This window comes from Cyanistes caeruleus, chromosome 1 (genome assembly GCF_971803275.1).
Source record: "Cyanistes caeruleus chromosome 1, bCyaCae1.hap1.1, whole genome shotgun sequence".
In the NCBI taxonomy this organism is placed as follows: Eukaryota; Metazoa; Chordata; class Aves; order Passeriformes; family Paridae; genus Cyanistes; species Cyanistes caeruleus.
Genome location: NC_141701.1, coordinates 83,997,157 through 84,280,538, shown reverse-complemented (window position 1 = coordinate 84,280,538; position 283,382 = coordinate 83,997,157). Strand labels below are relative to the sequence as shown.

At 41.1% G+C, this 283,382-nt stretch overlaps 14 protein-coding genes and 2 long non-coding RNA genes across 52 annotated transcripts; 3 read left to right on the top strand and 13 right to left on the bottom strand.

The window, feature by feature from the left end:
- Positions 1 to 53,871: 53,871 nt before the first annotated feature.
- On the bottom strand, positions 53,872 to 62,913 carry LOC111923844 (uncharacterized). Of its 2 annotated transcripts, XM_086899951.1 has the most exons (5): positions 61,914 to 62,913; positions 57,702 to 61,807; positions 55,778 to 55,856; positions 54,753 to 54,917; positions 53,872 to 54,422 (listed from the first exon to the last, which is right to left on the bottom strand). In XM_086899951.1, exons 1-2 carry the CDS (start codon positions 62,823 to 62,825, stop codon positions 61,751 to 61,753), a joined length of 969 nt encoding a protein of 322 aa, XP_086756077.1. In that variant the 5' UTR covers positions 62,826 to 62,913; the 3' UTR covers positions 53,872 to 54,422; positions 54,753 to 54,917; positions 55,778 to 55,856; positions 57,702 to 61,750. The 2 variants fall into 2 exon arrangements, with proteins under 2 accessions (XP_086756077.1, XP_086756085.1); XM_086899959.1 differs by lacking the exons at positions 53,872 to 54,422; positions 54,753 to 54,917; positions 55,778 to 55,856 and having other exon boundaries at positions 56,637 to 60,000; positions 61,679 to 61,807.
- A 3,156-nt stretch (positions 62,914 to 66,069) lies between these two features.
- MYLK4 (myosin light chain kinase family member 4) lies at positions 66,070 to 148,153 on the bottom strand. Of its 4 annotated transcripts, XM_086899900.1 has the most exons (15): positions 148,078 to 148,153; positions 133,877 to 134,135; positions 87,537 to 87,603; positions 86,620 to 87,094; positions 85,774 to 85,793; positions 82,894 to 82,999; positions 81,941 to 82,034; positions 80,766 to 80,875; positions 79,399 to 79,540; positions 77,012 to 77,082; positions 76,147 to 76,275; positions 75,477 to 75,629; positions 75,054 to 75,126; positions 73,449 to 73,524; positions 66,070 to 71,147 (listed from the first exon to the last, which is right to left on the bottom strand). In XM_086899900.1, exons 1-14 carry the CDS (start codon positions 148,131 to 148,133, stop codon positions 73,477 to 73,479), a joined length of 1,803 nt encoding a protein of 600 aa, XP_086756026.1. In that variant the 5' UTR covers positions 148,134 to 148,153; the 3' UTR covers positions 66,070 to 71,147; positions 73,449 to 73,476. The 4 variants fall into 4 exon arrangements, with proteins under 4 accessions (XP_086756026.1, XP_086756032.1, XP_023775547.1 ...); XM_086899906.1 differs by lacking the exons at positions 133,877 to 134,135; positions 148,078 to 148,153 and adding an exon at positions 127,394 to 127,655; XM_023919779.2 differs by lacking the exons at positions 133,877 to 134,135; positions 148,078 to 148,153 and adding an exon at positions 98,906 to 99,704.
- Positions 137,462 to 162,330, top strand: WRNIP1 (WRN helicase interacting protein 1). Of its 3 annotated transcripts, none has more exons than XM_086899928.1 (7): positions 137,462 to 137,989; positions 147,085 to 147,276; positions 148,140 to 148,384; positions 154,994 to 155,223; positions 160,198 to 160,324; positions 161,201 to 161,280; positions 161,568 to 162,330. In XM_086899928.1, the coding sequence occupies exons 1-6, from the start codon at positions 137,462 to 137,464 to the stop codon at positions 161,277 to 161,279; spliced, it is 1,401 nt and encodes a 466-aa protein (XP_086756054.1). In that variant the 3' UTR covers position 161,280; positions 161,568 to 162,330. The 3 variants fall into 3 exon arrangements, with proteins under 3 accessions (XP_086756054.1, XP_086756038.1, XP_086756046.1); XM_086899912.1 differs by having other exon boundaries at positions 160,198 to 160,353; XM_086899920.1 differs by lacking the exon at positions 160,198 to 160,324.
- Positions 162,331 to 166,952: 4,622 nt separating this feature from the next.
- On the bottom strand, positions 166,953 to 177,020 carry LOC111923847 (leukocyte elastase inhibitor). Of its 3 annotated transcripts, none has more exons than XM_023919782.2 (7): positions 176,710 to 177,020; positions 175,244 to 175,419; positions 171,619 to 171,756; positions 170,713 to 170,830; positions 170,101 to 170,243; positions 169,206 to 169,373; positions 166,953 to 168,480 (listed from the first exon to the last, which is right to left on the bottom strand). In XM_023919782.2, the coding sequence occupies exons 1-7, from the start codon at positions 177,017 to 177,019 to the stop codon at positions 168,079 to 168,081; spliced, it is 1,455 nt and encodes a 484-aa protein (XP_023775550.2). In that variant the 5' UTR covers position 177,020; the 3' UTR covers positions 166,953 to 168,078. The 3 variants fall into 3 exon arrangements, with proteins under 3 accessions (XP_023775550.2, XP_086756067.1, XP_086756072.1); XM_086899941.1 differs by having other exon boundaries at positions 176,483 to 176,718; XM_086899946.1 differs by having other exon boundaries at positions 176,149 to 176,714.
- A 1,327-nt stretch (positions 177,021 to 178,347) lies between these two features.
- Positions 178,348 to 183,934, bottom strand: LOC111923942 (serpin B6-like). 6 transcript variants are annotated; one of them, XM_086899759.1, is made up of 8 exons: positions 183,825 to 183,934; positions 183,387 to 183,522; positions 182,877 to 183,128; positions 181,723 to 181,860; positions 181,026 to 181,143; positions 180,652 to 180,794; positions 179,472 to 179,639; positions 178,348 to 178,823 (listed from the first exon to the last, which is right to left on the bottom strand). In XM_086899759.1, the coding sequence occupies exons 3-8, from the start codon at positions 183,042 to 183,044 to the stop codon at positions 178,419 to 178,421; spliced, it is 1,140 nt and encodes a 379-aa protein (XP_086755885.1). In that variant the 5' UTR covers positions 183,045 to 183,128; positions 183,387 to 183,522; positions 183,825 to 183,934; the 3' UTR covers positions 178,348 to 178,418. The 6 variants fall into 6 exon arrangements, with proteins under 6 accessions (XP_086755885.1, XP_086755896.1, XP_086755853.1 ...); XM_086899770.1 differs by having other exon boundaries at positions 183,419 to 183,522; XM_086899727.1 differs by having other exon boundaries at positions 182,877 to 183,054; positions 183,439 to 183,522; positions 183,825 to 183,928.
- A 110-nt stretch (positions 183,935 to 184,044) lies between these two features.
- Positions 184,045 to 192,188, bottom strand: LOC147655673 (serpin B6-like). 4 transcript variants are annotated; one of them, XM_086899796.1, is made up of 8 exons: positions 192,098 to 192,188; positions 191,681 to 191,795; positions 191,149 to 191,400; positions 189,571 to 189,708; positions 188,836 to 188,953; positions 188,446 to 188,588; positions 186,703 to 186,870; positions 184,045 to 185,333 (listed from the first exon to the last, which is right to left on the bottom strand). In XM_086899796.1, the coding sequence occupies exons 3-8, from the start codon at positions 191,314 to 191,316 to the stop codon at positions 184,929 to 184,931; spliced, it is 1,140 nt and encodes a 379-aa protein (XP_086755922.1). In that variant the 5' UTR covers positions 191,317 to 191,400; positions 191,681 to 191,795; positions 192,098 to 192,188; the 3' UTR covers positions 184,045 to 184,928. The 4 variants fall into 4 exon arrangements, with proteins under 4 accessions (XP_086755922.1, XP_086755933.1, XP_086755928.1 ...); XM_086899807.1 differs by having other exon boundaries at positions 191,149 to 191,326; positions 191,712 to 191,795; positions 192,098 to 192,183; XM_086899802.1 differs by lacking the exon at positions 191,681 to 191,795 and having other exon boundaries at positions 191,149 to 191,326; positions 192,098 to 192,168.
- A 129-nt stretch (positions 192,189 to 192,317) lies between these two features.
- Positions 192,318 to 201,881, bottom strand: LOC147655672 (serpin B6-like). Of its 2 annotated transcripts, XM_086899871.1 has the most exons (8): positions 201,809 to 201,862; positions 201,423 to 201,506; positions 200,867 to 201,044; positions 199,284 to 199,421; positions 198,550 to 198,667; positions 198,171 to 198,313; positions 194,980 to 195,147; positions 192,318 to 193,610 (listed from the first exon to the last, which is right to left on the bottom strand). In XM_086899871.1, exons 3-8 carry the CDS (start codon positions 201,032 to 201,034, stop codon positions 193,209 to 193,211), a joined length of 1,137 nt encoding a protein of 378 aa, XP_086755997.1. In that variant the 5' UTR covers positions 201,035 to 201,044; positions 201,423 to 201,506; positions 201,809 to 201,862; the 3' UTR covers positions 192,318 to 193,208. The 2 variants fall into 2 exon arrangements, with proteins under 2 accessions (XP_086755997.1, XP_086755988.1); XM_086899862.1 differs by lacking the exon at positions 201,423 to 201,506 and having other exon boundaries at positions 201,809 to 201,881.
- Positions 201,882 to 202,031: 150 nt separating this feature from the next.
- LOC111923848 (serpin B6-like) lies at positions 202,032 to 210,025 on the bottom strand. 6 transcript variants are annotated; one of them, XM_086899828.1, is made up of 8 exons: positions 209,574 to 210,025; positions 209,117 to 209,241; positions 208,556 to 208,733; positions 207,556 to 207,693; positions 206,822 to 206,939; positions 206,432 to 206,574; positions 204,689 to 204,856; positions 202,032 to 203,319 (listed from the first exon to the last, which is right to left on the bottom strand). In XM_086899828.1, exons 3-8 carry the CDS (start codon positions 208,721 to 208,723, stop codon positions 202,918 to 202,920), a joined length of 1,137 nt encoding a protein of 378 aa, XP_086755954.1. In that variant the 5' UTR covers positions 208,724 to 208,733; positions 209,117 to 209,241; positions 209,574 to 210,025; the 3' UTR covers positions 202,032 to 202,917. The 6 variants fall into 6 exon arrangements, with proteins under 6 accessions (XP_086755954.1, XP_086755960.1, XP_086755968.1 ...); XM_086899834.1 differs by having other exon boundaries at positions 209,117 to 209,226; positions 209,574 to 209,986; XM_086899842.1 differs by having other exon boundaries at positions 209,136 to 209,241; positions 209,574 to 209,969.
- A 976-nt stretch (positions 210,026 to 211,001) lies between these two features.
- LOC147655671 (serpin B6-like) lies at positions 211,002 to 218,313 on the bottom strand. Of its 2 annotated transcripts, none has more exons than XM_086899822.1 (7): positions 218,242 to 218,313; positions 217,294 to 217,471; positions 215,713 to 215,850; positions 214,979 to 215,096; positions 214,589 to 214,731; positions 212,846 to 213,013; positions 211,002 to 211,476 (listed from the first exon to the last, which is right to left on the bottom strand). In XM_086899822.1, the coding sequence occupies exons 2-7, from the start codon at positions 217,459 to 217,461 to the stop codon at positions 211,072 to 211,074; spliced, it is 1,140 nt and encodes a 379-aa protein (XP_086755948.1). In that variant the 5' UTR covers positions 217,462 to 217,471; positions 218,242 to 218,313; the 3' UTR covers positions 211,002 to 211,071. The 2 variants fall into 2 exon arrangements, with proteins under 2 accessions (XP_086755948.1, XP_086755945.1); XM_086899819.1 differs by lacking the exon at positions 218,242 to 218,313 and adding an exon at positions 217,859 to 217,953.
- Positions 218,314 to 218,461: 148 nt separating this feature from the next.
- LOC147655670 (serpin B6-like) lies at positions 218,462 to 227,903 on the bottom strand. Of its 12 annotated transcripts, none has more exons than XM_086899631.1 (8): positions 227,683 to 227,903; positions 225,146 to 225,255; positions 224,577 to 224,754; positions 223,973 to 224,110; positions 223,239 to 223,356; positions 222,865 to 223,007; positions 221,128 to 221,295; positions 218,462 to 219,750 (listed from the first exon to the last, which is right to left on the bottom strand). In XM_086899631.1, exons 3-8 carry the CDS (start codon positions 224,742 to 224,744, stop codon positions 219,346 to 219,348), a joined length of 1,140 nt encoding a protein of 379 aa, XP_086755757.1. In that variant the 5' UTR covers positions 224,745 to 224,754; positions 225,146 to 225,255; positions 227,683 to 227,903; the 3' UTR covers positions 218,462 to 219,345. The 12 variants fall into 12 exon arrangements, with proteins under 12 accessions (XP_086755757.1, XP_086755746.1, XP_086755812.1 ...); XM_086899620.1 differs by having other exon boundaries at positions 227,429 to 227,859; XM_086899686.1 differs by having other exon boundaries at positions 225,165 to 225,255; positions 227,683 to 227,859.
- Positions 227,699 to 230,191, top strand: LOC147655669 (uncharacterized). 2 transcript variants are annotated; one of them, XR_015289855.1, is made up of 3 exons: positions 227,699 to 227,766; positions 227,909 to 228,132; positions 228,456 to 230,191. It is a non-coding gene; the product is annotated as an uncharacterized LOC147655669 (long non-coding RNA). The 2 variants fall into 2 exon arrangements; XR_015289856.1 differs by lacking the exon at positions 227,699 to 227,766 and having other exon boundaries at positions 227,961 to 228,357.
- Positions 227,863 to 239,965, bottom strand: LOC111923846 (heterochromatin-associated protein MENT-like). The gene is made up of 8 exons (XM_023919781.2): positions 239,416 to 239,965; positions 237,765 to 237,940; positions 236,639 to 236,725; positions 234,930 to 235,067; positions 232,853 to 232,970; positions 231,962 to 232,104; positions 229,753 to 229,920; positions 227,863 to 228,873 (listed from the first exon to the last, which is right to left on the bottom strand). The coding sequence occupies exons 2-8, from the start codon at positions 237,930 to 237,932 to the stop codon at positions 228,472 to 228,474; spliced, it is 1,224 nt and encodes a 407-aa protein (XP_023775549.2). The 5' UTR covers positions 237,933 to 237,940; positions 239,416 to 239,965; the 3' UTR covers positions 227,863 to 228,471.
- Positions 239,966 to 244,711: 4,746 nt separating this feature from the next.
- Positions 244,712 to 253,925, bottom strand: LOC111923851 (heterochromatin-associated protein MENT-like). 2 transcript variants are annotated; one of them, XM_023919788.2, is made up of 8 exons: positions 253,840 to 253,925; positions 251,005 to 251,181; positions 250,577 to 250,660; positions 250,045 to 250,182; positions 249,387 to 249,504; positions 248,545 to 248,687; positions 247,299 to 247,466; positions 244,712 to 246,219 (listed from the first exon to the last, which is right to left on the bottom strand). In XM_023919788.2, the coding sequence occupies exons 2-8, from the start codon at positions 251,170 to 251,172 to the stop codon at positions 245,809 to 245,811; spliced, it is 1,230 nt and encodes a 409-aa protein (XP_023775556.2). In that variant the 5' UTR covers positions 251,173 to 251,181; positions 253,840 to 253,925; the 3' UTR covers positions 244,712 to 245,808. The 2 variants fall into 2 exon arrangements, with proteins under 2 accessions (XP_023775556.2, XP_023775555.2); XM_023919787.2 differs by lacking the exon at positions 253,840 to 253,925 and adding an exon at positions 252,666 to 252,740.
- Positions 253,926 to 254,773: 848 nt separating this feature from the next.
- On the bottom strand, positions 254,774 to 264,964 carry LOC111923850 (serpin B10-like). The gene is made up of 8 exons (XM_023919786.2): positions 262,365 to 264,964; positions 261,085 to 261,262; positions 259,978 to 260,091; positions 258,239 to 258,373; positions 257,748 to 257,865; positions 257,252 to 257,394; positions 256,523 to 256,678; positions 254,774 to 255,676 (listed from the first exon to the last, which is right to left on the bottom strand). Exons 2-8 carry the CDS (start codon positions 261,250 to 261,252, stop codon positions 255,272 to 255,274), a joined length of 1,239 nt encoding a protein of 412 aa, XP_023775554.2. The 5' UTR covers positions 261,253 to 261,262; positions 262,365 to 264,964; the 3' UTR covers positions 254,774 to 255,271.
- Positions 264,965 to 271,958: 6,994 nt separating this feature from the next.
- Positions 271,959 to 279,213, bottom strand: LOC111923854 (ovalbumin-like). Its single transcript, XM_023919796.2, has 8 exons — positions 279,091 to 279,213; positions 277,503 to 277,686; positions 276,817 to 276,867; positions 276,138 to 276,266; positions 275,368 to 275,485; positions 274,548 to 274,690; positions 274,216 to 274,371; positions 271,959 to 273,092 (listed from the first exon to the last, which is right to left on the bottom strand). Exons 2-8 carry the CDS (start codon positions 277,668 to 277,670, stop codon positions 272,697 to 272,699), a joined length of 1,161 nt encoding a protein of 386 aa, XP_023775564.1. The 5' UTR covers positions 277,671 to 277,686; positions 279,091 to 279,213; the 3' UTR covers positions 271,959 to 272,696.
- LOC147655668 (uncharacterized) lies at positions 274,201 to 280,263 on the top strand. Its single transcript, XR_015289765.1, has 2 exons — positions 274,201 to 274,358; positions 274,469 to 280,263. It is a non-coding gene; the product is annotated as an uncharacterized LOC147655668 (long non-coding RNA).
- The last annotated feature ends 3,119 nt before the right edge of the window (positions 280,264 to 283,382 follow it).

The following is a 283,382-nucleotide window of genomic DNA, read 5'->3' as shown; positions in this document are numbered from 1 at the left end:
ATCTCAGAGTTATCAGGAACAGGAGGTGAGATTGTGTTCCCTGTTTTTTACAGGCCCAGTGTTAGACATCAACTCCATTTCTTCATGTTCCACTGATTGCTTTCCTTGGGTATGGCTCAGTTTTAAACACAGGTTTAAAAGGGGGCATTTTGATTTCAGCTTACCTCTTGGGTAATTAAATTAATTAAATTAAATTAATTACCTAATTAATTAGGTAGTACCTAATTATATTAAATTAAAGCACCTGTTGCTTCCTAGAGTGCATGACCCAAGGCCAACCTTATTTTATAATGACGGCTTTTGTTCTTTCACTTTAACAAAGGACACTGACTCAACAACCCTCAGCTTGTGCAATCCAAAGAAGCATAACCAACCTTCCTTCCTTCCTTCCTTCCTTCCTTCCTTCCTTCCTTCCTTCCTTCCTTCCTTCCTTCCTTCCTTCCTTCCTTCCTTCCTTCCTTCCTTCCTTCCTTCCTTCCTTCCTTCCTTCCTTCCTTCCTTCCTTCCTTCCTTCCTTCCTTCCTTCCTTCCTCCCTTCCTCCCTTCCTCCCTTCCCTCCCTTCCCTCCCTTCCCTCCCTTCCCTCCCTTCCCTCCCTTCCCTCCCTTCCCTCCTTCCTTTCCCTATGGCCTTTTATTACCCCTTTAGCTGGCCACATAAAGACAAGATGATATGGCAGAATTCTCAATACTTGAAAGTGCTGTGGAAAAGATTTAAATTTTGGTGATTCATTTTGGTGATGAAGGGCACAGCCTTTCAATTGAAGGCTGAGTTCAGAGGCAGTGCTGGCACAGGGGTTTGCACTGACCTCTTCAGAGCCCTACTCACTTTCTGAATTTGATCCAGTCTTTTTGGCTAGGAAGTCAAACAATGAGCAAAAAACCAGTGGTTATGAAACTGCACAGTTATTACAGCCACTGAGAACCCAGTTTGTAACACATTGTAGTTGTAACAAAAAAAGAATTGTAATCTTTGACTAAATTACTTCACTTGTTTGACAGCTGATTCCCATTAAGCTTTTGTATGGATCATACCAGTAATCTTGATAAACCTCTGATAAGGTGTCCAGATGTCCTAGGTTTGCCAGTTTCTAATTAGCAGTCCTGGGGTCCTGTCAATTAAAGTTGGTGTTTTGTGCCCAGGGCCATAAAGTGAAAAGTTTTCTGCATCTGATGTCAATTCTTCAAAGAAGGACCCCCTCCTTACCATTGGATATTGAGTCCCAGTTGGAGAGACTGCAAATTTGATCAGCCTAGCAGAAATTACAGGCAAGCCTGGAAACAATATTCTCTTGTGTATGTCCTAAGAAAGTGCCATTCTCCCTCCACGCTTCAACTTTGCCTATGGACAGATATGCCCCAACCTTCCTGGGGAGAGACAGGGATTCACCTCAAGATGACACACTCTAAAAAGTGGAATTGTGTAAATTTAAAGTCCTAGGCCAAACAGTCACAGTTTAAAAGCTGAAATGAGAAGGCCAAGTTGGCTACAACCCTTCAGACATGTGCTGGGCAGGGGGGAATTACATGTGACAATAGTGAATTCAATCAGTCCTTTCTTTTCTCTAAATACCCTTCGATCCTGTAAACCCCTTGTCCTTTTCTCTCATAGCTCTACAGGATAACATTTCAAGAACAGGATGACTTGTTGAAATGAAGGACAATCTAACTCTTGCCACAGTATTTAGAGTTTAACTTAAGAAGTTGAGGTTTCTTAGTTTCTGTAATAAGACAGACAGAAAGCAGAAGGTAAGTTTTGTCATGAGACACAAGATTGTAATGCTTCTGTTTTATGGCATCATTTGCTTACCCTTTATTGCCTTCAGTTTTTAGCTAACATTAGATGTGTATTCACTTTGGAGCTCCTAATCACAGTGCCATGACAGTCTTCAGAAAATAAAAAAGCAGCTGTACAATCCTAAAAATATCACCCTTTTTATCCATTTTCATAAGGAGAGATCTTTTGCTGACAATCCCCCCATGTTTTCCATGTTGGGGAAGGTGTGGCCCTGTGAACCTGCCAGGTTGGCTCTGCTGCCACCTTCTCCTCTCTCTTTCCACTCTCCTCACAGCTGCAGGAGAAAAACAGGGATACTACAGAGCACAGAGTCATTAGAGATTATGAAGCTCAGCTCACAAAAGGTTTCCCAACCAAGGCTTTAACAAGGGCAGTGAATTGTCACAATGAGAGGTAAATTGGGGTGCAATGAAAGCTGCGCTCAGAGCCTGGGTGCCCTGTGAGAGGAGATGAGCGGAGCTGCAGTGACATCCCCCAGGCATCGTCTGCTGCCAGGAGCCCAGGCACAGCACTGGATCCAGACACCCTCAGCTCAGGGGTTTGGTGTGATTCCTCGGCAGACCTGGCTCTTTCCTGTTTGGTTTCAGCAAAAACTCGCCCAGCCAACTCCACAGAGGAGAGCCCTCAATAGGAAATGCAGCTTGCCAGGAAAGTTAGCTGGTCTTGTGAAATCTCAGGAGGAAAATGAGGAGCCCCATTTGTCAGAGTTATAAACTGATAAAATTGGAACCTTGCCTCTCAAATAATATTAATGGTAAATAAAATGCTGCTTTTTACCAAACAGGCAAGCTAAGCAAAAAGTAAAACAATAACAGTAATACTTCTGAATGTCTGTCCCATCATTGGCTCTGTGAAGCCTGTTGATGTGGGAAGCAGAAGCCCTGCTTTGTAGAGATGGAGTTTTTCACTCAGTGTCAACTAGACTGTACTATGTCCTTCATCTATACATTATGCTGTGCAAGGACCTCACTGAGCAATTTCCACTCATGCTGCTGCTGCCTGGGATCAAGCTTGCCACAAGTTCTGCATTCCTTTTTTCTTTTAGTACAGTGAACTACTGTAGCACAGACCACAAAAGACTATTGTTGAATGTGTTAGAAAAAGAAAGATTTATAATCTGTGCCTTCTTTTTTCTTTCAACACATAAACACAAACACGAAAATTATAGCAAAAGCTCCTAAAGTCCAATAATTAAAAGGAAAGGTTAGTCCCCATGGCAAGAGGTACTAAGGTCTGCAAGATGTCCTACAAATTGAAAGTGACTGTGAAACTTGAAAATAATAGGGGTACAAATTAACTGAGTATGATCATCCCCTTTTGCTTACCCAAGGCATATTCTTTTCTTGCTGCTTTTGCATACGCTGTGTTTACAGTGTGAATGAGCCACACATTTCTTGTGTTTACCATTCAGTATTTCACACTGGGAAAGTGACAGTCAATGTTCAGTGCCTGATTTGACTCTTACCTCAACTGCAACTGCTTATGTCAAGGCAAAACCAAAAGAAGCCTTTATAAACAACATATTTCTCTCCAAAAATATAATATTCACTGAAGAGGAGTTGAAAACTTTCCTTAATGCAGTGCCATAAAAAATTAAGCAACAACAAGACTAAAACTCACATTTAATGATTTGTCCAGTGAACTAACTCATTTTGATGTACAAATTAGGTTGCACAGGAAACAAGCTCCTGTGAAAATTTCTTGTCCTTCCAGATTTCAATGACATGTGAAATAAAATTTTTCTAGTCTTTTCCAAAGACATAATTTGTAATTTTAACAAAATGCTAAGGACCAGCCCAGCCCCTGGATAGATTTACTTTTACTATGTTCTTGACTCTCAATAAAACAAAAGACAAGTTTCTCTCATGGTATGTTAACATTTTTCATCAGACCCTTCATGAAGTCAAGGGATTAGAGAGTAACAGGAGTTACTGAGAAAAGCTAAACAAAATCCAGGGAGGATCAACAGGCCTTTAGCAGCACTTGTGAGTATCCGAGTTTGGATTCAGTTGCATTTGTGGAGAAGATTTTTGTTGGTTTTTATCTTGGTTGATTGCCAACCCCGGCATCTCCAGTCTCCAGCACATGGATATACTCCTACCAGGACAGCCCAGTGCCCTGGCAGAGATTTCTACCACGGGCAGCTGTAGCTCAAACCCTGGTGAAGGTCAAAAAGGAAAAGTGACAGTGGGGGTCTAGAGCTATTCCCCAGAGGAATTCTTTCCACACCACTGCCATGCACACAAATACAGCCTCCACCACATGAGTTTGGAAGTCAGAGGCTCAGAGAGTTCCTGACCGCTCCCTGCAGCACTGGAACAGCAGGGCTGCTGCTGGTCAGGATGGCATCATGTCAGCAGAGCTCTGTGGGAGTCTGGCACAGTCCCAGGTGATGCTCTGCCTGGTTTTGAGCCCCTCCCTTTCACTTACAGTTACTCTGCCACAGAAGATTTCACCATAAACAAACATTTTAGCCTCCCAGAAAGGTCCCCAGTCCTTTAGCAAGGAATTTGTACGGAGGAAGTTCTGACCCCAGTGCTGGGAGCTGAGCTGTGCAGTGCAGGATGGTGGCCTCTAACTGGAAGCATGGGGCAGCAAAGCCCTCCCAGCTATTATCACTTCTGACTCACCCAACCCATTCCCAGGGAGACTTTCCCAGGAAAACACACTTAACACACTCATACATCCAGGCAGTGGTGCTTCATGAATGTCTCTCTGCTAACATCACTGCTCTGCAAGGCCGGTGGGGTGGACTGAGAGCTGCAGTCACACAGCTCCTGCAGAAGCACACATCCCACTCCTGAGGGGATCAGACACCCCAGTTAACATCCTTAACCTCCCCTCACCCACATCTTCTGTAGCCCTTCCTCTTCCCTCTCCACCATGTTTTATTTTTTTAACTGACACTTTTCCTTAAATACCTGGGGCTCCTTCTTAAGTCTGACTTCAGCCAGGAATGCTACCACCTCCATCTCCTTTATGAACTACTGGACCTTGGCATCCCTCCAGCACTACAGAGTTAAGAAAGACATTTTCTATTCAGCAGCTCTGACTCCACCACATATGTCTCTGTAGAGTAGGTCAGAAGGCAAAGCCTGCAGAGTGCAATAATATTTGTTCTGCTGTCTAATCCTAGAGGGAAATTGGTAGGAGGGAAGAAGTTAAGAGAATGCCAAGTACCTCCAAACTGCAGGGCTCTGCAATAAAAAGGGGAACAAAGAGAGATGGCTCTAACAATACCCACAGTGTTCCTTAATCTAATTATAATTTTACTCTCATTTTTGTCATCATAAGAAATGCCCCACGTAGGCTTTTGTTATCTTTTCCTCTTCCATAGGTAAAGTTGCTCACCTGGTTAAATAAAAAGCTGCCAGTAAAACAGTCCAAATATATAGCAGATGCATAAGCATGCTTTGAGAAATGATTGCTGGAGACATAAAATCTGATTTTTTTCCTCCCCCATAGTTCTTTTCTTCTTCCTGTGGTGAAAATGTACCTCTCTCAGAAATGTCCCTGTTTTCTCTTGGACTGGTGGTCCTGCTCCAGGCTTTAATTATAGCATATGTGAAAGATGGAAGAAGGCTTACCCTTTCCAGCACCCAGAGTGGGGAGACATAAAACAGCTCACTCATCTTCTGTTAGAAATACTTCTGTTGACAAATTTTACTATCTTGAAAGTAGAGTAGTGATCTAGTCTGTAGCTTCCTGTTCCTGAAAATGAAACCTAAAAATAAAAAAAAAAAAAAAATTCTTCCTAATTCTTTATAGAAGGACAGAATTATCATCTCTAAATCACAAAAATCCTGAGTTAAAACTATCACTTTAATTGTGTTGGTTTGTTGGTTTACAAGAAGAGAATTGTGCAAGAAAGGAATAAGGCAATCTTTCCAGTGAGAAATTTCTGTAATCACTGTGAAATGGCTTGCAATAAGATATTAGGACATAGCATCCTAGTAAGCATACATGACCTTGACTGTTTTCTTCCACTACCATTCCTTTGAAAAAGCAGTCAGAAATTATGAAATGACATCTCTTAATTTTTCTCATTTCCTCTACAGAATTATTCTTTTAGTTGATTTCAGTAAGTCTTCTCCATCTGGAAAGAGCAGAGAAAGGTAGTTGCCTTTCTTCTCTCAAAACAAGTGTGTTGTTTTCTATTTTCACTGTTTCTGATGAACTGAAACACCCCAGGCTCAGCTCAGCTATCCAAATGTCTGCCACTGGAGATGGCACTGAACATCCCCCTCAGCCTCCTGCTGCTGGAAGTCTCAGCCACTATTCAGAGCTCGGTCATGAACTCTCTGATCCACTCAACAGGACCAAAATCACTCGAGAGAGATTTCTGGTCCAGAACTATTGAAAATAGATCCTGTCATCCAAACTACTGCTAGCTTCAGAATCACAAAAAAAGCCATTCAAGAAAGAACAGCCTTGACATGGCTGCAGATCTCTGAGGCTTTACAGGAAAAATGCCCTACACACCTGTATACTCTGTCTCTGCCTTTAACAATGACAGGAGGGCAAGGGTTGGGTCACCTTTTGGGTCTTTGTTCAATTTACACAGCATTATGGAACAAGACAAGAGGTCAGTTTTCAAGGTGGACACCCAGAAAATTTGCTGCAGAAGTGGCAAGAACCATTGAAGTATTCATTTGGAGAACCAGCTCCAAGTGATCAGAGCACTTTGTTTCTGAAATGTGGAGACATTGAACATATTTTTCCCCTCACGTTTGGTTCACTTCAAGTATACTTTCAGGCACACAAAGTAGGAGCAGGAGAAGAATATTATATAAATAAAAGATCTTTTCCCCTTTCCTCCCCTCTTCATCTTTAACAAGATTCGTGATCTTAAACTTTCTCAATATGCCACCATTCCCAGACTTTCATTAAAATAAGTTTGCTGCTCTGCAGAAAAAAGTACCAAGACATGAGCAGCATGAGGGGTGAAATTAAGCAAAAAAAGTGGGAGGCAAAAGTGTCACAATCTCTTAATAGAAGAAATAAGAGATGAAAGAACTGACTTAGCATCTCCCTACTGAGGTTGGAAAGCTGGATATGCTGGTCTGAGACTGCATTGCATTAGTGCCTGTGTTGATACAAATCAAGCTGTAGTGTCCATTAGGATGTAATGTGGAAAGAAACAATTTGGTCTGAAGATAATATATGAAATAGAGCTATGACAAAATACATTAGTTTTTTTGAGGATGTAGGTGAAAAACAATCATATCATAAAAGAAATTATACATTTGAAACTAATTTTCTTCCTTTTTCAAATGAATCCATGAATACTAGGTGCAAACTTTTCTCTCCTTCCAGTTCTGTGAAAGTTTGGCTTCAAAATAAAGGAAAAACAAAGGAAAATAACACAATAGATACAATTTTTTATGACAGATGTGGATCAGAATGCCATGTCTTAACAGTCATCTGTAATGTTATAATCATGCAAGTGTAGGTTCATTTTTTATAAATCCCTGTTCTACTCTCATTGGTGATGGATTTCAACTTTTGAGATGTGCTGCCCCAGCCTGACAGATGGAGCTGAAGTCTTTCTATTGTTTGAAAATAAATCAAACTAGCAGACATAAAACTTGGTGGAGGACAGGGGGGAAAAAATTGCCTTTGGTTAGACACAAACCTGTACAGAATTGTACCTGTCCTACAGGTACAGGTTTGTTCCTCAGCAGCATCCATGCTCTCTAGTATTGTCCTTTGTTTTTGTTTTCCTACAATTTGAGCTGAGAGCTTTGACTACATACCAGGGAAAACCAAAAATTCAGAGCTGTCTTAGAATTGTTCAGATCTCCCACAACAAGAGGAAAAGTCTGGTGCTCTTCCTGAGCTGAAAGGAGAAGGCTGCTCCTTCTGCCTCCTTGACCTAGACCAGGAAAGCCCTGTTGAAGGTGCCTTCCCTGAAACAGTGCTGCACACAGCTCACAGGATCCCAGCACAGCCAAAAGAGTGTGCAGGATTTATCACAAAGCAGAAGTACATGTGAAGGAGGGAGGAAAATGTCGCAGTGCTGTAACCTAGGTAAAAGCCAGAGCACTGCCTTGCATTGCACTGGGCTTTGAAGGCTGCAGTCTGCTCTGTCATGACTGCAGAGAGAATTTCGACTTGAGTTCTGGCCTGGTTCCAGGCAAGATGAAAGAGACTAATTATTGACAGGTTTTGCAATACTTTTTACATTCAACTACACATTTATGTCACAAGTCACCTAGGTCTTCTGAACTGATTTGATTCTCATGATGTTCTGATTAAAATTTAAGAAGGCCTGGTAGATACATGTGGCTTGATTTTTCAAAGATGCTCTGTTTCTCACAAAGAGACTGCTTGCTCATAAAGCTAGAATAAACACAGGAGCAATAGCAGGCAGGAGCAAAGAGCCAGGAATTACAGTGCACAGCAATCAAACACAGCATGGAATGAAGTGATAAAGTTTTCAGATGTGTTAGGGTGGCTTTAAAGCCCTCACAATTTTTAGTGACCTGTTAGAACACCCGTATCAACATATAGGATAGAACACTTTTTTTTTCTAAGAATAAACTTGTTTTCTACAGGTCCCAGGGAGATTCTTTCCTCCTGAGTGCTGCATTACATGAGGGGTTGGGGTATGTACCAGATCTGCAATAGGATGCCAAGTAATACTTCTTTGCTGAGTCACTTCCCAGGGTCACACGAGCATTTTGCTCTGCTAATTGTTGTGATCTCATTAGCTCTTCCCCTTCATAAGCATCTCATTCATCCATTAAAAAATGTATACACAGGCTAGTCATTATCCCATTTCAGTTGCCTGGATTTTAAGCTCTGCTCTGCTCCTAGCTGTTCTGTGATGGGATCAAGCATAAAACAAATCTGCTCCTGATTCTTCCTGTCAACAAATGAAATAAAGACTATAAACTATCCTCTTCCTAATCTACTATTTCAGCATATTAGCTAACATAAACCTGTTCCAGTGACCCGTGTAATAACCACACTGACATTTTATGCTTGGCTTCTCAGTTCCATATGTACATGATTAAAAACTACAAGGTATTTCTTTATACAATTCTATTAATAGCTTGGGGATTTTTTTTCTTCGTTTTTAGGATAACGTGCTTCGAGTTTGAAAGGCAGCTTGCATTCTGGCATCAAAAGCCACTGCAATATACATTTCAATTTCTTTCAGTCAGCCACAGCAGGAAAATTGATGGCCTGTTCTCTGGGAGTCATGTGTTCCTCCTTGGCTGATGTCTCCCACGCTGCTGGTGTATATCTGCTGTTTTCACTGGAAAAGAATGCAGGACATTCAAGCTATTCCAAGCAGCATCCTTGATGTCTGGACTTCATGGGAATGTTTCACACCGCAGTTATTGCTAACTGCTAACTTTCTTACCTCGGACTGGTTCTTTTGGCAGCTCCCTCTGTTTTGCTCTCTGGGCAGACACAAGCCAAAGCAGCCTTTGCTGCAAACACGAGGTGCATCACCATCTATCATGCTGTTGCCAGCAGGGAGACCCAGCTGATGGCACCCTGCTATGTTGGGGGGGGGGGGGGGGGGTGTTGAAAAAAAGAGGGAAAGAAAAAGAAATAGGAAAGAATTTTATTAAAAAAAATATCAGTCTTGTAATCTCCAGGAAAGGCTTTCAGCACATTCCAAGGAACAACTTGGAATTTCAGCACCTTAGTGCAGTAAGCAGGTATTTAGGCAAATGTGTGTGCACGTACAGAAGGAGAAGTAAGGAGATAGCAGCTGTGTCTGAGAAATTCTGGCCCTCTTCATGATCTTCTCTGTGTTATCAAAAGTTTTTTAAAGCAGTTGCTCTCTGAAGAATGACTGGAAAGGCCTGGAGGAAGCAGGGGGGCCACAAATGTACCCTGTCACTTCTACCATTTGCACATCACTTCTGTGGCTAGTGCTATCTGCTGTTAGGAGGTCAAAAGTCAGGCTGGGTTAACCATTCTTTATGGTCTTAAAGCTGGCAGCACATCAAAATATCCTTAACACTGCCTTGACATTGCAAGAATGAAGAAGGGGCATGGGAAGAGAGGGTTTATATTTGAAGCTGTTCCTGTAGTTGATTTGATTGATACCAGAGAGATAATGCAGAGTTTGGACGCAGACTGTGCTTGTCAGAGTTCATGGGTCTTCAGATGGAGAGCTGGGTTCAGCTCCTCAAATTAGGGGCTAAAAAAAGTTCAGATGCCGAACTGGTTTGCAATTTTCATGTAGACTGTGAAAAATTAAGGCTTTGGACTGAGTTCACATACTGCACAGAAAATAAACTATTGTTTATGTCACAATGAAAAAACCAAGATAATTATTATTATTAGGAAGCTGGGTCTACGTTCCATTCAAAAACTGAAAATCCCTCAGGCTGTGCTGAGAAGAAAAACAGGGCAAGACAGGAGTCTTTCAGCAGACTATTTAACAGGCTTTCAGTGATGTTTTTTTCCTTTCATTTGGAGCGCTTCTATACAGTGAGATAGTTGCAAAGTTATAGAAAAATCTGCTGAGCATCAAGCCTTTCCTCAAAACATTTCAAACCCAATAGCAGCTCTCAGGGAGAGGAGCCTGCCTCCAGCCCTGGCAGGTCTACTGCAGCCACAACACAGTTGCTTACATTGTTCCCAGCAAGGTTTTCCGAGTTGTCATCCTGATCTCCCTCTGCAGTCACTGGGGGGAGAGCTGGACATTTCCAGAAGGCAAGATGGATACTCATCTCTGATGCAGAGTAGTTCGGCACACAGCACCGAATTCAAAGGGTGTTTGGGTTATCTACATTCCTCAGGAACTCAATAAAAACACCCAAAGCAAATGCCATTGTTCTTCTGTAAATACTGAATGGATTACACATCTTTGTCAGCCATGAATTGATGTAAACCCGAAGAATATAAAGCTATAAGGAAGCTACAAATATAAGAAGGGACAAAAAAAAAAAAAAAAAGAAAAAAAAAAAAAGAAAAAGAAAAGGAAAAGGAAAAAAGAAAGAACTGGGTTCAGTCCAGTTCAGATCTTTTCTGCTAGTATAATCATCATCTCACTGACAGAGAAGAAAAACACAAAGGCATTAATGGCTTTTTTGAGGCCACACAGGAAGCCTGAGAGAGGACTGAAAACTGAAACCGTATCTTTAGGATCCAAATCCTTAACCACAAGGCCATCCTCCTTTTCATAGCTGTCTGTCTTGGGAAAGAGAAATAGAGTAATTCTGAATCCCAGGGGCCAATAAATTACATTACCATGACATGTAGAATCAGTGCTTTGTGCTGGCTTATTTTTTCTTGCTTGCAATTACCTTAACAGGGATCACTGAGCTGCATTTATTGGTGGACCAGTACATAATTCAGTGGAGATAATATGTCCTACCATTTCATTCGACCTATAAAAGAGCTCAGTGCTCTCTAAATCTATTGTCCAGTGAGTAATGGCCCATATTGCAAAACACTTCCACAATTTATCATCATCTGCAATATATTTTGAATCAACTTCTGACAACAGAAGCAGATGAGTCTGAATGACACAGCTGGCTGGAGGAAGCTTGGACATACTGGCTGTATGTCTCTCTGGAAATAGTTCCTCATGTTTCTTATCACTCCTAGTGCTTTCAAAGGCTGTGAAGGAGTGGCAAAAAGAATGAGTTTTCAGTAATATTCTTCTAAAACACAGCAGTCTTAGGATCAAAGGTGAGGTGAGACAAGGCCAGTAGGGAGAGGCAACACCTTATTTTAGACGCCTAAAATAAAAAACATCTGATCTAATAAAAGATCCTATCTCTGGCTGGAGGTCAGTACCAGAATGCTGTTCTGGTGTGGTACTCCCTGGCATTCCAATCCTGCACACACACAATCATGCACACCCCACTTCTTCACCACCCTCAGAGGAAGCCCTACACACTCATTTCAACATCAGCAAATCAAGAGATGGAATTTCATCAGCCCTCACTGAAAACCAAGTATGTCAGAATGGCTCAAGAAAATGGTATCTCTTCTTCTACATCCAACTTTGTTCTTAGAGCTTTTGTTGTCCCCCAGTTATAGAAGAGACACATATTGATGAGGTCCTATCCATGTACCCTTTCCTATTAGCTCGTGCCCTTTAGTAATTCACAGGCATTTTAGGACCTTCTAAAAACTGCAGAGCTGCTGTGACTAAATTTCATGTGACTACTGGAGACCATATTGGAGGGCTGGCTGATAGCTTACAACTGTGAGAGAAATTAAACAATTTCCAGTGAGAGAAATTAAACAGTGAGAAAAATTAAACAATTTAAACATAAACCATTTCTCTATGTTTGAAGTCCACATGAAATGCAGCGAGAGAGATGGTGTCAAACTTCACACATAGGAAGCATCTTACACTCATTTGAGAATGAAATAGCTGACCTGCACATCTTCTGAGGCATGCAGGGGTTGTACTCTACTTTTGTAGCTTTCACCTCTCCAGTCTTGTGCCTGTGTCAGGCTCAGGCCTCAAAGGAGGTTCAAGGAGGACTTGGCCAGATGCAGAGATTATTTTCTAAGCATCCTGGAAATATGCAGTTTTGTGAAAGTTGTGCCTGGCAGCTACTTCCACACTTCCCCACCGATGGAAAAAAAATCCAAGTGCCAGAGGCTGTTCAGTAAAAGTTCACTAATAAACTTTGAACTGTGTGTTATAAGTATCCTTGTTAGCCAGTGTGTGTTATGTTTGGCTGTTGAAGTACCTCAGCTTTCAATTTATGCAAATGAACCAGTCAGAGACATCTGACAAAATCTTGGATGGCCTGGCAGGATGACTTTCTGGACTCTGTTGCATATGAATATATACCCAAATTAAAGTCACCAGAGTTTGGTTTCCCTGCTGACATACATCTCACAGAAATGGAAGGTCTCCCCACATAGGCTCACAGCAATGAGACACATTGACTGACACCTGCTCTGGTTCCAGATTAAGAACTTTTAGTATTGAAAAGAAGTATTGAAGCCACCTCGCTGCCAGACTGCTGCAAGTTTAGCACCATATTTCCCATTAACTGTGTCATATTGAGGAAAGCCTTATAAATCTGAAGAAATCTATAAAGGGACGGTGCCTTAAATAGTTGTAAAATTTACATCAACTTTAAAAAACTTAATCCAGATGTTTGTGACAGGATTAATTACTTGTAAGTGTTCAGGTAGTGCAAGTCAACAATTTCTTGCTTGAAACTTGTTCACAAGGGAGCTACTTTCTCCATGCACCATTTCTGCTGTGTAATTCATCACTTAGGCCCCGTAATCATGTTTCTGATTCCTTGCTGAGTAACTAAACACGTTCAGTCCTGTGAACTACTTAAACAGGAACACAGGGAAGAAACAAATGAAAAACTAGTGAACAGACAAGAAGCGTTTTTTCAAACACCCCAACACCATAAAGCAAGAGTCATGGCCAAACATTTATGCAAACAAAGTCTTTGTGCAGTCATTGAAATCTGTGTCATCAGTTAACCACAAGTTTGGTGGAGCTAGACAAGAACACAAAAGATTTGGTTACAAGGGCCACTCTTACTGAAATCAAAGGTGTCAAACCTGCTCTACTTCAGCAGAGCATGGCCAGTATAGATATCTCCAGGCAAAGAGAGAGAAGGAAATAATCACCCATCTCGTGTGTAGTTCTCTCTCCCATTAGACTGAGGCAGGTTTTGTTACATTGATTGAAAGGTATACTTGAGAAAGGTACCGCTTAGGTCTCATTTCACTATAAAAAGTCCCTGGCATAAAGCTAGCTATAACTCTTCTAAACTATCCATTTTGAATTACTGTCATTAGGAAAGAATTTAGTGGCTTTGCATTTCATATAAGGTAATAGTTTCTAGAGGATTTGGGGGCAGCAAATAATAACTTTAAATGGTCTCAGGAGAAGTCTGGATGACGCACATCATTCAAAACACCTGAGAGAGTCTGTCTTTTACCACCAAGTTTAAAAGCATCTGTTAAAGCATCTATTACTTACCTTCTTGTTCCTGTCTAAGCCAGTTCCTCTAACACAGATAGGACATCTCACCCTGTTCTGCCTGACCATTGCCCTCTCACTACAGCTCATACCAATCCTACCCAATTTTCCAGCAAAGAGAGGCAGGAGCTGAAAAGCAATGCAGTGCACTCTCCTGCAGATGCTTTGGGGCCATTTTGAAATAAAGCCAATTTTTATGGTATTACTTCTTCAGCTGATGCTTTACAAATCAGCATCTGCTGTGGTGATCACAGGGAACATCCTCAGAAGATTTGAACCCAGTTCTTGTGATGAAATGAATCACAATGGATCTATCCACTGGCAGTTGCCACAGCCTTCCAACTTTCCATAGTCTCCTACTGAGGAGCAAAAGTATTTCATGCTGTATGCTGCTAATGGAAGTGCTGCACAGTTTTATTCCATGCTATTGTTGAGCTTTCATGGAAATATTGCAGCATCATCCAGTTCTCTGTGTGTGTGGGCATGCATAATGTTCTTTGAATCTTTGGAAATAACATATATACGAAAATTCCTGGGAATAAAATGTTATCAACTCAAGGAGAGTCGCATTTTCCAGTCAAGTTCAATTCTTTCCTTCGAGTAAGAAGGGAAGGTAGGCAGAGCAAGCAGACAGGTTTAAAGGGCTGTAATCTGTAGAACTCAGTACCAGTAAGTTTGCTTGGGTTGGAAGTGAGGGCAGTATTTATAATATGGATGGTAGGGCTTCAGTCATCTCACAGCTCTGGCCACAGTGAAAACAGGGGGACACATTGAGAAACTTTCTTCGCTTCTCTTTCCTAAATTCTTTTTAGTATAAAATGCTCATGATAAGACAGCAGACTTTTAGTATTTCCAGGATGGCTGTCTACTCAAAACCACTTAATCTTAGTTGTACTTGGAAGATGGATAAAAATAAGGAAGAAAATAACTGGGTTTGGAAGTGCTAACATGTTATTTTACTAGTTTTCAAATACTTTAACTAACATAGCTGGATTCCAAGAGCACTCCAGCACAGGCCACAAAACCAGAACAGGCTACACACAGTTTTTATGCAGAGACAGATAAATAAATCTTACTAGAGTACACACTAGAATTTGGATGAAAAACGCATCTCCCTCTCACTGCATTCTGAGAGTAATAGCCAGAATATGTGTTCTCAGTTCTCATTCTGTCTTTTAATGATTCAGCCATCTAAATTCACATATAGTATGGAGAACCTGCAAGAGGACAAGACAAGGAAAAGGAAACTGGAATTAAATGCAACATTCCTCAAGGAAGAATGTCTGCTCTGGATCAGATAAAGATACGATATATAGTCTTTGTTCCTCTTGACTCCCTGATGAGTAACCATAGTCTACACTTTAGGACATAGATTACCACTCAGAAGTCCACTTTCTCTTTTGCCAACAATTCTAAATATGCACATTCATTTTTAGGTCAGCCCAAGAAAATTTATTTCTTTTTCACCAGCTGGCCAGAACACCAAGCACTCCAAACCTCAAATTATTTATATTTTCCTTGTCTCCAACATTGAGTCCCACCAGAGTGAGCAATACATCTCTCGGGATTACACTGTTGCCTTTATCCATGATCACTTCACATACTGATCTTCATCCATGCTTTATAGAACATTGTTCAGGACAACAACTTATAGGAGAAATAAATTTTAGCTTCTATCAAAGTATTTCAAAAGAAAACTTGGATGTAAAATCAAGATACTTACTGGACCCAAGAATTTCTAAAACGACAAGAATCACTTTAAATATGTTTTCTCCACTGGGTCTTTATTAAGCTGTATCATCAAGATGGACCAAAAGAAATAAACAATGAAGTGTGCACAGAGGGTGGTAAGGAAGCTCTTCACTGATGATAATATCTGTCTTTGAACTGCCTACAAAGTAGACTTTTAAATAGAAGGAAGATGTGTAAGGGAAGAGAAGAGGTGCAGAGGACAAGAACAGGGAGTTGCAGATAGAATAATGCTTCTTTCATGTTTTTCTTCTCTTTCTTGTCTACAGACCTCTGAGGTGATTTTAGAAGGGTGTAGAACTCCAAGAGGAAATATGCTGTAAAATGGATAGTACAGTTATGGTTGAACAAGTAGTTTTGTATCCTTGGAGACATTCTACCTTATTACCCATGGCCGAATTTTTCTTTATCTTGTTCTGAAACTCAGAATATGTTTTAGAAATCTGATTGAACCTGGTTTTGATTTTGCTCTTGCTCAAAAATTTTCAGCTTGCTGCCTGTTTTGGGTCATATTTCAACAAAGCACAGAAGCACGTACTTCACAGCTGATATGAAAAGCTTTTTTAATTCATTTAGCCACATGCACAGTTGACCAAAAACGAAGAAATAATTGAGATAAAAATGACTAGGGAAAAAAAAAAAAAAAAAGAAAAGAAAAGGAAAAACAAAAAACAGAACAAGAGAAAAAGAGAGGCAGTACTTTAGGGGAAAAGGCTGCACTTACAAAAGCGTTGCAGGAGAGAGATTTGCATACTGATGCTGCCTGTCTGAAGCTCTCCATCAGGAGGTGAACAGTCCACCTCCAGAGGAGATGCCTTTCCAAGGCATCCCTCAGTTCCCACTTTGAAAACTATTTTCAGTGCTGTGCCTTACAAGAGAGAAGCAACACTTCAAATTCATAACAGAGGACTTTGCACACTTTGGGGTGTCTCCTCATATTTGCTGCATTGTTCTTGGGACTAATGAGCCATCCTTGCACAAGTTTTCAACCAGATGGTTGTCCTCAAATATGGTTACTGAGCAGCACATTAAAGAGTTCACAAAAGAATATGTACTGCACCTATAAACATAGCATGAAGAATGGATGGGGATGTAGCCATAAGGAATAATACTGCAACTGAAGGGGATGTCCCACTTCAAAACCACACTTCTTCCCCCGCATTTCAAGGGATAAGAAACAACTTTAAATAAGGAGACTGAATGTTAATCTTTATGTGAAGCATTTATTCTTAATTTAAAGTTCAAACCTCTAGACCGTAGCCAACTCTCATTAATTTTTATTTGTGACAAAATTCATCTATGACAAAGTAAATAAATTTAATTAAAAAAAAAAAAAAAAAAAAGCTATGAGGATCTGGATAATTACAGCTGAGTCTTACTGACACCATAAATCATGAAAAACCTTAGAAATACTTGTAACTATGTCACTCTAAATTTTCCTTTGGGAATTCTGTGCATTATTGCACACACTCTCTCTATAAATGCAGATTTAAAAGCCCCATGAGTTTCAAATGGCACTTTATTAGGGAGCATTTAAATAATTTCTGAGAGTAAGATCAATTTAAGCATGCAGAATTTTTATTAGTAGCACAAAAGAGGAGTCCAGCTGTTCCTTATGGAGCAAGCGTGTGTGAACCAGGCTTCAGAGTAATTTCTGCTGTGCCAGCCACAGTGTTAAATGTTGGCCAAGGGGGACTTTTGCAGAATGGAGCAAACTGAGTATGCAGCACAGCTGAGGAAACACTGCCTCACATTTTGCATTTCTTATGAGAGTGACCTAGTCCCTGAATCACACAAACAAGCCTGTCAGAGCTCTTGATCTCGCAGCAGCAGGCACTGTGCAAAGCGCAGTATCAGAAGTTCCTCAGGCTCTGAGAACATGAGAGAAAGAAGGTGAGACAGTGGGAAGTCTCAAATCTAAAGTATTTGCCCATCAGGAAAGAGCATCTCTCTTCTGGAAAGCAAAGAGTTCAGCCATTGCAGCCAAACCAAAGCCTGGTGAATTATCTGTTTTAACCAGATGCATAAATGCTGGATTGGGCTGAATTTTGCAGTCAGACTCATGAGTTCACTCTTAACCACCAGGAATATGCCTCCTAATTTGGGAATCACTATTACAGTGCAGGTAGCTAAATTATCACAGGGTATCCCCTGGAGCTACTAGATTTTATACTAGTTATGAATTTAGCTACCCCTGGAGCCATTTTTATTTCCAGCAAGGCATTCTTCTTCCAATGAAATATATGCCTTTTTAAACACATGAGGAACATTTACCAGAATAATTGATCTTTTACTCTGAATGTTAAAAAAAAAAAAAAGTCAGACAGAAAAATGGACTAGGTCTGCCCTAGTTGGGCCCTGATGGCAATTCCAGAGAGAAATGTTTTAATTGCCAAAGAAAGTCCCTTTTGCCAAAAATCATGTCTTTATGGTGCTTGTCAGAAGTTTTCGGTTTCAGTCCAAAAAACTGCTGCAGTGAAATCCAATCACTGATGACAGGAAGATTAAAAGTGCACAGGCTGGCTGCCTGAATAGCAGTTAATAATAGAACAAAAATGTGGATTTTACACAGTTGATTCATAGCAAAAATTTTCATAGGACATAGATTTTAATACCAAGTGCCCATCATTTTATCCCTCGGTATTTCTAGAATACATGGAAAATGTTGGGCTGAAATACTGAAAAACAGAATAATTACTTAGAGTACATTTCTTTTTTCTCTAGTGATAACTGAACAGTTAATAAAATTAATTAGAAGTGGGTAGTATTGGAAATACAACAATGTTTGAATCTATCCCAGTCTGGAACTCTGACCTTGAGTCCATACCTTTACCAAGGTTTCTTTACACTTTAAAAAGTTAAAGAGCACTGTTTGGATAGACAAAGCAGTGGTTTTACCACAGAAGTATTCAAAATTAAGAACCAGAATGCAAAGTAATGTAATTGTACATTTTGATCCCCTTATTTCCAAATTTATTAAGCATTTGACTTACAGTGAAACATTAACAGAGAACACTGGAAAGTTTTCCCCTTGATGACATGGATATGTCACGGATATATGATGGAGAACAGAGATAGGAACCAACACTGAGTGCAGAGCAGCAAGGCAGTCACTAAACCCAAGAATACTAGTAAAGACTTTTCTAGGCATCTTCAAAACCAAACAAACACCTCCCCACGACAAAGAGATCCTTTTCCCCAAAAGAAGATTTTTGAGAGACAACATTGATTAGGGCTGCAAATAACTGGACAGGCTGATGAATGCTCTGTATAAACATATAAGGTCCTTTGGGCTTCACTGAGAAGAATCCCAGCAGTTAGAGAAAGCTGAAAAAAACGTGGCTCCATTCAAGCCCATTGGACTGGAGTCATAGCATAGAAAGCTACAGTGTGCTACACTCTGGGGACACAAAAAGTTTTGGGCTCTAGATTCAAAATCACTAAAGAAAACAAAGACATCTATTCTCCTTGAAGGCTGAAAGAATCTATTCTTTAAAACCTTGTAGAGATGGAGAACAACTTTAAAGTTTCTTCAAGGGAGATTAAAGGTACCAAACAACAGCAAACCCTTTACAATACTTTAAGCTTATTAATTCTTATTCAGCAGCTGAGCTGTTTTCAACCCAACAGGTGGTTTCTCTCTGTTTTTCTTACTGTGGTGACTATGATTGCACAGAAACAGACAGAGGGTTGTTATTTTTGTATTTAAATGAGAAAAATGTCATCACAGAGACTTCATGTCCTGCAGTACCTCAAGAATTAAGGTGACTTTAAATAAATAATTTATATGAAATAGCAGTATTTTAAAACAAGTTTGGAGAAGAAAAACCCCAAACATTTGCAATATCCAGTAATTTCAATTTAGGTGTGCTATCAAATCCTTATTTTTAGATTCATCTGGTTGTAACTAGCACCGTACACTTTCAGTGAGTGACTTTGGGTTTTCCCTCACACTCCTGGATACTTTAATTATTTTAGTGATGGTAATACACTTTCCACCTCAGTGCAAACCTTGGTGAACGATGATTTCATTTAGCAGTGCCATAATGCCATGCCACCATGCCATTTAAGTAATGGTTGTGTTATTTCTTGCTATTTTGCATTAAACTTCTCAAAATAATTTGGCCAATCATACATCTTGTTGTTCAGGCTTGGTCATTCTAATAATACTAGGTGAATAACAGCTGTTGCGATTTCTTCCTTTTCTAGACCTGTCAAACTCATCACTTGATTGTTCTTGGGAGCTGTCAAATACATTGCTAATATTCCAAATACTATATAAATTATATATATTATATTATAAATATATCATATTCCACTAAAGTGATTAAAGAAGTCAGAAGTTACAAAGTGATCCAGATACTTTGCTGTTGTAAAAGATGAGGTAATAATAATTTTTTACAGAACTTACTCCCAGCCCTGCTGTAAGCAAACCATTTTCCATTCATCTCCTTGCTACAACATCATGGAAGAATAATATGACTCCACCATGGACAAACAGTACTGCTCTTCTTTTAGAATGCTGGTACTTCAGCTGTACTATGTTTTTCATTTCAAACACTTTCCTTCTTCCCTATCCCAGTGTCCATCCCTAAAGAATGCATATTAGAAATGAAGACCAAATTGTAACATTTGAGTTTAAAATCGAGTTAAAATTTGGGTTTTAAAAAACCTGTCAACATAGTATTTTAAGCATTTTCCAGAGACTGATCTGGTTAAACTCAATTGTGCAGGGCAGTGCAAAAGACATTATTGCTTTGATTCAGTAAAGAAATTAATTGTTTTCTTACAGTTACATTGCTGGCTGTAACCATTAGATGCCATTACCTTAGACATTATTAGGTGATGAGCATCATGCAACTTGTCTCTTTCAAAATTATTCAGAGATATTTAAGCAAAATTTCTTGTTTTATACATCTGAACTGCCCTAAAATTACTCATACACACAGGAAAAATCCTGTTCCTATAAGTGTTTAGGTGGAAATAAATCTCTTCCCTTGCCCCTTATTCCTACCTCCTCACCTTATGGGGTGGAATTTTCTTGAAGATTTGAATCCCACTTTAGTCAACACAAGTTTTGATATTTACCTTGGGGGGAGCAAAAATTTTACCCCTAAGGGGTTAGAAAAGGAAACTAAAGAAGAATCAAATTGTGAAAATTAAAATGAAATTATGAAGACATTAAATTATGAAAATAGGCTAATGTACCAAGATACTTGCAATGTACCAAGCTAATGTATTAAGCAGACAATTCTGTGCATAGTACTTTACACTACTAAGCAAAAGATGAACCACTGTTGGAAAATAAATGCAGATTGGATTTAAATAGAAAAAAAACCCCACATTAAATTCAATTGAGTTATTCTCTTTTATCCATTGAGGAAAGGACACATCAATATATTACTTATTTTACTCTGGGCTATTCCTTGGCCTCTCAGGTCTTTTTAACACAGGACTCATCCTTATATTTGCACTCATACATAAGACAGAAACAGTTCATTACTGAATCTTATTGCCTTAATTTTTCACTCATTCAATATTTTCATTCAATTCTCTTGTTCACTTCTCACAGTCTACATTATGCTTTTCCTTCCTGCACTTTTGAAGAATAAAGTAATTGAAAAGGTGACACTTTTTATTCCTCTCTGTTTGCTGGAGCTTTGGGAAACCATCTTTGATAGCTACAAATTTAGTTATTTCCCTGTCTAGGGAAAATCCAAAAGAAAATTTTCAGACTGCTTCAAAAGGGACTTAGAAGCAAGAATTATGAAGATCCTGAATAGCATTTCACCTGCAGAATTAGTAATGTGCATTTCAGTTGCAGAATTAGTAATGTGCTATAGACTTAATTATGCCAACCCCTGCTCTTGTTAAAAACCATATTTCTCACTGAAACTAGCAAAGAAAGCTCCTGAAAGAGAGTACCCTTTGTTAGTGCTTAAAAAACATCTTTACAATTTTCAGACTCTGCTGTACTTAATTGCAATTAGAAAGATGAATCAGTCTCTCTTTGTTCAGTGATTGATCCTTTTTAGACACAAAACATTTAGCTATTTGCAACATTTTCAAGGGACTCATCAAGATAAAGAGAGATGACTGTTTACAAAAGGCTTCCTTTCTGTAATACAGCTCTAGAGGATACACAAATCCACTAAAGGAACATGGCACTAGGAACAGTGGGCATTTCAGAAGGGAATGCATAAGTCTCCACTTATTTTCCATGACAGTTGACACATTCTGGTATATATAAGATATACAAATACACCTGGCGCATCATTCTGTCAAAACAAAAAAAATCTTTTCTGAGGACATAAAACCAGCTCCTTCCAGTCAAGCACAAATTGTGCAGTTCATCCCAAAATGTTTCCTCTAACAGAGTCAGCACACAGCTTCTTTCAGCAGACTCCATCACAGATATATGGATTTACACAGGTCTTTTTCCAATGGCAGTGATCTCGGAACCTCAGCAGTGTAAGTACACACAATTTCATTCTTACTACATGGGTTCCTTCACTGAGGAGCAGGTGGTTACTCTACTGATTTATGTTTAAGAATGTGATGTACCCCTTTGGAATTCAAGGCACTTCAAAGGAAGGTTGCACTAATGCACAAGAGTGGGTTAATGCTTTGATGAAGGCTTTTCAGCATGAAGAATACAAACAGCAGAACCACAAGAGTACTTCATATAGGAAGTAAGTGACTAGGGAATAAGCCTAGGGAATAAAGACAGCTCTTTGCCACACTCCACTGTCTGCATTGATGAGTTTCCCACTATGACAGGATCTTAGATATTAGCTCACATTTTCAACAGCCACATGCAGAAACCTGAAGTTGTGTTTTATCATGGAGCTGAATCCCCCACGCAGTTTCCATCCTGAGACAGCCAAGCACCACGTTAGCTGTGCCCTGCAGTGACTGAATCCCTCTCTTGCCTCCTCATACAGCCCAGATCCTCAGCACACCCTTCCTTATGCCTTTCCAGGAAAAGGTTGGCACCAGGCCTGAGGTTTATCAAACCCAAGATCTTGTTGGGCAAGTGTCACATCCAAGCCTCGAGGACTCCTGGAGCAGTGCAGCATTACTTAGGGTTGCAGCATCATTGCACAAGGGTGAGGATGATCACCTGTCAGCAGTCTGGTTGCAAGCCAGGCTTACCTCCCTTCTGCAAACACTTGAGCAATATCTAAAGCCCTGAGCAGTACCAAGAGGCTCTCAAAATGACCCAGTGCTCAGTAAACATGTCGCCACCTCTTTCCCCACGGTCCCAACACCTGACCACTGAGGAAAGTCAGTTCTCTCTGTGATACTGGAGCTAAATCCTCCCAGGCACTCATCACCACCCTATCCAAGCACAATATATTTCAAGAGTCCTTTTGAGATGTCATTCCCTTTGGGCACTCTTACTATCATTTAGCATAACAGAACTGTTTAAGTGAGAGACAAGTCAGCACAGCCTGGAGACCAGACCCTGGGCTGCACAGCAAATGGCATCATGATGCCAAAAGAAAATATATGACTGCTAAGTCTCAGCAGACCTAAAAAACAGTGTGTAACAGCTTAAGGGATTGATCATTGTGCATATCCCAAGCTTTACAATGAGCAAGGGCCTGCTGTCACGGCAGTGATGTAGCCCACATGGAGCAATGGATGTGAATTCACCTGGTTCTTTTATCACTGGTTTTGGTGCAATATATGTTGATCCAGCTTGCTCTGTCACATCACTCATCACAACCTGAAATAGGGTATTAGTTGGACTTTTTTCGGTTTCAGCTATTTCACTGCATAATATGACCTTATGAGACATTTTTAAAAATTGTTAACATATATGAACCGTATTTTTCAATTTCTGCTCTCAATCTCCAGACAAAGAATGGCTATTCTGTAATATAATAAGAGCTATTTACTGGTATTGGAACCACAGACTTACTGTAAGTTTCGCAGCTTTCAAAACACAATGTAAATCTTCCCTTTTTTGTTTCAGCCCGTAATAATTTATTGTCATAATCACATCAACACTGTCTCACCATTTCAAAAAAATTTTTTAGAAGTTGGTTGAAAAGCATACTGTGAAATACTTGTTCTCAAATTTAAATTTTAATAAATTGTTGTTTAACAGAGCATGAAGAAGCTAGTGACTAAGAAGCAACTGAAGTCTGACTGGTAATTTTATTCTCTTTTTCTTTTTTATTGGTCTCTTAATTTTCTCTCTTCTGACATAGATTTCCTCAAACACACATACACAAATACATATTGGTATTGACTGCTGAAGATCAAAATTCTCTCTCTGTAATGTTTGGGAAGTAAAAAAATCCCAGACAGCAACAACAGAGAAAAAACAAATCCCTCACTTCAAAGAAACAAAAGGAACCCCAGATCTCAAAACCCAAACCCTTCAATTCGTAAGCACACAGGACGTATGCTCATTGTTTGGGCATGTTGGTCCACAGTTAGGACTAAATAACTAACTTTATTTGCAGTACACACCTGGAGCTTGACCCAAAGCTCTTTAACATCCATGGGTTCATTCCCATTGCCACTCTCAACAGGATTTGAATCAAAGTTTTGCTGTGCTTCTCAAGCTAATCTTGTGCAGGCCTTGCCAGCTCCATCTGTCTTCAAACCTCTCCAGATTAATCTACCCTCTTCAGCTCTGTACTTATCACTGAGGAACCTGACTCCCCCAAATCAAAACCGTTTTACAACTTGAAATCTTCATCTTGGTTTGTAATTTGGTGTGACTGACATATTTCATAATATTTGATTTTCTGAAGGCCTCAACATTTTTTCCTATGCCACTTTGTTACAAGACAGAGGATTAAGGAGCCCTCTTCAAACCACTCAAATAATACAACATACCCACCCCAAAGTCACTACAATAAGCAAGAAGTCATACCCAGAGATGCATATTGGAATAAGAAACCCTCCTGTCTGCCACAAATGACTCCCTTTAATTATAGTGCAGGAGGTAGGCTGGTAATTTTCAATTTGTTCAACACAGAAGTCACCATTTGTCATAGAATTATTTGGCAATTTTGAAAAAAAAAAAAAAAAAAAGCCAGATGGTGTAACACTGAACCAATGTGACACACCAAATGGTTGGTATTCAATATAATTTATTTAGTTTTAAATTTATCTGGTCTTACTGTTGAGGTAGTGGATTTTGCTCACTTTGTGTGACAGGGTAAGAGTAAATAAGTGGATTTTTATTTGTTTTACACTGCAAAGGGTGTTGGTATTTCTGTACTTCTCAGTCCACCCTAATTCTTGTTTTGCACAAGAAGATCCTAAGGAAACTGGGGTGTCCAGAAATGAGCCAGGTCTCCTAAAACATACTTGCTGGGAGAAAATATGTCAAGTTGGTTGCTAATGCATTTTTGAGTTTCTTCTCCTCCAACCCTTTATTTCAGCTTCTTTTCTCTCCTTCCTTTTTCTTACTCCTCTGCCCTCTCCCCCAGAGCTTCCATCCTCTCAGCTGAAGCAAATGTTAAGCAAATTGGAGTGACTGCATTCTAAGGAAGGAGAAAGTGTCTAGGGAAGGCTGATAAAAGGAAGAAGGGATGCTAGCAGTGGGAAGGAAAAGAGAGGGGAACTTTTAAATGTGAGTCTAAATAATTATACTTATTTTCTTCAAAATTAATCTATGATTTTTTTTATTTTTTATTTTTTATTTTTGAGGATCCACTTTAAACTAGTTATAACCAATCAGATATTGTTCACTTTATGTGTCTTGTTCTGCTTAGGGCACATACATAGAAGAGCACATATGCATTTTTCACACTTGTATTTTCAAGAAATGTCTTTGTTCAGTCTCTAAATTTCTATATTCTGGTGGCACAATAGGGACTCTTAGTTTGCTGCTGCACAATCAGAAAAGTTTCCAGCTACCCTTCAGCTTTGCACTGGAAAATATAAATTCTCTTTATGATTCTTGATTTTTCCATCAGCTAACTCCTTGGTGAGCATTCCACATTTTCTTGAAAGCTATTTTCTTTCTTAAGTAGTCAACCTAAATTTAGTAAAAGCTGGGATGGTGATGACCTCTACTCCTATTTATCCACAATTAGGTAATTCCACAGCCACTCTCAGGCCTCCTTCACCAAGTTATTTGTCTTTGTGTCACTGTGTTATACACTAGGAATGAACTGATGACTGCCTGACTAGCCAGATCTCATTTGGAAGAACAGGCCTATCAGACCTTTTAACATCAACATTATTCAATCCTCAGTCACACAAGTTGCTTATCAGGAAGAAGTCTTACAACATTTTAACCTCATAATGTATAAGCACAGTCTGATTTTGAGGTGATACAACCTTTTTCCCACCCAGCTCATTCCTCAGCTTATAAAACCAGATCCCAGAAATTGGCACCACAGTGCTCAGTCAAAAGGCAGAAAGATTTTGCTATAACTATTGCTGCAATTACATCATAGCAGATATATCAAGTGCAGGGTAGGCAAATAAAAGAAAATTTAAAAAATAAAAAAGACATCAAAATAAGACCAAGTCCATTCTTTTACAACATATATGGATTTCTTATTTAATTCCTCTCCTCTCCTTAAGCAATGGGAATTTTTACCATAATCCTTTATTTTCTTGATTTTGGGGCTTATGGGAATAAACACTTTTTAGGAGGACATCAGTTTTCATTCTCTCTGTATGAGTCAGTCTCACAGACTTACCCACTGTTTTGAGTTGGTGGCAAAGCCCAGTCATCTCCATAGGACAGTTGGAGGCAGAGACACTCATTTCAAAGGCTTAGCCCTCTCCTGACCTGAATTCATAAACCTGCATTTCAACCCACACATAGCCTGTCACCTAACTCCTGCTACTATTGCATATCTATTGCTGTAGGACCTACACAACAGGCTTCTTCTTCCTCAGACCTGAGACTCTTGTCTGGCATCTCCCCTAAGGCAGGATCACCAGGGTGGCAGCAGAAAAAGTTGCAAATGAAGAACTAGCTCAAAATAAGGGAAAATCACATGGAAGCACATAGACATACGCATGAAACACCCATCCCCAGGACAGGGTGGGCAGAGACTCTGCAGACTCAGCCCTTCCTGAAAGAGAAAGGTCACCAGTGGAAAATTAAGGGGGAGAGAGATGAAGAACTATAAAGGGGCTTTTCTTACCTGAAATGGGCTTGTTTATTTTCCCTAAGGGACTCAGTCTTTCAGCATGTGCAGGCTTAAAACCTTTTGACTGTAATACAGATTTATCCAAGAGGACTTCAGGACTCAACTCTTCCATCTGAGGGAAGTTATCTAAGGGAGAACTTGTGAACTACATTCAAATGAAGACACACAAGTATTATGAACATTCACATATTACCCTAACATTATGAATTACAGCTGCCAAATCTGCATCTTGGAGGACTGGTACATTCTACACCTGTGATTTTCAGTGCTTTGGTTATACAAGGTGGCTGAAATACACCAAATATTTGACTGGTAGTTCTCAGCAAGTATTGCTACCATCACCAAAAATTATACTCTTGGCAAGTTCTTTAGAGCAAGAAATAAATATTTTAATATTACATTATTTCCAGGATATTTCTCCCCAGTATCATCATAGTATCATCATATAGGGCATATCAAATAGCATGGCAGACAATAGTTGTGGGATTTATATAAAAGGAGCCTACAAACTATTGATTTTGGTGCCTAGGAAGACCACAGAAACATGTTCCTGTGAGGAACAGAGAAAAGAGCTCCCATTTAGATTTTATTTTATTTTATTTAGATTTTATTTAGATTTAGGCTTAAAATACAGCAACAGAAAAGTAGTCATGTTTATTGTAGGGATGTTTTAGGGGAGGTGCTATGTGTTCTCTTCAGCTGAGAAATAGCTTTTAGTCCACCTACACACACATACAATCCTTCCCTTTTGGGAAGGAGTCCAGGTCCTGAATTAATTCAAATGTAGGTTTTATTTACCCTGCAGGACATGTAAGCAGTAAAATAAGTTACATTTATTCTTCATTTCCAAAGCCAAATAAAGCCAGGGAAGCCTTTAATTCCTATCAGCAGCCTTTGCTCTTCTTTCCCCTGATATTTTCTGGCTAACAGGGGCTATCCTCAAAGAGGCCTTCAGGGATCCTGGTCTTCTGGACCAGAATCTCTCACACATAGAATCACAGAATCAGGGTGTAGCAAGTAACACAGGTGGAAACTTGTAACCATCAGAGTGAAATGTTATAAAAGAATGATGGCTTCAGACAAAAAAAAAAAAAAAAAAAATTATTTCAACAGTGGAAGATGACTGGCAGATGAAAATAGGAAGTCTTAATGAGAAGCCAAGGTGGGAAAACCCCCAAACACTGAGACTTTCTTCTGAGACAGTCATATTTACAAGCAACAATTACGTGCCCACACTAACCACTCAGCATGTTCAAATACTAAAGCTAAATTCACCTTTACTCAGCTGCAGCAGCGGTACAAGCAGCTGCTGCTGCCCAGTGCCCATTTGCATGTACCCCAGGAAAACTGCAAATACCTCTCTCCCAAGACTCCAGCAGCCAAAGTTGGACACAGAGATACAGGCCCCTAAAACCCACCTGTCCCAAACACTGCTCAGCTCCCCCTTCCCCTCAGCTGCTGTTTGGAGGGTTCCAGTTCCCCACAAGGCTCTAAGACCCCTTATGTCAGGTCAGGAGAAAAGCCAAAATAAAACAGACTCTGATTGCCAGCTGAGAACAAGGGCTTACTGCAGGAGGAATGGAAATCCTCGTAAAGTGGTGAATCTAATAGGGGGGTGGCTGAGAAATAACACTTCTGAGTGTATTTTTATTTGATTCCTGGAGCTGGGCTTCCTCTGGGAGCTATAACTATTGCCCCCGCACTTGGAGCATCCAACTTTGAATCTCTTACTAGTGTAAAGCTCACTGTAAGTTGTTTAAGCACAGCAGATATCGTGAGAGTTCTACTCTGCCTTTTACGCTGGTTTGAATTGCATTTCCAAAAGTAGTCAATACCCAAGCCTTCATGCAATCCCACCTTACTGAAGCGCCTCAAAGCTTATGAACCTTGAAAAGAGAAACATTCACAGAATACTCCAACATGCTATTGCTGAGTAGAATGGAGAAACACAAGGAGATTGAGGACAAAATCCAAAGACAGGACAGTGGAGGCAAGATTCATCACATAAGAGCATGAAATAGCTACCCTGCTTGGAAGGAAATGCTGATGGTGCCTACCTCAAGAGAAGGCTCCAAACTGAAGAGCTAAAGTTAGGGCACCTCCAGCATCCAGGAGAAAGGAGCAGGGCTGAAGGCTGATTCCATTCCATCCCAGATCCTTCTAGCCAGGGGCAGGCATTGCCTTGCTTGTCAGGGGGCAGGAGGAATAATGGGCAATGAGCTTTATTTGAAAGGGCCATGCTGCTCCCACACACTGGATTGGGAGCACTGGTTCTTAATATACTGTTCTGAACTTCATTTCTGCCAAAACCTGAGATTTTCACAGATGACTTTCAGGCACTTAGGTAGTCTTTTTGGATCTATCATTACAAGGTTTGCCAAAGATTGCATAGGAAGGCTACAGCAGTCCAAGGTCTTGAACCTCGGGTCTCCTGTAGTCTATATGGAGGTGTTAATCACCATGTCTTTCTTCCTCCCCAACAGGTTCTTTTTAAGAGTTACCATCATTAAAAGAGAGAAGAGTTATGTCCCATTATAAAGTACATGACCAATCATATAACCCAAATTTAATGCATAGCAGCCACTTGCATCAGACTGCCAGCAAGCTTGTGTGACAAAGAATTATTCACAAGATGGCAACGGGCCTGAACTGGCAAATGCCTTTGAAATCAGAAGCTGTAATTAAATATGGCTTGGTTTGGGATAATTAGCTAAATATGGGTCTCTTCTTGGAGAGAGGTACTTTCCAGCCAACAGTGCATTTGACTTAAACAACAACTACGAAGCACAGTAGAGCCCAGGAAAATCATGGTCTCTCCCTGTTCCCAGGTCTAGCTTTTCCAGCTTCATGCCTCATCCTGAACCTCCCAGCAGGACAGGAGCACGTCTGTCTGACTCCATACACACATTGCCATCCCGTGGCCAAGTCCTGCCAGCGCAAGTCGCTGTCAGCAGGAGGCAAAAGTAACTCCTGGGACCTCAAAGCTGCTAATTCTAGAAAAGGAAGGTGCCACATGGCAGAGGAAACATAGGTCTTTACAGTAGTCATAGGCTTGGGATAGATAAAGCAAATCCAGCCACCTTTTCTTAACCTTGTAGTTCAAGGTGCAGTTGGATTTACGATTCAGGAGACTATAGAAAAACATCTGAATAACCACAGAAACTCAGAATCCCTTGGGCTGGAAAAGACCTCCAAGATCATTGACAGATCACCACCCTGTGAACAAGGCAGCACTAAGTGCCAGTTGTTTCTTGGACACCTCCAAGGATGGTGACTCCACCACTTCCCTGGGCACTCCATTCTGATGCTTAAGAAACTTTTGCATGAAGGAATTCTTCCTGATGTCCAGCCTGAAGCTCCTTTGGTACAGGGAGCTTGATTCTCTGTCATCTCATCCTGTGACCAGCTGGCTGGGAGAAGAGACCAGCCCCTCCATGCTGCAACCTCCTTTCAGGTAGATGTAGATATAATAATAGTAATAGTAATAATAATAATGATGATGATGATGATGATGATGATGATGATGATGATGATGATGATGATAATGATGATATGCAGGTAATGAGAACAGGAGCTTGAGGGAGAGGGAAGATCAGGCATCAAAATCTTCAGCAAAAACAGAAGCAGACAATACTGAATTGAGCCCACATGGAGCATCAGGGAATAAAAACCAACCAGGAAATGTAAACAACAAAGGAAAAGCCTAGACGTGACAGATGACCCAAAAGCCTCTGGAAATGTGACCCCTCCTCTACCAAGAGGCAGTTGGAAGGAGGGCATGACTTGATTAGGGTGAGTGGTAGGAGAAAGAAAGCAGAAGCTGGGTGGGAGCCTGAGGGTCGCTGGTCCTTCTCAGAAAGTTACCCTGGGTGTTGTATCCAACCTGCCATGGCCAGGACAAGGGAGATGTGCAATTATAATAAGGCTGTGTTTTGGTTGTCTAATTCTTCTGGCCTGCATGGAGGATGCAATATTCCCCTTGCAACTGCTTAGGAAGGCAAAAGGAAAATGTTGATTAGCACTTAGCAGAGGAAGTGGCTTATTTGGCCTGATTACAATCATGGGAACTTGCCTCTGCTCCAGTGACCACATTGGTAGTGTTAACTGGAAAGCTAAGTAACTGGTAAGGAAACTGCTGAACTGAGCTTGTATAACTTGCCTTGAAAAGACATGCAAGGAACATCAATTTACTTTATACATCACAGCCTTGGTGGCTTTCCCCTGAAAAAAAGCCGTTTTACGGCTCCTTATGTCAAAAGGTGCCTCTCTTTCCCCTGGATGGCTTCTTGGACAGTGATCAGGTTTCAGCCTGGTTGCCTGAGAGCAAAATGCGGTCCTGGGATGTGCTGTAGTTATTGGTCTATCATCACTAAATATGCTGAACTAAAGAATTTTATCTAGAGAGACATATGTGGGCAAGGGGTTGGGGGGGTGTGTGTGTGTGTGTGTGTTTTTTTAAAAAAATTACAGTGTTATTGACATCCATTTCAGTGCAGTGTCCCACAGGCCAGGAGAAAATTATGAAATGGTATTTTCATAACTGACATATTTTATGGTTGTATTATTAAATGCTGGAATGCCAAAGTGAGATTTTTCTGTTAAATTAACAGCTCCAGTCAATACACTTAGCAATTGATAGCATTCACCTCAGCATGGGCTGGAAACCCTTCATCACAGGCAGCTAGAGCTTTTCCAGGGTCTGCTTACATGTCAGTGTAGAGCAGCCCAAGGACTGGTTTAGGTCATGCTTTACACCTCTTTCCAGTGGTGCATTTTAGTGGGGACTACCAAAGCTCATTAAAGCACCATGTGGGAAAATGATTTTGTTTGGAAGATGCAAATAGAAAAGAATAATTAAAAGGTAACAGAACACCGGTCCACTTAGTGCTGAAACAGACACCCTGGGCTTAGGAGCTCCAAATAAAATTACCCTGAAAAATATCCACATAATCCTCCCATCTTCTCTTTCTCTTTAGATAAGAGGGGGGCAAAATATTCCAGGGATTTAAGGCATCATTTGTTTACATGGTCATATTTTAATCATCTGCAAGAAGCTAAGGTTACACAACCCCAGCGTTCAAACGATCCCCTACCTTGCTGTTTATAGGAAGTGGAGCCTGACATTCACAACGTTCCTGGGCTCCTCCAAGGGGACAGAGGAAGAGGACTGGGGAGGGAGGAGGAGAAAGGAGGAGGAGGAGGAGGAGAAAAAGGTGGAGGGAAGAGAGGAGGGAAAGGTCAGCTCCCTTTTTAAGCATTTCTGATCTTGCTGGAAGCTTTCAGCGTGTGGGTGGTAGGTGTATCGGCTGACATGGGGAAGTGTAAGCGTGAAGCTGGCCACCCAAGACCTCGGGGTCACTGCTGACACTCCAGATCTCTGAGCAGGGGAAGGCACCTGCTCCCTTGCCAAAACAAACCATCTCCTGCTATGGGCATACTTGAAAAGACCTGCTTTTGTCAGCCCAGGGGGAAGAAGGAAAGGGAGGGGGAGAAGGGGGAGGAATTAGAGGGATGTGGGGACTTTTGGTTTTACTTAAACAGTCTCAAATATCCAGTTTACAATGCAGCGATGTTCTTCAGAATTTATTAAAGGGGGGGTGGGGGGAGGCACAGAGAAGGAGCTGAGGAGACTTGACTCCAGATCTGGTGAGCATTAATATGCATCGTGCTAGAATTTCATGAGGCAAGCGAGTTTTGTAGCCCTTGCTCTGGTGGTCCTCTGCTGACAGGATCTCAAGCCGCTATTTGTTATCTTTAGGCCTGATAAGTACATCTGGTTTTGATTCAGGTGGCCGCGAGCTTGTCTCAGAGTTGAAAAGGGTGCTTTGCTCAAATTGAATTTTCTCACAAATTTCAAACTGGGATGAGAACCAGAAGAAGCTGGGCCCTGTCACACAAAACTCCCGTTTTGCTAGCTTGGCCCTTGGGCTCATAAAAACCTGGCACAAATCAGTTTCACCTGTTTGGCTAAGTGAGTACATGCTAAAAGTAATAAAGCTATTAGTGCAATCAGATATTTCTCTGCATGTGTCCTGATGTAAAAAGGGAAAAAAAAGAAAAAAAAAAAAGAGAAGGAAAACGGGGAGGTGAACTCTTCTCAACCCTGCCCGTCACATATCTCCTGTGCCCCTGTAAATTAGTTGCAGAGAGGCTGCTGTCAGTTCCCCACGCCTTTCTGCCTGGGCATTGTAGGCTGGCAAGAAGACCTGTCTGCAAAGAGCAGACCTGCTCCCCAGAAAAGCACTTGAAGTCACTCTCTGAGGTAAAAAGGGAACCAGGCTACTTTTGTCCTTTTCATACTTTGCAGCTCTCTTTGTAGCAATACCCAGCTTGCCCATTTCTAGGCAGTGAAACCCAAGCTGGCTCCCCAGCTTCAGTGCCTGGGCATCCTGAGTCCTCCTGCCCCTCCTGTCACTTCCAGCAAGGGGACAGGACTCGGGTGATTAGCTCCTGGCGTGTGTTTAAAACAACACACGCTTCTGACACCATTTCCCTGTGCAGTGTACCATCATGTCCTCACAGCCAGTGTCTTTTAGGACTTATGGGAAAGACTCTGGTAAACCTAGAGATGACAGAATTTCGGAGACTTCTGGCCCCTCACACAAACCACTGACATCTTAAATTACCTACGTTTTGGCAACGCATTTTATTACCCATAAATTTGTGGTGTTCCAATGCTGTCACCTGCTCACCTGAGATGGTTTGCAAAAAACTGGGAACCTGCTGAGCAAAAGACTATAAAACCATACTCTGTGATCCTTCACCTTGTCATTGTCTATGAGGAACCTTCAGGACAAAGCATGGAGCAGGGCTTTTTTTGTTCTATTACCTATTTTCCAGGTCCCCTTTTTCCATTTTTGTCGTATTTTGCTTTGCCATTCATTTTTCCTTGAAGTGGCATCCCTTATGTCTCATTTTATAAGAAGTTTCACCTGCCATGAAGATTAACAAATTACATTTGTGACTCATATTTTTCGTTCCATCTAAATGTAGATAGTCTTACCTTAACAAAATAAATCAAACAAGCACCTTTGTATAAAATAATAATCTTCACATAGATATCTTTAAATTGCATCAAAGCATCTCCCTAACCTAGGTCTGGAAAAAGGAATAAAAGAATGATACTGTTGGCATTTTTCATAAGTATTCCTCCATATTTTCCAAAACTATAATGATATAAAAATATGAAACATCTGTATATTTTCTTGCAGAGAAGGGTGTCTTACTTGAGGAAAAAAATTACTGAATTTCCCCTAGAATGTTTTATATGTTAGCACGTTAAAAAAAAAGCTGAATGTTCCCTCTCCTAAAAACACAAGAGAACTGTCTGCTTTCTGATATGAAAGATCAAGAAAATACTAAAAGCTATGACTACCCATTTCCTCCAATATTCAATAGCTAATATTTAGCACACTAATTTGTGTACTCTTTGGGGCTCTCAAAAGAGACACCCTATTTTCATGCTCCGTCTGTGTACTCAGGGCCTGAGAGGAATTCACTTCTGAAGTGCTGTCTGATGAAGATATCACACGCTGCTCCTGCAGAGAGAGCATTTCTGCACAGTTCCCAGCTGCATGAGTGAACTCCCAGCAAAGCAGGCTGGCATGAACACTGGCCATAAATCAGAGGAGCTCAATGCTAGAGCCACAGTCTTTCTGTCCATCCAAACCAATAATTTTTGGGAACTGTTTCTGTGTGTCACATTCTCAGGCAAGCCAAGGGAGACGGAAAGCCATGGAGTATTCAGGTGTCTCCTTCAGTCACTTCTAGGCCCCTTGGGTGCTTTAGAGCATCTGAAGAACCTCTTCTCGTGGTCTTCATAGATTTATGGGGTTCCCTACAGCAGCTCCTGCTGTACTGGCAAATGTAGACTCTGACAACTTTGTGGGATCCTCAGCCTCCTAAATGCAATTTCCTACAGATGGGGGTAAAGCATGGGCCTTACTCCCATCTGTAGGATGGCAAGAATCATGACAGCATTCTTTGTGGCTAGGTAGTACAAAACTGATTGCTGATCTCCACATTTGCTGCCCTTAACACCTCCTCCCAGTTGTTCCTCAAACTTCCAGTGCAACTTTCCCAAACGCTAAGCAAATGCAGCTTCTTATCTTTCACCCATTTCTGACATCCTGCCTTGTCTTTGCACCCGGCCTACTGAAATTCTCCTCATTCTTGTGGTGTTTCTCTAGGCTGCAAATCACAGAGAAGAATGGGAAAAATCAAAAAAGAAAACAGTCCAATTTCTGCTGGTGGGATGCTGCCCCCCAACCCACACTAGCCTAGTTTAGGTGGCTGTGCACACATCACGGCCCTTTCTAAGCTGACAGAGTTCACACAGGGTAGCAAAGCCAGCTCACCACAAGGTCACCACCAAATCAGCATCAGCAGTGTCTCTTGGCCCCTCCACCTGATCTGTAGGGAATAGACAGAGCAAAGGGAAAGTCATCGAGTTTGGAGATGTTTGCCTTCCAAGTCATGGGTACGAGTGTCCCTGGCTGAAAAGCTGCAGGGGGAAGATCAGAGCATTGGTCACTGTGGGCAGGTGAGCAGACAAGGAAAGGATAAAGTCCTGCAAGTAAGTCAGTGGCACCCTGCACCTGCAGGATCCAGGAATCACAGCAGCAGAGTATCATGGAGTGCTTCATTCAGCCTTTGTGCTCCAGCTGACACAACTCCACCAACCACCATTTGTCACCTGCCTTCTCCCAAAACCCATTCTAATGCTCACATCAGTTCAGAACAATGTTTCCTAACTCCTTTCTGTTTTCTCAGCTAACATATAAGCAGGCAGAATTCATTTAAAAAGCAAAATCTCAGTCCTTCACTGTTTTTTCAGTAAGCTGTTTTACAGTGATGTATGCTTTTCCTCTTTACCTTTCTCATCTTTCTTTCCACCAAATATTTTCCAGCAGCCACAGTCTAAAAACAAAAGCAAAATATTTAATATACCAAGGAAAAATCCCCAACTCAACTTATTTAAACTGATTGAAATAGATCGCATCCACAGATAGGAACTATAAGCAGTAGGAACAAAAAAAAACTTCAGAAAAACACATTTTAAAAATTAAAGAAGTGAAAAAACCAGGTTGAATAAAGTCTTTTTTAGAGGTTTTGTTTTCTAAGTTTTCTCTCTAAAAGAAAATTGTGCAGTTTATCTTTTGCTCTCTATATATCACACAAGTTTTTGCGTGTGATTCTGTAAATTCCATATGTATATTGGTTTATATATATTACTTCTTATTTTGTATGCATTTTTTGTTCAACCGAAAAAACAGGAAAAGAAAAAGGTCTGGTTTAACACATCAGAAAGATAATGGAAATGGCAGGGTACATGATAAGTGCAGAAAGAGTGAAAAATATATTTGCTTATTCTGTGGAGGAATACATGTCAGTATTATTACACAGATGTTTTTTGAGTAGTTTTAATTCCAGGAAGTGCTTAGAAAATTTCCTTTTTTTACCACCCCCCCACTCAGAAATCCACAGAACTTAACCTTCCACTGAGATTTTACTTTTCTTCATTTTTAAAATATATCTTTAAGGATAAACACAAACAATTACTTTTTGAAATAGGATTGCTGTTCAAGTGATGTACAATATTTAAAAGGTGTGAAGTAAATCAGAGGTGAGTTTTGGGAAGAAATTACCTATTTGAACAACACTAGATAGCCAGAAAGTTGGAATATGATTGTTTGTTTACCGTACATCTCTTTCTCTAGAAAAGTAGCAATGAATAATTTAATATTTCTAAGTAAAACAACACTGCTACAACAAAAAGCATTTAGTCAAAAGTCAACAAATTTTAAGGTATGACAGAAAAGAAAAGGTAGAAGGAAATGGATTTTAGAATGTATTTTGTTTGGTTTCTTTAAGAATGAAAGAATGGTGAAATCCTGTGGTCTGAGGAATTTCACAGTCTATCAGCTGATTTAATTTCCCATTTCATTTTCTTAGAACTCAAATAATCACAGACTGTGACTCAGTATGTATTTTGTTTATGGATTATGCTTGAAATTTTCATCCTATCACTTCTAGAGACTTTTCTTAGTATAGATCCCTTTTTCCTCCAAACCAGCTGATCTTCACAAATGTTTGATTTTTGCCTTTGACTTGGATAAGATGCACAGCCAGTTAACAACCTTGGTCTCCTAGTTTTGTGCTCACAAACAGCTAGAGAGCTGTCTGAAAGCAGGAGAGCTCTGTGAAAGAATGGTTCAGACTATTCAGGTATTTAATTGATCTTTATGAATACACCAAATCAGAAATGTTTGTGTGAGATACTGAGCTATTTATCACCATTTCTCATAAAGGGGAGCAGCCTTATCAACCTGAGAAGCACAGGTGAGAGTGAAACTAGAGTATCCCAACCTCACCTATGTTCTTTGTGAAAGGCGTGTAAAAGATGCACTACAGATACACAATTTTTATCCAGTTCCTAACACTAACCTCTGCTTTAGTCCATTCTTGCTGTTGCTTTGCCTTAAAAAATAAATATGTGTGTAATTTTCTCCCTGTCCTTTGCATCCCTTCTGTTCTAGCTAAACTATTCCATGAAAGCAGCAACCAAAACCAGGTTTTCTCATTGAGGACTCCCAGCTCACCCAGATTAAATTCCTGGGTTAAAATATTTTTTTCCACACTTGGGAGTGTGTTTCATTCAGAAAAACCATCAAGGAACACCTGCATATTTACCCTGTAAGATACACCTGAAAATTTCACTGCTCAGCCTTGGGACTCTAATTCTTGTATGGCTGACATGCCTGCTGCAGTTAAAAAGGAAATAATCTCACAAAGTTTTGCCATCCTATGTGTCAGGTGGGTTCATCTTTGCACGAGCAAACCTCTCCCTTGGTGCAATTTCTAGAGGGGCACTGAAAGGGAAAGTGGGACTGGTGAGGGTTTACCTTGAAATACCATGTTGTAAAGTGTTCAGCAGCATTACAGCAGCTCTTCCATCTGCCAGGCAGAGGGTGCATGGAGGATTCAGCCTCTTCCAGTCAGAAAAACCCCATCTCTACTTTGTGAATCAGGGCACAGGAATTTTTTTTTTTTAAAAAAATAATTATTTATTTATTTATATATTTATGTATATAATTTATTTTATACATTTTATTAATATATTTCTTTTTATATTTATAATTTTTATAAAGTTTATTTTTAAAGCCAGACGGGAACAGCGCTCCCATTTTAGCCTGACCTTGTATGTATGTTACAAGACAACCTGACTCAGCAGTATTATTACAATTAAACAATTACTTTTTTTCATTGTACCTTGGACACTTCTCCCTGACCTCCAGGAGAAAGTTAAGCATGTTGAAAAGGCTGTTGTTCTCACAAGTCCTTACACTGAGTGCACACAGTGAAGTGTAGTACAGGCTGGAGAGAGTTATAGATGGAGAAGTTTCTTGCCATTAATGTGTTCAAACAAAAAACATTTGCTGATTTTTTTTATGGCACTCAGCTGTTTACACTCTTATTTTTGCAATGTCAAAATGCTATAAAAAAAAAAGGATAGAGAGATCAATACTGAAATAGTCTGTGATGTATTTACTTTAAAGCAATAAAGAACACCTTGAAGAAGTTAGTGGCCTGAGTATGCCCGAAGAAAAAGAAACTGAGGGTTTAAAGTTGAAAACTTGGTTCCTAAGAAAGTTTGGTAGATTTTAAATCCAAACCAGTTCCAACCAGATTCCAACTAACCAATCTACAAAAACCTGACTGTCATCTGTGGGCAGCCAGAAGAGGAGTAGTGGAACAGTATAATTTGTGCACTATAAACGTGTCTGGCACTATTGTTAAATTAATGTTATATTAAAATGAAACACTTCACCATTTAGCTTTCTGTCCGCCTGGCAGGTTTTGCACAATAAATCCAGTTGGAGAAAATTGGTCCATTAAAATTGGTCACTGGATATGGCATTTCTGCACCATCAAGAAAATGGCTGCACATTTTTTTGTTTCCCTCATATATAATTTTTAAGCAGACTTATAAAAATGTTTTCCTTGTTTCACTCCCCACTGAATTAAGAATGCAGATGAATAGTTGCCAGTTGGCCTATGTGATAGTCATTCCAGCAGGCAGCAGTGAGAAAGTATGAAGTGGTTTTTGGAAGAACTACCTTTCCTTGCAAAATGCACTAGACTTTGCACAGCTTGATAGAGATGCCTTTTATTCCCTGCAGACCACTTTCTCCAGCTTGGGAAGAAAGAAGAATTTCCTAACCGGTGAGCATAAAGGATAAACAATATGACATCTTTCATGTACTGCCTGTGATCTGCTTTGCAAGTAAACAAAATTTTGCTATTTTGTTTAAATTTAGGTGACTTATGTTCTCCCAAAATCTTAGCTGTGCACTAAGACAGAAGTCTCTTGTTGCTGTAGGCATGAATGACATTTAATCCCCTCCCCAACCCCTCCAAACTCTGCCTGTCTCACCAGCACACGCTTGCACACATATATCCATTAACTAAATGATGATTGCCATGTCACTGCTTGGTTGTAGTCCTTTCTTAGGGGAGTCACAGTTTCCTGGAAGATTTTGTCATGCTGACACACACAAAAAGGTATGAGATGTATGGAAAGTAAGAACAACAACCAAAACATTTTGTGCTGCCAGTTTGTCAGATAAAATCTGCACAAAAAGGTGCCAGTGCTTATGTTCTGTCACTGGAAGAGAAAGAAGGGAAATAAATTCCCACTGGGACTGCAATCCCTGTTGATGTCTCTAGAGCCGTAGAAAGTGAACAGATAAGGAGAGAGATATTTTATTGTATTAAAACTAAACAGTTTTCAAAATGCAAAGTTAAAAACAAAAAAAAATAATTGTCAGATGAAACAAAAAAAAAAAAAAATAGGATGACCAGGAGTGAGTGGAAGCAGGACATTGACATGGTGTGACTGAAGGTTCCGCCTTTAGAAGGGGGGTTACAGGAGCCCCCTCCCCTGCTCCACCCACCCCCTGCCTGTGGGGCACAGCAGCTCCCTGGGGCCCCCAGGGCCACCAAACAATTGCTGGTTTGTTGCAGGGAATGGCTGCTCCGGCCGCCAGGCCCAGCTGGATCAACACTCCCTGCTCCCAGACTGGCCTGGGGAGCTCCTCCACTGGGTAACGCACAGGAAACATGAATAAATGAAGGTTTTTAGAAAAAAAAAAAAGGCCTCACAACTAACTTTCCACTGTGGTGCTCACTTGTTGCTTTCAGCTCTCAGACAGCCCAAAAGACATGCAAACCTGGGGACCAAATCTCAATCCTGACCCCAGCAGAAAAGCAGGGGCCTCAAACTGATTTTTAGGAGACACTACCACATAGGAATATCTCCCTGCTCTGCCCCAGTGAAGTGGATGGATTGGTGGGCACCATGCCAGGGTGAGCACGGTGCCCACAGAGGACACCTCTGTCTCAGGGCTCTGCCTTCAGCACATCAGGGCTTTGCTCAGGAGCTCACAGCCTGCAGAACCATCATCTATATGGTTCCACATTTCATGAATCTCCACATGGCAGTTGCAAGAGGTTCCACAGAAATACCAGAGAAACCTGGGAAAGACACCTTTTTGCAACAATCTTCTCTTGCTTCTGCTTTTGAGCATTAGGTTTCTTTCAGTGTGCTCTGGACTGTGTCATCTGGCAAAAGCTGGCTTTATCTAGATCTAATTGTTTTCTCAATTAAGCCCAGAGAGAGAGACTTTGCCTCTTGGATTACCAAACTCATTTTAAGATGATAATTTAGTGGCTTAATTTAGTGACATTAAAATTAAATTTTTACTTCAGTTTTTGCCCCCATGCTGAGTCCTGTAATGAATAAGTTTCCTCCTGGGAGGAGTAAATTTCTCTCCTGTTTTTCCTTAGTGGAGAAGACACTAGAGGGGAGGAGGAAAGTAAGAGGTGAGTTGAAAAATAATAATCTTTTCATCTTTGGACTCTAATTCATAGAATTAAGACTAGGCTAAGAAAAATATAGGCTAATCTTGACACCCCAGTATGTAATCAAGTGCAAGATCTTCCTGCTACCTCCAGGCTTCTAGCTCCCAAAGAAAGCGGTGAGAAATAAAATAAGTGCTGAAGGTATCTTTTACCAGTTTGGGAAACACAGCAGCCTGTAGCCCTTCTTGTGTTAAATTAGGTAGACAGAGGCATGGGCAGCACATTCCCCTCTTTGCTGGCTTCACCCGTGAAGCTGATGGGGCTGTGAAGGTCCAAGTGGAGAGGCAGATCTCCTTGTCACACCAATGGCCTCCAAATGCAGAAGAATAGCATCAGTTAGCTGCCTTGGGCTATTCAGCTTTTCTCTTTCTTCTCTAGATCCTGTCACCTGCTCTCCTTACACCAGACCTCTCCCCCATCCCTTTCAGTGCTCTCAGAACTGCCAGCTTCCCAACAAACCTCCACACAGCAGCCAACAGAAAAGTCTTGCCCCCAATATCCCTACCAGCACAGAGAAATCCCATGGGCAGCTGGGCATCCTTGCACAAATTCTGCTCCTCCAATGTTCAGTAGTCATTTGAAGTTAATAATTCCACTTTGCCCAATGTCCTGGAAGTTTCCAGTCTCAAGATGTTGCTAAGCATACAAATCTTGTGTTAATCTCTACTGTGGTGGATAGGTTTTAAAGTTTCTGAAAATCAGGTCTGGGTGATGCGGGCAGAGGTCTGGGGGAGCAAGCCAAGAGAGCAGCAGAGCCATCTGCTTCTTCACAGAGGGTTTTAAGGAGACTTACCCTGTTATAAGTTACTTTTCTGGATCTAATTTAGATCTCCTTTCTTGTGCTTTTCACAGAAAAATCTGTTGACTGCAGCTGAAGTCAATATGAAATTTGTTTCACAAGAATGTTAGGAACATTGAATAGAGCCTTTTGTTCCCTTATTAATTTTTATTTTTCAAGACATAGAGTGACACCTTATAAGCAAATGACAATTCAGCTTTTGAAAAAGCTGGTGAAGGGTTGAAGTGCCAAAAAAGTTTTGTTGAAATCTCCTAAAGAATGGCAAGTACATTAGTAAAACTAACACCTGAGAACTGAAATTAAGTGGTCTGGTTCAATTAGCACTGCTACCAAAGGATTAGTAAACACACAAGAGACAACTATCCTATGAATTTGTTCTCCAGGTTCATAAACAGAAGATTGGAGCAATGATGATAGACTGGGCAGTGATAATTTTTTTAAATGCAATTCAGAAAGTTTAGATGATACACTTCCTTCCTTAGCTGAACTTTGACTTGTATTTTTAAAATGTTAAGGATACTCTCAATGCCTGCCTTACAGAGCTACTAGCAATTTTGTCTTCCTAAAAAATTTTGCCTTTAAAATATGTGTCTCATTATGTTTCTATTTATTCCTCACTCTGTCATACACAAAAGCTCCTTTCACACCTCATCTCTCCCACAAGCAACCCCTCACTTGTAACTCAGACACGGATATAAGGAACAACAGAGCAATGACAAAACAGGTTTTTCTTGATGTCAAGAGTAAAAAGCATTAAAAAAAATTCCAGCTGAGGAATATAATAAATTTGGTCATTTATATGTTCTAATATTTTAGAAATAAAGGAAATGAATTATTCTCGTTTAAACATAAACCTTATTTCACATCTGAGTACAGTCTGAAATTATTAATATTTTCTAGAGAACATTTCTTTAAAAATTGAATGTTGAATAATTCAAAATTAAATCTTTCAGTAGAAAATAATTTTTTTTTACAAAAATGGAAAATAACTGCCTCAAGAAAATCTCTAAGACTATTCCTGCATATTTCTACTTCTCATCTTTGTTTGGTCCTACTTAGTACCAGTTGTACTTTTCCTCTAGGCATGCTTCTAGAAATGATACCCATAAACACAAAAGTTACACTTTAAAATTAAGATTCTAATGCTCTTTGCTGATTTCAGCCTTCACTGCATAGGCTGAGCCCTTTTCATGTTGAGTGCTGCACGGAAAAAAGCAGTCAAAAACTCTGGTGTGGCTCTTCAAAGAAGCCCCAAAATGATTGTGTCCCATAAGTGCGGCTGTGGAATCAGTAGTGGTGGGTTGAGAGGTGCAGTGAGGCCTCTAAAATGCTTTTCAAATATTTTTACAAGAAATGGAGAGATTATGTCCTTGAGAATTCCATGTGCCTTGTGGAGGGCTCATAAATAAACAGCTTTCAGGATAATGTTTCACACTTCAGCAAACTCAAGAAAGGAGAATATGTTACTCCAATGATTTCTAAGGAAAAGTGTTCCTCACAGAGCCCCTTAAAATACAGCAGTGCTTTCTATCAAGTTTTGCCTCCATATGACTGTGTTTCCTTTGGTGTGGATTAATTATCTATATTTTTCAGTCTCTTCAGCCACTGTAGGCACATACGTACCTATGATTTTATTACTGAGTTTTCAGTGTTTGCTGGTTCCACTCTCAATGTTCTCCCAAAGTGTTTCTCAAAACCCTCAACACATTTTTTTCTGGTTTTTGCTTGGTTTGGGGATTTTTTGGCTTTTTGGGTTTGTGTTTTCTTAAAGCATTTACTGTTTCTCTCAATTTTGAATTTGCAGCTCCATCAGAGCAGCAAAATATGCACCAGAGTCACATATCACACACGTATCTGTTCCCACTGGGTGTGAACAAGAATATAACAGTGAAAAAGGTACCTTCTCATTAATTTATGGTTTAAACAGGATTAAAGGGAACACCACAGCAAATCCCTACCACAGAATCTGCCGATTGCCTGCTTAGGTTTTGTCCCAGCTATTTGATTTATCCAGTAACAAGATAAAAAAGGGTTTAAGTATCACCTTGCTCTATAATTAAGGAAACCTCTGTGCTGGGCATGACAATCCCTTTCATTGCAGTGGGGGCTCTTGGTAGGGCTCTGTGCTATGACTTCTATCAACTTTATCAGAGTGTAAATCAGGTTGAAGTTGTGAGTCCTGTTTTAATTTGCTGCATACTGCTGCTCCTAAGCTTCTCAGCTCCCAATTCAGGCTACCTGTGAAACACACAAAAGCATGCAGTAGGGATCAGCTGGCCTCTCTTTTCCCTTAAGATGAAAATTAGCAAAAAAATATGAATATTTCTGACCAAAACCGAATGCTTCATCTATGAAGGAGAAAAGTCCGTGGCAAATAAATGTGACAACACTTGTGGCAATATGCTGTTCTGTCTTAGTCTTTCTCTTCTGCTGCTTCCAGTTTTACCTCCTGGAATTTAAAATCTATTCAAACTATGCCATCCTATTCCTGTGCCTGTGTCATAGGGTGATAAATGCATACTACAAGCAGCTGCCAACTTCTTTACATTAAGGTATAAATTTTGGATTCATACCTGTGTTAGTGCAGGTAGCGCAATCCTAATTAACATGGAACCATAAAGCTATTTGGTTTTTCAGGTCATTGGTAAAAACACAACACTTCTTTCATCATTTTCACCTTACCTGGAAAATATATTTTTTTTCACCCTACCAAGATAAAAATTTGTTTTGAAACAAATGTCTTATTCAAGGCATTTTGTTTCCTGGATTGCCTTGTGTCAATTTAAATTTAATTTCAGTAAAAATGTATCTTGAAATAGTTTTATTTTCAAAAGAAAAAATGAGCTGTTTTAGTTTGAGAGTGCCAACTCATATTGTGAGTTAATATAATATGAGTGCCACTCATATTCTATAGAGGGTTTTAAGTTTTTCTCTCAGTCAAGATCCTCCACCAATATCAGGAAACAGACCAAACACCAAGGATGTGGAACTTGAACACAGAAGTACTTTTAAGCTGTGGTTAAACCATCCTGCGAGATTTTTTGCACTACCCCTGCCTCTATAATTCTTAGTGCATGTGAGCTGAAAGAGGGATATTAGAAGGAAGAAAAAAAATTTTGAATTCAAGAACAAAATTACAAAACTCCTGGCATCTCAGAGGGACAGAGCAGGGCATTACAGGGATGACAATGACAGGGAACTTCCAAATAGAAATGGTGATTTTAGAAACCTGTCAGCTTGCCTGCCTGTTTTCTAAATGGCAGCTATATCCATGTGTCATTTCACAGAGCTGATAAAGTTGCTTGCAAGCACAAGCCTGCAGCCAAATTTGGGAAACCTTCCTGAAGCTCCGTTTCTCCCTCAACCTGCAGGCTGGACGCGTGGGAAGGAGAGGGGCACTGGGGATTGCCGCAGTGGCAGATGTGACTGTCGCTTGTCCCAAGGTACGGAGAAGGCCTGCCGGAGCGGCGGTGGCCTCGGCTGCCTGGCTGACCTCCCCCTGACTCGGGGCAGGCAGAAACAGAAAGATTTTGTGCTCCGGCGGAGCTGGGCCTTCCCGTGACCCAGGCGAAACCCTCCAGCCGCTTTCCCACAACGCCGCGCCGAAGCCTGGCTGCAGCTCTCCGTTTATTTTTTCAGGTGAGTAGAGGCTGTATCAAGTACTGGTTTCTCAGTTGCTTTTAATTAGGCTTCTGGAAGCCGCTCTTTCATCTCAGGCGAAGCCTGCGTCACTTCGCTCCAGCTATTTTCAGTCCTAAAGCCACGGGTTCGCTTTCATGCGGCTAATTGAAGGCACACGGGAAAGCAGAAAAGGGCTAATCCCAATGATTTGAGATATTTTATGGTTAGGGTGAAACCGCACATTTTTTAGCTGCAGAGAGACACTTTCTAAATTTTAACCTCCCAACTGCTTCCCCAAGGGCAAGGAGGTGGAATGACACCGGCTGGAATGACACAAGATCCCCACAGGGTCCCACATACTGTAAGGTGATGGACACCCTATGTGCCATAATAGGCTGTCCTTGATTTTAAATTCCTGCACCTCTGGTCATCTCCTCATCTCCCAGGTACGCAGTTGACGTCCAACAAATTGCCAACTAAACTTCCAAGTCACAGAGGAGCTCAAGGCATGTGACTGCCATTAACATCGGCTGGATTCCTACAATGGGAGTGAGTTTGAACATGAAGCAATAAAAGGCATTTCATGAGCTCACAGGGGAGATTCATAATTACTGTCTAGGATTGTCTGCTACGGTGTCTGTGCCTGGGCATTCGTCACTCTGTCCCGCTCAAATCTGCTGCATGACTTCACCAGCTCGGTGTGCGAAAGGGCATCAGGAGTCCATAGCTGCTCTGTGCTGCGGTGTGGTGCTGCATGTGTTGGTGTTGTGTGCTGCTGGTGCTCCCTCCCTTCTGCCTGCCTGCTCCCTCAGGCAGACACCTGCATCCGTACTGCAGCTGCCAGGGACTCTCTGCTGCTGAAATGCTGCATGTAGCCCACCCTATGGACTGCGCTCAGGACAAGATGTCTTATAATCTCTGTGTTTCTCAACACGTGAAGAAAACACTGTAATGACAGCTTTGCAGCCATGCTTATAGACACATACACTTTAGAAGCAACTGAGTGAAAGCTGGTGCAAATTGAGTGAAAATGCCTGTATATGTAAGTGATTTTGCCTGCTGTGAACCCAGCCCACGGTGTGATACACCTGAAATACCTTCTCACACAAACCAGTGTTTGCAATAAGGGTCTGTGACCCCCTGGTTAAGTCACTTCTTTCCTCACTAGTGCCACTGAAGTGCATGAGAGATTTTGTCAAGTGTTTCTCATGTAATATCAGTGTCTGACACTTAACACCTTATTGAACTTTGAAGCACGTAACCCAGAGAAATCCTCTTGTATTGATTTTTAAACACACACACACCCCCCATATATATTTATAAACACATTTATATGCATATGTATATGTGTGTGTGTGTGTGTGTGTTTATACACACCAGTTTGCAATCATCTGTTCTCCTGAATGTGTAGCAGTGTGTTTTGTGCAGCAGTTGAATCAATAGCACAAGCCGAGTTAGGAGAAGAAATCCTTTCACCCCAAAATATAGCAGTGCGATTGCCAGAGGGGACCCACAAAAAGTTGAAGAAACAGGTGTTTTCTGCCCTGGCTGTTCCATAGGCCTTTGATAGCTTTTGTCTTTCATATTCTTGAATATTCTTTTCCTGGCTAGTCTGTTCAGTGTTCAACACATCAAGCATATGAGCAGCAGTGAAGAAACATGATGAACCAGAGAGATCAAGAATACCAGTGGTATGCTAGACTGTCAAAAGGGCTCCAGGTCTGGCCACTTTTCTTCTTCTGGAAGTTTAGTAACCTTTATGGATTCATAAAAAAAGAAAAAAAAGTGTATGTTCCCTGCACTTTGATTAGGTTATCCAGGTGAATGTACAAAGCCTTTCTGCTTGTTTAATTCATCCATGCACTCTCCACATATCACAGGACAACTCATCCTCTCCAGAACATGGGTGTAACTGCTTGAGTCATGGTGCTGTGTGCCACTATCTGGTGGAAATACAGCTGTCTGCTCAGGCATTGGTGGTGGGAATACCCATGGAATGACGGGTGTGCTCTGGGCTGACATAACCAGCACAACCCCGAAGGATGCAGATGGGTGGATGGTGCAGGGTAGAAACACAGCAAGAAGGCAAAAGGGTCAGAGTAACAGATGGCACCAAATGCAGCGCTCTATTTTTGTTCCTTTCTTTTTCTGAACTACAGATTGGGTAAAAAAAATGCATTTCTGGGGGAAAAAATTAATGTGCTCATAGAAGGTTTTTAAATTCTAGAAGGAGTTGCCCTGATAGTGTTATACAGCAATAAGTTTGGGAAGCCAAACTTCTCTGTTTGAAGGCTGAAGTGACACCGTGACTTTTCACTCTGAAATGACGTTTTTCACTTCACAGGCAATCTACAGCTTCTAAAGCATTTTAAAGGGATTAAGTAATTTGAAACAGAAAATAAATAATTCCTGTCTTACATTTCAAGAAAATCTGAAAAATTCTGCTTTGGTTTTAACCAAATGTTTTTCCTCTGATAATTCTGTTCAGCAACTGAACTGAAAACCCACTATTCATTCAGTCCCTACACAGGTAATTGCAGTTTGAAAATGTGAAAGGTTACATAAATTATGCTCAACAGTCCTTCTACTTAATTATTTGCTGGCTATTTTCTCATAGCTTCAAAGCACAAGTGGCTCTCTAAGCAAGATTTGAACGATGTGAAGGTAGAGAGCTAGCTTACGGTGGTTACAGCTTCATATTTTGCATATGGAGCCATTATTCCAACTAATAGATCACCACCGAGAGAAGCCATTTAAAATATCTTTATGGCCTATATCCTGACAGGGAAGGAGTTGTAAAAAGGTCATAAACCGTGCCAAGAACCATAAAAAGAAGTTGGTGTTCTGCGTTACAAGAAATGCAAGATAAGGTACTTGCACGTTCCAGGCATGGTGGGTGGGTGGGCAGGGGGCCTAACAATATCCAGATGGGCCCTGGAACAGGGGCTGCAGGAAGGCTCTGCAGAGCCAGCCCTTCTCATCTGCCACTTCTTACCCACGTCACTGCCTCCTCTCCCCTGAGTTTCAGCCTTTGCCTTGTGTGGCCTGCAGGCTTTTAGCCCCTGCTGGGCTTTCTGCCTCGTGTCCTCCTCCTCTGGTGCCTGGGCTTCTCCTCTGCTGTTGGTCGTACCCTGCAGGGCCTCGCTCCTCTGGCTGTGCCGTACTACCAAAGACATCACAGTCACAAACAACCTTGTCAGAGGAGGTGCCTGCTGTCTCAGGGATTCCTTCAGGGGTGAGATATGGGCAGGGGAAGATAAATGGATCATCTGGTTCTGCAGGAGTTTCCAGAGTCCAGTCTTGTCCCCTGACAGCACTGGGGTCGGGGATTCAGTAAGTCTGTCTAAATCTTTTGCCCACATCCTCTCCCACTTTCCCCAGGGAGCCTTTAGTGAAGACTGTGGTGGCTGAGGGCTGAATGGAGCTTGTCTGCTGTCCACAGATTTCTAGGCAGGATACACTTATGTCCCTGCAGGATTTAGCTCTTATGCATGCTGTCTCATGCATTCCTGCTTTGAATCTTTCCCTCTCTCCTTCAAACAGAATCTTAATTTTGAGTTTCTGAGCTGACTAATATTTGGATGTTTTGAGAAAGCTTCAGTGCCCTTAAAATTATTTTTTATTTCCCCAAAGGAATATTCTTTTTCCTGTCTTCTTAACTAAATCTGTGAAAAAAAACCCAAGAAAACAAACCTGCAAAGGAACAGATCCCCATTTATGCTATGCCTGTTTTATCTTATGCTTATACATATGTGTGTGTGTGTGTGTATGTGAATGATATCCATAGATCAACCATATGCAGAGTAAGTTGGGTCTCAGCTTCTTCTGAGGTATCACAACTGTGGAAAAGACTACTAGTGCAAATAAGAAACAGGCTGTAACAACCAAATGCTTGGGTACTAATTCAGTCTTTGGCAAAAGTCTCCCGTTGCCTTCACTGGGAATTTCCATACATGAGAACAGAGTGGATGCTGTATTCCAGTTTTCCTAACCTTTGTGCATGCTCATGGTCACTTATGGTGATGCTTAGTCACACTGGGATGAATGTGATGACTGACTGCTCACCTATCTTGATGTAAGTTGCATGGTCCACTCCTGAGGAAAACCCACAAAGACCTTTTACTCAGAAAGAACATTTCCATGACTGGGGACACTCAGGGTTTCCTTGAGAAATTTGGTCTTCTCTAGATAGCTACAGCAGAGCTCTGATTGTAACTGTGTTTGCATAACTCCTGCAACCAAAATTCACTGAATCCAAAGTGTCAGCATTATGCCATGATTTGCTGGCATATCACATGTTAACCCTTTGGTGCAAGCAGAGACTCACTAACCCACTGGTGCTAAATAATCACTCCCTTTCAGTCTTTTCCCTTGCACCACTCCTTGCCAGACTCCAGTAGAGGTGCCTTAGCCAGCACCAAACTCTGCAGGAGAGCAGGAGCCTCAATACCAGCATTTGTTTCTGACAGACCTCAGCCAATGCACCTCTCTTTTTCTGTCAGGAGGTAAAAACATACTTTACTGTTTCTAGTTCTGCTCCCTGCTATGCTGCCTTATGAACTCTTTGTCCGGCCTGTATGTTATGGAGCTATCATCCTGATGTAATGGCTCTAATGAAACCAGGGTCAGACGAAGCTAATCCAGGGATTTAGGTTGATTATGGTATGGGATTGCCTGGAGCCTCCTTTCACTTGCAGCAGAGATGGCTAGAAAATTCCCTTTCCAAGTAAAGGTGGGCATCGTAGCCGGAACAACAGCCTTTCCCCAAATGCACACCAAGCACAAAGAGCCTTGCCCATTTCACTTGTGAAGTGGATCTTGGCCAATCCAACTGGATTGGTGCCTGCAGAAAACACAGCCAGGGAAGGTGATGCCCCTTCACCAACTTACCCCAGGGGCTGAAAGGTTAAAGCACTCACTGAGGAGACCTGGGAGACCCTGGTTCAGATCTTTCCTCTGTCGGCAGTAATTTGAACCTGCATAAATAGCCAGCGTGCCAGAAGGAAAGTGAGTGATAGTGTCACAGGCCACACACAAAGCCTCCCCTTGGGATGAATGATGCAGATCTCCGTATTCCCACAAAAATGCTCTGACCTCTAGACTTCACCTTCCCCAGTCTGGTGAAGAGTTATTACCAACAAAGCAAAACAACTTAACTGGTGGGAAAGTCTGGGCCTGGGACACCGTGTACAGCCTGCTCATGACTCAAATACACCTCAAACAGAAGCAAGAATAAAGCTAAGATTTGACACACCCCAGAGTACACCTCAGTGATGGTATCTGTACCTCCAGACCATGGCTGGGACGTTCATCACAACTTCTTTTGTCAAGGATGCCCATAGAAGCCCTGTAACACATGCCCTGACTTACCAGGCACTGACTGCCCAACAAGCAGGCAGGTACAGCCACCCTTACAGCTGTAAGAAAATCCTGGCTTAGGTAGCTGTGGTCACACCTGCAAATCTCAAACTGAGAAACATGCTTTTCTAGACTGCATGAAATGTAAATGTTACTGTCCTGAACACTATGGCAAGGAAATCTTTTTGAGGATTCTTTGGGTGTGCCAAGACCATAAAAGGAAACACAATTTCTGCACAGTCCTCTTATAGGAGAAGGAGGATGAAGTAGAAAAATGGAGCCATTCACATTTCTGATCCTCTTCAAATTTTCCTCTTTTGTGTGTGTGATCCCAGAGATAGTGTCACCTCAGTCTGAGTCTGCTGTGCATGCCTATGCACAGGTGCTTATAAAGGTGTCCCAAGTAGATACATCCAGCTATATCCATTTTTTGGGAACATCCAGCACCTCCTGGTGATGGGCAGATATAAATACAGCTATAATCCTTCTTAATTATGAGGAAAACCCTGTAGTTCAATGGGTGTTTGTACATAATTTCACAGATTATTGCAAAATAACAAACAAATTCCCACATGAGAAAAGCTAACATGAGTGAACTTGGACAAAGTGAAATCCAAAGGCTTGGGTTTTACTTGGAATGTTGCTCCTAAAATGCTTTTGTTTGCTGTTCCTGGTAAGCAAATTAGGTCTCAGCAAACAGAAAATGTTCATGGTATTCCTGAGCTAATCAGCAGCTGTGAGTTCCAACCTCATAATCCTTAATTTTATTCTAATATAGCTAGGATACCTGAAGGTATCCTAGCTAAATTAGAGCAAGAGGACTGCACCTGCAAGTGCAGTCATTTTTAGCCCTCATCTACTAATCCATCTTCCAAGAACCAAATCTTAAGCCAAACTCCAAGGAGCATGGTCACAGAGACTGCAGTTGGTGAAAAAAGGGATCAAGGAAACATAGAGAACAAACTCCAGGACTCCAATCCATCAAGTCAGAAGTCACAGTTGTATCAGGGACTACATTTGCCCTCTCCAGGTGGAAGCACATTCCTGTGTAGCAAGATGTGGGAGCAAGTAAAGGAATTAGGTCTCACTCCTGACTTCATACCAGTGCATGATTTTTGAAGAGGGTGCCTGTGTCAAATATAAAGGTGAAACAGCACCTTAATATACAATATATATACCTAATATATAAATATCAATATCAATATCAATATATACAATATATATAATATATATACCTGATATACCCTAAAATACAATGTTTCTGAGGTAGTTCAGAGTCCTAGAAATCAGATTGTGGATGAGCAGTAACTGGGTGTTAAACTTTGTGGTCATGGAGTGTTAATCTAATGTCTCATCAATAATTCATAACTGCTTTCTATTCCGGATAATACTGCCAAGACTTCATGCACCTCCAGAGGAATGACCTGTGGTCGTGACCTATGGGACCTCCTCTGGATCCTACATCACCAACAGAATTTCTAGGCTCAGTCAAAAAGACCGAATTTCTCCTTCAGTTATCTTTGGAGTTGGAGGATGTAATAGAAAAGAGAGTGCAGAATTTGATTTTCAGAATCTGTCCTATTAATAGTGTCTCTGAAACCAGTAAGAGCTTGCTTTGATTTTTTTAGATCTAAAGGTGAAGCTAGAGCAAATTACCTTCCTATTTGTTCAGCAACACACTTAATTCCATATTCATTTCAGCTTTCAGTGTACAAAGCCCTGTCATACTTTTCAGAGTATAATTGTGCTGTCCAGATCCTTAGAAACATGCCTTTTCTTTTCCTGTCACCCCAGTGCATTAAGTAACAGCTTTCAGGCAGAGAGCATGCCATAAAATACAGCATTCTGTTCTGCTAAATATTTTGGTGATTATCTCAGATCTAAAAGCAGCTTTGGCTTCAACCTTTGGTTATAGACTGCTCTCTATTGCCTCTGCATTGTAGAAACAACATTTGCCCTGTTCCCTTGGTAAATAGTTTTTTGTAGTTTTGTCCCATTACATTTTAACTTTTTGCCACAGAGTTTGCAGAAATGACCGTGAAAAGAACATTTCTTAAGAGCTTCTTAAGTGATAGACTTGGAAAATAAGCCTTCACATGTTGCAAAAATTGGAAGGTAAAGAGAGAAAGGGCATGCTTTGGGCAAGCTCCTTCAGCAGGATGGGAATATTTTGTGGTAAACTGTCATTTTTATCTGAGGTATTTTAGGCCAGACAGCTACAGCTGCTGTCAAAGAGAAAATCTCCTCATTTCTGCTGGTCTCGCAACTTTGGCAAACATGTATTTTCTCCTGCCAGTAAAGCCAAGGGTTCTTCCAGAGGGCACTGCTGATCTAGAGGGCAAAGCTATATATAATGTTTTTTGGTATGTCATGATATGTTGGTCCTAAGGGAACCCAAGCATCCAGGAAAGACTGAAGTTAGAAACGTGGGTGGAAGCTTTGCAGCCCACAGATATTTCTAAGTCCAAATGACATCCTGAGGAAGTGAGTCTGGAAAGAGGCTGTTCTCTTTCCCAGCTATTAACAGCAGTATGTGCTTTGCAGAACCATTCATGCACCAGAAATGCAATCACTTATCAGAGATGAAGGCTATTTAATCTATTAAGGAATGCAGCCTTTGGATTAATGCACAGCATGCTGCTGATACTCCCTCTCCAAACATAATGTATTGCTGCCATAAATGGTGAAATTGGACAAGACAGATTGAGACTTGCAGCGTAACTCCTGCCAGACGGATTTGGGGTTTGTGTAGCCACCCACACTGAAAAGAGCACCCTTGGTCCCTCAGATGTTTTAGGTACAGTTGGAGCAGTGGGGACATTTACAGCTTTTGTATGTTAGTGTCTCATCTCTCTGCCTGCCAGGGAGAATGAATGAACAGCGGAAAGCAACAAAATGAGGGAAAATGCAAAAATATCATCTGCAGCAGAACAAGTGGTGAAACACACTCATACCCTTTTTTAAAGTCACTGTGTTGAGAGGGGTCTGTAGCTATGCAGTTGGAGTCTGCAGAGGAGTGGACCTGTCACTGTGAGAAAGACAGGACTAGCACACATTCTACCTGGAAGACCTGGAATTATTTCAGATTAAGAGATTCAGAGCCAGTAAACCTGGTGAACTGGGGACAGGTTAGAAGAAAAGGTTTGGTTCTGAGCACCTTACCAACAACTGTAGTTATGTGCTCAGACATCCACAAAGCTGAGTCTTTTTTGGAGACTAGGTAACACCTAACTGTCAAAATTCACTGCTGACAGCAGCATTAGAAAGGGGGAGGACTTAAGAAAATTGGAAAATAAACTATCCCTTCTCCATTCCAGAGATGTCCAAAACTGAGATGAAGCCTCCTGGAAGGGCAGATCTTTATAATGCTATGTGTGCTTTATTAAGATTGTTTTCAGTACTTACGTTTTTCACAACAAGGATGTATCTTCAAAGGAAGTACCACCACCTATCTGCAAATGACTTAGTAACCTGTTAAAATTTAGCACTTCAGAAACTCTTACAGGAATAGCAGAGATTTTCTGATATCACAAAGAGAAACTCTGCATCAGAACAACATCTTGTTGTGACAGATGCTGCGCAACAAGTAGCTGGCTGATGCATATTTCAAAATGTTCTGGCCATTTATAGTGTGTCTTTTCAAAGATTTTCCAGCTGGTGCATTAACCCTTTACTTTCCTTTAGCTGCACTGTTCTCCTGCCTATTGTGGTCATTCTCCATCCTCCTGTTATGCTGTGGTAACATCTGCTGGTGGGGAAGCCTCTACTACAGTAAAAGATTCTCAAATACCAAGCAACCACTAAGCAACTTCCAGAGTCAGTTTAGCAAGCTACTTTAAAAAATAGTTCTACTAAATGCTTTTAGGTAGTGTAGATTTCAAACGAAAAAATTCATTCAGATCATACAAATAAACAACAGGGTAGGAAGATCAGTATGTTCCAGCAGAGGAATATAATTTATTTTCCCAGTCTCAACAATAATATTCAGTGTTCCAAAGATTTTTCTTATTAAATATTAAAACTTTTCTCTCTACAAGAAGAGTAGGTTTTTTGTTTCTTTTTTAATAATGTACAGGAGCAAGGCCAGAGACCTGGGAAGAAAGGAGAGTGGCATGTTAGTGCTGGAGTTGGGTGGTCAGGAAATTTTTATTGTGACTCACAATTTTCTATTTCTTACAAATGTGCCATTCTATAAGGCGATGCTCACAGAAACCATTCTGTGGATATAAGTGCATCAGTATGAAATCCAGTTTTCTTACATCAAAAGTTCAGAGACATGTCTGACTTAAGACATGAAAGGCTGTGTTCAGGTCAGGTACCTTTGCAATCATGAATATACCAAACTGTGTAAAAACTGAGGGACCATGAATCTTCCTTCACCAGACCTTATGCCAAGACAATGAATGCACTAAGGAACAAACCTGTATGGAGGAGAAGTGATTTCTGGTCGTTATGCAGACCCCTCCATCAGGCATGGGGTGGCTGGGCTGCAGACCAGTTTCTCCAATTTATCTTTGCTCAGGCTTTTCTGGCAGCAAAACTGGTGCAACATCAGAGGGCTCCTTCACACATCAGCACCTGCAGTTCTGAATGCAGTGGGAATTATTTCTTTTCTCCTCCCATGGATCAGACCCTCAGTCCCTCGGCTGCATCCCAAAGTCCCCAGGGGATTATTTCCCGCTGCCTCCTACATGTTTTAAATGATGTGGAAAGCAGTTTTCTATGTTTGCAGAAATGACAAAGGGAGCAGCTCTCAGACATGCCCAAGAGCTCGTATTGTAAAGACTGACTTGGTGCTCTTCCCAGCCACAGGTGTGGGTGGTTTTTTAGCAGGGAGGTGAGGCACGGGGAATTCAACAAACTCATCTGACTTCCTTTAGTTCAAACATTTCTTGTCAGGACTTATTGAGGGAAAATAAGTATTAAAAGAGCAAAAGCAGGAAAGGGCCATTTGGCTTATCTTGTTCACTTCCTGAAATCCAAACAAACTTTCAAAAAAATCCATATCACACCCTATCTATTCACCCTGTTTCCCTGCTCTGAGGATGGGAGAGTCTAGACAAATCTGGGCTTTGGAAAACCTTTGGAACTTTTTGGAAAATAGGTTCCAAATGTTTTGTTAAAGGCTGCGAACATGTTGGAAAACACTTGCTGGGGGGTTGAGGGAGGTTTTTTTGGATTATTTATTTGTTTTCACTCCAAGCACCATTGCCAAGAGCACAGGAGAGAGAGGCTGGGAGGTCTGAGCCGACAAGTGATTACTCACACAAGGCAGTCTCAGTGACTTCCCTGGACATCACTTGCCAGCAGTGACTCAGCCAGTATCACCAAAAGTCAGGAGCCAGCCCCAGTTGTTGGTGGTTCCATGTCAGGTGCTCTGCAAGAGCTCCTGCCCTTATCACTTTCACTCCAAGTTCTGGAGTGTGGTGTTGCAGTATTTACCCACCTGGCTGTGCCCTGTGGCTTCTCATTTACTGTGACATTTATCCATGTGGCTTTGCTTTTCGGCAGGAGATGTTTGGTCCCTGGAGGGAGAAGCAGTAGCTCTTATGTCCAGCTTGCACTGCCTGGAAGCCAGGTCTTCAGGCCTACACAAGTATTTCATTTCAAACAAGATGCCTGAAAGGCTGTGTGAACCTGGGATTTACTCTCTGGTGACACAGGGTGCATTTTAATTAGTGGATGACAATTTCTAGACCAGTGAAAGTCCAATTCTTCTTTACAAGTCAGATTCAACAACAACAACAACAACAACAACAACAACAACAACAACATTTTATATATATATATATATATAAAATATATATATATATGTATATATATATAAAAGAGCCATGTCAGAATTATCCACAGCAGTATTGGAGAGGTAAATTTCCTCAGAGTGTATGCCAAGATCTTCTCCCTGATCACCCCTCTGGCCTTCTGCTGTGGTTGCCAGCTAATAAATATATTTTCCTGTTCTTGATTCCCACCCTTCACAAATATCCTGTTCTTTCTCATGTCCTGAGGGAAGAAATACTCGAGAATGAGCCAGTCTTGTTGGGTCTCCTAGAAAACTTGTGGCTGCTAAGTTTATGCCATAAAATAGAGGCAGTCAGGGGAATCTCTTCAGTCCATGGAGATTTAATCGACAGCTCATGTAGCTAAGTGATGATAGTTGGGAGCCTTCATCACAGATTTGACTTCTTAATGTCTTAAGCCTTTCTTGTAAAAACCAGAGAATGATCATGTTCCATCCTAGCTAGGTTGAGGTGCTTTATCTAATCAGTCTTTCTGCTTAAACACAACAAAAATTAATAGGAGGATTTCTGAGTGCTATTACATCTCTCATCAACTTTTTAGTTTTATTTTAAACACTTGGAATGCAGAACATTTTTACCAGCTCCATAAGGTAATTCACAACTTGAGAAAAACCATCAGAAAAAACTCATGAGGCGATATGTCTGGGAGACCACCAGGATTAAAGGGAAAGTGTCACCAAGAAGGCAATATGCAGGAAGTTTTGAGCAGTTTCCAGTTAATATGAAAATCAACAATCATAACACCACATTGTGAGACCCTGAAGTAGCCCAACTCCTTTTATATTATTTAGCAGAGGCTAGATGGCTTTGGGGAAAAGTTAGCTCACACATTCCCCTGGAACACAGGCTGGGCTTTGGGAAAGTGTGGGAAACACATGTAAATGTTTTTCACACACCAGAGTATTTTACATTTAGAAGTGGAAGAAGAGAGAGTGAAACCATGGTGGGTGAATGGGTTTTGCTGTGCTTCTCAGATATCCAAACCCAAGACATCCTGGGGAACTTACAAGGAATCTTTCTCCAGTGGAACAAGGCCTAATATCTAGTTTGGCCATACAAAGTAACAAGTCTGGCTAGGTGCCCAAAAGTTTTGATTAAACTGTTAATAAATTAAGCCTAAAGAGCAGCCAAAAATCACATCTTGCTGCTGAAATTCATATTTGATTAAAAAAAAAAATCCTGTGGTTTGAAAGAGAAAGGAATGTTGTGCCAATTTAATGTTGTTCTTTGGACTGACACTTAATTGTCTCTTCAGGTGAGGTTCTTCTGTCACCTGGCCCTCACTAGGGCAGAGTGGAAAGGGGCACAGACCTCCCTGTTCTCCCCCTGGCCCCTCACCTGGCTCATGCCCTGCCACTTTTTGCATTAGCAAGCTACAACCCCGAGTGGACCATGCCTCATTTCAGACAGAGGAAGACAAATCCAAGGCTCTCAGCCAGTTTCTAGGGATTAACAGGCATAAATAGCCCTGGAAATGCCTGAAGCTCAACTGACTCCTAAAAAGGAACGAAAAAATGCAATCAAAGCCCCAACTCACTCTGTAAATTGTAGCACTAGCACAGAACTTACTTAAAGTTTCAAATTTGTGGTCCTCATGTTTAAAAAGAGGTCTTCCACTGAGCAAAAATATAGGAGATGTTTTTCCCATCTTGTAATGTATTCTTGACAGGAACAGAGATAGGATTATAGAGCAGAGCAGTCCAATACAAACTGTGGTCTCCAAAAAATCGAATCCCCAAACCTTGCACTGTGGGCCTTTCCTCTTTCCTGGCCAAAAACCCCTTTAGATGGATTGGCTTCTGAACACCCTTCATCTGGTAACAGAGATTTGGTCAGGTAGAGCTCACTGAATACCACAGAGGTGCCTTTTGACAGTTTAAGAAAGAAAGGGCTGGGGGAAAAAGGACAAACCCAGTTTTTGAAAGTAGGCAGAGGCAACCTGCCCCCTCCTGTAGACCACCACTTTTCACCTCAGAGCCAATCCTCTTGCACAAATATGACCAACCCAAAAAAGGTCAGGCTGGCAGAGCTTTAACTTTGGGACAAAGGGACACACTGGAGTTATGTTTTGCTGTTTTCTTTGGTTTCTTTGTTGAGAGGGTGGGTTATTTTGTTCCTCCTAGTCTGAGCTCCAGTGATTCATCCATCTCCAAATGTTGACATTTTAACCTGATACAAATCCCCCTGCCTAGCTTTCAGTCTTTTCCATTTTCAGTTCAGATTTCCCTTGTGGACTTGCAATTCACTCTCAGATCATTAATATCCTTTGCTGGCAAATCCCTCTCTATGTACAGAGGAGGAGTGCTTGCTGCCAAATGATCTTCCACCACCTTTTACTTCCAATGAGGAATGTAACCTCAGCTGCCTTTCAACATTTCCGGCTTCTATTTTTCTACCTATCATTCCTAGTTGCATAATGGCCACTTTACCTCAGTTATCAAGGTTCTTTATTACTGCTCACTCATTGCTGATGCTTGTCTGTAACCTCACTTTTCTAGAGGGTTGGCAGACAGGAGGCAAGACAGACTCAGGCCGCTGAGCACAGGCTTTTTTGAGGATCCAGGATGTGGCATAAGCCAAGAAAGCTCCCCCTCCTTCTGAAGAAATACGGACTGGGGGGAAAAAGAAAAAAAAATGAAGCAGCAAGCAACTCTCAAGAGCAATTTAAGCAGAATGAATGGGTCTTTGTTCTCTAGGGCAGGGTTTGCATTTATATTTGCTGTGTTAGCCACGGTTGTGATTTAATTGCACATCTTAATGACTTTTGGTGTTTCCCTTAAAGACCCAGAAGCTGGAATCAAGGGAGTCCATAAGGCCCTTTGCATTCATTCAGAGCAGAAGGTAAACTGTACTTTTACAACAAAGAGGAAGAAAATTCTCCCCAAAAGGCTCCAAAACCCAAAGGAAAATAAAGGAAATTGACATTTGTTGTTTTTAAGAAGTCTCAGAATCTTTAAGCCATTCTCAGGATTTTGGAAGGCATGATGCTTTGATGCTCAAAATTGACAATGCTGCCTTTATATTGAGTGTGCCACCATGCACAAATTTGCTCAAGACATTAGGAATAAAAGCTCATTCCATATGCTACACCAGCCCTTTCAACTTGTTCCTTGTTCTCATGATGCAAGTGGCAGCAAGGAGAGAAGACACTGCCCAATCTCACCTTTGCTGCCTTTGCCAGCTTTGCTAGTCAGACTCTCGTGACCTCTCACCACATACAAGGGAGCTGGTGTAAGCACACGCTGTACAGCAGGGAAATGTTTCAGTATTTAAGTGGGAAGACACGAACACAGGGTTGGGCTTCACAGGAGGATGAGGCCAATGAATGATCTTTCACTGTCCCTGGGTGAGATCCTTCCCTGCAGGAAGGAACCAGTGCAGCCAAAGGCCCTGACTCTGTTGAGCCAAATCATTGGTAATGCTGCTGTAACTTTGGTGGTGATCACTGTGGCATGAAGCATAGTGTAAGTGGTGACTTGTGTCCTCCTCCTTCTGCATCTAGTTTGGCACATTTGTAACTCTCTTCATCCTTTTGCTGTCCTTTACCCATTCATCTTTAACCAGAATTATTCCTGACCCAGTGCGTTCCTGGGGCTCACATTCACCTTTTTCAAGGGAGCTTTTTCAAAGGAGCCTCATTCCATGTCCATGCTACAGATTTTTGCTGGTCTCTGTCAGTGTGAGCTGGGTTGGCAATGACCTTCTGCCCAAGATCAGGTTCTTCTCAGAAAAGGCTGTGAAAAGCACACAGCAGTGGTGAAGCAGCACGCCTGGATGGCAGGGGTTGTGACAGTATGCATGTGTTGCCGTCAGCATCAGCAAATGTAGCTTGTTGAGACAGAAATGGAGAGGAGACGTGTGACCAAATCTGAAAGAGAAGTGGACTCAGGTCAACAACTTTACATGCCTGGTTTCCTGCTGCCTTTGGCTTGTCTGTCTGCTTGGACTGTAAACTATATAGGCAAAGGATTCTGTCTTAGCTATAGCTTGGAAGACCGGGATGAATGACAGCAGATGAATTTAGTCCCAGTTCTTTCATGACCTTACTTCTAAAAATACTGCTAAATCCTCAGGGCAAATAAGATACTGACAGGGTTCTTTGCTCATACCCCCATCAGCATCATGAGCTTCCAGGAAGTCAGATTCCTGACTTTTCTTAAGGCTGGATATTTTCTACCTTGCTCCCATACTGCCTGTGGATGCCTACCATCCCTTGACCCACACCAATAGAGCCTTGCCTGATTTATGCTGTATTTCCCTAACAAGTCTTCTCTGATAACTTTTTCTTCTTCTTCTTCTTCCTATTTAAACTTTGACTGAAAGAATATGTACCTCCAGTTTTTGGGGGACTGAGGTGAAAACCTTTGGACTGACCTGAGACACTGCTGTCACACAGGCTCTTAAACTGTTGTAGCAGTGTGGTTAACCAGATACCAAGGGCCTGACTGCAGGCTGGGAACTTCTGTCCTGGCTAGCAGGGAAAGCCAGGCACTGATAACCTGCAGGTCATAGCCAAAATTTAGTGACCTAACAACCAGTGAGGCTAATGATGATCAAGGATGGGGGAAGGGACAAGTGAGGAATTAAAAGGAAGAACCTCATGCTCCTGTTATAGCTGACACTGAGGTGACATTTCCTGGTTGGCTATGTTGCATTACAGTGCCTATAGAATAAAAATGGTTTTGGAAAACCAGCATATACATAAAAAAGAGACTTGTGAGAACTTATTTCATGTTCTGTGGTAAAAGGCAGGAAAAGACAACCCTACATTTTGTAAAGAGAGGGTGGAAGAGTGGGGGCTTGGACAGTCAGTCTGGAAGTACATAGGTGAGGAGGCATTTGCTAGCAGGGATTTGTTCAGTTTGGCAAATGAAAAGCAAGAACTAATGTCTAGAAGGTGAACAAAATCAGACAAAAGTAAGATTTTATTATTTTATTATTTTTTCAAATGTGCCACAGTGCAAGAAGAAATTGATTGGGGGAGGTCTTATGTCACTTAAGATCAGATGAAGCCATCACAAAGATCTCTGACCATGTAAATTCTGGTTCCAATTAATGAATAATCATTCAGCTTCCATATGAATAAAGAAATGATAACATTATGGAGCTTGAGACCTCCACTTTTGCTTTTTTCAAGACAGAAACAGGACTTCTGTGCACAGGGCAAAGGAAAAATGAGTGGATTAGTACACAGAGAACTAACCCTAGTAGTTGCCTAATTCTTTCACACCCCATTAGAGCCAGTAGAGAAGTACCCATGGTCTCACTTGATGAGTTCAGCTTCTTGCAGGCTCTTGTTCTCAACACACAAACCATATCCTATGTAGATTTCTATTTATAGCAGTAGTGTGCAAATTTCTTCATGTTTTCCTACTCCTGTCAGCTGATTCGCAGGTAAATCCTAAATCACATCAAATTTCTGTTTGTGTTCTGCAGGCGACCTGAAGCAGTGCTATTGCCAAAGGGAGAATGATGTAAAATGGCACTAAGGAAGGAGCACTCCCAGCTGCACTGTACATCTGCCCAGTCACCCCAGCCAGCCTCACATGGTGAAAACTCTCCAGCCTTCTTCTCATATCATGCCCCAGGCACTTCCCTGCATCCTTCTGCGTGGTGTGCTATGGACAGGCTAGGGATGGGGAGAGGTTAAAAACTGTGCTTTGCGCAGTTTCTCCCTGCAAATAAATAGTGTTTTATTAATCAGAGGCATTTTAAAGGTCACCCGCCTCCACACGCATCAGTGGACACGGTGGTGCCTAAGTGGGCTTTGGGAACACACACCAAGGCAGCCGGCTGGCAGCCCGGTGTGTGAGGGGTGTGAGGGGTGTGAGGGGTGTGAGGGGTGTGAGGGGTGTGAGGGGTGTGAGGGGTGTGAGGGGTGTGAGGGGTGTGAGGGGTGTGAGGGGTGTGGGGTGTGTGAGGTGTGTGAGGAGTGTGAGGTGTGTGAGGAGTGTGAGGTGTGTGAGGGGTGTGAGGGGTGTGAGGAGTGTGAGGTGTGTGAGGGGTGTGAGGGGTGTGGGGTGTGTGAGGTGTGTGAGGTGTGTGAGGTGTGTGGGGTGTGTGGGGTGTGAGGTGTGTGAGGGGTGTGAGGGGTGTGAGGGGTGTGAGGGGTGTGAGGGGTGTGAGGGGTGTGAGGTGTGGGAGGTGTGGGAGGGGTGTGAGGGGTGTGAGGTGTGTGAGGGGTGTGAGGTGTGTGAGGTGTGTGAGGGGTGTGGGGTGTGTGAGGGGTGTGAGGTGTGGGAGGTGTGTGAGGGGTGTGGGGTGTGTGAGGTGTGTGAGGGGTGTGAGGGGTGTGAGGGGTGTGAGGGGTGTGAGGGGTGTGAGGGGTGTGAGGTGTGGGAGGGGTGTGAGGGGTGTGAGGGGTGTGAGGGGTGTGAGGTGTGTGAAGGGTGTGAGGGGTGTGAGGGGTGTGAGGTGTGTGAGGGGTGTGAGGTGTGTGAGGTGTGTGAGGGGTGTGAGGTGTGTGAGGTGTGTGAGGGGTGTGAGGTGTGTGAGGGGTGTGAGGGGTGTGAGGGATGTGAGGGGTGTGAGGGGTGTGAGGTGCCTTCCCGAAGCATCCCCCGCGGAGACCAGGCAGGGGCCGCTGCCGCAGCTCCCGAACAGCAATGCTGGCCTCTGGTGGCCGCGACGGCCCCTTGCAGCTGTGTCACCAGCCCTTGCAGCGATGTCACCGGCCCCTTGCAGCGGTGTCATCAGCCCTTGCAGCAGTGTCGCCAGCCCCTGGCAGCTGTGTCACCAGCCCGGTGCTGCCATCACCGTGGGCCGGGCACCGCCCGCGCTGAGGGTCCCGGCCCCGGCAGGGCTGCGGAGGAACAGGCACCAGACCCGCACATGGCCCCTTGAAATCCTCCCCACCCCATCGCCTTCCCACTGACCGACTGACCGACTGACTGACTGACCGACTGACTGACTGACCGACTGACTGACTGACTGACTGACCAACTGACAGCTTCGGCCCCAGCTCAGGAAGGTGTCCACGGTCAGGACACAGCTTGCTGCTATTGCAGCAGTCGCTATTGCTTTTTGCTCTGACTACAAACGCATGTGGGACTAAGTCTAACATTTAGGGCGTCTGAATAGCTCTGAGACAGCACTTTCACCGTGGCAAAGATGAAAAAAAATCAGCAAACTCCTATTAGGAAGCTTCTTCCGGTCTGTGGAACGTGGGCATCTGCAGGGATTAAGAGCAGAGTAGATGAAAGCTCCTTGCAATGGGTATTTCTTAAGCCTGCAGAAGTGAACCGTAACAAAAAATAAAGCTAAAAGCAAAATGAAGAAACTTAGCAAATGTCAATGCCAGTTAAATATCTCCTTTCAGCGACCTGGTGGTTTGGCTTCCCCAGTGTTATCCATGACATGAGCTTTGTCGGTGAGGGATTAGAAACCCATTATGAACAGCCTGACAAAGCAGAGGGGTACAAGTAGCAGGTGACACGGCGATGCAGCAGGAATGCTCAGCTGACACAATGAGGCCACCACATTTTTGTGAGGCAAGACCCTGCCACCTGTCACTAAATTATCCCCAGCCCCTGAGACCACACAGACTGAAATGGGGTGAGCACATTCAAGGTTCAGAGCACGGGTGTCTTGGCACCCCCAATGTGAAAATATTCACGTTATTGGAGGACCGAGGTCGTTTGCCCTGCTCTGTTTACAGTGGTCAGATGTCACACCTACATAAGTTATGGAGATAAACAAAGATCAGAGTTCAAGAAACAGTGACTGGGCACCTAAAGCAAAGAGAGGACGTGCATGTAGATTAGCTGGTGAGGAGTGAGCAGCTCTGGAAAGAATGACTGTCACCTTGCCTTCCCCATCTCTGCCACAGTCACAGCTCCGTGTCCCCAAGAGGCAGCAGTGTGTTGAGCCCTGGGGGCAGCCTCACGCCCATGGTGGCAGTGCAGATGTCCACTGTGCACCCACTAAAGATGGGCATGAGCTGGAGGCGTGGGCTGGACACAGCCACAGGAGAGGCCCTGCCGGGCGTGGTGGCCCTGCTGCTGCACCCAGAAGAGCCTGCACTCCAAAGACAAGATGGCTCAGCTCCTGGATGAATTCCTACTTGCATGCAAGAGATGTGAGTCACCAGATGAAGTGATTTCCCCCCTCCCACTTCTTTTTGGATGAGGAGGCTTCAAGAGAGGAATTTTGAAATATCCAGTCTCTTTTCCAAAAGCTTTCATTAAAAAAGCCCATAAAGTTTCTCTGGAAAGTTTAGGAGGCCTTTAAAGAAAAAAAAAATTAAAATTAAAATTCGGTTTTATTGAATAAATGGGCAGCCCTGAAAATATTTAGAAAATTAAAATTAATTTGAAAATAATTAAAAATAAGAGAAGCTTAGTGTATTTTTCCAAGTTCTGGGTAATATTAAAATAGCATTAAAAAACTGCAAAGGAAATTTACTGTGAGCAGGTGTTTGAAATAATTGGGGAAGAAAAAGGGTAGACTATTAATTAATGAAGAATTATGAATGTCCCTTGTTGGATTTTTTTTTTCCTGTAGTCAACATATTTTTAACCACATGAACTTAGGGAGCAGATTTTAAAAGTGTGGAGTTGCTTTACAGACACATACAGGGAGCTGAGCATAATTTTAGCCCCTTTTATTTTATTTTTGCCAGCGGCATGCATTTAGCAGGAGCTGTTGAGAGGACCAAGGTACTACAACAAAGTCTTCCTCATCAGTTTTAACGCACAGATGTTAATATTTTTTGGACAAAAACTCCTGCACCAGGGTCAAAGGCACCGAAAGCTAAAACAGCTAAAACACAGCAACAGGTTTCAAGATGGGCAAATGATGAGCAAATGTTTAAGGCCTGGTCATGCACAGGAACTCACTCTGGGCTGTCACCCTGAAGGACTTTCAGACACCTACTGAACTCGCATGGGTCCTTTGTGGACAGATGCTGGAGCACAGGTTTTGCCTGGGCTCACCAGCTAACCTGGGCTCCCGTTGAAATGGCTGGTGGTCTTTGGGCTGCCTTGGGCAGCTGTAAAGGGGCAGCAGCTGCATGTCCTGTGCTTGGCTACTGTAAAATCCTTCTCTTGTTGAATCCTTCAGCCCCCAGGCTCTTCCAGCTGGATTGCGAAGGCTTTGTTCCATGTCAGCCAGCAGTACTGAGCTCTCTGGGGAATGAATGCAACCCTCTGGTTGATTTAACTTGCAGCTTATTCAGGAGGGTGTAGACTTAGATTTTACACCTGCAGACCTCAGGCTTATCAAATACAGGCTGGCATTAAATAAGAACCTTCCAGTGCAAGAAGCCAAAGCTGTTTCTGAAGTATGGTGCATGTCCCAAGTGCTGCAACCAGTGCTGTGAGTAAACCAGACAGAAAAAAGTTCTGCTTACTGAATATAAGCCAGCGTCCATCAGAGGCTGCTTCCTGGTTTCTTACCCTGTAACCTTTTTCTCAATTTTTACTCTTGCTCTTTATTTTTTCACTAGCCAGCCCACTTGAATTTTGATTTAACTCTTTGGGAAACAATAATTCTGATTCTGTACTGTTTTGGTAGTCGATGAACTCCTAGATGGCGTAAGGTTAAAGTGCAGCCCCCAGATGGCAATACTGAATAGGCCAGTGGTGCAAGTATGACAAATTAGGGAGAAAAGTACACCAGGTCTCTTGAGTAACCAAACACCAGAAATTTCAGTAATTTCTAATTTCCTCCTTAGTAACCTGGTCTTAAGGATTTCCAGCAAGACTGCAGTCAAGAGCACCTCAAGTCTCCCAGTTACTTGCAGGGAGAGACGAGGTTTTCTTACAAGGAGTGCAGACTGTGAGCCTGAGTCAACCTTTGACACAGGCACATTTGTTTCAATGGAAATTGCTTTTCTCTTCATGTATCTAGAGACAGCAGTTGGGAAAAAGGCCACGCTTCTTTCTGTCACTAATATAAATGACAGGCACATTAAATAGAGCGAACAAAAACCCTGGAGTAAACAAAATCAGCATTTATTCCTCATTCATCTTTTTACAAGATTGCTTCATTGTTTTCACAAAAGAACACATACCAGAGATACATGAGTTAATCTACAAAACCAGATATGCAAACCAAGGTGATAAGTACATGAAAATCCACATGCTTCATGATACAGTTGCCACATGCCTGTCTCTAAATGCAAGGGAAGCTGCTGTGGGGTGCACAAACATTAGTTCTGCCATACCAAAATGAGATCACTAACTCTAAAGACACACAGCTAAACAACGTATTTACAAAGCACTACCTCTACCAGTCTTCATCTAGGTTTGAAACAGGTAGTTAGTTGTTCAGCTACCAAGCCTTCATGGAAGGTGAAACAGTCTAGCACTCCTACATGGATTCACACAGTTTTTAGTTTTAGTCACAGGAGACACAAGAACAAGTATCTATCGCTGACAAAAGTGGTATGTGAAGATGCATCATCCTCCTGGAAGGAGTTTGGAGCATTGTTGCTCATTCATCAATTCATCACTACTCTGGGTGCAAAACTGCATCCATTACCAGGTATTAAAAGTCCAAAAACTAAGAATTGCCCTTCTCACTGGATCCAGCAGAACGGAATCCAATGTTTCTAGGTCTCCATCACTGGAGAGGAGCTGACAAACACCTTCTTTTCTCACAGCTCCTGGTGGGGGCCATTTTGCTGAAAGAGGCTGGCAGTGATTTATAGTGTCAGCATTAAACTGAAAATGCTAAAATAACTTGACTTTCACTGAAGCAATTTAACCACTGCAGAAAAACTGTTTCTTGATTGAGATTCCTTCCTTCACTGTTAAAAATATTAAGATTCTTTTTATTTTTACTGATCAGGACTGGTGCAAAGTAGATATTTTTGGCAGGAAGATGGGATTGTTAAACTGGGCTCTTCTACTACTCACATCACAAAAGGTGAATCTAGCACTTCCCTTATTTATTTCTGTGAGCTACCCTGTTATTCCTTGTTGGGATCAAGAATTTAGCTTGGCTTTAAGTTTATTCAACTTCTGACATTAGAGGGAATAACGAATTAAAAAGGATTTATTCTTGTAATCTCCAGAGTGGATTACCCAGGTTGCCAACTGCTTATGCTGTGAGGGTACCCAGAGGAGCTGCAGGCATTCAAAAACACGGACATGATAGTATGGATATCTTCCTACAGAAGAGGTTTTTACCCATTTCATAATCTTTATGATGTACAACATATAAAAACAGTTGAAAAACCACTGATGTCCCATCTTGTACCAAGTATATTTGCTTCTAATCTTGATGTCACACTTAGACTACTCTAGTATACCTGCTGCATCTATAGGAGTGGGAATAACAGTGTCCTGATTCTTATGAATGCCAGGTGATAGGTGCCATGTTCCTAGGATTTTATTTTTCAATTTTTACATGTCAGGAAGAATGCACAAAACAAGCACTGTATCTGGGTACTTGATCCCTCCCACTGCAACTGATGTTTCTATGCCACTCTTGAGGTACCTGCAGTCTGTCCGTGAGTATACAGCTAAATGGAATAACAGCAGCTAGAACAGTGCCTTTCACACCCAAACCTGCTCACAAGCACAGAAATTCAGTTTCCAAATGCAATCATGTAAGCCAATATGTATCAAAAAGTATAAGCAAACTCACACAGATGTAGGTGACTTATTAGAACCTAGTAGCCTTAGTATTATGATCTAGTAGAAAATAAATGATGATGTGTCAAAAAAATAATTTAACATAGTAGGCTTTAGCTATTAGTCATTACAGAACATATTTAAATCACTAAATCATAGAATAGTTTGAGTTGGACAGGGCCTTTAGAGGTCATCTAGTTCAACCTTCCTGCAATGAGAAATGAGGTCACCCACTTGATCAGGTTGCTTACAGCCCTGTCCAACTCACCCTTGAATGTTTCCAGAGGTAGGGCAAAGTAAAACCAAACTTGCATATGTGAGCATACACACAAAACAGCATGCTGCTCAAAGTGCAACGACACAATTAGGAAGCCATTAAAAAGAATCTGTCTCAAGCTATTATTTACTAAAATTACAACAGCTAGAAAAGATCACAAAATTACAGAATTTTTAGGGACCTCTGGAGATCATCCAGTCCAACCCCTCTGCCAAGGCAGGGTCACCTAAAGCAGGTGACACAGGAACACATCAAGGGAGATTTGGAATGTCTCCAGAGAGGGCGACTCCATGGGAGAGGGTTGCAACAGTGATCTCCCTGGGCAGCCTGTTTCACATGTTGAGGTGGATGCAGGACACAAATGAACATCTCTGGAGACATTTTTCTCAGGCACATCACAGCAGTGATGATTTGATCATCACATCACAGCACATCACAGCAGTATAATTTTTTACCCTCAGTGACCGTAAGGCCCTAGGTGATGTACCTCCCCTTTGACTCGGTGCTGCAGATCCAGCATCTGTGCAGCAAAAGGCAGAAGTGTGCTTAGTATTCTTTCATTCTCCACTGGAAACCTGCAGGCTCACTTGGGTTTAGCTCTGGGCACCAAATGGCACCTTCAGTCACTCCGGAGATTTGCTCAGTCCACCCTCCTCTGACTGTCCCTCCCTCAAGCTGACTGCCTACTGCAGGAACTGTTCCAAGAATGAAACAGTGGGACAATTTACAGACAAGGCTCTAGAGTGTGACCACCATTATCCATGTTATTAAGAATGGAAGTTCAGTGTCTTGATTGTGTTAGCACACTGCCTGGTTGCACAAGCCAGAGGTTGCTAAGGAGTCCCCTCCTCAACTCTTGCCTGAATTCTCAAGGTGGGGAAAATAAGTCCAGCTCTTCTATCCTCCCATGTGTTCCTATTTCTGACAGAGCACTGTACGGATGAACTTGGGGGATGTGCTCAACAGAGGCCACATTTACCAACAGCTCCTGGAGGATTTGTGGTTGACTCAGCGCAACACACTCTAACACTGGGCTGATCTTCCTGGCACTAAGCTCTTAATTATTACTCAGATGTATATATCAACAAATCCTCTTAATTCAACTGAGCAATGAAGCAGAAAAGACTGTAGTCACAGTATTATTTTAGTATAGTTAATAAGATTCAAAATTACATGCAATTTATCCTTGTAAAATCTACCAAAGGAAAAACAAAACCCTTATCCAATTCTACAATAATGGCACTAGAGTTCATAATGAGATCCTGTTATTCCAAAGGGTTTTGCTGAATTTTAGCCTGATCATTGAATTGCTTACTATACAAAAAGCTACAATATATTGAAGAGAGTCAGAACAGAAGTGGAAACTCCAGGCTTAACAGAAAGGCAATTTTTCTATTCATTTTGACCAGGCAAATGACAAGGTGACTAAAAACCAGCAGTTCAGCTTCTATCTAAAAGTCATATGCTCATTTTCTTGCTCTGAGACCTCTCAGTCTTTTCCCAAAGAAACTTCCATTTCTGCTTGTCAAAGTTTACTTAAGACTATAGATGAGGACTTGAAGGTGGCAGTGCTCTATATCGTATAAAAGTTACATGATGTGTCAGTACTCGCAACCTCTGGTGAAACACATCAGTATTAGTAAGATGTCACAGCTGTAAGAAGCCCAGTTCATTTACAGGAGCAGTCCTAAGGGATGTACTACAATGATTTCAAAACATTGGATCAAACTAGCTGTAGAGAGTGTGATGGTCATGATATCCCATTAATGGGCCCCCCTTTTTATTTCAAAATGAATGCTATCCAGAAAGGACAAAGGTGTGAGAAGCAATTCATTGCGTGGTGATGAATAATACTGTTTTGTCTTTATGTTGATCCCTTTTTAAAAAGACAGAATTAAATATATAAACATATGAAATGCTATATGAATGATAAATATATAGAGATAGATATGTTAATATGTGGTTTGATCAGAACTGAATTAAGCAAAGACAATGTAAAGACACCACAACAGCATGATTAAATAAAATACTCGTTACAATTTGCATTTATGTAGTTCAAAAACCAAGCAGTAAGAAAGCCATATACAGCAGGGAGTAAGTGTCATTACTTTAATGTTGGAGCCTTGGCAACTTAGATTCACTTAATGGTGAGCCATAATCAAAAAAATTCAGGTGAAAAATTCAGCTGTTCTGACTCCCATTTTTTTACCTAGTTAAGAATCAGAAAGGCTTGGGAGCAAGATAAGAAAACTTTAGAAATACAGAGTATTTTTACTTGAGCCTGTACTCAGAGGTTATAATGAGCAAAGCACTGACTCACCTCTTTGCCAGTGGCCCTAATCAGTTAAATTAGCATTAAAAAGATTCGCTGTTATAAAATCACCCTATTTAAAATAACTCTGAATTATACTTGCATTTTGGAGAACAGGGTCTGCACAGGTACAAGTGAATAGTGCCTTATTCTTTCTTGTTTAATTAATCCAAGTGTATTTACAGTGAGCAGTAATTCATCAGGCTAAAAAATCCTGAAATGTACCATATCACAGTTGCAGCAAATTCACCTATACACAAGGAAAGCCTCATTTCTCCCTTCCAGTGGTGTTACATTAACGTGGCTTTAACTCTGGTTGAGCTAATCCTTAACTCATTTTAGTGTGACAGGAAAAAGAACTTCCAATCTTCTATAGAAGGCAGCTTTAAATTTGTTGCAATTTTTTGTTTTTTCGGTTTTTTTTAAATTATTTTACTCCAGTGTCAAATGAACCTTGGCAACAGATATAGTGACAGATTGCCTTCTGGGCTTAGATGAGAAACAGTTAATTTTACATGATAATATAAACATTAAGGAGCCTTTGTTAAGTAAATGAGGATATAAGACTAGATAGAGAAAAGTTCATTATGAAACCAAGCTAATGTAGCACTTGCAGGCATGGAGAACATGCTGCTCCAGAAGAAACACGTTCCTGCAACCCAGAAAAATACTTTGCTTCTTTTAAAAGCTGAATTAAGAAGAAGCAGCTCCACAATGCTGGGACTTGTCCTGCAACTAAAGTGCTGTTGGTCCATTTAGTAGAAGTCTCAGTCATGGCAGGGGGGTAAAGCACCGAGACTGCTGATATTTTCAAATCTCTTAGCAGCAGTAACCACACAGCAGCTTTTCTGCAAAATAAACAGAACAAGAATCCAGTTAATTCAGCAGTATATTTTTTTTCATTTGGTTAAGTGTTCTGGGATGACCACATGGTGGTTTCTTTGAGCATAAAGAAAAGAAAGCAGCACTGAAGGTTCTTGCTTACAAAGAATTCTCACAGCCACCTTTTCTGTGAAATGTTTTATACAATATTAAAAAGACAAGGCCTCTTTGTTAAGAGGAGAATTGATCCTGGGAGTGTCTCTTTAAATGCAGCTACTCTGCTTTTTTTGCTTCTCTTGTCATACAGATCACAGTATGCAAAGGCATGATGCAGACCTCTCCATTTATTTGTGTAACCACTGCAAGCATTTATAATGCCAGGTCTAAATCAACTGGCACTTGAGTGCATTATTTTGGGTTAAGTGTGGTAACCATACTACTTGCCTGATAAAAATAGCTAAAGGGATTCTTTAAAACTAAAGCACAGCTATGACTTTAGATCCACTCATTAAGTAAACTCAAATAAACTCCAAAAAGAAAAACACACAGAGAGGAAATAACACTGCAAAAGCCAAAACCAGATTTTCCTGCAAGTTAGATCATGGGTAGGTTACTATGTTACAAAGCTATTAAAAGTTTATTTAAAAATAATTTTGACTGCTGTTGGACAGTCAATTTATCTTAAAGTTGACTTTGGTTGTAACAGAAAATTGTGTAATACAGTGCTTCCTGTGTTACAGAGGGAGGATTTTCACCATTTTGTTGTTGTGTTTGTGGCCACAAGTTAGTGGCTTGAAATAGGAAATCCAGATACAAACACTAATCTTGCAACAGGACTGGAAAACCTGTTTAGAAAACTACCATGTAGAAGCACACAGGTGAGTGGACCAAAGCTTCATGGAATCTGTCTCAGCACCAGTGAAGTGAGGGTGAATACGGAGAATCACAAAGAGGTATAAATTCCCACTGGATTTCTATGCCAGAAGTTGATGCCTAGATATTGTTACTGTATCAGGAAGTAACATGGCTTCAGAGAGTAAGTGGGATGTAAAAACGGTACCTTAGTCCTTACTGGCTTCTACTGTATCATGGAAAGGCATCTTCATGTCTCTGAAATATCTCATGTAAAGATCATTATCTTCTGTGTTACTACACTACACTGTATAAAATCTGCTCTAATCTTACTCAGAACAAAAATTTCAACCTCTCACAATACTCTGCTTTCCACATGTTCCTGGAAAAAACTTGTTGCAAAAAAAAGCCAATATATCACTTGTCCTACCAAGCAGATGATGGATGATGACACCACTAAAAATTTGCCTTTTGGCAAGTGGTGAAAGGTGGACTACTTTTATTTTGGCATCCTGTTGTTACTCATGACGCACTACTAAAAGGAAGCGGTTTTACAGAGTGTGTGTGTTCTCAGCCTAATTCATGTCTTGACCCTCCACTGAGTTTTGCCCAGAAATGGCCTTCAGAACGTTTGAGCATTTCCCCTGGTCCTTGAACAGAGCCACCAACTTCTGTGGTAGCTGGTGAAAGTGGCTATGAGAATTGGAGTATTGGTTTATGAGGATATTGCACCACCTGAGGCAGCACGACTTCAAAGTGGCTGAGTGAGTGTGCATTGGTCAAAGACCAGGGACAGAGAAACAGACCAGACTTGAGTCTCCCTGATCCCCAGGGGAGGCAACCAAGCCAGCCTGAGAACCACTAATGAACTGTTTGTTAATGAAAGGGCAAGGACAAGGAGCCAGGGAAAAAGGACAGAGAGATTCTCTGTCAAACTTGTTTGGATTGCTAAAAGAGAAGGTAAGTGCCATGTCAGAACTGGGCCCTCGGACACGTGGAGCAGCTTCTTTCAGGGGTCACCTTGCTTTGGTTTTGCTGCAGTTAGTCAAGCTGCCCTGAGGGTCTGGCCCGTGCCTCTGCTAAAAAGTTATTATTTTTCATATTTCTACCCTTTTTAAACTGTACTTCTAACCACAGCATGAAAACCCAAAAGCTTTCAACACTGAAAAATTATTGGGTGAAATCCTGCCCCATGAGAGCCAGTGGGAGCATAACCATTCCCTCTAAAATGGCCAGGGTTTGCAGCACATATGGCTCCATACCCATTAATTATTTTGCACGTTGCTGTTACTTGGTGTAAGTAATAGAGCCAGTTTACATTTTGAATGCTTTCCAGACAGCAGCAGGGGTGGTGGTGGTGAATCCAGTTTGGACCATGCACTTTGGACTACACCAGGTTTTCAGCTGTCCACTGATCCCTTCCACAGGGGCTACAGCTTTTACATCTGAAGGAACATTTGGGACCTGAAACAAACCTTCTGTTTGGCAGCTCCTTCAGAGAGGTTATTGAGCCAGGGGTGCTTGAGACACACAGTCACTTTTAGCCTTTTTCTAAGCAGGGAAAAAAAAAGATACCATTATTGAAGCACTAATTGAAGATCAATCGTATCTTACTTCTACTTAAGGTAATGGCAGAAGAACACTGCAACATCAGCATGTTTAGTGAAGCTATTTTGCAAAGCACAAGTATGAATAAAAAATATTGGGGGAGAAGATGCAAAGGACAACATGAGCTGTAAGGTTTGCATTAGGGTAGGGTTTCCTGAGAAAAAACCTGGTGATAAGAAGGACAGCAGTTCGTGTTTTTGCAGAATTTGGAAAAGACTGTTCCTGAGATTGCAGAAATCAGAACTTCACTGGAGCCCAACTAAAGGAGTAAAATTATGTCCTATGAAAACTTCTGAAGATATATTAACCATGACAAGTTTTCCTGTTTTTACTGTGCACACACACTTAAAAATCTTCTGATAATCTCATGGGAATTGCTGTTCTGGAAGATTATAATGAAAAGTAAATTTAAGTGAAAATTAGAGTAATTTCTTTGATTTTTTTATATCCTATTTTATAGTAGTTCTGGTTATCCTTAGTCTATAACAGGAACATTTTGCAAGGGCAGAGCTGTCAATACACTATTCAGTCCATCCCACTGCCAGGGCTACAATTGCGTGATTATCATGATAATCTTTGCTCCTATTTTAATAATATTATTTTGTTAACTAATATCATCTATTCATTCTTAATGATGGCTGTATATGAATATGCACTTTGACCTATACATCCTAGGCAATACAGTAGTCATTTTATTTAACCCAAAAGTGCTTTGCCTGCAAAGGAAGAAGTGAATATTGCACTTCAAATGCTGTAAAAATTCTGAAACCTGCTTAAAATTATCCTCTTGTGAACCACTGAACCACAGAGTGGATTCACTTAGAAACAGCCAACAGAGGTGTCACCAACAGCATGAATCTCCAAAAGTTACTGAATAACAAGAATAACCAAAGTAATTTAAAGTCTTGTTGCTCCTCCAGCTCAGCCTAACTGAATTGTTAGCTTGAGCAAACTACTCCTTCTGTGCTGGCCACTAAACTGGCTACCACTGAAGGGCAAGAAGGTGCTTAAGTACAAAAGTATGCACCAGGGGAATTTCCAAGCTCTGTTGGGAAAGGCGTCTTCTTCGGAAGAGGTAGGATGAAACAGCACTCAGGGGCGTCTTCAGAAGAGCTTGAAAGGGTTTTCAAAGCAGGAACAAGAATCATACCGAGCTGGAAAATCCTTTTCATGTGGCAACTCAGTGCTCATTTTATACATACTTTCATTTGGCTAAGAAATTAATCCAGTCAGCAACACACAGCATTGCAGGATCTTATATTTCCTCCCAGCCATGCAAAAACTAATAAGCAAGTGTGAGCATGCAAATTCTAGCAGCTAAAAAAAAGCAATGGGACACATATGGCTCCCAGTGGCAAGAAATGAATCAGTGACAAAGACCCAAATGAAGTTAAGAAAAAATGTAAAAGCAAAGTGATGTGGCAACACAAGAGGGCAACAGCAGATGCATAAGGATATTTAAATGTAGGGACCTGAAGTCTGCAGTGGAGCTTGTGGTCTGTTAACCATGGGTGTTTTAAGGCAGCAGTTGCACTTAATCTCCAGCTAGAGGAAAACCAGAATGCTATTAGGAGTCTTTCCCAGAATCTTAAAATTCAGCAATTATCTGCTATAGGTCATGTGTTCTGCCATCATGCAATGCTGTCATTTCAGAAAATCCATGACAGATGGCAGGTTAATTGAGTTTTATTTTACTGCAAAAACGTATTCAGGTAATTTCAAAGCATTTGATGGAGACAATGAACAACATCAATGAAGTGTCATTATAATACATTATAATTTATGTGGGCATAAAAAAACATAAGTCATATTAATTCTGCAATGGAGCAGCACAGGTGACACAAATGTGTCATGATGGCATGGAATACACATTTCAAAGATACAGGATTATATACCATTTCTCCTTGATGAGAAGCTTTGATATGAAATCTTTGGCCTCATCAGAAACATCTCGAAATTCCTCATCTTCAAAATCCCAGTTACAGGCCAGGATATTGTTGAGGGTCTCATTGTCATCATCACCCAAGAAAGGAGACAATCCAGTGAGGCTGAAGTAAAAAGGAATATGTTCAGTACTCCTGTCTTTCCTTCTTCCTGTACATGGTCTCCAATGTGCCAGCTGAGATTGCTCTGTCATTCTGGCCGATCTTAAAAAATTCTACTCTCTAAGAAGATCTCCAGATCATTCCCATTTTCTCATCTATTTAAATGTTTAAATAATCACCCCTCTTCTCTAAGACACCAAGAATGACTGTCTTTCAAGATAGATCATATTTTCTAGACCTTTGATCACTCTTATACTAACCACTGGGAATTCACCAATTTTACATTATTCTGGAAGTGTGGTGCTCAAACACTCCTGAGAGATGTGCAAAAAGCCAAATACAAAAGCCTCATGGCAATTGGAAAAGAGAAGGGATTTCTCAATATGGAACTTAGAAAGAAATTTACATTTCTCATTTTGGGTACACAGTTTGTCACACTTCCAGTATAACAGCAAACTTGGATGACTGATACAGTTCAACACGGAAGCAGCTTACAAAGCAGATAATGAATCCTACTTACAGCATATAAGCAATGACTCCTAAACTCCACATGTCTGTAGGAAAAGAGACAAACTCATAATTCACAACTTCAGGAGCAAGAAATTCTGGAGTCCCAAAGTTAACTCGAAGTTTTTCCCTGGGTTTATATCTAGGATATGGAAACATTAACAAAGGACATCAATTACAGTTCTTTATTAAAATTGCATCATCAATGGTCTAGCACTTAGAGGAATTCCAGAAGCATACAGAAAATTCAGTAGGGAAAAAAGGACAGGCAGAGGCACAAACTAAAAAGAAATATACCCATATATAGAATGAAAAGTATTTTCAAGCTTTCTATCATACTAGGGCAAAATGCAATTGCTACAAAAAGGAAGAAATTCATAATTCAAGGACTTCTCAGAGCAGCTCTTACCATGCTTTTGGGACTTCTCCATATCATAGGCATGAAATTTTTAACCAGTAAATCCTTCACTGAGGTTATAGCACCTAATAAACTAGAAAGGATTATAGCATGGGTTATATTGTAAGAGCCCTCAACGGTATCTTACACTCTCTTTGGAAGAATCTCCTAATACTGGAGACAAGAGACTAGACAAGATGTGCCACTGGTTTTGTGGTGTTTTAGCTGTTCCAAGATACTTATATGCATTCTTTGTGAGAATCAGCCCTCTTTCAACCGTCTACCTGAAAAGAAGGTTTCAGGACAAATCTTTTTCATTCAGCTCCAAACATTCCATATTAAAATATATCCCTGGTTAAAAGAAACAAACTTGTCCTAAAAATAGTAGACCATTATGTATCAAACACATCATGACAGGGATGCAATACTTTTTTCATTATTTCTTAGTTAATTTATTGTTAGTGAGAACACATGCATGTACCTTCTTGCCAATCCAAAATCAATAATTTTTATTTGATTTGCCTCTCGGTTCACACACAGGATATTCTCAGGCTGCCAAGAGAAAAAAAAAACAACAAAAAAAAAACCCAAAACAACAAAAAACACTTGAATGAGGAAAAAATATGAAAAACTGTGCTTTTAGTAAACTGCAGTGAGAATAACACTAATAACAGTGTAAATATGTCATAAGCACCTTTTGGTTTTCTCCTTGTTCAGATCTCTCTGCATGGATACCCTGCTTGCTGTCACACAGCAGCCAGAGCCATGCATTTTGTGCTTCCCAACAGCTTTATCGTCTCCAGGGCTTTTGAATTTGACATAAGGCAGCAGCTCAGAAAAAGAAGGCACTAGGGGGAGGGGGAGAGGGAGTGCAGACTTTCAAGGAGGTGTTTCACTGTGATTTTACGGACCTTAATAAGCTCACACTGATTTTTTTTTTTTTTAATAAATTTTTGGGGCTTTGAAATTTATCTTACCGCTTTACATTTCTGAGTTTTTACATGTTCTGTCAGATTGAACATTCATATATTAAGCCAGTAATATCAACTTTATATTTTTTTCAGGTGTTTTAGCAAAAAATGGGATTCACAGGTTAAACCCCTCTGGGTTTTCATAGGGCCAAATGCTACTCTTCACTTTCCTGGCAGGAATCCATTAATTTCCAAGAATTACTCCAAATTCTTACAGAAGGAACTGAGAGAAGGATTTGGCCAATTGTCTTTGAAATGTAAATACCTAAAGCACAGTCCCATATTCCCTGCCAGCACTTTTATAGCTACTCTGTCTTATTGCTCAGTGAGTCCTCTTTGAAACAAAACAGCCCTCAACACTTAAAACATTAGTTAACCTTTGTCACCATTACTAATTCATTTTACATGTAGGACTTTTAAACACCATATGTCCATAGTTTCTGATGTCCTGGATGATTATGGTCAAGATGATTTTCTTTCAATTTCAGGCTTTCTTTCCTAAACTCATTTGTTACTGACAGCAATCTATGAACAAGCAAAACAGAAGGGAGAAGCCATAGCTGGCGAGCAGATGAAAAGAGGTCTCTGGGATTAATTTCTTGGATTGTATATGTATCTTTTTGTCAGCAGCTTGACCTCATATTAAAACTGTGCCATCTCAAGATCATAATTAATGTGTACCAAAGAACTGTATGAACTTCTGTTTGACAGGTTTCTAGGTAACTGGATGTTTGTAGAGAAAGAGAAAAGCAAGTCTGGTCATTGATCAGCTACTGAAGCAGGTCCCAACAAGCATCTGCTCATTTCCTTAACCACTGCAATAATATATATATGCTAACATCATTAAAGATGTCCTATATTAACTCAGTTGTTACAGGCCAAAGCCAGCAGCTGTTATAAAAATCTCACCAGAGAAAAACATCTTGTGCACTCCTTGTTTCTTTTTATTGTATTGTAAAGCTCAAGGATCACTAGGAAGCTTTCTAGCCAGTCATAAAACTAAAGACATCATCCCGTTTTATTCCTGCACTAAATAGAGGTAATAAACAAGTCCATTATTTAATAAGAACATAGGCTAAGGGAAAAGGAGCCAGCTGAAGTGTACAGTTTAATGAAAAATAGTAACAAATGTTTTCTGAGGTTGCAGTTGACCATTTTCAGTTGACCAGAGTGAGAATGTGCAAGTCCATGGTAGAGTACTATGTGTGAGTATGGGGCAGAGAATCTACCACCTTTCTCTGGGCTTTCAGCTACACTAGCAGCCATTGCCTAATCCAACACAGACACCCTGTATTCATTACATTATCCACTGACTATTTTTATTCCTTTCATTTCAGAAAGTACTTTTTAATGTGCTTCCCCTTAATCTCGCTATCTACTGATGCCTTTTCATAACAACAGCAGTTTAGTGTAGTCCTCAGAAGGTTGTGTGGGCTTACACTGATCCTGAATGACCCTTGAATTTAGTTCCACCTACTCATGCCTTTCTGCATAGTAAAAACAGAGATAATTTGACCCCATGGTTGCTGTATAAAACATGTATTTTATGCAGTTGAATTAAATAACAGTTGCTCAATATCTTGAGATCTAAATACTGAAATTAAAAATAGCAACATATTTGTAGTCAGCTGCTGGCTTTCTTTAAAATCAGTCTGTGGAAAATTTAAGCACTATGAAGCTTGATGACATATGACCACAATTTTAATCTAATTTATTTAGTCCTGTAGTAATTTAACTGATCTCAATGTGGTTAAAGTAAATATGCATTGAAATCAGGAAAGCAGAATAAGGCTCTTTGTTGTTTCTGCCACAGGAATCTGCTAAGCTTTATGGCCTACCATTAAGAATGGAATTTCCACATCTGCCATTGCACAAAACATACATCTCAAAACTCTACCTTGAGATCCAAATGAAGAATGTACATTTGGTGCATGTACTGAATTCCCTTGCAGATCTGCTTTATGAATGAGATAGTATCCATCTCTGTCAAATTGTAGTTTTCGTCAATAATTCGGTCAAATAGCTCTCCTCCTTCCACACTGAGGAGAAAAAGACAATAAAGCAGTGACCAAATTCAAATCCAATCCCATACAGTAAGACTAATGCAGAAAATATGCTATTGACTATTTTTATCATTCACAGTCAAGTTCAGTAGGATTATCTTGTACTCTGATCTGAACTTTCTAAAATCTGAGTTCTGATGCATACTGGTTTGAACCTCTTCATGGCCTATGAGTCCAGCCTCCCATCCACTGAAAACCATTATTGTCTTGAAATTTGGATATTGTGCTGTCTTGAGTCATCATTTTGTGCCACTGAAATTAATGAAGTTCCATGGAAAACCAAAACAACATGATGGAGAATCTGCATTTAAATCTGTGATCTCTTCCCTCTGATTTTAAGAGGGACAGGATCCAAAAAGTCAATCTGAAACTAACTAAAGTCAACAAAAATTACTTAATTTCTCTTCACATTTCAGTATGCCTCCAGCTTATCTGTTCATAGGTACACAAATACTTTTCTTTTGTGATATGTTAATCATATAAACCAAATTCAAAGGACTATCTGAGAATGTCCAGAATAGTCAAACTCACCCAGCTTTGAACCTTCTGCCACGCATCTCAATGTTTCAGTTTTGGCCTTTTTGGCTTCCTTAAGACAGCATCTGCTTAACTCGACCCTAAGGCAGGTATTTTGCGCCTAATTAGCATGATAACCCAGCATAAAAAGCAGGTTTATACTTAGAGGCACCCAGTATAAAGATTAGCCACAACACCCACACCTGGCTCCTCTTTGGTGTCAGATGTCTTCTTTGCCTCACTGAAAAGGAGATAGTCTGATAGGTTTATTTCTTAGCTGACACAAATTAAAGCATTAAATTAAAGATAAGATATGTAACACAGCTCTATTTTCAATTGGAGTAGTTGCTTTACAGCACCTGGAATGTGGCACACTACTGGAAAAAAGGCATAAATGGCTGAATTGGAAAACTTTTCTCTTAAATTCTCTTTTTTTCTGTTGTTCATGAGAACATATTTCATATGCATTTTCCACCTGTAAGAAGCATTCAAGCCAGAAGGAAATTGAGAACTGTAGCAGAAGTAGAGAAAAGAAAAGAAAAGAAAAGAAAAGAAAAGAAAAGAAAAGAAAAGAAAAGAAAAGAAAAGAAAAGAAAAGAAAAGAAAAGAAAAGAAAAGAAAAGAAAAGAAAAGAAAAGAAAAGAAAAGAAAAGAAAAGAAAAGAAAAGAAAAAGAACACACTTACTATTCCATGACAAGTACAATGTCATTTTTAGATTCAAAGGCATCATATAGCTGGATGAGGTTCACGTGATTCAGCTGGTTCATGACATTGATTTCATTTTTTACTTCATCCTGTAAAGAACCATGAGTATTTCTTCAGATGACTTTTTTCCTAAGAGAGCTATGTTTGAAGCAAATCTACATTATCCTCATGTTTTCTCTCGAGGCAACCAAACTCAGAGCTCCTGCAGCAGTAGATGTCAAAGCCATAGGAACTAACAGACTGAACTCAGAGCTTGAGTGGGGTGATAATAGTTTCAGTAATAAGATATTTACTGGAAAAGGAAGAGGAGAGCCCACATGGACAAGTGGCAGGCTCCCAGGGACGTAAAGGAAAAAGAGAAGCAGAGGAGGATTTTGTTTGAACAGCTGTAGGTGTAAAAAATCAAGCTGAGAGGAGTCCAGGACCATCCTCAAAACCTAACTTTGCAGTCAGAGGAGAGAGACCTCCATTCAACCCAACTATTTTAGACATGCTGAATCATTCTCTGATGATGCCAGTTTCTCTCTATTCACCATAAAGGGATTTTTGGAGATCAGCTTAGCCACAGCTATATCTTAGCAACCCCATTTACCTGAGACAAATCCCACTCTTGAATGCCCTTAATGACACCAATGTCACACAAAGGATGTTGTGCATGCCTTTCCTGTGAAAGCCAGTCCCAGATGGCCAAGAGGTTTGTAAAACACCCCAGACTAATTCCTCTCATCTGTATTTGTGCTGATGTCAGGTAACCAAATCATGTCTTATCAGCATCCTCCCCACTGACATCAAGTCATTGCAGCAAAAGCTACAGTGTGCTTGGGATGGAACACAGTTCTGACAAATGTTTTTTTTGTCACAGACATGACAAATATTTTTACCATTAAAGAAAACATTAATAGAATTAGCAACAGAAATAAAAAAATAATAACGTAAGATTTAAAAGCAGCAAACAACCAAAAAATAGTACTTTGATGAGCTGCTAGAAGTTTTGGAGGAAAAGGGAAATAGAACTGGAATTAATGGTATTCCAGCAGGTCCTATGAGTGTGATGGTTTGTGAGACACTTCTGGCCTTTTGTGTAGCTGAACTGTAACTGAAGAATAGTGTGTGATCCATTGGGGAACAAAAGACTAATATCATTTTCTACCAACCTTCTGTTTTGGACCTTGTGCTTTTATAATTTTGGCTGCCAGCTTGAGACCTGTTGCTTTCTCTTCACATTTGTGCACTTGCCCAAATCGCCCTCTAGAGAAAAGGAGAAACAAATATCATCCAGTGGTACAGGTGTCAACTCTGAGTGTGAACTATGCTATAAAGAAGCATAAATTATCCTCTCCCTACTTGCTTTCTTTTGAGTTGCTCTGTTGTTGCTATTTCATGGTATGGCTTGTACTTACTACTACTCATTTAGGCACACTAACATCACACACTGTTCTATCTGGTACTACCCCATTTGTATGATTCACTATACTCACCTCATAACCTGCAATAACTAATCCCAGGAAGGTCAAGGATATTCTGTAAGGATAATGACTCAGTTCTGTGCACCATCTGCCCCTCTCCATCACATTGTTCTCCTCCATGGGAAGCTTGTGATTTCTTGATGAAACAAAGCTTTACCCAAGAGTATGCTGCTGCCATGAAAGTTACAATATCCCACTCCCCTAAATAATGTCAGCATGAGAGATCAGTACCTGCACGGCCTGTCAGATCAGCCCACTAATCTATCTGAAAACACGCACGTGTTTTCAGCAGTGAGATTCATGGAGAGGAAGACTGTAATATGTGTCTACATACCACTGGCTGTAATTTGAGGTAAGGTATTTCAGTGTCCTAGGAGCCCTGTCATAAAGCCTAGGGGCATCTGGCTGGCCTAGAACAATGCCAAACACAGGACAAATCTGCTGGTGCCAAATAGTAAGCCAAAATTCACTCACTTTGTAAAACCAGTCTCCCCTTTTCATCCCATTATAAAGCACTGTAAGAGCTCTGACTTTCATGGCTTCGGCTCTAATGGGGCACGTTGCCTCACATTCACCTCCCAGGGTGCTTAGCTGTAAATCCATGCCTTGTTTTCCAAGTTGATTTAGTTCACCTGACTTACCCTCCCAGAATTTCATCCTCATTGACATTGTAATAATTGCTGATCCCCACCCTTTTGGCTGAGACAATCCGGTGATCAAATGGTGCTGGTGGAGTAGGAATATCATCTAAAAAAGACAAAACAGACGGAGAACATATCAGTGGTCACATGCAGTGCTTGTCTATCCCATATTTAATTCCTCTTTTCCCCACATAAATTCATTTAAGAACTGAACACACTTACTATATACTTTACAGATACGTCTTTCTGTTATTGAAAAAGGGTTGTATTTCAGAAGCTCTGGCTCAGAAAAAGAGGTTGTGTTGGGGACCTACGCTCCCAAGACAAGGACTCCTTTTTTAAGTTATCAGTTTAAGTTAACAGTTGGCAAAGTGAAGACCACTAGACTGTGCCAATGTAGCTTCATACTCACAATGGGCCTCTGCAATTCAGCCTGATCTCTGATTTTTAAAAATATTTTTTCCTCCTCGGGGACTGTTAATAGGTGAGTATGTACTGTAACTCTCCAGTGGGGTAGGAAGAGAAACAACTCTCCTGCATGCCCAGCTAAAAGAGGCTATTTCTCAGCTTTTGTTGTGGAGAGTGAAGAATCCCCTTCTCAACTGATTGACAAAACGTGTCCTTGTCCACAGTGTGGTCATCACCTTTAAAGATCGCATTTAGAGCTTGTGCACATGAGGGAATTTCACCCTGGCAGACAGCACTTGGGGTTTCCAGCATGGTTCAGGACACATGGTAACTGTCATGTGCTGCTCTGAAGAATTTCTGTCCTTAAAAAAAGATGGCAGGTAAAAGGTAAAGAGGGGCACAAAGAAGGAATGGTTCCCAACATTGCATTACATTAGCTATGGAGTTTTGACAGGTCTTACTGGGTGTTACTTTCTGGATCTACACATACTGGACCTTTCTGCCATCATGATGTCAAAATCCCTGCTGGAGACCAGCCCTCCATGCCTAATTTGGAATTTTTGCAGGCTGTTGGGACTTCAATTTCATACCCACGTTGTTTTTCATTTGATTGATACTCCCAAGAGTGACCTTTGGCTGACCAAGGTGACACATACTTCTTCAACCATTTGGGAGGGCTACAGCCCCAGTGTTTCAATATGAGCTTTCTGGTTTGGCATGCCAGCTCCTTTTTTTGTGAGGTTTGTTGAGCAATTTTAAAACCATTCATTACTTCAGTGAAAATGATCAAAAACACAAACAAGAAACCCCATGACAGCATGTAGCTGGCAGGAACACTTTGGTCATTAATGTGGCAGTAGATTGTCCTTATTCACAGTCAATGTCCATTTTTCCAGGACACCAGCTGTGTACCTAGATTTTATTTTTTTTTTGACAGTGCTAATAACTTACATGGTCAGGAAGTTAGTTCATGGTCAAGGAATTGTGAAAAGCTGGGGCTTCTGGAAGTTTGCCACCTACTTGGGATTCAGCAGAGTTTGAATTGCATGACTGTAAGTATGGGTCTTTGCACGTTACTGAGACCCACAAAACGCCAAGAAAACCTCTAACCTAAGGCAAAATTTGACTCTAACTACACAAACTCCATCAGCACCAGCATGTAAGTAACAGAAGAAAAGGTCTTTCTGAAAGCTCAGCTGAAAACATTACCAAACTTTGTGCAAGGAAATATTCCTTTAAAAATGCCAGACTGCTTTTCAAAACTATGTTTAAGTTTTTGCCATCAAGATGTTCCCCATGACAGACCCTCTATTCTTCTTTTCGTGTAAACCAGAGGGGATTTCTCCCTATTCAAGAACAATTTCCTATTACAGATCCAAGATCCTCCAACAGAGACACTATAACCTTAACATCATCCATAACAATCTCCCAGAGCTCACAACAGTTTATGGATTTTAAAGTTTCAGTGTGCTATCTCCTGTTTTCTGCTACAAAAAACCTAGCACAAACCTGTAAGAAATGTTTCCCTCCTACACTCTTCCCCCCATTTCCCAAAGCAGATGAATTAATCTTGAGTCCTATGTATGCACATGCACAAGCACATGGATAAATTTCCAAGTCTTTCAGGCCACCTCTTCACATGGCATAATTTCATATACAGGAATAGGCACTGAAATTCTCAAGATGGAAGTCTAATATTAGAAATCTCTGCCTCACCATGGTGAGCACTGTTTCAGAGTTCGGTGCCTGTGCACCATTTATCTGACTGCTCAACAGCACCACTCAGGCTTCCACACAAAAGTCCGTATTTCTTTACTTTGTAGCCTGTAGTTATTCTCACTTCAGATTACAGTGGTATGAATATCAGCAAGCTGGTTTTTCAGGCTATGTCTACACCATTGCAGATTCCCTGTTAACACACATTCTCAACACTTCCACAGGCTGACCAACTTTACCACACCTGATATAATTTCTCCCTCCACTCTATACTTAGGGATTTTAGCTCTTTTGTTTAAAGAAGAGGGAGAGAGGATAGTGTTAGTGGAGTAGTTGTGGCAGAAGCAAATTAATTTTGAATTATTTCTGACAGAGAAGAAGCTTCTAATATGAAAGCAAGCAGAATGATGTTACTCCTCATCAGCTTAAGATGCAGTCCATGAAAAAACTGTTTCACATCAGAGTTATCATGCACACTTTTTCCCCCTACTAATTAGAATAATGAAATCATTGTCTTCCACAGATCTCTGTCTCTGTTCATCACTGTAATACCAGGGGAATCAAATGCTTTGTCTTTAGGATACGTCCTTTAAGAACTTTTTATAGTTTTACATATGCCATCAGCGTTTTCTGCAACTACTCTGCTCTTTTTGTTGTCATCTTTGACTAGACCTTCATCATGCACTCGATGCTCACTGCTACCACTATGCTCAAACTGGCAGGTCTGCTCAGGAATTGAACTAGAATTTCCTGTACCTTTTTCGCAGCTTTTACACCTGCAAGGACAAAACATGGTATTAGTGCAGAGTACACTTAAAGCAGAGCAACCTTAGAAACATAGGTGAAAAAAATGCTTACACGGATATTGCATTAAAATAACAATAAGCTATTTTGTTTCATGGTGTAAAATTAACTGCTTTAATATTCACATTGAGAAATAAAAATCGCTTAATCATGACAAAATTAAAATTAATCATGACAGCAAAATGTTTCTCAGTTATTGAAAACCTCATCTGAGTTCTTCTAAACTTGACATTAGGTTATCAATCTTGCCTTTAAATCAAGGGGAGAACATTGGAATTCTCCTTTGTTCATACAGGTTCCTGAGAGCTTAAAGCTGTTTATACCTGAAAGGCAATATATTAAATCCAACAAATAAAGAATTGCAGTAAACAAATTTATTAGGTCAAGTGCCTGGGTAAATGTTCACATTTTTATGTTGTCCTTTAAGTTACCACATTTGCAGTAAGTTAATTACCAGTTGGCAGATGGCTTAATCTATATTGCTGATGTTATGTGACATTTCAGTATATAAACATAACTATGGGAGAATTCTCCTCAGAGATAAAGAATAGCATAATTTCCATGTTCTTAACATATTTCCCAAGCAAACAACCATAGCATGCTTCTAGTACCATGTGTGGTGGATTGTTTGCCTGTCTTATTTAAGAGTATAATTCCACTTAGATCAGAGACATAAACTTTTGTATTGAGCTAAATTTTCACTAATACTTAGATTAATCAGCCACTTTGACTTGAAGCTTGAAGTGCACATTTTTCTGAAGCAAGGGTTTCTTCAGAATGTGTAGTCTCAGACCTTACCTTCCCTCTGGTACCTCTTCATCATCACTTTGTTCTGCCTCATCTTCTTTTTGGGAAGGAGCTGGTGGTTCCTCAGCAACTTTTTCACTCTTATCAGCATTTTCCTCCCCTTCATTCTCTTTCTCCTCTTCTTGTTTCTCAAGTGCATCTTCAGGCACCTGATGTTCCTTCTTCTCCTCCTCATCTGCTGGAGACTCACTCTCACTCTCCTGCACAGTTAGTTTTTGACAAGCATCATCAACAGCATCTTCTTCCTGCTGCTTTTGTGGAGTGAAAGATTCCTGAAAAGAGTTCCTCCTATATTCATAATGACTTTCTAAAGACAAACTTTCTTTTTTCTCCTCTGACTCTTCAGTATGAAATTTGGGAGGATCCACTTCAAGCAGAACAGAACTTTCCCTCTTGGCATTTTCCTTGTTGAGCTTATCAACTTCTTCTTCCTGAGAGCAGGACTGACCCTGCTGGATGTCCCCATCTACAAGAGATTACAAAGTAATCTGTCAGTGGTTTTCTTGTAGTCAGTAGCAGTTTTAAAGTGGGGCTGCACACTTAGTGTAACTTCTGCTGAATTTTCAAGTAGGTATTTGCTTTCCTCTCCCACTTTCAAGGTCAGTACAAGTGTCTCCTAAGCAAGAGCAGACTACTTATTTCAAACTGTGATTTCATGGGTCTGATGTGCTTTCTTTAAGACACAGCATTAGAAAATGCTTTTCTTGAAGTTATTGTCAGCCAAGTCAAGGTTAATAAACTCCTCATGTAAAACACCTTATTGAGCAGCTGGATACCCTGTGCTCCCTAATGCTGATGAACACACATGTAGCCCAAACAACTTCACTGGAATTGCTCGGGAAATTCATGGCTATTTCTGTCTTATTTCTTAGGAACTAGAAGTTGATCAGAGAAAAAAATAGACTAACCTGTTGAATCTGGTGGCTTCTTCTCTTTTGTTTCTGTTTCATTGAAATGTGACTTTTCTTTGATGACCTGTGGAGAAAAAAACTGACAGATTAGTCAATTTATAGAGTGTACATGTTGTATTGGTCCTCATGGAATCGCAGCCTGATTTTTATTTTTTTAAATTTTTTTGTTTTGTTGTTTTTTTGTCAAATGCAAATACTCTGTGTTCTAACTCACACATTTCCTATAAATGGTGGTCCTTATTTTAATCACTACAAGCCGATTGAATTGATACCAGTGCAAAGCAAGAGAAATTATCTTGGTTGTAATCAGCATCAGTGTTGGCATAAAAACAACCTAGAAAAGATTAGGACTGAACCTCAGAGACTAAACCAGAGGCATCCAAGAATCAGTTGCTTCCCTGCCCTAGCTTTTGCTGTTAAAAACTAGGTTAAACCAAATCTCAGAATATTTAATATTCCAGTAAAATGTTCAGTAACAATCTTACTGACACTTACCAAAAAGTTCCTTGCTGTTTAATCAACATTAGGTAATGACTTCTTTAATGATTCAATGATTTATTAAGGGCTGACTGAGACAGTAACCAGGAATTGGAGCGTACAAGCACTAACTTCAGCTTCATACCCTTCTTTTACCTACATTTTACAATGCTGCAGTGACATCTAGAGGTGCATCATACCAATCCAGATCCTTACAAAACCTCTGTAATTACTGTTACCTTTATGGATATTAACTGCTGTTTCTATGCTGTGCGCTGGGTGTGTTTTTTCCTGGCCACTCCTAGACTTGTCAGTAGGTGACCACAGCACAACATGGTATCTGCTGCTGCTTGGTGCACCTTTTTTCATCTTCTTCTTCTCACGATGCTATGAAACTGACACTGTCATTACTATTATTAGCTCCACATGGAGTGAAAAATGTAGGGCTACCAGTAAAGCAGTATTGTACATATCCTAACAAAATATACAGGTTCAGGCACTTAATTCTGAGCATCTTAACCATGTGATCAGTCCCACAATTCTGGGTACCAACCAGTCCTAATACTAAACATTTGTTCTGGTAAGCCCTCCACATTTTTTTATGCTTTATTTTTTTATTTTAATTTCATCAGGCTAAATAGAAAATAGGCATTAAATCAAAGCAATGTGTATCCACTATAAACAGAGTTCAAGGGAAAGGAAATTCCATGAGAAGCCAAAAGAGTTGAAACAAACTACATGTAACTGCATAGAGGGATTTCAACAGGACTTGTTCAGAAAATCTTCATCTACAAGGGACAAGGAAACTGTAATATGAGCGTAAGACCTGAGACTGACAATTAGTTTGGATGCAGTTTGTCCCAGGAAGTTGCAGGCCACAAAATGAAAAGGGTCACAAACCAACAAGGTAAATACCTTTGAAATATAAATCAGAGCCTTGTTCCCATAGAGCTTAAATATAATGTAATGTTGCCAGATGGAACACAGGGAGTCTACCAATGCTCCAAAAGGCAGTAAAAAAAATAAATAAAAATAAATAAATAAAATAAAATGAGGAAAAGCTGCAGACTTATTTATTCTGCACTGTGTTGACAATTAGTAATGCACTCGTGTTCCTGTAAGTATGTCAGCCTTTCTGTACCACTGAGGACATCAGCTCTGATCAAACACAGTCAGCTGAGCAAATAATCAGAGAAATGGCCTCCAAGCTCTTTGATGCATGAGGCCAGATTTCACTTCTGCATTCAGAATTAATTGCAGACACATGGCACTTCCAACTAAATATTGCTGCAGTTTGCAGGTGTGAAATACAGAAGCCAGCTTTTGAAATCCGTCTAGTGGAAGGAACACTGGACAGTGCTGAATACCTGAGACTGCCAGGGTATTACATAAATTACTGCCGTGTTTATTCAAGCACCATTTCTGATCGCTGACATTCCAACAGAAGATGAGGAGCTCATACTAATTTAAATTAAAGAAAAAAAATCATAAAAATGAAATATTTACTGATATTCTTCAGAATCAATTTGCAGTAAATATAGGGGCAAGAGTGCACTTGAGTAAGAAATACAAGTACAAGGACAAGATATTGAAATACTTGTAAACACGTGGGTAGTCTATACATGAACAACCTAATATTCTCCATATTTTGCTGCTTGTATCAACATGCAACTTCAACTTGTCAAACTTTGACTGGCAATAAAAACATGACCTTTTGCCCTTTATTTCTATCCCTCTAAAGGGTGGGGGCTTACCAGGTTTTCTGGAGCTGACAGAAGTCAGTATATCCTCCCCATCCCAGCCACAGGCAGTACAAAGACCTCCTTGTAGTTTCTCAGGGACATGTGATGACGTCCAGCCCCAGGCAGCTGAGCAGCTGCTCTGAGAGCCCACAATTCCCAAAAGCCATCACACTCTTTGAAAATCTCATCTGAAAGGTGTGGTGGTTTGTTAAAGACATCTATCCCACCTAATTACTCTTCTCATCACTACTCTTCCCTCAATCTGTTAGAGCTTTCTTAAGGGGCTTTTTAACTTAATCTCTAATAATATTTTATTTATTTATGTATTATTCTTCCCAAGCTTAGGTAACATTACTTTTTCCAGCCTGTATTTTCTAAAATTAAAGTAATCAATATTTCTTAGGAGAAAACATTTTTCCTCATTCTTTAATGACTTGAAAATGTAAAATTAGGTAAATGACACTAGAGTATTTTTCCTAGTTATACAAGCCAAAAGCTTCCAATGAATTTTACATTTTCATTTGACAAAAGGTTAAATATGAAAGTTTGTGTTGTGATCCTGTAAGGTATATCACAGCAAAAAGGTGTCTGTATCTATACAATTTTGTATTGTGAATGTATTCAAAAATACATTTTCTAAACTTAAACATATTCTTTCATAGAGTATTGCCAGACCCTAAGTAAAAAGACAGAATAAATGCCCAGGTGATGATAGAGAATAATGTGAGATAGTCCAGAGGCTGAAACTTCAGTATAGACCAAAAAAAAAAGAAAAACATTTGGAAATTATTTAAATTGACTTTAGAAACTTGCAGAAATCAAGCAAAAAGCAGTAATATATATAAATATAATATAGTCTAATTGAAATTTCAAATGCAGCAAGAAATTAATGTCTTTTATAGACATCTGACTCCTTTTTAATGAGCTCTACATAGTTAAATTCCTTCTTTATACTGCAGCAGTCCTACCCTTGGAATGTTTTTTTTAGCTAACTTTAAGGTTTTTTTATTCACCTAATAAAACTCTTTGATTCTTTTTTTCCTACTGCAAAAATTTTTGTAATGAGTGGCCTCATGAAGAAGCCCCAACCATTCAGTTAGAGGTCCTTTTATCACATTTCATTTGATACCAAGACATTATCCTCAGCTTCCATCTGCCAATACAGAGACATAAACCTTTACATGTGCATAAACCACATTTTAACTCTGTGTAACTTTCTCATTTTCCTGATAGTTTGCAGAGCTGTATTATGGCAAGATAATCTGGTTTTGTGTAAGATCTGATCACCACTCATTTACCAAAATTATTAAGTTACTTGAGATTTCCAATTAATGCATTTCCCTAACAACCAGAACTCAGCCATGGTCTTTGCCACTAAGGGTGCTCCCAGTATCTCTTCACCAGTTCCCAGGAGAGTGCAGAACACAACACAGAGACCCTGGGACAATCACATGTGTGGTGATGTCTCCTGTGCCATCCATCAAAGCTGGAATCCATCCCTGTGAGATGCCCCCACCCAGGGAGGCAAAGATTTAGTTTCAGATAAGTGTTGTTCAAGTGAGAGGCATGGCTGTAAAGCATGGGAAGAGTGGATTCCATCCTCTGCCTCAGGGGATGAGCCCTGTGAGCCCACCCTGGACCCTCGTGGGGTGGCAGCCCAGGGTGTTCTGATTCGGTTTGTGCCCCTGTGGTTTCTCCCTTGCTATGTTCCTATTAGACATAATTAACCTTAAACTCCACCCTGGTTCTGGCCCAAAAAACCCACCACCCTGCTTCCTTTGGGGTTCTCTGTCTCTGGATCTAAGATGGGTTTTTGTTCCTGTGTTGAATAAATGGTTTTCTGAGCAGAAGCCTGTCCCATTGAGCCCCAAGTCGGTCACTGGTAACTGTAGCCTCCCTGGACATGATCCTGCAGCCCCAGAACACTACACATCTCCACCTGCCCTTTCATGTTCCTCTTCAACACATACACCTTTCTCCCCCTAGCAGTGTAAAATATTCAGTGAGAGTATTTTTGATACAAACTTATGAATGCTAAAAGACACATACATGGGAATTCTGCTTTTATTGGCAGATGCTGCATTTGCTTCCATGTCATAATTTTTTTTGGTACACTATAACAACTGCTGGCACCTTCAGGCAAAGATTTTGACTCTTGCATGATTTTTATACAGCTCCTTGAACTAGATAAAGAAATCATTCTCTGTAAAATCCAAACTCAATCCACAAACACCTTCTAATCACACACAAAAAATAGTTCTGAACCATGAAAATTGTGATTCCCCCAGTACAAAATGCAAGAGAAGTTCTATATGACCTGCTGCTTTGAAAATACATAGGTAATAAGGTAAACAACTTCTGCATGAAAAAATCCCTCAGAACAACATCATCCTAGGGCTGAAGTTGAAAATCAGTGATGACAAAGCATTGTCCATTCCCCGCTAAAGTTTGCTGACTTGCCAGCCACTGCACTGAAGAAGCTGTGGCTGTCCTGTTTCAAATGGATGCTTCCGTCTGCCAGGCCATTCTTCTCAAAACAGGGAATCTTAAAGTGAGGAGTAAAAAAGGCTTTCATGCAACCAGGCTCCTGACAAAGCCCATAGCCACGGTGAAGGTGCAACGGGTTGCACTAACAGTGACAGGTTGATTCTAAACATCTTTACTTTTGTCTTGAGGTCTAGTCACTGTCACATAAGGCTCATTATCAGGCCTAAGAAGGGCTTTGGAGGTAGGCTTGTAACTCCAACTAACTAGTTTACTTTTAATATCTCTGGAATACATGGAGGCCTGTAGTAATCACCAACAAATCTGTGTCTACCAAGACACTCTAGAACCAGAGCACTCAGCATTACCTGGCTATGACACCTGTCTTTTCACTGCATCTGGGGAATCAAATCAACCAGCCACTTTTGTTTTTGTTTTTCATCTGAACAAATCAAGGCAAGCAAAAGCACTAAAGAATTTGTCTGCTTTTTACCAACACATTGGAAAGCCTCACATCTCTCCCTTCTCTACACTGCCCAATGTACTTACATGTATGATGACTGACAGGGTGCATGTGTGCCTCATATGTACCTGTGCCATAACCCCGAAAGTTTTCCACGTGCTACTCTTTACATTTTTACCACCACTATATTGTTAGTAGTAGTAGTAGTAGTATTATATTTTACCATTTTTAAATGGAACACCCTCCTAAGTGGGTTCCACTATTGACACAGTGTGAGAAAGGAGAAAAAAAATCCATCTTGAAAGCCAAATCACTGGCAGATCTTTTTATCTGTGGGGATAAACCACCCACTTCTCAAACTACTCAGGCAATTTTTTATTATTACAGTATCAGTTAAGTAGCTTTACTGTAAAGAAAGTATTTCTCAGCTATCTCAGTTGAGCTAAGCAGGCAATGGTATGGGTGGCAAATATCTTCAGACTTCATGAACTGCCCTTCCTAAGCTTTTCACAGTTGGGAGATTCCCATCCAAAGGGTTATAAATTTAAGAAATCATCTCCTACAGCTTTGATGACTCACTTTGAATTGGACTCAAGAAATGAAGGTTTCCTAAAAATTAATTTAACAAGAAGGGAGTTTGGGTTGAGAGGAAAGACCTCCTTGGATGTTTTTTAATCTTCCCTTTATAGACAGACCATGGTTCTGTGGCACTTCACCATGCAGAGCCCAGCTATTGGAATGTGGTGGGGTCATTCCAGGCTCTGTTGGGGCTGCTGCCCAGACACCCATCTCTGCTCCTCCTCACTGCTGCCTGTGTATGCAAAGCCCAGGGTGCTGCCAGGATGGCACCAAATTAGCTGTGTTTCAGAGTAGTCATTAAAACTCCATGTGGTGGAGACCCCACATTGAGTTGCAATGGCACCCTCCTAGCAGAGGAAACAGTCAGGCATGGTACACCTGCACTTTCTGATGGGGGCTGAGAGGGGTCATTACCAGAAAACTGCCTAAATGTCAGGATATCTGATGACAAAAGTTGAATTTCAGATGGCTGCAGCAGACAAAGACTTCCCTGAGCAAATCCCTCCTACCGCTGTCTCACCTCTAAGGAATTTTCTGCTTTTCCAGGACTGCTCTCTGATGCTCTCTTGCTTTGCTTTCCTGCACTTATCAGTTGTCACTTTATCTTCATCATGAGGTCTCCCTAGTTTTTGCAAAGGAATTGTAATGGATTCCTACAATGGTCACTCTAACACAAAGGCATTCAATGTCATGCGCCAAAAGCCATCCAATGTAGTTATTTAGAAATCAGCTGTGTCTACTTTGACTTCACACATTTTCAGAGTGGTAGAGACAGCAAAATCCCAAGTGTTCAGGAAGGGATCCTACAGAAGGAATGTTGTACTGCAGACAGCCAGTTCTGGGGGTGAATGGAAACAAAGTTAAACAGCATTATGAGTTGAAAAGGCATGAAACAGCTCCCATGGCTGTCAGTAAGGGAGAGAACAGGGCAAAACAAGATGAAAACGTTGTCCTAAGAAAACATACCAGTTTTATAACTGGTAGACAGTCAAAGAGAGAATTTTAAATTTGATATACTACAGCTCACTCAAAAGCTGAAATTCTTCCACCAAGAATATATTTAAGTAAAGGCATCAGTCCTGAGGGAAAGAGCATTCCCAAAGTATAATGGCACCTCTGAGTGCTGACCAGTATTGCTCAAGCAACAGACAACCCATCTGCTGAGATTCTGATGAAATCTCTACCTTTGAAACCACCAAGCCCAGCAGAAACTCTTACAAATAGATGTTCAAAAAATTTTATTTTTTTTTTTTTTTAAAAAAGGAACATTTCCCACCTGAAAGATGAAAAATACACTGAACGTGGCCATTTTGGAGAGAATTCAAATAATACATAAGGGACCTGTTAGCATTTGTAGGCAACAAGAAGGACTCAGAACAGTTATAGACTGAGGCTGAATGGATCTTAAAACACATGTGGCAAACAGCAGTTTCATTATGGGCTCCTACTAAAGCAGCAGTGACCTGCAATTGCAGTGTGATACCTGCACAGGAGCTACAGAGGGTTCAAGCAGAAAACACAGCTCCCACCGCTGGCATGTCTTTAGTGTGGGAAACAGCCCCAAACTACTAATAGCTGTTATTCCTACAGCAAAGCCTGTAGAAATGTCAGGAAACCAAAGTTACAGACACCTGCAGGCAACTGCAGGAAGTTCAACACTACTTTACGATGGCAACAAAATGGACTTTCTGACTCTCCAGATGAGTGTTTGCAGGTTAATAGTATAGAATCTCTAAACTCTTTAATTTGGAGGAAATAAGTGAAGTATTATATTACCCTCCTTCTTTATAAGTGGAAGAAGTAGGACTGAAAGTGGAGTTATAGACAGGAACATTTTGCAATAGGATTATCACAGACTACTTAAAAAGGTGAATTTGAGGAAAACCTCAAGGCTTTTAAAGACGCTTACTGTAGAACTGCTGATTTCCCTGAGTGGCAATAGTGACAAAATAACTTACATGACAAGTAATACACACTACTCCTCTCAGCCATGTGGTGATAAGGTCATGCTGCACTCAGTGGAATACAGCTGGGACACATTTGGCAGCATTGACAAAGCATGAAGTGTCTCCAAGCTTCACCATATTACAACTTCAACCCAAACCAGAAATAAACTAAGCTCCTGTATGAGGCAGTGGAGGCATGTCAGGATGGCAGTAAAAGGCAGGAAAGCAGAAATTTGCTTCTGAAGAGATCAATCCCTATATTTTGCAAGAGCACAAAATGTGCCTGTGAAGCCCATGATTAAGTAACTCTTCCAGGTGCTGCTGATGCCAGGAGAGTGATTACAGACTCCAGCTGCTTATAACCCTTCTTTCTCTCTCATCCCCCCTCTTCCTTCTCTGTTCTGCCTCTTTCACAGCTCTCTATACAATATGGGTCTGTAAAAAGAGGCAGTTAGGAAAAAATTAAAAAACAGTACTACATAAAGCAAAGAGCACCTCTCTTGAGAAGGAAGGATGGAAAGGCAGGTGAGCAGTGTATCAACACTGTTCACTGCCTTATCCAGTTGTACTCATGGCCACCTACTGCACCACCTACTAGTAATTAATTTACAAGTTATGGTTGGATTAGTTTGCAGAACCAGGCTGGGGACAGACAAACTTACTTGTCTTACTTTGCAGACAGCTCAGCTATTAGAACAAAGAGAGCATTTATTCATAGCTGCAGCAGGGTGGATGACAAATGGGAACAACACCCAAAACATCTCCAGTAGTGTATAGAAGTGGGAGCTGTCCTTCTGAACTAACTGAAGTGAATGGATTGCCTTGTTCCTGGCCATACAGAAACAGAATAGGACTGTGCATGTCTAACAGGATAGAAGGGTTGTTTATTGTTGCTACAAGAAGTCCACCTATGATACAAGAGGTGTTGTTCTTGCTGCCTGGCAGCTTGCACTTCTACAAGGTCAGCACAGTTCAAAACTATCATCATGTGGCACTAGAGATGGGAACGAGGATTCCCTTATGAGAAGCAAGGACTGGTATCTGCACATTTGAGTACATTTGTTCATTTGCTATGTCACCAGGTATTAGTGGTGCATTTCAGGTGTAAAACTCTGCAAGGGTGAAATCCCCTATTTTCTATTCCTTTGCTTTTATTTTAACTTTAATCACAACTATGTAAAACATATAGAAAAATACGTAGGTCTAATTCAAATATGTAGGCACGAGCAAACAGCTTTGCAGTATCTCATGGACCAGTATTTTGACTAACTTGCTCAGACATCTTGTTCTTTCCCTCTCACCCAGAGACTCTCGTCTGTTTGCCCTAAATGCCAGTACACACTGTCTCCTACTAAGCTGACAGCCAAGCTCAGCAGTCTCTGCTGAAGGATATCATTCCATGTTCTGGTACTCCTAATGCAGGGCTGACTTCAAGTCTGTTTTTACTTAAACCTAAGATGACTAAAGTGTTTACCAAAGCCAGCTGTTGTTCACAGGATAGCTTGGTAATTTTATGATGGCCCTTTTCTAATAAATCACATACACAGAGAGGAGGTAATGACAAGTTAACATACGTATGCTATCTCATAAAACAAACAAAATATAAACAACATAATAATATCATCAGCATGATTCCAGACATGCTCATGCTGCCTTTCCTAAGCCCACATGCTAGACAAGTTCCTACCAAGTCCACTCAACATCGCCAAGAGTCTGCCTAAACGAAAATGAATCAGTGAGGGAATCACAAATGTAGCTGCCGTTGAAAAAAGACAGAGACTCCACTTGCTCTTCTATTGGGTCTTTGTCAGCTGGCTACCTCTGATTCCATCATGTTCAAGGCCCCTTGCCTCTACTTCCAGCTGGTTTATAGCCCTGAACTCTCCATGGGGGAGCACCTGCATCTCTGCCATTCTGGCTCCCCTGTGACCTGTCAGGATCACAAGCTCTTCCTGTTCTGCTACACCCTTTGGTTCCCACAAACTCACTAGCAAAGCCTGCAAGGTCCTCTGCTTTCTCCAGCCCTGTGTTTCTATGGCAGAGAGCCTTGCACCTAGCCTGGTCTCCAGGAGGTGCCAGTTTGTTAACATGCCAGTTTAAACATGATTCAGTTTACATTTCTAAATAGTTTAGATGAATATGTACTTTCACTGAGATAAGTAGGTCTCTACCACAAACTGCAGTGATGGCAGTATTTCAGAGATGACCTATGGGTCTCACTCCAATGGGGCTTTTACAACAGATGTTTTCATTGAAGTTTTGAAAAGTAAAAGAATCCCTAAACTCAGATGCTCAAAATAAATAATATTTTCTTATCAAAGTAATTTTATAAAATAAGAAACCTTCTCTCCTGTTGAAACTCTTTTTTTTAAAACCAGTCCAGCCTAATGTTCAAGAAGGGCCTTAATGATGATTTTTGTTGTCAGTCTTCTTTCGCAAGGAAGCTGTTTTTCTCTTCAGTTAATGATGCTCTGGAAACAAGGTTGCACAATTTATATCCTTGCATAGTGACAGATCAGTCAGTTCAGCTGACAGAGCTTTACAAGATGCTCCTCTGCTGCTACTCAGCGCTGACTTGCATTTTTATAGTTTCCTTTGAAGGCTCAAATGCTTCTTGTCTGTCTAAGAAGTGGGGTTGCCTGAGGGTAACCGAGGTGAAAAGCACATGGTTTGCTGACCAGGCCATTCTGAGTAATACTGAGTGCAGTGCTTCTTTACTTCAAGGAATGCTGTTTCCAGTAATACCTTTACATGATGTTTATCCTGCTCAAAAACTGTAGAAAAACAAACTCAAGAGCTATTCTTTAAATGAACCAAAGAGCGAAGTCTGCAGGTGACTTTTTGGGAGAAAAAAAAAATTAAGCAAAATGGAACAAAATATGAAAAGGAACCATTTTGGTTCACTGTGGGTTAATTAAATACCAACATACTTTGTCAGAAGAAATTCCTTAATTTTCTGTACCAAAAAAGAATACTCAAACTACCTTATAAGAACTTATTAAAGTCAAGAGAGTCTTTCAAGAGATTTTTGGTGTCTTTTAACCTGAACTTTAAAGAATATGATGCAACTCTCATTATGGTAACAGAGTCATTTTTTACAGAGGGAAGTTTACACAAGCCACAGCTCCAGCTCCAGTTACGGTAACCCTACCTCAGATCCCAGTTTAGAAGTCCCCAGTCCTCACCAATGGAGAGAAATACCAGATCAGAACAGCACACTTAAGATGTTCTTTGAAATAAAGGACAAACATATGTACATGCCCTGACCCAAGGAGGCTTTTTACCAATTCCACTAATCTCTAGACTCTGGTGCTCATAACACAACTGCTGCAACTTGATTCCCCCAGGTAATTATAAATTCAGAAAGGATTATTGTAAAATTCATGGCCAGGACCCAAGACTACTGAAGTCTGTCAATCTTTTTTATGTTCTTTGTTGTTATGTTTTACAGCTGCAAAGGAATAATTAGAAAAAAATGAAGGTCTGTATAACAAGTAGATTTTTCCATATTTTTTCCACTGAAACTTGCTCAGCTTGTTCTTATACTTTTCACTTTTAGAACACATTGGTTGTTCTTTCTTAAATGTCAACAAAACTAAAAAGCTGAGCATGTAGCAGAGCATATCCGTAGCTTGCAATGATTCCTGCCAAGATGAAACACAAACCTGGGCTCACCTTTTCATTTTTCTTCTTGAGCAGATCACCAGCTGTTGTCTCCGAGAAAACATGCATCCTAAAGGGATGTCCAGCTCCTGCCTTGCAAACTTTACGTTTTTTAACATGATGTTTTACACTTGAATTATGAATTATTAATGTTTTCACCTTCTCTACCAGAGGTCCTACAAGTTTCTGCAGTCCAGAAACACTTTGTTCAAGTCCATCTAGCCTTTTAACCTGCTGCTCTGCTTTCCTGTTTATATCAGAAAGAGATTTTTTCATTTTAAGGCAAAGTCTCTTCATTTCATTATTTCTCATTTTTTTGTTTCTTTCCGTCCTTGATCCAGGTTCAGATGTTTCCGCCTTTACCATCTCCATGTCTTTTTCAATGCAACAGATTTCTTGGGAAACACTGTTAAGCTTCTTAAGGACATTGTCTTGCAGAGTCAACAGTTTATCAATTTTCTCTTCAAGGGAGGCAAACTTCACATCCATGATGTTGAAACTTTCAGATGGGCTGACATCACTTCTCTCAACATGAAGAATTTGAGGAGGTTCCATTCCATTATCTGGCCCTTGGTTTTGCAAAGTGTTTGGATTGAGTATTTTGGCCAAGTTGTTGACCATAGACGTAGAAGAGCTCTGCCTGCTGGATGTGGTCATTTTGCTGGTTTGGGTATGGGAAGGAAATGCTCTGATGATCAGCTGCTTGAGGACAATATCAGTTGCAAAGGCTTTCCATCCAGGCTGCTCAGATATACAGCCAAGTTTGGCAACTCCAGCTCAACTAATTTATAAACTACTCTCATGTATTTGACTAAAACAGAGAAAAGAGACACCCAAATTATTTAGCAGAAAAATGCCTTTCATCCATTCTTTTCTTTACACACATATATATATATATCTATCTGTTTCCAAATGAAGTGAATAGAGAGATGCATATCCTAAATGCACTCCGTTCAGTGACATCAGCCCTAGCAAGGACCAAACTATTTGCACTCCAATGGCATTTGACAGCAAAAAGGCTACGCGATACATGAGAAGTCATTAAGGGTAGAGAGACTTTGGCAGTGGTGTTGTTGCTTTTCAAAAGCCTAGTATGTAATGTGATCCCTGCTCTGAAGAGAATAAGGGTCCTCACAGGGAACTTAAATGTGGCTGCTTGAAATTGCTATGTTTTAAGGAAAACTTTTTAGGTGAAAACTTCTATTCCTTGAAAAGCCTGTTATGCCAGGCAGGAAGTCAACAGAGCATTAGAAAACAAATACATTAACAAAAATAAAACAGGAAGGAGATGCTGGAATGCAAATATTTTGAAAAATGAAAAATATCAGAGCCTTTTATCCTATCCTATGTCTTAGCTACCATATAGCCAGCTCTATATGCACTAGTAATTAGCTCCATAGCTAATATCTTCATTTAGTTCTGTATTTATCAAGGCTGTTCTAATTTGCCACAAATTAAGAGGCTTATATTTTACTATGATCTGGTCATACAAATACCAAAACAGAACATTTGATAGAGACTCAGCTCTTTTCTTTGTTTGCCTGACAGTAAATGTCTCATGATAAGAAATTAATATTCTTAACTCAAACAGTATAATTAAGTTTTGTTTTTGCAAAAGACCTTTGTTTCTTTCAGAAAAAAACATAGGACAAAAAAGAAATTACTTTACTGGGAACAGGTCTTCCCTAAGAGTAGGTGTGAATTGTTGAACACATTTTATGTTGGTTAAAAAATAAAAAGATAATTTAAATGAAAGAATAAAGCCAGAATTTCTCATCTCAAGACAGCTATACTCCACAGGAGCAAGAAGTAAATCAGTCTGGATTATCCTGATGATCATCATACTGCCTCTGAAACACAAAGAAACGGCTACCTTGGACAAATGACTGTCATAGATTGACCACACATAGGTCAGTCTGCAAAGCTGACACATCCTTTATAGAAATAAACTCATAAAGTTGGCCAGCTGGTTGAAAAACAGCCGGACTGTTGTACTGCTCAAAGGATCAGGAGCTTCTTTTGTGGCCCCTGTGAAATATTTCTTTTGCCAACCATAGTTTCTTCATCCTTTAAACAGGGAGCATGAGGGATAATTAAGGGACATAGTGAGTTCTGTATACATAACACACTAAATAGTCTTTCACAATTGCATGGTCTTCTCTTCAATTTTAGATGCCAAACATGTCTTTTAGAGTCAATCACAGCTGAAGCTTTCAAAAGCTTCCAAATGCATTCTCCCACAATCATTTGTGATTCAACATGTAGTCAGTGTTGATAAGGATAAGCTAATTCAGGAGCTTGTTCTCCGGTTACTGCAGGTTCATAAATACATTTGTCACCTTCTGGGATCAGCATGTTACTACAAGTGAAAGTGAACTGTATTCATGCACGACCCTAAAACATGGATTGAAATCTCTTCTTTAAATTACAGAAATTACCAAGAGGTAATATGTGTTACTGTGTACAGCATATTCACTGAGAAGGCTAAATATTTTTAAAATAGAAAACAGGATTTTTATAAAAACAATCAAACAACCATTTAAAGATCTCTGTTTCATGAAAAGAATAATATGGAGGACAGCAGTTAAAAAAGAGGAAGTAATAACAAAACAAAGAACATCACATAATCTCCAGCAAAGTGGTTTTGTTTGAAGCCCATTTTCTTATTCTGTTCATCTCTGCTAGAAACATGAACTAACAGTTTCATATCTGCAGAGGCCCCTGCTGGACACAAACTTCCAGAAGAGGCATTTGCATGTCAGTTAACTGGCCAGGTTTGAAAAGGCATTTATCTTGGATGGAACATCCCTGCAGGAATTCATGGTCAGCTTCCCCCTGTCCCCTGCCATCCCTGCACACAAAAAATAAGGTTAAAGGTTGATTAGACCTTGCCACTCATTCAGCTAGGACTCCTGGCCTAGGGAATTTCATAGGCAAAGACTGCACAAGGATCCTATTCAAAAGAAATACTTTGTTAAAGCAAGAAATTATTAAAAGAAAAAAGGACATACAGATAGCAGTGGTAAAATCACATGTTATATTACTGTGCACAGCCACATATGTTAAACATTTAAATCTCTTCTAACAGTTGCCCAGGGAAATACTATGTGAAATACCTCAAACCAGTACTATAAACACCAATAAAAGTTTTAAGCTCTGTGAGGTTAGATCCCATTATCAAGTATCATCTGTAAAGTCCTACTTTACCATGACATACAACTGAAAGGGTAGAAAGCAAACTACAAAAAAGCTTCATTAAAAGTTCAGTATGTTAGCAGTTCTGTTTGAAGGTGAACTGGAAGAGAGAACTGCTCTGTAGGGGCTTGAAAATATGAATAAATGAAAGAAAACTAACATCAGCTTGATTTCTAGGCTCAGAAGGCTCTTGCCAGTAACTTCACACCTGGGAATCTGTGATCGCTGCCTCTTGGTCTGTAAACTGGAAATAACCTTACATATTCAGATGCTTTTCAGGAGTTCAGTGAGAATTAATTACTTAAGGGAAATTGTTCTGTAAAAAATAGTGTAATTTAAGTATTTGAATATTTCCTTCTCAGTACTGTGAATTATTACTGCTACATTATGCAATTCAATAACACTATATGTAAATAATTTCAGCCATTTATAATAAACAAATAGCTGAATGCAGTTTTTCTAGTAACTAAAATAATCACTTAGCACTTGTACATATAAATGTACAAAATAAGCCCACATAAAAGAATTCTTATTTTCATCTCAAAAATTTTAGTGATGACTGATCACTGGATTTGCACAGCACCAAATATGCTTAAAAGTCTGTTGGAAAATAAGGGTATGAGCTGCAGGAACAGGTATTTTTCATGAAGTGAAAACAAAGAAATACAACTGATTGAAATACATTAGAAAGAAAGCAATTCCACTAGTTTTAAAGATGACATGCTTCTCCTTGTTCCCAGTATTGCATAATACTACAGTTCAGCATATTAACACTAGGCTGCTGCACTATGGCAGTGACAATGTCAGCTGCTGACATTGAACCCTGGAAATTTTATCACACAGGTGTAACAAACACCTGCTAATCAACTGAGAAAATATATGGTATTTGCTAATCTGCCATACAGCTTAATTTCTTTAATACAGTTGCGGCTCTGTTGATGATGAATTCTTTTGAGTGGCTTTTACCTAAATGAAAGTTAACCTGTAGTTCTCTTTTACTTCAAGATCAGTTGGAAAAGGCCTTAAAGCAGCATATACAATTTTCCAAGTGTTGTGGCACTGAAAATTTGGAAGAAATAGCAATGAAGTACCAATGGATACATTGCTCCCGCTGTGACTTTCACATTTTTAACATGTCTGCAGATATGATACAGTGAGCCTGCGAGAGATAGCATGAAACTCCGTACCTTATACATACATACACCTTAACATAGTTAAACGAGCTATGGTTGAAGATTGGACAGACTGGAGAAGTAAATTTTTCCTTCTGATTTCTCTCTTGAACTCAAATTTCATCCAGTGTTATTTTCTCTGCACACACAAATATGGAAAGCTGGCTAGCATTAGGAAATTATCCTAGCATAGTTCTATTAGCTGTCTGCTTCTGAACAGTGAGCCTCCAGTTCAGAGACGCCCAGACCAAGCTTTTAGCACATTCTGCCCCAAAGCCTGTAAAAGGCAGGAGGACCTCAGTTCTACAGTGTTTGGATCTCAGTCTCATAGGCATTAGAGAAAAAAAACATTTTAAGAAGAAATTATAGCCCAAAACATCTGAACTGTTTCTAATCAGTAAAAATATGCAATATTTGTGGTTCTTTTAAGTTCACATGACAACTTGATAGTCCAAAGAAAGCCTGCTTTCTGCTTAAAAAAGTTGTCCACTAAGTTTTCATCAATTCTTGGTCCTCTGATCATAAAGCTGATCTGTTAACTACCCTGCCTTACCTTATCTTGTTCTACTGGACCCATGTTACCAGGAGTTATTCTCTCCCTCCATGCTTTTTCAGACTGAGTCTTCTCAATTTAGTTCAGTTCAGTTCTCCATTTTTCCTAACAATTAAAGGTCCAGACAGTGCACCTCATAAATTTATGTCTGCTGGCATCAAACATTATAAACAAGAATACAAGTGGAAATATTTTACTTGTAGAGTCTTATTCCAACATTTTTAGGCTGTAAGCCAAGTATCAGGATATGCCATATTTTGTGAAAGACTGCTACAACTGAACTTTATCTAGAGGACATGGTACACATTCATTAATTTTGAGTTTTTCTGAACAAGGTATCTCCAAAGCTCCCATGTCCAGTTTAATATTTGACAGCAATGGAGGATTGGGGTGTTTATCCCTCAGAAATAACATGGGGCCACCTGCCATGCATGAGTTTGCAGCATGTGTGTGTTGCACACACCATGTTCCAGCCATTCTTCACTCATGTTCTCCTTTACATTTCTGTACCTGTGTCCTGGCAAGGACTGGGTTAACATAGAGAGTATATTAAGGGGAGTGGGCTGCAGGTATGTGAACAATTAGTTCTGACTTACTTTCTGAGTTTTCCAAAAATACTGTCAAAATTTCCCTTGGTGCAATTGATTTCATCCTGTGCCATCCATGGATGACTAGAATAATCTGTTCTTTTCCCTTTTGCGAATACAATTAATGTATTCGAAGTTTATTATTGCATCTCCTTCTCCCAAATATATAGTTACATTGCACACAAAAACATATTACCAGTACTTAGAAGTGATCAGTATTGAGAAAAATGGGGGGATTTTTTCTTGAGTATTTTTCTGGAGAAGTTGCCTTCCTAGATGAAAAGAAATCAAAGATGTTGTGAATTTTTAATAAATTCATTTGTGAAAATGGTACAAGCTAACATGTTATGCTGTATCTCCAGGAAAACAAGCTAACATTTTGCTTTCCTTAAAATATATGAATCTTCTTTATCTTCTTTTCTATTAAAAAAAGGAAAAAAAAAAAAAAAAAAAGAAAAAATAAAAGCTTAAGTCTTTAAAATAAAACCTCAGGACAGAGAAGAGGAAAACTTCATAAATGTACAGCAGGATGCTTTTCAGGAGCCCAAATAACAAAATTACTCTCCATTATTTTTATATTTCAATAAGTTAAAATAAGACCTTTGTAAGAATATCTACAGTTATTTTACTTCTCTGCTGACTTCTCATTTATTTTTATTCTTTGAAATGTCTAGTTCATGCCTTATATATTTCTGCCCTACATATCTGGAACTTCCATATTCTTCTTCCTTTCTTAAAATTAATTATCTCCTGCCATCCTGACCACTACTTTGTCTTCAGCATTAATCCTACGGTTGATCTGAATTCACTTAATGAAAACTCATTCATAAATTAAGAAAGGTCAGGGAATATTTGTTATCCTATTTTTATGAAGTTGTAGTTCAAATTATCTATTCTAATGATCTATCATCTACAAATTAAACAAAAAAAAAACCCAAAAAAAACAAAACCAAAAAAACACTCTGAAACTTTTTCTGAAACTGATCAAGAGAAATGCAGACTTTGTTCTCAGATTTTCCCCAACTATGCATATTTTGGGCTGGACTGGCTACAACACATAGCAGAGGAGTTCCAACAGTATCTTTTATATCTGAATCACCAATTGTGTTTTTGAGATAAACCATGTCTTTGTATTTTTCCCTGTTGTGATAGAGGTCATAAACTGTAGACATCCCTAGGAACAAAGTCTGTCTCCTTTAATAATTTGCAAATAAAGTAATGCACAGCATGTTTGTGTTGAAGTCTCAGTAAGATCCATATCTCAGTAAGTCTCAAAGAAGGAATAACTTGAGACTGGAGAACAGGAAAGCCACTAACCAAAATACTCAAAGGTTTCCATGTGCTAGTCACAAAGCTGAGAAAGCCTGTACACAGTAGTGCACGTGAGAGCTAAAGCATGTCTGCTCTTTCTCTAGTGCACAAAAACATCTCACTGAGAAACAGTATAAGCTTACAGCTGCCCAGCTCTGAAACAGATTAGAAAGCAAGCATGAAAGCTATGAACCAGATTCAGAAAGATATGCTGTTTACTGAAAGTTCACAGATGTCCTTGATGGTAGAACAGAAAAACCATTCTCTTCCCTCTGCCCCCATTCCTCCCACCCTTCCCAATCAGAAAAGATCCATCAAGATAGATGAGGAAATTTATCCAAAAGGATGTATTTCTACAATCAGCAGTCATGTTAGACTCCTTCACCATGGGGGCTGAAATAACTGCATCCCTAATTTTAAGGGACATACTGTATCATAAGTGATATACCATTATGGTGCCTCTGGGGTCTGCCCAAAACATTTGTCTGCAGCTCTGCTTAGGGTCAGAAAAGGAAACAGCTTCATACAGTGCAGGAGCATACAGCAAGAAAAGTCTGGCACTGAACTTCATGAGGTAGGACTAGGGAATTTACTGCTCCAAAGGGCTCTCTGCACACAACTACACTACGACCTGTTAATTAATTATGAATTCTGACTTCCTTTACTGTAATGACTCTGGTAACTAAGTACCCTGGAGTATCCCAGGGATAAATGATGAGAGCAAGCCCCTGAAGCAAACTACAGAGAGAAATCCCAACACAGTTCAGTGATCAATCTGCAGGTGTCTGGTACTGGTCTTTTTGATATACTGACACCTTTTCTGTAATCATTTATGTGACCACCTTTTACAGAAAAATAAATGTTAATTGACCTGTATATCCCTCCATAGAAAATATCTTTGAAGATGAAAATTATAACAGAAGGCACTATCAATACTCTGGGGGTGAAATTTCTCATACTGTGGAACTCTGCAGATCTCCTTGATGTGGAAAAGCATTTCCACAGGAAACCTTGTGTAACTGCAAGTTGCATGGTGCGGCATGCAACATTTATCCAGGTCAAGAACAACTAACTCATACATGGCATTCCAGGGTTAATGAGTTTCTTTGGATGAATAAGAACTGCACAGCACATAAAAAAGCCACCAAAATCAGCATCTGTCTGCTTAACAGCCAAAGTTCAAAGCACTTCACCACCAAAGTGCACAGTGTTCTTTCACTGAGGGTTGGTCTCCGCTATCATCTCCTGCTGTCAAGATAACACATCAAGAGTCTCACCTTTGCGTAGCTGTCCCCAATTAACTACACCAAAAACAAAACAAACCTCAAAACCCAGAGTTTCTTAAGGCTGAAAAATACTGTGTGATAAATTGCCCATTAATAGCCTAAAACTCTATTTCCAGGAAGCCTGTTAAAAGGAAAATTCCTGACTTTCTGAGGCTAAAGCAGAGGTGTCATAACTCTGAAACAGAGCAATGAAAGAAGTACTGTCTCCAGGTGCAGCAGGAGCTATACCTCATTTCATCTGCTGGGTAGACTGGTTAAAATCTTTGGTTTCAATCCAAAACTTTCTGGCAGCTAGCATCCTGTATTAAAATTTATAAACTACAAAAGGCCTTTTCTTAAAAAAAAGTTAATTCAGGATGGATAGGCTGAAAAGACTTGAAAGGGACAGTCATCAGAAGTGATTATATGGAAAACTGGATGTAAGTAACACCTTTTGCTCCATCAGAACATACTAAAAATACAGCAATTTCAGTGAGAAAGGGAAACTGTACTGATTAAAAGATCCTTAAAAGAGCTGCGGAGAAGAGCCCCAGAGCTGCCTGTCCTGTTGGGAGGTAGAAGTTTTTCAAAGTATGTACTATCCTCTCCAGAAGAAACACATTGACAGTTCAGCTTTCTCCAAGTGCAAAACTTACCTGCTGTCCAGTACAAAATAGCAGAGGTCTGGTCAGAAACAGTGGACATCCTCTGTGCTGACTTCCCACTCAAAAGGCAGAGCAGACAAGACCCATGTGTGCCTTGGGCTGTCTCTCTATAGTCAGCTGGCTTTACAAACTAACCCTTACATCTTCTGATTCCTTCAGAATGAACCCATATTCTCTGCTATAAGGATGCTCCAAAAGATAACACCACCAGGCTAGTGAAGATCCCTGTGTGGCAATGAGGGTAATGTATTATTCTTCTGACAAATGACTGCTGATTTGTTTTCACTCATGGTGGTTTGTTCCCTGCTGCCTTCTACTCTGAGATCAGCTATGGCAGTGCAGAAGTGGGAAGGAAATGTTATGGATTTTCCGTTCCTTTAAAATAACAATAAACACTACTCACAACTACTATTAGCCCAGTTCTGTATCATACACTTATTGCAACAAAAACCAGGAATTCACTCATTTTGTAAGCAAGCCAGGATTCTGGTTATTTATCCAGGCAGATTCCACCGAAGCAAACACTTTTTTACTAGTATGACTGCAACCAGAGTTGGAATTAAGAAAATCATCATAAAAAGCTGAATGCAGAAAATGCTTTGACTCATCTCTTGAAAGTCTAGCATCAGAAAAAGTGAAATAAATGGTACATTCACACTAGGCATGGATGTCAGAATCCAGAACTGTGTAGAAGAAAAAAGGAAAAGCACCGTAAGATGCACATAGCAGCAACAATGTATTCAGGAAAGGGGCAATTTGAGCTTATTTTATCTGTAGAGTTGGCTAATTCTGGTGAACGTCGATATTTTAACAGATTGTAACCTGAACCTAGCAAGTTTCCATAGCATTACTTTATGCTTTAGGGATGAAGAATTCAAAGGAAGGGTGTTACCTAAAATTTAACTTCTAAGCTATACTAAAAAGCCCTACAATCCAGGAAGCTAAGTATTCAAGTACCTCTCCCCTTTGATTCATTTGTTTTATACCAATAGAAATTGCCCATTCTGCTCAATTTCATGACAGAATTAATGGACATGAGGTAAGTAAAGGTCACAGAAATCTTTTTCCTTGTCCTCCTGTCCTGCCCAAGGTGCATATGTTAGTACCATTTTGCACAAGTGGATATTTTCAGCAACAGAAATGCCTTTTAGCTACATGTTTTCTCCCTTAGCTGTTTTCACCCCTAAAGCGTTCACTGCAAATTGAAACATGACAAGTTCTCAGCCTTACAGCTGAACTTCGAAAGCCATCACAGTCATCACCTATTTTTGTCTCCTTTAAACCCCACATATTTCAACTAAATGACCATTCCAGATGCTCTGACACCTGGCTGCAAAGATTAGCCACATCCACCGCCCAACCAAGACACTCAGCAAATTAAGAATATCAACAGCTGTTACAGAGATCCAGCATGTCACTTCTTCAATTTTGCATTACCTGGTGAGTTCTAAAAGGTTCCCTGGTAGCTGGTAGGATACTGATATAAAAATCAAGCTGAGATTCACCAAATATCTTCTATAATAAAGCTTTTTCATTTTAATTTGCTGGGTTTTGTTCACCTTGAAAACTTCCAAAGATGAACATCAGTCTTGGCCTTATTGTTGTGAGCAATTTCAAATTAAATTATTTCCAAGAGAAAAAGAAATTTAAAAAATGTTTTGTGTGTACTAAATATATTCTGATGGTCACACACAAAATGTGGGGAGAGGACTCACACTGCCAAGTATTTGCCTTTGCTAACAGAGAAGGACTTTCCTGGCAGATGCACGGAGTTTGAGCAGGTTTTACTTTGCAGATGCTTTTTTCACCTTCAAGAACCCACAGTGCCCCTGACAAATGCATCCCTGAACACTGATATATTTTTTTCCCATGCTTTCACTTCTGTCTATGACCCTTCAGGCATTCTAGAGTAAGTAAAGAACCTGTTTAAATGGAGCGGAGGGAGTATCACAAGGAAGGATGAATAAATAAATGATAAATAAGAAGAAACAAAAGTTATGAAAGTCAAGCTGTTGTAAACGTGCTTCTGTTTACCACCCAGGAAAGTCCCAAAAACTTGTATGTATGCATCCAGATGTTAAGACAGTCTTTAAGAATAGGGGGAGAAACTCTGAGGCTGCAAATTTGCCATTTTTCAACTTCAAGTGCTTTTATTGGGAAGCAGTGTTCCTTAAGGCAGGCCAGAAATAAAATAAAAGCTGTGTCATTCAGGAAAGAAGAGATAAGGTGTTATCTCATGGAAATGCTGCAGGAAAACTGTTTTCAGTGGTCAGTTTGGGCATCTGATGAGCACTATGGCCCAAAGCACACAAGAGTTGGATCACAGTGCCCACAATTGAAACACTATTTCCCCACCTTAATGCACAGGTTAAGTAAAATCATGTAAGATTTAAAGCGCTTGGCCTTTGGGCTAACTAGCTAAGCAAAAACAGTGCTTCCTTTGGCCAGCTGTAGCTTTTCCAAAACAGAAGATTCCTTTCACAGAAATTTTATCAACATGTAACCCTGGATAAGTCTGCAATTTGAGTAAATAATAAAGTACACCAGTGTTACAGAAGTTGGCTAATTAAAGAGAGAATGGTATTACTCATTTATTAATATTCCTGAATATTAATGTGTTTCAGCCTGTAAATACTGAGGAAATGCTGCTCTTTTCTTTTTAGCAAAAATATTTTATTCTTTCTATGCTGTCTGCTGAGAAGCCTCACCTTCCTACCATATTGTATCACTTCCACACTTGAAGTCCTACCTCTTAAATCCCTGATTTCATGCAACTATCAGAGTTTAGTCTTTCTTTTTTCTTCCATAAAGTCTGATGCACTCTTTAATTATACTTTAAAGAACTCAGTAGTCAGGATTATTAAGCTGGAGTCCGAAACTAAAGCCTTGTGTTAACAGAATGGCTTAAGTTAGATCACAAGTGCCGAAGGCCAGATATTTTCTCTCAGTGACTACAGAAGAACCAAACCAAGAACTCAGTCTACTGAAGCTCAGCAGTTGTATCACTTCTTTTCCAAAATGCAAACAGTGTGCTTTCCTGTTGTCATCTGCTTCAAATTAAAACTCTGTTGCAGTGCACACCTGCAGGCCACCAAAAGGGAGGCTTTAAGCCTTTGCTTGGTCCTTGCTGTGGGATTCAGCATTAGTTTTATGAGGATAATTTAAGCTACAGACACCAGAACTGAAGTATGAACCATTTAAGGGGACCCATCTATGCAGGTGGCCAGAACAGGTGCAAGGTAACCTTTGCTGACAGTAGTCATGTTTCAGTGTTTCACCATCTGATGTCATTAGGTGCATCCAGAAGCATTTCTGACTGCTTTTTGAAAAGCCTTTGGGGAGAAGCTGCGCCTGCTGTACATACTTACTTACATGAATTTCTGAACTCTAAAGCCTTCTGGAGTGCTCTGGTGAAAGCAACTGTGCTGCTGTGTGATAGGAGTGGGAACTCTTCAGAAGCTGAAGAAAAGAGCATTCTAAACAATTCATGCAGGACGCCAGCCACGTGCGCTGGTAAACAGTAAACAGCTTCTCAGTGAGGCAGGTGTTCAGAGCAGTGCTCTCCTAGAAACTTGTCCAGCAAAAAGAAAGACAGGTGAGCAGTTTGTACTCTTGCTTTTCCCCACTTGTTCCATGTAGTCAGCCCAATCACTATCTGGATTTCTTATCCTATCTGAGAACACAAAAGGGGGTGATGATGTTTAGACAGCATGGTTCTCTTGCACCTGTAACTTCCCCACTTCTGCATGAGAGGGGCTAGAGGCTTTCTAAATATGAATGGCTAAAATGCAAAGAAACATCAACCAGAAAAGTTAGGGCTCTTGCTGCATTGCACAGTTGACCACAGTGAACATCCTGTGTTATGCAGGAGTATTAATATTTAATAAACCTCACAAATAGGAAACTCTGACTTGAAAATACAGCAGGAGTAAGAAATATTACACCAATGCAATACAAGAAAACTAACATTTCCTAGGAACCAGACCTTTTGCATTTACTGAAGTGTTTCATGCTAAATTGTTACATATTTTTTGTATTAAAAAAAAGGAAACATAAGATTGTTTAGAATAGGTTTGTTGTATTTATGTTAATGAAAGATCATATCTGGATTCCTGAGTGTCTAGTGACTGCTTCTGGGACAGGGAAACACGAGAAGAGCAGTCATGTTATGAAACAAACTCTCCTCTTACCTCAAAGTCACTTTCCTCTCTTCCCCTGACCTATCCTCATCTGTTCCCTGCTTCTATTTAAAGAACTCCATTAATGCTACACACTCTAATTTGATCACAAGTTTTTGGGTTCCATACAGAAACCCCCTGGCCAACTTCCATGGCCTCTACACTATGGAAGGGCAGACTGAAAGATAAAAATGGTCCCTTCTCATTTCATGCAACTGAGGAAAGCCTATATTATAGGCCTTTTTACGTTTTAAACTCTGTAATATTTTGGGATCACAGATACAAGTAGCATCCTCTTTCTCTCTCCTATTTGAAGGAAAAGCGGAGATAAAGTCCTACTGATACCCCTGCCTGCCTTTCCTCTTCTTCTCAGCAGGATAACCAGCTATTACACCAGTTAAAGCTGAATATAAACACAAGGAAAATGAAGTTATAGAACCTCTAGACCCCATAATAAATATAACTCTAGTCATCTAAAAGATGTTTAGCCTAAGGCTGGCATTCTGTATAGTCAAGGAAGAAAAAAAGTGAGCAATGTCTACAGGACAGTTCAACCCCAGATTATAATGGAGGACGAATGGAAAGAAGTGTCCTAGGTGGTATTTGCTCTCCTTCCCGACTAAAGGAGGAGACCTACTACTGTTTCAAGGACTAGGGACAGAGAAGACTAGTTTCCCCTTTTCCCTCACTACAACAAAGCTTAGAAAACATTCTGCCATCACAGAACCATGGCTTTCAGCATTGTTTAAGTTATGTCTGTCCCTGTCTTGGGCAAGTGCTGGCCTTGTAATCTTTCTACTGCACTGTTGTGTTAAGCTCTAATGAGAAAGCACCAAGAAACAGAACTGTTTCATTTCATTCTGAGTTCTCATCTCAGAACATCAAATAGTGGGGGTTTGATTTTGTGAAAGATGTGGCAGATGGTATTTTCATCATTATTTCTATCATGTAACTCATGCATGCTGCTTGGAAAAATGGCATCGGCGGGAATCATGGATTAAATCTTGTCCTAAAATTAAATCCTTCCTAAGAGTAGGAAATATATGGGAACTGATCAGAAACCAAAAATTATTTCAGCATTCTGCCTGTGCAACATAGATGAGCACTGCAAAAGGGATTGTTCTTCTCAAAATACCTGATTTTCACTCTTTGGAAAGGCAATTTTCACAAGCTGGAAAAAATCCACAGTCTTTGGAAAGGTGGGACAATTTCACAGAGCAATCTCACTTCACAGTTAGTCTATGTTGTTCAGTTTTTTATTAGTCTGCTTAGCTAGTTTAATGGTTTCATAAAATAGTTCATTCCTCTCTCAGTTACTCTTTTCCCCTCCCCTTTTTTAAAGAAATACACGGTTTCTAGCTAATCCTTATGCCTTAATCTCAGTACTCACTGAAGGGTCATACATACACCCATAAGAAGTACCATAGCTCTAGAAAATCATGGTTATTGTGACAAAATGAATAGGGAATGACTGTCTGACATTTCTCCTAGTGCAAGAGGATAGAGACACTCAAAACTAATACTGCACATCAGTTTCAAATCAGAAACAAGAGAGTCTCACACTAATTACTTGTGGAGTTTATTGACACAGGATATTGATGTGGTGGTGGAATGAGGGCAGATAAAAAGGCATTGGACAAAATTATGAAGGACAGTTGCATTAGAGGCAATAGCAAGATTAACTTCTGGCCATGGTCTGATGTCTGACTGAAGCTCAGAAGGTCTCCCTGGGTAAAAATCTCATGTTGTCCAATTTTAGATACTGCTACTAGTCACCTGAGGCTGGGATGCTAGCCAACCTCTAAATCAAAAATACTCACATGAAAACCCCTGCTCTATTGCTTGTAAGCCTTTCTTTCTGCCACTAGAACATAGTGCTTGCACCTGGAAACATTTGAAACCTTGCCATGACCTCACTCACCTTTCTGCTTCTGGGATTCAATTTCGTGACTGCTGCATTTTTTTTTACCTAAATTTTTCATCTGGCACTACGGAAAATGAACTGTGATTACCCAGAGCACAAGCCTCTATTCCCTGACCAATCCATATGAGCCAACATGAGAATTAAAAATAGTTGTCACTGGAGCTAACTAAGAGTTTTGAAACAAAACACTGGAATGTGTTGGAAAATGATGGCTCATGAAAACAGAAGACTGATCAACACATGATGCACTCCTTCAAGTAAAATTAACTAGGGAAGAAGGCAGAGCAATACTTGCAGCCTTACTGGGATGAAGAATTGCTATTTTTCATTTCAGTGCAGTTTTTCTTTTGCAGCCCTCTCTTCAAGGGCGTGAAATTATTACAATGAAACTCAAAACCTTATGAAATAAACCAGATTATAAATTTCTTTGCAAACTAATTTCAGCCAGCTTGCTTAGTCAAAGGCTTTTTCTATCTTCTGGAAACCCACTGACTGAACTGAAATGTACTTACTGTGAAATAGAATCAACTAAATTTGACATAAAAAGACAATTTTCCATGAAGCTGAAGGAAACTAATCTTGGTTTTAGATGCTAGTCTGTGTTGAACACAGCATAGCATTTAAGGCAGAGCATGAAGCTCTGACAGCAGGTAGAAGTGCTGCAATCTGCACTTTTTTTTTAATGTATATTTCCTCTTTATTTTCTCTTCCTAACCCTGCATCACTACCTCCTGCTATTTTCCTTAAAAGATAGAATTTTCTAACATCAAGTTTCATCCACAGTATCTGCAAAGCACAGCAAAATTCCTCAATTCTTTGGTTCTGCTGTACTGGCTGTTTTGAGTTTACTTTCAGTGGTAAACATGCCACAATGGGTAACATCCCCATATATCAAGTAGCTGTAATCAGGCAGATCAGGTACCAGTAATTTTCCTAATAGAGACCCAGTGTCAGAGATCAGGCATGAAGGCTCAAATGTCTGAATTGCCACCATCCAGAATCAAGTGACAGGGATCAGGACTAACTAACAGGAGTAAAGAGTCACGAGTGGCAGAGCAGGGAGCAGATCCCACCCCAGACCTCAGTGGGGAGGCTGTGTCTCCAAAGCTTCACCACTGGAGTCGAGGACTAATGCAGCAAAGGCAAAGCAGATTAAATATTTGTCCTCCTAGGGGAACCCAATGCTCCTCTGCCAAACATTGATTTGTTCATGCAGGTGTGTCTCTGGACAGGCAGCACCTGCAATTCTGTGTGTGCAGTTAATCTTTTCAGACACTACTAGTCATGCCTTTGGTTTGCTGCTCAATATATAAATACCTGTATGTCTTCTTAAGGAATACACCCTGAATGCATGCAATGACAGGGGAACATCCCAAACTAGCCCAGCAGTGCTCCTGAAGGAGCACTGAAGAGGTATGATTTCTTGAAAAGCTCCAATTTCAACCTCAAGGACCTGTCAGTGCCCTCTACTCCTTTTGAACATATTATCAGTATGCCCAGTGCTAAAAGATTAAGCCAAAACTGTAGTAGAACATGAAATAAAAATGAAAAATAGGAAGAGAAAAACAAAATAGGATATTTTTTAATATTAAAAAAAAAATAAAATATTTCCTCTTGTTTGTATCTTTTTTCAGGTTCAGATTTTTGAGATCAAGGGAAAATAACAGGAACTAAAGTCAGTCAGTACTTACTTGCTGTGCATCCCCTAAGAAAGTTGTGTAAGACCTTTCTGATTCAGTTTCTCCTTTTTTTCAAACAGAGATAATAATAAAGAAATGTCATTCAGAGGATTCATAATATGTTGAGAGCTTTGAGATTGGAAGGAAGCATACATCCATGAAAATGCACAGACTGTTACTCTGAAAGCTTTCCACAGGAGCAGCTTAAACTGTTGTGGACATAATCAGTTCTGGAGTGGAGTGGATAACCATCACACCAACAGAAATAATAATTATGCCTCTTTTGAGTAATGAGAGTTAAAGTAAGTAATCTCTTTTAACCTTTTCACTTTCTGAAGAAATGCTCATATGATTGCCTGCTGCTGTGGACACAAAGCCGTGAGTAACAGACAAAGAGATGTGATTCTTTGAAATCTCAAGACATGATTCTAACTTGAATATCAAGGACCAGTCATGGCAGTCAGCCATCTGCACCTCTGAAATACATTATCACTGTGTTCATGTTGCTGTTCAGAAGCATTTTGTGCAAATCTATTGAATCTTGTAACCTGGGTGTTAGGACATGACAGAACACCCATTGGCAGCACACTCCCTGCCTCTAACTCCATGCACAGCCAACACTTAGGCTCTCAAAGTAAGAAGAAACATTCAAAGAATCATTGACTTCACCCATGTGTTAATACTAAATATGTGAAGGTTAAGTAGGGAGATCCTGGTAGGCTCTAAATCCACAGAATTTCAGCACACGTTCACCTGTTTGAACACACTAATCCAAATCAAGGAAAAACTTTTCTGAGCAGGGGCACTGAGGGAGTATTACATGCAAGAAACAATTTACATGACCCTTGAATACCCTACTCCACTGTGAGGTACAATAATTTACATGTCCCAAACACAGACTTAGAGGTGTGCTTTAATATGAATAAACAATGCAATTTGTTTCTTGGGGTTTCAGAACACATTAGAAACTGCAGAGACAGAGTTAAACCTGATAGAAAAGTAAAAGTTTCAAGTGCTTCATTAGTTTTGCAATCCCTCTCATGGCACTGTGAGTGAGTCTGCCTAAGTTCAGGACAGACTATTTGACTACAACTGTTTTAAAATTTAGGGTGGGTTTTTTTTTTAAATACTTAAAAAAAGAATCTGATGCAACAACATACAAAGAAGAATGAAAAAATAATTTAAAAAAAAAATTAATCTAATCCCTCTTTCTTTTCTCCCCACCTCACCTTCCCAAACTAAGGGCAAATATAATTGTCATTTGAAACACGAAACCCTGCAAATGCCTTTACATTGCAAAGAGCTTCAGTGGCTTGCGTCCCAGCTTTCTTTCAACCAAGGTGGGATAAATACAAGATTCTAAGAAGGCATCAGAAATTCTGTTTACAGTGATATCGTTTATTCCTTATCTGGAAGCACAAATCTTGTTTCTGCCCTGCTTCATCTTGAGCTGAGAAGTAACGTTGGTGCATGTAAGCAGCTCTACCTTTTTTTTATTAAGCTAATACACAAAGGCACAGATCTGTAGTTTTTAAGATAGGATGGGCAGCTTATAGTCATGTATTCTAATTAATTTACACTAGTTCCTAAAGATTATCTTGAGATTCTCAGAATCACTCAGAAAGAAATTAATTGTCAAGATGCCTACCACTGCTGGACCAAAAAAGGAAACACCAATGTCCTCAGGAAGCACTTCTGGAAAGCACTGGCACAAGTAGGTTCATGGAGAATATCCAAAACTATGGTTTGAAGCTATGACACGTTTTCATAGTGCTCAGTATTAAGTCCTTGGCATATGAGCCATCTGTAAATCCCTTCTATTATTAGCAGATAGAAAGAATTGTGATGGGAGCCATTTAAGGAGCAGAAACAATTGGAGAGAGGTAAACTCGTTATAGTTAACATTCATATTGCTGAACATCACAATTAGAAAGTCTCAAGTCCACAGGACTCATTTCATCTACAGGTATTTCAGTTCCCAGTTAGTTTTGATGTAAATTATTTATAAGCCAGAAGAGCAGAGCCAGCTACAGCCATTGCACCACTACATTTCATGTCATAGGTCTGAACCTTTGTCACTACAACACCTGCTGTTCTGCTGACAACTACAGTCTTCTAGCTTTTCAAGCTGCCCTGACACCATCAGCATCTATTCAGCAGTCTATGGTCTCTCAGAATGGCATGAAACCTGATGTCTGTGTTCCACTGCCCAGAGATTACCAGTGAAACCTTACAGGGAGAGCAGCACATGCCTGCCGCAGCAGAAACATCCATAGTTATGTCTATCATCAATTCTTCACCTCAACTCCAATCTGAGCCTTGCTTTTTTGCCAGCCTGGACAATGAGATGAATGGACTATTTTTATACACATTTACTCCACAGCTATGAGAAATATCCATTTGAATTCTAGGCATTTACAGGGTTCATGAGGAGCAGGCTACAGGGAGATTCCCAGGAAGCTAGGAAGAACCTTGCCAGCATGACACCCAACCTCCTTCCCTACAGGATTTTAATATTCCCATTTATAAGCAGAGTTGCCCCGTTGCAGCCCAGAGTAAGGAGTGCAGAAATGTGGTTGACACACACTTTTCTTTTACAATGACCACAAGATCTTTCGCTGTCAGTCTCTGGGGTTGTGGCAAAGGTACAGTAAACCTCTGTAAAGGAAATACAACAGCACCCAACTGATCTGTTTGAGAAGGATTTAGAGAAGAGCCAGCTCAAACACAGCTTGTAGTAGAAAATGTTGTGCTCTTTCAGTGAGCTGTTCTGCTGTGTTGTTTAATTGCTCAGTTTGTATTCCAAATTCTAGCCTATCCAGAGGAAGACAAGGCACTCCAGCAACCCCTCAAATATCATCTCCATACAGAAGGCCAAAGAATGTCCATGAGAATGAAAGACCCATAATAATCAGAAAAACTTAGTTCAGGAAATCAGCAAACAAGACTGCAAATTCTGAAACCTGATCTTCATGCCTGTTTCAGTTTTATTCTGTTTATCTAGATATTCCCAGGAAAAGGCAACTCCCAGTATAACCATATTGGTAACTCAGAATATGTCCACTCAAGTAATGCACATGTGGATTTGCATTCACAGCAGCTGTCTTAGGCCTGATGATTTCATGATCTGCATGTCTAGCACAGAGCACATTTACTTGGTATATGACGTGCTAAAAGAATGGAAATTATCCGGGAAAGGCAAATGATTCCTGTGTCATATTAACCCCCAAAAATTTCCTCCCCACCCCTGTAAAACCACAAATGACCTGATATCTAGACTGCTCTTTGTAGAGTCCAGCTCCATTTTCATCCCTGAAGATAATTATCTGTTTACTAAAGGGAAAGGTCAGTAATGCTGAGAAGTGGAAATAAAGAATGCAGGTTATTCTGTGCTGCCTATAGTACAGAAGCCAGTGTAGGCAAAGACAAATATTTCTCTATTAAAATTGCTATTATGGACTCTAAAGCAAAAAGGTACATTCTGCCTTGAAGAATATGGAAATATTTTCCCTTCACTCTCAACGGCACATTCCAGCATCTCAATTCCAAAAGTCTACTCTTTCATGCTCTTTGTGGGGTCTAGGATTTTCAGATGGCTAAACCTTTGCAGAATCTACTCTCAGCACAGACCACTGAAGAAACCATCTTATGTGAAATGGAAGAAGTCCTCAATGAACATATGTTCTTATATGGAAGAGACATAAAGAAAGATGTAGAAGAAGCTTTAAAGAAATTATGAGCATTGATGAGACTATAAAAAAATCAAGGTTTCTGTGGGAAAGAGGAACAGAATAGATCTCATGCCATTATACGAGGAGACATCTAACTAAGCAAAGTTTCACAGCTCATATGCACTATGGCTCCAGCAGGACCATTGTCAACTATTATCAACCCAAAAAGTAGAAAGATTCTGAAAAAAGAAAGAGCAGAAAGAAGAAAAATCCAAGGTTATTTTTTTAAAAGCAGCAACAGAAACACAGCACAAAACATGATACATCAGAATGTATTGTGCTGTATAAGAAGTGAAGCTGCATCACCTAAACCCTCTGAAGAATTACTTTCAGACAAAATTGGGTATTAGCTCTGTTCTTCTTCCACAAGAGGGTTTTCACCACTGGAGGTCACTGTGAACTGTAGTTGCTCTTTATCAGCCTTCCCAAAAGAAAACAAAAAAAATATTGCAGGCATGTTACCTAGGATGCAGGACCTGAGGTGAGACAGAAATGAAATATTGCTGGTAGAGTATTTGAAAAGCAACCATAGCTAATTGGTGAGGACTTGTCTTTTCTGGAGACAAACTTAGTCTTGTTTCAATTCATTCCAAGCAGAGAAACTGGCAGACTGCTGAGAGTTTAGACGTGCCTGCCTAGACACAAGAGCCTCATTTTGCTTGTCAGCTTGCCTCTCTTACTGGTCTTGCAGACACTCCCTGAACACCACTAAGCTAACAACAGCTATGGGGATAGGGACACAATGGGAGACCTATTATTGCAACTCATGAAAGTCCTGAGGTTTTTTTAGAAAACAAGGGTAGGAATACCTGCATTAGGATTAGGATCTGTTAAAAAAAAAACAAAGGTTGGCAACAGTTCCTAATAAAAACAAAAGCCTCTAGGTCTGAAGGTTTACATCCTATGTAACCCACAAATCACAGATCATCTGAATGCAATTTTCTTCTCTCACTTAATTTCATTCAGAGAACCATTACTGAAACAATCTTTTGAACGTTTTCTAGCCCACTACATTCAATCAGATAGCAGTGCATACATACTGTATTCATTGCTGATTTTAAACTGATGCTCAGACAGTGAAGGGATGTTTGTCTGAGTTCCAGTCTCCAATACTATAGGAGTCCTACTGATGTGAATATCAGAAAGAGCAGCCAATGCTCACAAAACAGAGATGGTGGGCCACTTTCAGGGGAAATAACTATGAAAGTACTGGAAAAGAATAAAGACAGATGAGCTCAGCTAATTCCCAATGTATTAAAAGAATTAGCAGCTTCATAAATCAAAGAATTTACATTTCAGGTACACATCTGAAACTCCCACTTGAGCACAATTCTGACAATGAATCAGTGACAGCTGGGCAAGTTTATATGAAATACACCATTTTATACACAGAAGTTACGTTTTTTGATATGGAAGAGGAATCATCCCAATGTAGGTTTCTGTATTTTCTGGTCAGTGAAATACAGCAGACCAATCCTTGGCTTGTGTCAACCAGAACAACACCAAAGGAGTTTGGCCTTGTTTGACTCAAATTGAAAACTTCTGTAAAAGAGAAGTAATATAAGTGCCTGAAAAATTGAAAATAAATTGAAAAGGGACCAGATTTTCTCCACTCCTCTGATTTATCTTTTACTTTTCTCTTTATCCCTATGCACCTTAACCTACTTCAAGGAATCAGCAATTGAAGGTCTATCATACAATCCATAGTACAGCAAAATCCCAACAAAGACCAAACACTGCAAAAAGAAGATTGAACAAAAAACCCTTCAATGTGAAAAGCATCAGCCTTTTCAAGCACAGGCTAGCTACAAAAAACAAGTTCACTGAACAATAATGATATTGCTTTGTTGTGTCATTCTTCTTTCATTTACCTTTACACATAGAATACAAGCTCAGACAACCTCAGTGTAAATGAATACATGATGCCCAACAATCCTGATGTAACAAAGCATTTCAGCACATGCTTAACTTCAAGTATGTGAAGAGACTCACTGTAAGTAATGTGTAATCTGAGACCACCCACTTGGTGAAGCATCTCTGGCCATATCCTTTAGCATGTCACTTTGGCTTACTGGAAGGTAGAAAATCACATATCCCATCTTTCCACTGGAACAAACAGTACTTGCTTATTTGCAACTACAGTTGACAAACAGAGAGCAGGACATTAAATGTCTTACATAATTCAGAAAGCTATGCTTTAATTTCAGTTAGTTCTTTCTAATACCAAACGAATATTTTCAGCTACATGAAGTACCACAAAGGCCAAACAAAGCATGCTTTTAAAAATTGAGAAAAAAAAATAAACCAGGACAGATATTGAACAATGGATAAACAGATGCTCCAAAGCAATGATTTTTTTTTGGGGAGGTGGGGGCAGTTCAGAAAACATTTGTTTCGCATAAATTTCAGTGTTTCCTCTGACAAATTAATTGTCATTCCAATTCATGCTGATAAAAGTTGTTTCTAACACTACAGAATTTCATTTCTCTTCTTTACTTCCCTTGCATTGATGGGTCTTTATAAATTATTATGATTTCCTAGGTAAAAAACAAAATGCAGTTTCTAAAGTCAAATGTTATTGAAAGATAATGTTGAGGGGAGGTTATTTTAAGAGTCTAATTTTTTCTTTGGTGTCTGCTGAACATTTTGGAAAATTCAAAGCTCCAGACACTGCATACATTAAGAGTACGATTCCAGATGCAGGATGACCCTGGGAACTATAGGAGGATTGGCAGACGTGGAAATAGAGCTTAAATCATTATTATCAACCCATATTCCTTCAATTACACATTCCACTGATTTTGGAACTTAGAGACAGCTAAGAAGCCAATACTCTCTACCGCAGTCACATGATGCTGAAACAGAGATGACTGAAGAATTCCTGGGGGGAAAAAAGTATCTCCCACATACTTGGCAAATGCTAGCTGATAACACATAGGCTTCCATACAGTGTGTCTCAGAGAATACAGTTCCAGATATAAGAAACAGGTGTGACAACCAAGACATTTCTTTCACTGCAAGGGGTTCCCACTGCAGTAGCAGCACGACTCAGGCCCCAGTCTGGAAGTCAGAAAGTCTGACTTTCAGCCCTGCATCTGTAACAGATCTATTGACCTTGGATGCTTATTTCCATCCTTCTAAGCCCCTGCTTCTCCACTCAGTTTCATAACAGCTTACTTAGACTCTCATGTCTCTGATTTGACAACTGTCACTCAGAGTGTCCATAAATAATTTCTGGTACATTTAAATTTTGTGTTGTCTGGGGATATAACGAGCAAATTCTCATCCTGAGCTGGCTCCTGAAATATCTAAACATCCATGAAATTACTGCTAACAAAGCAGGGGGACCCTGTAAAGCACAGTGTGAGCCAGGAATACTGAATCACACAAGCTTTCTTTACAAGTCCCATGCTGGCCCTGAAACATTTTGAATCAATCTCTTGGCAATTGGTGGCAGCTAGAATTCCAAGCTAAAGATTTTCATGCCTATTCTCTGGAGTAGCTGCCTGACAAAAAAATCGTTGTGCAATTTTTATGCAGCATTAAGTGCACAAGGTGTTCTATTTAAGTAAGAAAAGGGGTGCAAATAGTGCTTTTAACAAGCCCAATAACTAACAATGGCAGGAGAGGCAGTAGTTGCATGTGGAATCAGTAAAAGGAAGAGAAAATGCCTTCAAAAACCTACCCAATTTAAGTTTTTGGATAAATTAATGCCTTTCCATGTTTATTTTAACAGACAGTGAATTAATCTACAACTAAAAATGAAGTGCACACACATGGGAGATTAAAGATACAGGTCTTGGATGTATGCTGGAAAAATTCATTTTAGGGGCTAGAATATTGTCTTGAAAAAACAACAGCTTAAAGGATTAGAACTGACTAAAATAGAAAAATGAATTAATCATTTTAGTCAATTTATCCTAATCTTCTGAATTTTGTTAATTCTTCCAATTTAGCAATGCTATATGAAGTTATGTTTAGACCCCCAAGCTCTTTAAAAGCTCTCAGCATCAAGTTACATTTCTGTACTGTACATTTCTATTCTTATAGAATAGATTTCTTATGAAGCCATTATAAAACCCTGCTAAGATATGAGTTGGAAGAAATACAGAGGATAAGTAGAAACTGAGGATGCCTCTATTATGGTCTAAAGCATCAGGACCAAGAGGCTTTAGGCAATTGCTCCAGATTTAGAATTAACATACATGGGTTTAGCACAAGTTTCAGAAAGACAGCAGAACATGTTTGATTTGATAAAAGCAATAATTCCTTTGGTGAGCATATCCTTTAAAATGTTATGATGATAATAAGGGTTATGGAAGCATCAAAAGTCCAGAGGAAAATCACCCCACACCTTGTTGTCTCTCTGCAAAACAGTTAAGTTTAAAGGCTGAGATTTTCTCTATCATCTTCAATTGCAGTCACTATTTAAGATATGAGGTAAACCAGACAGAGTCATAGCTAGGAAGGGTCATAACTGAAATTAAACCTATCTTCCCACATACTCTGCCCCATACTCTATTACTGTTTAGTCCAGGCATGGTGTTGGGGAGATCTCATGTACCAGTATGTCTGCTTAGTTAGCCTTTAAGACAATGAACTATGGAAAAATACTCTTTTTTAATTGTCAATAACAAATTAATTTATGTGTATTATAACCACATCTCATGCATTTTCTTTAGCACAAGGTCATATTATAAAGCTTAATTTTAATTTCTCTCAAGAATTTAATTTGTTAATGTCAAATAAGCACTTAAAAGTACCTGTCTACATAGTAATTGAAAAAATCCTCCCTTAGATACTATATAATGCATGTCTAACTTATGTTTTCAATATAAGCAATTAAGCAATTTCTATAACTTGGGAGGGTTAGCAAAACATTTTCAGCAAACACAGAAGGATCAAACACCAGGAATTACATCAGGTTGTCCATGTAAGGGGAAAAATGAAGATACTGAACCCCTTAAAATGCTCCTTACATGTGAGGTTTCAAGGTAACAGAAATGTGACCTCTCCCATGCGAGGGCCCTTGTTTGGAATCCTCATGCTACACTCAGTGCTGGAAAGTCACTTTTACTGCACCGTGACTTCTGCTAAATGTGTCCACAAGACTTTGCACAAGGATGCCAGAAGGGAAAGGTCACAGGGACAGTCGGAATGTCTCTCCCCCAACCTCCGCGTATATTACAAATTGGTTGGGTAGGTAATCTGTAACAAGACACCTCTGAATGATCATGGCCAAAAGAATTCTTTGCTAAGCTGTGCACCCAGGGTCAAAAATAAGTTTTTTAAGGGAAGATAGACAAGATACGACATCTTTTACACAGAAATAAATATATAAGCTTTTGCCGTACTGAAACTGATCTGATTTTCAGAAGTTTTAACAGTCACATATTCCAAAAGTTACAATAACTCTAACTCTAACCACAGTATTCATAAGATATGAATAAAAACCAAGGAGAATTAACAGGGTAAGGAAGAAGTGAATCGTATGTAAGTGAACACCAGAAAAATAAAGAAGATATCTAGAAGATGCCACAGATTTTTGAAATTTTAGATCCTGGATCAAATGCTGTGCAGGAGCTTTGTGAAGTAATCAGCACCCATGAAATGGCTGGGATCCAGCAGGCTGAGGGTTCAGCAGCATGCCTCCCTTCGGATCTCAGCATATAGCCTCGTAAAGAGGACACTAGACAGAGAGTCAGCAATTTCATTTCCATATTGCAGATGTCTCAGCACAGATGTCACTGACTGAGAGCGTGACCTTAGCATAATCTTCATCCATGTCTGTACATGTTTCTCATTTCACTTCTCCCTTATCCAGCTCTTCAGACAATGAATTCTGTGGAGTGGATCCGACCTGTACTAAGCCTCACACAGTCGCAGTTAGGGACTCTGCTTCCTCATAATAACACACGTAATTATTACCGAAGGCCCTTCACAACCTGCTGAACAAACAGGCTCACCAACAGCCCAGTTACCTCCCACTGGCAGTAGTGTTCTGCTCTAGTATCACACACAGAAACAAAATGGATTTACTCCTAGTTGCTTGTTACAACTCTAAACATTTCTCAGTTAGCAGTTACTTGGGGAAGGAGCATCATGACCAAAGCATAACACTGTTCCTATATAGTCTCTTAGGGAGCCAAACTCATATTTTCACCAGAATAACAATGAAAACCACTGGAAAAATGAGCAAAACCCACAAAGCTCTTTTGATCCAATCCCCATTTTCCCTCAGTTTGGGAGTTCAAGGAAGAACCATTTTCAAAATATGAATGCTGGTGAAGATCACCAGCCTTTCTCATCAGAGCAGTCCAAACCTTCACAGGTCTGAGAGCTGCGGGACACACACCAGCATGCATAGGGACAAGGGAGCTCTAGGAACCGTTTTCTGGTAAATGACAACAACGTTTCTCCAGAAAGGAAGAGGAAAGGATGAGTCTGGAATGGATGGGACATGCCATGGGGTCCTGAGATGACACAACAATCTTGGTTTCAGGCAGCTGTTGGCTCCTTTCCTCCCAAAACTAAGGATTCCAATTACCCAGGAGGCCCTGCATGAGCACAGCCCTACTGCCAGTTCCTGGAAAGGACACTTGCCCTGCCCTTGGAATACTTGTAAGTCCATGCCACCTTTCTATGTATGAGGACTTAGGAGACAGCCTGGGAAACCTGCGCTTCATGAAGGACCTTTTAACTCAAAAGAACAAATGGAATATATGCAGAGCAATAAAAAAAAAAAGGGGGGGGGGGCGGAAGTCAGATATTACCACTCTGAACTTTAAAAGTGGGTTCATGATGTGCAACAAAACTGGCAAAGAGCTCTGACTTATGCCAAATTCAGGAAAAAATACTTTAGCACTGATAAGGAGTAGAAAACAATCTCTGGTAGTCTTAATACATAATTTTAAATATATTAAATATTAATAAATAATTTTAAAATCTGTTTTTTTCATAATGCAATGGATACAATTCTCATACTACTAAATACCATGTATTATGCTGGCCTTAAGTCTTAAAAACTGGAAAATAAGTCAACCATAACAAAATAGTAGAAGTGCAATACAAGTGGAAGGAAATTAACAAGAAGGACATCAGAATAAAATTAATTTCTTTTTCATTTCGAATTACAATTCACTCAAGAGAAAATGCAAAATCTTAATGAGCTAGGCATAAAGGAAAGAGTGGATCCTTTTCAAGCTCAGGTGCAAGTGCAGAAACAGTTTCAGACAAAATACAAACTACCAACAACAGTTTTATTTTTCTTTTTTTATTTGCCAGGTGGTTTCTTTGCAAATCTTATTAATCTTGAGTGCTGATATGTGTAGCAATATTTCAGTTATTCTCATTATCACTATCCTGTGAGGGAGGTCCTTACACTGTGTGTGAAAAATTCTTCTATAAATTCACACAATAGGTAATGACTCTTTTAGCTGATAACACTAAAAGAATATACAAGTGTAAGGGTCCAAACTTTTCAGACCTCAAACTTTTGTCATTAAAACACTTTTGAGATTCTGCAAGTGGCTCTCATCAGAGAAAGAAAGAAAAATGTCATTTGTAACAAACTGATTAAAATACCAAGAATTTTGGGAATCTACATCATTGGAGATACTTTAGAAAAAAGTGTCTTCCTTTTTGCCTTTCTAAACTCATCTATTTATTTTGTTTAAGTAATGTTTCCTGTTAGGAATTCTAAAAGCTCTCAAGCTACCATATGATGGGTCATCCCTCCATTAATTTCCGGGAAATAACAGCAAACATGCATACTATCTTTGCAGCGTGATGTAATAACAAGTGATGCTAATTCTTTGGGGAGATAACGCTACATTCACTTTAAAACAACAGGTAAATAAGGGGCTTATTAGGGATCTCTGAGTCTCGCAGCGAGAAGGGCTGGGAACCTTGCTCCCACCATGGCCACGGACGGTAACCTTGAGGCACTCCCTTGTACTGCACCCAGTAGAGGTCACTAGAGGATGTTTTAATGGCAAGACAAAGCCCTGCAAGGGCAAGAGAAGAGATGCACCATCCTGAAAAGCACATCATCTGCCTAGGATTTACTGCTGGGCAGACATAGATGCTGCCAGTATGAAAAAGAGAAATAAATGCCGCTCCAGGAAAAAACAAATAGGTTTTAACTGGCTACATCCGAACACAAGCAGCATTCATCCAGTTAAACAATACTGAGACTGAGCAGTGAAATATTTCTAATTTATTAAAAGTATGTCTACTACCTGTGCATTTCCAGGTGCAGGGATCCCTTTCTTTCTTCCACAGCTTAACACAGTCCACAAGGTGTGCCAGAGATATGAAGCCAAAAGGCAGAAATTACCTACAATCCAGGCAGCATTTCTTTGCAGGATTAGATCCATCCCTTTAATTTTAATCATCTGATTAACTTGGTTCTCCTGCTCTGGCAGATGCAATTTGGCAGACACCCTGAAGACCCTCCCCAGCTCTGTAAGTACCACCTAGCTAGACAAGGCTCAGATACGCCGCAGGATCCCATCTCACACTTCAACGCATTCCCTGAACCTATAAGGAAAAGAAGTGATGGATCACTGACAAGCATGAAACAGGTGCAGGGATCTACATGGGATGTGTATTGCATGCACTTGAAGGCAATTACTCTGACATTCCAGAACTTCTCCAGTGAAAGCAAACTGTTAGCGCAATCCATCTGCAGTTAACATTTCAGGCAATTGATAAACTCTTTTTTCCCTTTTAATAGGCAAGAAATGGAAAAATAAATAAATTCAAAGCAATAACCTAACGTGCATGTGCGTAGAAAGGTCAGTTTGAAATGCCACAGTTTTACAGTCTTCAGTTCCTTCTGTTCCTGTGCTTGCAATGTATCTCCATAGCTCCCATATCCAAACCAACACCATGCAGAAAGGGAGTCCTAGCCGTCTGCCCTTTCATACCTAGCATCTGCTCTCCTGCCAACCACCAATTCTTCGATCCAAAGGATGGAAGATGCCAAATTATTTCAACAACATGGATGTGAAATACTCAGTATTATCATAAAAGTATCTCCTCTCCTCTAAAATTCCCAGAAGCAGATAGTCCGCTTTAGTTGAATTTTCCCAAGCAAGTCAATGCAATGAAAATTTTGCATAGAAAATAATTGCTTAACCAGAGAAAACCTGGGAAATTTCTAAACTTAAAACAACATATTAAAACTGCAAATAATCCTGCTACCAGCTCCATTGTAAGCCATGGGAGACTTATTTCAAGAGATCAAAAAATGAAAATCTGAGGAACAAAGCATGTTGTGGTTTAATGTCTAATAAATAGGCATATAAGGATATATGTAAGGATTGTAAAGAAGCATTACATACGGTCTCAGGTCTATATTTATGGAAGGAATCCTTATATATAAGGATTATACATCTTCCATGCAACAGCTGCCCATAATTACAGTGCACTAGGAGTCATTGAAGAAGTAAGAAAAAAAGGTGTCATTTCTTCTCTGATTGGGTATTTACCTATCACAGGTGAATAACCAAAGAATATGAACACCAGAAATCTCAAATGCTAAAAATTCATAAATCAGCTTACAAATATGATGACCTCATTTGGAAAAAAAAGAGTCATAAGATTAAAAAATTGTAATGACTGTTGTCCTTTCCTTAGTTAGTTTCTGACTTTTGTGACTCCAGAGTGCTCTCAAGCCACCTTTGAGCTTGTACGTAGCTGTTATATAGGGAAGGGTCAGTGTAGCGATGGGGGTTTTTTCAGTCATGGAATGTTGATATTCCCTTCTTTCTTTCTAAGACAGAAAAATATTCTCACAAGCATGGGAGCCAGGAGCATTAGGTAAAATGAAGGTACCTGAAGTCACAGAATCACACGCACACATTGCCACATGACAAGAGAGTGCCATGAACTTGGGACGTGGAGAGGGCACCACAAAAAGGATATTCTGTAAAGCTGCGCCAGGCTGAGGTTGGCAGCGCGGTATCTCATGACAGCATTCCAAGCAAGCTGAAAAGGCACTTGGTAAAACAAAATGGACCCAAACTTGGCTGAAGTCCACTTCCAATTTCCTGACCATACGAAGGCAAGCTTTAGATATGGAGCTTCAGTTTCAAGGCTAAAGAAAGCCTTGATGGTTGGTTTTGCTCTCTTCTTCATTAGTTAAGAAGTTTTACTTCAAATGTACTGAGGGTTTTACAGGGTTTTGTTAAAAAGCTATTCTTGACTAAAATTCTAAAACCAGAAATTTGTTTCTGACAAAATATATAGCTCAGTATCTTGAACAGTGTTAGGGACCAGAGGAGAGTTATTTGGAGTTAAATGTGTGACAGTGATCATTTTTTTCTCTGCAAAGAATATTGCCATGACTCTGGCCTCCCCTGGAAAAAGGAACTTGTAAAAGTATTGTTACCACCACAGTCATTTCCAGCACAGAACCTGCAAGAAAAGTAACTGCTAGATAAATAGTGGTGGTGGTGAAAGAGGTGAAAGAAGATTCAAAAGAAACAGAGAATCAGAGGACAATCGGCCATCCCCAGGCCAAGCTTAATTGAACGCCAAATACCAAGGGTCTTCAGTAGCTCTAGCTGAACTAAATATTTATAAATTATTTCTTAAGTCCTTAATTCTTGTTTTCAGAATATCAGCAAAAGGATAGCTTTGCATAGAAAATGCTGCAAAATTCTCTTCTTCAAGTCAGTGACTTGTGTTTAAACCCCAGCTCCATGATTCATATGAATGCAACTTGGTTGTTTCATATTAGTGATGTTCAGAACTACAGAAGTTCCCAGGTTCCCCTTTACCCAGTCAACCCATCTACACTGGATAATAATTTCAGGACCACTTTTTGCAGATAGCAATTCAAGATCAAACAATTTGAATGGCAATCTGACACCAAATATTACCCAGGTAAGTGACAGAGGGAAGAGACAGCAGGTGTGATGAACAACAGCACACAGTTTTTGCTGGGCCATCAAAAGCAGGTGTAAAACATGAAGCTCATTGGGACCTAATGCAGCTGGGTCAATTGTGTGGCAGTTCCACAACCAATTTACATTTGCATAAGCTTGTGCTGTTGTCAAAAGGTATTATTTCGCCTTCTCACACCTGCTTGTCCCTACCCTGCACCACCCCTTGAACACTTCCGTGTATCTATTCCATGCAATGGGTTAAGAACAGGTCTCGGTTTTTAGTCTTCTATTAATTTTGTTCTTACATACAAAAAGAAAATGTCTCTTACTTGCTAATGTATAGCCTGAAGCAAAACTTCACTTTCACTGAAGACAGAACCTAGCGAAGATACAAAGACACGTGCTGCCAACAGTAGAAATGGGGGACAAGAGGACATTCTGAAAAAAGTACAAGTAAAACACGTAAGGAGCAATTTTGTGACGAGCTGTTTTGCCATCCTGTCCAAGAGGGAAGTGGTCGATGGAGAGCTGGAGTGGCAAAGGGTGCCATCTAGGGGGCACCGACAGCACAACTTCTCGACAGCACCAACCACTCAGCATTGATGGTCAACGATTGAGGGGTTTCCTTTCCGTAGAAGTCTTTTAATAGCTATGAAATTATTATTATTATTATTATTATTATTATTATTATTATTATTATTATTATTATTATTATTATTATTATTATTATTATTATTATTATTATTATTATTATTATTGCTGCTACGTTGGGTTTGGGATTGGGTTTTATTTACAAAAGTACACTGTACCAAAAGACAAAAATTGTGTTTGCTTCTTTTATAAAAAAAACCAAAAAACTAAACAAACAAAAAAAACCCCAACAAAACAAAATCAAAACCAAAACCAAAACCACACCAAAATCTAGAGAAATATTTGTTTTGAGGAAGTGGATCATTTTCTTCTTTAATTATAATTAGGTAGTTTCAGAGAGAATTATTTTCCCCAGCAAGTACAGACTTGACCACTGTCCTCTGTTCAGTCTCTTGAGCTCCACACACTTCCATTTAAGTGAATGGATGTTTTGTCATTGCTTTCACCTTCACCCACAGAAATTACATACACAAGCATATACACCTGGGCAAGTTTTACTGTATTTCCTGCCAACATACTCTTCTTTCCTTCCTTTTCTGATCAATATAATAAAACTGCTCATCAAGCCAGCACACCAGGCTAAGACCTTTTAAGGAAAGGCCTTGGTTTTCCTTTTATCAATGTTAACAGACAGTTAGGGCCCAAATTTTCATCCCATTGAGAAATGCCTAAAAAAAAAACAAAAACAAAAAAAAAAACAAACCCAAAACAAACCTAAAAGCTGTGTGACAGTGAAGTTTCAAAAGTTTAGGAGAAATATAAGTAATGTTTGTGTATCTGGAAGGCTCATTCTGGTGAGGTACATTACCAGAGTTCAGTTAGATTGTCTTTCCCCTTTGAAGTCTTGTTCCCAGGAGACTGACAAGCTAAAATGGGAATACAGAGCTATTTCTCCAGCTTGTAACTAGCCACCAGCTGTTCATCTTCTAAATGTATTTCTTTCTCCTCTACTGCACCACCAAAACCTCCCTACTCTTTCTTACAGCACTCTTAAGAAAGGGTCAGTTCCAACCATCAGACTGAAGAACCAAACATCAAGACAATTAATTAAATGACTCTGAAGTACAAACTGGCAAAAAATCCCACCACCTTTAGTCACTATCTGCAGTTCAGCTTCAAGCTAAGATACATTAACACAGGCAAAGCAGCTCTCAGTCCTTTTGCTGATCTTTAGGATAACAGGAAGAGCTACATGGCAGAAACAGCAGTTTTTGCCATCTCACTAGTGCAACTTGTTATTTTTATACTAGAAGTATACTCTCTTAAAAGAGGCAATAACATCTTCCAAACTCCAACCACTCAATTGTGGAGGCTTTTTTAGTTCTTATTTTCACTGAAACACTAAATGAAACTCTCTAAAATAAACACATCCTACTTATATGAGATATGATTAATTTGTTTCAATATAAAGTTCTCCTTCTATGTTTACAAAGTAAAAATTGTAGTACCTTCCTGAAGACTGGAATAATTTTGAACAAAAGTGGCTCAACAGATTAAAGAGTTTCAAAATTTCAACTTCTTGATTTGACAATAAAAACAGAAAACATATTAGCACAATCAGCATACAAACAACCACAGCACAAATTTTTCAAGTCTTTTCACAAACTGGTATGTAAAATTAATCTCTCATTCTCCTACTGCAAGTGGGTTTTCTCAGTTCTTATCTAAATGATGGGTCAGTAAAAATACTGTTTCCTATAGATTCTTGCACAGAAAAACCCATAATACAAGGAACTGTGCTGTTACTTCTAAACATATTTTGTCTGATCAGAGTCATTTTCCTATCAGAGACCCCACACCATGATGCCCAACACTGTTCTTACTGGAGACAGGTGGAGAACAGTGCTACACTGACAACACTCAGCCCTGCAAGTGTGGCACGCAGCATCTGACTGTGCTCTGTTCACCTGGTAGCAGAGAGCAAAGCACAAAGCTGCCTCAGTTCCTCTGAGGAATCTGCTCTTTCTATGGGATTCATTCAGTCTCCATTAATTTCACAGCTGTTAGACCGGACAAAGCTTTCAAAACATAAATCCAACAAAATCCATGTTTACCTTCTGATTTTGAAGAGTGGTAGAACCACACAACCCTTTTAAAATTTCTGAATATTAAGTCCAGTAGTACTTAAACCCCAAAACAACAACACACATTTGCTTCTATGAACACAAAAGATTAAAAGATGCCAACCAGTCTGTAAGAAGCTAGGCCACAGAAGGACTTTGCCACTAGGTAAGCATGGAACGGAGCAACAGCATGGTGCTAACTCCAGACCTGGTGGAGGCAAGTTCTGGTTAGCACATACTTGGTAATTCATCCAGACAAAAATTCCCAGTGTGGCAAACTGTGTAAATAAGCAACTGTGTGTACATGTATCACCAGTCAAAGATCACCCTAAGTTATGGGACAGATGGCATCTGCCACCACCAAAGCCCTCCCCCAAACAGTTAAGCCACTGTGACAAGAACTTGAAATAAGATAATGATGTTACTATTGTATGAGTTATCTCAGACTGAGGAAGAGGTTAACAAAGCAGGGGGAGAAGAATGTATCACTGAAAATGGACACAAAGAATGCAGAATTTATGGGCCACAAGGAAAGCCAACTCAGCACTTGTGCTGAAATCAGGTCTGACTGAGTAAAAATTAATTCTGGCAGGGGGAGATTTAAACCACCCACAACTCAAGAAACCCACTGACCCAAAAGAAAAGACTGAGCATGTGAACAAATTAGTATTAGAAGTGAGGCAATCATTTAACCAATAGAATATGAGAACTGTATAGCCAATCATTAAGTCCTTTCTCTGCTAAGACATATATTGAAAAGTTTTGAATGACCTCAGGACCTCCATCACTGAGAAGCCACGGGTGAAAAAGGACCAGAGGGATGTAATTTATTCCACAGGTGGTGAGTAGCTTCTACTTGATCTTTCTCTCCCCCGCTCCTCTTTCCCATTTCTATCTCTCTACCTCAAATTTATTATTAAATAAAATCCATACTATTGACTTGGGCACTTGGTCTCATTTGTACCTTAATTTGGGCAGAGTCTCTCACAGCTGCAATATATTTCCACAGATGATTCAAGTCTACTAGGAAATACACAAAGTAAACAACTAGCTGAAAAAATAAAGAGGCAGTGCTTTAGGGAAAACAAAATGAATTACGCAGTTAGTTAGTTACCTTTTTTTCTTTTGTTCCAGGATCTGATTCACTGAATTTTTCTTCCTGAAAGCTTCTAGTCATCTTCATTTTCTCCACACTCTGAAAAAAGGCTGTTTTTTCTAGTCTGCTTGTGCTGAATCGTGCATTAATCTCTTCCAGCCTGTTAATCTTAAGTAGCTTCATACTATGTCCAGTTAATTTACTGTCTGTTCTCCTCTCCACCTTAGATTCATAAACCAGTGAACACTCGTAACTTCTGATTTCTCCTCTTTCTTGGCTGTACAAAAGAAAGACAAATAAGAGGTCTTAGTGTTATTCATGCATTTTGACTTAGAAAATTACCACATTGCAAGATTTTATATTTCAACTCTTTCTCCTTATATTTGCTGAACTAATACACAGAGCATATGCAGGCATTGCCTGTTCACAGAGACCACTCTGCACTGAATAGCAGATAATTCAAGAGGCTACAAGACCAATAGAATTTAATTTGTTCATAGAAACTATTTAGCTCAATGAAATCAATACCTACTGCTGTTGCTGCAGACCTTGCTCATGGAGCACTCCTTGCTTTTTTAGCCACCTCAGTGGTTCCCTGCTGCTCAACATGTTCTCTTTCCTGTTGCAGCTCCAGCAAGTTGATATGCAAGGACCCTGCTATTAAGTCCAGAAAGATTTTTAGATACTAAAGATTTTTAGATACTAAACACAGTAGTACAGGCATGAACACAGTCCTTTTCTCTCTTTTCCCACTATCCTGCACCACAAGAATAGGTAGTTGCCAAAATGGTGGCAATTTCTGGCCTTCTGTTGAAGGCTGCAGTGGAGCACAGTCCTCAGCTGGGTTTTCCTCCACTTCAGGCCCTTGTGATGCATCTGGAACATACAGAATGTAGGATCATCAAGGCTTGTCTAATGGTAGGATTGGGTGGAAGGCCACCATAAGTCAAGCCGTCTCTGTAGAAGGCTTTTATTCCACAGTGAGGCTGTGGGCTCCCATCTCAAGTAATTACTTGTCTACACTTGGAATAATGTCCTTCTGAACAACTAATTTATTTTAAAAGAGAAAGAGAAACTACTCTAAAATTTTAGCATCTCTTTCAACACCCAGGAAATAGAAGACCAAAGCATTTCTCTTGCTGCTATTGCAAACCTTCCTTCACTGTACTGGAAACGCAGCTACAAAAAAACAGTGCTAATGCCTTAGCTCTAGAAAGCTGAATCCATTAAACCTCATTATGCAGCTCATAGTTTTCAATTTAACTTGCATAAATACCATAAATTATATGGTGTAATTAAGGACTTATATACAACCTTACACTAACTGGCAGCACAGAGAAACAGCTTTCAATGTACAACCAAAGACCCAATTAAATCAGTTATTTTTACTCAAACCCCTTCCAAAAAATGTTCCTCAGTGTTTTGACCCCACATCTGTGCACATGCAGCAGATTAAATGTGTGCCTATACCAAGTAACTGCTCTGCCCACAGTTAGCCCTCCAAGCTTCCTGGATATGAAAGATGCCACATGCTATCCTGTATGACACAGGAGATGGTCGGATAGTGCAGACATTTAAAGGTGATGGACAGCACAGAACCACATAAGCTTGTAGTTTTCAAATGAGCCTTCCAGAGAGATTCCTGCTGTCATGTTGCTGTTGATTGTGCTGTAAATATGGGAGGTGCAGGCACACCATCACAGCCCTATAAGGCATTTGTCATCTGAAGAAGTCGTGCATCCAGTATATAAAAATGTCCAGTCTGCTGCTTCTAGCATCTCTCACCAACTTTCACAGCTCTGACATCCCTCCTTTTCCATTGCCATCAGCTAAAAGAAAACTTTATGAGATTTCCTTCTGTCATTTCTCAAAAGCAGATTTGTGGATTTTCTTAAAGGCTCTGACAATTGCAGGTGAAATACCCAACGGCTCAGTCTGACCTTTGAATATTATTCTACGGATTGTTTGATCTACTCCACCAAGGGATGATAAGACTTAATTGAAAGCTGTCAGAAGAAAAGGGGAGATGTTTCCAGATGCCCTCCTGCTACTTCCATGTCTGCAGCTACTCAAATCCCACAGTGATTTAGAGTGACCTGGCTGTGAAGACCTTGTGGCCTGACAGGACTGCAACCAAGGAAAGCTGATTCAGGCTCTCCATAGCTCTTCAAAGAGCACAACATCCTCTATGCTTTGATCACCAAATGTGGCATCTATCTAATGAGAATGACATGGCCTAATTAAAGGACATGTTTCTTCAAGCTTACCAGTGAGTCAGTTATCTGGGAAAATATTAATGGGATGGCAAGCTCAAATGTTTCACTGGGCTCTGTTACCAAGCAGAGACTAGGATTGAGTCCAAACATGATTGTCCTCTCCACCATTATCATCTTAATACTTCCCTGAAACAAAAAGCTGAGCAAAAGAAAGTGAAATTTGTTTGCAAGTGTCTCCTCTGAAGTCCCAGAGAAGGAATCTCACCCTGGTCATGCACCAGTAAGCAATGGGAAACTATGACCTTCACATGATGTGAAGCTCCATTTCCCCCAAACGAGGGTGAAAACCTTCTCCCAGTCATTTACATTTCCCAGCTCTGGCCTGGGAGATACTTTCTTCTACTTTCTGGGTCATCTTCAGCAAGCCAGTGGCTCACGTCAAGCAAATTATCTTGCCTCCTGAGCAACATCTTCATTTACACACTCAGAGACCACACATATCATAAAAGCACTGCTTAGCTGTAAGCACGTGTAGTGCATCCCTATGGTCCTGCTCTGTTTTTCTGTCCTATAGCAGAAAATCAATATATTTGCATTATAAAAATATTAATATAGTAAATGTTTCTAAAACTGATCAGGAGTAGAAATGGGTAGGCAAATAGGTATTTAGATGAGAAGTAGAATTCACAAACACGCCATTTCACTTTCAGCATCTGGGTTTAGATTGTAATCCCTTCAGTCAAAACTAAGTTTACATGATAGGCTGTAAAGGGCTTTGCTTCAAACTCAGTCCTTTGGTCTCCATCATCAGTTCAAACAAAAATTTTATTTCTGACCTGTTGGCCACTTTTTAACCAGCCATTTTCAAATTTTAAGCCTGAGGGTACTGTTAGCCAGTAGCCAGACTTGTTTACCTCCTAATACAGCTGACATTAGACTGACCTGAATTTTACAAGCTGGGAACTATTATGTCACAGTGTATAATTAAACCTAAACATATACTTTAAGAAAGAAAACAAGATGTAATGTGGAAAGAATTACCAATGGGTCAAGTTCGGGTCGTAAATTAGGATGCGGATAGTACCGCTTACTGCGCCCATCTTTGAAAACCAACCTGCCCTGTATTCTGCATAATACAAGAGTTCGGTTTTGAATATGTTTTTTTTGAAAAAAAATAGTAATATATTGATGGTTTTTCCACAGAGAATGCCGTTTTCACATATTTCAATGAAGGACCAGGCGGACGGCCAAGTCCGGAGCCCTCGGCGAGGTTGCTCAGCACGGTTCGGAGGGCCAGGAAAGCCTGGCTGCTGGGGCGGGGAGGGGCCCGGGCGGACTACAGCTCCCGAAGGGCTGCGGGCGGCTCCGCTTCCTGCCCCGGCCGCCCATGGAGCCGGCGGAGGGCGCCGAGGAGGAGCGGCTGGTGCAGTGCCCCGTGTGCCAGCTGCAGCTGCCGGGCGCCGGCATCAACGCGCACCTGGACGGCTGCTTGCAGGCCGGCGGGGCCGACGCCGAGCCCCCCAGCAAGCGGCCGCGCCTCGCCGCCGCCCCGCCGGGCAGCCGGGCCGAGGGGCAGCCGGAGGAGGCCCGCCCGGCCGCCGCGTCCCCCGTCTTCTCCCTCTTCCACAAGGGCCGCGGCGGCGGGCAGAGCCCGGCAGCAGCCGGCGGGAGGAGCGGCGCGGGGCGGGAGGAGGCCGCCGTGCAGCCGGGCCATGGAGGCGCGGCCGCGCCGTGCGGGGAGAGCCTGGCGCAGAAGCTGGAGGGGAAGCCCCTGGCCGAGCGGCTGCGGCCGAACACGCTGGGGGACTACGTGGGGCAGGAGCGGGTGCTGGGGGCGCAGACCCTGCTGCGGTCCCTGCTGGAGTCCCACGAAATCCCCTCCCTCATCCTCTGGGGGCCGCCGGGCTGCGGGAAGGTGAGTGCGGGCGGCGAGCGCCCGGCCCCGCTCCCAGCCTGCGGGGTCGGGCCGGCGCTGCTTCACGTGGCTCTTGGGGCCGGTGAACATTAGAACCTGTTGATACCGGACTCGATTTTTTCTTCGCCCCTCTGTCTTCTTGGTTTCTTCTGTAGTTCCCTTATGTCGGCTGATGTCCTCTAGTTTTCACTTAAGATTACAAAAACACGGCCTGCCTCGTGAATCAAATAGAATTGGTCCACCCCCATCAGCCCCGCTCAGTGCAGTTCGCACTTTGGTTTCACAAGGCCTCTCTTGCTTTCACATAATTCAGATTTCATAACTCCAAAGTCCATACCTAAAACACAAAGTCCATACCTAAAACACAAGCCGTGGTTTTAGTTAATGGCTGAGAAGCTGAAAAAAAGCAACAACACGTAAATATGTCTAGGAAACAAAGTGAGATCCCAGCAAATTAATACAGAACAGTTTGCAAGGGCTAAGTTTGCTTTACCCTACAAAATCTTGCCCCTGAGAGAAGGCAGCACTGGTGTGGAAGGGAGATGGCCTGATGGCTAGGTGCTCATCCACCTTCAAACACTTCTAGGCTGGTGGGTCTTTGCAGGATCTGACCATTGCATTTTCTTCTGCCTTCTTTAGCATGCCAGGGGCCATCGTGAATCCCAAAAGACCCTCTAGCACTGCAGTGAAGGAATTCAGAGTTTTGAGGGAAGGACCAAAGGAATGCCTCAGGTGTGGTCAGGCACTCTTTAAGATCTCACCTTAATTTTGTCCTCTTATTCCACATATTTCAGATCTGTGGTGTGGCAGGGCAAATAAAATGCAATTTTCTTTGTCAGTCTAATGTGTTCACAGCATTAAGTTCCACACATTATATATAATTTGATGTGCTGGCTGTATGAGAGTATGTTTGAGAAATCTGGGTAGGGGAAGTGATTAATGCTTAGCAGAAAAGTTAAGGACAGAGCAGCAGCTTGCTCTTGTCAGCATATTTAATTGAAAATAAAAAAGACATGTGATGTATGGTGTTTGAATAATAATGCCAGTCAATCACAGTAAATAAGGGGTAGGCGTTAGAATTCGATTAATAATACCATTAGCAATGATGCAGTAGGTTGTTTAGGCTAGATAACTTAACACCTCAAGAGAGCTAACTAGTGAACTTCAGTGATTGCCACTTCCTTTAAAATAATAAAGTAATAAAGCAAGAGCTCAGAATAGATGGTGTAAAGAAAGTCTGTTTCTGAAAGCAAAGCATTTCTGAAAACTGATTAAAGGGTAGGTGGCCTACTTGACTGAGGTAAGATGGCCAGAGGGAGAAGTGGAATTCAGTTCTTCATTAAATAGGAATTCTCCTTGCTGAATGAGTAACACATTCAGGGGCTTGCTTCTATACTTTTTTTTGTGGTCTCCTGCCTTTTGTTTCTTGTTATCTCTGTCAACAGAGATAAAGCATGTGCTTGCTCTTGACGCCCTCATTGCTCAGGAAGAAAAGTTGTACAAGTATCGTGGTAGCAAAGCAAAGGCTGCAGTACAGCCTCTGTGCAAACTGGCACTGGCTTCAGTGGCCTTTGGGTTGTGATCTGATGAATGCACCTGGCTTTCACCATGGAAGTGCTTTTTCATGGGCTTGTGACAGCTCAGGAGCAGTTGTGTTCCAGGTCTTCTTTCGGAGCCTTCTGTGGTACTGAAAGTGTCTTTGAGTAACTGGTGATCTCTTTTGTGCCTCTAATATCACAGCTTTCACTCTTCTTTCATATGACCCATCTTCCTCACCCATGTGCTTTTTGCAGATTTGTATTTAGTAAGTTTGCTTTTCACAGTTTAAATTCTGTTGCTGCTCAGTTGTCTGACTTGCATCATTTCTGTGCCTTTTGACCCATCAAAGAAGAGTTCCACAACTTACCTGTTATATTTTTACTCCCTAAGTACTTATACTGTTGAGTAACTCATCTACTTTCTAGGTTATTTCTTCTCAACAAAGAGTTTTGAGTCTATGTCCTTTCAGCTGGCTCCTGATGAAACATCCATTATTGGCTGAACCAGAAATTCCTTCTGCAGAAAATTGAACTTTGCCCTATCATCCATGTTTATCAGTATTTCTAGGATGGTGCTAGAGTATAGTTTTCTCTCAGGCCTTCTTCCCCATAAATAATATTTTCTCTCTGAGTTAAATATCTGAAAATTCTGTTATTTTCTTGGATATATCCTTATAAAATCCCTCATCTAACAGATTTAACATGCAAGCAAAGTAATCTGCCTAAAGATGGAAAAGGAAATCTGTTCTTGCCTGCCTATCCTGTTCACTTACTATTTGAGTTGTATGTGTACAATGTGTCTAAGAAAACATTTAATGAGAAACCAACTTAATGCTTGAAAACTTGAAAGATCCTGTAGAGGGGAAGTAAGTATTCTCACTGCCTCAGGACCTGGTTGGACTGATCAGCAAAAACTTCTTCCATTAAGTACAGTCCTTTTTAGCAGGAAAGACTAATAAATAACTGTGTAGTTATTTGTATGCCTTTATGTATTTTATATATGTAGTTTCGTATGTAACAAGGCCATATGCTAAGCTCTGCCCATCAAAGACCTAAAATAGCAGCATAATTAGATACCTTGATCTAAATTCAGAAGTGCTGTGTAAGATGGTCATACATTTCTTAAACCTCTTCAGGCTCTTGCTACTCATGGAATCTGGTTATTGCAGCCCATCTATGCCTTCTTCCATTTCTACAGCCAAATGCAATGCTAACTGATACTTTTGAAAAGGATAGAGCAGGACTAAGTAAAAAAAAAAAAAAACAACAAAAACAACAGAACTGAACATGGAATAAATTATCAAACCCAAATTTCAAATAAATTTATGTATTATTTTTCAGTCTGGACCTTTATGAAAAATAGTAGTTCAACAGACTTTTTCTAAGCAGGAAGAAAATAATCTTGCTTGTTAAAGTGCTATAAAATATAATATTTCATATTGTACATCAAGAGTATTTTTGGAGAATTTTTATCATGAGAACAATAAAGCTAGGTACTAGAATAGAAATATGTGTGCTATGTAACTGTTCTGCCCAAGTCAATTTTGGCCTCAGCTGCACTTGAATATTCAAGGAAACATCCTCAAAACTGAAAAGACAAAATTGAATATTTCCATTTTGATCCACTTTTGAGTTTCCATCTGTATGGAGTCCTCTTACTTTAAAGGAGCATGATCTTTGTTCCTTGAATCTGTCATCCTAATGTCTTAGGAAGCCAAGGTGCTCTGGGTGAAAAGAATTTGACTTTTTGTTTGCACTTCTGTCACTATGAAGTGTTGTACACAAGAACCTATTTTCTTCTTTTAAGAAGCTGACCAGACTCATGCCAGAAGAAACACTGCCTTAAAGAGATGCCGTGGTTATTAACTTAGGAACAGTTAGCTTGTTCATCCTGACTATGCAAATTTTTAAAGGCCTATATGAATCTGAGTGTAATGTGAGTAAGCTGTAAGCTGATTTATGGCACCTTAATACAGGGATTTAGATTTTTGCATGTCTGCCATTGGGGAACCAATTTTAGTAAAGAGTTAGCAGGGGGACACAGCGTAACTTGAGCACCGAATAATTTTGCTGCCACAGATGAAGTTTAAGCCTTATAAACCTGAACATTCTGTATTTAAATACAGTAAACATTGCCTCTTATGTCTGCTGCTTAACAAGAAAAAAATGGGTAGCAAGTGGCATGAACCTGCTCCTTACAGAAGAGAAAGAGCATTCATGCATGATTTTCTGAGGTTCATGTTTGCACAATAAGATAAAATATGCAATCTTGGTATGAGTGCAAAACATTAAAAATCCCAGTAATTGGTCTTTGAAGTTTCTATCAAAGTCTTCTCTGACATAATATTTTATTTCTAGAACTCCCTTGTATTTATTTTCTTTGTTTGCATTCAATAAATGACACATTGAAACACAGACAGCAAGTCCAACACCTATTTCAGTGCCCACACATTTATCACTGTTTCCCTCCAGTGCTTGCTATTTTGCTAATTTGAGTGGTTACCTAACAGGCTGTTTGATTTCTTGAGTATATTTGGTGAATAATGGTTCTTCTCTAATTCATACATCTTGGGGCCTGATTTGAACCATTTGAAGTGATGAGTTCTTTCAATTGATTAGCATGATATTTTCAACTGAAAATGCATCATGTCTTTTACAGTAGTGTAAACTGAAAGCCCAGGACAGCTCTGAAAAATGTGGTTGTCTTTGCAGTTGCCTGGGAGCAGTGTTGTAATGAGGTGTTCTTGGTTTTGCTTATACCAATATAAATCAGGAATAAATTGGGGTAGCTCTAGGAACAGAACGCTGGAAAAGAAAATACAGTTGTATCCATAAAACAGTTGGAATGTAAGTACACAGATCTTGATACAGCAAATGGAGATACAGATCCATTTTGACAAACATTATGCAATGACCTTGCATCTGTTTATGCTTGGTTGGGCTTGGATTCTGGAAGTGCTGTAAAGCACATGCTGTGTCTCTTGTTCAGAGGCACTTACTCCTCCAGTAGTATCTCAGTGGGCTATTTGGGGTTTGAAGAACCAAACAAGATGGGTAAGAATAGCATCTGCCCTTATATAAATGCCAACTGCAGCTACTTTTGATTGTGTTTATCTGTATAGACAGTGTCCCCAGGCCATGTTCGCCTGCTATGCTGCCAATTTCCTTTAGACACGGCCTGGCTTATCTCCTGTGACGCAGTGTGGTACAGAGAACATCCACAGAGCTACGTCCCAGAGAACTGCTGCCATATGTGGCATCCAAGGATGCTGTTGGTGTCTCCCTCGAGGCAGTGAAACAGAGCACGGCCTTTCCTGATTTCTTGGCAAGCACAGTATGGCTCTGCTGCCAGCAAAGGGAAGGTTGAGGGTGAGGGGAGGCCATTGATGGCAACAGCAGGTAAACAAAGATTTGGAAATCCTGGCTAGAATGAAGGAAGAGTGAAAAATAGCCAGAAAGTCATGGTCAAACAGCAGCAAAGAAAATCAAGGTGCTAGTTCAGCACTGATAACATAGCTTAGACCCTACAGGTCGGTAGGTGTAACTAGCCTGTTGTGTTTTGCACTAAGCTTATCAGTCTCTTGTCATCTCTGCCACAAACATAATTCACACTGTGGTTTGTTCTGGAACAAACCAGCAAAGTCAATTGTTGGGGAAACCTACGTGCCAACTAGATTATCCCTGCTCAAGAATAATCCATGCTGCACTGCACTTGTGCCAGTCTCTGCCAGGTCGGCTTTGGTCATCTAAACGTGGCCCAGCAGAGCCTACAGCCTTCCAGACTTTCTGGGAGAACCGTGAATATTGGAGGTACCTTAGGTTTCAGAGTATTCTTGATATGATCTAACCCTATAAGCTAGTCCCTTCCCAGTTTTTTCCAATTCCACTTTCTGAAGTGAGCTGGGCAGGACCACTCTTCCTTCCTGTAAGGAGCTTTGGTGAGCTCATGTGATAAGCATAGTTTAATGGCCTGGTACAGGGCTGCAAAAACGAAAAAGACTACCTTCTGAGCAGCTAATGTGGTCATCAAACATCAGCATCAGTAAGACTGCCTTAAACTGTACGAGCTTTTTACTGTTTTCTTCCAGCCGTGGAAGTGAGGTAGTATTGACTAATGGCAGTGCAGAGAGGAGTAAAATAGTTCACACTTAAAGAGTGTTGCCCAGTCAAGGAAACTTCTGGGTATACAGAAAATTCTTGTCTCCTAGTACAAACACCCAGTTTACCAAACAGCAAATCTCCTAGACTTTTCTGCTCTGACAGTGGGAGGTGTGTGGAGCCGAGCATACTTTGTGGGTTGCTTTTGTTTCATCCATACCTTGTATCAAAGCCTGGCAGAACAGGTAGCATAGTTGCTGAGAGTGCGCTTGTTTGGTTGGGGGTTTTCGGTTTTGTTTTGCTGCTGGTTGTCTGTAAACCTTGAGACAGTTTCAGCCTCTGGATAGTCTCATTTGGACTGACACAAAGCAATAGGTACAGGATGGTGAAGAAGAGTTTCAGTAGCTAAGTGTTCTGTGTGCAATGGGTCTGGAAATAAATGGGCCATGGGCTGAAGTGTTATTCTTCGGTGAATAATGGTTCAGAAGTTTCCTGGTGAGTATGTTTCTGTTTCAGAGCAGGTTTTTATGATGTCACTGCTTTAGCTCATCTAAACAGGTAGGTCAGTAAGGTCTCACAATATTCAGCATAAAAGCTGAGATAATAGGTATGAGTTTGAATAGTTTGGCATCATAGTAGAAGAGGAATTAAGAATGGTTTCTGGAAGGAGCAAGGATATTACACTGTGAGCTTTATAAGGTGTAGTTTTTAGTGAAGCTAGCAAAGGGTTAGTTTGCAGGATCAATGGATCACTCCTATTCTTAGTTTGTGGGAAACAATATTCCTGCTCCTGCCCATAAGGAAAAAAACCATGACCTAAATAAGAAGCACATGTATAATGAAAGGAACACATTATCCACATTATCAACTTGGTTGGATTTCTTTTTTTTGCCTGTTATGCAGGTTCTCTTTCAGGGGTACTCACTCATAGTAAATTGCAACATCAGTGTCATTATTTTAAAAGATCTGTTTTCCAATGTAAGAATCAAACTTAAAAAATTATTTTAGATGATGAAGGATAATCAGTATTCTGTCTTCTTCTATATCAAATTTCTGATTTTATTCTTGTTCCTCAAAGACATTGCCCCTGAGGGAAACCAGGATTCTAGCATATGAGTTTCAGTTGTTCTGTGCTAGTGAGTTCATACTTAAGCTACTTTGCTTGTGTGACTCCTTCACTAGGTTATGTGTTCTGTTAGGTTGTAACCTGAAGTAGCAAAGAGGTAGAAAACTGTAGCTTGTTACTGACTTTCACATGAGATGGCAGGACAAAAAGCAGAATAAAAAAGCCTCAACTCATGGTAAGTAAGTCTTCCAGAGGACCCGGGAAAGTTTTACATCTGTATGACAGGCAGTTTGACTTGCTGAATGATTGATTGTGCAGAACAGAAGGAAGAGGCTGTGAACATGCCTGTCGTTGTCAAGCATTGCATTTGAAAGGCAATGTATGTTATTCTTATTGCAACCTTTGGTGACCCACAAGTTGGCAGAGAGGGAGAGGTATGTGCTGGCTGAGATCCCTGTAGCAGATTTCAAGTAGATTCTTGGTCTAACAGTAACTTTCAAACAAATTTCTTTGATTTTTTTTTTTTTTTTCCCTAAACTAGAGTTAGAAATATGGACTGCCATGCATGTGTTTAAAACAAAGTCCTTACTGCTTTTTTTGTAAATAACAAAACTCTCTGAGTGACAGCCAGGGTATAATGTGGGCTACCAGTCCAAGTGGAGCTACAAGAAGAATAGTTACTTTATCTTTTTCCTTTGTTCTGTCACCACTGCCACTTTTAGAGAAGGAACAAGTACATTTTTCCATTTTCATCCTCAGATTTGATGTACTGCGTGTTTCTGTGCTTTCAGAGATTTATAAGGCATGGGTATATCCTCTGAAGTTACATTCTGAACCAAAGCCCTTTTATAAGGAAACATGAGTATTGCTTTTAATTTGGTAGCTCACTTTCAAATATAGTTTTTATTTTGGTTTTGGTGGGGCGGGGGTGGAATTTGCTTATTTTCTCAGATCTTCCTAATATCTGTAGGCTTTGCTGCAAACACTTTCCAAATGTCTTTCCAGTCTTGTCCTCTTCAATGATACAACTTGGGGATGGGCTGGTGGATTGAGCTCCAGGAAGCAAGGGAGGATATGACATGGGATGCGAGTCTTGTATCAGGACCTGAAATGACGCCTCTTCTGAAGGCAATCAGGAAGCCTTCACTAAAACTAAAGCACAAATAATTAATAATATATCCTTCTCCTTAGCCTCCCGTTTTCTAACTTCGGCTGGTTGTGGTTTCAGGGACAAGGAGATCCATTAAAGGGATAGAGCAGGGTACTGCAACACCACTGGTAGCCAAGTGGTAGGTGCTTGTTTCTGCAGCCTCCCTGCAAGAGGATCAGGTTGACACCACCTGCTGCTTTAACCTCAGCACTTAGAATATCTTCTGAGGTGGTTTTGTTGGCACCTGTCCCACCCCTCATCTGCTGAGGCTTTCCTGTCTTTGGTCTCCTTTGGATTCTTCTCTAATAGAGTAATGAGCTTGATGGAAGAATAATCTGTTTTCTTCAGCAGTACTTTGAAATAGAGATATGCTCTTTTTGGGCATGCAACTAAGGATTGTAAAGGAAAGTCTCAAAATCACATCTGTGATGTGTTCAGGTGTAGTAAATCTACCCAGGAGGTTGGTAGACATTGCTTCTGTGCTTTGGTAGGCTAAGTGAAATTATCTGTAAATAAATTTGGATTTGAAGAGATTGTTCATAAGGACAGAAGAACAACATAGCTGCTTACTAAAACCAGCCAGTTTGTTCAGTCAGCTGCCTTTTGTTTCCCTGGGCCACCATTTGATTACTGTTGACTATTTAGATTTAAAAGTTACATTTTCTTAAGCTGGCATGTAATTTTTCAATACTAATGTCATGCTTTTGTAGAAACTGCTATCTGATTAATTTCATTTTTATATGTATTTGAAGTATAAAAGGGTTTATTTAATAACATTGAAGCTTTTTATTTCTCACACACAGTTGCGCTGTAAACTCTTAGGCAGGTGTCTTGGGGTAGTCCAGCTCTTTATCCATTAGCATACTACACAAAATAACTGCACAGGGAATTGCAGTCAGCCCGTCTTCTGTGACAGAAATGTATTTGGCAGAGAGATCTTCTTCCCTGACAAAGGAGACAGCTGTCAATGCTGTCCTTTTCAGTACTGAGGCTCACTGGGTCTGGTACGTAAAAGTGCAGGCATTAGAAACGCAGCAGAGGAATTGGCAGCTACCTCTAGCAGGAAGTTTTTAAGTCTTCTGTGCCCTAGAACAATGTGAGCTAAAATGCCTTAACTCTGTGAACTGTCAACACTGTCCCTTTGTCCAAAATGTACAGCTTTTTTCTTTACATATTTCCTTTAAACTGGTACTTTTTGTGTCTGAAATGATTTTTACAAAGCTTTCTCCTATTGCTGTTTCAGACTACACTGGCACACATCATAGCCAACAGCAGCAAAAAGAATGGCATGAGGTTTGTGACACTGTCAGCCACAAGTGCTAAGACAAATGATGTTCGAGATGTCATCAGCCAAGCCCAGAATGAAAAAAGACTCTTCAAGAGAAAAACTATCCTCTTTATTGATGAGATCCATCGTTTCAATAAATCTCAGCAGGTATTGTACTACAGTGCTTTTTTAAAAGAGCCTTAGTCAGCACTTCTGTAAAATCTCCCACTTTGCCTTAAGGTGATACCTTCCTTTGGCCTTTTGATTTCCATGTTAATACTTTCAGTACATGAATTTTGGAGAAACATAAAAATTAAATACCTTAATTAAACACCTAAATACCTATTAACTTCCAACCAACATTTAAGTATTGTGATTCAAAGCTTTAAATAAAAGGCTGAGTTATAGTCTAGTCTAGTGCTAGTCTTAATATGATAATTTTATGAAGTAGTATTACTGCAGAGTCATGTTAGTAATGTTTGCTGCACACATCTTCATTTCAGCCTCCATCTGGGGGGTAGCATTCTGTATTACCTTTACAAAGGTCTGGAATGTGAATGTGCCAAAGGTGGGTATTTTAGTGTTGTCCTCTCTTCTGTGTGAGAAAAAATAAGTCATGGCATGGTACTTTGGGATTAGGCAGGGAATTGTAGTCCTAAAGGTTGATTCAAAGTGTATTTAGGAGCAGCCTCCTATTTGTTATACTTGATAAGGCAATTTCATGATTTCTTGTGTTGCCATGCAATAAACCAAAGTCACACAAATCCCAAATTTGCAAATTTCTTTACCCTATTTCTTTTCAGCTGGTAGGGTTATTCTCAGTGCAGTCATTTATTATTAAGGCATTGGGTGCGTGAAATTAAATAATTTCCATATCTGTGCATGAACTGCCTTGTCAGTGTGGTTATTTGTCATATCAACAGGGAACCCAAAGCCTCACAAGACGCAAAAAAAATGTAGCCTACTCACATGGGGTGTTTCAGGTTGTCATTGATCGAGATCAACTTTTTCTGCTTCCCTCCCATGCTCAGGACACTTTCCTTCCTCACGTCGAGTGTGGGACGGTGACCCTGATAGGAGCAACCACAGAAAACCCTTCCTTCCAAGTCAACGCCGCTCTCCTGAGCCGCTGCCGGGTGATCGTCCTGGAGAAGCTCTCGGTTGAAGCGATGGAGGCAATTCTGATGAGGGCTGTCAGGTCCTTAGGGCTCCAGGTTTTGGGCCAGGGTGACCAGCACGGCACCCCTGCGACTGGCAGCAGCAGCAAGAGCTCGGAGTGAGTACTTTATGGGCTGCAGGGTGTTAACGTGCGCAGCCCGAGGAGCTGACTGCCTGCCAGGGAGAGAATGAAGCAGTTGGGGGGTGGGAAGAGAAACCCTAGCCACTTCTGATAGTAAAGAAAAGAAGTGGCAGCATATGGCGGGGGCGGGGGGTGACAGGAGAGAGAGAATTCAAAGCATTGGCTCTCTCCATCCAAAACATAATCTCACCGTCTGGATTAAGGGAGAATTTTATACTTGGATCCATAACTCCTGACTCACCCTGTCACGGTATTTAAATCTGTTCTGCTGCTGAAGATTTGCTGTGGAAGCCTGTAACTGGGTTTTTGTCATGTCCTAATGTGTGTTACTCCTTGCTACTGGTTGTAAAAGCATCACATTACCGTTAAGTGCTGGATGGGGTATCCCCTCTTAATTTGGAAGTGCCTGCCAGAAGTTTGTTGTTTTCTGAGAATTTATTTTTAATAAGATCAGAGAGGATGCTGCTGCTTCTGTTCTTTAGTTGCAGGATAAGTCCTGTGCTATGTTTTAGGATATCCTGTGATAAGAGGAGGTTGTTGCTGTGAGATGTTAATAGATTGTTTCAAGAGAGACTTTGTTTTATTCTGTTCCTTGATGTCCAGACAGATCAATTCATATTGAACACTTATGAGTAAGTTTTGGAAAAAACAACATCCAGATTTGTCTACAAGGGATGTTACCTGCCTTCTGAAACAGGAGGCTGGCAAATAAGAGTAATGCGTGGTACTGTGGTACTCACATGCAAGCTATTACACTTCTTTTGTTTTGGCTCTTGGCTCCACTCCTAGTAATTTACAGTGCATTGACACGGTGGTGATTGACAGACTGTATGAAATAAATGAGAGGGAATCCACTTGAACTTTATCACAGAATGTAAGCACAAAGAATTGCCAGCCTGAATGCTGAGGTCAGGACAGGTAAGGAATGGTATTCCTTTTTTATTTTTAGGCTACCTTGACTCATGGTTTACTCATTTGTAGCTTTTATGTGTTGTAGTAATGTGAATTTTAGAAGAGAAGGCAGTACTGCATGTCAGCATTAATGTAACGGCACAGCTGTGGCTGTGGCTACACCCTGACTGGGGTTCAGAGACTTTTCTTTCTGTACAGGATTAAAGTACAAGGCATAGTTTCAGCTGCAGTTGTTTGGGTTTGGGTTTCGCTGGGCTCTCCATGTCTGTAACCTTCCAATAGCTATGGATGATTTAAACAGCATGGTGCTTCATCAAACTGAAAGAAGTTTGGCAGGCAGACTGTCAGACTAACACAGTTTCAGAAATCTCTCCCTGGGGAGAGAAGGCCACACTCCAAAAGCAGGTATGGGAGCCAAGCATTTAAAAATAAAAATGGGGTTTTGAATTGAGGAGGGTTTGTTGCTGTTATGTGTCAGGTCTTTCTTCTTTCATGATGCTGGGCCACAGTTCCTACATTCTGTTGCTAATAAGTTCAGATTTTTACAAGCCATCCTGTCCCTTACTGTGGTTCTGATTTGGATTCCTCATTAATTCCTGCTTCTTGCTTCAGTGTCCATACCATTGCTGCTTCTCCACTGCTCTGCAGGAGCAGCTGTCTGAGCTTTTTTACCCCCTTGCCTCTAAGGAGTAGGACTGTCATTAGATGCAGGCAGGTAACTGTTCATGCTGTCCTGAAAAATAAATGGAAATAACCAACTATAATTGTTTTGGTGGTTAATGGTGTTCACCTTTATTCCAGAGTGAGAAAAGGAGCTGTAATGCAGCACATCACTGAACGGTGGTGTGTACCCACTTTGGAAATGCTGCAGAGATTTAGCAAGAAGGCACAAGAGATGTGTGCATTGAAGTTTGCATTTCATTTCCCATGTGAATCTCCCTTTCCAAGCCACAGCAATGTAGTATGAAGTACTGCATGTGCTGCTTGACCTCAGTTAATCAGATGGTTTTAATATCACATCACTTGTCTGAGAGGATGGCTTACCTAAAAGAGATTTTGAAGAGGATGATTCTTTGTGGTCTCTCCTATTACCTTGAGTTTCAGGGTAAGGGTGAATCTTCCTTAGTCTTTACAGGCATCTTCCATTCTCAGCAAGAATGCAGCCATTCCCAAGTGATTAAATGGTTTTCATCATCTGCACTCCACAAGGAAAGTGTGCTCTACCCAAATCTGTTTCCTTAGATTTTCTTTGTGGATTTTTCTTATCTTGCTTCCACCATTGCTGCAGTTTTCTGATAAAGTTAGATCGCCTGGATTCTCTTTCACTCCGTTGGGGCCTTTTCTTGCTCTAAAGCTGGAGCAACTAGCAGTGGGTATTACTTCTTGGATGTCTTTTTATTTGGTGTGTCATTGTGTCTCACAAAGGTTCTTTGACAGCTTTCATATTAATTACTGGATTTCTTTAGAATAATATGTGCTTTTTGTCATATTTTCATCAGCATTACCCTCATCAAACTGTGCCTCAAAGTCTTCAGTAAATCAAGCTGAAAGATGGAGAAACAGGAAAGGAAGAAACATGATGAAGAAAAGTAGGAAGTCAATGTTAAAGATGTTTCTTATTGCTGCAACTGCTTGTGCTTTCTGCAGTTTATGCTGTGTCAGTAATAGCACAAGCTCTTCCAGGTGTGCAGTGATACACTACACTTATACAATGTGGTAGAAGAAACCATATTCTTCGTTTGGCTTTTTATTTTTGTCACTCAAGTGCTGCCCTCGGAATGGTATCTCTAATTGAAGTCAGACAGTAAATTGGATGGTTGATTAATGTGTTTGAAGCTAGATAGCACAGAAGGCACACAGCTGAGGGAAATGGAAGGAACCCCAGTTTCCTGTTGGCAAGCCCAGACGTCATGCAGTTCAGCTTGTTATTGGCTGTATTACAAGTTCTGGCATGTTTTGAATTCACTGGTTCATAAATCACAACACTGAAGGTGGAATTCCTTTGGATCTTTGGTGTTTAATACTTCATTGAAAATTATTCCTGAATTGGAATATCCATTCAAGTTCCTTGCAGGAAGTGAGTTGCTGAGGTGAGAGGCAGCACTGGAAGACAGTGCTGTAGGGCAGTGAGCAGTGCATATCACACTGCAGTAGTTCAGCTGAAGAACTGTGTTTGCCTGTAAAAGTGTTGCAATCTGCCATGGAGTGAATATAGTGAGAATAACTGCATTGAGAAAGAAAGAAAGTACTGATTTATATGGGAAACAAGCAGTGGGTGCTTCATCTCATGTTTTGCTTAGTAATTTTTCAAATCTGATCATACAGGTTCTCCTTGCTTGGGCTTCCTTATATTTACTCCTTGATCTTCTTTGTGCTCTCTTGTCATTGGCTCAAATGCTGCAGTGCTGTGTGGGTTTAATGGGTAGTTCATTATACATTTCATGTCGGTTCTTGGCACAAACTGTCTCGAGTGTGTGGTGAAAAAGAGGAACTGGAAGAAGGATTTATTATCCTGTAGTGGTAGTTTTCCATTCCTTGAGCTAATATATCGTCTTCAGCCCAGGGAGTGATGGATCCCAGCACGTCCCTTTTGGCTTGTTTATGTTTTTGTCTCCAAGTATCATTGGTGACATGGTGCCAACATTGACCATTGGCATCCAGTGGGTGTTCAATGTTAATTTTGGAAGTTGAATAAAATATGGGATTGCCCATCTGCAAGAGTATCAGGAGCTTGGAAAGAAGTCAGAAAGCATGGGAGTTATTCTGCCTTGTGGATCTGATGGGTGCAGAAGTTGTCTAAAATGGGAGGGGGTAGGACACTTGAACTTCTGAAGACAGGATGGGCTTAAAAATGTAAAACACAGCAAGTGGTTTTTGGAAGCCAAGGTATTGAAATAATTGCCATCAGGATTTTGAAATTAGACTCCTGCCTAGTAAAGTGAAATCATCAAGAAATAGAATTTAAGATCTTAATTGCTCAGAACAAAAATCTTAATTTAGTTATTCTGAGTATAAGATTTTATAATTTTGAAATAGTGTGTATGGAGCTGAGATTATGCAATAGGGAAGCATTATGTAATTTCCAGTCAGTGATTCTCATCAATGTGCTGTGCAAACAGCTTGTATATGGAAGCTTTCTCCATTTTTTCTTGTTCTCTATCACATCCTGCATGTCATGCTATTGTAGTCATGGACTGGATCAGCCAATACATAATGCATTATTTGGATTGGAATTGCTGTTACCCTTACGTTACACTGAAAATTCACCATGGAAATGGACAAAGCCATTGCTTGTAACCAGATTTTTCATACTTTCTTGTGAATATTTGTTTCACTTTCTGTAATACACATTGCTTATGTTGAGTCAACAGTGCAGTTAGAGTCCTGTAGTGAAATGAGAGAGGAATACAACTCAGCTTCAAATTAGCAAAAGTGGTCTGAGGCCTAAACTTTTCTTGGGAAAAACTGTACTTAGCTTCTTCCAAGGTAGTACCTGCCTTTTAGTGCTCTTAATGCTTCCCCTCTGCTTGCAGTCACTGCCTGCATTTGTGGTATCAGTATGAGGAGGCCTCAAGCACAGGATGTGCTTCTCTGCAAGCAGCAGCCAAAGATCTTAGTCCTTGAAGGCAAAACTTTCTCTCAAGTATGCCCTGCTGGTGTGTGAGAAGTGTTTGCTCAGCATGTTATATATTTGGGGTCATTTCTGTTGAAGGCGGTATTAGCCGCAGAAAGTCTGTGTGTAGTGCCTGCTGGCTTTTTAAAAAGTGCTTTTGCTTTCCTTGCTGGATTTTTTAATTGCTTATGAAAGATTTGGTGCCCATCTGTAGTGCTTAGGGGTGAATGTTGCTTCTTGATTTTTCAGGGAATTTGATGCTTGACATAATTGACTGTCAATTGACATAAGTCCCTGTGCAGTTGTATTGTTTTGCTTCCTTGTTCAAAGATGGTTGAAACACCTTGGCAAAAGTGCCACTGTATGTGTGTTAATTTTTTTTTCTAGATTCATCAAATATGTGAGAGATAAGGAGATGGAAAAAAGTCATGATGGGATGCCTATGATGCATCTGTTTTTCCCAGGGCATGATTCCTACTGTCTACTCTCATGGGTTTTGCTCCTAGAAGACATTTGTCAGCTTTCACTTGCAGTGTTTGATTAAAATTGCACCTCTACTAGTTCTTCCTTTCTATGTGTGGCCATGAGAGGACTCAAATACTAACTGCTAAATTTTTTCCAGAACCTGCAGTCTTTTTCTTTTGTGTGACAAGTGCAAAATGGGTTTGCAAGGAGGAAGAGAAGGCAAGTAATGAAAATCAGTGGACACATCTTTCTGGGAGCCCTGACGCTGCCTTTTTGTACACTTCTGGTAGTAATAGTAACACATCTTTTGGTAAATGAAGTGCAGGGCTGTTGTGAATCCTTAATTATTTGTCACACAAGAGATTCATAAGAAATGGCCTCTCACACCAAACTCTTACGTGCTAATCCTTGCTGGTTCTTGTCACTCTTGATTTACAGTGCAGCTACTAGAAGTGGCTCAGTTCAGGCCATTAATGCCATGTTTAACTCTATTATCTGCTGTCTCCAAAGAAGATCAGTTGCACCCTCTGCCTGGCAACACCTTGGATGTTACCTTGTCTACATTACTGAGGGTTAAATCCTCAACAGGGTGCCTGTGAAACATGCAGTGGTGAACTGGTTTGGATGTGCCCCAACGGTGAGAACTGCAGCCCAGCAGATGGAAACCTAAAGACAGAACTTGAGGACTTTGTTGTTCTCACAGATTTTCCATGGACTCACTAGGAATCTCAGGAGATCCAGTTGCTGCATTTCTCAGGTCTTCCCATCTTCATAGAATCACTGAATATTCTGAGCTGGAAGGGACCCACAAGGATCATTAAGTGCATCTCTTAAGTGGCATATACAGGGATTGATGTTACCAACACTATGCTCCAATCATCTGAGCTAATCTCAGTGACTTGTTCATTTAGATGGTGATTTACCTGCAATTTGGCCTTTTTCATGTGTTGGTATAATTCTGGCACACTTAGAGCAGTAGATGGCAAGAAGAGTGATGGACATGTATTGGGATGCAGTTTCTTTCTAGTAAGATTTTTTTTTGTACCCCAATGACTAAATTGTAGTACCAAAAAAGTAGGGTGCATGTGTTTTACATTGTAAACAGTCTTTCCAGTTGTTTTTTTAAAGAGCAACTGATAGCACCTCTTATTGTTGTTAGTAGTTAGTTCAAAACCTTATGCTAATTACTTTATAACTCACTGTATTCTCTCACCTGTATATGGATAGCTTCCTGTCTTTTCACTGTTCTTCCACCAAGAAATTTGAAGTGCTAGCAGTGAAATGCTGATGGAGTAAAACCTTAAGAAGTTTAGCTGTCTGTGTTAGAATTGGGCTGTGGCTAAAACCTAACCCTAGTTTTTGTTTGGTTTAATGAGGTAAGGAAAAATAAGGGGGTTAAACAGATGAGAGCTCCTGCCTTGCATTTTTCATGTGCAATTGTATTTAGCAGGCATTAGAGCAGGAGTAAGAGGGTCAGCCCCAGGCTCTGCAGGATGAGTAAAGGCAAGTCTTAAACCCAGCTGCATATCAAGAAACTTCGTAAAGAAATGACACCTCCAGCATAACGGGGTGTGATGGGTTCTATTCTGTTGCAGATTCCCAGTGTACATAGAGGAGAAAGCTCTGAACACACTTGCCTATCTTTGCGATGGAGATGCCAGGACTGGGCTGAATGGACTCCAGCTGGCAGTTCAGGCCAGAGTGGCAGCGGGAAGGACCACTCCTTTGAACACCACCAAAGGTGGTGCTGCAGATGGCATTCTGGTAACAGAAGAGCATGTAAAGGAGGGGCTCCAGCGATCTCACATCCTGTATGACCGAGCTGGTGAGTAACAGATGCATTCCTGAGACACAGTGTTCTCAAGATGTGATAGCCTCCCTGATTTCTCTTCCTTCTTTTTCTTCTACCACCTGCTCTACTGAAACAGTGGTCGTACTGAAGTCTGTCCTAAAAGTTATTTTTCCTCTACAATGTAGTTCAGCTGGGAATTCCTTCTCAACCAGGAATTCTAGATTAGCTGAAGGACCTGTTTGCTGTCCTCAAAACAGTTGCATTGTTATTTAACGTTACATTGTCTTCAGTGAGGATTTCAGTGTAAAGAGGCAGAAGAATTTGTTGAGGACATTTTTCTAGAAGGTTGGATATCTTTCACTGCACTTCTTCTCCTTTGAAAGTCTTGGAAGTGCTCACATTCACAGCAGTATGTTATGTCAAAACCTGAGCAGTTTGCTTTATTTTTAGAGTTGCTTTTTAAGGTAATGAATTCTGTAGCTTGCTTAGGGCAGTCCACATAAATCTCATTGCACTTAATGCTTCCTAGTGTGATAACCACTCTAGCTAAATTTGTGACTTGGCTGTCATAGGCAATCACAATAGTTGGCCACTAAACCATTTTATGTTAGAGGGTTAAAAATCAGTGAGTATCATAGCTTAGGCAAATCCCCTTGAATGCATATGCTAGTTCTTCAGCAATACTTGAATGACCATGAAGAATAGTATGAATGAAATTATTATGCCAAGCAGTAGAACTGATTTACTTTTTTTTTTTTTTGGCCACTGTTTCTGATGTACTCCATTAACTGCTGCTGTTCAAAACCTTTGATGAGAGGTTTCTTGAGGTTGGTTGTAACATACGCCTGCTTGCAGCCTTCTTGCTACAAAGAAGTAATGATGACTCACTGTCAGGAAGAAGGCAGCTGGGCAGATACTGATCTAATAGCAGCTGAGAAGTCGAGGGTAGGCAGAGAGAGGGAGAAGAAAATTTTTATGGGGTCTGTGTCAGGAAGAGGTCATGATTAGAAGGAAGTGGAAAATCTGACCAATTCGCTGGTGTGAGTATCTTGCACCCTGTAGGTCCCTTGTGTGTTTGCTGTCGCCTGGTGGCCACTGTCACACAGAACTCTTGGCTGTGTCTGTTGCTCCCAGCCCTCCTACACCTTCTTGCTCTGGTAGAGATGGCACAGAGTGCCTCTTCCTGAGGCTTGCATCAAGTCTGGGTGGTTCTCTGCTGCAGAAATCTTTGCTGTCATTTATTGTGGGGCTTTTTGGCCAGAGATTTTCAGATGGGTGAAAGCAGATAAAACTGTGTTTTTCTGGATTATATAAAAATCCAGAAAAAATAATCTGACACAGATATTGTCACAATAGCAGGTTGCCCAAGTACATGCTTTACAGAATTTCTCTCTTCTGTGCAAGTCTGACCACTGACTGTTGGCTGCAGGTTGACCACTTCTGTCCATAGTAGAGATAGTCGTTTGTCCTTTTAAATACAGAGGAATCCCAGATAGCAGCTACTGCATAAACAATTTTTTTTTTTGTAGCATGTTTTAAGTAACACATTTTGAATCACAGCTGTGGTGGTGGAATCTACAATCCTCTAAAATAAAATGCTTCAGTCTTTTAAATTGGAGGGTGTAATCATGAAAGCAGCAACATACATTTGAGTGTTGCATGTTCATGTAGAAAGCACCAAATAATTGATTAGTGTTTAGAGTTGTGTAAATATGGACTTAATTTTACATTATTTTTTGGTTACCTTCTGCAAAATTTGCTCAATGCATGTAGCTGGGCATTCTCTTCTCTTCAAGTAATCTAGAAAGGAAATCATTCATAATGCAGTTGTTAGGTTGTTGTTTTGATCTGTGTGCAGACATGTAAAGGAAAGGGTCTTTGGTGCAGAAAGTTTATGCATTTTAGCTGGAAGGACAGAGAAATAATTTTAATCCAATTTTACTGCCAGCAGCTGCCTGAAGCCCTTGCTGTGTGAGGGAAACAAAAAGTATTTACTCATATTTTATCTTTTAATTGCAGTTGTTAAAATTTTGAAAATTTTAGAAAATTATGGAGCAACCACATTCTTTAAAGTTCACTTGCAGATGGGCAATGAGTAGATCTTTTAAATAAAGTTGTATTGTTTCCCCCTCCTTTTACATATTGTATCACTCTGCTAACACTAATTTAATAAGATAAATGTCAGTAATTTCATTGTCTGTGTAGCAACATCAGTTATGGTAAAGGCTGGCAATGTGTTGAGCTGAATTTAATTTATTCTGCAATTTGGAGCAGTGTTTCCCTTCTCTGGAGGAGAAAAGAGAAGGTGTCTGACTGTCTAGGGCTTGCTGTTGGAGCAGAGCTTAGAGCCATGTGGGCAGGGATAATTTACTTTTCCATACCATGCACTTCATTGCTGGGGTAGGGAAGTGGTTTGTTTGGAGTTTAATTTCCAGCTGGTTAAGCCACCATACTCACAGCATGTTTTTTCCCATCTCAGTTTTGTTCTGCTGTATCAGAACAAGACTTTTTATCCATACTGTTGCTCTAGTCTTACTTCCAATGCTTTCCTCTGTCTCTTCTCAAGGAGCAGTTGATGTTTACTTTTGGCTAAGAGAAAAAAATTATGTGAGATGGGGACTGTGATTTTACTTGTGCCCACTACCTTGTGACCAGGGAATGTTTAAGAAGCCCAAATATTAGTTATGGTTAGTGAAGGAGACTTTTTCCCTATCTTCTAGCAACATGACTTTAGACAAATCAGCATGTTAAACTGGCCCGAGAACTTCTCATGAGCACATGAAGCAATCAGCAAGATGTATGCATCTATATATGTCAGACACTAGAAAGCCTTCTCTTCCACAAAGCCTCCTGTGTAGTATCTTGTTTCAGAAGGATAGAACTGCACAGAGAAAATGTATTTTGATTCAAAAACTCTTCATAGTTTCAATTTCAAGAGGTATCTGGGATATAGCAGACATAGATAAGTTGGTATGTGTCTGTCTCTCAACTGAATAGTTAAGGCCCAAACCTGTATGTTAGCTAACCAGTAGGAGAAAGCTAATAAATAAAATTCTACTAAAAGTTCTAATTTTTTTTTAAACTGCTTTTGGTATCTCAGGCTATCTATAAACTGTATTTTTAGACAGAAATGTAAGACCTCTCTCCAATGCGCATCACTGGGTTTTGTCTTTAATTGATAAAGCAATTCTGATGTATAAGTATTGTCACTATAGCTCTGTCACCAACACTAACTTTGTAAGGAAGGAAATAAAAGGAGAAAACTAATTCCCTTCTCAAATGAAGCCTGAAGTTACCTGCAGTTTTATATATCTAGACCAAACATATCCACTGGATTCCTTCTGCCTCTCCAGCTGGTATCCCCATGTATGACACTTTACAGTAGCCCAAACAGCATATAAAAGCCTCCAGCAGAAAAATCTGGGTGAGTGAAACCTCTGCATATTTAAAGGCCATCTTCCTAGCTTTTAAGAGACCAAGAGACGCCTCTTGCCAAGAGGATGATGCGAGTTCAGCTGCTTTGGGTTTATTGCTCCTGACTCAAGTGTTAGGATGGAGCATGGACATGCTGTTTGTGTTGGCTCAAGTGAGGGCTGCATACCAGGGCTCTTTGTGTGGAGTCCTAGCAAAAATAGCTGTCTGACTGCCTGTGCTTGCCAGCAGCGTGTTGAATTCCCCACAGAATCATACTCCAGGAACTGAGATGGAGGGAATGGACCTAAGAGGTGGAGGTCTTGCTGGCTACCAAAGGAGCAACTGCAGTAGCATGATGATTTTGTTTCTCAAACTCACTGGGGCAGGCCTTTTATTTTTCAGAGCCTACAAGTGACTGGGGTGTTCTGATGTGGCCCTCAGGCTGTAAATCCTTTTAGCCTTAGGAAGAAGAGGAGTATTAACAGATGGCTGTGCATGCAGGCAGTTGCCTTTAAAATACATACTTAGCTGAGAGCCAAGAAATGCCAGGCACTTGAAAAAATAAAAAAGGCAGATAACATGGAAAGTTTAACCATATTGCAGCAAAATACTCTTACAGGTTTGATTAAAAGACATGCATAAGAATCAAAAGCAGTTGCACAGAGGAAAATTGTACACAGGAAGGGTCTTATTTAGTGCTTGTAATACTGACTCCCTATTTTTAAGTGTAGCCCTAGAAGATCTGTGGAATAGCTTTATTTCTTCCTGGAGTCCAAATCTAATCATATATTAAATTTCAATATTAAAAAAAAAAAAATCATTGTAATTCTTTCAGTCTTCCTATTTTTTACTTAGAAGTCTGGCATTTCAAGTGTGTTGTTGCAGTAGTGCAGGTGTCCACAGTTGAACTCAGCATTTCTTAGGGGTTTGCCAGGGTTGTGCACTACAATTCTGTTTTTTCCAAATGGTATGATGTTCCATCATTCTATATTCATGGCATTTCCTCTTTTCTCCCCCCATACAGCACATCAAACTTGTGTTTTACTGCACACTTCATTGTCAAGTTTTAGATGATGTGAAGTGTCTTTCATCTAAAATATCACTACTGTATAGCACTGGATTTCTCTGATTCTTGTGTTGTCTTCTCAGAGCTCTGTGTGTGTCCAAAGGCAGTGATCAGTTGTTTGTATGTGCTTGTACTGTATTCTTTGGCAATTATAAGCTATTTATGTGGAGTTTTCTGCTTAAAATACCTGGAGTTAACCTTTTTTTTTTTGTCTTTTGAAGGTAAGGCTAACTGTTAGGTTAAAAAAAAACCCAAATTGTTTGCCTAGCAATGTTAAAAAAACCCCAAAAACTTCTTTTCATCAGCAGTTGCTCTGTTTCGCTTATGTAATTAGGGAATGATTCACATAGGAAACCATGCAGACACTGAAAACATTAATGAATACTGCAACCACATACCCATATAAAGAACTTGAAAAAGCAGCTTATGTTTACTGATGTGATCTAGTAAAATACATTCTATTCCCTTAAATGCATTTCACTTAATTTCCTCCTAACAGCTTTGTGTATTGCTTCTCCCCTAAATAGGAGAAGAGCATTACAACTGCATCTCTGCCCTGCACAAGTCCATGAGAGGCTCTGATGAAAATGCCTCCCTTTACTGGCTTGCTCGAATGCTTGAAGGTGGTGAGGATCCACTCTATGTGGCAAGGAGGTTGGTGAGGTTTGCAAGTGAAGATATAGGTCAGTATTTGCAGTATTCCACATTGGAATATCACATTGAATGAAGATCTGCCAGGCTTCTCTGGTTTCTAAAAGTTGTCTTTTGAAAAGAAACAAACCCAAAAGAGTTACAGGCAAAGTAGGTACAAAATACTGAAATACTTCACATGCAACAAAAACTCTGTATATGCATGCAGAAACCTACATGAGTTTGTTATCATTGTGATGATAACCTATTTCAGGAAAGACAAATATTTTTGAGGTCAGGTTTTGTGTGTATTAATATGCATTCTTTTAAACCCTGCTTCTTGTAGGTCACCAGTAAACCTGTGCAACAGAGAGTACGTATTCCAGGGATGTCAGATTTTTTAATGTGTCTGGCATGTGAATGTCCACCCAGACCTGCAAACCTCAGGTTTGGTAGCTGGGTCCCTAGCCGTAAGGCATCTTTATTTACTTATCCTAGGTAGAAAATCCAGCAACACTTTTAGCACATATATGATGGGTGAAGAGTTAGGAGATCTGGGAAAGCTATTTCTGTGTAGCAATATTTCCCCATTTCTTTATCCATTTAAAAAAATAGGAGAGTCATATGTGGTCAGCTACTGCTCAGGCTGCCACTGTGTGGCAGCAGATTCAGTTTATAAATTGTACTCATGGCTTAGAAAGAAAAACATGTGGATGGAGGGAGTGGATCTTATGCATGATATGGTATTGTACCAGGAATTCCTATGTATGAGAAAGCAGCTCTGAAATGTGCATGGATACTTTACAGGAGAAGAAAAAATAAAATTAAAAAAAAACAAAAGAGAGACATTAAATAGACTAAATTGACTTTAGCTTGCTTTTATCTGATCCCTTTCTGTAGGACTGGCAGATCCTCTGGCTTTAACACAAGCTGTTGCTGCTTATCAAGGCTGTCACTTCATTGGAATGCCAGAATGTGAGGTAAAGGCTTCATTAATTCACTGATTTGAAAGTTTTGCAATCTGTAAAATCTATCTGTAACTACAAAAATAAGCAGACTGCAAGGACAGGGCAGACTTAGTAACTTGTTCATTCTGCATCTCCCTTCTTTGACAAGAGAACATTGTAGCTTTTAAAGTAGATGCTGTAGTTTGAAATAAAAGTCGTTGTGCATTTATTGTTAAAAATGTGATATGTATAAACATTTACATATATGTTTATGTATTATATATAAAATGTATAAGCATTTTCCTTCTGCTTGTTTGCAGGTGATTCTAGCACAGTGTGTAGTGTACTTTGCCAGAGCCCCAAAGTCTATAGAGGTGTACAGGGCATATGGCAACGTCAAGGAATGCCTGAGGACGCACACAGGACCACTGCCCCCTGTTCCTCTGCACCTGAGAAATGCCCCAACAAGGCTCATGAAGAACTTGGGCTATGGAAAAGGCTACAAATACAACCCCATGTACAAGGAACCTGTGGAGCAGGACTATCTACCAGAAGAGCTGAAAGGAAAAGACTTCTTCAAGGAACGAGACACATGACAGCTCTGCTCAGAATGGGTTTTCATTTTATGACTCTTAATATTTCTACTGGGATAAAAATTCCCTTTACAGTGCCTTTCACTGTGGTTGAAAGGATTAAGCCACTGAGCCTTTCAGATACTGTTTTATCCTTCTGCTTTTATGGCATTTGTTCAGAAGGTAAAGAATTGCAGTTAGGCAGTGTAGAAATGCAAAAATAAGCTTTCTCCATATAGTGCTGTCACTGGTTTAAATGAAACGAAATAAAAACAAGAGACTTGTATTTCTGGCTCCTGCTGTGAGACAAGAAATATTGTTGTGCTGCTTTATAAAATCAGTGTCTATTTCAGATTTTGAGAACATTATTTTCCAGAAAAATTAAAAATTGTATCCCCTCTGCTGAAATACAGAACAAAATATAATTACAGAGTAATTTTTGCTCTTAAAATGTTTCAGAGACCAATTTTGTACAACAGTTACTAAACCAATAAAGCTGTTAGAAATAGTGTCTATGCAGTTGCTTAAATACTCCTGTGACAGCAGGATGATTTTGAAAGTTTGATATCCCTTCAATTTTATTATCCCTACTTTCCTAGAGCAAGTTCAATTCATTTTGTAAGTAGAATAGCCATGAAAATGGCCACTGGAGTGATACCAAGCTCTTTGCACCTCTCTCCAGCTGTGGTATGACCCAGCTACCTGCGTTTCATCTGTCTGGAACACACCAGTTGCAGGGGGGTATTTCTTGACAGCAGAGGTATTTGGTGCTGTGTGGGGCTTAGATCAGAGGGGTTGCCACAGATGCACATCTGGAGTTCATTCAGAGCAACGTTAACAAGCCAGGAGGTCTGTGGGCTGAGAATGCAGAGCCAAGTCCAGAAGCCAGTTTTAGTCTGCTTGTTGCTCTTAATTCTCAAGACAGATTGATGACCCTTGGCCTTGATCAAAAGTTCTGGATATACAGCCTCCAAAACTTTGTGATTTGTATTGGAGATTAATTTTCTTGTGAGACTCCCTTCATACAAAGTTGTGCACGATGTAGGGCTGAAGCCAAAGATCATGGTGTAACTGAAATGTTTCAGAAATTGAACCTTTGCAAGATTGTGTACTGTTAGAGGGTTTGAGTCATATTTAAACATTTCTATGTTCTCTTACTTCAAATAAGTAGTTTTTGCATGCTTTGAGCAAAGTGCTGTTCTAAAGAGAAGCAAGTATTTCAACAAGCTTAATTTACGTGCATTTGCATGCTTTTCTTTTTAACACAATTCACTTTTCTCTTGTTTGGTTGGAACTTTCTTATCGGATGAATTAAGGGGGTAATTAATTAGGTTAGTATTTTTATCCTGATCGTCTTCTGAAATGTCTTTGGAGGAATAAAGCAAGGTATGGTCTTTTCCAGTGCTGGGGTAAATCTGACTAGGGTATTCTCACCTTCAGAGGGCAGCACAGGTTGGCAAAGGGTTCAGAGGTGGTGCTTCATTCCTCAGCCTCCAGTGGAGGCCGAAATCATGCCCCTCACGTCAGATCCATCAGACAGTGCTGTCTAATGGGCATAATATTGGTAACAAGAATGTTTCAAAGCCATTGTGTCTCATGGCTGCTCTCCAAGCCAAGCAGTATTTACATTTTCCCTTCCTCCCAGTGGTAATTAGCAGCACTGGAGAGTGGCTGCTTCCTGCTCTCTCCCTGCTGCTGATATGCATCTCTTCTATATCCCCTTAAAAAGGGTCATCTCTGTTTGAAGAGCTCCATGCTCCACTAAAAAGTCCATCAGGACCAGATGCACTCAGAGGTGAACATTTTACCCTCCACCATCTCCTGTCCTTCCAAAACAGACCCAAGACAAAAACATCCATTTCCTCTCAGTGCAGTTTATGCACTCTCCACACAGGATTGGTAATGCTTTCAACAAGCAGAAGCCAACCTCCTAATGAAGCTGCTTCAAGATGAAAAAATGGAATTAAAAAATCACAGAGCACTTTTCTTTGTTTTCTGGCTTTTGGCCACCCAGGGTTGACCCTGAGAAGCTCTCTGAAGGGCAAAAATGGTTATGAATTTCATGCTGGTATAGTGGTGTATTTATTTACTCTTCAGAGTGTAGAGCTTTAAGGAAATAGCAAATATTACAGTGTCACTGGAAAATTTGGATCCCATCAGGTAACAATTGCTTCTGTTGTAAGGAACACCATAAAAATCCACCATGCCATTATCTATTTTTCTCTGACATAAGTTGTCCCACTGATAAGAAATAATGTAGATCATGAGAAAGGCCATGCCATTGCCATTCCATATTGGGGAATTCAGTACTTTGAGAAACAAATTGTACTGATGTAAGTTGTTTCTTCCAGTAGTGACATGCCCATGTGAAAGATACAGATAGCCACAATGGAACTATCAATTAAATAATGCCCCAAATGAGTTCAGTTGCAGGATTTTTTTCAAAAATTACCTAATGAATATTGTTTCCATCATTTTGCTTGTTTGACTGTCACAGATAAAAATTCAAATGATACAGCTGGCAAGGAGTTGTCTGGACTTTTATACTAAATATTTATTTGAAATCATTATTTGAATCTTATTTTTCTTGTCCTGTTTTCCGTGCACAGAGTTTAAACCTTCAGTTTAACCTGTGGCCTGCATTTTTCTCCCTGTTCTGTGAGAATTTTCTTTCATGTTGAGAGAAAAGCCCTTGACCAAAATGTATAACATTTTCCATGAAATGACTTAGAAATAGAAGTGTTTATACGAGCTGATTGTTTGAATTCCCATCTATCCTGAGGATACATTTTCTGGCTGCTGTGATGGGCTCATTATCTGAATTGCCAGCAGCTGCCTTGCATGTTCAGCATGTTTCCAGACAGGCTGCGCCGCTCTCCAGGATTTTGGCTGTGGTTTTTGTCTTTTGTTGTTCCTAAGTAGTCTGGGGTTGCGTAGGCTTGTTAATGAATATGGCTAACAACATGCAGTTAGATGGTACCATGAGATAATATGACAGAACTAGCGGCTCACTACAGTAAAAAAAAATATCAACAACAAAAACCTAAACCAAAAAAAAGAAACCTAAACAAAAAAAAATCCCAAACCAAAAGCGAGGTTCTGATTTAAATTGTACCTTTTTATCTCAATGGGTGGAAGAGAACTGGACTTGTCTTATTTCTGTAAAAAACCATAGTGAATTGATACAAACATCCCTCTCCAAGACTTGATCAGGTTTATGTACTTTACGAGGATTTTAGTCATACATAGACATGTTCAAACCTTTTAACAGCAAAAGTATAACTACACATGCTCTGAGTTAACTCATCTGTGTAAATTTATCTCTAGTAAATTTACCTCTAGTATAAGGTGACGTAAAATGCAGAGATAACTGTCTTCCTTATCCACACTAATGGTATGTACTTCCTAGGATGAACAATTTCATCTATATGAATCAGACAAGAAACAGACAATTGGTGGTGGGTGGTGGTGGTTTTTCTATTTAGATCACAAAACCAAAGGGCTTTCCTAGGAAGTCTGTTAGCAGCAATACAAAGTCTGGATTACTCATCACAGCACAGTAAACAAATATTTCTCAGAGTTTTGTCTTGTTGTATAAAGGTCTGCTTAGGAGAGGCCAAAATGGAGGGGGAAATCCAGCTACTGTAATCCTCTCTTCCACAGAATCACGTTGTCTACTCAAACCAACAGACTGTTGCAAATTAGTTTTGAACAGGGTACTTGAGTACCCAAAGTGCTCAATTTACCAATTCCCTCCTAGGAAGTTTAACTGCAGTCAGGCTGACTTTTTAATGTTGCAGTCCTAAGGGTTAATAAAATATAAATCAAAGATTTTGCAAGCAGTATTTTTTTTTTTTGCAATGGGTGTGGATTTATGACTGCTACATTGCTAAGGCTAAGCTCCTGATTTTATATTGAGACTTATAATGCTTCAGCCTCTTATCTTGTATCTCTTTAACTCATTAAAATTACATTTTCTACCATTTTTCTCAGTTAAAACATCTTGTACTCAAAAGTACCTTGCTTTGAACTTAGTGAGGCCTATGTTCATTCAGTAGTTCTACAAACAAAATCCTTCTCAAGAGGTAGTTGAAGCAGAGTATTACTGTTTAGAAATGTGAATACAGATAGCATGCCAGTTTTCTCTGTTGGAGTCAGCCCTTGTCAGTCTTTTCTTCTGACAAGAGCACAGGAAAAAAGTTAGGAGTATTAAGGGAAAAAACAACCATCTTTTTGTGGGACATTTGTGGGAGGGGAATATTGGCCAGTAGGGTTGCTGGGTTTTTTTAAATGGTTGAATGTGAAGCAGATTTTACTGAGATTCTTATTGCTGAGGTTTTGTTTTGTGTACCCTGTCTGTAGAAAACCAAACTTGTCTCAGTGTAATTGAGTTAGCAGTTCAGTTACTGAATGCTGATACCAACACAATAGACAGACATCAGTCTCCTCATAGTACTACGCTGATTTGTACAATTAGGCAAGGTTTTATCTTTCTTCTGATTTCCTGGTAATTGCTGCCCTAAAAGCAGCCTGTCTCTTGCACACATTGACTGAGTTTGTGCAAATAAAGATAACAGTGTAATTAAAATGGAGTTTTTGAGCCATGCTTTGGCAAACCCTGTCTGCAGCAGCAGCAGCTTTTTTTTGCTGAAATGCTGAAACAAGGCCCAGAAACTCAAACACAGTATCAAACTGTTCCAAATTTTGGCATGGGTTTTGTGCTAGTACTTTTTATTTTCAAGGCAGTGCATTTCCAAAGCACTTGGTGCAGAGAGGATTGCATTCACACCTGCAGGCTGCAATACACGCTCTCCTTTGCAAACCCACCAGAGCCTTTGGAACCAGGCATTGCAGATCAAGTGCTTGTGCCATTTCATGAAACCACGACTCCCCCTGTTCCCTGTGGGGGTGAGCAGCTCAGCTTACACTTCCAGGGGAATCTGCTGGTTCATGCAATCATCTCTTCTATGCAGTAATTTGGTTTTCAGTATTTTCACCTACTCAGAATGACTTCAGACAGCCGGTCGCACCTGCTGCCCCAGTGGTTTTCTTTGGATCTACTCTTCAGACAGGTATTTTGGTACTCTTGAAATACTAAATTGCATGCAAAAAAAAATCCATTTTGGACAAAACTTTAAGTAAAAGACTTTTACTTGTTGCTTAAAGAAAACATTAAAATACAGTTTACAATTATATAAATTATCATGCCCCATTCAGAGCTGAGGTTGTACAGGTAAACGTTACAGTACCCAAGATACAAGCAAATAACCTCCAAAAATAAACACAGAACATGACAGTATGTTATTACATTGGCTACCAAGAATAAGGCTGTGGTACAGTACCAGAGGTTTGTGCATAAAGAGGTAGTAGAAGTCAGCTCAGTAAATGCAGAATCCTTATACATAAAGAGAAACATCAGATATTTCTTGCAGATTATGCCAAATCCTCCCCTGGGAAGCCGAAATATGTTTTGGGAATGACATAGGTTCCAGAATCTAATGTCATATTGGCAACTTCCAAACTTTGGAAAAGGCACCTAAAACCTCTAATCCCTGAAAAATTTTCTTATAACATTCAACGTAAATTTTAAAGATCCTCTATAAACACATCACCTAAAGTCCTTACTCATTTTTTTCTCCTTCTCACTCAGAAGCTGTGTTGCAATTTTTGTGGCTACTAGCTTCAAGGGGTTACTTTTGTTTAAATAGCTTAATCCTTTCTCTATTAATAGATGTCTCTAAACAAATGTTATCTGACCTTCTATTCCATGATAGAACTGGGTAAACCCAGCTGTTTGAGACATGCCTTTTGGTGCCCAGAACGATTTTATTACAGAATTTTTGTAGAGCAAGATTTTAGGAGAGGAATGGAATTTCCAAGAACAACCTAGTATTTATGCATAAGGAGTGACTGGATTATTAAGGAGTGACTGGTTATCACCATGAGGACCTGTCGACAGAAAAACCCATGTGAGGATACACAAAGCGTGATACTGTGCTTTAAGAGACATGCATTCCTCCCAAGAAGATTTATTTCTACTCCAAGATTTCTTCTTCCTACAATTTTCCTTGTTCAGTTAAAGATGATGTCAATCTCAAGAAAGAAAAATAAATTACTCCTCATTTTCTCTAGAGTTGTTTTAATGGAAAGGCAGAATCTCAGTCAAATTACTAGGAACTCACAACAGGAGGATTAACTCATTCAGGAACAAAGCTTTCATTAACAACAGCAAGAACTGCTGCAAATACTAAGTTTGCTTCTATGGGGAAGCATATCTGCCCAAGAAAAGTATGCTTTGTGTTGGGTTGTGGCGAATAAAGAAAAGGAAAGGGTGGTCAGCATTGAAATCCTCTTCTATAACCATGCAGAGCATAGCAATGCCAGCAGTGGCAGCTGCAGCTTCTGTGCCTTCCTCATTCACTTCCACAAAAGCCTTGTGGACAACTGCAGAGAGGAAGAGATCACGTGCCCCTGACATTCCTGACAAGTCAGCCTTGCCACTGTCAAATACATCCAGCAAGCCCATAGCAACTAAATCTGATTTAAGATCATAGCTTTCTTCCAGCTTAAACTTTGGCAAACGCACATGAACGTCAGTGTAATACAGATTCTCTGGACGTGTCCAGTCCTGGAGCATCTCCAATGTAAGCCGCTTCTCCATCTAGAATTAAAAGGACAAGAAAGCATTACTTATCACCAATGTAGTATTTCATTTTCAGTAACATTTATGAGGCTTTGTTTACAGAACATTATACAATGGTAAAGCAGCTATGCAAAAATGAACATAACCTCATCTTTGATAGCTAAATAAAGATCAAAAAATACTATTACAACTAAGTGGAGTCAGCGCAGTTCTTACTTTACGAAGTAATGCAGACATTTGCTTCTTGCTGCAATGTACAGAAGGGAAAAACATGCACTGAGAGAAAGCCAGTCTTCTTACTGTTTAATCTAACTAAATGGACTTACCTAATTAAAAACAAGTAACAAAAATCATAATCAGAGAGCTCAAAGAAGCAGGTCATATAATGGAAATCATCTCACTACTTTACAGTTAAGAAAAGGCTTTCAAATCTACTGAAAGACAAATTCTGTCATTAAAAACAAATATTCAAAGCAAGTTAATTCTCACAGTTAATTCTGTTTTCAGTCTCCATCATGGTTCAGTTCAGCAGAGGACACATGAACACAAGCTACAAAATCAGAACACAACTTCTCTTCCTGATGCAGTACATTCATTTTTTCTTTACTGCTGTACTAGTAGAGAGTAGTCTAAAAATACACCAGATAGATCTGGTGCCCTGAGAACATGGGTTCACTAAGGCTTTAATATTGAATGGTTGAACTTAAAAACACTGAGCAACTGCATTAGCTTAGATGGGTCACCTTCTGCAGTCCAGTGGAGTCCTCTTCAGTATCTCTAGGTAACAGGATGAACATACTAAGTTCTTTTCCATCGTAAGGCAGCTCTAAAACACAGATCTTCTCTTCGGGGATGTATCCAAAATTAAATTTATTTTTCTGATACATCATTTTTACTGTCTTTTTTTCATTCTGGATGGATAAAAGGCACAAAAGTAACAGGTACCAGGTAAGTAACAGGTAAGGAAATACTCATTTAAAGAACCAATAGGAAACAAGTAAGTAAAATCAAAAAAGAACCAAAGAAACAAGTAAGTTAAAATTGCATTTATGTAAACACTTGTCCTCCATTATAAAACTTTTTTTTTTCAGACTTCTGACTGCTTGTTTAATAACAATTTCTTCTGAAGAAATAATGAGGTGGTATTATATTTGGTTCTCCTTTGGCTTCTGTAGCACAGGCCTCACAGAAACCGAAACTGTTTCTTCAAATTGCTGTACGAAAACGTTCAGCCAACAAAGATAACTCTGTTTAGCACACAGTAACTTGTAAAGCTGTTAACATAAGCAGAATATAGAACAAGAAGATGGGGCTTAATCAAAATGTTCTGTCATTTTAAGACTGCTTACCTAGCATCACAAACAGACACAGTTCATAGCTGCTGATCTGCTGCAGACAGAAACCCTACTAGGTCCTAAACCATAGGTGAGAATTGTCTCTAGTGCTATTCTAGTAAATGAGACACCAAATAGCTTGCTGAATACAGGAAAATACTAAAAATCCACAAAAAATAATTAAAATATTAATAAATTACTTTTTATTTCTTCATTATTTTATCTGTAAGCAAAGCTTCACATTACTACCTATATTATTAGACCTTTTCATTAGACATGTCCTACCAGGACATATCTGTATTACCTTATTTAGCCAAAATGGTGCATCAGTGGTGTCAGCTTCCTGAAATTTCGTTGCCCAGTTTGCTTTGAAATAAATAGCATTCACCAGTACCAGCTTGGTGATGCTATCAACTGAGCCCTCAGACAGCAGATCGGGGATTTTGCCTTCAGAGGCAGCAGAAAGAAGGGACACAACAAAATCATGCAGTAAGTTGATGGCACATAAAATATACATTGAGAAACTTATGCCATATAAATACTACAAATATAAAACAAATCTATTCCTGTAATAATGTGTATTTCAGTACCTGTCTCTCTACTTCACCAATACTTTTTCTTAATACATGCTACTATAACGTTTGATACACAGTGATTTGATGAAAATGTAATATTATTAGTCTAAACTGTCACATGCAACCCATCACAAAAGAACTACAGGACACCCACATTAAGGAATATGGAATTTAGAAATATATATACTATGTATATATAAAATGTCTTGATTAGATAATTTGTTTCTGTCCATACACCAAACCCAGGGCAGAATTAAACTGTTCTAACAACTGAAGAGAATAAAGCCCATTCCTCCTTCCAAAATAAGAAACGCTGGCAGTTATTACCAAAAGTAACTTACCTTCAGTTTTCTCTTCAACCCACTGGTTTATTTCTTTCCTGGCTTTATCACATGCCTGAAGAAAATCAACTGTAGCCAAATCAGCTCCATATAATTTCTGTGTATTAGTCAGGAAATCCTACATTTTGGAATGATAAGAACAGCTTTCACTGCATGCAGTAAGAAAACATCTAATTATCAGGTAGATATTGTCACCAGCTCTGAGGTGGGGTTCTAATAGTGTGTTTCTTGGGGGAGTTCTGAAGTTAACAGTTTTTTTCCCCACTCTTAGCCTCATAATACACCAGCCATGTCTAGAGCTGATGGGGTGCTTACTGCAGGTGTTGCAATATTTACCTATCATTCTCCTGAAACACGCTCAAGCACAGCTAGGATAAAACAAAACTCTCCAAAATAGCTGAAGAGGGACAAAAACATCAACCTATTTGCACACAAAGTTCTAATTCACTGGTGAAGAGGCATGTTGTTAAAACATTTTGGATATCCCCTAATAAATAGTGTTTTCAAAAATATCAAAGTTATGTTGTACTACTCTGACGAAAATCCTAAAAAGTTGATTGCAACAGGAACAGAACTGGTTGCAACCTAAAAAGCTGGTTGAAACAGAGTGGGATATTATGACAGTTATGGTAAACTGAGAACAAAGACGAGTGATTCTTCTCTTGAGGACAAGAACAGCAGAAGTGAACAAGAAGAGAAAAGGGTTTGCTGTGTTACACCCTTTAGGTGAGAAGGCACAGCTGCCCACAGCTATGGAAATGCACATGGCAGGCATGAAACACTTCTGTCAACTTCCCAGAAACGTTTAGAAATAGGCTTGGAAATAGTTCTACTTCATAAATACTCAAGTAGCTGCACTTTTCCCTCAGGTCCCACCACATGCCATCCTGATGTGCACCACTGTACCGGCAGAAAGCTGTAGGACTTCTCTCCAAAGAGCCGACTGGCCAGCCGTAAGAGATAGGGAGCATTGCTTCTGTTTATATCCGTTGTCAGAGCCTGGAATCTTGAATGAACATCTTCAACTTTGTCAAGATGAAGCGTCTGAAATAAAAAGAAGTGAACTAGCTGCTGTTACTAGTGTCTTAAAAGAACATACAGTGAATCTGTAGGGTAGGTCTGATGCAGCAGGGTAGGATCCAGTAGGTAAGCTGAAGAAAGAGAAATGAAAAGGCTGGAAGCTGCCTAGAGACTTCTGTAAACCTCAAAGAATGATCCAAACTGTCCCTCGGTGCTACGCTGGCCATGTCAGCCACTTGTACTGTGGTTTATACACAGTCACAGCTGAAGCTCTTGATCACAACCCCAGGTCCTGTCTGCATTTCTGTGAGCCTCTCCTCTGTGGGCCACTGAGCCCTAGAATTCATTCCCAAGTGAGGAATCAAGAAGAGAGATGATGCCATGGAGACTCTTTTGCTTTCTTGGTTCCCTCTTTGTCCCAAGGGAAACTGGGAGTGTATATTTTCAGAATATACAATCAGCACTATCATAGGTGAGGTATTAAGAAAACTTAGAGCAATTATCTTTTATAATTTTATGAAAATGTAACTCCGTAAGTATATATGCACTTCATAGATACTTTTTAATATATGTATATATATACTTTATTTATATATATATATATTAATAGTTAAGTATTACTTTTTTATATATATAAAAAAGTATTAGCTTTAAGATCAGATGCATTACTGCAAAATCTCTTTACTAGTACCTCCTCTTCCAGAGGCAAGCTGGCTGGCCAAGGCTTGAAAGATATGACAGCAGAAGCTGCCAGACCTCAAGGGCAGGGAAGGCTACACTAAAGCAGGGACATTCATATTCAAACTTAAACCATGTGTTTCCCAGTAGGGAAGACTGCAGTGAAGCAGTGATTGGATTCAGAGGAAAGCCTTCTCTTTCTCTCACTGGGTTTTTGGTCAGGCTTTGCCAACCACCTCAGTGCAAGCTGAACAAGAACATCACAGAGGCAACCTTACAATAGAATTATGATCCCGGAAACAAATTTTTGAGTCCTTACAAACATCTCTTGACACTTGCTAATCGCTGCCTCTTTAATTAGCACTGTGTTCTTAAGCAAAGTATTATGGTACAGAAACATGCCCTGTTGAGGATGACTGTGTTGAAAGAAATTTATTTCCCCCACAAGTTCCTTTTGCATGATTTGTGCTGTCAGTAGGTTTATCCTAGGTGGGGCTGTCAGTCTGATTACATGAAAGATGTTCAAAGTCTGTTTGAACAGGTAGTGGGAAAGTAATTTTATTGAGTAAGCACAGCAACACTCAACAGTAAAAAACAGTTCCTCCTAAAGTCCAGAATACAAAGGTGAAATTATTCATAGGCAAATGCATGATATTGACTGCAGTCAGGAGACTAATACACCTTTTTACAGGCATTAGCCTAACAAGAGCACAAAGATAACAGTGACTGAGCCCCTTCCATCACAGAAGTTTCAGGGGAAACTGGCACACACCTATGTGCATTATTTTTGCAATTTATAAGGAGGTTTTTTAAAACAATCCTACCCACCCTAAAGCTACAGTAAGAATGTCATGGTTTTAAAGCATTAGCTGAAAAATCACTAGAAAACTTACTCATTTCTTGCTGTGAAATATGGATTAGAAGAAGAGCAAAACAGGCTTAAAACTTAAAAGGAATAAAGAAAGTTTATTAACAAAACTACAAGAATAAGAAACCAGAATAAAACCTCCAGAAACCCTTTTTCTCCACCACACAACCATTCCCTTGTTTACATGACAACATAGGGGCAGAAACACTTGGTGGTTAAAATAGTCTCAAGTTTGCTATAGTCTTTTCATCATTCTTTGTAGAGAAAAAGAAGTTCTCTTCTGCCAATTTATGGAGTTCTTCACAAGAAAACTATTTTTCTCATGGCTTTCTATTTTTCTGATTCCAGCTGCCCAGAAAACTCTGGGTCATGGGTTAAGTGGTGTCATTTTAAGGACAAGTTATTGAAAGGCAGAAGTTCTCTTTCTCTATCTCTGTGAACATGTCTGGAAACAGAAGTTTTCTCTTTGCCTCTTAAGGGCCATAAATCTTCAACAACTATCACTTCTCTTTTTCTGTTCCTGCATTTCGTAAGATCACAACTACTTCACCATTTGCTTAAGCCCACACTTTGAAATACCCCATTCCCCCAATATACTCTGTCATGAATTAAAGGAGTTTTTTCAGAACATTATTGTCCATCTCTATAGTTTTAGCAAAAGAATATTTCAGCTTATTAAAGCATCTCCTTATTTCTCTCCCACATCCGAAGCTTAATTCCCTTCTTCATTGTCTTTGATAGTTTATGTTGTCTCTTTACTTGTTGATCACTCCCTCTCTCCCTCTCTATCTGGAAAAAAATGATTAATCTGCAAGTCTCATCTGGGTAGTGAAAGAGTTAAAGTCTTGCCCAGGCTTTGTAGATGGCTCTATGATCTCTGCCGGAGCAGCAGCTGGAGCTGTCTGCGATGGAAGATTTTCCATGGCTGCTCTGGAGAGTGTGGTCACTGGCTCAGCCCGCCACAGGTCAATGGCTTTCCCTCCCCTTACTCGGCAGTCTCTGGTGAAACTCAGCAGCGGCAGAAACCACAGCCGAGCCGGGGACTGGCCTGGCCTGGCCTGGCTGTACGAGGCTCAGTGAGACTTCTGAGAGCTCAGCCCCTCTGGGAAGGGGCTCCTGCCACCCCACAGTCCTCATCCCTCCTGCCTGGGAGCTGCCGGGGTCCAGGCCAGACAAGGCCGTGGGGGGAGCGGGACCAGCCGCAGCTCTCTTACTTTACCCAGCCAGAAACAAAGAGAGTCAAAGAAATTCCCGGGCTTAGGTCTTAAGGTGGTGTTCACAGGTCGATCTCACTTTTCAATGGTCAAAACTGCTGTCAAGTCTCAGAAATGGCCAGCTGTTGGCTAGGAGACAAACTCCCACCAGCCTCCAGCAGTTTTAACTTCCTTAGGTGTTTCTCTTTATTTCCTCAAATGCCAATCTATCACAAAGGATAATAACCATGCAGGCTTCGCTCCTTCCAGATATCCGAGAGCCTGCTAGTGAGAGATTGGTACTCAGGTAGCATCACCATGTATCATCATAGCTGCTACACCTTAGATATAAAACTATAGAATGCTACCGTGTTTTTTACAAGAACACACAGGATTATTAAAAATGAACATACCATTAGTGATCTTGTGTTATAAAGTAGTAGTTTGTCAAAATGTCTCATGAAAACTCATAAAGCCTTGCTTCTGAAAGTTATGATCAATTTAAAAGGAGACTGACTAATGTAATTAGTTTCTTCTGTCAAGAATTAACTAGTGAAATTAAATGAGCAAAAAGGGTCATAGAAAATATAAGCAGAGGGCCCTGGAGCAGGGTAGGCAGTGGGTAACTAGCTGCAGAGTCCAAGGAAGACTCAGGGTGCGTGACAGAAATCTTGTCCTGAACAGATAAAAACACCCTCATTTCATCTTCCCTCCTCTAAAACCTTTTAATGTAAATAAAATATAAAATTAATGACCGTATTTTTTTACTAACCTTCAACACCTGGGCTTCTGTATTACCTCTGGCCCCCAGAAGGACCATGGCCAGAGCAGCAGAGATACTGACAGGAGAAAAGAAGACATTTCCTGTTGGGTTGGCCTCACTAAACCTTCTGAGCAGATCAAGTGCAAATCTGCTGTTGGCATTAGACAGGTTCTCCATGGTTATAGCTGAAAAAGAAAACAACTGATAAGAGCCCTGGGAAACATTCTTCAAACAACTTGTCTAACCTCGTGTGACTCACACAGTAAAGACTGGATTAAACTGGACGCAGCTGCTTACAGAAACAGCAAGAACATCGTCGTCAGTGCACCTTATTCTTAAAAATAAGTCAGTCACATTGAAAAAGCAGCTGATTCTTTTCCGTGTGAATTGCGTACTCCAACCTTCCTTATCATACTAACTTTATAGACATTATTTTTAAAAATTTCTTTCCTGCAGATCTGAAATTGGAAGTATGTGTGCTGGTAGGATGGCGAAAGTCCCTCAGCTTCACAGACCCGGCAAACGCCAGGGCTCTCCCTCCCGCAGCACTCCCTTCGTTCCTCTACAATGCATCGAAAGTATCTGCCCAGGGATACTCAGACACCTCTCAGTAACCCGCCCGTCTTCACGCCACAGATCTCTGAGAGGTGTCAACCCTGCCGAAGGCTTTGCGGACGCTGACTTTCAGCGGTGGGAGTGCACCGCCGTCCCCCGCCCGCACTGCCGGGAGCTCGGAGCTGCCAGCCCCCCGCAGCCGGGACCAGCGGGGCTCCGGGGGCTGCAGGTGACACACCGACCGGCGCGGCGCACAACAGCCAAAGCCGCAGGGGGGACACTGAGCAGCGATGCATTTCGGGGAGATGCTCCAGAGCGGCCTGAAAGGCGCAAGGGCCGGGTCCGGCACAAAACCGCACCCGAGGCTGAGCGCTGGATGCCGTGCGAGCTTCCCGCTCGGCCGCCTCGCAGCCCCGCTGCTCTGGGCCTGCTTGCAGCCGCACTCCCCGCTTGTTTTTATCTCCTCCGGACCCAACCGCGTGTTGGAGTTTACACCACAATTTGTGCTTCCTTGCACAGTCTTCCTACAGCAGCTGCACACGATCGCTGTCGGCCCCCTCCGTGCCGGACAGACAAACACCCGGCGGCTCCGCGACGCTCTTCCCGAGCTCTAGGCTCAAGGCAGACCGCCCCTACAAACACCCAAAGGCAAGCCCCAAGGCTCACTTTCACTTTCGTTTTCTTACGCCTCACCGTGCAAGCCTTTCACCCAAAGCAGCTGTCCGACATTGCCCCCGCTCCGGCGTCCGGGAAGCGCCCCCTCGTCCCGCCGCTGTGGCGGCGAGAAAAAATCCCCATTTCCCGTCCCGTTCCCGTCCCGTTCCCGTCCCGTTCCCGTCCCGTTCCCGTCGGATGCCCCGGGCTGGAGGCAGCCCCGCGGAGCCCCAGCGCAGCCCTGGGCCGCCTGCCCGCCTGCCTACCTGCCGGGCAGCGCGGAGCGGAGCGGGCACCGGGCGGATGGCAAGGGCCGAGCTGCGCGGTGACAGCGCGGGGACACCGCGGGGACCCCGCCGGGGCGGGACCGGGGCGGGGCGGCAGGTGGCACCCCGCGGCCACTCCCGTTTCCCGGCCGACAGGAGAGGGAGCTTGGGGAGTGGGGCTCAGCAACAGCCCCCACCGTGCCTCAGCGATTAGCGACCCAGGGGTTTTAGACTGGAGGGGCAAGCGCACCCCGGCTGCCCAGGGAGGCTCCTCTCTGCCTTCCCAGCCTGCCTCCCTATTTACATCCATCTTTTATAAAGTTATTCCGCAGGGGTTTTTTTGTTTTGTTTTTTATTTCAAAGAAAGTAACTGCACGGAGAGTTTTATTCGGTTTATCGTTATCTTTGTTCTCCATCAGTTCTCGGTCTGGCTCCCAGGATGTCCCCAACTACACTGCCCATATTGGGTTCAGGTGCAGAGCAGCCCTTTAACTGGAGTGTAGGACATGACTCCTGGTGACAAACGTGTTGGCTCTCATCCCTCCCCCCTGCAAATAATGCTTTTGTTTGCTTCATGTGAGATAGCTGGATAAAGCTGAAAAAAGCACAGAATAAAGGATAGGGCCATCTATCACCTTTTGGATAATGTCCACCAAGCCTTGATTTGAATCTCTGCAAAAAGTCAAGAGGAAGCATTGCGGTCCTGCCCAGAAAAAACTATTATCTAGGGATCCCCTTACTATAAACTCTTTCAAGGCCAACCACTAATGCATGGCAATCCAAGTAAGCACCTCAGGTCTCATTATACAGAAAAATCTTGTGTGTGATTCAATGAATTGTGAAGCAATGAATTCCACACAAGCTGCATAGAAGCTGGTATTACAAGAAGTAATTGGGATTTTGAGAAAACTGGATAAAAAATGCAGTATTAATAGTAGCAAAAAGAAACAGACCTCTGCAGCATTTACAGTTCTTTTAGTATTCCAAAATCAGAAAGTGCAAAAAAACATGCCTGAGTCAGGAAAGCTGTTTCAGTTTTGTCTTTGGTATACTACATTCCTTATAAAAGGACTAGAACCAGGTGAAGGGGAATAAGCTCAGGATCTCCTGTAGTGATGGCTCTCACCCCATAAACACCCTAAAAGGACATCTGCTGCAATACTGTTCCATACTGTTCAACTGCTGATCTAGTTATTATCCAAAACCGCATACATACACAGGATGTTCAGCAATACCTGGAACAGGCTGCCAAAGACTGATTTCAGATCCAGGCAATGGATCAAGGATGAAATTGAAAAGACTGGAAGATAAAAGGGGAGGGCAGCTACAAATGTGCTCCAGCCTTGTCACAAGCAAGAGGAACTTCTTCTCTCCCATGGGCTGTCACCACCTGACTCTGCCCAATAGGCACCCAAGGTAAGGTCAAGCACAGAAAAAGCGCCCACAGAGCAAGTGGGATGGTTCTTGTGTCAGCAAGAACCTGGAGAGCTCTGCAGCCAGGCACAGGAGGGGTTGGCCATGGCAGGTGCTGCGCTTGTCTAAGCAGCTCTGTTACTCCTGCCAAGCCCAAGATCAAGGCCACAGAAGAGGGTTCAGACACAGCTGAAAGAGACAATTAGTGCAAAAGGAGTCATCTTGTTCCAGGGAAATGTAAATTTATTGTGTCTTTATTATATGTTTATTTATAATGCTGCCAAGACACCTCCTCCTTAGGGACAGCAAAATCTGCCACAAAACAAAATGCTGCGAGTTTTGTTGTGCCGGATGAAGAAGAGGAAGGGATGATCTGCAGTGAATTCCGGAACTATCATTGCACAGCACGCAACAGCCACAAGCCCAGTGGCAGCAGCTGCTTCTGTACCTTCTTCATTGACTTCCACAAAGGACTTGTGAACCACTTCAGAGAGCACCAGCTCGTTGCCAGATGAAATTCCTGAAAAGTCTGCCTTCCCTGAATCAAATGCATCCAGCATTCCCATACTTCTTAAAATAGGTTTAAGATCGTAATCTTCTTCCAATTTAAATCTTGGTAAAGACACCTGCACGTTTGTAGACTCCATCATTTTAGGACTGATCCAAACCATCAGCTTCTCATATGTGAGTTCTCTTTCCAGCTGAGAGAAAAATCCAAATTTGCTTAATCACACTGAGAATTGAGTCAATGTTACATAGACAAAGTAGTGATTTCTATGTGTTTCTTCACATAGCACAAAACACGCATCCTTTTTTCCCCTGGGTTACACATGAAGACAGGATTTTCATTTTTAATATGGCAACAAAAAACTTGAGATACTTTAGTAATAAACATCTTGTCCAGAGTGCCAAGGAGCCCAAACTTGTAACCTACCCTCACCATAAAAGACATCCTCCCCTTTCTTGTGAGCCACACTCCACCTGCCAGCTGCTCAGCACAGGAGATCTACAGAACAAGCCACAGGACTGGCAAAGAACCCACCCAAAATCCCCCTCTCCACATTCCAGAAACACCACACTGTGCCTTCACCACAGACACAGCTGACCTCTGCTCCTGAGCAGGGCCAGCTCTTCTTCCAGAGCCTCTGGCTACGGGAGCAGCACACAGCCTGAGCAGCACTGACATAGGGGGGCAGTCACTTTGGGGACAGGGAGCAGAGGGACATTTCACCTGGCCTGGAGAACCAGCAACACAAGTGCTCTGGAACTGAACTGCATGTCTCCGTGCAATTCAGACTCTCTTCCCTGCAAGGATTTAGCCTGTCTTTGCACTCAGCTCAACTACTTACTTTTTCCAAGCCTGTGGATCCATCCTGGATTGAATCAGGGAGCAGGATGATCATGCTCAGCTCATTACCCACATACGGGAGCTCAAGGATTTTGGTCTGCAAGTCCCCAATGTAGGTCATGTTAAAACGTGCCTCCTTGAACATCATCTGCACAGGTCTGGTCTCATTCTAGAAATCCAGAGATGCCAACAGTTAGTGCACAACTACTCTGCTGGTCTCAAACTATGAAGCAGGCAGACAGTTACTCAGGGCCTTTTAGGATTTCACCAAAGAGAACTGATCACACACCAAAAAGTGCAGCCCAACCACAGTCTTTTGTAAAGCACAATGTAAATACAATGCATAATATAGTCCAAAACAACTCCAAAGGAGATTATTCATTAACCCTACATCCTGTTGATGTGCATCTTGAAACCTGGTTCTAAGCTTGCACAGCTGCAGGGCTAGAAAATGGAACAGTGTCTCTGGATACTCCTGCCAGCTTTTTCAACACATTCCACCAGGGAGAGAGCAAAGTGTCAGGAACCGAGTCAGCCCAGCAGTCTCTGAAGTGCTGTCAGATGAAGTCTGGGGTAAGCAGAAACCGCCCCTAATATAAGAGTTATAGTAACACTTTCCAATATATTTGGATTTATTTCACCACTGAGGGGGAGGGACAGTTGCAAGACAGGCATGAGGGCTTCAATCTTCCACAATGCTTGCTTCAAAAGCCAGGCAGTTAAGGAAGGCACATGACCAGCTCTTGCTCAGGACACCTGGAGACCAACACAGAGCTGCAGGGGATCCTGAGGGGCAGCCATGGCCTGCCCATGCCAGGGGCCAAGTCTTCCTCAAGAGCACTGATCGACTTCTGAAAACAAGTCTTGAAAGGAAATTTGTTTGCCATTCCTTTTGCATTGGCTCAGGGGCAGAAATGCAGCAGGAAAGCTCTGACTGAAGAAGACTTCAGTTCACAAGCTTTCACACCTGTCATTTTGCTATAGGGAAGGTTCTAGGAATGATGTGAAAGTTCAGAGAAACTCAGCAAAAAGAGTGCTCTTATGAAAGGGAGAGAGCATCAGGGATTTCCTACAGCCTACCCAAGGGAACCCTGCTTGAAAGATTTAATTTCTTCTTAAAGGTGATCATTTCAGACAACATCCACCTAACACTGCATGGTCAGCATTTTAGCACATCATACCTTATTAATTCGGAATGGCCTTTCACTGGTACTCTGTTTGTCAAATTGCTCTTCCCAGTTGCCTTTGAAATAGATGGCATTCACCAACACAAGTCTGGTCAAGGAATTCAGAATCCCCTCAGCCAACAGGTTCTGAATTTTACCTTTATGATATAAGGGAAAAAACCACATTACTTAATACCTTGACATGGATCTAATTATTAGCCAAGATATTATCTCACCTGCATTTAATACACAATAGAGAATTATGTACCAGACACAGCAAAACATCAGCATTTCAATTCTTTGAATTCACAACCCTACATCCTGAAGCAGGTGTTTACCTAAACCATGGCTGCCATTAAACACAACTGGACACTTGGCAAAGCACTCACCTTCAGTCTTTTCCTCTACCCAGCCATTGATTTGCCTCCTGGAATCCTCCCAAGCATGCAGGAAGTCCATCTGCTCCAGGCCAGCATGGTAGGATTTCTGGCTCAACTCTATAAAAGACTAACAGGGACATTCACAACAGATTTTCAGCAAGAGATTTTCTCTCATTCAGCCACAGGTGATCCTTACATTCTCCAAGGAAATCTGCCTGCTTTCCTTCACCTGCTTCATACAGAGTCATGAAAGTTCTGGCTGAGGACTGACTTCTAGCTGACAAGTTCCTGCTAGGATTTATACCACTTCTTTGAACTAGGAATCAGTATCATTGTTGTGGGGGATTTTTCTTCGTTTTATTTTCTGCTTCTGATAATTTTGTAAGTTTCTCTATAATACTTTTGCTTAGAGGTATATCAACCATTCATCCCACAGCCAAACATATTAATGGATCACAGAACCCTCAAGTGTACAAACTGATGGATTTCACCCTGCTTGGCATCACTTGTCCACTCAGAACACAAATTATTTCAAAGAGATGCTCCACCAAGTTCAGACACCGGGCTTTGCCAGAATCAATTGCACTCCTGGCTCTCAGCACAGAAGATTTGGAAGGCAAGCCCCAAAGCCTGCCTTTGACCTCCAGAGGAAACAGGTTGCAAGTGCATTATACTAAGACTCATAACAAATTTAATGGCTACTTACTGGAAGAAGCTCCAAGGTCTTTTCTCCGTACAGCCGGTTTGCAGTTCTCAGGATGTACTTGCTGTTGGGATCATTAATTTTGGACAGAAGGAATTGATACCCATTGTGAGCATCCTTAACGCTGCTCAGAGAAAGCACCTGCACAAAGACCAACATTCACAGCAGTGCTCATACCTTCTCTAAACACACTTGCTTCAGCAAGATGGCTTTTATAGTAAAATTACGCTTAACTTAAATACTGCCACTTGAAATCAAAAGATTTTTTTAACCAGACCTCCCATCTGGAGATATTCATGCAAGGCATATCCAATGTACCCAACAAGATGTTGCACAAGTCATACATTAGGGAGCAGCAGAGTCAGCAGTACTGATTTCCTTCCCTCAAGCCAAGTGCTACAAGATCACAGAATAGCTCAGGGAGGAAGAGAGCTGTAGGGACAAAGCCCTGCCCAAGCTGGGACACCTACAGCTGGCAGCTCAAACTGTGTCCAGATGCATTTTCAGTATCTCCAACTATGACAACAACAGAACTTTTTGAGAAACTTCTATGAAGTACATGGAAACAAAACAAGAGTTTATACTCCCCTCCCACATCGCAAAGGATGCAAACATCCAAATCATAATGACTGGTTCTGATTTAATATTGTCACTTCCTACATAAAACACATGCCAAGAGATATCTACTACCAGAGCAAAATTTGATAAAGGAATAAATCATGTTGCTATTACCAGTTGGAAATGTAGACAGTGGGCTTTTAAAAACATTTTTACGTGCCTGGCTTCATTTGCAGAACATGTATGGTATGATATTAAGCCCAAGCAAGGAAGGAAAGGAAAATAATTGATGTAGCCACCAAGTGATCAACAAAAAAACTCCACGAACCTCCTAATTACATTTTAAAGAAAATAAATCACAAAAACCTCAAAAAAACCACCCACAAACTAAACCCAGGAATCACTGCACTTCATACTGAACAGAGCTCACACTACAAAAACAAAGAAAATGGGTTCTCTTGACACACACACACACACCAGACAAAGAGCTCTGCTCTCCCCCACCACAGTGACAATCACAGTTGAGCACAAGTCCATGTCACAGACTCTTCCTCATATGCTCCCCTCCAATGCAAAGCACCAAGTTTATTTTGACCTACCTTGCTTATTTGGGCTTCTGTGCTACCTTTTGAACCCAGCAAAACCATGGACAAAGCAGAAGAAATACTAAAGGGCGAAAAGAACACGTTCTGCCCACTTTTCTTCTCACACAGCATCCTTAACAGGTCCACTGCAAAAGTGGTGTTGGCTGCACAGAGGCTTTCCATGCTTCTGAGCCTGGGACAAAAAACACAGAATGAGAATAAATCAAATTTACTTGGCTACCAAACAGTTGTTTCCAAGAATTGTAACTGCAGCATTCTCATACCAAAAAATAAAAAAAAAATTCCCCAACCAAACCGAAAAAACACTCAACAGGAATTCCAAACAAACTAATAACCCAAATCACAACAATCACGTGTCACTACATAATAGGATGTTTCCAGCCCACATCATTAATAAAGTTACAGATTACTTCAAGTTAATGACACTATATTAAAAAAAAATATATATATATATATATTTGCATTATAACAGGAAGACGGAAGGATTTGTCCTGGCAAACCCACATCAAATTTCTTCAGAATCACGGACCCTGTACACTCCACACATTTCACTCACACAGCAGCTTTCCCCGCACCGCTGAAAGCAGAACCGACAGCTTTCCTGCTTCCTTGAAGGTCCAAATGCAAGCAGAGGAGGAGTCTGCATCAGAATTTACGCATTTCATGCACGGACCGCCCACAGAAATTCCAAACAGCGCGGTCAGCTCTGTCCGGAAGACACACAAGCGGCACGGCAGCTTTGCCTGTTCTCTTACCCAGCTCTACGCTAAAGAAAACACCGGCACCTCCCGACCCAACATCTAAAGCAATAGCCCGGGGCGCGCCTTCCCTCTCCTCTCCTCACGCCACCCGCGCAAGCCTTGCACCCAAACCCCTTCAGGGCCCGCAGCCCACGCTGCCCGAGAAGCGCTGCGGCTCCCGGAGCCGAGCCAAGATTCCCACCCCGCTCCCCGACACCGCCCCAGGCCCGGGGATGCCCCGCGGGCGGGGACAGGCGGAGGCTGCCCCGCTCCCCTCCCGCCCGCCCGGCGACAACCGCGGCGACAGCGCCCGCCTGGGGCGGGCCGGCCTCACCCAACCCCGCCGGGCTCGGCACAGGCCTCCGCCTCCTGCCACAGCCTGACAAATGCCAGCGAGGATTGAAAAGGGACAAAAACACCCATGCGGCGCTGGCACTTCTTTTATTATTCCAGGAACAGGACCCACCAAGCACATCCCAGTGTAAGGAAAGCAGCTGCAGCTCTGGCTTTGGTATTAGACAGCTAAACTCTGCTGCCTAAGAAAATAGTGACAGGAAAAATACGTAACAATACCGAAAAAACAAAAACTGAAGTCAAGGCTTTGTCATTCAAATACTGCATAGGCACCATGCACCATTATGTTACATTCTTTGTTAAAGGACCTGAACTAGGTGACAGCAAAAAAACCCCTGGTGTCCTGGGCTGATGAAACAAGGATACTTGCCCTGCAAAAACCTCTCAGGGACATCTTCTACAAAAGCTTACTTTCATTCCCATTCTTGCCGAAGTGCTTCTCCAGTTATTAGCCAAACACACACATCTAGGCAGGATACTCAGCAATACCTGGAACAGGCTGCCAAACAATCCCTTCAGCTCCAGGCAATGGATCCAGGCACTAAAGGGATGAGACTGGAAGGTAAAAGGGGAGGACAACTAAAAATGTGCTCCAGCCTTGCCACAAGCAAGAGGAACAACTTCTCTCCCACGGGCTCTGACTCTGCCTGCTGGACACCCAAAGTTGGGTGAAGCACAGAAGAAGCACCCACAGAGCAAGAGGGATGGTTCTTGTGTCAGCAAGAACCTGGAGAGCTCTGCAGCCAGGCACAGGAGGGGTTGGACATGGCAGGTGCTGCGCTTGTCTAAGCAGCTCTGTTACTCCTGCCAAGCCCAAGATCAAGGCCACAAAAGAGAGTTCAGGCACAGCTGAAAGAGACAATTAGTGCAAAAGGAGTCATCTTGTTCCAGGGAAATGTAAATTTATTGTGTCATGGCACAGTAAGTGCAATGCTGCCCAGACACCTCCTCCTTAGGGACAGCAAAATCTGCCACAAAACAAAATGCTGCGAGTTTTGTTGTGCCGGATGAAGAAGAGGAAGGGATGATCTGCAGTGAATTCCGGAACTCTCATTGCACAGCGCATCATCATCACTGCAGCTGTGGCAGCAGCTGCTTCAGTGCCTTCTTCATTGACTTCCACAAAGGACTTGTGAACCACTTCAGAGAGCACCAGCTCGTTGCCAGATGAAATTCCTGAAAAGTCTGCCTTCCCTGAATCAAATGCATCCAGCATTCCCATGCTCCTCAGAAGGGGTTTCAGATCATAATTTTCTTCCAGTTTAAATCTGGGTAAAGACACCCGCACCTTTGTAGAGTCCATCATTTCTGGATTGATCCAATCTATTAGCTTCTCATATGTGAGTTCTCTTTCCAGCTGAAGAAAAAAATCCAAATTTACTTAATTACAGTGAGAACTGGGTCAGTGTTATACAAGCAAAATAACTGACTATGGGGTTACTTACACAGTGCATAAGATGCAGCTTTTTAACCTTCTTAGTGTGCCTCAAGCCAAAACTGCAAGTTATACCTCTCACTTGAGAATACTGCTCCTGCCAAGATCTTTACCAATTTTTTTTTTTTTGGTAGCTATAATAGGGATCAATCCCCTCCATATCAAGTTTACTTCTGTTTTATCTTAAATTGTTTGGGCTTTTTAATTTTTACTTATGGGAAAGAAAATGTAGAAGAATAGCTAACAAGGACCCAAAGAAACCAAACCAACTTCTTCTATTTCTTTACCAAATGGTCATCCTTCAGGTCAGTCAGCAGCATCATGGAAACAGTGTGCTCACAAACACCCTTTGCCATCAGTCTTAGAGAACTTTATCAATAATCTCCTTGCCCAGAGTGCCAAAGAGCCCAAACTTGTAACCTACCCTCACCACAAAGAGATCCTGCCCTTTCCTGTGACCCTCTCTCCAGGCAGTGAGCCACATTCCACCTGCTCAGCACAGGAGATCTACAGGACAAGCTACTGGACTTGCAAAGAACCCACCAAAAATCTCCCTCTCCACATTTCATCATCACCACACTGTGCCTTCACCACAACCACAGCTGACCTCTGCCCCTGAGCAGGGCCAGCTCTTCTTCCAGAGCCTCTGGCTACGGGAGCAGCACACAGCCTGTGTGGTGGCCAGGCCAGGTCCAGTGGTCTGACCCGGGATGCCGCGGCTTTCCCAGCGAGAGCGGTCCCACAAGAGACAGCCTTTGGGGGGTCTCTGGTGACCCCTGGCCACTGGGTAACCTCAGCAAGGGGCAGCCAGTGGCTGCAAGTGATTTCAGGTCTGCTCACTAGATTATCCCAGGCTGACTCAGAGGTAGAGAGACAGGAGAGCTGTGTGGCGATTGCACAGAGACAGCTTTTATTGTCCAGCAGCTCTGTCAAGGGTGGCAAGGGACAGCACCTCCCTTCTGAACTGGGCAGAAGCTGCGGCTTTCATGGGGGAAAGCCAGGGTGGTACCAGGGGGGAAAAAACCAATGGGCTATAAAAGATCAGCACAGTCACCAAAGCATGGTGGGATAGCTCACCATGAGAAGAGAGGATGGAGGGGTATTTCTCCAGGAGAGGGTTGAGATAAGCTTATCACAGCTCCCTCAATGTACATTCCTCCAAGGGAAAGCCTTGGTAGGCTCACCTGCCTCCACAAGTCTGAGCAGCACTGGCATAGGTGGCAGGGGGAAAATTCAGACTTTCTTCCCTGCAAAGATTCAGGCTGTCTTTGCACTCAGCTCAACTACTTACTTTTTCCAAGCCTGTGGATCCATCCTGGATTGAATCAGGGAGCAGGATGATCATGCTCAGTTCATTACCCACATACGGGAGCTCAAGGATTTTGGTCTGGAAGTCCCCAATGTAGGTCATGTTAAAACGTGCCGTCTTGAACATCATCTGCACCGGTCTGGTCTCATTCTAGAAATACAGAGATGTCAATAGTTAGTGTTGAGCTTCTTTGCTGGCCTCAAAATATGCAGCAGGTGGCCATTTACTCAGAGCCTTTAATGATCTGAAAAACACAACTGATCACATACCAAAGAGCACAGACACCATGCTGGCCTTTGAAAATAACTAAAAATCCTAAGATTTAGTTTTTAATTACTAATGTAGAAATGTCTGAGAAGATTCCTTTAAGGCAAATACGTGTCCTTATCCTTTTGTTCACTGAAGAACTAGTGACAAACACTAAAGTGATCCATTAGTAAGCATGGACATTGTTCTTCCCTATAAATGAATAAGTCATATCAATATATGTAGTTTTAGTCCATGAGGTTCTAAGGGCTGTAACAAAGACTGAAAATATTTTAAAATATATATCCTACAACTACCAAGAAAATTTGAGTATTAATTTGAATTCTTAAAAGTCATACCTATAGTAAGAAAGGGAGAGGTTTTATTCTCATTTTCCTTCAATGCTATCTTATTCCATTTCCACACGGAGTATCAGCTACTATTGTTTACATCATTCTTTTCCTTCTTCTCAGTTTCATTGCTTTCTCCCTTCCCTTTGTGAGACTGTCACATAAGTAGCTTTTTGTTATTAAAGTAATGCCACATGAATAATGCCCAGAGAGAATACGTCAGAAATTGTTCTGCAGCAGCAATGACACCTAAAAAGGATAGATAAGCAGAAGAAAAGACACACAGCCATAGAAGATCATCCAGTGAGTCATAAGAAGAGCAAGAGTCACAGGAGTAATTTCACAGGATGTTGGAGAGGTTCGTGGGATGTCAAAGTAACTCTTTGTAACTGAACAGGATATAAAATAGTTCGCTTAAGGACTCAGTTTACATGTCAGATTTCCAATTGTTCACTGAAGACAAGGTGTCAAGAACCAAGCTACTCCAGCAGTCTCTAAAGTGCTCTTGTAGAGACTACAGGGTGAGCAGTAACACACCCTTGTTTAAAAGTGCTAGTAGCACATAAAAGCACTCTTGGATTTATTTCACCACTGACAGAGAGGGACGCTTGCAAGACAGGCATGAGGGCTTCAATCTTCCACAATGCTTGCTTCAAAAGCCAGGCAGTTAAGGAAGGCACATGACCAGTTCTTGCTCAGGACACCTGGAGACCAACACAGAGCTGCAGGGGATCCTGAGGGGCAGCCATGGCCTGCCCATGCCAGGGGCCAAGTCTTCCTCAAGAGCACTGATCGACTTCTGAAAACAAGTCTTGAAAGGAAATTTGTTTGCCATTCCTTTTGCATTGGCTCAGGGGCAGAAATGCAGCAGGAAAGCTCTGACTGAAGAAGACTTCAGTTCACAAGCTTTCACACCTGTCTTTGTGCTATAGCAAAGGTTCTAGGAATGATGTGAAAGTTCAGAGAAACTCAGCAAACAGAGTGTTCATATGAAAGGGAGAGAGCATCAGGGATTTCCTACAGCCTACCCAAGGGAACCCTGCTTGAAAGATTTAATTTCTTCTTAAAGGTGATCATTTCAGACAACATCCAACTAACACTGTATGGTCAGCATTTTAGCACATCATACCTTATTAATTCGGAATTCCCATTCTGTGGTACTCTTTTTATTGAATTGCTCTTTCCAGTTGCCTTTGAAATAGATGGCATTCACCAACACAAGTCTGGTGAAAGAATTCAGAGTCCCCTCAGCCAACAGGTTCTGAATTTTACCTTTATGATATAAGGGAAAAAGACATATTAATTAATATCTTGACATGGATCTAATTATTAGCCAAGATAGGATCTCATTTAATTTACAATAAAATTTAATACACAGTAGAGAAGAGAAATATGTACCAGACACAGCAAAACATCAGCATTTCAATTCTTTGAATTCACAACCCTACATCCTGAAGCAGGTGTTTACCTAAACAATGGCTGCCATTAAACACAACTGGACACTTGGCAAAGCACTCACCTTCAGTCTTTTCCTCTACCCAGCCATTGATTTGCCTCCTGGAATCCTCCCAAGCATGCAGGAAGTCCATCTGCTCCAGGCCAGCATGGTAGGATTTCTGACTCGACTCTATAAAAGACTAACAGGGACATTCACAACAGATTTTCAGCAAGAGATTTTCTCTCATTCAGACACAGGTGAGTCTTACATTCTCCAAGGAAATCTGCCTGCTTTCCTTCACCTGCTTCATACAGAGCCATGAAAGTTCTGGCTGACAAGTTCCTGCTAGGATTTATACCACTTCTTTGAACTAGGCATTATTATTAAATCAAATGTCTTATGCATTCCACTACAAGCTTCTACATAAACTCATTGAAAATGATATGGCTATTTTTTTTCTTGATTTTATTTTACGCTTCAAGGATGTAACATTTTTTTATAAGTTTGTTTATCAGACTTTTGCTAAAACAGATAGCAACCATTCATCCCACAGCCAAATATATGAATGGATCTTATTACCCTCAAGTGTACAGATTGATGGATTTTACCCTGCCTTGGCATATTCAGGTCATGAGTTATTTAAAATTAAATTCTCTACCAAGTTCAGACACCAGGCTCTGTCAGAATCAACTGCACTCCTGGCTCTCAGCCCAGAAAGGTCAGAAGGCAAACCCCAAAGCCTGCCTTTGACCTCCAGAGGAAACAGGTAGCAAGTGCATTATACTAGGAAATGCCACAACTATAATGGCTACTTACTGGGAGAAACTCCAAGGTCTTTTCTCCATAGAGGCGGTTCGCAGTTCTGAGGATATATTTGGTGTTCGGATCATTGATTTCAGAGAGAAGGGATTGATACCCATTGTGAGCATCTTGGGTGCTGCTCAGAGAAAGCACCTGCACAAAGACAACATCCTCAGAGCTTGTACAAGTCATAAATTCAGGACTATCATAGCCACCAGTCCTGATTTTCCTTCCCTCAAGCCAAGCGCTACAGGATCACAGAATAGCTCAGGAGGGAAGGCACCTGTGGGGACAATCTGCTACAAAGCCCTGCCCAAGCTGGGACACCTACAGCTGGCAGCTCAGACTGTGTCCAGATGCATTTTCAGTATCTCCAACTATGACAACAACAGAACTTTTTGAGAAACTTCTAGAAAGTACATGGAAACAAAACAAGAGTTTATACTCCCCTCCCATATCGCAAAGGAAGCAAACATCCAAATCGTAGGGACTGGTTCTGATTTAATATTGTCACTTCCTACATAAAACACATGCCAAGAGGTATCTACTACCAGAGCAAAATTTGATAAAGGAATAAATCATGTTGCTATTACCAGTTGGAAATGTAGACAGTGGGCTTTTAAAAACATTTTTACGTGCCTGGCTTCATTTGCGCAACATGTACTGTATGAAATTAAGCCCAAGCAAGGAAGGAAAGGAAAATAATTGATGTAGCCACCAAGTGATCAACAAAAAAACTCCACGAACCTCCTAATTACATTTTAAATAAAATAAATCACAAAATCCGCAATAAAAACCACCCACAAACTAAACCCAGGAATCACTGCACTTCATACCGAACAAAGCTCACACTACAAAAACAAAGAAAATGGGTTGTCTTTACACATGTAAAAAACAAGATTCACCTTTCTTAATAAATGATAAAAAAAATTAATATCAACAAAATGTCAATTAGGAGACAAAGGAAATCAAGCAAAGGCTTAAAACGCCTGAGTGCCCCTGGCACCTTGCCAGGAACAAACCTGATATCTTTGCAACATTTTTTTTATCCCCTCCTGCTGTGAGGGTTTAATGCATATTCAAACCTTTCTAAGAAGCATTTGGCATGGTTACGCCCCAAACCCGCCTCTTCAGAGCATTCTTCGTATGGTTTTTATTTTTGCTGATCATCATTTTATTTGAATTTGATTTCCTTTCTTTGCAAGCGGTCAGTGCTGATAACAGTCTGGGCCCCTCGTCCTACCACTGGTGACAGCCTGGTGTCCTTCCACTGATAACAGCTTGGGGCCCACTGTCTTTGCCCTCTGGGGTTTCCTTGCTTTGTACCACAAAATTCCTTTAAGCTTAAAACTTGTTAGCAAGAGAAAAAGTACATACATACCCAAAAAGTATTTAACATACAATATTCATCCTAATACTTGCAAAAGCCAGTATCACAATATGGATTTATAACACACACACACACACACACCAGACAAAGCGCTCTGTTCTCCCACACCTCAGTGACAATCACAGTTGAGCACAAGTCCATGTCACAGACTCTTCCTCATATGCTCCCATCCAATGCAAAGCACCAAGTTTATTTTGACCTACCTTGCTTATTTGGGCTTCAGTGCTACCTTTTGAACCCAGCAAAACCATGGACAAAGCAGAAGAAATACTAAAGGGCGAAAAGAACACGTTCTGCCCACTTTTCTTTTCACACAGCATCCTTAACAGGTCCACTGCAAAAGTGGTGTTGGCTGCACAGAGACTTTCCATGCTTCTGAGCCTGGGACAAAAAACACAGAATGAGAATAAATCAAATTTACTTGGCTACCAAACAGTTGTTTCCAAGAATTGTCACTGCAGCATTCTCATACCAAAAAATAAAAAAAAAATTCCCCAACCAAACCGAAAAAACACTCAACAGGAATTCCAAACAAACTAATAACCCAAACCACAACAATCACGTGTCACTACATAATAGGATGTTTCCAGCCCACATCATTAATAAAGTTACAGATTACTCCAAGTTAATGACACTATATTAAAAAAAAAAAATATATATATATATATTTGCATTATAACAGGAAGACGGAAGGATTTGTCCTGGCAAACCCACATCAAATTTCTTCAGAATCACGGACCCTGTACACTCCACACATTTCACTCACACAGCAGCTTTCCCCGCACCGCTGAAAGCAGAACCGACAGCTTTCCTGCTTCCTTGAAGGTCCAAATGCAAGCAGAGGAGGAGTCTGCATCAGAATTTACGCATTTCATGCACGGACCGCCCACAGAAATTCCAAACAGCGCGGTCAGCTCTGTCCGGAAGACACACAAGCGGCACGGCAGCTTTGCCTGTTCTCTTATCCAGCTCTACGCTAAAGAAAACACCGGCCCCTCCCGACCCAACATCTAAAGCAATAGCCCGGGGCGCGCCTTCCCTCTCCTCTCCTCACGCCACCCGCGCAAGCCTTGCACCCAAACCCCTTCAGGGCCCGCAGCCCACGCTGCCCGAGAAGCGCTGCGGCTCCCGGAGCCGAGCCAAGATTCCCACCTCGCTCCCCGACACCGCCCCAGGCCCGGGGATGCCCCGCGGGCGGGGACAGGCGGAGGCTGCCCCGCTCCCCTCCCGCCCGCCCGGCGACAACCGCGGCGACAGCGCCCGCCTGGGGCGGGCCGGCCTCACCCAACCCCGCCGGGCTCGGCACAGGCCTCCGCCTCCTGCCACAGCCTGACAAATGCCAGCGAGGATTGAAAAGGGACAAAAACACCCATGCGGCGCTGGCACTTCTTTTATTATTCCAGGAACAGGACCCACCAAGCACATCCCAGTGTAAGGAAAGCAGCTGCAGCTCTGGCTTTGGTATTAGACAGCTAAACTCTGCTGCCTAAGAAAATAGTGACAGGATAAATACGTAACAATACCAAAAAAACAAAAACTGAAGTCAAGGATTTCTCATTCAAATATTGCATAGGCACCATGCACCATTATGTTACATTCTTTGATAAAGGACCTGAACTAGGTGACAGCAAAAAAGCCCCTGGTGTCCTGGGCTGATGAAACAAGGATACTTGCCCTGCAAAAACCTCTCAGGGACATCTTCTACAAAAGCTAACTTTCATTCCCATTCTTGCCGAAGTGCTTCTCCAGTTATTAGCCAAACACACACATCTAGGCAGGATACTCAGCAATACCTGGAACAGGCTGCCAAACAATCCCTTCAGCTCCAGGCAATGGATCCAGGCACTAAAGGGATGAGACTAGAAGGTAAAAGGGGAGGACAACTAAAAATGTGCTCCAGCCTTGCCACAAGCAAGAGGAACTTCTTCTCTCCCATGGGCTGTCACCACCTGACTCTGCCCAATAGGCACACAAGGTAGGGTCAAGCACAGAAAATCGACCACAGAGCAAGTGGGATGGTTCTTGTGTCAGCAAGAACCTGGAGATCTCTGCAGCCAGGCACAGGAGGGGTTGGGCATGGCAGGTGCTGCGCTTGTCTAAGCAGCTCTGTTACTCCTGCCAAGCCCAAGATCAAGGCCACAGAAGAGAGTTCAGGCACAGCTGAAAGAGACAATTAGTGCAAAAGGAGTCATCTTGTTCCAGGGAAATGTAAATTTATTGTGTCATGGCACAGTAAGTGCAATGCTGCCAAGACACCTCCTCCTTAGGGACAGCAAAATCTGCCACAAAACAAAATGCTGCAAGTTTTGTTGTGCCGGATGAAGAAGAGGAAGGGATGATCTGCAGTGAATTCAGGAACTACCACTGCACAGTAATTAGTGAACAGCCCAGTGGCAGCAGCTGCTTCAGTGCCTTCTTCATTGACTTCCACAAAGGACTTGTGAACCACTTCAGAGAGCACCAGCTCGTTGCCAGATGAAATTCCTGAAAAGTCTGCCTTCCCTGAATCAAATGCATCCAGCATTCCCATGCTCCTCAGAAGGGGTTTCAGATCATAATTTTCTTCCAGTTTAAATCTGGGTAAAGACACCTGCACCTTTGTAGAGTCCATCATTTCTGGATTGATCCAATCTATTAGCTTCTCATATGTGAGTTCTCTTTCCAGCTGAAGAAAAAAATCCAAATTTACTTAATTACAGTGAGAATTGGGTCAGTGTTATACAAGCAAAATAACTGACTATGGGGTTACTTACACAGTGCATAAGATGCAGCTTTTTAACCTTCTTAGTGTGCCTCAAGCCAAAACTGCAAGTTATACCTCTCACTTGAGAATACTGCTCCTGCCAAGATCTTTACCAAAATTATTTTTTTTGGTAGCTGTAATAGGGATCAATCCCCTCCATATCAAGTTTACTTCTGTTTTATGTTAAATTGTTTGGGCTTTTTAGTTTTTACTTATGGGAAAGAAAATGTAGAAGAATAGCTAACAAGGACCCAAAGAAACCAAACCAACTTCTTCTATTTCTTTACCAAATGGTCATCCTTCAGGTCAGTCAGCAGCATCATGGAAACAGTGTGCTCACAAACACCCTTTGCCATCAGTCTTAGAGAACTTTATCAATAATCTCCTTGCCCAGAGTGCCAAAGAGCCCAAACTTGTAACCTACCCTCACCACAAAGAGATCCTGCCCTTTCCTGTGACCCTCTCTCCAGGCAGTGAGCCACATTCCACCTGCTCAGCACAGGAGATCTACAGGACAAGCTACTGGACTTGCAAAGAACCCACCAAAAATCCCCCTCTCCACATTTCATCATCACCACACTGTGCCTTCACCACAACCACAGCTGACCTCTGCTCCTGAGCAGGGCCAGCTCTTCTTCCAGAGCCTCTGGCTACAGGAGCAGCACACAGCCTGTGTGGTGGCCAGGCCAGGTCCAGTGGTCTGACCCGGGATGCCGCGGCTTTCCCAGCGAGAGCGGTCCCACAAGAGACAGCCTTTGGGGGGTCTCTGGTGACCCCTGGCCACTGGGTAACCTCAGCAAGGGGCAGCCAGTGGCTGCAAGTGATTTCAGGTCTGCTCACTAGATTATCCCAGGCTGACTCAGAGGTAGAGAGACAGGAGAGCTGTGTGGCGATTGCACAGAGACAGCTTTTATTGTCCAGCAGCTCTGTCAAGGGTGGCAAGGGACAGCACCTCCCTTCTGAACTGGGCAGAAGCTGCGGCTTTCATGGGGGAAAGCCAGGGTGGTACCAGGGGGGAAAAAACCAATGGGCTACTATAGATCAGCATAGTCACCAAAGTATGGTGGGATAGCTCACCATGAGAAGAGAGGATGGAGAGGTATTTCTCCAGGAGAGGGTTGAGATAAGCTTATCACAGCTCCCTCAATGTACATTCCTCCAAGGGAAAGCATTGGTAGGCTCACCTGCCTCCACAAATCTGAGCAGCACTGGCATAGGTGGCAGGGGGAAAATTCCGACTTTCTTCCCTGCAAAGATTCAGGCTGTCTTTGCACTCAGCTCAACTACTTACTTTTTCCAAGCCTGTGGATCCATCCTGGATTGAATCAGGGAGCAGGATGATCATGCTCAGCTCATTACCCACATACGGGAGCTCAAGGATTTTGGTCTGGAAGTCCCCAATGTAGGTCATGTTAAAATGTGCCTCCTTGAACATCATCTGCACAGGTCTGGTTTCATTCTAGAAATACAGAGATGTCAATAGTTAGTGTTGAGCTTCTTTGCTGGCCTCAAAATATGCAGCAGGTGGCCATTTACTCAGAGCCTTTAATGATTTGAAAAAGACAACTGATCTCACACCAAAGAGCACAGACACCATGCTGGCCTTTGTAAATAACTAAAAATCCTAAGATTTAGTTTTTAATTACTAATGTAGAAATGTCTGAGAAGATTCCTTTAAGGCAAATACGTGTCCTTATCCTTTTGTTCACTTAAGAACTAGTGACAAACACTAAAGTGATCCATTAGTAAGCATGGACATTGTTCTTCCCTATAAATGAATAAGTCATATCAATATATGTAGTTTTAGTCCATGTGGTTGTAAGGGCTGTAACAAAGACTGAAAATATTTTAAAATATATATCCTACAACTACCAAGAAAATTTGAGTATTAATTTGAATTCTTAAAAGTCATACCTATAGTAAGAAAGGGAGAGGTTTTATTCTCATTTTCCTTCAATGCTATCTTATTCCATTTCCACATGGAGTATCAGCTACTATTGTTTACATCATTCTTTTCCTTCTTCTCAGTTTCATTGCTTTCTCCCTTCCCTTTGTGAGACTGCCACATAAGTAGCTTTTTGTTATTAAAGTAATGCCACATGAATAATGCCCAGAGAGAATATGTCAGAAATTGTTCTGCAGCAGTAATGATACCTAAAAAGGACAGATAAGCAGAAGAAAAGACACACAGTCATAGAAGATCATCCAGTGAGTCATAAGAAGAGCAAGAGTCACAGGAGTAATTTCACAGGATGTTGGAAAGGTTCGTGGGATGTCAAAGTAACTCTTTGTAACTGAACAGGATATAAAATAGTTCACTTAAGAACTCAGTTTACATGTCAGATTTCCAATTGTTCATTGAAGACAAGGTGTCAAGAACCAAGCTACTCCAGCAGTCTCTAAAGTGCTCTTGTAGAGACTACAGGGTGAGCAGTAACACACCCTTGTTTAAAAGTGCTAGTAGCACATAAAAGCACTCTTGGATTTATTCCACCACAAGGGGGAGGAACAGTTTCAAGACAGGCATGAGGGCTTCAATCTTCCACAATGCTTGCTTCAAAAGCCAGGCAATTAAGGAAGGCACATGACCAGTTCTTGCTCAGGACACCTGGAGACCAACTGTCATGGAGTTACTTTACCTTTAAGGGAGTTGGAGTTGCTGGGAAGTGCTTGGAGTCTTTTCTCCTGACCAATTATTGGTCATTGCTGGGAACTGACAGCAGTTTAGGCCATTGAAAAGTGGGATCAACTTGTGAACCCTACCTTAAAGTGTAAAAGCAGAGCTTTCTGGGTTCTCTCTTTGTTTTCTGGCTGTGGAGGGTGGCGGAGCTCCAGGCCTCCCGTCCCTGCCCAGGCCATGCGGCCGGGCGGGGATGGGGCCGGGCCTGCCCCGTCTCCCGGCCGGGAGATGGGGGGGCCTGGGGAAGGTTTTCCTCGGGCTGGGCCGGGCCGAGCCGATCTCTGGCTCGGCTGCAGGTTTTGCTGTAACTACATTCACTAGAAACTGCCCACTGAAGAAAGAGAGAAGCTCTGGACTTGCAGCGGGTTAGAGCAGAGACTACACGCTCTAGAGCAGCCATGAGGAACTTTCCATCACAGACGGCTCCAGCTCCTGTTCGGCAGAGATCCCCAAACCATCTACAAAAGCCTGGGCAAGATTTTAACTCTTTCATTACCCAGATGAGACTTGCAGATTAATCTTTTTATCCAGAGAGAGAGAGAGAGAAAGATCAACATGAAAAGAGACTTTATAAACTACCAGTGACAAGAAAGAAAAGAAGCTTCAGGAAAAGTAGAGAATTAAGAAGATGCTTTAATTAAGCTGAAATATCTCCCTGTTAAAACTATGGAGATGGACAATGAAGTCCTGAAAAGAACTCCTTTAATTCATGATATAGGATCTAGAGAGGAATAGCGTTCAAAGTGTAAATTTGAGTAAAGAGTAATTATAGTATAGTGAAGTGCTGGGAGATTAAAAGCCTTGAGAGGCCATGAGAAAACTGTTGAGAGATTTGAAGCCCTGAGAGGCCATGAGAAAACTGTTTTCTGGTGAAGCTCACAGAAACAGATGAAGAAGACTTTTTTTGCCTTTGAATAACTTATCCTTAAAAATGCTATCTCTAGACGCATGGCCCATACATACTTCAGAGTGATGTGAGAACGGGAGGAGTGAACTCTAATAATAGCAGCTCTGGACAGCTAACATTAGAGCAATAGAAAACTATAACAAAGATAGTTTTCTTGTGAGAAACTCCATAAATTAACAGGAAGAAACTTCTGTTTCTCTATAAAGATTGGTAAAAAGACTAGCAAGAATTGGGACTGTTTTGACCATCAGAGTTCCAGAGTTTTTGTCTCTGTTGTCATGTGAACAAGGGAATAGTGGGTAGATAGGGGATGGAAAGGTTTTTCTGGAAGTTTATTCTGGTGTTCTTATTATTGTGGTTTGTCAATAAACTTTCTTTTTTTTTCCCTTTTAAGTTGTATGCCTGTTTTGCTCTTATTCTAATCCGTATCTCACAGCAAGAAGTAAGTAATTTTCTTAGTTAGTGGTTTAAAACCATGACACCAACACAGAGCTGCAGGGGATCCTGAGGGGCAGCCATGGCCTGCCCATGCCAGGGGCCAAGTCTTCCTCAAGAGCACTGATCGACTTCTGAAAACAAGTCTTGAAAGGAAATTTGTTTGCCATTCCTTTTGCATTGGCTCAGGGGCAGAAATGCAGCAGGAAAGCTCTGACTGAAGAAGACTTCAGTTCACAAGCTTTCACACCTGTCATTTTGCTATAGGGAAGGTTCTAGGAATGATGTGAAAGTTCAGAGAAACTCAGCAGAGTGTTCATATGAAAGGGAGAGAGCATCAGGGATTTCCTACAGCCTATCCAAGGGAACCCTGCTTGAAAGATTTAATTTCTTCTTAAAGGTGGTCATTTCAGACAACATCCAACTAACACTGTATGGTCAGCATTTTAGCACATCATACCTTATTAATTCGGAATTCCCATTCTGTGGTACTCTTTTTATTGAATTGCTCTTTCCAGTTGCCTTTGAAATAGATGGCATTCACCAACACAAGTCTGGTGAAAGAATTCAGAGTCCCCTCAGCCAACAGGTTCTGAATTTTACCTTTATGATATAAGGGAAAAAGACATATTAATTAATACCTTGACCTGGATCTAATTATTAGCCAAGATAGGATCTCACCTGCATTTAATACACAATAGAGAAGAGAAATATGTACCAGACACAGCAAAACATCAGCATTTCAATTCTTTGAATTCACAACCCTACATCCTGAAGCAGGTGTTTACCTAAACAATGGCTGCCATTAAACACAACTGGACACTTGGCAAAGCACTCACCTTCAGTCCTTTCCTCTACCCAGCCATTGATTTGCCTCCTGGAATCCTCCCAAGCATGCAGGAAGTCCATCTGCTCCAGGCCAGCATGGTAGGATTTCTGACTCGACTCTATAAAAGACTAACAGGGACATTCACAACAGATTTTCAGCAAGAGATTTTCTCTCATTCAGACACAGGTGAGTCTTACATTCTCCAAGGAAATCTGCCTGCTTTCCTTCACCTGCTTCATACAGAGCATGAAAGTTCTGGCTGACAAGTTCCTGCTAGGATTTATACCACTTCTTTGAACTAGGCATTATTATTAAATCAAATGTCTTATGCATTCCACTACAAGCTTCTACATAAACTCATTGAAAATGATATGGCTATTTTTTTTCTTGATTTTATTTTACGCTTCAAGGATGTAACATTTTTTTATAAGTTTGTTTATCAGACTTTTGCTAAAAGAGATAGCAACCATTCATCCCACAGCCAAATATATGAATGGATCTTATTACCCTCAAGTGTACAGATTGATGGATTTTACCCTGCCTTGGCATATTCAGGTCATGAGTTATTTAAAATTAAATTCTCTACCAAGTTCAGACACCAGGCTCTGTCAGAATCAACTGCACTCCTGGCTCTCAGCCCAGAAAGGTCAGAAGGCAAACCCCAAAGCCTGCCTTTGACCTCCAGAGGTAACAGGTAGCAAGTGCATTATACTAGGAAATGCCACAACTATAATGGCTACTTACTGGGAGAAACTCCAAGGTCTTTTCTCCATAGAGGCGGTTCGCAGTTCTGAGGATATATTTGGTGTTCGGATCATTGATTTCAGAGAGAAGGGATTGATACCCATTGTGAGCATCTTGGGTGCTGCTCAGAGAAAGCACCTGCACAAAGACAACATCCTCAGAGCTTGTACAAGTCATAAATTCAGGACTATCATAGCCACCAGTCCTGATTTTCCTTCCCTCAAGCCAAGCGCTACAGGATCACAGAATAGCTCAGGAGGGAAGGCACCTGTGGGGACAATCTGCTACAAAGCCCTGCCCAAGCTGGGACACCTACAGCTGGCAGCTCAGACTGTGTCCAGATGCATTTTCAGTATCTCCAACTATGACAACAACAGAACTTTTTGAGAAACTTCTAGAAAGTACATGGAAACAAAACAAGAGTTTATACTCCCCTCCCATATCGCAAAGGAAGCAAACATCCAAATCGTAGGGACTGGTTCTGATTTAATATTGTCACTTCCTACATAAAACACATGCCAAGAGGTATCTACTACCAGAGCAAAATTTGATAAAGGAATAAATCATGTTGCTATTACCAGTTGGAAATGTAGACAGTGGGCTTTTAAAAACATTTTTACGTGCCTGGCTTCATTTGCGCAACATGTACTGTATGAAATTAAGCCCAAGCAAGGAAGGAAAGGAAAATAATTGATGTAGCCACCAAGTGATCAACAAAAAAACTCCACGAACCTCCTAATTACATTTTAAATAAAATAAATCACAAAATCCGCAATAAAAACCACCCACAAACTAAACCCAGGAATCACTGCACTTCATACCGAACAAAGCTCACACTACAAAAACAAAGAAAATGGGTTGTCTTTACACATGTAAAAAACAAGATTCACCTTTCTTAATAAATGATAAAAAAAAATTAATATCAACAAAATGTCAATTAGGAGACAAAGGAAATCAAGCAAAGGGTTAAAACGCCTGAGTGCCCCTGGCACCTTGCCAGGAACAAACCTGATATCTTTGCAACATTTTTTTTATCCCCTCCTGCTGTGAGGGTTTAATGCATATTCAAACTTTTCTAAGAAGCATTTAGCATGGTTACCCCCAAACCCGCCTCTTCAGAGCATTCTTCGTATGGTTTTTATTTTTGCTGATCATCATTTTATTTGAATTTGATTTCCTTTCTTTGCAAGCGGTCAGTGCTGATAACAGTCTGGGCCCCTCGTCCTACCACTGGTGACAGCCTGGTCTCCATTGTCCTTCCACTGATAACAGCTTGGGGCCCACTGTCTTTGCCCTCTGGGGTTTCCTTGCTTTGTACCACAAAATTCCTTTAAGCTTAAAACTTGTTAGCAAGAGAAAAAGAACATACATACCCAAAAAGTATTTAACATATAATATTCATCCTAATACTTGCGAAAGCCAGTATCACAATATGGATTTATAACACACACACACACACACCAGACAAAGCGCTCTGTTCTCCCACACCTCAGTGACAATCACAGTCGAGCACAAGTCCATGTCACAGACTCTTCCTCATATGCTCCCCTCCAATGCAAAGCACCAAGTTTATTTTGACCTACCTTGCTTATTTGGGCTTCTGTGCTACCTTTTGAACCCAGCAAAACCATGGACAAAGCAGAAGAAATACTAAAGGGCGAAAAGAACACGTTCTGCCCACTTTTCTTCTCACACAGCATCCTTAACAGGTCCACTGCAAAAGTGGTGTTGGCTGCACAGAGGCTTTCCATGCTTCTGAGCCTGGGACATAAAACACAGAATGAGAATAGATCAAATTTACTTGGCTACCAAACAGTTGTTTCCAAGAATTGTCACTGCAACATTCTCATACCAAAAAATAAAAAAAAAATTCCCCAACCAAACCGAAAAAACACTCAACAGGAATTCCAAACAAATAAACTAATAACCCAAACCACACCAATCACGTATCAGTCACTACATAATAGGATGTTTCTTGCCCACATCATTAATAAACTTATTTATTGCTCCAAGTTAATGGCATTACGTTAAAAAAAAGAAAAATCTTCCCATTGTAACAGAAAAGCATAAGGATTTGTCCTGTCCACATCAAATTTCTTCAGAATCACGGACCCTGTACACTCCACACATTTCACTCACACAGCAGCTTTCCCCGCACCGCTGAAAGCAGAACCGACAGCTTTCCTGCTTCCTTGAAGGTCCAAATGCAAGCAGAGGAGGAGTCTGCATCAGAATTTACGCATTTCATGCACGGACCGCCCACAGAAATTCCAAACAGCGCGGTCAGCTCTGTCCGGAAGACACACAAGCGGCACGGCAGCTTTGCCTGTTCTCTTACCCAGCTCTACGCTAAAGAAAACACCGGCCCCTCCCGACCCAACATCTAAAGCAATAGCCCGGGGCGCGCCTTCCCTCTCCTCTCCTCACGCCACCCGCGCAAGCCTTGCACCCAAACCCCTTCAGGGCCCGCAGCCCACGCTGCCCGAGAAGCGCTGCGGCTCCCGGAGCCGAGCCAAGATTCCCACCTCGCTCCCCGACACCGCCCCAGGCCCGGGGATGCCCCGCGGGCGGGGACAGGCGGAGGCTGCCCCGCTCCCCTCCCGCCCGCCCGGCGACAACCGCGGCGACAGCGCCCGCCTGGGGCGGGCCGGCCTCACCCAACCCCGCCGGGCTCGGCACAGGCCTCCGCCTCCTGCCACAGCCTGACAAATGCCAGCGAGGATTGAAAAGGGACAAAAACACCCATGCGGCGCTTGCACTTCTTTTATTATTCCAGGAACAGGACCCACCAAGCACATCCCAGTGTAAGGAAAGCAGCTGCAGCTCTGGCTTTGGTATTAGACAGCTAAACTCTGCTGCCTAAGAAAATAGTGACAGGATAAATACGTAACAATACCAAAAAAACAAAAACTGAAGTCAAGGATTTCTCATTCAAATATTGCATAGGCACCATGCACCATTATGTTACATTCTTTGTTAAAGGACCTGAACTAGGTGACAGCAAAAAAACCCCTGGTGTCCTGGGCTGATGAAACAAGGATACTTGCCCTGCAAAAACCTCTCAGGGACATCTTCGACAAAAGCTTACTTTCATTCCCATTCTTGCCGAAGTGCTTCTCCAGTTATTAGCCAAACACACACATCTAGGCAGGATACTCAGCAGTACCTGGAACAGGCTGCCAAACACTCCCTTCAGCTCCAGGCAATGGATCCAGGCACTAAAGGGATGAGACTGGAAGGTAAAAGGGGAGGACAACTAAAAATGTGCTCCAGCCTTGTCACAAGCAAGAGGAACTTCTCTCCCATGGGCTGTCACCACCTGACTCTGCCCAATAGGCACCCAAGGTAAGGTCAAGCACAGAAAAAGCGCCCACAGAGCAAGTGGGATGGTTCTTGTGTCAGCAAGAACCTGGAGATCTCTGCAGCCAGGCACAGGAGGGGTTGGGCATGGCAGGTGCTGCGCTTGTCTAAGCAGCTCTGTTACTCCTGCCAAGCCCAAGATCAAGGCCACAGAAGAGGGCTCAGGCACAGCTGAAAGAGACAATTAGTGCAAAAGGAGTCATCTTGTTCCAGGGAAATGTAAATTTATTGTGTCATGGCACAGTAAGTGCAATGCTGCCAAGACACCTCCTCCTTAGGGACAGCAAAATCTGCCACAAAACAAAATGCTGCGAGTTTTGTTGTGCCGGATGAAGAAGAGGAAGGGATGATCTGCAGTGAATTCAGGAACTACCACTGCACAGTAATTAGTGAACAGCCCAGTGGCAGCAGCTGCTTCAGTGCCTTCTTCATTGACTTCCACAAAGGACTTGTGAACCACTTCAGAGAGCACCAGCTCGTTGCCAGATGAAATTCCTGAAAAGTCTGCCTTCCCCGAATCAAATGCATCCAGCATTCCCATGCTCCTCAGAAGGGGTTTCAGATCATAATTTTCTTCCAGTTTAAATCTGGGTAAAGACACCTGCACCTTTGTAGAGTCCATCATTTCTGGATTGATCCAATCTATTAGCTTCTCATATGTGAGTTCTCTTTCCAGCTGAAGAAAAAAATCCAAATTTACTTAATTACAGTGAGAACTGGGTCAGTGTTATACAAGCAAAATAACTGACTATGGGGTTACTTACACAGTGCATAAGATGCAGCTTTTTAACCTTCTTAGTGTGCCTCAAGCCAAAACTGCAAGTTATACCTCTCACTTGAGAATACTGCTCCTGCCAAGATCTTTACCAAAATTATTTTTTTTGGTAGCTATAATAGGGATCAATCCCCTCCATATCAAGTTTACTTCTGTTTTATCTTAAATTGTTTGGGCTTTTTAGTTTTTACTTATGGGACTGAAAATGTAGAAGAATAGCTAACAAGGACCCAAAGAAACCAAACCAACTTCTTCTATTTCTTTACCAAATGGTCATCCTTCAGGTCAGTCAGCAGCATCATGGAAACAGTGTGCTCACAAACACCCTTTGCCATCAGTCTTAGAGAACTTTATCAATAATCTCATTGCCCAGAGTGCCAAAGAGCCCAAACTTGCAACCTACCCTCACCACAAAGAGATGCTGCCCTTTCCTGTGACCCTCTCTCCAAGCAGTGAGCCACATTCCACCTGCTCAGCACAGGAGATCTACAGGACAAGCTACTGGACCTGCAAAGAACCCACCAAAAATCCCCCTCTCCACATTTCATCATCACCACACTGTGCCTTCACCACAACCACAGCTGACCTCTGCTCCTGAGCAGGGCCAGCTCTTCTTCCAGAGCCTCTGGCTACAGGAGCAGCACACAGCCTGTGTGGTGGCCAGGCCAGGTCCAGTGGTCTGACCCGGGATGCCGCGGCTTTCCCAGCGAGAGCGGTCCCACAAGAGACAGCCTTTGGGGGGTCTCTGGTGACCCCTGGCCACTGGGTAACCTCAGCAAGGGGCAGCCAGTGGCTGCAAGTGATTTCAGGTCTGCTCACTAGATTATCCCAGGCTGACTCAGAGGTAGAGAGACAGGAGAGCTGTGTGGCGATTGCACAGAGACAGCTTTTATTGTCCAGCAGCTCTGTCAAGGGTGGCAAGGGACAGCACCTCCCTTCTGAACTGGGCAGAAGCTGCGGCTTTCATGGGGGAAAGCCAGGGTGGTACCAGGGGGGAAAAAACCAATGGGCTACTATAGATCAGCATAGTCACCAAAGTATGGTGGGATAGCTCCCCATGAGAAGAGAGGATGGAGAGGTATTTCTCCAGGAGAGGGTTGAGATAAGCTTATCACAGCTCCCTCAATGTACATTCCTCCAAGGGAAAGCCTTGGTAGGCTCACCTGCCTCCACAAATCTGAGCAGCACTGGCATAGGTGGCAGGGGGAAAATTCCGACTTTCTTCCCTGCAAAGATTCAGGCTGTCTTTGCACTCAGCTCAACTACTTACTTTTTCCAAGCCTGTGGATCCATCCTGGATTGAATCAGGGAGCAGGATGATCATGCTCAGCTCATTACCCACATACGGGAGCTCAAGGATTTTGGTCTGGAAGTCCCCAATGTAGGTCATGTTAAAACGTGCCGTCTTGAACATCATCTGCACCGGTCTGGTCTCATTCTAGAAATACAGAGATGTCAATAGTTAGTGTTGAGCTTCTTTGCTGGCCTCAAAATATGCAGCAGGTGGCCATTTACTCAGAGCCTTTAATGATCTGAAAAACACAACTGATCACACACCAAAGAGCACAGACACCATGCTGGCCTTTGAAAATAACTAAAAATCCTAAGATTTAGTTTTTAATTACTAATGTAGAAATGTCTGAGAAGATTCCTTTAAGGCAAATACATGTCCTTATCCTTTTGTTCACTGAAGAACTAGTGACAAACACTAAAGTGATCCATTAGTAAGCATGGACATTGTTCTTCCCTATAAATGAATAAGTCATATCAATATATGTAGTTTTAGTCCATGAGGTTCTAAGGGCTGTAACAAAGACTGAAAATATTTTAAAATATATATCCTACAACTACCAAGAAAATTTGAGTATTAATTTGAATTCTTAAAAGTCATACCTATAGTAAGAAAGGGAGAGGTTTTATTCTCATTTTCCTTCAATGCTATCTTATTCCATTTCCACACGGAGTATCAGCTACTATTGTTTACATCATTCTTTTCCTTCTTCTCAGTTTCATTGCTTTCTCCCTTCCCTTTGTGAGACTGTCACATAAGTAGCTTTTTGTTACTAAAGTAATGCCACATGAATAATGCCCAGAGAGAATACATCAGAAATTGTTCTGCAGCAGCAATGACACCTAAAAAGGACAGATAAGCAGAAGAAAAGACACACAGCCATAGAAGATCATCCAGTGAGTCATAAGAAGAGCAAGAGTCACAGGAGTAATTTCACAGGATGTTGGAGAGGTTCGTGGGATGTCAAAGTAACTCTTTGTAACTGAACAGGATATAAAATAGTTCGCTTAAGGACTCAGTTTACATGTCAGATTTCCAATTGTTCATTGAAGACAAGGTGTCAAGAACCAAGCTACTCCAGCAGTCTCTAAAGTGCTCTTGTAGACACTACAGGGTGAGCAGTAACACACCCTTATTTAAAAGTGCTAGTAGCACATAAAAGCATTCTTGGATTTATTTCACCACTGACGGACAGGGACAGTTTCAAGACAGGCATGAGGGCTTCAATCTTCCACAATGCTTGCTTCAAAAGCCAGGCAGTTAAGGAAGGCACATGACCAGTTCTTGCTCAGGACACCTGGAGACCAACACAGAGCTGCAGGGGATCCTGAGGGGCAGCCATGGCCTGCCCATGCCAGGGGCCAAGTCTTCCTCAAGAGCACTGATCGACTTCTGAAAACAAGTCTTGAAAGGAAATTTGTTTGCCATTCCTTTTGCATTGGCTCAGGGGCAGAAATGCAGCAGGAAAGCTCTGACTGAAGAAGACTTCGGTTCACAAGCTTTCACACCTGTCTTTGTGCTATTGCAAAGGTTCTAGGAATGATGTGAAAGTTCAGAGAAACTCAGCAAACAGAGTGTTCATATGAAAGGGAGAGAGCATCAGGGATTTCCTACAGCCTACCCAAGGGAACCCTGCTTGAAAGATTTAATTTCTTCTTAAAGGTGGTCATTTCAGACAACATCCACCTAACACTGTATGGTCAGCATTTTAGCACATCATACCTTATTAATTCGGAATTCCCATTCTGTGGTACTCTTTTTATTGAATTGCTCTTCCCAGTTGCCTTTGAAATAGATGGCATTCACCAACACAAGTCTGGTGAAAGAATTCAGAGTCCCCTCAGCCAACAGTTTCTGAATTTTACCTTTATGATATAAGGGAAAAAGACATATTAATTAATATCTTGACATGGATCTAATTATTAGCCAAGATAGGATCTCATTTAATTTACAATAAAATTTAATACACAATAGAGAAGAGAAATATGTACCAGACACAGCAAAACATCAGCATTTCAGTTCTTTGAATTCACAACCCTACATCCTGAAGCAGGTGTTTACCTAAACAATGGCTGCCATTAAACACAACTGGACACTTGGCAAAGCACTCACCTTCAGTCCTTTCCTCTACCCAGCCATTGATTTGCCTCCTGGAATCCTCCCAAGCATGCAGGAAGTCCATCTGCTCCAGGCCAGCATGGTAGGATTTCTGACTCGACTCTATAAAAGACTAACAGGGACATTCACAACAGATTTTCAGCAAGAGATTTTCTCTCATTCAGACACAGGTGAGTCTTACATTCTCCAAGGAAATCTGCCTGCTTTCCTTCACCTGCTTCATACAGAGCCATGAAAGTTCTGGCTGACAAGTTCCTACTAGGAATTATACCACTTCTTTGAACTAGGCATTATTATTAAATCAAATGTCTTATGCATTCCACTAAAGCTTCTACATAAACTCATTGAAAATGATATGGCTATTTTTTTTCTTGTTTTTATTTTACGCTTCAAGGATGTAACATTTTTTTATAAGTTTGTTTATCAGACTTTTGCTAAAAGAGATAGCAACCATTCATCCCACAGCCAAATATATGAATGGATCTTATTACCCTCAAGTGTACAGATTGATGGATTTTACCCTGCCTTGGCATATTCAGGTCATGAGTTATTTAAGATTAAATTCTCTACCAAGTTCAGACACCAGGCTCTGTCAGAATCAACTGCACTCCTGGCTCTCAGCTCAGATCGGTCAGAAGGCAAACCCCAAAGCCTGCCTTTGACCTCCAGAGGAAACAGGTAGCAAGTGCATTATACTAGGAAATGCCACAACTATAATGGCTACTTACTGGGAGAAACTCCAAGGTCTTTTCTCCATAGAGGCGGTTTGCAGTTCTGAGGATATATTTGGTGTTCGGATCATTGATTTCAGAGAGAAGGGATTGATACCCATTGTGAGCATCTTGGGTGCTGCTCAGAGAAAGCACCTGCACAAAGACAACATCCTCAGAGCTTGTACAAGTCATAAATTCAGGACTATCATAGCCACCAGTCCTGATTTTCCTTCCCTCAAGCCAAGCGCTACAGGATCACAGAATAGCTCAGGAGGGAAGGGACCTGTGGGGACAATCTGCTACAAAGCCCTGCCCAAGCTGGGACACCCACAGCTGGCAGCTCAGACTGTGTCCAGATGCATTTTCAGTATCTCCAACTATGACAACAACAGAACTTTTTGAGAAACTTCTAGAAAGTACATGGAAACAAAACAGGAGTTTATACTCCCCTCCCATATCGCAAAGGAAGCAAACATCCAAATTGTAGGGACTGGTTCTGATTTAATATTGTCACTTCCTACATAAAACACAGGCCAAGAGGTATCTACTACCAGAGCAAAATTTGATAAAGGAATAAATCATGTTGCTATTACCAGTTGGAAATGTAGACAGTGGGCTTTTAAAAACATTTTTATGTGCCTGGCTTCATTTGCAGAACATGTATTGTATGATATTAAGCCCAAGCAAGGAAGGAAAGGAAAATAATTGATGTAGCCACCAACTGATCAATAAAAAAACTCCACAAACCTCCTAACTATATATTAAAGAAGACAGGTCTCAAAAACTACAAAAAAACCCCACACAACAAAACCCAGGAATCACTGCACTTCATACTGAACAGAGCTCACACTACAAAAACAAAGAAAATGGGTTCTCTTGACACACACACACACCAGACAAAGTGCTCTGCTCTCCCACACCACAGTGACAATCACAGTCGAGCACAAGTCCATGTCACAGACTCTTCCTCATATGCTCCCATCCAATGCAAAACACCAAGTTTATTTTGACCTACCTTGCTTATTTGGGCTTCAGTGCTACCTTTTGAACCCAGCAAAACCATGGACAAAGCAGAAGAAATACTAAAGGGCGAAAAGAACACATTCTGCCCACTTTTCTTCTCACACAGCATCCTTAACAGGTCCACTGCAAAAGTGGTGTTGGCTGCACAGAGGCTTTCCATGCTTCTGAGCCTGGGACATAAAACACAGAATGAGAATAGATCAAATTTACTTGGCTACCAAACAGTTGTTTCTCCCTTTTAAACCTCCCAATTTAAACTAGGCAGCAAAGGCTGGAAAATTATCAGCTCACTGCAGACTGATTCGGTGCCACAAGCACCTGAGATCCCATACTACAAATTGCCAATTAGCGCAGCCAATTAGAGACTGCTACTGGATTTCAATCCCACACCGACACACTGTGACATCTTTTGAGGAGATCAGGCACAGCAGCATTTTGTTCACCACTTCCTGAAAGAAGTTTCTCTTGACGTCACACAGAAAATCATTTCCCTTTTAGGGTAAACAGAGCCAAACTTAGAAACCTAGAGAACAGTAGAATTACCAACTCTTACCTTCTGTAAGTCTACAGACCTTCAGTGGTACCTGCAGCTTGCTTCTATGTGTGTACAGTGGGTTTTAAACCTGCCAGTCAGGCTGGGAGAAGCCAGCAGAATGAATTGGCCTAAAAGCAAGAAGACTAGCAAGAATTTCACTGTCACTGCAACATTCTCATACCAAAAAATAAAAAAAAAATTCCCCAACCAAACCGAAAAAACACTCAACAGGAATTCCAAACAAACTAATAACCCAAACCACACCAATCACGTATCAGTCACTACATAATAGGATGTTTCCTGCCCACATCATTAATAAAGTTACAGATTACTCCAAGTTAATGACACTATATTAAAAAAAAAATATATATATATCTTTGCATTATAACACGAAGACGGAAGGATTTGTCCTGGCAAACCCACATCAAATTTCTTCAGAATCACGGACCCTGTACACTCCACACATTTCACTCACACAGCAGCTTTCCCCGCACCGCTGAAAGCAGAACCGACAGCTTTCCTGCTTCCTTGAAGGTCCAAATGCAAGCAGAGGAGGAGTCTGCATCAGAATTTACGCATTTCATGCACGGACCGCCCACAGAAATTCCAAACAGCGCGGTCAGCTCTGTCCGGAAGACACACAAGCGGCACGGCAGCTTTGCCTGTTCTCTTATCCAGCTCTACGCTAAAGAAAACACCGGCACCTCCCGACCCAACATCTAAAGCAATAGCCCGGGGCGCGCCTTCCCTCTCCTCTCCTCACGCCACCCGCGCAAGCCTTGCACCCAAACCCCTTCAGGGCCCGCAGCCCACGCTGCCCGAGAAGCGCTGCGGCTCCCGGAGCCGAGCCAAGATTCCCACGTCGCTCCCCGACACCGCCCCAGGCCCGGGGATGCCCCGCGGGCGGGGACAGGCGGAGGCTGCCCCGCTCCCCTCCCGCCCGCCCGGCGACAACCGCGGCGACAGCGCCCGCCTGGGGCGGGCCGGCCTCACCCAACCCCGCCGGGCTCGGCACAGGCCTCCGCCTCCTGCCACAGCCTGACAAATGCCAGCGAGGATTGAAAAGGGACAAAAACACCCATGCAGCGCTGGCACTTCTTTTATTATTCCAGGAACAGGACCCACCAAGCACATCCCAGTGTAAGGAAAGCAGCTGCAGCTCTGGCTTTGGTATTAGACAGCTAAACTCTGCTGCCTAAGAAAATAGTGACAGGAGAAATACGTAACAATACTGAAAAAACAAAAACTGAAGTCAAGGATTTCTCATTCAAATATTGCATAGGCACCATGCACCATTATGTTACATTCTTTGATAAAGGACCTGAACTAGGTGACAGCAAAAAAACCCCTGGTGTCCTGGGCTGATGAAACAAGGATACTTGCCCTGCAAAAACCTCTCAGGGACATCTTCTACAAAAGCTAACTTTCATTCCCATTCTTGCCGAAGTGCTTCTCCAGTTATTAGCCAAACACACACATCCAGGCAGGATACTCAGCAATACCTGGAACAGGCTGCCAAACAATCCCTTCAGCTCCAGGCAATGGATCCAGGCACTAAAGGGATGAGACTGGAAGGTAAAAGGGGAGGACAACTAAAAATGTGCTCCAGCCTTGCCACAAGCAAGAGGAACTTCTTCTCTCCCATGGGCTGTCACCACCTGACTCTGCCCAATAGGCACCCAAGGTAAGGTCAAGCACAGAAAAAGCACCCACAGAGCAAGTGGGATGGTTCTTTTGTCAGCAAGAAGCTGGAGAGCTCTGCAGCCAGGCACAGGAGGGGTTGGCCATGGCAGGTGCTGCGCTTGTCTAAGCAGCTCTGTTACTCCTGCCAAGCCCAAGATCAAGGCCACAGAAGAGAGTTCAGGCACAGCTGAAAGAGACAATTAGTGCAAAAGGAGTCATCTTGTTCCAGGGAAATGTAAATTTATTGTGTCATGGCACAGTAAGTGCAATGCTGCCAAGACACCTCCTCCTTAGGGACAGCAAAATCTGCCACAGAACAAAATGCTGCGAGTTTTGTTGTGCCGGATGAAGAAGAGGAAGGGATGATCTGCAGTGAATTCCGGAACTCTCATTGCACAGCGCATCATCATCACTGCAGCTGTGGCAGCAGCTGCTTCAGTGCCTTCTTCATTGACTTCCACAAAGGACTTGTGAACCACTTCAGAGAGCACCAGCTCGTTGCCAGATGAAATTCCTGAAAAGTCTGCCTTCCCTGAATCAAATGCATCCAGCATTCCCATGCTCCTCAGAAGGGGTTTCAGATCATAATTTTCTTCCAGTTTAAATCTGGGTAAAGACACCCGCACCTTTGTAGAGTCCATCATTTCTGGATTGATCCAATCTATTAGCTTCTCATATGTGAGTTCTCTTTCCAGCTGAAGAAAAAAATCCAAATTTACTTAATTACAGTGAGAACTGGGTCAGTGTTATACAAGCAAAATAACTGACTATGGGGTTACTTACACAGTGCACAAGATACAGCTTTTTAACCTTCTTAGTGTGCCTCAAGCCAAAACTGCAAGTTATACCTCTCACTTGAGAATACTGCTCCTGCCAAGATCTTTACCAATTTTTTTTTTTTTGGCAGCTATAATAGGGATCAATCCCCTCCATATCAAGTTTACTTCTGTTTTATCTTAAATTGTTTGGGCTTTTTAATTTTTACTTATGGGAAAGAAAATGTAGAAGAATAGCTAACAAGGACCCAAAGAAACCAAACCAACTTCTTCTATTTCTTTACCAAATGGTCATCCTTCAGGTCAGTCAGCAGCATCATGGAAACAGTGTGCTCACAAACACCCTTTGCCATCAGTCTTAGAGAACTTTATCAATAATCTCCTTGCCCAGAGTGCCAAAGAGCCCAAACTTGTAACCTACCCTCACCACAAAGAGATCCTGCCCTTTCCTGTGACCCTCTCTCCAGGCAGTGAGCCACATTCCACCTGCTCAGCACAGGAGATCTACAGGACAAGCTACTGGACTTGCAAAGAACCCACCAAAAATCCCCCTCTCCACATTTCATCATCACCACACTGTGCCTTCACCACAACCACAGCTGACCTCTGCCCCTGAGCAGGGCCAGCTCTTCTTCCAGAGCCTCTGGCTACGGGAGAAGCACAAAGCCTGTGTGGTGGCCAGGCCAGGTCCAGTGGTCTGACCCGGGATGCCGCGGCTTTCCCAGCGAGAGCGGTCCCACAAGAGACAGCCTTTGGGGGGTCTCTGGTGACCCCTGGCCACTGGGTAACCTCAGCAAGGGGCAGCCAGTGGCTGCAAGTGATTTCAGGTCTGCTCACTAGATTATCCCAGGCTGACTCAGAGGTAGAGAGACAGGAGAGTTGTGTGGCGATTGCACAGAGACAGCTTTTATTGTCCAGCAGCTCTGTCAAGGGTGGCAAGGGACAGCACCTCCCTTCTGAACTGGGCAGAAGCTGCGGCTTTCATGGGGGAAAGCCAGGGTGGTACCAGGGGGGAAAAAAACAATGGGCTATAAAAGATCAGCACAGTCACCAAAGCATGGTGGGATAGCTCACCATGAGAAGAGAGGATGGAGGGGTATTTCTCCAGGAGAGGGTTGAGATAAGCTTATCACAGCTCCCTCAATGTACATTCCTCCAAGGGAAAGCCTTGGTAGGCTCACCTGCCTCCACAAGTCTGAGCAGCACTGGCATAGGTGGCAGGGGGAAAATTCAGACTTTCTTCCCTGCAAAGATTCAGGCTGTCTTTGCACTCAGCTCAACTACTTACTTTTTCCAAGCCTGTGGATCCATCCTGGATTGAATCAGGGAGCAGGATGATCATGCTCAGTTCATTACCCACATACGGGAGCTCAAGGATTTTGGTCTGGAAGTCCCCAATGTAGGTCATGTTAAAACGTGCCGTCTTGAACATCATCTGCACCGGTCTGGTCTCATTCTAGAAATACAGAGATGTCAATAGTTAGTGTTGAGCTTCTTTGCTGGCCTCAAAATATGCAGCAGGTGGCCATTTACTCAGAGCCTTTAATGATCTGAAAAACACAACTGATCACACACCAAAGAGCACAGACACCATGCTGGTCTTTGAAAATAACTAAAAATCCTAAGATTTAGTTTTTAATTACTAATGTAGAAATGTCTGAGAAGATTCCTTTAAGGCAAATACGTGTCCTTATCCTTTTGTTCACTGAAGAACTAGTGACAAACACTAAAGTGATCCATTAGTAAGCATGGACATTGTTCTTCCCTATAAATGAATAAGTCATATCAATATATGTAGTTTTAGTCCATGAGGTTCTAAGGGCTGTAACAAAGACTGAAAATATTTTAAAATATATATCCTACAACTACCAAGAAAATTTGAGTATTAATTTGAATTCTTAAAAGTCATACCTATAGTAAGAAAGGGAGAGGTTTTATTCTCATTTTCCTTCAATGCTATCTTATTCCATTTCCACACGGAGTATCAGCTACTATTGTTTACATCATTCTTTTCCTTCTTCTCAGTTTCATTGCTTTCTCCCTTCCCTTTGTGAGACTGTCACATAAGTAGCTTTTTGTTATTAAAGTAATGCCACATGAATAAAGCCCAGAGAGAATACATCAGAAATTGTTCTGCAGCAGCAATGACACCTAAAAAGGATAGATAAGCAGAAGAAAAGACACACAGCCATAGAAGATCATCCAGTGAGTCATAAGAAGAGCAAGAGTCACAGGAGTAATTTCACAGGATGTTGGAGAGGTTCGTGGGATGTCAAAGTAACTCTTTGTAACTGAACAGGATATAAAATAGTTCGCTTAAGGACTCAGTTTACATGTCAGATTTCCAATTGTTCATTGAAGACAAGGTGTCAAGAACCAAGCTACTCCAGCAGTCTCTAAAGTGCTCTTGTAGAGACTACAGGGTGAGCAGTAACACACCCTTGTTTAAAAGTGCTAGTAGCACATAAAAGCACTCTTGGATTTCTTTCACCACTGAGGGGGAGGGACGCTTGCAAGACAGGCATGAGGGCTTCCATCTTCCACAATGCTTGCTTCAAAAGCCAGGCAGTTAAGGAAGGCACATGACCAGTTCTTGCTCAGGACACCTGGAGACCAACACAGAGCTGCAGGGGATCCTGAGGGGCAGCCATGGCCTGCCCATGCCAGGGGCCAAGTCTTCCTCAAGAGCACTGATCGACTTCTGAAAACAAGTCTTGAAAGGAAATTTGTTTGCCATTCCTTTTGCATTGGCTCAGGGGCAGAAATGCAGCAGGAAAGCTCTGACTGAAGAAGACTTCAGTTCACAAGCTTTCACACCTGTCTTTGTGCTATAGCAAAGGTTCTAGGAATGATGTGAAAGCTCAGAGAAACTCAGCAAAAAGAGTGCTCTTATGAAAGGGAGAGAGCATCAGGGATTTCCTACAGCCTACCCAAGGGAACCCTGCTTGAAAGATTTAATTTCTTCTTAAAGGTGATCATTTCAGACAACATCCAACTAACACTGTATGGTCAGCATTTTAGCACATCATACCTTATTAATTCGGAATTCCCATTCTGTGGTACTCTTTTTATTGAATTGCTCTTTCCAGTTGCCTTTGAAATAGATGGCATTCACCAACACAAGTCTGGTGAAAGAATTCAGAGTCCCCTCAGCCAACAGGTTCTGAATTTTACCTTTATGATATAAGGGAAAAAGACATATTAATTAATATCTTGACATGGATCTAATTATTAGCCAAGATAGGATCTCATTTAATTTACAATAAAATTTAATACACAATAGAGAAGAGAAATATGTACCAGACACAGCAAAACATCAGCATTTCAATTCTTTGAATTCACAACCCTACATCCTGAAGCAGGTGTTTACCTAAACAATGGCTGCCATTAAACACAACTGGACACTTGGCAAAGCACTCACCTTCAGTCCTTTCCTCTACCCAGCCATTGATTTGCCTCCTGGAATCCTCCCAAGCATGCAGGAAGTCCATCTGCTCCAGGCCAGCATGGTAGGATTTCTGACTCGACTCTATAAAAGACTAACAGGGACATTCACAACAGATTTTCAGCAAGAGATTTTCTCTCATTCAGACACAGGTGAGTCTTACATTCTCCAAGGAAATCTGCCTGCTTTCCTTCACCTGCTTCATACAGAGCATGAAAGTTCTGGCTGACAAGTTCCTGCTAGGATTTATACCACTTCTTTGAACTAGGCATTATTATTAAATCAAATGTCTTATGCATTCCACTACAAGCTTCTACATAAACTCATTGAAAATGATATGGCTATTTTTTTTCTTGATTTTATTTTACGCTTCAAGGATGTAACATTTTTTTATAAGTTTGTTTATCAGACTTTTGCTAAAAGAGATAGCAACCATTCATCCCACAGCCAAATATATGAATGGATCTTATTACCCTCAAGTGTACAGATTGATGGATTTTACCCTGCCTTGGCATATTCAGGTCATGAGTTATTTAAAATTAAATTCTCTACCAAGTTCAGACACCAGGCTCTGTCAGAATCAACTGCACTCCTGGCTCTCAGCCCAGAAAGGTCAGAAGGCAAACCCCAAAGCCTGCCTTTGACCTCCAGAGGAAACAGGTAGCAAGTGCATTATACTAGGAAATGCCACAACTATAATGGCTACTTACTGGGAGAAACTCCAAGGTCTTTTCTCCATAGAGGCGGTTCGCAGTTCTGAGGATATATTTGGTGTTCGGATCATTGATTTCAGAGAGAAGGGATTGATACCCATTGTGAGCATCTTGGGTGCTGCTCAGAGAAAGCACCTGCACAAAGACAACATCCTCAGAGCTTGTACAAGTCATAAATTCAGGACTATCATAGCCACCAGTCCTGATTTTCCTTCCCTCAAGCCAAGCGCTACAGGATCACAGAATAGCTCAGGAGGGAAGGCACCTGTGGGGACAATCTGCTACAAAGCCCTGCCCAAGCTGGGACACCTACAGCTGGCAGCTCAGACTGTGTCCAGATGCATTTTCAGTATCTCCAACTATGACAACAACAGAACTTTTTGAGAAACTTCTAGAAAGTACATGGAAACAAAACAAGAGTTTATACTCCCCTCCCATATCGCAAAGGAAGCAAACATCCAAATCGTAGGGACTGGTTCTGATTTAATATTGTCACTTCCTACATAAAACACATGCCAAGAGGTATCTACTACCAGAGCAAAATTTGATAAAGGAATAAATCATGTTGCTATTACCAGTTGGAAATGTAGACAGTGGGCTTTTAAAAACATTTTTACGTGCCTGGCTTCATTTGCGCAACATGTACTGTATGAAATTAAGCCCAAGCAAGCAAGGAAAGGACAATAATTGATGTAGCCACCAACTGATCTACAAAAAAACTCCACGAACCTCCTAATTACATTTTAAATAAAATAAATCACAAAATCCGCAATAAAAACCACCCACAAACTAAACCCAGGAATCACTGCACTTCATACCGAACAAAGCTCACACTACAAAAACAAAGAAAATGGGTTGTCTTTACACATGTAAAAAACAAGATTCACCTTTCTTAATAAATTATAAAAAAAATTAATATCAACAAAATGTCAATTAGGAGACAAAGGAAATCAAGCAAAGGGTTAAAATGCCTGAGTGCCCCTGGCACCTTGCCAGGAACAAACCTGATATCTTTGCAACATTTTTTTTATCCCCTCCTGCTGTGAGGGTTTAATGCATATTCAAACCTTTCTAAGAAGCATTTGGCATGGTTACGCCCCAAACCCGCCTCTTCAGAGCATTCTTCGTATGGTTTTTATTTTTGCTGATCATCATTTTATTTGAATTTGATTTCCTTTCTTTGCAAGCGGTCAGTGCTGATAACAGTCTGGGCCCCTCGTCCTACCACTGGTGACAGCCTGGTCTCCATTGTCCTTCCACTGATAACAGCTTGGGGCCCACTGTCTTTGCCCCCTGGGGTTTCCTTGCTTTGTACCACAAAATTCCTTTAAGCTTAAAACTTGTTAGCAAGAGAAAAAGTACATACATACCCAAAAAGTATTTAACATATAATATTCATCCTAATACTTGCGAAAGCCAGTATCACAATATGGATTTATAACACACACACACACACCAGACAAAGAGCTCTGCTCTCCCACACCTCAGTGACAATCACAGTCGAGCACAAGTCCATGTCACAGACTCTTCCTCATATGCTCCCCTCCAATGCAAAGCACCAAGTTTATTTTGACCTACCTTGCTTATTTGGGCTTCAGTGCTACCTTTAGAACCCAGCAAAACCATGGACAAAGCAGAAGAAATACTAAAGGGCGAAAAGAACACGTTCTGCCCACTTTTCTTCTCACACAGCATCCTTAACAGGTCCACTGCAAAAGTGGTGTTGGCTGCACAGAGGCTTTCCATGCTTCTGAGCCTGGGACATAAAACACAGAATGAGAATAGATCAAATTTACTTGGCTACCAAACAAATTCTTGTTTCCAAGAATTGTCACTGCAACATTCTCATACCAAAAAATAAAAAAAAATTCCCCAACCAAACCGAAAAAACACTCAACAGGAATTCCAAACAAACTAATAACCCAAACCACAACAATCACGTATCAGTCACTACATAATAGGATGTTTCTTGCCCACATCATTAATAAAGTTACAGATTACTCCAAGTTAATGACATTATATTTAAAAAAAAAATAAATATATCTTTGCATTATAACACGAAGACGGAAGGATTTGTCCTGGCAAACCCACATCAAATTTCTTCAGAATCACGGACCCTGTACACTCCCCACATTTCACTCACACAGCAGCTTTCCCCGCACCGCTGAAAGCAGAACCGACAGCTTTCCTGCTTCCTTGAAGGTCCAAATGCAAGCAGAGGAGTCTGCATCAGAATTTACGCATTTCATGCACGGACCGCCCACAGAAATTCCAAACAGCGCGGTCAGCTCTGTCCGGAAGACACACAAGCGGCACGGCAGCTTTGCCTGTTCTCTTACCCAGCTCTACGCTAAAGAAAACACCGGCCCCTCCCGACCCAACATCTAAAGCAATAGCCCGGGGCGCGCCTTCCCTCTCCTCTCCTCACGCCACCCGCGCAAGCCTTGCACCCAAACCCCTTCAGGGCCCGCAGCCCACGCTGCCCGAGAAGCGCTGCGGCTCCCGGAGCCGAGCCAAGATTCCCACCTCGCTCCCCGACACCGCCCCAGGCCCGGGGATGCCCCGCGGGCGGGGACAGGCGGAGGCTGCCCCGCTCCCCTCCCGCCCGCCCGGCGACAACCGCGGCGACAGCGCCCGCCTGGGGCGGGCCGGCCTCACCCAACCCCGCCGGGCTCGGCACAGGCCTCCGCCTCCTGCCACAGCCTGACAAATGCCAGCGAGGATTGAAAAGGGACAAAAACACCCATGCGGCGCTGGCACTTCTTTTATTATTCCAGGAACAGGACCCACCAAGCACATCCCAGTGTAAGGAAAGCAGCTGCAGCTCTGGCTTTGGTATTAGACAGCTAAACTCTGCTGCCTAAGAAAATAGTGACAGGATAAATACGTAAAAATACCGAAAAAACAAAAACTAATGTCAAGGCTTTGTCATTCAAATATTGCATAGGCACCATGCAACATTATGTTACATTCTTTGTTAAAGGACCTGAACTAGGTGACAGCAAAAAAACCCCTGGTGTCCTGGGCTGATGAAACAAGGATACTTGCCCTGCAAAAACCTCTCAGGGACATCTTCTACAAAAGCTAACTTTCATTCCCATTCTTGCCGAAGTGCTTCTCCAGTTATTAGCCAAACACACACATCTAGGCAGGATACTCAGCAATACCTGGAACAGGCTGCCAAACAATCCCTTCAGCTCCAGGCAATGGATCCAGGCACTAAAGGGATGAGACTGGAAGGTAAAAGGGGAGGACAACTAAAAATGTGCTCCAGCCTTGCCACAAGCAAGAGGAACAACTTCTCTCCCACGGGCTCTGACTCTGCCTGCTGGACACCCAAAGTTGGGTCAAGCACAGAAGAAGCACCCACAGAGCAAGTGGGATGGTTCTTGTGTCAGCAAGAACCTGGAGAGCTCTGCAGCCAGGCACAGGAGGGGTTGGGCATGGCAGGTGCTGCGCTTGTCTAAGCAGCTCTGTTACTCCTGCCAAGCCCAAGATCAAGGCCACAGAAGAGGGCTCAGGCACAGCTGAAAGAGACAATTAGTGCAAAAGGAGTCATCTTGTTCCAGGGAAATGTAAATTTATTGTGTCATGGCACAGTAAGTGCAATGCTGCCAAGACACCTCCTCCTTAGGGACAGCAAAATCTGCCACAAAACAAAATGCTGCGAGTTTTGTTGTGCCGGATGAAGAAGAGGAAGGGATGATCTGCAGTGAATTCCGGAACTCTCATTGCACAGCGCATCATCATCACTGCAGCTGTGGCAGCAGCTGCTTCAGTGCCTTCTTCATTGACTTCCACAAAGGACTTGTGAACCACTTCAGAGAGCACCAGCTCGTTGCCAGATGAAATTCCTGAAAAGTCTGCCTTCCCTGAATCAAATGCATCCAGCATTCCCATGCTCCTCAGAAGGGGTTTCAGATCATAATTTTCTTCCAGTTTAAATCTGGGTAAAGACACCCGCACCTTTGTAGAGTCCATCATTTCTGGATTGATCCAATCTATTAGCTTCTCATATGTGAGTTCTCTTTCCAGCTGAAGAAAAAAATCCAAATTTACTTAATTACAGTGAGAATTGGGTCAGTGTTATACAAGCAAAATAACTGACTATGGGGTTACTTACACAGTGCATAAGATGCAGCTTTTTAACCTTCTTAGTGTGCCTCAAGCCAAAACTGCAAGTTATACCTCTCACTTGAGAATACTGCTCCTGCCAAGATCTTTACCAATTTTTTTTTTTTTTGGTAGCTATAATAGGGATCAATCCCCTCCATATCAAGTTTACTTCTGTTTTATCTTAAATTGTTTGGGCTTTTTAATTTTTACTTATGGGAAAGAAAATGTAGAAGAATAGCTAACAAGGACCCAAAGAAACCAAACCAAATTCTTCTATTTCTTTACCAAATGGTCATCCTTCAGGTCAGTCAGCAGCATCATGGAAACAGTGTGCTCACAAACACCCTTTGCCATCAGTCTTAGAGAACTTTATCAATAATCTCCTTGCCCAGAGTGCCAAAGAGCCCAAACTTGCAACCTACCCTCACCACAAAGAGATGCTGCTCTTTCCTGTGACCCTCTCTCCAGGCAGTGAGCCACATTCCACCTGCCAGCTGCTCAGCACAGGAGATCTACAGGACAAGCTACTGGACTTGCAAAGAACCCACCAAAAATCCCCCTCTCCACATTTCATCATCACCACACTGTGCCTTCACCACAACCACAGCTGACCTCTGCTCCTGAGCAGGGCCAGCTCTTCTTCCAGAGCCTCTGGCTACGGGAGAAGCACAAAGCCTGTGTGGTGGCCAGGCCAGGTCCAGTGGTCTGACCCGGGATGCCGCGGCTTTCCCAGCGAGAGCGGTCCCACAAGAGACAGCCTTTGGGGGGTCTCTGGTGACCCCTGGCCACTGGGTAACCTCAGCAAGGGGCAGCCAGTGGCTGCAAGTGATTTCAGGTCTGCTCACTAGATTATCCCAGGCTGACTCAGAGGTAGAGAGACAGGAGAGCTGTGTGGCGATTGCACAGAGACAGCTTTTATTGTCCAGCAGCTCTGTCAAGGGTGGCAAGGGACAGCACCTCCCTTCTGAACTGGGCAGAAGCTGCGGCTTTCATGGGGGAAAGCCAGGGTGGTACCAGGGGGGAAAAAACCAATGGGCTATAAAAGATCAGCAGAGTCACCAAAGCATGGTGGGATAGCTCACCATGAGAAGAGAGGATGGAGGGGTATTTCTCCAGGAGAGGGTTGAGATAAGCTTATCACAGCTCCCTCAATGTACATTCCTCCAAGGGAAAGCATTGGTAGGCTCACCTGCCTCCACAAATCTGAGCAGCACTGGCATAGGTGGCAGGGGGAAAATTCAGACTTTCTTCCCTGCAAAGATTCAGGCTGTCTTTGCACTCAGCTCAACTACTTACTTTTTCCAAGCCTGTGGATCCATCCTGGATTGAATCAGGGAGCAGGATGATCATGCTCAGCTCATTACCCACATACGGGAGCTCAAGGATTTTGGTCTGGAAGTCCCCAATGTAGGTCATGTTAAAATGTGCCTCCTTGAACATCATCTGCACAGGTCTGGTCTCATTCTAGAAATACAGAGATGTCAATAGTTAGTGTTGAGCTTCTTTGCTGGCCTCAAAATATGCAGCAGGTGGCCATTTACTCAGAGCCTTTAATGATTTGAAAAAGACAACTGATCTCACACCAAAGAGCACAGACACCATGCTGGCCTTTGAAAATAACTAAAAATCCTAAGATTTAGTTTTTAATTACTAATGTAGAAATGTCTGAGAAGATTCCTTTAAGGCAAATACGTGTCCTTATCCTTTTGTTCACTTAAGAACTAGTGACAAACACTAAAGTGATCCATTAGTAAGCATGGACATTGTTCTTCCCTATAAATGAATGAGTCATATCAATATATGTAGTTTTAGTCCATGAGGTTCTAAGGGCTGTAACAAAGACTGAAAATATTTTAAAATATATATCCTACAACTACCAAGAAAATTTGAGTATTAATTTGAATTCTTAAAAGTCATACCTATAGTAAGAAAGGGAGAGGTTTTATTCTCATTTTCCTTCAATGCTATCTCATTCCATTTCCACATGGAGTATCAGCTACTATTGTTTACATCATTCTTTTCCTTCTTCTCAGTTACATTGCTTTCTCCCTTCCCTTTGTGAGACTGCCACATAAGTAGCTTTTTGTTATTAAAGTAATGCCACATGAATAATGCCCAGAGAGATTATGTCGGAAATTATTCTGCAGCAGCAATGACACATAAAAAGGATAGATAAGCAGAAGAAAAGACACATAGAAGATCATTCAGTGAGTCATAAGAAGAGCAAGAGTCACAGGAGAAATTTCACAGGATGTTGGAGAGGTTCGTGGGATGTCAAAGTAACTCTTTGTAACTGAACAGGATATAAAATAGTTTGCTTAAGGACTCAGTTTACATGTCAGATTTCCAATTGTTCATTGAAGACAAGGTGTCAAGAACGAAGCTACTCCAGCAGTCTCTAAAGTGCTCTTGTTCAGAGTAGGGGGAGAGCTGCAACACTCCCTTATTTAAAAGCGCTAGTAGCACATAAAAGCACTCTTGGATTTATTTCACCACTGACGGAGAGGGACAGTTGCAACACAGGCATGAGGGCTTCAATCTTCCACAATGCTTGCTTCAAAAGCCAGGCAGTTAAGGAAGGCACATGACCAGTTCTTGCTCAGGACACCTGGAGACCAACACAGAGCTGCAGGGGATCCTGAGGGGCAGCCATGGCCTGCCCATGCCAGGGGCCAAGTCTTCCTCAAGAGCACTGATCGACTTCTGAAAACAAGTCTTGAAAGGAAATTTGTTTGCCATTCCTTTTGCATTGGCTCAGGGGCAGAAATGCAGCAGGAAAGCTCTGACTGAAGAAGACTTCAGTTCACAAGCTTTCACACCTGTCTTTGTGCTATTACAAAGGTTCTAGGAATGATGTGAAAGCTCAGAGAAACTCAGCAAAAAGAGTGTTCATATGAAAGGGAGAGAGCATCAGGGATTTCCTACAGCCTACCCAAGGGAACCCTGCTTGAAAGATTTAATTTCTTCTTAAAGGTGATCATTTCAGACAACATCCACCTAACACTGCATGGTCAGCATTTTAGCACATCATACCTTATTAATTCGGAATGGCCTTTCACTGGTACTCTGTTTGTCAAATTGCTCTTCCCAGTTGCCTTTGAAATAGATGGCATTCACCAACACAAGTCTGGTCAAGGAATTCAGAATCCCCTCTGCCAACAGGTTCTGAATTTTACCTTTATGATATAAGGGAAAAAACCACATTACTTAATACCTTGACATGGATCTAATTATTAGCCAAGATATTATCTCACCTGCATTTAATACATAATAGAGAATTATGTACCAGACACAGCAAAACATCAGCATTTTAATTCTTTGAATTCATAACCCTACATCCTGAAGCAGGTGTTTACCTAAACCATGGCTGCCATTAAACACAACTGGACACTTGGCAAAGCGCTCACCTTCAGTCTTTTCCTCTACCCAGCCATTGATTTGCCTCCTGGAATCCTCCCAAGCATGCAGGAAGTCCATCTGCTCCAGGCCAGCATGGTAGGATTTCTGACTCGACTCTATAAAAGACTAACAGGGACATTCACAACAGATTTTCAGCAAGAGATTTTCTCTCATTCAGACACAGGTGAGTCTTACATTCTCCAAGGAAATCTGCCTGCTTTCCTTCACCTGCTTCATACAGAGCATGAAAGTTCTGGCTGACAAGTTCCTGCTAGGATTTATACCACTTCTTTGAACTAGGCATTATTGTTAAACCAAATGTCTAATGCATTCCACTACAAGCTTCTACATAAACTCATTGAAAATGATATGGCTATTTTTTTTCTTGTTTTTATTTTACGCTTCAAGGATGTAACATATTATTTTATGTTTCTTTATCAGACTTTTGCTAAAAGAGATAGCAACCATTCATCCCACAGCCAAATATATGAATGGATCTTATTACCCTCAAATGTACAGACTGATAGATTTTACTCTGCCTTGGTATATTCAGGTCATGAGTTATTTAAAATTAAATTCTCTACCAAGTTCAGACACCAGGCTCTATCAGAATCAACTGCACTCCTGGCTCTCAGCCCAGAAAGGTCAGAAGGCAAACCCCAAAGCCTGCCTTTGACCTCCAGAGGAAACAGGTAGCAAGTGCATTATACTAGGAAATGCCACAACTATAATGGCTACTTACTGGGAGAAACTCCAAGGTCTTTTCTCCATAGAGGCGGTTCGCAGTTCTGAGGATATATTTGGTGTTCGGATCATTGATTTCAGAGAGAAGGGATTGATACCCATTGTGAGCATCTTGGGTGCTGCTCAGAGAAAGCACCTGCACAAAGACAACATCCTCGGAGCTTGTACAAGTCATAAATTCAGGACTATCATAGCCACCAGTCCTGATTTTCCTTCCACATTTTTATGTGCCTGGCTTCATTTGCAGTACATGTATTGTATGATATTAAGCCCAAGCAAGGAAGGAAAGGAAAATAATTGATGTAGCCACTGATCAATAAAAAAACTCCACGAACCTCCCAATTGTATATTAAAGAAGATAGGTCTCAAAAACTACAAAAAACCCCACACAACAAAACCCAGGAACCTCTGCATTCCATACTGAACAGAGCTCACACTACAAAAACAAAGAAAATGGGTTCTCTTGACACACACACACACCAGACAAAGAGCTCTGCTCTCCCACACCACAGTGACAATCACAGTTGAGCACAAGTCCATGTCACAGACTCTTCCTCATATGCTCCCATCCAATGCAAAGCACCAAGTTTATTTTGACATACCTTGCTTATTTGGGCTTCTGTGCTACCTTTTGAACCCAGCAAAACCATAGACAAAGCAGAAGAAATACTAAAGGGCGAAAAGAACACATTCTGCCCACTTTTCTTCTCACACAGCATCCTTAACAGGTCCACTGCAAAAGTGGTGTTGGCTGCACAGAGGCTTTCCATGCTTCTGAGCCTGGGACATAAAACACAGAATGAGAATAGATCAAATTTACCTGACTACCAAACAGTTGTTTCTCCCTTTTAAACCTCCCAGTTTAAACTAGGCAGCAAAGGCTGGAAAATTATCAGCTCACTGCAGACTGATTTGGTGCCACAAGCACCTGAGATCCCATACTACAAATTGCAATTAGTGCAGCCAATTAGAGACTGCTACTGGATTTCAATCCCACTGTGACATCTTTTAAGGAGATCAGGCACAGCAGCATTTTGTTCACCACTTCCTGAAAGAAGTTTCTCTTGATTTCACACAGAAAATCATTTCCCTTTTTAGGGTAAACAGAGCCAAACTTAGAAGAAGTTTACTTAGAAGAAACCTAGAGAACAGTAGAATTACCAACTCTTACCTTCTGTAAGTCTACAGACCTTCAATGGTACCTGCAGCTTGCTTCGATGTGTGCACAGTGGGTTTTAAACCTGCCAGTCAGGCTGGGAGAAGCCAGCAGAATGAATTGGCCTGCAATATAAAAGAAGGAAAGAAAAAAATGTAAATTGCCAGCATGACAGGTGACTGCAATTTCCTGCTGTGTTACAAAGAAAAGAAAGCCAAAGTTCATTTCAGTTCCATTTTGTTGGCTGCAACATGGCAACACACACAGTCATAAACTCAATGCCTGTCATACTCGATACACATCTGCTATAGATAGTGAATCTGAGATTAAGCACCACACCTTTTAAATAAGCAATAGCTACTAGAACACTGAGTTAACCACAACCAAGTATCATAAGTCATCATAAGATAAATGCTGATAGTTTTTACTATCTCTGTGTTTTGTTCTTCCCTTTAGGCAGGGCCTAGTGTTGACATGTTGCTAACAAATATAAAACCATCACCTAGTTCATACTACTGATTCATTATCTTACACATACAGTTGAAAAGAGCAAGTTTCCACATGTACGTATTTCCACCCTAGAAAACTATTTGCTAGCAGCTTTACTATAAACAGTAGCAATTTTATTCCATTTCTCTTCTCCTGTAAATTAAAAAAATACAACCAAAAAACAAGCATGCTTAGATGAAAACATCCTCCAGTTGTGTCTGAATGAGTAATTTATGCACTGTGCAGCATAAAGAAGACACACAGTGCTCACACTGGTTACAATGAAGACCAGAATTTTCCTACTGTTCCAGTATCTGCAGTTTTTCTGACCTCTGGGTCAAAACACACAGGAATAGTGACACCAGCAGGCAGTTATTTTCTAGAAAGTGTCTGTAAATTCTTCCATGTCAGGCAAGAATTTACAGACAAAAGGACACAGCTGACACTATTTGCCTGCCTGAAAATCAGTGGCATTTAACCAAATCATAAGTAATATTCAACAGCTGGGACACAAGGCTAGGAGCTACATCTGCCCAGTTAACTATGCTTTCTCTGCAGCTCAGGAGGAGCAATATAACTACGGACACCCTTCTCATCAGAGATAAGGCACAATTTGGAATCCACAGTTTCAGAGACAATACACAATGACTGCACTTTAAGGAACAAAAAAAATCTCAAGATACAAGTACGTATTTGTCAGTCAATTATAAATTGCTGCAAAAGGGTTTGCTGACAGCAACTCATTCCTCACTCTGCTCTCCCCACACTCTGCAGGTGAGCAGTGAGACACTTGTGTGAAGGTTTTGTGTTCCTACCACTCTGAATTTCAAGTTTATATTCCCAGCAGTCGACACCTATGCTTCAGGACAGTCTTTACGGACTGAAAGGTTGTATGTAGATCAATCAGCAGACAACCACTGCAGGGCCTCGCCATGGGGAAACCACAGCACGGTGCAGCTCTCCTCCAGCCCACTTGCCAAGAGACACTTCCCACCAAAACTATAACATGAATCAGTGTCCATAAAACAAGGACACTTCCCCATGTTGTGTCGGCTACATCAGATGAGTCTTTCCAACTCAACCCCAGAGGGAACTCAGGGCAGTGAACACCAGGCTGTGTCCATCTCCACAGACAAAGCTCTGTCTGTGGCAGACATTCCTTTTCCCACCTGCTGAAACAAGGCAGGCTTGAGGGAAAAGGCTTCATTTAGGATTTGGAGAGTTGGGAGCGACGTTAAAACACTTGCAGGGCGAGACCGCGAACAGCTGCCGGTGATGGCCCTTGGCATCGCAACTCTACCTGGGCCGCAGGGAACGACATGGCCCCGCTGCTGCCCGGCTCCTGACCCCTGTGCCTCCACAGGGGCGGGGAGGGACAGGGAGGCGTCTGACACTGTCCCAGCAAGCTGGGGCACAAGAAGCCAAAGATTTGTTCCTCCCTGGAGCGAAGAGTTCCTCCTCCGCCCCCGCTTCGGGCTTGGCCCTACGGGAGACGTCCCAGCCCCACAGCCCCGGGGTGCTCCCACAAGAAGTGCTCAAGCCGCACCGCAGCGGCTCCAGCTGCCAAGAAGCAGCGGTGTTTAGGGAATGTCACGAAAGAGGGAAGGAAAAAAAGACAAAACACAGTAAAAGCAACGCCATTCAGCTCTGCTTCTTTAAAAACCAAAAAAACCCCAAAAAACGCACAAAAAAAAAAACAAACAAAAAAACCCGCAAAACAAGAGCACCCTAAAAAACACAAGCCCAGGCTTCCCGTAGAAAGCCTCCAGGACAACGCATCAGCAAGAGCAACGCGGCCGCGGCACTCACCCCGCCGGCCGCCGCGCTCCCTGTTCCCGGAAGCGCAGCCGAGCGGGGGGAAAGGCCGGCAGCCCGGGCCCTCCCGGGATGCAGCCAGAGGCTGAGGCGCTGCACCCTTGGCCGCCGGGAAGAGGCGGGTGTCCCAGCCTCTCCCTGTAAAATGGCGGCCCCCCGCCTCAGTGAGTCCTGGGAATCACCTCCCCTCTCTCCTCTCCCCTCCCCTCCCTTTCCAGCCCTGCCGGTCACGGCAGCTGTTTCTCTACCTCTGCCTCCCTCTCGTGGCAGAGCTGAGAGAAAACACCCCCGGTCCATGAGGATTTACTAATGACTATTACTTATTTCCGAAGGTAGGATTGCTTTGAGCCAAACTGAGCTGTTGCCGTAGCCAGATACGGTACTGGCTCTACCCTTCCTCGCATTCCTGATTATCTGAATGAGGCAAATAACCCTGAGCTGTATTCTTTATTTATTTATTTAATTAATTAAAAGGAATCTGTGGAGCTACATGAGGGTTATTGGGAGATGATGAAGACTTGCAGCTGAGATGCGGAAGGAACGCAAGGGGATGGCCACAGGGTGAAGGTTGGGAGGATCTGACTACAGTAATAACTCACGGGCTTTGTTTAGGGCTAAAAAGCAGGAGCTGGGTCTGATTGCTGCAGGCTGGGAATACATCTAGGACCACACCAAGATAAGCAGCCTCCATCATTAGGGTGAGGAGAAAGCCTTTGGCAAAATAATGTTTGTGCACAGTGCTGTGAGTGGGAGAGGTAGAAATGCCATAGCTTCTAGTGGTAAGGACACAGCTACCCATGATGGCCTGATCCTAATGACAGCTGGGGTTGCCATGTGAGTGCAAGGCGTCACACACTCCCCGTGGCACTACCATGGTTGTCGCTTCAGCTTAGGAAGGAGACACTGGAGGAGCTGTGCCTCAGGTCTGATGAAGGAGGGGTTCAAGTCCCGCTCTCCCTGTTACAGAGAGCTTTAGGTTTGGGGTTTGCCTCTGTCCTAACAAGCGTCTCCTGTTCCACAGGGCAAGGACTCACCGACTAGGGTGAGCAAAACCTGCCAAAGAAGAGGATGGTTTGTGATTTGTTGTGTCTGATGAAGAAAAGAAAAGGGTGGTCAGCTTTGAAGGTCATTGTTGGGACTCTTGATCTCATCATCAAGACACCTGTGGCAGCTGCTGCCTCGGTACCTTCTTCATTGACCTCCACAAAAGCTTTGTGAATAACTTGTGAGATGAAAAGATCCTTCTTCACTGACATCCCTGTGAAATCAGCCTGGCGTGGGTCAAAAGCATTTTGTATCCCCATGCTGCTCAGAGGGGATTTAAGGTCGTAATTCTCTTCCACCTTCAGCTTGGGCAGGTATAGATGCACATCAGCTTTCATCATATTGGATGATTTGGTCCATTCAGCCAATTTCTCATACGTCAGCTCTCTTTCCACCTGCAATGAGTTGAGGAAGAAAACATTTGGAATACAAATGACAGAGTCAACCCATGCACAGACCAGTGTCTTAATGCTCATCAAGAATATGTAAAAAAAGACCCAACTACCAGCAGTGACTATAGATGGAATGTCCATCACATTTAGAGGACATAATCCTACAAAGTGCTGAGTGATTTATACTCCTGTTTATTTTCTTAAACATGGTGAGGTGTAGGCCTGAAGCCTCAGAGTAGTTCATAATTTTTTTTTCTGTGGTGTGAAGAACATTGCTTTTTTTTGCAATGTATTACTTATAACAATAGTAATAGGTGCTTGATGTGTGTGTATATAGATAAATTTTCTCTTAGTAGTGATAAATAAATGGGATGCATGGGAACTGAGGTACAAATAAAAATATTTGCCTTGCTCTGTTTAGAATCTGAAACTGATCCTGGCATAGTCATAAGTTGCTGTTGATACCTTCTGGGCCAGGGTAGTCAGCACTTAGTTTGAGAAACCTCACCACAAATTATCAGCTGGAAATCCAGATTGAAAATGACATAAAAATGAATTAATACAGCCCTCAGGGGAAGATAACTCTAGGGCATGGTGTTTCAGAGGTGATCCTTGCTTTCCCTATGCTATACTGGCAATAGGAAAAAGGATACAAAATAGTGTAAGACAGTTGTGTGGACATAGGTTTTAGATGTACTATGTTTGCAATGTTATCGCATGTCCTGAATCCTAAGCTGAAAATCATGGTGTTACAGTTCCTGAAACAAAGTATGAGCACATCAGAGCTATTCTACTGTGATTTTGAAGCTTTTTCTTCTTGGCTCTTTTCATCTGTTTCTGTTACTTTTTCACAGTGTATGTGATGCCGCAGTGAAACTTTACCATCTCCAGGCCAGTAACATTATCACTGATGTCATCAGGTAGGAGAACAAACATGCTGAGTTCATTTTCCACATATGGCAGCTCAATGATTCTGAATTTCATGGTGGGTTCATGGAGTATGAAAAATTTATCTTTCAAAAACATCATCTGTACTGGTTTAGTCTTGGTCTGGAAAAAAATTCAGACATAAAAATTACCTTATGCATTAAAAGGATGATAAAATTTACTTGCTTTATTGAACTGAAAACAAACACAAGATGCAGCAGCATCTGGATACACAGTACCCTTTCCTTTAGACAGTATCACATACACCTCCTTTTCAAAGTCTTTGAGATCTTTATAAAAAAATAGCATAAACACACAAGCTAAATACCTACTGAATGAATCCCATGTAATGTATTTCTAAATTTAAAATAAAGGAATTATCTTTGATAGTCAAGTCACTCTTTGCACGCCTTGCTATTCACCCTGTGAATTAAACCCTCTCTGGCACCAATGTATTTGGTTTGCATGGTAGTGGGGTAGCTGCAGGGGTGGTTTCTGTGAGGAGACGTCAGAATATGCCTCTGTCAGGCAGAACCAGTTTCAGCTGGCCCCAAGATGGACCTGCTACTGTCCAAATCTGACACAGTCAGTGACATTAGTAATGCCTCTGTGATTACATATTTAAGAAAGGGTAAAAACTGCTGCACAAAAGCAGCTGGCAGAACTGAGTGAAATGGGAGAAACTGCCCTGAAGACACTAGGTCAGCGAGGAAGGAGGGGGAAAAGGTGCTCCAAGCCCTGGAGCTGAGATTCTCCTGCAACCCATGGTGAAGGCTATGGTGGTGCAAATATCCACCCTGCAACCCATGGAGAACCCAGGCTGGAGCAGGCTCCTAGCAGGACCTGTGATGCTGTGGAGAGCAACCCTCTTAGGAGCAGATTTTCTGGCATCACCTGTGACCCTGCAGTGGGCTCACACTGGAGCAGTTCTTGGAAAAACTGCAGACTGTGGAAAGGACCCACATTGGATGTGAAGGACTTTATCCCATGGATAGGACTCCAAACTTGAGCAGAGGAAAAGGGGGAGCTGGAGATGGGAGCTGTAGAGACAGCATGTGATGAGCTGACTACAACATTAACTCCTTTCCAGTCCCTTGCACTGCTTTGGAGCACAGGGGAGTCACGAGTAAAGTTGAGCCTAGGAGGAAGGGAGGGGTGGGGGGTGAGGCACTTCATGTTTGATTTACTTCTCACTAACTTACTCTGAGAACTGGCAATTAATCAATTGCTTGGAGTTGAGCCTGTTCTGGCCGTGATGGCAATTGGTAAATGCTCTCCCTCTTCTTTCTCTGACCAATGACCTTTTCATCCTGTTTTTCTCCCCCTATCCTATTGAGAAAGGGCATTGATAGGGAATCTTGGAGTGCACCTAGTGTTGGGCTGAGGTCACCTGCCACCACCAACTGCTGTGACAGATCCTAAAATGGCACATGTACTGTAGTAGGTTTTGGGTACACAGTCACATCAACTGCTTCACATTGTTTGGCATACAGAAGGTATTTGCACCCTTAATCTATGTCAAACAAAATGTTTGTTTCCATTGACAAATAGTTTTGCTTGCTTTTGACACAGTCCAAAAATATGCATGCAGTCAGCTACTGGGAATTGCCGGTGCATCATTTAAATACTGTTAGCTCAATGAATAGATCATCTGAATAAACCACCCTCACACACTCAACTAAAATTACAAACCCCATGAAAATTCCCTGTGAGGTTTGACACAACACCCAGGGTGCGTGTGGGAAGAACAGCTGGATGAGATCCCATGATCTCAGGGTCCCAAGAGCAAAAGTGACCTCTAGGTGTGTAAACATTATTCTCAAAAGCAACCTGGTCCTGTTTGAAAATGGTAATTAGAGAAATTTCTCCTTGTCCTTAACCTATTTTCCCTAACCTGCTAAGCTTACTTTTTTTTTTAAATTAACTTTAACTGTTCACAAGTATTTTTACACTGAGGAGTTATAAGTTTAAAATCAAGTTTTCATGGATATGCATAAATAAGACAATGCTGAGTTATTTTCACAGTTGGTATTCTCCCTGAGTTTGTACCACTTTCTCAGCTATAAGTAGTGTTGCAATGGCATATGAAATACAGGTGAAGTATTTTCTCCTCAGTTGTAGACATATTGACGTAGGACAACAGGCATATCAACAAGAAATTTACCTTGCTTATTCTGAAGGGCATCTCAGAAGTATTTTTCTCCAGAAATTTCTTTTCCCATGTTCCTTTGAAATAAATGGCATTTACTAAGACCATCACAGTGCGAGAATGGAGAGACCCTGCAGGCAGCAGACTCTGTATTTTCCCTTCAAAATCAGACAAGGAGACTGTTATTCCAGTGTGACTGCATAACTTGACAGTTTTAACTGTTTCTTGTCTGTGCCTACCTCTCTGTCAAAAATTTTTGCATTTGGGAGTTTTTTTTACTGTACATTTTTATATTGTACATATGGTAAAAATGATCTTTGAAGTATCTCTGTATCCTTTGTCCGGAGAAGGTGTGGATGCCCCATCCCTGGAAGTCTTCAAGACCAAGTTGGATGGGGCTTTGAGCAACATGGTCTAGTGGAAGATGCTCCTGTCCATGGCAGGAGGGTTGGAACGAGATGATCTTAAGGGATCCTTAAGGTCCCTTCCAACCTAAACCATTCTATGAATTCTCTGGGTTTTTTAAAATTATATTTATTGGAGTTTTGGTAGTAAATGGCATAGAAAAGTGGCTAAAGCCAAATAGTTGGTTGCAAGCAGCTGAAGAATGCAGAAGTAAAACCCTCACTAATCATTCTGTAGCCACACGTTATCTACCTGTTCATCCCTTCGAACAGCAGTGATTCAGGGGAGGCTACAACGTAAAGAATTGAGGGAAGGATCTTGTAAGGAGCAGCAGTTAGGCTAGAGAGAGGTATTCTTCAGACTATTTAGTTGTACTTTGCTCATCTCTTCCCTGCCCTGAGTTTCTACCTTTTATGGATCCTTGGCTGCAAAAGCAATAAATGTGGAAATGCAAAATATTTGGAAGTTAGACAAGAAAAAAGCCATCAGAATGATACTTACTCTCAGTTTGATTTTCTACCCATGAATTGATTTGGGCTCTGACTTGTTCTGCAGCTCTCTTAAAGTTTACAGCTTGGGGCTTTGCATTGTAATAGCTTGTAATGAGTTGTAAGAACTCCTGAAAGATAGGATGTGTGCTTTTTTAGTCAAACTTGAGTTATAAAAATGTTAGTAATAATCAATTTAGCAGATTATACAATCTGCTAATACATAATTTAAGAAAATTTGGTTTATATGCGGCAATCTTTATGATAAGGTTGGATACATTCTACTCTAAATATTAAATAAGCAGTGATCAAACTTCAGTCTCAAGGAAACATACCTTAAATTTTTGTGTTTGAAATCAAAGGTAGAAATTTTTAATTTTGAAATACACATGAAACCTATAATTTTTTTTTTTAATTTCTCAAAATGACATTTTTATGTAATTTAAATACTTTTTTCCCCTGCTTTATGAATTAGTGTTCAGTACAAGACAGAATAATAGTCTCATATAAAGTTGAACAAAGGCTTTTAGTTTGCTTCAGAGGTGAGGAACCTGCCAAAAATTAGTGAGGACAATAAAAGGAATGTTCTGGTAGAATAAGATCATGGCAGAAAAGCAGAATTAATGTTTGCATTGTTGTCTGCTGTGAAATCATTCATGGAGATTCCCAGCAGGAAATTCCCTCAGTTCTCTGTAAGGCAAATGTACATGAGATTATGGAGAAAATGAGCAATACACATTGAGAAGGACAAATTGTTGATTACTCAGGAAACCAAACAGACTCCAAAATCAAAGAGCAGTAATCTCACTTAAAACCCCCTTCCAAGAACCTGGAAGATGATTAATACAACACCAGTTTTTAAAAGATTTCAGAGATACAGGTAATTACAAACTCATGAGTTGGTGTGGGTCAGATGAATTGAATGGGCATAGTGGGTGTATGGGTTAATGTGGGTTATTGGAGGAGTGCCAGTAATGTTTTGTAATAGGAAATCCAAAACCACAAATCTATTGGAGTTTTCTGAAGGTGTTAGGAAGCATACGGGTAAAAGGGCTGAGCCATTACAGCCTTTTTGGGTTACCAAAATGCATTTTGTAGGACTTGTCACCAAAGGCTGAGCATCCATGGGACTACAGAGATAGGTCTCGTTTGTTTAAAAGACTGTAAACCAAGAGAAGGAGGAAAAAAACATTCACAATGAAGGATCATTACTACTGGAGTACCACAGGGAAATGTGTACTGGCATCTGTGCTACAGTATTTTTTCTATAAAACCAAAGCCTGGATGTTTACATTAAAATATATCTATTAATGTATTTATAGGTGATCCAGTAAAGTTTAAGATATAGGAAGTGATTGTTATGGTTTAGGAATGAGGTATTGAATCTGTAATGGAGATGCATGAAAAAATCTGCCTCATCATGGCCAAAAATGCAAATAAAAATTTAAGAACTATGAAGAAAAGAGTAGGCAACAAAAGAGAAATTTCTATAATGGCACTTTATAATACTATAGTGTGTCCACTATCTGAGTTTGCAGTGCAGCTGCAGCCTCCACAGTTTCAGAAATGCTACAGTATAAAAGATGCAGATGCAGGGGAAAAGGGTGACAAGAGATGTGGAGAAATGTCCTTCAGAACAGAAATGAATCAACAATGATGCCAACAGGCAGGAAGCTCAAGAAGCACAGGGGCTTCCTGCAGTGTATAGCTCAGCTGTGGAAATCCTGGTGCTGAGGGCTGAAGTAGATTTGAAAGACAAGTGTGCAAAGTCCTGAAACAAAAGCTCATCAGGGTCTCCTAAGTACACATGGCCTCTGGTTCAAGAAGTCACTGAGCTGCAGGTCAGTTGGTGACCACAGCAGATTCTGGAGAAGAATCACTACAGTTTTCTCATGCCCTTTCCAAACTATTGCCTGCTGCTGAAAATACATGGACCTCTTGCCTGTCCAAGACTTACCCTCTATGGCTGTCCTCGTACTCACTTTTGTTCTCACTCAAACCCCAGTGCCATCATTTTGAATTTTTGTGTTGTCTGTATTGATAATCACTCTTAATGTCAACATATTCCTAAGTTAAGATGTTCAACTCACAGGCAATAATCGGTAGGTCTTTTCCTCATACAGTCGGTTGGCACTCTTCAGCAAGAAAGTGTTTCTGCGTTTGTTGATGTCAGACAGGAGTTTTTTGAAGCCAGAGTGGATGTTTTCTGCTCCCTCATGCTCAGGATCCTTGGAAAGAGACAGCAATTATATAGATTTATTTTTTTCTGTTGCACCTGCTATGTTTATTTAAATTGTTCGTGTTGTTTTAGGAATTAAACCCTTTTTTGAGTATGTTGCGTGATTGCCACACTCTGTATAACTAGATAAATGGGTTTCTATTTGTAGGGCAATGACTTATTTCTGCAGTGCTTTGTAGGTCTTTGGGGGCATCATCTGATGGTGCTCCCAGGAGTCTGCTAAATTTTGTCATTTTCAGGCCTGATTTTCAGTTTCACAAGGATCCACCAGTGCAGCCTGGCAGGTTTTGAGAAGGTGTTCTACCCTCACAGAAACTAATGGCAGTGCATGGATTTACCAAGTATTCAAATTTTCCCTGTTTCACATGGGTGTTTTCTGTTGCTGTTTGGATTTTGGAGAGAGCTTGTTCTGGATGTCAGTGTTGATGGTTTTTAGGGAGGATAAGGTTCACTGCCAGCTGTTGCCAGCTGTTGCTTTGCAAATGGAGGAATGAGCTGCTACCTGCCAGCTGCTCCCCACCAGCTGCCTGGATGCAGTTTCCTCCCCCATGTCATGTACTGTGCCCCACACGTGAGACACCGAGAGTCTCTGCCACTGACTCAGGGTGACTTGTCTGTCATTCCTTGCTATGATCTCTCACTCATGCTGAGACATGGGCTGCCAGGAAGGACACCTAGGAAAGAATTTGGTAGCCAGAGGACACAGGATAGCAGCGTTTTTCAATGGGATGGGAACAGAACAAAGAGGCAATAGGGGGAAATATCTGAAGGAAAAGATTAGACAGACTTTGCTACTATTTATGAAGTCGATAAGTTGCTAAAATGAATGTGAGTGCAGTGATTCGTCTTGAAGAACAATCTCACACCATCAAGGGAGAGAATGATATAATCCCTTTACCCTTTTTATTTGCAGTTAGTCTAATTTAATTTATTTCAGCTGTCTTTTAGCTTCTATACTGAAAAAAGAACAAACATGGCTTGTTTTAATTTAATACTTTTCAGTGATTACGTAGTTTATTTATTGAAAAAAATCTGGGCCATTTCTCCTCCTGGCAAGTCTCTGGGGAGCTGATGAGCAAGAGTGAGTCAACACACCTGAAAGGGGAATTCTGTCTGTGTGATGTGTCTGTGCCTACAAAAGGAGGAAGGGACTTTATTGGGTAGGGCTGAAGTCAGGTGTGAATGCAGTAATTGTTTATCACTACAGAAAAAAAACCAACCCAACCAACCTGAAGGTAATAAGAAATGGAATTGTCCAAAACTTATTAGGACCAAGGATCTTTTGATATTTCCACAGCCCACCTAAAACCAAGTGAGGCAGTATTATGGCCAATCAAAATGCTGTTAATGCTTCAGTTCTGCTTTTGAAAGATTGAATTAATTAGTTTTACAGTCATATTACCTGCTTGATAATTTTTTTCGGTATATAGTTCTTACTGAACCCAGACAGTAGATAATAGACTGAGAACAAGCAGATGTTAAAAGCCTAAAGCAGTGGTTGCATTGGACTATCCCATTCTCAGAGATTTTTATCTCAGATTCTTTTGTTGTAATAAATACCATCTTTCTTTTCTTTGGTCTTGCTGAAGAAGGCCTTGTTGTCTCAGATGAACCTTCTTCTCTTGCAGTCTGGTTAAAATGAAGAACCTGTGATGATGATAAATGATCATAAAGACAGCTTGTTTGTTTGAGATTAATATGCTCAAGGGTTGTAAGTATCTTAGTTTTCTACGGTAATTCACCAGCCGTGCCCAATGACAGTCTTATTGACTTACTGAACTTTTTGAGGACAGTATCCTACTCTTGATTAAATCTCTGTAACTGTATCATTACTATATAGATTTTAGCAACATGGACTGCTTAATAATAGATCAGTGTCGTGGCCAGAACTGGGTCCCCAGGGAGGTGGCCACAGCACCAAACCTGACAGAGTTCAGGAAGCGTTTGGACAGCACTCTCAGGCAGACTCTCAAGTGTGACTCTTGTGGTGTCCTGAGCGGGGTGAGTTGTTGCACACAATGGTCCTCGTGGGTCCATTGCAGCTCATTATAATCTATGACTCTGATATTTTTAGTACTCCCATATCTCCATTATTCATGGAAGAATTACCATTCTTATGGACTATGTCACAAAGATTTGTGCCTCTCCTTTGCAGCCAAACACATGTTCAGGAGAACTTGCTAACTGCTGTATGCAGTATGAGAAAGCAGAAATACTGCTGCCAGAACAGCTGAGGTCTAGAACTATTGATGTTACCCATATCTCCTTTCTCTAGCATACCTTAGCTTCATATTCCTTTTTTTAATAAAGATGTCTCCTCATTACTATTTGAGCTCTATATTAGGTTAATTATTCTGTTCAGAGGGCAGTTAAAATGGAACATAGAGTTCCAAGAAAGACCAGCAGTAGCCTGTAATGTCAGTAACTTCTCCTTGGCAGATTGCTTGCAATGCTCTGTGAGCTGTCAGTGTAAGCTAAATGTAGGGTTGGTGGAGAGCAGAGATCTTGGAAATAGAGTGGAAGTGACCTGCCATAGTGTTGGTACAGAAAAGAACCCCCCTCATGCTGTCAGCATTGCAGATCCCTGGCCTCCCATGTTGTTCCTTGCTGTTCTCCATAGGTAGAATAACTGCAAATTACGTAGGAACCCCCTGTAAGATGGTATACAGTTAATTTCAGAGCTTACCTCAGCCATCTGGGTTGCAGTGTCACCTTTTGCACCCAGGTAGACCATGGAAAGAGCAGTTGCAATACTCCAAGGAGAAAAGAAAATGTTTTGGCCTTTGGAAGTTTCATTTAGCTTTTTGTAAAGGTCCAGAGTGAATCTGCTGGTTGACACTGAGAGAGGCTCCATTGGTACACCTGAGACAAATGAGTGTCAGAGAGAGGTGGTGACTGCCTCTTCACTTTTAAAAAATACAAAGCTAGCAGTGAAAGATTGCCTGCACCTCTCAAATACAGTCTGAAGGTGTCCCTGGGTAAAATACTGCGCAGAGATCAAGTACAGTCAGCTAGTGGGTTTCTTTCTAAGACCTAACTCTTCCTTATCATTTTCAGTGTCCTTGCCAAGTTTGTTTTTCATCAGTTGAGTATTATTTTAGCTTGAAATATTTTCAGATTTTAGAGTTGTTTCAAAAACTTATTTTCTCTTTCCCTAATTTTCATAGAGTTATTCTTTGATTCTGAAAGAGTGAAACAGAATAATTTCTCACTGTGCTGCTTTGGGCTTTTGTCTCTGTTTAAACTTACTGTGCTATTACTTTCTGCTGAAAAAAAGCTAAATTCAGGTGATTCACTGCATATATCCTGAAGGCTACTAGAAACATACAGATTATTACATGTTCTTGGTGTAGGTAAACCCATACTTGGAAGCTGTAGCTGGATTTTCTAATTTCTGTTTTTCAAGAAAATTCTTTTCTCTTACATACAAGCCCAAATAGTTCCTTTTTTAACCAACAACAAATTTTCTCTGGTTTTCTGCTGGTTTATCTTGCACATTTTCCATCTGTGTTCTGCTTCTTTTCCTAAGTATGTTTTTACAGGACAAAACCAAAGAAAACAAATAACCACAACCCCAGGATTATACTAATTTTTCATACATGGATCCAGAACAAACCTGTGCATCCTATTAGCATTTTTTGGTCCATCCTATACTTTGATAAATATTAGGATAAACTCAGAAATTTCCAGTCTCTCCATCAGCATAAAGACTAGTAAAACATTTGTTAAAGTCGGCGTAAGATGACATCATGTAAAATTTAAGCATTAGATCAACAACAGCAACTGGACATTTAACCCACAATTTCACCCACAATTTGTGTGGTTAAATCAAAACTGCAGTCCTCAAAGCAGGCTGCTTCCATGAAGTGTCAGAGATGCTTGGAGCCTCTGAGGTTCTCAAGTTCTGTTTTTAAAGCTTCCTAGAGCTCTGCAACAGCTTTGAAGCATTCCCAGGAGTATTGAAGCATTCCCAGGAGTACTACAGAGGTGAATGCCATGCCCCCCAGCTCATACCTAAGCATTTTTAGGTCCTTCAAATCACATATCTTCCTGGAGATGCTGATACACCCTGATGATTAAGGCACCCTTCCTACAGGTCAGGAAACTTTCTGCCCTCCCAGGGTCAATAGGTTTTGCCCAACCCCGGTTTGCATTCTGTCCACTGTGCCTTGGCACAGAGTTTTCCTAAGGGCTACACTTTGTAGTAAAAAATAAGCATTCCCTTCCCCTGAACGACTTTTGTGCAATCATTTAACCTCTCAGTTCCAAAGAATTTTAAATTAATTTTTAAGACTTTCAAATAAAAGCTAGTTATTTTGATACAAATATCTAAATACCTGAAATCCTGAGAGAGAAAAGAGTTAAGATCTGTCTTCAGTCAGGATCTGCGGTGGTCTGTGGAGCAACGAGTGCTTTTGGAAATGTAGAAATATTTGCACCTCCCTGTTCTTATCTACATCCTCTTCTGGTATTAAATGTACATGCTCCCTCATTTATTTCTAGTTTTTCTATTACCTGATCTCAGAACTTAGAGACCTCCACAATTCAAGGTCACTGTTAGTTGGGTGTATGTCTTGAAACATGAAGGCCACTATTCCAGTTCCCTACAGGTGTCCTCCACAGCCTTGGAGTTTGCCCACAAAAAAGCAGGAATTGCAGAAAATAATTCAACCACACTGCATTGCCAACAGATATGGTGAAATAATTTCACAGCTTCCTTTCTCTATACTGTACCAGCTGGGGAAATTCATAGAAACTGATCTCAAAGCTATGGTTAAAAAGGAATATTGAAGTAGACTCTTAATTTCATTGATCCTCTGGTTAAATTTGAGTGGAAGCATCTAAATACTTGTAGGCTTCAGGTCAAATAAAGCCCTTATTTCATACAAGGATATCTTGCATTTTTGCCCTTTTTTTAAAGAAAACAGATCAAAGAGGAAGTTCAGAAGGTATTTACACAGTCACCTAAAATAAGTGATGAAATAAGAATGAAGGCTGGGCTCGTTTGAACTGGTGGATGTTGTTTTGAAAGACTGCTGCTCCTAACAAAGTCAGTGAAGGTGCTTTAGATACCTACAGGCCCTGCATTGTACAATAAATTGTACTTTATTACCCTCTCTGATTGATTTAGGGAGACTGAATCATCCACTAAAAGCTGAAAAAGCTGCTTGGAAACTCTGCTTGTAATGATTTCTTTTATTGGAACTATCGTATAAGAATAGGGAGCCGAAACAGGAGAATGTGTAAAACTGGCTATTAGCAAAGGTGTAATGCAAGATCTACACAAATGTTTTGCTTTAAACCAGTGTAATTCTGACCTTAGTCTGTGTAACTCAGATTAAATTGTATTGTTAAATTTCATTTGTGATCATTATCTGTCTTTTCTGCTACATTCAACCGTAGCAAAGAATGGCCCCTTCCCACCAGTATGGCACATTCAGAGTAAAAAAATTACCTGCATGCTGTCAACCTAAGTGGAAAAACATCAATATGAAGTTTGTGTTTTGAACAAGGATTATATTTTAGTGCTTCTATACATTTAAAATCTGACTGCTGCATATGCCATGCAAGGTTTCAAGAGAGATATGCATGCCTCGCTTTCTTTATAACTTTTGGTTTTAAGTGCAGTTTTCGTGCCTTGAATGTTTATCTTATTTTTTTTTTCTTCAGAAATGTATAAAGCATGGTAATATTTACTTATGAGCTTAATAAATGTTTCTGCTGTGTATCTTAATCTGCTGAGGTTTGTTTTTTTAGATAAATTCATCAACCCCCCCCAAAAAAAACCAAAAAAAACCCAAAAAAAACCCCAAAAAACAAGCATTTAGTGGTACTACAAGCTGCAAAGATTGGCCAAAACTACAGGAAAATGAAGAAAGGGTTCCCAAACTGTGCAGAAACTCTTTGTGGTATATACCAGCTGCTGCAAGATCCTGTTTGGTAAGAGATATTGAAGTTACAGAAGGGAACATATTAGCCAAAGAAATTCTCTTGGTTTTGCAGTGCCAGATGTAAACAGTGAGAGAAGATATTGAATTGATGCAGACAGAATGGTAAAATGATGTTTCACTGCATCACAACGCCTGACCTATTGACTTCAAGTGGATTGACCTTTGACAAATGGTCATAAAAATGTTTTTTAATAAAACCAGTCGTTTTCCTCTGGCATACTGATGACAAAATTTGGTCGTTTTTGAAGCCATCTTTCATTCCTATCTGGCTCAGCAGGGAGGTTGTCTCTTTCTGCCTGATAGATTATCACATTCCTATACCTGTACTTTGTAAATGATCCACTCTGACTAGGCTTTTTGGGCAATTGTTGAAGATGAGTTCTCTTGCACTTATTGCTAGTGATAAGCAGCAGAATTTAAAATAACTGTTATACTAAGTCAAATTATTGATTCTGCAGAAAATCCTATTCAGCTATGTTCCCTAGGGAGAAAATGAGACCAAGTATCACATCATTTTCAACAGAACTCTAAAGACAGGACTATAAATAACACATGAAAAGGGGCGTTCTTGTGCCTGTTTCTGATGGCAAAATAAAACTTTTAAAATATGGATGCATTTGCATTGCAGTTAGAAAGCAGTGGGGGTTTATATGTCCTTGTCTTGAATACTAACAGGACACCAACACTGAAAATTTTCTTGGCATTATTAGTGTAACCTATGTCTCCCATTTCTGCTTTTCATGAAGTCTATCTACCACAGAGGTGCCAGGGATTATTTTATGAATATGAGATTGGTACTGGAACATCCAATCCCCATCTTTCATTGCAGTATAAGCTGAAATCATGTTAATATGCTGCATTTTGACAAGCATGGAATCACTAATTCGTGGCAAGAAGTCCATGCTCACAATGTGTTTGTGGTGAGGCTTGCTTTATTACCTTCCAGTAAATACCTTGCAGTATTACCTTCCAAGTTTATTTCCTTTTGTTTTCAAAGTTAATGTGACTTTTCAAAGAGGAGTTAATGGACCTGAAGTTGCAAATTTTGATGATACAGAACAAACCCAAGGCTTCTTGAAAACAGTTATTTGGAAATGCAGTCACGTTGCACCTGTTACTTGACTAGTGCCTTACAGGATGTAACAGAGAAAGAACAAGGCTCTTCTCAGAGGTTCCTGTTAATTTAGCACAGCCTGGTTTTTGGTAGCAGCAAGGCCACAGAGGTGACTCCTGTGAGAAGCTGCCAGAAGCTTCCACGATGTCCAGCAGAGCCAATCTCTGATGGCTCTGAAGATGGACATGCTGCTGGCCAAAGCTGGGCCAATTAAAGCGGTTGGTAACACTTCTGTGATAACAGATTTAAGAAGAAAATCAAAACAAGGTGTACACAGGTTTTTTTCTAACCAGAGAAGAGGAGGAGGTGAGAACATGTGAGGGAAACAACATGGAGACACCAAAGTCAGTGGAGAAGGAAGGACAGGAAGTTCTCCAGGCACCAGAGCCGAGATTCCTCTGCAGGCCGTGGTGAGGACCATGGTGAAGCAAGCGTGCCCCTGCAGCCCGTGGGCATCCATGGGGGATGCAGAGATCCACCTGCAGCTGTGGGGGACGTGTCCATGCCAAAGTAGGTGGGTGCCCGGTGGAAATAGGGCCCTGCTTCCAGGCTGGAGCAGCCTGTCCTTGGAGGACTGCATCCCATGGAAGAGTGACCCACACCACAGCAGCTTTGGGAGGACTGCTGCTTGTGAGAGTGGAGCCATGCTGGAGAAGTTCACGGAGAACTGTCTCCCATGGGAGGGACCCCACAGTGTAGCAGGGGAAGGACTCCTCTCCCTGTGCAGCAGAAGAAAATCCCAGTGATTAACTGACTGAAAACCCCAGGCCCTGTCTCCCTCCACTGTTGATGGGAAGGAGGGAGAGGTTGGGGGAAGAAAAGGTGTTTTAAGGACTTATTTATTTTTGTATTATCCTTCTCTGATTTGGTTTGTAATACATTCGTTTTGTATTTGTGCTTACCTCTAAGCTAAGCCTGTTTTGCCCTTGGAGTGTTTTCTCACAGTCCTTATCTCAGTTCATGAGCCCTTTGTCAATTTTTTTTTCTGTCCTCTGCCCAGCTGTGGCAGGGGAGGGTGAGTGAGCAGCTTTTGTGGGTGCCTGGCGTTTGGCCAGTGTCAAACCACGACAGATGACAAGGGACAATGAGCACAGGCTGAAAACTTGAAATTCAGAGGATGAAGATGGTCACTTATGAGGATAGTCAAACACTGGCATGGGTTGCCAAGACAGCTGTGTATCCTCCATACAGGAGACAGGTGGAGACAGGTATTCAAAATCCAACTGGATATTGCCCTGTGCAGCCAGCATCAGCTTAGCCTGTTTGCATAGTGGGTGGGACCAGATGATCTCAAATGGCCACTTCTACCCTGACAATTCTACTTCTACCCTGACAATTCTCTTTTTTTGGAAGGGTTAGCGTGACCTGAGAACCAGATGCTGGTTGCCATGACAGTAATGCAAGGAAGCACAAATGAAGCAGCTCCAGTGTTGCTTGCAGTAGATGAGCTCTGCAGAAGGTCATGCCCCCTGGACAGGCTCCTTTTCTTCTCTTTCACCCTTTTCACTTGTATTCCAAGTCTTACACTGGAATGTGTACTCTTCAAGGAATATTCTTCCTTTAATTTGCCTCTTCAAGGAAAGCTGAGACTGGGAGTGGCTTGGTATCCAACTCAGCCTGTTTGACTCTTTGCACCTCTCGCCAGCTGGCAGTCACTGTTCTGTAGCTCCTCAGAGGGTCTCAGAGGTTCTGTTTTCAGTCTTCTTATTTTTCACAGCCTTCACTTACCTGTTCTTCCACACCTAAACAACAAACTTCTCAGTAAAGTTGAGTCAATAGCACACATCTGGGCTGTGCTGAGGTAGGTCCTGAGAGGCAGACAACTAAATCCTGAGCTGTGGCTTATGGGCAAGGGAGGGCACTGATTTTAGAAGCAGAGCTTTGTACAGGGAAGAAGGTGTGGATATACTTTGTTGAGAAGAGATGCAGTTCCAAACAGAATACCTTCTGGGGAGGTGGAGCAAGTTGTGATTATATGTGGAATTTTGTTGAGAGTAAATGCTTTTATGGTATCTCCCTCCTGCATTCAGATCCTGTTGTCTTACATAATGTTCTCTGACACGTGGTTGGATTACCACAATGGCTGCAAAACTTTATGCTATTCCTTATGACCACAGGGACAACATAACTGCTGCCCTCCCAGGCTGTCAGAGGAAACTGATGCTGCCAGTACAGCATGGCTTGTTCATTATTGCACATGGGCAAGAGGGATGTGTGGAAGGTTCATTTTTTTCACATTGATTGTTCACTCTTGAACAATGTCAAAAGTGGTATTTGGAAAGTGCTGTTCTGGGACATAGCCTCTGGTCAGACTTCTTATCTCCAGTGTGTTGTGCAAGGTATGTTTGTAAATACCTAGGATGACATTCAGAATAACAGTGTTTGGAGGCCTACTTGAAACCTAGTGAAAATAAACCACCAGTGTGTTCTCACCTTTGTCAGTTGGGATGGTGTGGTGGTTTAATTTGGAATGACAAGAATAGAAACGTGCTCCAGCTGGGCAGATTGCAGGATGCTACAAGAGAACCAAGTAATTTAACTCAGTGTCTTGAATAACACAAACACAACTTCAAGTTTATTTATTTTATTAAATGCAGCACATGGTAAATTAATAAGTAAAGCATCAAACAAAATTTCACTTATATTTCTGTCAATACCACGAATATCTTTGCTGAGCTGCACTCAGAAGGTACAAATCAAACATTGGTCAATATTACAGGTAGCAAGGAAGCTTTGCAGGTATTAACCTGGAAACAGGTATAAATAAGTAAAATTAAAAAGAGGAAGCAAATTTAAATTCTAACAGGTTTAGATTACATATCAATAAAAGGTGTCAAGAAGGCATGTTGCTAATAGTTTTCTTAGCATTTTTGCTGGTTGGAAATCTCAGCAACCTTAAAATTCAAAATTTAGAAAAAATGAGGAAAAATTCAACATGATTAGAAGTTAGCAATTTAATATTAAGAGATGGAAAACTTTCCCTCACAACCTCACTTTTTCAGAAAGCTGAAAGAGCAGGAGAGAATGAATGTGATGTGCCTATATACATGTGGTGAGACAAGGGATGTTAGGGGGCATTCTGAGATTATTCTGTATTTGTATTAAATTTTGTTAATTTCCAACAGTCACTGAAATTTGAAAATAAGGTTATGAAATAGCATTGTAGTACAAATGAAGGTTTCCCAGTGAGGATAAGAAAGCAAAGGAGAGCATACAGATTTCTACAAGTTTGTCTTTTTTCTTTTCTATGTTTTTTCTTGACTCTCTGTGAGAGTCACGAGAATGAACTGCATTTCCCTTGAAGTCAGCATTTGACATAGGGAGAGATTATGGCCTGTGTGCAGAGAGTTTTTATGACTTCACCTTACTTTTATACAACAAAGCCAGAAGAGCATATTTGATAAAAGGGAGCAAAAATCTACTCTTTCTTTTCTGTTTAGGACTTTCTTGTTAGGACAATAGAAGGAAGCAGTAGAGGGGTGTTCTTTGATGGCTTAGAATGGTTTCTGGATGCTGCCTTCTTTGAGGGGGGCTGAGTGAAAGAAAAAGAACAGGCACTTTCAGTATAGGTGGCTTCATGGCTTAAGGCTGAGATTTTAGCACTGCAGTTCACATTTTTCCACTGAACAGTGAACCTTGGTGGCTGTCTGAGAGCAAGCAATAATTCATTCTAGAGGAGAGCAGAATCTACCAAAAAAAAGGATGCTCTTGGACTTGTTGTGTCTGATGAAGAAGTAGAAAGGATGATCAACCCTAAATTTCAGAACATGGCTAACATTGGCACTTGTTAGTTCTACAATGACAGCAGTAGCAGCAGCTGCCTCAGTGCCCTTCTCATCAACTGCAACAAAAGACTTGTGAACAACTTTGGAGATCATCACTTTATCCCTCTCAGTCATTCCACTGAAATCAGCATTGCTGAAGGCACTGCGCATTCCCATCCTAATCAGATTATCGCTGAGGTCATATCTCTCTTCCATTTTGAATTTAGGTAGGTACAGATCCACAAGAGTCTCGGTCATCTTCTTGGAATCAGCCCATTCGGACAGCTTCTCATACGTCAGTTCTTTTTCCAGCTATCATTTGAGGAAGAGAAGAAATTTGGTGTTTGCAGGGAAAAACAATTAATTAACTATTAATTAATCAATTTTATTGTATGTATGTATATGTAATGAATTAAACATTTTAAATAGCAAATTTAACATTTAGGTGAAAGCATTAAATAGAAATTGGTTTCACTGATGATCAGAGACAAGGTGCACAACAAGTATTTGAGTCTTAATGCTGCAAAGTTTCGAGTAGCACCCTTTCCAAATTCATGGCAAAAGAGAGATGGGAAGAGCATTCAACAGCTGCCAGCCCCCATGGTAGTTCTTTCCTCTCTTTTAATTCAGTCCTGATGTAAATAAAATTGCTCTGTGGCATATGATTTGGTCCAGTTCTATAAAAATAGGTGTTAACATTACTGCATGTATTTGCTTGATGGCTTTGAAACAAAGTGCTTCCAGCAAAGTCTTTCACTGCCCCTCTGTGTCCTGGGCACTATGCCACCACTGTTCAGCTCAGATCAAATGGAGGAAAGAAATGAATGGCATAGACTCCAAGAATTTAACAATCTTGGAATTATAGTAACTACAGTATCAGATGTCATTATTGTAGCAAACACAGTCTCACCAAAATCCTAGCTTTTCATAGAGCAGAAAAATGATTGGGAGGGAGAGGCGGAAAAAGAGTGAGAACAGTATGGAAATAAATCCATATTTATGGATTCCTTACGGGCCATGGAGAAAAGGTGTCATCTCAGGAAGAACCTATGAACCTATGACTTCTTGTGTGGTGCTGTCTCTCCTGAACATGCAAGGAAGGGAGATTTAACCCTTACAAATCATGTGAAATGGGTGTCAGTCAGGAGGGCTGTTGAAGAGCTGAGCATCTGATTGTGCACAGTGTTGCCTGCCTTTAGTTCCTACCAAGCTAAGGGCACTCAGCATGGAAGAATTTTCTTGGGATTAGATAAGTATTAAAGAAAATTAATTCAGCTAGTGGAGGAGGTCAAACAGCATGATAGCGTGTCCTTACAAAGGGAGATATTATTGTCAGCCAGCCCTTCTTTTTTTAACCACTTTTACAAAATGGTTGTAGCATGCTTTCTTACCTGTTCAAGACCCGTTGTGTTGTCTTTGATGTCATCAGGAAGGAGGATGAACATACTGAGTTCGCGTTTCACATATGGCAGCTCAATCATTTTGAAATTCATTGTTTCCATGATGAGAACTGGAAATATTTTTCTCATGTACATCATCTTTACAGGCTTAGTCTTGTTCTGGAAAGTATTTGTTATAAGTAAGAAATCATTCCTTGAATGGAAGGGTGATGATGTCTCAGTGCAGTGCAGGGAGAGGAAATTTTATAACAAGCTTTTAAAACAGTTATCTGACATCCATTTTCCAAAGCTTTTCTTGACTGGACAACATTGCTTATCTTGATGTCTGTCTCAAAGCTTTTGTTGGGGGCTGAACTGAGATATTTTCCTCTTGTCCCCAAAACATGGCCAAGGAAGAAGAGAGTTAAAAATGTCTGCAAGGATTAGGGGTATGGAGCAGGTGTGGAATATGGCCTTACAACACTAGCAACAAAACAGCTGTGGTTTAAGAGGATGAGTGTTGTGCAGCTTATCAGTGGTCTCCTCTCTCTGGTGATAAAAGGCGATCAGCAGATTGCTTGATAGAAGATAACACTAGTGTCAGAGCAAAAGGACTCATGATAAGAGGAGCTCCTGGAAAGCAGTCACTTTTTCAGGGGTATATAACTTCTATTAACATCTATATCCCTTCGTTCAAAGAAGCAGACCGTATGTATGTGCTAATCAGGAGGCAGAAGTTACACTTTGCACAGAGTTCTTGTCTTTAATGGTGAATTCATTAACATCTCTTCTGGGTACCTGACATTAACATTGCTTTTAGCTTCACACAGCCATGCACCAGTTTAGGGCATCCTGTTGCAGCTATATTGGAGCATGAGTGATTGTGCTCAACCTGGTTGCACAGCAAAAAGGCCTGGTTCTGTACTCATCCGTGACATGGCATACAGTTCCCATCCATAAAGCCTGGACTCTCAAATCATATTTTTACAATTTAGTCAATTTTAGCACTGTTTTACAGAAAGGTTTTAAATGATTGTATTGATTTTGGAAACAGTAGCTGTTACCTGGAGCTCACTAACATTTACCTGAGCACATCCTAATGTTTCAGTGAGCTGAGGACTGACAGATTTTGCTGCAACCAGATTTTTAGAGTCTAGTTACCATAGAGCTACCTAAAAGACTTATGAAATGGAAAGATTTCAGCAAGAGCTGTTGTGACCACATTGTTTACAGTAAGAAGGATGCAGGAGGAACTTACCTTGCTCAGTCGGAAGGGTTGCAGCTCTGTATCTTCTGCTTTGAATTTCACTTCCCATTCTGCCTTGAAGTAAATGGCATTTATCAGGATCAGCGTGGTGGAGTTTGTCACATCTCGTGGACCCAGCAAATTCTTGATTTTGCCTTTTGAAAGCATGAAAGTCGGGTTTCATTCCATCGCAGTACAGTGAGGACATTTTGATCAGTTTTTCACTCCGTTCAGCTTCTTAGTAAAAAATCTATGCCTCAGTGCCCTGCTCCCTAAAATGCTCCCCTGACATAAATCAGTGCATTTCTTTACAGTTTCCAAAGCCGTTTGCTGACTTGTTCTCCTGGCTAACTGACAGGGATTTACTCCTTCCTCCAAAAATATCTCAGCTTAATGGCAAGCAGCTAGAAGCAGAAAGCCTCACTGGTTACACCAGGTAGAAGGAGGAGCCCCTCTTCCCAGTGCAGGGTGGTAGAGCAAGGCAGGCATCCCCCCATGCCCTGGAGCATGCTGGTAGGCAGAGGTGTCTCTCCCCTCTGTCTGCTCTGCCAGTGGTGCCTGGGTGCAGCACCAGGGCACGGTTGTGCCTGAGGAGCAGCTGCTGCACTGCACAGCGGAGTCAATGGGAATCTCCTCAGGGAGGAACTGAGGTCCAGATCAGGTGTTTGAAGCAGCTTAAGTGTGCTGTTCTTTCTCTGTCCTCCCACAGCATCTCTGCTCACTGCCCACATCCACATGGGAAGGCATGACCTGGCTGCTGCAGTAGCACCTGGGGAAGCAAGGGCACCTGCCCAAAGGAAATGGCAGAGTGACTCTGTGGGAGAGCAAAGATGTTGGGGTTGAACCCAGCTTACCCTCAGTTTGTTTCTCAACCCAAGTGTTGATTTCCTTTCCTGACTGTTCTGGTGCTGTCCTAAAGTTAACCTTCTGTGGCTCTGCTTTGTAGTAGTTCTTACTGAGCTGTATGTATGTCTGAAAAATAATAAAAAAGTGAGCAAAAAAGTACTGTACTAGAGAAATGTACTATTTTTTAGTCCCAAAAGGCAGTTGTTAGCTCTTATACTTGATGGATTCTTGGAGCTAGAGGACTGAAGGATCTTGCTTGTTACTTTCTGCTAGACTGTGGGTTAACAATTAAGAAATAACCAAAGAACAGAAATTTCACATCTTTTGTTCCAAGATTTAGCTGAAGAAATGAGGAAGGCTGCATGCATCCTTCATGCTGTGGATGTGCTTATTTTAATTTCTCATTTTCAATTTTACATATTGGGGGTTCCAATACTAAAGGCACATTGCATGTAAAGGAATTCCTACAATACAGTCAAAGGGCATGACATCCTTAAATTCTGTGAGCAGACTGGTATTCTCCTGTTAAGATTATTACTGGAGTCCAGAGCTCCTATTTGCAGTATTTAAGGTCAGCTTCCAACCTGTTCTATTAATGGCAATTAATTAAACAGATAAATATTTTTTTTTGCACCTTTTCTTGCTCTTCTCTGAGATTTTACTTACAGGCAATAATAGAAAGGTTTTTTCCACATAAATGCGATTGGCACTTTTCAGGGAGTAGGTGCTCCTGGGTTTGTTGATGGCAGTCAGGAGCTTCTTGAAGCCAGAATGGATATCTGCAGCTTTCTTGCTCTCAGGATCCTTGGAAAAAGAAACCAAACATTCAGCAATTTCATTTTTGCATGAAGCTTTCAAAACATGCTAAGTGATGTTTATAGGAGAGGGATTTGGGTTTCTCTTCCCTACTTTTAATTTTCCCAAGTTTACCATCACTGCAATTTGCAGGGCTCTGTTCATGACTGGATTAACTGAGCTGCCAGTAACAAACCTTCCAGACTATCCCAGTGACTCATCCTTTCGTGCTTCTGAGAGTCTGAGTGAGTAAAAGGAACTGAACTTCAACCTGTTGTGAAGTATGGTTGGGGTTTGTACTTTAAAGAGGGGTGCAGACAATAAATACTGGTCTCCTAAAGCTGTATCTGGACATCTTGATTCTGAAGGTTCTTTATCATGGAATTTCAGTCCTAATAGATACCAATTTTCTTCTCTTTGGTCTCCCCCGAGAAGGTCTGGCCACAGAAGAAGCCTCAGCTGCTGCTCCCAGGGTGAAATGAAGGACCTGCAAGCAGAGTTTCCAAAGATGACAAATAGGCATAAAGGACCTTGTGAGATTTTAAAGTCAAATGGGGTTCAAATGGTTGTCATATTTCTCTCCCTGTGGTACCTCACTGTGCTATCTGCTCCTTAGGTAACTAATCAAAGGGATACTGAAGCTGTAGTGACAATAAATCCCATGGAATAACAATTAGTAGCACCATCCCCCTCCCAGACCACCAGCACAGTGCTCCTGTCTGCATGCTGCAAGGCAGAACTCACTTCCACAGCTCTTTCTCCCAACAATAGGAATGTGTTTGTGCAAATCCAAATGGTTCTTCCCACGATACTAGTACAAAAGCAACCTACCTCTGCCATCTCAGTTGCTGTAGTTCCTTTTGCTCCCAGGTATGTCAGAGCCAGAGCAGCTGATATGCTCCACGGGGAGAAGAAAATATTTTTTCCCTTGTTGGTCTCATTTAGTTTGTTGAAAAGATCAATGGTAAACTTGCCAACTGATGTGGAGACCACTTCCATTTTTACAGCCTGGAAAGAGGCAGCAGACAGAATTGTACTATTTGTGTGTTGAAATTTTTGTACAGGGTACCCATTGGTGAGAAATGTTGCACATGCAAGACATTCCATTTAAAGCACTAAAACTAGTAGCACAGTTGTATGTTTATCTTCCACACAGATACTGTTTGCCTCTTGTTGGGAGCACCAATTTATTTTAGATTTTTTTTTCCTCTTTTATACAGCTGCAGTTTTCTTTGTGGTTCTTTCTGCCTCTGATTTTCAAAGATGTGCAGATTTGGAACCTCTGTATTTCTTTTCCTTTTTGTCCTTAACTAATGTTCCCTGGGGAACTAATATGAATTTTTAGTACATTGGTTCTCAACATGTTTGAGTTCCCCACTACTAGATTTTGGATCTGTATAGAATTGACAGCTGATACCGAGGAAGGATTCAGGCATAATTTTTAGTCTCATTTGCTTTTCCTGGCCAGCAATGTATGAATGCAGTCGTTTCATGAACAGCGAAGCTGTTGCTTCCATTTAGACTTATGCAGTTTATTCATTGTGTGTACCAACCAGCCCTTCTGTATGTTCCAGCAATTTTATTTTCCCCAGAAACTGCCAGATGCCTTGAGGTTACGAGTACTCCAGGCTACCCAGTAACACCTGCCTCATGTAATTTACCACTCAAGAGACCAGAAATGCTTATATTATTGTTGTTGTTGTTGGTATTAATACTTGTATCTATGGAATGGAGCAACAAAAATTGAGGGGCAAGCTCTGAAGTCTGCAGGTATTTATCAAGTGTTTGGTTTCCAAACAATTACATTCTTTTTGGCAGCTAGTATGCCCTGAGGACCAAGTCTGTATCACAGAGTGATTTTCTTTCCTTGGTGAATGCAACCAAGAGAGCATCAGGATGAGAAAATCTGTTTTCAGCTAAGGAATGCTCCTGAGTCTCTGGCCTGATAATGTGCAGCACTGTGCCTTTGTGTCAAGTATGGAATTCTTTTTTCAAAATGAAGATGTTACTTGTAATGCAGTCTCTGCCCTAAGAAAAATTTCCTGCTTGTGAATAATTCTCCCTCAAATGAGCAGTTTCCCTTAGACTTACAGAATTATTTTCTCTAATGTTTGACATTTAGAAAAACACAAGGCAAGAATAATGCATTATAACACAAAATTATCATTATATATTATCATTTATCCATACAGTCACACATGGCATAGATTTCTTTTTTAAAACATCATAAAATTTACTTAAATTGATACCAATATTTACCTTTATTATAATAAAATAAATATAAATTTAATATAAATCTATTTATATATTTTGTATTTTCCTATATTATATATTTTATCTATTTATATTTCTATTTTATATTTATATATTATATAACATATAATATATACATATTTATATATTAATATTTATATATGTAATATATATAATATGTATATATATATATGTGTATATATAATATGTAATATATTAAGTTATAATTAAGTAATTACCTTTTAATGAGAGAGCACACTTAGGTCTTGTCCTCAGTCAGGTTCTGTGTTTGTGTGTTAAGCAATTTTTATATTAAGGAACATAGTACTGCTTGCCCCTCCCTTTCCCTTTTATCTACATCCAGGTTGCTTCCACCTACCTCAAGTTCCTTTCTACCACATTCCCAAAGGATCTTATGAAATTTTGACCTTTTTGTTGACCTGGTCACTTTTAGACAGGTTTAGACATTTCAAAAGGACAATGGAATTAAAATCAGAAGTCTATTGTTGCACCACAGTAGCCTACTGACAGGATAGCAAAGCAAGTTGCTGATTCCAAGCGTTGTCTGGTGTTGTGGAGATAACTACTCTGTTGTTTAAAATAACTGACTTGTAGAAAGGTTACACAATGCTTGGTTTTTGGCTTCTGGATTTAAGCAGATATTGAGAGTCTGATTCTCCTCTCTGTGACTCCTGAGTTTCAAATGCAGTACCTCAATATAGAATCAAGCTTCTGAGTCAAACACTGCAAAACCTTGAGTTACTGAGCTGTAAGGAGGAGGGCAAGAATTGAAACAACCCTACTGGAAGGGTTCAAGCAAAGACAGAGAGAAACAGGAGAGGTAAACACGGCACAAGAGCTGTCACTTTGAAGTCCCAGAAGAGAGACAGTCATGGAAGAAGAATGTGGTGGCAACAACTCTTAAGACCCTAGAGGGCAGGGGAAGATGCAGCAGAGGAAGGAAATTGTACTGTGTGCTAAGCATTTTACTGCAAGCTTGATTACAGGAATACAGTGGGTCAAGAATTCTAGAAAATGTCAGAAATCAGTGTTGTGCAAGGCAGTGAAGAAATGCCAGAAATTAAACAAGTGCTGGTTTAAGTATGGTAAGTCCTCCAGAAATCTGGATAGGAGAAAAGTAAACTGAATGGTTGGGTGGTGAGAAAGCCAAGCCAGGAGCTTGGAGCAGGTCCATGAGTAGATAAGGTTAGCCATATCCCTTTCAAGACTTTAACAATATTTCCAGCACTGCTGTTGACCCTGGGAAAAGGTTGTTCCTTAATGTACAACTCACTTTTTATGTGCTGTGGCCACTGCCACTCAGGAATGATATGGCACAGCCAAAAGGACATCAACTGTGTCATCTTTGCAACCATGCTTAAAATAGTGAAGGAGAAAGAAAAGGTGACTCACATTTCCATTGACTTTAAAGGCCTGAGTGAGTTTGTGCTCATGTTGTCATGGTTTTCTTCTTTCTTAGCCTCCCAAGTGTGGCTTTTCTGTCTTTATTCCTAAGGCAGACCAGGAAGTGCTTAAGAGGTTTATCCATGGGGACATGCCGCTCTTCCATGAGGTGAAGGAGGGTGTGGCAGAATTGGGTCTGAATGCACAGGGATCCAGTGTCATGTTTCACAACTGAGATAGGCAGAAGGCATTTCTCTTGGGGTTCTACAAGGGATAGTGTAAAGCACGTGCTTCATAACACTTTTCTTCTGGTCCTTCCCATTTGGGAAGCAGAACCAGAAGGGACCCTGGGAGCAGCTGAGAGCTTGAAAGGAAAGAGAAAGGACTCAGGGACAGTCAGCAGCCTCTTCTCTGCCAGGAAAAGGGTGTCCTGCTGCTTCAAGAAGATGCATTTGTAGTAAGATGCTGTTAGTGTGTGCAAGTCCATTAGAAACCCATTCCTTATCTCTCTGTTGTGAATTCAGATAGTCAGGAGCATTCCCTGCAAATATGCATGACTGAACAGGACACTCCCTTAGAAGAAAGAGCAGTGACAGGATAATATGACCTGGGTAATAAAAATATCACCTGGGAGATTCACATTCATCTGCCAGAAAGCACTTATGGCCATTAGTATTACTTGTATTAGTATTAGACTTGATTCTCCCATTTGATCTTGTCTCAAACCCGTGAATAAGTGGAAAAGTAAAATGAGGGTAAAGCAGTATGGTGCTAGGCTGGAAATAGTGTCGTAAGGTTGAAAGTTTACAGAGGAGAAGGTTGTAAGACACGTGTTTTATTTTCCTAGTTCTACAGTGTTGTTAAATACTTCCCAATTGCTGTGGGACCGAGATTAGAAGGTACATGTGTTAACCCCTTTTCGAGCAAAAAAGAAGCACCAGTATCTGGAATAAAGATTTTGCAGGTTTATTTCATTGCCAGTTCTGCCAGGCCGCAAAGTTGGTAAAAAATTGACAAGAATGCAGGTGAGTAGCATGCCTTAGGGATCAGCATCAGCTGAAACCAATGGAGATGCAGCAGCATGCTAAAACAAGGAGATTTTCCTGGGGTTTTTTTCTTCTTTGATATCAAAACTTTAAAATTACTGGTTGAGCTCAGCTCATTCTGTTCTGAATTGTGGAAGTTCTGGTTCAGGAAGTGCCAAAAAGACACAGTAATGTTCTTTGTACAGTTTGGTGCTTAGGGTGTAGTTCTAGCATTTTGGGGTTCTTTGGCTAAGAAAAAGAGCCAGAGGCATAAATTTGAGGTTATTTTTTATAAATACTCTCTTCTAACATTGAGAGATTTGTCAACAGTACAGGAAAATTAAGAAGTGCACATTGAGATGTTCCTTGTGGTGTGTATTTTTGTTGTTGCAATAACCTGTTTACTAATCAAGTTCCTAGGGAGAAGAAAACCTTCCCAAGAAGAGAATAGTCTTGGTCTTGTTGTGCCTGATAAAGAAGAGGAAAGGGTGATCTGCCAAAAAGAGAACAGTAGCACCAAGACTTCGTGATGCCAGTGTTGCCGAGCTGGCGGCTGCTGCCTCTGTGCCTTCCTCATTGACTTCCAGGTAACACTTGTGAAAAACTTGTGACAAAAACAGATCACCAGTCTTGGACATTGCTGTGAAATCAGCTTGACCTTCTGTGAAGGCATCTTGTATCCCCATCCTGCTCAAAGTAGATTTGAGGTCATATTTCTCTTCCAACGTGAACCTGGGCAGATAAACTTCCGTGTTAATTTTCTCCATTAGTTCTGGATTCGTCCATGCAGACAGGTTTTCAAAAGTCAATTCTCTTTCTAGCTGCAGTAAGTAAAAAGAAAATTAGAAAATTAAAAAAGGTTCAAAAACTTGTGTCCTAAGGGCTATTTCTTCTCTTAAATGGAGAACTTTTCAAGACGTTGTAAGAGTACAAGAAAAACAGTAATGGAACAGCAGTTTGGAGATCTTTTTAACTAAAGGAGAATTTTTTCCTATGGTATATCAATGCAATATTTGAAATGTTCTCATTTAGCTCTCATGTAACTTCCAGGAAATGTAGCAGAGCTGCAATAGTCTGGTTGTTTTTCTGTTCCCAGTGCTGTCTTCCCCACATGTTAGAATTTACTGAAAAGAGCATTCCCCCCACCCACACAACACTTTAAAATGAAAATTTCTTAAGGGCTTGTTATTCAGAGGCAGAATCAGGCTTTTTACAGAAGGTGGCAGCGTCCATACGTATTAATTCTGGGCATCCTGGAACATAACATAGGCTGCCTGATTTTTGGTGGGCTTTTCTTGGAATGAAATCATATCTGTCTGAACTGGCGCGGACAGTGGATCTCAGCAAGGCTGGTTTTCCGTCCTCATTTTTGTTCAGCTGGAAAAGGGGAAATCTTATGGGGTTTGGGTTACCTGTTTCTAGGACTGATCAACTTTAGCAGCCACAGACGTGCTGGCTTCCAAGACTAAGAAGTCTAGTCTGAGCTTCAAGAGCTTCAAGCTCAGAGTACTAGACTAGATTTGGGATTTACTTTACCTTGAGCCTGATCAGTACCCTCCTTCCTGGAAACATGACTGCAGCCTGGTCTTTTACCTCACACATGCATAAAGTGATTAAATAATGACACTCTTACTTCTTCACATTATTTATGTTCTCTGTTTTTTTACCTTTTGTAATCCAGAGATGTCACTCGGTAGCAGGATAAACATGCTGAGGTCGTTGTTGACGTATGGAAGCTCAAGAACATCAGCCTGAACTGATTCTACGTAGTTTAAGTTAAATTTATCCCTCAGGTACATCATGGGCACTGGTTTAGTTGTATGCTGCAACAAATCAAATTGAATGTTTTACATTTTTACTCTGAACAGTAAAAAGACTGAGTTAAAGTAGAACAGTGGAGGTTTATTGTATTTACCCTACAAGCTGCCCAGTGTGTCTGAGACATCCTTATGGATAGGACACAGAACACAGATCTTCAGAGGATCCCTGCAAGGCACTGGAAAGGCACTAGGAGGCATGGCATGCTATCTGAGCTGTCTCAGATGACACCAATTGTAGGAAACTGTATACCACTCTGACTGGTTGAATGGTTGAAAGTGAAAATGTAAAGAACTAACCTATACAGTTTTGTTCACCTCTTTTTTTTTCCCTGCCTTTGGAGAATGGAAGCTTCTTTGAAGTCAGCTTCTGACAATTTACTTGTGCCTCAGGGCCTGGTATGTGTGTGCAGTTTTAGTGCTGAAAGTGTGGTGAAATAAATATACTGAATGCTTTAAATAAAGTAACTGTCCCTCCACATGGATTTAAAGGGTGACAGGATTTCTCCCTCCCCTCCCCCCATATTTTCCAGGTTTTTCCACCTGCAGTGTAGGAAATAGGGCAGTATATGGCCATACCATGTTTATTCTGAAAGGTCTTTGCCTGGTAGCTTCAGCTTCAAACTTTGTTGCCCAGTTTCCTTTGAAGTAGAGTGCATTTATCAGGACTAGCCTGGTGAGTGAATCTACAGATCCAGAAGGCAGCAGATTTTGGATTTTACCTGGAAAAAACAGAGGGACATTCACACATCTGTGCCGTTTCTCTGTTTCCATCTAAGTGCTGGCACAGTTTCTGGGGATATAAGCCAGGGAAGTTTTAAGTGCTGACAGCAGCCATCTAGTTTGAGATTATTTGCAATTAGGTAATTGCTGGGGTAATCTTGATTTACAAAGGATGAGCCATATTCCTCACACACTGAGATGGAGGACACTAATTTTAGTAAAAGCTTTTCAGTAGATGAGTAATTTAGGAAAAGTCTGAATTACCTTTCTGAGGTGAATTGTTCACCTGCAATGGGCCCCTTGGGCACAGAGAAGCCAAAATGACATTTGGAGAGGAAAGGCTGGAACTTACCTTCAGTCTGTTTCTCAACACTGGAATTGATCTCTCTCCTGATTGCATCTGCTGCTCCCACAAAGTCAACCGATTGTGGCTCTGCACCGTAATATCTCTTGGCTAACAATAAGTATTCCTGGAGTGCAAGAGAGACACCTGACTTAGGTTGGTTGCCTGCCAATTTGAGTACTACTGCAGCCAGAGATAAAAATTACATGGACACAAGCACAGTGCTTTTCTCAAAGGAACTAGGTATTTTTTAGTAGAAACACTAAATTTAAACATTCTCATCTAACTACATCTAAATCAATCTGGGATTAGATATACATCCCAAAAAACTAAAACTTAGGGTCCAAAGTCTAAGGAAAAATATCATAGAAAATGTTCTTATTAAAGATAATTACATAGTTTGCCAATGTAGCGAAAATATTTTAAAGTACATGGCTTGTGTTGCCATAGGTAGAGCACGAAGATTAAATGACACTTCAAAATCCAACTAAAAGTCTTACCTTACTGAAAGGCAATGATTTTTCTCCATATAACTGGTTGACACTTTTAAGTAGGTAATTTTTAGTGGGTTGGTTGATTTCAAAGCTGAGGGCTTTAAATCCAGTGTGGATGTTATCTGCTTTGCCAATCTCTGTCTTGGATAAAGAAAAATTAAAAGGACATTATTCATCTGTTGTATCAAAATGCTGGGTTTTTTTCCTTCACACAAATCCAAGTGAAGTACTTCTCTTCAGGTGATCTGTTACCTATATTACAAAAGAAGAGGTGCTGTAAACTGGACAGCTATCGAAACGATAATTTTAAAGTATTAGAAGTTGCCAATGTGGTACAGACACTTGTGGGTATCTTGGAATGCAAGTGTTAAGAGCCTGAACAATTTAAAATATTTAAGGGTTTATAAACAGATATTATGAAACTTTGGATATCCAGAAAACAAAAGTCAGAGAGTAGTTCTTAAACAATGCATGAGATTTGGCTCTATCACTCCCTCAATTTATGAAAGTCTAAAGTGTTACATGGAAGATTTGCCCCTAAATTCCTTAATCTCTCTCTAAAAATTTTGTGGGGTTTGGTTTTTGTTTTTTTATGTTTCAGTAATTGCAGTAAATTCTCTATATTGAAGAGGCAGGATTAAATGAAGATGGGTTCAGAGTCTCCAGTGAGCTCAAGGAAGAAGCTATGAATTAGTAAATTAAAAATCTGCACCTGTGCTGTATTCATCTCATCATTATATCAGAATCAGAGGCACGAATAGACCCTTAAATCTCCAGAGTGTTAGAACTCATAGCACTACCCATAGCACTGTAATTCTTAGAGTTAGGACAAGCGTTACTCATGAGGAACAATCCCTCTCCTGTTCATGCTGTGCAAATGACATGTTGACATAACCCCTAAAATAAATCTTCCCACCAGAGGATTTGGCTGTGGGGTGCAGATCCATTCATCAAAACTAGCAGCAGGTGGGATTCTGTGGGCCAAATGCAGGGAAACAGCTCAGCCCCTAAATAATAAGGATGATGGGAAAGAGCAGGGAGAAGGGTTTGATATCATCATGTTTGAACGGTCAACTAGGAAAAAGACTTTACTGACTCAGAGGGATTACATTTGCTCTTCTCTGTTGTTCTGCTATGTTAAATTATATATAAATTGTGACAAGATGCCTGCCAGTATGGCAAGGACTTATCTCAGGAATAAAATTATTCCAATTTCTCTAAGTTTTATTGCGGACAACTGGTCTACTTTGGGAAATCTCAACATTTAAATTTATGATGATACCTTCTCAATTGAAATGGAGACTAATTTCTAAAACATGTCAGATAGGTAGCCTGGAAACATAAATGTTCTTGTTTTCGTTGTCTTGATGCTGCAATCAAATGTGTGGAAGAGCAGCTCTTCTTGGGATTACTTACTCTGAGGTAAGAACTGAGCTAGCTTTTGAATAGTAATAGTTTGAGAAAGAAATCTGCAAACAGAACTAAAGGAAAAAGATCAAGAGATCTATTCAAGAGATCATCAAGTGTTACATTTTGCAAGTTTGAGGTTAGATTATGCAATTCTGTGTAAAAGGGGGAAGCATGTAATAAGTATTGCATTAGATGAAAGTATCACAGAATGCTGCACCAGTTAATTGTGTACACTAAATCTGAGGAAGGCAAACATAAGTAAATGCAAATGTGGAAGGAAAATACAAACAGGAGAAGATGTGACCACAGCTTGATCATCAGCTTGGATGACATACCTTCTGGAAACAAGCATGTTGATTTGACAGACTTTGTTCTGTTCTGGAATAGACTTGCATCCTTATGGTTGTGGTGACATTTTTGGCTCCTTCAGCTTTGTTAAAGTGAAGTACCTGCGGTGGGAAAATCAGTAATTAATGCAACAACAGAAAATCTGCTGTTTCAGTGAAATTTTTAGCGTTCTCAGGGGGACTGGTAATGAGGACAGTCAAGCTCAAATTTTATTCTTCTGTCCAGTCCTTGGTGAATATGGAATCTTCGTCTAGGTCTCAATGTCCATTTTTACAAAATGGTTTATGCAAACTAATCTGAGGGCTCCAGGGTAAAACTCTTACATTCCTGGCCTTTATTGAAGAATCTGCCTGATTTGAGTTATGCCCTGGCATGACCAGTTAATGCCTGGGAAGAGCCAATTACCCCCAGATGGAGTCTACCAAAGGAGAAGTCTAAATAGAGCTGTGCTATGTGTCAGAAAGCCTGAAAACTGTGCAGGCAGTTCCATGCCTTAAATCCCTTTCTCTGGGCATGTTCACCGTACCCAGGCTACAAAGGGGTGCAAACAACCTTAGAACACTTTTGAAAAGAGCTGTGCTTTTTGTTCTGTTTTGTTTTCCCTTCATCCTAATAGAAGATCACTCCTTTTATACCCTACTGGGTCTCTTTTGTCCTGTAAATCAGGAGTTAGATCACGGTCTTAGCAGGTGGGACAGCTTCTGCCTTAGCAGATGCAAACTCACAAGCCTCCCCTCCTCCAGCAGGAGCTAGGTACCTGCATTAGGTGTTTGGCAATCATGCATTGGGGCTGTTCTCACTGCCCCCCATGACACCATGATATTTAAACAAGTGTGACTCGGCAATTTCAGTCAGTAATTTTGCCTCTAAAATAAGAAAGAGTTGTAGTTTCAGCATGGTTTTTCTCTAATCTTGTAGATGTGGATTTTTGTTTAGCAAAGTGTAAAACTTGAAATAACTATAGGAGAGAGTCCTCAAAACTCTGCACATATTATGGCTTTCCTCTGTTCCATTAAAGCAAATTTCTGGCATGGAAGACATTGCTCCAAGAGATCAACCCTTTCAGACAACTACTTTTTGAAGCCCAGACTCACCTTTGCCATCTGATCTGCAGTGTTACCTTTGGCTCCCAAATAAACAGTAGCCAGGGCAGATGAAATACTCCAAGGAGAGAACAAAATATTCTTATTACCATCTTCCTGACATTGTTGTTTGAAAAAGTCAAAAGCAAAGCTTGTGTTTGCTTTATTCAATATATCCATTGTCCTGAAGCTGCACAGAAAGACAGGAAAGAAGGATTTTTTTGGATTAATGAACCACTAACTATGATTGCTATTTGCTTAGAAGTTCCTCTTCACTGTTGAACATTTTTTGGGATTTAAAGGCTTTCTAAAATTGCCTATATAAAGAATGAGGAACATTAACTATAAAGTCACATAAAGTTTAGCATGTCCTGTTTCACTAATGGCAACAGCTATCATTTTCAGGGATGAACCAGCCTCCAGCTGTGTTTCATATTTGTTCACCAGGAAATTTATTGCACTGTCCTTTACAGCATCTTGGACTGACAGTTGATAGCTTTACTCAGAAAAGCCTGGGCTAGTGACCACCGATAAACTGTCTCTTATGACAAATTTTATGCTTCAATTTGTTCAACAGCCTTTTGATGCTCATCTCTGTAGAGAACAAATACTCTGGTAACAGGAGCAGTCAAACTATTTCTTTAGGTCAAGACAAAATGCTCTTTCCTATACTTGCGCAAGCACTACCCCAACTATTGCATGCTAAGCATCCTGAATTACCTTTCTGACTTTTAAAAATGTCCTGAAACCCTGTCTTACAGCACTAGTCCAGATCCTAGCTTCCCAGTTCTTCTGCAATACAAACTTTCTATATTCAGCAAACCACAAAGGCTGCTATTTGTCATTTGTCTTGCAGGTTAGCTGAGGGTTCTATTCAGGTACTAAGAGCTATTTTTGGTTGGTATAGGATGGCCTTAGAATAAAAGATAGTTTGTGACCCTAGTAGCATGCAAACCAGGACCTAAACTGATAATTCCAAGCACTAAAGAGTACAAGAACAAATTACTTGACTTAAACAAACACAATGGTTCTTAGTGTGCTGAGTTAGCACATAACTCTCAATATGTTAGTCAGTGAACTCTAGAAATTATAGGACTCCGAACAATAAGTTGCTCTTCCTGTATATTTTTAAGACTTCATCTTCTAGGCTATTGCCTGTGCAATCTTAATTACTTTCCCAAGCATTAGTTGTTTCCAGTTCAGATACCTGCTTTTTTCCTACGCATTTGTCAACAAAGCAACATCAGCCAAGAACAAGTGAAAGAAATAGTATCTAGAAATCATTACAGTACCTTGTTTTGTGCAGGGAGAAACACTGCTGCTCTGGGTGTCTCCAAGGTTTCTGCAGTTCACATGAAGGGTAGGATGAATTTATAGTGTGCCTGGCCGGTTCTGCAAAGGTTCTTATGAGTCATGACTCTGCAATGTAATATGCCCAATAGGCCACATCCCTGTGGAAGAACTGAATCACCTCAGAGTAGGATGTGAAGTGATGGTAAGAATGATACCATACAAGAATTTTACAAAAGTGACTGCTTAAGTATTTCTATAAACACTTTTGTGGCAACAGGCTAGTAACAACTTGAACCCACACTACTTTGAACAATCTTTCCTTTGTGGTTTGGAGAGTTTAAAAAAAGGCAGTCACTGACCTACTTCTTTTATGGTTTGTCTTACAGAATTTATCTCTGGGAAACAGACAGACAGAAAAAAAGAAAGTGACTTCTCATGTGTGAGTTTTTCTATTGCCCACTTCCTTTTGAGAAAGTATTTGTCATTCCTGGTGGGTTTCTGTTTTGGAAAAATGGGTCTTGTTAATCTTGAAGGATTCTAAGACTGTACAGTCAGGGAAACTCTGTAACTCTGAGATGGGGAAGGTCAAGAGACAGGCACCAGATGCCTGCTTGTATTAGCAGTGGGCAAAATCACTCAAAGTTAGTGTGGGTCTTAGATTAGGCTTCATTTCTACTTCCCCACCCAGTCTGGAAGCTGTTTGACCCATGTAGCATGTCAGAGATCTATTCCTTACATTCCATTCCAGAGATGAATATTCTGTCAAATCCTCTATTTCTTCTTTCCTGGGCTTCTAAAATACCTCCTTCCCTAATTTTCCTTGCAATCATTCTGTCCCTTCTTCTGTAGTCCTTCCTTTATCTGTCTGTACCACTCTGACTCCTAACTGAAACACCCTTTAAAATGCTACCTTGACCTTTATTTAATTTATTCTCTCTGCACTGTCGATACCTCCGCTTTGAAAACCTGAGTATGAATTGGATACCTCCCCAGCACTGAGCTGGACTCTCACAAGGTCTGTTTCCTCAGCATAAACTGCCTTTGGACAGCTTTCTTCTGACCTGCTGTCCGTGAGCATACATTTAACATGGACTTACGTTGTAGGGCAGAGGTTTGCATGAAGGATCTCATAATGAGGAATGAACCATGAAAATACCTGCAGAATTTGGCACAGGGCATAGCTGCAAAGGATCCCTTGACAATGATGAAACTTCAGTATCAAATGTAAGTTGGGAATCGAAAGCTTTGCTAAAGTTGCTTCCCTACCTGTGAGGAACCACATTACTTCAATTGGATGGTGTTTTCCTGCCCCTCAGGTATTTGAAAATGGTAGCTATGCAAAAGGGGCATGTTTCAGTGTGAGTTGTAATTAGATGTATCTGTTATGTTTTCCAGAGAGCAACATAATGTAGGAGAGGTATTCAGATCTAATTGCTCCCATAGCATCTGGGAAAGTTGTAATCTGTTTACATTAGCCTTAAATGGTTTCTGAAGCATAAATGATTTGAATAATCTTTGCAAATTTAGCCCTGTTGTTGAAGAGTGATAGATACGGTGAAAAGACTTCATCCCCTAGAGCAATTGGTGTGGATTTTCTGGTTATAAAGCAGGGGTAAACTTAATTTGCTAACTAGTGCTACTGCTTGCTGCCTTCCAAGAAGTGACTGAGGTGTTCTGTTTACACAGAAATGCTGGGTTAGGCTGAAAGAGAGGTTTGTGCTTTTGCACAAGGTTTTACAGCTACCTTTTTAGAGCACCTCTCAAATGACAGGGCTGGTAGTTAGGAAATAAAAATAAGAAAAACATGCTGAGTAACTAAAATTATATTCATCTCAGAAGGAAAAATATACTTTATCAGTGTGGTGGGTTGATAATATTCTCTAATACCCTTTTAAATTAGCATCACTGGAGGACACAACTTGCTGCATGGTGCTACTGCTGACTCAGTAGCAGTGGTACTCCCACTCCTTACTAAGTCAATACAGCAGCACACTAGGAGACTTATATTTGTGTTAATGGTGTCCTTCCTGTGGGAAGCAAACTTGTGATCCCTTTCACTGCAGTCATTCATGTTTCCATTTGGTTAGGACAAATATTGGCAGGATACCAGTGCCCTGGCCAGCTATGTAAAGGCATTTTGTTTTCCTCCAGTTTCAGTCTAACTTTGCACACGTCATTTTGACTACACAGTGTGTTGCTCTGTTCATTAGTGCCTGGATTCAGGAGTCAATGATATGTTTGATATCTGAATGGAACATTATCGAGTGCCCTATGAAATTTCTTCAGAGTCTTGAGAAAAAGACTTGCTGTCACAGAAAAGTGGTAGCTTCTGCTCTCACACAGTATTCTTAGGCTATAACTTTCCATGGCTGGTTTTCATACCCATTGGTAGCTTATTTTCACTATCAACTCTGTATAGGTCTTGGAAATCTGATTAATTCACAACAAACGTGTTCTATGTTTCAGGTAGATCAAAAGAAAAATTGGTGTTTAAAGTAAAGCTCTTCAGTTTCCCTGACATCCTCAAGTATTTTTTACAAGTACAAGCACTGTTTATTTACTTGGCAGGGAAGAATTTCTGATTCACCCAGCAGAGCACACACAACAGCACTCTATTCAAGTTTTTGACTCAGCTGGATTTGGCCCATAGATTTTAAACATGAAAGGATTTTAAATACCCCCAAACCTTTAAAAGGACTTTACAAGATACAAGAAGCATGGGGAGGAGAAGAGTTTTGAAATATGACAATATTTTAATCCCTTTGTAGGTGTGATGTGGGTTTTTTTGGTTTTGTTTTAAATCTCTGTGTGATTTAAATGTAAAAAAACTGTAAAGAGGACAGGGGCACAGAAAATGAGAAAATAGTAAGAGTGATAAGTGCTCTACTCTGTATTCGTGTGACCTCACCTTGAATACTGTGTTCAGTTTTGGGCACCACAATATAGAAAAGACATTAAGCTATTAGCGAGTGTCCAAAGGAGGGCCATGAGGATGAGAGGGGTCTGGAGGGGAAACCGCACGAGGAGCAGCTGAGGTCACTTGTTCTGTTCAGCCTGAAGAAGAGGAGACTCAGGGTAGACCTCATTGTGGTCTTTATCATCCTTGTGAGGGGAAATGGAGGTGCAAGTACTGATCTCTTCACTTTCATGACCAGTGGCAGGACTTGAGGAAACAGCATGAAGTTGAGTCAGGGTAGGTTTAGTCTGGATATCAGGAAAAGGTTCTTCACCCACAGGGTGGTTGGGCACTGGAACCCCAGGGAAGTGGTCACAGCACTGAGCCTGTTTGATTTCAAAGGGCATTTGGACAACACTTGCAGGGCACATTGTGTAGCTCTTGAGGTGTCCTGTGCAGGGCCAGGAGTTAGGCCCAATGATCCTCATGGGTCTCTTCTAAATCAGCATATTATTCTATGACTAGAAACATAACATCTTTTGTGCTAAGGAGGGCTCTTTCCTGGTGATGACTCTGTCATAGTGTAACTGTGAGCATGGCATGAGCTGTACCTAACACTGTCAACTGAAAAAAAACCTATATGCATCACCTAGACTGATTATAACAGATTTTGGGCTGTATTGTAAAGGAATTTTTTGTATAATGATAAGTTGTTATCAGCCTGAAATCTCAAATAGTTTTTAAGTTAAAGAGATATTAATTCTTTGAGTATCATTTTTCCATTTAAAGCTTTGGTCGATAATACACGTGTCTTTATTTTGAAACAGAGAAGATAGTGATCTGTTGTGCACCACCTACAAGTAAACTTGCAAGCCTCCCCTTGCCAAGTAATCCTTGCTGACATACTCTAACACTATGTAAAACCTTATGAGTTCCCAAAGGGTGTGGTGAGGTTCCTGTATAAATATTATTGAAGCATTTTGTTCCACACCTGCAGAGGCAAAGGTGTGGTAAAATTTGACAGTCCCAGCAGAATTCCTCTTACTTTAGTATTACTTCTACATGCTTTGGCTTAGGCACTGTAATTAATAAAGGCAGTGTTTGTCCTGAGAAATTCTGCCCTGGTAAGAAGAGCATCACTTCTGATAAAGGAGTGATCTGTATATCTGAAAAGGGACAGTTTATCTGTGAATGAATATGCATACTGTTTCCACATGTGCAAGGGTGCAGTTTTCCTTTGAATGACTCAGATAGAGAGCATTTTAAAAGTATCACAAGTCACAGATGACATCAAAAATATGAAGAGTGGCATGAACTTCTCAGCCATGATACACAGTTCTGCATTATGAATAATGATGTATGTTTGACTTGTATGTCCTTTGGCTGAAACTTGTTATTTTTCCAAAGAAATCTCACAAAGGGTGAAACTGTAAGTCAGCTGCACAACTGTGAATCAGAAAGCTGATCCCATCTTCCCCTTCCAGTGCTATAGTGGCTATAGTGTGCCACATTATGGGGTGAAGAATGTGAATAGCAAGTCAGTGTATCCTCAACACACGTTTTTAAACAAGTGCCCACCCTAAACAGGAGCCTTGTGCTGATGTCCCAGAGCAGAATATAGAGGAAAGACTCTCTTTTAAGAAACCCAGTTAAAGATTTTCTCTGTTTTCATACAGTTTGATTGCAAATATTCTTGCTTGGTGGAATGACCAGGAGTTTCCCAAAGCAGTTGGTGTTTTCAGAAGTTTTGTCAGGAGAATTTTTCCAATACTCACTTGAGGAGGTGTAAAGAAAATCTCTGCTGTTCACTGATCTGGTACTTCTTCATCACTTCATGCTTTTTAAGCTAACCTTGGAACTGATCTGAACTACCTGGATAAGTGCACATACAGCAGCAGTAATGCATTGCTCTGGAAGAGGGAAACCCCAAAAATGAGAGCTTGGACTGGAATTTTCCCTCTGGATTGACAAGGACCTCAGCTAAGCTGTAGTGTCATAAGCATCACTTGAACATGTGTCATCAATGCCTTTTCCATTGCATCTTTCCATCTCTCACATTCCTTGCCTGTTGCACAAAGGATCTAAATCTCTTGAGACCTGGCATCCTTTGCGTGGTTCAAATTAGCAAGCTTTTCACAACCAAGGAGGAATTAATGACCTGATACACAACAAGTAATACAAGATGATCTCATGTCCATTTCTGCTCTCAGGTAAAATAAGATGGAAAGTTTTCATTTTGTTCCTCAAACTTTTGTGAGTGGCAAAAGTGTGAACTTGAAAGGTATTGCACTGAGGACCTTCTTTTGAACTATGCTGATGACCATCTGCTCTTTACCAAAGCATTTCCAAACTCTTTTGATTCAGCTGTAAGGAGATCTTCATGGCTCTATTATCTTTTGTAGTGATATCTGTGGCTGTTGTAACTCTTTGAAAGCCAAAAGCAGAACTTTTGTGTAGCTTAAAACTAGTGCAGTGTCCCTTTCAGCTGCTTTAGACTTTTCTTTCTTCTTGGTGTATCTCTCTTCTTTTTCTAGATCTTTGGCTACATCTTCCTAAATATCCTTTATCTTTTTTAATATCCCTTGCTTCTGTGGTTGCTAATTCCTTGTCTGGGAACATAGATAGACAACACATTGTTCACAAACTATTTGAATTCAGTGGAACAGAGGCAGCATCAGGCTAAGGAAAGTTACCAGAGGATGTGTAAGGAAAGTCAGAGCAATGGCTCTCTGTTTGTGGCTGGAGGAAGGGGCTCTCCCCCCACCTCCTAAAGATGCATCTTGGCCTCTGTAGCTGACACAGTGTAATTTCATAGAGGATGGTCCCTACAGGCAGTAGGAGGGGTAAACTGTCCTCCCACTTTCTTCCTCTCCCTGACATTTCTCCTCTTAGAATCAAGCCTTGACTCCAGCACTACCCTCTTCCCTCACTGCCCACAGAAGTAGAGATTGCTGGAGGGCAAGGAGGAAAAAGGAGGGCATGGTAAGGGTGGGGATAATCAGCACCTTGGGGAAAGATAGTTAATGAACCACATCCAAGGGAAATGAGGCAGAATGAAAGAGAAAAGAGGGAAGAGGAAAGAAGAACTGCTCTGCACACAGCCCTGTGAAGTTCAATGATTCCTCCTCTGCCCCTTTTGATCTGTAATTCCGTTCCTTATAAAAACACATCTGCCATCTCACTATTCTCCCACTCCTTATTGGCTTCTTATCAGACCCACAAAACTGGAATTTTACCTGTGTTACTAAGAAGCCAGCCTTTCTTGTAAGGATTTTCTCACCTCTAGGAACCTCTTCCTGTCCTCTGAAGGTGCCACTAATAGAAATTGATTGTTTGCCTTCTGTGGGATGCTATTGCTAGCATATAGAAAAAGTAGGAAAGTGATGAATGAGTTAAAGAAAAAAGAGCACAAAATTAGTTTGGATTTTTGTTTTGTTTTGTTGTGTTTTCTGGGAGTAGAATGCAATTTTAGACTGTTCCTTTTACAAGACAATTGGACTACATGGTATTAAACTCTTGTGATGTTCAATACTGTAGCAGTGAGGAAATAGAGGCCAGGTGCAAGCAATATCCCAGTGATATTCCCATATAATAAAATGTAGATCAAGTATAAATTATGCTTCTGGACTAAAACATGTGTAGCATGTTCTGTTATCTGTGATCTGTTATCACTTTTATTTCTAAGTATTGTCAGCCATCCTAAAAATTTCCTGTTCACATGGTTGATTAAATACTCCTTGGGATTTTCAGAGGTATTCTGCATTGGCTCCAAGAGGTTTAAAAGTAAGGGAAAACAGTGAGAGTTTTGTGGACTGGGCATGGGAGAATCAAAATGAAGGAACTGGTGTGGCTCATTCTCACATGTGGCCAACTCTCATTTGTTGAGAGAAAGCTAAGCTGACTAGATAGTCTACATTACTTCTACATATTTGGATTTACATTTAGAATTAAATTAGTCCTAATACTGTGGATTCTCTAAATTTAAAGATATGCATCATTTGGCTGCAAAGGGCCCTGCTGTGTTTCTGAAGTTAAGACCAGATGACTGTCAGCTGCCCATTCCAACACAAGTTATTCTCCAATGCTGTGAAGTTCAGGAGACCAATTTTTGCAAATAACTGACTTTGTTCAACCAAGCAATATTACTTGCATTTTTAGGTATTAGAACAGTTAGTACTGGAATAAACAATAAGGCCTCAGGGTCAAATTCTGTCATCTATAAGGAATTACCTTCCCATTATAAGACCACAAGAAAGCAAGCAAGTGTGGTCTTGTATAAGCACAACTCATTAATCCTTTGAATTAATTTTTTCTCTTTACATCGTTGAAATTACAAATATATGTGGGGTGTGGTGGTAAAGCAATAAAAGCCTCTAATGACAGATCCTAAAGCTGTGAGTATGAGCCTTCTTCCATACTTGTGCTGAAAGACATTCTGTGGGCAAACAAGAGCATAATCCACCTGTACTTCATGACACAGCAGAAAGCTGAAGTCTCTAGGACATGATGCTAACTTTTTTGCTTCTTTGAGGATGGTGAGAAGAAGTTGTAGCCTCATTTGTTGGCACAAAGGAGAGGATTTGTTCTGCGCTGAGTGGTGGAGGTTTGATATCTGGCATCTAGCTTGGGGCTAGATCCAGGCTTGTTCCTCTAGGGTCCTGTACTTTGGGAGCCTGTTATTACAGAAGTTACAGTATCTCAAATGTAGAAGGCTATTGAAACTTTTAACATTCAAACAAATATTTCTCTGTCTGGGATCTGAGAACTCCAGCATCCATTCCTTAATGGAGGTATGATCTGCCAAACTCCAAAATGGTTTCTGAAAACAGGACTGGGAATGCATGGGATTTTTTTTCTTTTAAGGAAGTGACTACTGAGGACAAGAATATGACTGCTTGTTGTTGTGCTGGCAGCAGAAGTCAACAGAAATCAGGAAGTAGCACTGAAAATATCTGTCTATATGCAGAAGCAGATGTTCTCTTTGTATCTTCTGTGTGTGAAGTATGCTTTAATTGATAAAAACTAAACCAGCCTGGAAATATTGCAGTTTTAGAACAAATCTGCTGAAATTTAAGCGTCCATAGGAATTTAGGTGCCCTATTTCCATGACCAGATCAACAGAAACTCTGGGACCATAGTAAACACACTGTTAGCTCTCTTGCAATAAATTTTCCCATTTGTTATCTCTTGATCAGCAATCAGCCAAGATAAAAGAAAGTGAAGGAATACATTTGAATTATTTACATACCAGTGAAGGTGGTGTCATGTTATCTTTGTTCTTTTGCAAGATCATGTTTGCTATCAGCAAGTCGTGTCCCCTGGGTCCTGCCAAAGTATGTGTTATTTTGGAGGATGGACCAGGGGAAGCCAAAACAAGTAGAACAAGCAAATACTGTGTGGTGGAACTGAAAAAAACATTCCACTATAATCCTTCCTGCATGATAGCTATGCTATGCCTACTGAAATCAGGAAAGAGCATAGCCTTCTTGCAGTAACTGCACTCCCCAAAATTTTTCTGTTTCACTTTCCTGGTGCTTCTTTGTGACAGTTCCTCACAATTATGTTTCCTTCCTTCAGTGACAAAGAGGTGAAAAATTAATTCCAGAGAAAAGCTGTAACTCACCATAGACATCCCATCTCCTAGCATGATTATTAGCTTCTGAGTAAAAGCCCATAAAGCTTTGTGAACACACCACAAAGATAAGTAAAAAACTTCCCATTTTCCATTCCCCTGTGTTCTCTGAGGCAATGCTGTGTCTCAGTGGCATGTAGATTCTGCACATATCCAGCTGCCTTCCAGACTGCTTATCAGCTGCTGTTTCAGAGAAACTGGATGAATCATGTTTTGTGCAGCAATTATTATATCTGACTAGTTTGAGTGGAGGGAGTATGGGTCACACAGGTCCCTTCCTGGCAGTCTATCTTAGCCCTTAGAATTATGAGAGACTCAATCCTCACCTCTCTGAAATCAATGAACCAACTCAAACAGAAAAATCACAGGAATATAGAATATTTCAAGTTGGAAGGGACTCATAAGGATCATTAAGTCCAACTCCCTGCTCCTCACAGAACTATCTATAAATAAACCATATGACTAAGAGCATTGTCCTGATGCTCCTTGCACTCTAACAGGCATGGCATTATGACCACTTCCCTGGGAAAGCCTGTTCCAGTGACCAACCCTCTGGATGAAGTAACTTTTCCTGATGTCCAATCCTGATACATACCGTTTCCTCATGCCCTTGCTAGTTACCAGACAGAGAACAGCACCTCCACCTCCCCTGCCCCCACTGAGGAAGTTGTAGGCTGAGATGAGATCACCCCTCAGCCTTCTCTCCTCCAAGCTGAACAAGCCAAGTGACCTCAGACACTCTTTGTAACTTTTGACCTTGAGAGCTTTCACCATTTCAGTCCCTCTCTTCTGCACACACTAGAGTGTGATCTTCTTCTTACATTGTGGTACTCAGAACTGCCCCCAGCACTGGAGGTGAGGCTGCCCCAGCTCAGAGCAGAGCAGGACAATCCCCTCCCTTGCCCAGCTGGCCATGCTGTGCCCCCAGGACAGGGTTGGTCTTTCTGGCTGCCAATGCACTGCTGACTCGTGTTCAACTTGCTATCCACCCAAAGCCCCAGATTTGTACACGTAACTAGGATTACCCTGTCCCAGGTGCGTTTAAAATACTCCAAATGAAAAGCATTTGCTTAAGTAAGTTTTTATTATGATTAAAGGAGCAAAAGTATATATCCACAAGACCCATTATATACAGGGATAGGTTACATAGAGAAAATTTGAATAGCAACCTGCCATGCTTGGTCATGATGATTGATCCAAAAAGGCTTGAGAAGAAATACGAATTATAAGATTCCTATAATGCATCTTTAGAAAGTGAGGAAGAGCCTTGCAGTATCAGGGGTAGGAATAAAAATCTATTGCATTGTCAGAGTAGGTATGGTTGGAAGTAGTTTAGAGCTTAGTCTAGGAAATTTTGAGTGACTTATTCCACAGGAGTCACCACAAAATTTATCTGTAAAGAAACCTGGCTCACTTACAAGACAGCATTTTTTTCCCGAAACGAGTGATGTGTTTTTTCAGTGTGATGATTCAGCACTATTATTGTTAAATTGAACCAGGAACATCTCTGTTAATGCTCATGCTTTCTTTGGGTCAGATTTTCATTCCCTTAATTCTTCATCTATGAGTTAATAATAATACTCAGCAGAAAGGAAGGGCAAAAGGTCTCTGCTTTCCTGGCAAAATTTGTCTGCCTTAACCTCCTTTTCTTTTCTTTTTTTTATTTTTTTATTTTTTTAAATAAAGCCTTCTGGTTTTAGAAAATATGGATAAAAGAGAAAGTTTGTGTTTCTTTTTACCCTTGATACTGCAGCACTTTGCTTCTTGCTATGAGGGACAGAAACTCTTTCAGCTTTCCTCTCTTTAAGGGGAAAAGCATCTGCCAAAGAACAAGATGCTGTCACTTGGGTTGTGCTTGATCAAGAAGAGGAAAGGGTGGTCAGCCCTAATCTCTTCAGAGACACTTGTGTCATCTATCCCAGCTCCTGATGAGCGTACCACCTTACTGCCTGCTTCATAAATCTCCACAAATGCCTCATGGAATGCTCCAGACACCTTCAGGCTCTCTGCTGAAGAGATGCCAGAGAGATTGGCTGATGAGCTGAACAGGTCGGTGATACCCAAGGATTTTAAGACAGATGTGAGGTTATATTTCTCCTCGATCTTCATGCGGGGAAGATAGACTTTAATTTTCCTCTCCTCCATCTTACTAGAGCTGGTCCATTCCTTGAGATTTTCGGGGGTGATTGCGGTCTCAAGCTGCAAGGAAACAAACAAATTAGATCTCTGGGATGAGAGCACAACTTCTTTTGTAGAAATGCAGTACCATTTGAGTGGTTTTTTTCTTAAACTGATTGCTCTTGTTATGGTGTATTTTCTGGGTATATATGGATGAATGTGTCTAGAAAAGGAAAGCAAACCATGATTCTCTTCTCTGTCCTGCTTTCTATTTCTTTAATAAGCTCACTGCCAATTAATAGTCTTAATTAGATGGCTACTCAGCAAATTTCCCAAAACTTTTGACCTATTTATCTTCTTTTCTTCAGAAATGTATTCCAAAAGTCATTCTGTGCTTGAGTTGTAAGCTCTATCTACATTTAAGACTTCCAGGTAAGTGTTAATGGTTTTACTAATACCTGAAGTATCCAGAGGCATTTGAACACAGCTAAATTTCTTCAGTAATAACTGATAGCTCATTTATTACTGAAGAAATTTATCTCATTTCAAATTACTCTTTATTTTTATAATTTTATATTTTATAATTTGAGTTACTGCACAATCATTTCAATTAACTCAGATTTATTGCATAACTCTTCATATTCAAATTGCATTCCTGCTAATGGCTATGTTATTTTCATATCAACAGTAATATGTCTTGTATGTTTTACTTTAATTAATTGCTTTAACCAGTCCAGTACTCATGTTCAATTTTTAGATAGTTTAATTTTTGAAGCTATGAAGGAAGCATGTTGAAGGCTGTTAAATCATTCAATAATTACAAATACTCAAGCTAACATGAACTTCCTGGTGAGTTCCTCAGTATGCAGAAATTGAGATACAAAACCTTTGGAGCTCAAGCTGCTGGAGTAACAGCTGTTTATCTGAGAAAAATCTGTTCTACAGTGACAAAAATTTAACCCGGTAAAGCAGCTGCTTAGCAATCCATCCTCAGCACAAACTTTAGAGACACACATAGAGACTTTAGAGCTTTAGAGCACAAACATAGGGACAGCTGTGTGCCTCTATGCAACAATCTCACGCTGCCAATATTCAGATCTGTGGTAGGGATGTGCTTTAAGATAACTTTAATGTGGAGAACTTCTTTGCACCTAAAATCCCACTGTGTTTATGATTTTCTGAAACCCAGCTGCCAGGGCCATACCTGCTCCAGGCCAGAGATGTCATCAGGCAACAGCACCCACAGGCTCAGCCGACCACTGGCATATGGAAGCTCCAGGATCCTACATTTCTCAGAAGGGATCTCTGCCACTTTAAATGTACCAGTCTGAGACATCATCTTCACAGGTTTGCTTTCTTGCTGCAAAGTCAAAGAGAATAATTTTTTTTCCCTAAGATTATTCCTAGAGTGTAGAATTGCCTATTTATGGTTAAAGCTGATAATTGCTCTTTTTCAGGAAGATTGTACAGCAACATGTCTACTCCCTTCATAAATTCTAGAAGATGACACCTTTAAAGTGATGTATGCTCACAAACCTCAGAAATTCTGAAAGGAACGGTCTGGGTATCTTCTTCCTTAAATGCTTTCTCCCACAGTCCTTTGAAGTAGATGGCACTGACCAGGATCATATCAGTTTGTGAACTCACGGAGCTTGGTTGAAGGATATTTTTGATGGACCCTTTCAAAATGCATAGGAAAAGAGAACATGTATGTATATAACATCTGCATGTAACACATCTTACTTGGCAATTACAACATTAAATGGAGGGTAAAGAATTTGTGGGAAGGAGGGAGAAGGGCAAGGACATTGCTTTGGTTTTGTAGCTGTTATCTTGTAGTTCCAATGTTGATTTGCTTACTGCTGTTGGCAATGGCTGTTGTTTGTCTCCTTATGAAGAAATATAGTGAGAGATATATGATCCAGAGATTTACTTGGTTCAGAATTAGTATATTTTGTGACAACAGGAAAAAACATTGAAGCCTTTTATTCTAGGATGGTCTCCCAACCGAACATTTAATACTTTTTTGCTTCAAACAAAAGTTGAAACATTGGTGTAAAAAATTTATCAATGTGTAAAAAGCATATTTTAGTTCTGTCCCTTTTATTGGGACTGGAAGTATTACATATCTGTAAAGCCTTTGCAGATAGAGAGAGTCCTCTAAAGGGGGGGTGTGTGAGGGAAAAAAATAAATTTTAGATTATAGTTCTGTATCTGGGAACTGATCTACCATTCAGAAAAAGGAGCAGAGGGAGAGGTTTTGGTTTTTCATCACCTAATTTAAATGGTCTCACATGTTGTTCAAATGTGGTGGCAGAAGGGAAAATACCTGTGCTGATATTTGGCTTCCTCTTACCATTTGTCTGACTTTCAACCCAGGAATTTATGAGCTTTCTGGATTTTTCTGCAGCTGTTTGAAAGCTGATAGATTCCAAACCTCCCTTGTACAGTTCCTTCACACATTGTATGTATTCCTGCAAAGAAAGAGTATGCCATTTTCAGTTCAGAATGTCAAAGCATTTTGCAGATGTAAAATGCAAGAATTAAATTAACAAATATGAGAAATCTGCTTATTGAGGCTAATCAGTAAACCATGACCTAGTTCATAAGCATCTTAAGATTTGACATGCACTGTTTCAAGCAAGACTATATGCCCACATTTTTAAAAAATATTTTCCAGAACTGAGTTTAATTTAAAAACAACATTCATTTCAGTTAAGTATGGGTTTATTTTTCTCTTTGTGCACTTCAAATTTTTTTTTGCAATGGTATTCTCCTTGAATTTGAAATTAAGTGTTCCTTTCAGTGGAAAACCTTGGAATATTTTTGAGAACCTGAAGTTATTTTTCAGGTTTGTTTTGCAAGTTGAGAAGAGTTGGAGTTATCTCTTGCCAACAAAAATTACCTTTATTAACTATGCCTTGACTTGATTGGATTGTTATGGTACTTTGCACAGACATCTTTTTGGCTAGTTACATTTTTTCTCAAGAAGGATTAGGGCTGTGATAGAGAGAATCTTTCCATGTGGAAGAAAGTTTCTTTACCAGAGCCTAGACTTTTGACAGTGCTTTTGAATTATAGAAAGTTACAGTTTTGACATTCAGATCAGATCTTAGAGCAACTCACCTGCAGAATTGGGTATTTCTCTTCAGCATAAAGTCTGCTGGCAATGCTGATGGAATAATTGTCACTTGGTTTGGTGATTTGGGTGAAGATGTCCTTAAGTGAAGTGTGGATGCTCACAGATGTGCCGCACTGAGTGACATGAATACACATAAAATATACAGATGTCGTTATCCTAATTTTAATGATGAGTAGGCATTGCATACTATATGAAAGGAGTAGAGTAGTTCAGATGCTTCTGCTTACAAAACTGTTCATCCTATGCTGATACAGTATATGCAATTCAGTGCTGGTTTTCTACTTTTTCTACTGTAATTTCCTCATACCATTCTTGGGGGGGCTTTTAATTACCTGCTACAGTAATCTAGCTCCAGCAGATGAGTTTCCAACCAGTCTTGTTTAACCACTAGCATCAGCTACTTGGCCTAATCATACAAATACCTATAATTTCCCCCTATTGGCCCAATAATATGGTGATGGGTTTCATTTTATGCTTGCTCTGAATTCTCTGTTACCTGCCTTCTCCATTCTTTCTTATGAATGAAGTGTTCCCCCAAATGCTGGATGAGGAGCACTAGCTGCTCATTGGAGTAGGGTTGGAACTGCTATGAGACTGCTTTATCTGATAGATTTTGCTCCCAGGAGAAACTGGCATAGAGAAGGGATGAATTTTTTTCTGTACCTGAGATTCAGTGCTCTCTCCAAATCCTGGGATTTTATCAAGGTGGATAGCCTGTAATTAAGAATAACAGTAGTTGGAATAACTGGTATGACAAGAAAAAGGTTATGCAACTGAGATTAACACATAATGTTTTAAGGAAACCTGTTGACTAACTGAGAATTACTCAAAAAGTGCAATCTATCTGTGCCATCTCTGAATAGCCATGCCTACTGTTGCCTGCTTAGATAATCCTTTTTTCAATTGAACATCTAGAATTCAGCTCCATTGTGTGCTACCAATAATACCAACCTTCTTATAGGTAACAAGCCAGCCACTCTCTGTAAAGATAGTGAGAGCTGTAGGAAACACATGAAATGCTTTGCAGTCAGGGGATATGTTTTAGCTCTTTCCCTACAGATTTTTGTCTCCTTTCCCTACTCCAAAAGAAGGGTCACTAGAATGTATTTTTGTCTTTGAGAATTCTACTGCTAAACTATGATAAAATTTAAATCCGGTCTCAAGCTTTCAGGCTGATGCATTTGTTTAACCTTGGGAGTTTCAGGTGGCCACAGCTTTTGATAACCCTGGATCCATATTCTGGTAACTTGGGATCCACATTTTTTAGCCTCTGAGGGACATTATCATGTACTTGAGGGCTGTGGCTCTCTGGAGTAGCAGGAGGATTTAAATCCTAAATGTAGTCTCACCTTTTCTATCTGAGCCTTGGTGTTATCTTTTGCACCTATGTAGACCATGGAGAGGGTTGAAATGATGAGCAGAGGGGAGTAGCAGACATTCTCCTGGACATTCTGGCTTCTCAGCTCCCTGAATATGTCACTGCAAACTTCCGTGCTCACTGGACCGATGGAGCCCATTGTGCAGCAGTATTGCCTGGAGCAAAGAGCAGAAGCACAATAACAATGTCATGATGGGAACAGCATACACACACAGCACATGCACTTTAATAGGAGTTTTCAGGCTATAAAGTATAAACAAGTAATTTGGAAATCATTCTGTGTTAACATGTCTATTGCTATACTCACCACTTGTGCATGTTAGAAACACTGTTTTCACAAATCTGTTTCCTTCTGCATTTCTACACATTTACCTTTTTGTAACAGCTCCTCAGAACTCTGGAATCTGTATGTGTTTTCTGTTTACCTTTTCAAAGCAGTCAGACAACAATTGTTTGTACTTATTTTCCTTCACTGAAGGCTACAATTCCTTAGTACTTTGTAGTAGCTTGATGAAAAAAAGAAAATATTATCTCTTTCATATACTTGCAAAGCTGGAAATTTAAATGCAAATTACATTTCCATTTGGTCTAGGTCTGGAGAGATATGGGTAAAAGCAGAGGTTAGCTATTTATATTTTCTAAAAATAAGTAGGTGTAGTAAAGTATCTATTTGTTGCACAGTACTTACTGTCAGTAGATCTTCAGAGGCCTGAAGCTTACCCTAGTAATGGGCAGGCAATTTAATTCATCAAAGTTCACCTAATCTAGGAGCAAGACTGATGCACAAAATTCATGTTTCATTGTATTGTGCTTTCAAAAATAGCTTGCTATGCTTAAATATGCTATGTTTTCTCAGACTATAACCTGTCTGAGAAATTAAATTGTTTTTCAAAATCCAGCCCCTTATGTAGGAGTTAAATGCTAGGATCTCAAGTTGCTCTTTGTAGTGTTCAAGTCTACCAAAGTGTTTTGTGACTGGCCTCTTGGATATACACATACAGACATACACATATTTCTCTCACTTTCCTTCCTGTGTACATCTTCCCATTTATAAGTTATTTAAAAATTGTACATCTCTCCACCCACGTACCTTTTTATGTTGTCTTTTGTTTACCAATTGTGTTTTTCAGGAATGCAACTCCTAAGAAAATTTCACACTAAATCAGCAAATTCACAGAACACCACAATTCAGCTCTCAATGCACTCTTTTGAACCAGAGGTCAAGCAAGAAAACTTACTACTTGTCTGTCAAAATCAATCTTAAAAAATACTGAATGGGAAGACAAAATGTTCTGACATAAAATCATGTTTTGAGCACAAAATAATATTTTAAGCACACAGAATAACTTAAAAAATCTTCCCAAAACCACAAATATTCAGATTTTGCACATAATAAGATAGCATAGAATGCATATACACTGGTGAGATTTGTAGAGGATAAAATGAAAATATTCTGCCCTGAAAAATATCAAACAAAAGACAATTTCTCTCTGTTTAAGTTTAGTCAGAAACAAGAAATAACTCAGTGAGAAGGTAAATTTTCATGGAGAAATGCTTACCTTCAAGCTTCAGCACCAAAGGCAAAACAGCTTTCCAGCTGTATGTGGGTATACTGGCTGAGCCCTTGGGAATTTATACAGTCTGAGTTGTGACCCACCCATTGCTGTCCTTCAGAAGTTTGACTTTTGACACCATAAAAATAAATTAATGGTATAAGGTCAGGTTTTTGTTTCAATGGGTTTGGGTTTGATTGAAGAGAGAACAAATATTAGTATTTTATTCTGAATAGCAGTGTTTTCCAGCAGTATATCAGGACCATTGGGCTGGAGAAAAGGCTGGGAAGTAATCCCTCATTTGCAACTAGATACTGGGATGTCAGTTTAAAAAAAAAAATGTGAAAACCCTACTGATGTCACACATAATTAGCAGTTATTAGTCAGTACATCAGTAATTAGTCAGTTTGTTACTATGGTTGTAGTAATAGACCAGAACTTTCTTTCTGTTAGTACTTTCTGAATGTTCGAAATGCAGCCATTCTAGACAGAAGGGAGGACAGGATTTAGCCTTTTATTCTTCTAAAAAAAATGGGGAAATAAAGTAGGGTTCATGTGACAAAACCAATAGAGATAAAAGTCAAAACCAGGAACATTTTCTTTGAGAAGCTGGAATACTTATAAAAGATCTTTCTATTAGTTAGGTTTTATCGCAATGTATTTTATTCTCAGGGGTCAACAGCGAGTCATAAAATTCTAAATAACATAAAAAACAGTTCCAAATATATTTCTGTATGGACTTGCCTTGTATCTCTCAGATCTTCCCTAAGTAAATTAATGGCCTGACAGATGATGGAGGCACTGTGAAATCCAACTAGAGGAGTGTTCATGGTCTGTGGGACACTTATAATACACAATAGCAAATATATTTCAGTTATAAATGCATTTCACTTATAAGAGCTATTGTTCTGTATTGAAATAATAGAATGGACAAACAGTTAAGAAACCATTCTGACCTCTGCAAAGCACTGTGTGATTACTAAAAGCATGGGGAGAAGGGGGGGAAGGCAGGAGGAGGATCCCAAAGTCTGTACCACATAATTCTTTAGAACACATGGGGCATAACTGTGATCTCTGTTAAGACTAGGCTCCTGTACTGCTGTCAAAAGCTTAGTCAGTGCAGTGTTCTTTGCCTCAGTCTGCTTCCTCTTGTGAAAATAAATGTGCCATATAAATCTACATTCCCCTTGATGAGTTGCTATCTGTCCGTGTGTCGCTCAGGAGGTGAGGTGGGGTGGTAACATGGACATCAGGAGAGGTAGAAGTGCTTTCTGGTGCCAGGTAGTCAAAAGAACATCTGACATATGATTAAGAGAGGTGGGAGGTGTGCCTGGACCCCAAGTCACAGGGCATGTATCACACATTGGTTTCCTGTTAAGCTTTGTGCCCACAAAATAATGATTATCAGTAATCCCTCTAAGATGATGATGAAAAAGCTGAAGTGGACATGCCAAAGTGGGTATATGCTAGCTATGATGAGCTAGGAGGAGCTGTGAACTCCCTCGAGGATCTTAGAAAGATACCTGCATAGGCAAGAGAGCTCAGCAATCACCAAATGTAAGAAATTTAACAAGAGCAAGTGCAAGATGGAGTGATCCTCATTGCAAGTACAGATTGGGGATGAGAAGTTTAAAACAGTCCTGCATAAAGAGATCTGCAGGTTTGGGCTGATGGCAGGTTGAATCTGAGTCAACAGTGTGTCCTGGTAGCCAAAAGCACCAACCACATACTGGGGTGCATCAGGTTCAGCATCACCAGCTGCCTGAGGGAGGTGATTGACCCTGCCAGTGGCAGGGGGCATCTTAGTGTCCCTTGAAACCCAAACTATGCTATTTTCCACTACTCTGCGCTGATGTGGCCTCACCTCGAGTCCTGTGTGCAGCTTTGGGCACCTCAGTGTAAGAAGGACATCACACTATAAGAGTGTGCACAGAGGAGAGTGACAAAGAGGACAGAGGAGAGTGAGAGGCCTCAAGGACAAGAATGGGAGGGTGAAGGGTGACCTAATCTCAGCCTACAACTTCCTCAATGGGTGCAGTGGAGGGGGAGGTGTTGCTCTCCTCTCTCTGGTGAGCTGTGATGGGCCACAAGGAAATGGAATGAAGCTGCATCAAGGGAAGCTCAGATTGGACACTGTAAAAAGGTTCTTCATCCAGAGGATGGTCTGTCACACCCTGAAACAGGCTCCCCAGGGAAGTGGTCACAGCACCCAGTGTGTCAGAGTTCAGTGAGTGTCTGGACAATGCTCTTAGTCATATGGTTTATTTGTAGGTAGTCCTGCAAGGATCAGAGAGCTGAACTCAATGATCCTCATAGTTCCCTTCCAATTTGAGATACTCCATGATTCTTTGAACTTGTGTGTCTTCACTTAATGAGCTGTTTTCTCACATTGTTTATAGTACATCTCAGATTTATGCCACTATTTTCACTCTTTATTCCTTTTTTGTTCAGGGCCACTTTGTGTCTACAAGGGTTTAGTTCTGCTTCCACCACATTGGTCTTCCATTGCTGCATGTAAGAGTTGGTCAGTGCATTTACCTCAGTGAAATCTGTCTTTTAAATGTCCTCCAACACTCTCTGCTAAACAACCATGATTCCCATTCCCTTAGTCTGGTTGATCACTCATGAATTACAGAAGTGTCCAGACCTGTATCACAAGTCCAGCTCATCACATATGGCCTACATGATGAGGAATTTTAGGACCTACAAACATATTCAGGAAGAAACTGCACTTTCATTAGTGATCTTTTTTTTTTTTCACACCATCACAATGCAAGAATAGAAAAAAAATTATCCCAGTGGTTTTTTTATATCTGGTGAGACATAAAACTTGACTTCTGTGTAGTATCTGGTTCCAGATCTTCAGGGCAGCTTTGTATGCATTTAATATAGAGGCTTTTTCCATGAGTTATACAAAAAATCATATTTTCTCTCCAAGAATTGGTGTTTCAGGTTCAAAACACATCCACAATAAGCAAATATATGGAGGATAATAAACTCTGCTGTGATAATGTTTGATAAAGGCAGGCTGTGTTCTTTTATGAGGAGTCTGGTGTGGTTTTCTGTGCTCAGACTGGGAATTAATGCAAGGCCAGTTTTAAGCAACAGAATATACCCATGAGCAAATGAAGATCATAGCAGACCACCAGCATAGCATCAACACATGAAGGTCTCGTACAGTCTGCTTGACATGAAGTCTAGAGTAAGCAAACTTTCCTGCATTTGGAAGACTACCTGGGACAACTGACAATGGATTACCCTGTCCAGCACAGCTGTGCAAAGCAGTACAAACAGTTCAGTCACACATCCTTGTTTGACAATGCTTGTCCCAAGAAAGAGGTCAGCTAAGGCTCAGTTGCCCTTTCCTTTGCCAGGCATTTAATTGTGGAGCTGTCCCTAAACCAACAGACTCTTGAGTACCTGAGCTTTGGACAACTGACAATGTAAAAGGTACTTCTACAAAAGGATATGAAGTCCAGGTCAGCTCACAGAACAAAGCCTCTCATCCAATCACAAAAACCTGCCCAGAACTCAGGATTGTGTTCTGTTTTTGTTCCTGCTCTTTTGCCAATAGAAGGGAGCATATTAATTGTGTTTTGTTTGTCTGCATTCCACATTGTGACTCTAGAAGTGGCTTTCAATCAGGGACAGAGGCAAGCATTCACAGAGAGATTTACTGATTGCAGCTGACTGTCTAGCTTGTTATTATTGCAAACCTAGATGCTGCAGCTATTGATGATGGTTTCTCTCTCCATTGTTCTGTGGTTCTGTTTTTTCCCCGGTACAAAGCAAATAAAGTATCTGATCAAGCTCCTTCAGACAGGTGCCCATAGCCCACCTTTCTGAAACAGCTGTATGCCACTGGAGGTGTGCACTGTGGCCTGCAGTGCTTCCTTGATCCCTCACAGACTGTGACAGGACATTTGTCATTGTCCTAAATTGTCATTGCAATATCCTGTATGATGTCTTACATACCTTTATTCATTTCAACCTGACACAGGCTTAGACATCATTGTAGAAATGATGATTTCTTACTGCTCTCCCATGGATTTCTTACTGCTCCTCCTGACATAGGTTGATGTGACCTTCATGGCATAATTTTCAATGATCACATCCCCCAGGTTGGATAGGAGTCTTTGACTCAGAACTTGAAAAACATCCTCACTGCGGTTGAATGAGTTTTAGCCTCACATACATGCAAAGCCTTTGCCTTACTTCCATACATGCCACATATCCTTCTGTGGAAGCAACATGTCTCTGATGGTAAAGGTGATTTCATTCTGTCCAAGACCAAATGC

Bases quoted from the DNA above. Each gene is read 5' to 3' on its own strand.
- LOC111923844 (XM_086899951.1), bottom strand. From the start codon at position 62,825: ATGACACCGCTGCAAGGGGCCGGTGACATCGCTGCAAGGGCTGGTGAC. The intron at 61,808-61,913 runs GTGTGTGTTCCC...ATTTATTTGCAG, and splicing joins GCTGCCAGCCGGCTGCCTTG to GGAGAAACTGCGCAAAGCAC.
- MYLK4 (XM_023919779.2), bottom strand. From the start codon at position 99,550: ATGACCACATCCAGCAGGCAGAGCTCTTCTACGTCTATGGTCAACAAC. The intron at 83,000-85,773 runs GTACAGGAAATT...TGTCTTTTTTAG, and splicing joins GTGTAAAAGCTGCGAAAAAG to ATGATATTCCTACTCCACCA. The intron at 77,083-79,398 runs GTAGAGTTTTGA...TTCTCTTGGCAG, and splicing joins TTCTTCATTTGGATCTCAAG to CCTGAGAATATCCTGTGTGT.
- WRNIP1 (XM_086899912.1), top strand. From the start codon at position 137,462: ATGGAGCCGGCGGAGGGCGCCGAGGAGGAGCGGCTGGTGCAGTGCCCC. The intron at 137,990-147,084 runs GTGAGTGCGGGC...TTGCTGTTTCAG, and splicing joins GGCCGCCGGGCTGCGGGAAG to ACTACACTGGCACACATCAT. The intron at 148,385-154,993 runs GTGAGTACTTTA...ATTCTGTTGCAG, and splicing joins AGCAGCAGCAAGAGCTCGGA to ATTCCCAGTGTACATAGAGG.
- LOC111923847 (XM_023919782.2), bottom strand. From the start codon at position 177,019: ATGGATGTAAATAGGGAGGCAGGCTGGGAAGGCAGAGAGGAGCCTCCC. The intron at 171,757-175,243 runs GTTAGTAAAAAA...TTTTTATTTCAG, and splicing joins CAGAAGCCCAGGTGTTGAAG to ACGCTTCATCTTGACAAAGT. The intron at 169,374-170,100 runs GTAATACAGATA...TTATCCATCCAG, and splicing joins CACCATTTTGGCTAAATAAG to AATGAAAAAAAGACAGTAAA.
- LOC111923942 (XM_086899748.1), bottom strand. The intron at 181,861-182,876 runs GTAGGTCAAAAT...GTCTTTGTGCAG, and splicing joins CAGAAGCCCAAATAAGCAAG to GTGCTTTCTCTGAGCAGCGT. The intron at 180,795-181,025 runs GTGAGTGCTTTG...TATATCATAAAG, and splicing joins GGTAGAGGAAAAGACTGAAG to GTAAAATTCAGAACCTGTTG.
- LOC147655673 (XM_086899789.1), bottom strand. The intron at 186,871-188,445 runs GTATGATGTGCT...CTGTATTTCTAG, and splicing joins GGGAATTCCGAATTAATAAG to AATGAGACCAGACCGGTGCA. The intron at 185,334-186,702 runs GTAAGTAGTTGA...TTTTTTCTTCAG, and splicing joins GATCCACAGGCTTGGAAAAA to CTGGAAAGAGAACTCACATA.
- LOC147655672 (XM_086899862.1), bottom strand. From the start codon at position 201,034: ATGGAAAGCCTCTGTGCAGCCAACACCACTTTTGCAGTGGACCTGTTA. The intron at 198,668-199,283 runs GTAAGTAGCCAT...TGTCCCTGTTAG, and splicing joins AGACCTTGGAGTTTCTCCCA to TCTTTTATAGAGTCGAGTCA. The intron at 193,611-194,979 runs GTAAGTAGTTGA...TTTTTTCTTCAG, and splicing joins GATCCACAGGCTTGGAAAAA to CTGGAAAGAGAACTCACATA.
- LOC111923848 (XM_086899828.1), bottom strand. From the start codon at position 208,723: ATGGAAAGCCTCTGTGCAGCCAACACCACTTTTGCAGTGGACCTGTTA. The intron at 207,694-208,555 runs GTAGGTCAAAAT...GTCTTTGTGCAG, and splicing joins CTGAAGCCCAAATAAGCAAG to GTGCTTTCTCTGAGCAGCAC. The intron at 206,575-206,821 runs GTGAGTGCTTTG...TATATCATAAAG, and splicing joins GGTAGAGGAAAGGACTGAAG to GTAAAATTCAGAAACTGTTG.
- LOC147655671 (XM_086899822.1), bottom strand. From the start codon at position 217,461: ATGGAAAGCCTCTGTGCAGCCAACACCACTTTTGCAGTGGACCTGTTA. The intron at 215,851-217,293 runs GTAGGTCAAAAT...GTCTTTGTGCAG, and splicing joins CTGAAGCCCAAATAAGCAAG to GTGCTTTCTCTGAGCAGCAC. The intron at 215,097-215,712 runs GTAAGTAGCCAT...TGTCCCTGTTAG, and splicing joins AGACCTTGGAGTTTCTCCCA to TCTTTTATAGAGTCGAGTCA.
- LOC147655670 (XM_086899631.1), bottom strand. From the start codon at position 224,744: ATGGAAAGCCTCTGTGCAGCCAACACCACTTTTGCAGTGGACCTGTTA. The intron at 223,357-223,972 runs GTAAGTAGCCAT...TGTCCCTGTTAG, and splicing joins AGACCTTGGAGTTTCTCCCA to TCTTTTATAGAGTCGAGTCA. The intron at 221,296-222,864 runs GTATGATGTGCT...CTGTATTTCTAG, and splicing joins GGCCATTCCGAATTAATAAG to AATGAGACCAGACCTGTGCA.
- LOC111923846 (XM_023919781.2), bottom strand. From the start codon at position 237,932: ATGGAGCCTCTCTCAGTGTCAACCAGCAGATTCACTCTGGACCTTTAC. The intron at 235,068-236,638 runs GTATTTATTACA...TCTCTTTCCAAG, and splicing joins GACCAAAGAAAAGAAAGATG to GATCCTGAGCATGAGGGAGC. The intron at 232,105-232,852 runs GTAAGTATCATT...CTGATTTTGAAG, and splicing joins GGTAGAAAATCAAACTGAGA to GGAAAATACAGAGTCTGCTG.
- LOC111923851 (XM_023919788.2), bottom strand. From the start codon at position 251,172: ATGGAAGTGGTCTCCACATCAGTTGGCAAGTTTACCATTGATCTTTTC. The intron at 248,688-249,386 runs GTAAGCTGGGTT...TGCTTTCAAAAG, and splicing joins GGTTGAGAAACAAACTGAGG to GCAAAATCAAGAATTTGCTG. The intron at 246,220-247,298 runs GTAAGAAAGCAT...CTCAAATGATAG, and splicing joins ACACAACGGGTCTTGAACAG to CTGGAAAAAGAACTGACGTA.
- LOC111923850 (XM_023919786.2), bottom strand. From the start codon at position 261,252: ATGGATATATTGAATAAAGCAAACACAAGCTTTGCTTTTGACTTTTTC. The intron at 260,092-261,084 runs GTGAGTCTGGGC...TTCCCACCGCAG, and splicing joins CTGCAGATCAGATGGCAAAG to GTACTTCACTTTAACAAAGC. The intron at 257,866-258,238 runs GTAAGACTTTTA...CTTGCACTCCAG, and splicing joins AATCATTGCCTTTCAGTAAG to GAATACTTATTGTTAGCCAA.
- LOC111923854 (XM_023919796.2), bottom strand. From the start codon at position 277,670: ATGGGCTCCATCGGTCCAGTGAGCACGGAAGTTTGCAGTGACATATTC. The intron at 276,267-276,816 runs GTACAGAAAAAA...CATGTCACTCAG, and splicing joins GAGAGAGCACTGAATCTCAG to TGCGGCACATCTGTGAGCAT. The intron at 275,486-276,137 runs GTGAGTTGCTCT...CTTTCTTTGCAG, and splicing joins AGAAATACCCAATTCTGCAG to GAATACATACAATGTGTGAA.